The sequence below is a fragment of the Alosa alosa genome, chromosome 14, assembly GCF_017589495.1.
Source record: "Alosa alosa isolate M-15738 ecotype Scorff River chromosome 14, AALO_Geno_1.1, whole genome shotgun sequence".
Taxonomy (NCBI): Eukaryota; Metazoa; Chordata; class Actinopteri; order Clupeiformes; family Clupeidae; genus Alosa; species Alosa alosa.
The window spans coordinates 17,168,970-17,391,012 of NC_063202.1; the positions used below are offsets into that span (position 1 = coordinate 17,168,970).

Sequence of the window (222,043 nt, forward strand, 5' to 3'; positions counted from 1 at the left end):
ATAGAATAGGGGGGCTGAATAATGCCAGCATCAAGCTGTTTTCTCTCTCTCCCTCCCTCCCTCTCTCTCTCCAGCTGAAAGCTACTCCTGGCTCCTCATATGGAGAGCAATTAGGGTCCTCCTTTATTAAGTGGCGCCTCCTCTGCAGGGACGAAGAGCTATTCCTGTAGAAATGTCATGGAGATGAAATTTACTCACAGTTTATTTGTTCATATCCACTTTTATTACTTGTTATCCACGCGAATGTGTTCCAGCCCTGCAGCAGTTGGCTTGCAGAAGTGCTACATCTGTCCACGGATATTTTCTGAGAAATTGGACAAATGCGTTGCCCAGTCACAGGACTGCTTCAAGCGGGCCTTACTGAGTCTATCTCCAATTTTGTGTTAACTATTTGCTGCGCTATGTGCGTCATCTCTGAAGGCACCTTCAGGCTTTTATCAATATGAAAACTGATGTACCATTGTATAACTGCATGGCTTAAGGTGTGTGCATGTATGTGTGTATGTGAGTGTGTATGCACTCTAAACCCGAACTAGTTGTCATTACTAGAAAATTGCGTGGAAACCGATTGCCTTAAACCAGTGGTCTCCAACACGGTGCCCGCGGGACGGCTATGAGGCGCCCCCAGCGCACTTTCTAAAAATAGCCAACAGGTCGCCTGCAGATCACGCTCTAAGAACACGCTCCATTGTGAAGTTTTCAATAGATATTTAAGTCTAGACCAGAACCATTTTAAGAATGTATGTGTAGCCCTCTAGCTCTCCATCCGCGCACGCCGCCGGCTTCCAGCACCTCCACTGCTACTCTGCGTTGTGTTATTATCGTGAACGTGAGGGTGCATCCGGTAGGAAGGGAGACACGGACACAGAAGGGTTCGGGATTGTGGCAGACCGTACTTTACTGGGCTTCATAGACAGCATCTATAAGGTTGATGGCATATACTCTCATTTATAACCAGTATGAAAAAATCCTAATGCACTTCAGTTGTACATTCACATGTTAATGAATCCCCATATTACATTCAAGTGCTAACGAATACCAAAACACTAACTAACTAGCACAGTAACACATAGCTTAGCACTGTATTAGTGGCCACATTACACTCGAAAATAACGAAAATAAAAAGTGCTTTTTCTCAAAATGACTCAGCATTTAAGTCTTCAATAACTAGGTATAAACAATAGCTCAACAAAAATAACAACTAAGTAGTATTACCCAAGATAATTTCTATTTTATAAACTCATGAAAATAACGTGACTTACCTATAAGGTTGATGGCATATACTAAAGAAAAGATGGCGTTCTAAGCTAAACACGCATCAACCCTACGGTGTATCAAAAGGAACAATCAGAGTTAAACTAACGAAAATATAAATAATACATAGTCCTGCAGTGACACCTAGTGGTGCTACACATACACTGCCTTACATATGTATGTAGCCATACATCTGTAACATTGATATTGGTGATACCTTACAAATTGTAGCTGCGTTAAATTTTAGCCTTTGGCTCCAAATCCGTTTCCCATTCAATCTTTAAACAACAACGGAAGCGGAGCGCATACACGCTGCTCGCACGCATAGACAGTAAAGGGGGGAAAACTTGCTTGTCTGGTGTAGCCAATGGAAGCATATCTTTGCAAAAGTTATGTGGCAATTCCATGTTCGTCAAATACGGTTCTTGCATGATTGTTCAAGGACTGAAAAACAATTGCTTTAGCTCACAGGCCTTTTCTCCTCCGTAGGCAACTGCCGTATAATAGCAAAATGTTATAGACCCTTTCAACAATTAACGTTTTTCATGTGACGTATTCTTCTATAGCTTTGTTTACATCCAGCTGGTAGGCAAGAGACAAGTTGAACCCATTGAACATCGTTGTCTGCAGCTGCCTCTCAGTAGGCTACATCTCTGTATTTCAGCAATGTCAACATTTCAGGCACCAATAAAGGTGATGATGAAACGTTATCCCATTGTTCAATATTTGATAGCCTGTCACAGGAACGTTGTTTCGCTAAAATCGCCCTGATTTGGTGCATTGATCTGTATCGATAACGTTATGGGAGAACCTGCATGTAGCCTAATGGTAGCCTAACTTTTTTACACGAAGACAATAGCCTTTCTTAGAAGCTGTGAAATTTGACCAGAAAGGAACATGTCATCCTTCTGAAAGCTGACACAAAATCAAACAATATTTGATCATTTAACTTCAACTGAACAGCGACAGGTCTTGGTAGGCAGTAGACTCAGCAGACGTTAAAACGGTAGCCTACTGTTATAGCCAGAGTCAGTCAGCATCATGTAACATTAATGGCGTTAGTCATGAATCCTGTAACATATTATATCATATAACAGCGATGGCTTATTCGAAGATGATCTGCATGGATATATAACCACCCAGAAAAACTCAGAATGTGAGTGATAAAGTTCATTAATTGTATGAAACTTTTTATTAGTTATCCATTGCAGCATCGCCTATATTAGGCTGTTATGCTAGCTCAGCCTTTAAATATGTTGTTATTTTGGTCATGTGGACTTGATTAAACGAATAAAGATAATTCATAAACTGCTTATTCCTTACATGACTGAAGCAGTAGCCTAGGTTCAACAGTGGTGTTTGAGGTTGCTGTGTTAAGTTGTTGTGTGTGATCGCTAAACAATTAGGATCAAATCAGTTTATTTTGACATACGGGAGTTAGCCTGACCTGTAACGTTAGCCTATAGCACATAAGCCTATTCTGTTTTCATTTATTAGCATTTGTTGTGATTATATAATCAAATGACACTCATGATAACTTGAAATAGAAGGACAGTGATTGATGTCCACAAGCACGAATTTCACGAGACAAATTAGAACAAACTGTTCCGGTAAAAATAATCTTGCCATGTTTAAAATGCTGCACTTTTTCCCTTCATAGCCTATCTCTGGCAATTCATTTTTGGATGACTGTAGATAGTAGTATTTTAGCCTACGTCTTCGTAGACAGTAGGCTACACCATTAGGCTATCTTGAGAATTAAAGACTTCACAGCTGCTAACGATCATCCTCCACAACCACGAGGATAGGTAGGCTAAACGGTCGTTCGTCGCCTTTTTGCTTCTTATTGTAAAACCAACTGTTAGGGCCTACACAAGTGGTCGGCATCCCGGTCAATATTTGATATTAAAATTTCAATTTTTAAGCTATTTGTAACTATGTGTAGCCTATGCAACCCGACTGTTGTAGGCTTGCCTACCACTCTCTGCAGTGCCTTGCCTACCATTCTTGCCTACCACTCTAGTTGTAAACAAACGGTCACATGACATTATGACGTAGGTGCAAAACCTTAATAAAAACAAAAACAATGCTTGAACGTTCTATTTGGACCCCAATCTACTTCCTCTGCATTAAGATAACATATGGAATGTTAAAAAGGAAGTCTTGTGGGGCCAACTATGATGCTGATAATGGAACTCTCTTGAAAGGGTCCATAGCATGCATGACTGAGCAGGACTGTGCATTACCCTTTTTTGTCAGATCATGGATCATTTCAGGTGTGCAATAACTTTAAAAGGAGTTTTCATATGTTAGGGTGGTGTGGGCGATTACTATTGAAATGTTAAAACCGAATTGTCCACTGAAATCAGAACTTAAACAACCCCTGAATTCATAATGGTGGGTGGGTATAAGCTGGGTACAAATTGTAACCCAAATTATTAATTGCACAAAAAGAAAAAAGATTAGATTCCCCATGCATGTTTTTGATATTAAATTTGAAAATACAGTTGCTTAATATATAAAGGCCTGCACAATATTGATAATTGATAAAAATCACATAGGCCTATTATTTAGGAGGACTACCCTTGCAAAAAAGGGGTGAGGGTATGTTTGTTTTACATGAGTAGCCCTCCATATGATTTCGGGTCTTCAGGTAGCCCTCATTCCCAAAAAGGTTGGAGACCTCTGCCTTAAACCATTCTAGTTTTTACAAAACATAAAACTAAACAGGTTTAGTTGTGTTAACTAACAACCTTATGTTGATGCTGTAGACAAATTAAGCTTACATTAGTAGTCTTTACTCAAAATCTTTAGTTCACTTAAATTGTTGTTTCAGAAGTTGCAGTTGTATAAAATAACTAGGTTAAAATGCATGTTAAAAGCTCTGTAGATAGGCCTATTGTTTTTTTTTTTTCATTTTAAGATTAGGCTACTGTATTAATTTAATTGTTTTATTAAAAATTGAAGAGAAATTCATCACAATGTATAGGAATGCCTTTTAGTTATTGATAAAACATAAACAAACAACATTTAAACTCATAAATATTCCACATCCACTGTAGATGAAGAACCTATAAAAAAAGAACATAAGAAAACAAACTTTTAGTTCATTTACTCAAAATAAAAGCTTGCTATATCACCTATGAATGCAACAAATGGGTAAATGGACATCGGCTAACATTAGCCAAAAGCTAACCAACATGTGCTGCTATGGTTAGCTAAAACTGTCTACAGACAGAAACACCAATTTCAATGATAAAGTCTGAATTAAACTAAGTAGCACCAAGACAAGTATATTTACACGAAAACATATGTGATATTGTTATAATCTGCCATACACACCCATTGGAAGCTACCATAAGCTAACTGTCCGAAAGACTACTAGCATGCTAACAACGAAGCTAATGTTACCTTAGTTTTCTCCGGTTGTAAGTTAACAAACATTCAGCTAACTATTGGTCAAACTGAACATAATTTTCGGTTATTTCATCAGAATTTTAATTTTTCAACAAGTTCATCAGAAAGTTCACCCACCATTTAATGTAGTAGCCTATTTGTCACAGCAGCAAGATGCATGGAGTCATTCATGTCTGTGTGGACTGAGAACGGTTGGGCAGAATTTGTATTAGACCCCTCCTCTGCCTTGCAAAAACATAACATTTATCGTTGTCTCTGCTTAACATGATCAGTGCACAGTAAATTTCACTTAAACAGTACAATCAACTCATTTCTTTTAGTTATGACATAGAGTTTTCACAAAACACACAAACATTAGTAGTGACCACCTAACATATTTATTACAACTAAATCTGGGTTTAGAGTGTGTGCACGTATGTGTATTATACAAGTAAAGTGCCTGCTAAATGAATAAATGTAATTTTGCAGTAAAGCATTATATTTCAATATAATTTCACATTCTGTGTGTGTGTGTGTGTGCTGTTCTGCTTGGCTTTTCAACATTTTCCTTACTTGACCTCTGGCTAGTACTTCTAAAATGATCACAATTTTATTTAGCATTTCCAGCGTTTTGATTGAGTTCTTGGCCTACTTCACAAACAAGCCTAATTTACTTTTAAACTGCGCAGTCACAAACATTCACTCAGCGGCTTGTTCTGACATCACTTAAATAAACAGATGTTGAAGGGAGAAATCGTTCAAATTGTCCCTCTGAAGACAAACAGTGTACACTAGTGAAACGTAAATTGCTCTTCACTGAAATTGGGTCAGCTCTTTTTTAAACTCTTGTAGACACTGTGTTGGTGATTCACGTGGACCATAACAACGTGACCTCCCCCTTACAGAGTTTCAACTAATCAACTGTGACTTCCCCTGCCAATCACACTGAAAAACCTGAAATGCTCTGTCATCGGGATGACATCCTTTTGTTAGACCTACAGTAGTGAGGGAGACAGAGGAAAGGAAGGAGAGAGGGAAGGAGGGAGAAGAGAGAGAGAGAGAGAGAGAGATTGACACCACAGCCAGAGCAAGTGGAACTGATACGGTAGTTAATTAAGCTAAATTCTCTCAGGTTTTGTATCTCGTTTTCATTTTTTTTTTTGTTATTATTATTTTTTATGAAGACATTTTTGGACATTCGGCAATGCAGAAGGAGTGAGCCAAAGCAGCCATTTAAAATGTTCTGTAATGTCACAGCAGAGAGGGCCACTGGCCAATTAGCTCTGTCGACGAGGAAGGTCTGCGATGAATTTTAATGATGCTCCATTTTTACCAAACACACATTTTCATTACATCTACCGGCGGCCCCCTCCTCTCCTCGCACAAAGGAGTCAACTAATTTCACACCCTGCGCGCTGCAAGGCTCGTCTTTTCTCAGAGCGAGCATTGTGGACACGGATCTGGTTTAAATTAGATGTGCTGACTACTGTCAGCGATAATGTCATTGACCTGATGTAAGATTTGTTGATAAAGTACATCAGGGATGACTCACCGCACGAAATGTCACTGCCACTGCCAAAACAGCTCAGAGTGGTTTAGAAGCTCTCGGCTCTTTATTTTTTTTTAATGCTTGGGATCTCATGCAACACTGGCCCAGAGCATTTTAAAAAATCAAACGGCCACAATTTCCCTAACTTTCCTCTCAGCTCATGATTTTCGTATTGGACAGTGATGAGACGTTAACTATGCAAGCCGCTGTGCTGTATCACTCATGGCGTGATGGTCACCTGCATGAGGCCCCCCTGCAGAGTTTCGGCTGGTGAGGAGGACGCATGTTTTTTGGGGCCCGTGGTGAAGTCAGCGGTCCCCCCGCACAGTGGTCCGCGCAGATGGCCTGACTACCACTCTTTGTTCCTTGGCAGGAGGCTCGTTTTCCTACATTCCGAAACGGCCTGCAGTTTTATTTTTCCTGGCATCCCATGCCTCCTGTAATGTCCCTCAGTCAGTGGAAAGCACAATACTCTCTGGGAGAGAGAGCGAGAGAGAGAGAGAGAGAGAGAGAGAGGAGGTAGAGAGAAGGAGAGGCGGGGGGAGTGGGTGAAAGGGGAGAGAGGCTTAATTTGTTTCTGTGGAATCTAATACTGTTGGGCGGAGTGGGTTTGGTGAGGGGGGTGGGGGGGGGGGCCAGCCGTCCCTGTGCTGATGACATGGAGCCCTAATCAGAGCCAGATGCCCCCTCGCACACACACCACCACGGCCCGGCAGCCTCACCTTGGGTCCGCGCTGGCCCACAAGAGAGCATGTTTACACGGCTGCTGCGCTCGCCGGGCCTCCTCCGTCTCTTTAGCCCTCTCCTCCGCCCCCTCCTCCTGCCCCCAGTCCCCCCAATTCCCCTGCACCCCCTGCAATTCCCCAACCTCCTTTCTAAACTTAAAGTCCTTGATATTTGCCCAAGGAAGTAAAGCGAATAGGAAAAGTATTTCTTGGCAAAGTGCAGCTAACACGGCATGTCTCACGGTGCAGCCAAATCAAAACCATATGACATATAAAGAGGAAGGAGTCTTGGATTAGGTTTAGGTAGCGGCCATATAAATGGGAACTTCCTGTTTGTGTTATTCTTCTAAAGACGTGTCTGTTGAGGGAGAGAAGAGGGCTCCTCTTTGAAACAGAAAGGTCACTTTCAACAGTAGTAGTGATAACAGGGTATTGCATTGGACACCCTCAGAGGTGGCATTTCATTTCATCCATGCTTTCTGTCAGAGAGAAGTTGGAGTCTTTTTCACAATTCAATTTCTTGAGTGTAGCAGTTGTAACATCCCAATTTAAGCTTTGAATATATTAGCCAAGAATTATTTCCTTTTAAAATCGCTATATTTTTCTCTGACAAACTCAATGGCAGGGGATCAGGAGTGTTAGTTTTAGCTCAGCAGAAGGACTGTGGGCCAGCTGTGATAAGTCATTTATTTATTAATTAATAAAGTGAGATTAGCCACACACTCTTATCTCTATTCATTATTCATTCATAACCGACCTTTCAGCAATAGCCTTCATCATGGTCAGGGTGTGCAATCCTTCACCAAGTTTGTTCACTCATTTATTAATTTCAGGAATCATTAGTCTAAAGGCTAAATGGACAAATCTGTACTGCTGCTACCGTTGCTACTACTACTACCACCACTATGACTGTTAATGTTACTCCGACTACTAGATGTACAAGATTATACTCCCTATCTTATCCCCTTAGAATTATAGGGTTCTTACTGCATTCTGAGTAGTTGAGGTTGAAGGTTTTAGAATTCCATAGAGTTTTATTGATAAGTGGAACATGCCTATTTAGATATAATCAGGGGTGTAGTGGTAACATATGAGGTGGGTAAACTGTGAATTCTGTGATCACGGTAGGGTGGACTGCGCCATGCGGTATCAGATTTTTTAAAGAGGCATTAAGAACATGTTTGATGATGGTGGAGGTTATTGTCCAATGTTTATAACAACACCAGTGGCATTAAATGGTTCCTAGAGTGTTGATGAGTGTATTGTGAATGTGGATAAAACAGTGTGATTTTTAAATGTTAAAAGTTGCAATTGGTGAATAAACTCTTTTGAGAGGTGGATCAACTGTAATAAGAGATGGATAAACTCTATTTCTGAAATGTCAGACATGGGTAAACTGCATTGACTTGTGTTTAGCCTCCACTATATCCCTGGATATAATGCATACAACTTCAAGAAACACCTTTCCTCACCTTATTAACTTGTCACAGAATAAGAATATGTAAAAAAAAAAACCTTTGTGGCATATTGGCATCACAGAGCTCAAAACACATGTCAATGTTTGAACTTGAACTCATTTCTCTGAAGCAGGACAGTAGATTCCAGAATTTCACTGAAATAGAAAAATGGATACCTACAGTAGGTGCTTCATATGCACGCACTGTGTCTTAGAGTAAATAAATATGTCTCTTATAGCACATTATTGTATTTAATCAAGGTATAACACTGATATAAGACTCATATTCCATTTATTTTAGAGCCTTTGAATAGATGCCTAAATTTCTGTCTGATGCCTATACTCAGGGATGAAGTGCTAAAAGCAAATTTGATCGAGGGAAAATTTCATTTAAATGGAATTCTACAAGGATCTGACTTCTAATAAATATGCAAACTAAAGCAAATTCAACTTGAAATATGAAAAAAGTGCATATGCAATCATGTGATATTGAGGTCAGTTGGATTAGTCCGAGGCAAACCCAACTCTAGGATTATAGGTAATGGGGGTAGTTAATGGAGGATGTGGGTTCTGTTATGAGCTGGAGAACATGGGTTCTGTTATGAGTTCCAGGGGAACATGGCATAATTCTGAGGTGTAGAGGAATGGAGTCAGAAGTGACCACAGCATGTTCGTGAGGAGAGGAATGTTATTTTGAGCCCAAGGCCCCCAATGTGTGTTTCTTGGTTGTATGTACGCAATGGGCAGGGGTGCAGTCTCGCAGTGCCCCTTTACATTAAACGCACTTGGTGGGATGCGGGGAGAGAAAGGTCAGGCAAACAGAGGCGTTGCTCCTGCGTCCCACCGGAGGCTTACTGAAAACAGGTGCTGAGGGCAGTGAGTCAGGGTGAGCTACAGTCCGCTATAAAAACCAGCCTGGGCTGACCAAAAATGTAGCATCTCTTTTCATCTGCTTGTAATAATTGGTTTTAATGCATGTTACTGGCTTTCATTAACTGACTGAACAGGTCTCTCTTACCTCTGGCAAGTTAGAGAGAATATTCCACCTTTTTAAAGACCACATGTGTTTGTGCGTGGGAGGGGGTAAATTTAATGGCCAACATTTTTTTTCTGGTCTCTGAACAGTGGAAATAAATTTGCCCCTTACCAGCTTCACATTCCGTTTTGAAATAGGTCATATCATAGCAAACTGTCAGAATGTTGAAGACCCATGTAAACATTGTGCCCAACATTTACAATGATACAGCTTCATTTGCTTGCTTAGTTTTCAGACTTTCACTACGGAAACAGTAGCTTGTTGAAGTTTTGTATGGGTTTCATATGTGGATGTCTCTAACAAAATGGGTTCTTACATTTTGCTCATAGCTCCTTCCTCGAGTTCTTGTGGAGAGGTAAGTCTGAGGTCAACGACAGTATTTCTAATCTGACTGTGCCTTAATGAGTGATAACCCAGTTTCCCGTTCCCTGTTACGACGCCTCATTGGCATCGCGTTTTTTCAGCACACATTACTGCAGTCTTCCGACTCTGACCTGAATTTGACTGTTCTTGTCTCGTGTAAGTTCTGAGAGTAAAGCCTTCACTTTGTCATTCCGCCCATTCCGCGTAGGACGATGTGCATTCTTCGGGATTAGTAACCCACCGTACGGACGGGTGTTCTGAGCGTAACAAGTGTAAGACTGTAGATTAGGACCTGGCCTTGTTAAGGCAAGGGACCGATCAAACGCAAGTCCCAGCACTCTCTGAAGGATTGTGGTATTCATTGTGTGTGTGTGTGTGTGTGTGTGTGTGTGTGTGTGTGTGTGTGTGTGTGTGTGTGTGTGTGTGTGAGAGAGAGAGAGAGAGGAAAGGGGGTTTTTTCTTCTCTCTGAGCAAATGCAAATGATTTCTGTGGCAAAATGAGAAGACTGCGGGGGGGAGGACACATGCTGCCTCCTCCATAATTTCCCGCTCTTTGAGTCTGTTTCATCAGCTGCCAGTGCCATCCGTCTGCCTTCAGCTGGAGCGACGCGGGGCCCACTCTGTTATATTCAACGCCATGGTCACACAGTGATTCAGACCTGTTACATTAGGCACAGAGTGTGGCGCACCAGTCTGACGAACCTCCACGCCCGCCCGAATGCCCGGACCACTCCTGCTCCATTATCTATCATTCTCCAAAGGAACTCGCCACTCTCTGACACCAGACCCATCACATCTTAGTCACCACATCCAGGGGGTGGCGTGAGCAAGAAATAAGTGTGGGAATAATTGAATGTTATTAGAAGAAGCTAGAGGCTGTGTACATATAAGGTTCGATGGAGGGAGACAGGCTTTCAGCGGTCGAGGTCAGGCGTCGCTCAGAGAGCGGGCATCGCTGGGAATCGGTCGATCTGCCACAGATTGCCACCTCCACTGTATGCTAACCTTTTCAAGAGAGGAACCTCCGACTTTGCTGCCTTTTTATGGACACGTTCTGCCTTGGGGTGGGGAAAAAATGTGAGGTTGGGTGAAAGAAGAGTGAGCGACGCATAGAACAGTTCACAGTGCCCTCCTGCAGCCGTCGTTTTAATTCACACACATAAACAGTCAGAGTGAGTCAGCAGATTACAAATGGACAAGATTCACTGTAGCCTGTTTACAAAAGACAGACACAGTGTAGGTCTTGATGTCTGCAGCAGCAGTGAGTGAGCGAGCGAGTGAGCGAGCCATGTCTAGACTGCACTGAGAAGTCTGGGCTCATGAGTAACAATGAAACTATACTGGCTCCAGTCCAATTATCTCTCCTTCATCTCCCCCTCTCCTCTCCTCCGCTCCCCAACTCTCCTCGCTCTCTGTCTTTCTTTCTTCCTCTCTGCTCCTGGCGAGCTGTGTTGTTATGAGCCCTCTAATGTCATGGAAGTGGCTGGCAGGGCTTGTTATGCCGTCTATTTTCTGAATATGAAACAGGCATGTTTCACTGCTCAACACCCTCCACCCCAAACATACACACACACTCACACACACACCAACACCCGTTTTTCTCTCCTCTCTCTGTTCACACTTTTTTTATTTCATGTAAGTCAGACAAAATAAAATGACATGGCACTGGACATCACCACATGTTTCTCAATTCTGAATTTCAAAGCATTCTTGTTACATTTTATTTTTGCTTTTAAATATAATCAGCATCATTGTTTTTTGCAATCACATACTGTATCCGGTGTTACGCCTTGTGTGTTTCCATCCACACTGAGCTTCTCCAGTCTCCTCCAGCTAAAGTAATGTCAGTAATAACATTGGGCTGTCTATACAGAGAGATGGGCTTGGTTCATCCGGCTCTGCTTTCATTTAGCTTGATAGCACAGACTTCTCCCCCCAGACTCTGCAGCAAGAATCCTTTGCCCTGTTAGACAGACATCCACCCATAACACACCAATCACTCGCGTGTAAGAGAACAGAAGAGAAACCCATTTGAAATGGCTCTGCGCTGTCACAGGAAGGGGGGATATGTTGTTCTATGTGGTGGGAGCAGTTTTCACCTACAGTATGTTCCGTGTTTATTTTTTAAGCAAGCTTTCCCACAGAGGTATTAACTTTCTCCTAATTTGTTCTCCCTAAAGTTAAAGTGTGCTTCTCATGAAAGCAGTAAAAATGAAAGGGGAAGAAAATAACAAATCAATACACTCATTTAAGCTCTTTTGCTTCGCTGCCAAAATATCTACATGCTCGCCAAACGGAAAGCCAGTGTAGAATAGACTAATTAGGCACTCAAACGTGCTATCAAGAGAGAGTATTTCATGCAGCGTTTGCCCTGAGGTGACTGAAAAATACTCTTCTGGGAGGAAGGAGCACAAAGTTGACCCCTTATACATACCGCAGGACTGAAAAACTCTGGTTGAAACGGGGAGTGTAGGAGCTTTTTTACGACATAATCAACATGCAGCCCATGGCCCAAGAGAGAGAGTTGCTGCAACTGCGAGCTATCAATGAACATCTGACTGGCTGAGGTGAGGAGTGCATCAACATCACAGATGTTGTTTGATGCACAACTCTCTCCATCTCTTTCTCTCTCTCTCTCTCTCTCTCTCTCTCTCACTCTCTTATGAATGGGGGTTTCTTCTCTCCATACTGTGACATGACTAAGTGGGTCAGCGTGGCACGCCACTCCACTCTCTCACCTTGTCAGTAAACACTCATTAAGGCCACATCTGGCAAGATAACGAGCAACAATTAACAGCAGTTTCTAATTTTCCCTGACAGGGTTCCCAGGTATTAGATTTGTTCTTTTAGAAGCCCCTGATGAGGATATAAATACTCGCTGCACAAAATCTCCACCTCCTCGCAGCCAACAGACAGTGACTCAAATTCAAAGCTGCCACAAATTTTCTCTCCCATTATGCTCTGTTGTTATGGAGTATACGGGCCAGCTGTGGTTCATTCTTCCCTTGGATTCATAACGGGGGCTAGCTCGAATGACAGCTTTTTAGGAATCACTGCAGATGCCATTTCGAGGAACTGTCTTTTTTTTTGGGGGGGGGGCACTTTGGAGCTTTCAATTACCAGTAAATAGTCCCTTGATTGCCACGAGATGTATCCTTCACTCACGCACTTTCTGGGACAGTGACTAAATGACCCAGTGAACGTTCTGGAAAGACGGTGGGAGTTGCTGGGGGTGTTTTTGGGTGAGCTGGAGAAAAGAGGCTCTAGTCGGCCCCAGACACTTAAAGATGATGCATTGAGACAAAGGAGAACAAAGAGCACTCGCCATCACACGCACATGCTTACTGCCCCCTGGTGGCTGAGAGATGTATTCAGGAGTGGCACCCAGACAATGAAAACAAAGAGCGTTTCAAAAAGATATTGAGACGTTCTTTTTTCAGTAACATATTAAAACACTTGTGCATTGCATGTTCATTAATTTTCAAACGTACAAATTAAAGTTGTATTCCTATTTGTCACCCACACAGTTCACACAATACTTGTTTTGGTTTGTTAGTGTTATAAGCACTGATTATGTAATGTTTGAGCGTCGATAAGACTTCTTTTTATTCTTGAAAAATGCTTTGCCTTTTGATGGTGCCTTTTTTGAAACTAAAGGATTATTTGGCATTCCCTTTAGAGTTCCCATTCTCTCGCTCTCTTTCTCAAAGATGCTTTGTTGCAGGCCAATTAGAAAGCCATATTCAGTTTACCAAAACAAAAACATTCACAGACACACATGCACACACACACACCACAGAGGGAAATGGCATCAAGGAGTAGGGACAGGTCCAAATTGAAGGGTAAATAAACAACGGGCCAAAGGCTTAAGCTCTCTTGTGATAAAAGCTGTGTCATAGACACACACACACACACACACATGCACTTCCCTGCCACCAGAAACTAAGGACTCATTCTCTGCCGACCGTGTGTTTAGAGTGGGTGATCTGGCACTGGTTTTGGAGGAGGTGGTGTCAAGGGGGTGGAAGAATAACAAAGACTGCGATGTGTTTTATTATCCAGACTCTGGTTCACACAGTCTGACATTGTATGGCCGGGGTCAAGTGTCTGAGGGAAGGGCCAGGCTCAGTGCTGCCCGGGGCCCGTGATAAAGCCAGGGCTTGTTTTAGGGGTCGGCCGACTGGGTGTGGGTGGGGGGGGGGCTCCGAGGGGTGGGAGAGAACTGCTTGATGATGGGGGTTCGGTGCTGTGGAGGTCAAAGGGCACGGCAGGGGAAATTTGGGAGGCTGGGGTGGGGGGGGGGGGGTTCTCCTGTCTCCTGTGGATGGGTGCTTTGTAGGGGGGGTTTAGTTTAGTCTAGCGAGTCTGCACTGAGATGAGCGGGCAGCGCACGGCCGTGCCAACCTCCACTCAGCTGGACCATCAGGAGCAAGCAGGGCCGACTAGATTGCCAGGGCCGAGTGCATCTCTATTCCTCCGCTCATTTGCTGCCACCTGTGTCCTGCCTACCACCTTACTCCCTCTGACCCCCGCTGACCCTAGCTGTGTGCCCCAGCTGAATGGGGCTGCTGATTCCCTGCAGAGGGATGCTAGGGTTGAACGTTCCCACAGTGCATCCTACTCCGCGTCCCACGGTGGGTACCCTGGGAGTCAGGGAGTCAGACGCATTCTTTCCTTCCTGCAGAACGGCTGCTTTCCCAGTGGAAAAGTACCCAGGCGGAGGCAGAGGCAGAGGTGGTGGAGACGGAGTGAAGCGTTGAGTGGAGCGGCACAGAGCGGAGCGGATGACTTTCTCACACTCCGTGGCGTCCCCGCTCGGCCCCCGTGGACTTGGCTCCAGGAAGCCCGGGCAGCGGCCTGCCAAATGCAACAGGGGCATCGGCGGGCGCTGGCCGGGTCCCCCCCCCATTCCGCGCGCGCCATCTCTGGAGTGTGTCCTCCAGGAGTCGGCAAACACAGACGCTCGGACGTGCCATCCCGCAGCGCTGAAAAAAAAACACACTCCTTTTTTCCTTTCCCTGCGAAAAGTGCCCTTACGCCACGCCTGACGTGCAGATGGGAGTTGGGGAGTTGGGGGGGCTTTGAGACGTAGCCACAGGTCTGTCATGGTAAAAGAGCGCACGAGGTCTGCATCTCTCGAGTGAGTGACGGGGTGTCTGCTTGGAGCTCTGCATCATCTCTGGAGAGGTTCTGGGACTGATCACGCATGTCAACACCAAGACTGTCCCAGCATCCAAAGAGTTCATATGGATGTTCATTTCTTTCTTTTTCCAAACTAGGTTCCACCAAAGTCAACAGGCATGTCAATTCAAAGCCCCTCAGCGTCTGATTTATGTGTGAGGACAGAAAGGAAAGAAAAGAAAAACAGCTATGGATAATTTCCTCTCACTCTCTTCCCATTTCCCCCCGTTTGGACTGACAATACACCATCACTCTCAACCGAACCTGTTCAAAAATCAGCAAGGTGACAAAAATGATTAGTTAATATTTACCAAAAAGATTTGACTCAGGGGCCTAATTTGATAAGATAGCCCCTTAAAGGGATGAACCTTCTGGTTGTACAGATAGATTTGAGATGGCGGCATTTATTTGAGGCTTGTAATGTTTAAACAGAAGGCTTTGGTAACTGGCAACGACTTTGGGTGCTTAATCCATATTTGAGTCTACAGGCATTCATATGGTCTTGGAATATTTTCTTGTGTTGTATGATTGGCCTGGCATTTCTGCTGACATACGCCTCTGTCTGTAGCCTTTCAGTAGTGGGGATTCAGATATGTGAACACACACACACACACACACACACACACACACACACACACACACACACACACAGAATGTGAAATTATGTTGAAGGGCAATTCCACGCAAAACTGTTACGTCCATAACACCAACTAAATATGATGACATTGTGTTGGCGTTATGGATGTAATGTGACGGTTTTGCGTGGAATTGCCATGAAATATAATGGTTTACTGCAACATTACATTTATTCATTTAGCAGGCGCTTTTTCCTAAAGCAACTTAGAATGAGCAGAAAAGAAAAGCAACATAAAATGAGGATCAACATTCAAGCTACATTTCAAAGGAAACCTAAGGTAACAATATAGTATAAGTATAAGCATATACTCTTTTGATCCCGTGAGGGAAATTTGGTCTCTGCATTTATCCCAACAGCGGCACTCGGGGAGCAGTGAGGGGTTAGGTGCTTGCTCAAGGGCACTTCAGCCGTTCATACTGGTCGGGGTTCAAACTGGCGGCAACCCTCCGGTTACAAGTCTGAAGTGCTAACCAGTAGGCCATGGCTGCCCCCAATAAAGACTACATTAAAAATACCAAAAGACTATCAGAGGATGAGAGTGTAGAAGTACTAGTCAACGTGTAGTCGGAGGTTGAGGGAGAAGGAGGTAGAAGATGGAAGTTGAAGATAGGAAGAAATAATGTATGGTAAGTGCATCTTGGGTTGTTAGATGTGTTAGGAGAGAAGATGCTCTCAGAAGAGTTGGGTCTTCAAGAGCCTCTTGAAAATAGAGAGGGGGCGCTACCGCTCTGGTAGCACTTGGTAGATCATGCCACCATTGCGGAACTACAAATTGAAATTCCTTGGAGGGACGCAACAGTCGAGGTTGTGATCAGCAGTGTGTTGAATGGAAAGTAGAGAGACCTATGAGACAAGACAGAGAGAGAGAAAGAGAGAAAGACAGTATTAGCAATCTGTGAGTGTCCCAGCATATCTCATGAAATCAAGTTCAGGGAAGGTTCACCTCTTTCATTCGACAGCCTTTCATGTCCTCAAAACTACAGCAAATACAGTCTGTTTGAAGACTGACTCTCAGAATTCAGCGCTGAATGTGTACATCATTAACACAGTCATATACTGTAGCTTTATTCCATGACGAACGCCCACAGACTCCTCCTTTGACACACACATCTGTCTTTCTACTGTATGTTCTTTTCTTCCCAGCTGAACAAAGGAAAGGTGTGCAGAATCTGGGTGACAGAGGTGTGTGGATGTCTGATTTTAATTGCCACCACTTTCTGTGGCATGCTTTGACTGTGACTGCCATTAATAATTTGGATTAGACTAACAATAAGTCAGTGCAGAAGTGGGTTAATTGCAGCAGCCGTCATAATATCTGACATCACCTTCAGAATGGAGTCAAACCTCAATTTGGGAGTAGGCTTGGAGAGGCTCTCTTCTGCCACCCAGTGGTTAAAATATGTAATGCACTGACACACATTGCTGGCACTGTGTTCTGTTTGAGTTAAACTTCATTGTCCTTATACAATGAACTTCACAAACCTATTGTCATACATAATACTTAAAAAAATGTTTTTAGCTGTTGGGCTGAGTGAGTCAGATGGCTTCAGTTTTAAAGAGCAGTTTGTTGGCTGAACTCTTGCATCACCTCCATTGACTTGACCATGTTTTGCTTTCTTGTAACATGATGCCCACCCCACCCTACGACCCACACACACACACCACCACCACCATTGTTTGTATAAGTCTCTTGCACACAATTTGTCTTCATTTTGGCCATCTGCTGGAGAACGATGCTGGCCTCGGGCTAATCCTAATTGGAGAGTGGTCTGTATAATGCAGCCTCTCCAGGGACAGGAGACGCGCTCGAAGGACAGAGAGACAGCACACTCTGATTGCCTTGTGGTGGTGGAAACTCCGATGTGGACGGAGCAGTGGTGCTGGAGAGCGGCCATTACGGGCTCATCCACATGTGGGTGCATAGTGCTGGCTCCAGAGCACGGGCGGATTATGAACTTTTGGGCCCCTGGGCCCAGATGTATTAAGGGCCCCCCACTTATTGTCGTATATGTGGGGGGGGCTGGTGGTCCTTCCCCAGAAATTTTTTCCTTTTTTATGATGTGATTTCCTGTATTCTGGTGCATTTTGGGGATGGCCAATACTAAATTTAATCAGATTCATAGCCTTCATCCTGATGTGTTGATATTGAGGCAATGATTCCATGCAAAGGCTTGGGCTTCAGGGCCCCCTGACCCCTTGGGCCCCTGGGCCTGGGCCCGGTAGGCCCGTGCAGTAATCCATCCCTGCTCCAGAACCGCTCCAGTGTCCAGATGCAGCTCACGTTGAGCAAGCCGAACAGGCTAGTTTTAATTAGGTATGTGGCCAGTATGTTGGTATGCTGTGTGTATATGTTAAATACTCCACTACCAGAGTTCAGAATGTATTGCATTAACGACTCTGTCAAAATTTACATTAAGCCTACGGGTGTGTAAAGTCATCCAAGAAAAAAAGATGTGGAATTTGCAAAGACGTGTAGAGAGATGTTGTGTTCAGTCTTCTGTTACTGTAGCCCAGAGACTGCCCAGAAGGTGGCAGTAGCCGTCTACAGTTTGGTCTATGTAGGGTGAGTCATGGTGACTTGCATTTCAATTGGAGATATGTGTGTTGCCATAGTCCCACACCTCCTACTGGCAATGACAGGGAGCCGCTATTCTGCGGGGATTGAATAAATGCTTACCAAAGGCACTTTTGGAAAAACAGAGCTCCTCAGAACATTCAAAGGGTTCTCCTCATAGACCTCACGGACCCATTTGGAACACTGACACCTATCAGCATTGCAATTCCTCCTTAGAACCAAAGGGGAGTCCATAATGATCAGCACCAAGAAAAAAGACAAATCATACATTACCGCTAGTCTTATCAAACCTAACAAAAAGCTGTAAACTGGAGAAATCAGCTGGTGGATGTGAACTTACTGTTGCTTTGCTTTAAACAGTAGCAGGGAAGTGTGGTTGAGGCTGAAATCATGTAGTTTTGAGGTCATTTCTTTGACTCTACAGAAGGGTAAAAAGGAAGTCCAAGGACATGACAGGATGTAAACATGAAGGGCGGTCTAGCATGGGAATACTGAAGGCACATATTTTTTGTAGTAAAGACCAATATTGACTCAAAATGTTGGCCAATTATTTATTCATTGGCCCGCCGTGTTCCTGCAGTGCTCTCAGGATAGTAATGTGTTTATTTATCTGATGTCAGTAATATGTATATTGTCAACAACAGAGTCCTGCTTATATTGATCAAAATGGTTTATTTGTTTTAATGTAATGAGAAAACAAACTTTCCAATGGACAGATCTATGATTATAGTATACAGATCAATGAAAACACCTGTAGCCAAACAACTGTAAACGTTATTCTGCAGCTTTAATGTATCAAAATGTAATTTACCAAAGGAGGAATGATCATAAGGGAAGTCTAGATTGTGTGTTGTTAGGAATTGGACCAGCGGAACATGTATTGAATGTCAATTCAGACTAGTGTTGTAAATGCTTTCCACAGTGACAGTGGGACAGTGACTGAGTGACAGAGATGAAAACTTTTTCAAAGTTATTTTTCATTTTGAGTTGACTAACAGGTTTGAGATCTAAGAGGTCGAGAAGGTGTGTACTGCTGCATGTCTGATAGGTATTTAGGTCCTGCTCCATTTACTGATTTATAAACAAGTAGTTGTGCTTAAAAGTCAATTCTGTACCTTTAGGCTCTGAACTCACAACTGGTCAATCGGAAGTAATTGCCTTCTCATCTCTGCTGGCTAGACGACTCATCCCATTGCACTGGAAATCAGCTAACCCACCGTCATTTGGACGCTGGGTGACCGATGTTATGGCACATCTTAAATTAGAAAGAATGAGATGCTCCCTTGGTGGCTCAGATAAGAAATTAAAAAAAAAGTGTGGCAGCCCATTGTAGAACATATAGAATATAATTTCAGACCTAGCATATAAATGAACATCTAAGCTCTTCATCCCCCCTCCCTCTCTTCTCTCTTTTGTTTTTTCTCCTTCACTATATTTATTTTACTATTTGTTTGTTTGTTATTTTATTCTTCTTATCTATTTTAATGCAACACATGTCAATATAGGTTTTCCATTACTTAAAATGTTGACTTTGTAAGTATTGCTTGGATATCTGTGCAAAAACCCAATAAAACCCAATACCTTGAATTTCCCCCTGGGGATCAATAAAGTATCTATCTATCTATCTATAAAGATAAATTGCATAAATCATGAATTAATTCATGCATGAATTCATGATAATTCATGTACTCTTACCGTAAAGTGTAACCTATATATATATATGCTATCAGGTGTTTATGCTAGCAGGTGTTTATGCCCCCTTGATGCTGGGTCTAAGTAAAGCTAGGAGCCTAATCGCCCAATGAAAAGAAACAAAGCTGAAACAAACAACTAGCCTACAAGCCACATCATTAACAATCATGCAGAAGAAAAACATCCACTCTAGTAATATATTTATTTCATTTTTCTAATACTACGTAGACGACTGCTGGGCAGTAAATGTGAATTAAGGCAGCACTTATGTTAAGTATTCACATTTCAGGTCCATTTCACTTGCAGCTTTTGCAATCAAGGGCATCACAAATCATAAACACTTTATCTGTTTTGTTATCCAGAGAAAACCATAAACTACATTTACATTTGCCCGGTAATGCATACAGACACAAAAAATGTTGGTATATATACATCCCACGGCTGAAATATGCAAAGAACAACAGAAAGCAGAGCGCATAATCATGGTGGTCATAAAAAACAATCAATAGATGCATTAGAGATGATTCAGCCTAATGTAAGCCTGCTGGTCGCCACAATCAATGATGCATCGCAAACAAACCATTACATTACCTGTCGGCTTATGATCATTGCCAGTGAATTTCAATAACAGCGCCGTTCATTATGAATGAGCACTGACATTTCTTCTCTCTTCCTCACAGAACTGTGTGGAGGGTCGGTTCTTTGTTGAGTCTGAAGTAGGTTATTCTCTGTTGAAACAAGCAGTAGTTTAAATATATCTTATACCCGACGGTTACTAGTCAGTATTTAAGCATATTGTTTCTATTGTTTATTGCTATTATTCCAAAGTTAGGCTCATTCTTATTCTGCATAACTGGGGACTAGGAGTGTGACACAAATACCACGGTTCAGTACGTACCTTGGTGTTGATGTCACGGTTCAGTTAATTTTCAGTACAGTAACAGTGAGCCTGTAAGTACTGATAGCCTAACATTCACATATTGCTGATACTCATGGTAATAGTATTTTGAAGAAATGCCAAATGTGGTATGCCACTTAATAAGTGTGTGTGTGTGTGTGTGTGTGTGTGTGTGTGTGAGAGAGTGTGTGTGTTCAAATTTGAAACATGGTCCATACGCAAACAAAGCCTACTGTTGATTACTGTTAAAGACTGCATTCGGTACATTCGGTACACATCTCTATTGAACCTAAGGCCTTTACTTACATTACCATAGGGGATCAAAAAGGACCTTCTTTGTTGCCATCGGCAAATGTACCTCAACACCAACATCCTTGACCTGTGGTGTTCCCCAGAAGTCGATCTTGAGTCAATCCTGAGCTAATCATGAATTATAGTATTAGGAAGTGGTTTATAAAATATGTATCCTCACCCTAACTAATCATTAGTGCATGTGTATGTAACAACCAGGGCTGTAGTCAAGACCACCTTTGTCGAGTCCAAGACAAGTCCAAGACCAGGACTAGTCGAGACCAAGTCAAGACCGAGTCCAAAGAGGTTCGAGTCCAAGACAAGACCGAGTCCAAAAGGTTTGAGTCGAGTCAAGACCGAGTCCAGGATAGGAAAAAAGTCTTGTGCATGACAGTATCAAGACAATCATTTTGGGTTATTATTATTATTATCTAAAAGCAAAAACAGTGTGAACACACCCAGGATTTGTAAGTGTAGCCATTCCCCTTCTCCAATATTATTATAGGGCTGTCAAACGATTCAAAATATATTGTTTTGAAATGAATTAATCTCGATTAACCGCAATTAAAAAGTTCCTAAAGACTAAAGCTTCAACATAAATCACAAAATTAATGAGTAACCACAAAGGTAAAAGTAAAACACTTTTATATTATTTAAATGATAATACTGACACAGTAATTGTGTTTTAAAGTATTCATTTCTTAAGAAATACTACACATATGATGCTGTTTAACTCATTTGTAAATGGTGCACTGTTACTTTAAGCCCATTGTGGCCACGTTCTCATAATGATCTTTTTTTACCAGCTCCATTGAAATATAGCCTAGTCCACAAGCTCTAATATTGTAAAATATTAACAATGATAAGCATGATATTAAGTTGGTATAAACAGTTTTCATTCCTTTGGAAATAGAAGCATGTAATGACATGATGCTAGCTAGACATTTTCTGTTTGCAATTAAAAGTGAATGATGAGCCTGAGCCAGTCACCTAGCTATCTGAATGGAATGTGTTTCAATCGGCATAATATGTGCTTCATGTAAACAAATTATTGAAGACTTAAAGACTCACCAGTTCCATTACACAAAGGCAAAGACAACTCTTCATATTTTTGTCCATTTTTCAAATCACAGTGAGTGCAGCCTACATACATGTTTATAACTGGTCAGTAGTGGAAATCGGATAAATCCGCAATCTCCTCTAACCTCGTCTTTGTTGCCTTCCTTTTATATGTTTCTTATATTAAAAGGAGATATCAATTATCATCAACAACGACAAGCCAGCTGGAGCCTGCCAATCGTTTTCTCTCCTTCTCGTGTGCGTTCAGACGCGCTCTTAATTAAATGGAGTAGCATACGTTCAAGTTGGATCTTAATGGAGAGGAGCCGAAAAGTATCATCTTTATGTAACTGTTGCAGTTGGTGCATTTTGACATTGTAAACGTTATCTAACAAGAGTGAAAAGCAGTTTGCAGTAAAGCTACTATTTGGCTAAATGTTGGTTCCTCTATATCTTCAGCTAACTCCACAGACAGTAAAATAAACTCTCAGGCTTGCGGTTTTAGGTTTTGCGGCTTCCGTTACGTGACATCAGCCCCCCACAAAGGTAAACACTATTGAGTTAATATTTTGTAACGCATTATGTATTTCAAAATGAATCGCGGCGATTAACACGTTCATTTTGATGGCCCTAAAGACACCTGGACTCGGTCGAGACCAAAAGCCATATTTGGCAAGACCAGTGGCCGAGACCGAGACAAGACCAAGTCCAAATACTAGCGAGTCCGAGACAAGTCCGAGACCATAGACCGGACCATAGTCCAAGACCGGACTCGAGTACTACAGCCCTGGTAACAACTGTTAAATAATGGACATGTTACTTCATCAACAAAATAATATTGCATCATTTATTAAGTATTAACAATCATTTATAAACATTTAGATATAGGCTTATTTACAATGAACAAACCATTTATAACTGTGTGTACAAATACTTTATTTATGAGAATTAACATAGGAGCAATGAAAATGATTTCATTTATAAGTGGTTGTTTCATTATTTATTAAGTATACTTACAAACATATTTTTTGGATAGGCTTATTTACTATGAACAAACCATTTATAACTGTGTGAACACATGCTTTACTGATGATAAATTATGTATGAACAAGAAATTACCAATGATGAACAAACCATTAACTAATAAGTAACAAAGGCTTAATAAATGATGAATCGTGTGTAGTTATTATAAAGTGTTGTTACCCATTCCGGTATATGGTATGGTGGATACATCATTTTGATTTATGATTACTTAAGCCTGATCATCATGATTACATGAATTTAAGGTTATTTGCTCATGAGCTCATAATGTTTGTGGCCCGTCAACTAAAGTGTTGAATAATGACATGTGTTTAGTGAACTGCAAAGTTGTGTTCAAATCAGAATTTGAGCAGTGATGAATACATTTTTGGCAGAAAAAGAAATAATCATGATCATGCTTAATAAATCATAATTCATAATGATGTGCCCACCGTACCTAATGCTTTAGGTAATGTGCTGTTCATGTATGAGGTCACTAATGACTACGAACTAGTGAATTCCTGATGATATTAATGAATGAGATATTAAGGAATACATAAATCTTAATTTTTTAATTAATTAATTAATTAATTAAATCAAATTAATGAATGCATGAATTCATGATAATTCATGTACCCTTACCATAAAGTGTTACCCTGTTAAAAGCACTGAGTCTGAATTCAGATGTGGGCCAAGTATGTGTTTGTGTGTGTGTGTGTGTGTGTGTGTGTGTGTGTGTGTGTGTGTGTGTGAGAGAGAGAGAGAGAGAGAGAAGAGAAAGAGTGAGTGTGTGAGAGAGAAATATATATATTTATTATTTATATTTATAGAGAGAGATGGAGGACCAGAGGAGTGGAGAGAAAGTATGCAATCATTGCCCCAGTCCAATATTTGCGATCAATAACCCTGCCTCCATAATGTAGATAGTATTGTATCGTTTAGAAATTCAGTGAGAGAATCTGCTATTGGGTAAAGGAACAGTCTTTTTTTAAATCTTGAATCTGCGTGTTTGAGGCTGATAAGGACGCAGGTGTTGGCTCCCCGTGCACACTCACTCCCTGTGGAAGGATTTACAGCTGGTGCCAGTTCTGGAGAGGGAGGAGCAAGGAAGAAGGCATGACTCAGGCCTTCTCAAGGTCATAAAAGCAGTGGACATGGCAGACTATCAAAACACTGACCAGGAGGTTAGCTGTAAATTACAATACCTACTGTCTTCGTCACTACTGTGTGAGAGAATGGCGAATACTGAGGCCTGTATCTCCCCAATATATCGCCTTTGCTCTGACGTGCTCAACACTTTTAAGCAGCATACGTCCAGTTATTTGCATTGTGTTAGCACATTAGTACCTACAGAGTAATATTTTGCAGGCAAAAGATGTTAAAATGGTGTTACTAAAGTAGTGAATTTCAGTGAAACCACTTGTCAGTACTTTTTGAGCAAAGAGAGAACACACCCAAGCAATCTGATTAAAGTACACTGCAAGTATAACATCAAATTCTTGCATCATTTATATACAGATTCAAATGAATGTTTAGTGCTTTTTAAGTATAGATAACAGTGAAATACAACCCCAAATCAGAAAAAGTTGGGACATTGTGTAAAACGCGAATAAAAACAGAATGTAATAATCTGCAAATCTCGTAAACTCATATTTAGCTGCAAAAAGGACACAGACAACATATCAAATGTTGAAAATGACAAATTGTACAATTTCATGAAAAATATATGTTCATTTTGAAGTTGATACCAGCAACACATTTAAGAAAAGTTGTGGCTGGGGCAACAAAATGCTGGAAAAGTTGTGTAATGATAAAGAAAGCAAAAGGAGGAATGTTTCATAACTAATTAGGTTAACTGGCCATATGATTGGTATGAAAAAGAGCATCCCAGCAAGTCCCTTAGAAGTAAAGATGTAGGGGTATTCATCACTCTGTGACATAATAGTGACATGACACTGTCTTGAACGTGTCATAAACAAGTAATAAACATGTCAAATTATGACATAACGCTTCTTTTATTAAGTGTCATTTGTTTTTTGTCATAACAAGTTAGGGTTAGGATTAGGATTAGGGTTAGAGTTAGGGTTAGAGATTAGGATTAGGGTTAGGGTTCATGTGTCATGACAGTGTCATGTGTCACTCTTATGTCAATACGTAAGGGATAATGGACTCCACGGTGGTCTGTTCACAGAAGTTAATGCACTTACGAGGTTTAAACGGCCCTCCGCTTCGCGTCGGGGCCATTTTACAACCTCGACGTGCATTAACTTCTGTGAACAGACCACCGTGGAGTCCATTATCCCGCTTATTCCACTGTTGCCACTTGCGTTGTGTTCATTTCCTTTCACAATTTAAACGTTTTAATCGCTAAAACTTGTCTTGTTTGTAGAACTACTTTCTTCCCACACATATCAACTCATTTCTCAACTTGCAGGACAAATTGCCGTTACTAGTTCTAAATGGATGGTTGCTACGGCCAAAGGCCAGTCGTTAGTTCTATCTCTCCCGTTGTCAAGCAGGCGTATCCCAAGATTCTGATGAACTTTAGCTTTGAAACATCGCTATTTTACCTAGCCTGCTGTCATCCATCTAGCTAAAAGCCACCTCCGTCATATGCTACAATGTTGCCATGTTCTGAACGTCTGCATTTTACAGCTTAGATGCAACGTGACAGTTCATTTAAACTTCACAACGAGTTCGGCGAATTAATATACAAGTGTGATACGGCCCACAAAATGGATCTTCTTCATAGGTGTGCAAATAACATACGGTTAATGGTCATTCTAAATTACGTAGGGTTAGAGGCTTGGAATGGAATGAGGTAAAGTGGAAAAAGGTCCTGTGGTTAGAACAATCAAAATTTGCAATTCTTTTGCTATCCAAGTATCCAACCTATCCAACATGTTTTAGTGCTCAGTTTGAAACCCAACATCTATGACACTGTGGAGGTGCATTAGTGCCTACAGCATGGGCATATTGCACATCTGGCAAGGCACAAACAATTCTGAATGATGTATACAGGTTTTGAGCAACATACTGCCATCCAGGCAATGTCATTTCCAGGGAAGACCTTGAATATTTTAGGAAAGCAATTCCAAAATGAATTCTGCACATATTTAAACAGTATTTCTCCATAGAGAAAGAGTCCAGGTGCTAAAATGGCCTGTCTACAGTCCTCATCTGTCAAATTAGGTGCATCGTGGATTGAAAAACCTGACCTAAGAATACCCCATGTTGAGCAACTGAAATCCTATATCAGCCAGGAATGGGACAACATTTCATTCTCAAAACTCGGTAACACTTTACTTGACAGTATCGACTTAAGAGCGACATGACACTGTCATGAATACATGACACGGTCATTACACATGAACCCTAACCCTAACCCTAACACTAATCCTAACCTCTAACCCTAATCCTAATCCTAACCCTAACCCTATAACCTAACCCTAATCCTAACTTGTTATGACAAAAACAGAATGACACTTAATGACAGAAGTGTTATGTCATAAACGTTTATGACTTGTTTATGACACGTTCATGACAGTGTCATGTCCCTCTTATGTCAATACTGTCAAGTAAAGTGTAACCCAAAAGGCAAACTGGTCTCTTCAGTTCCTAAACATTTCATAAACAGAATTTTATTAAATGAAGAGATGAAGCAGCACAGTGGTAAACATACTTCTGTCCCAACTTTTTTGAAGCATGTTGCTGGCATCAAATTCAAAATGAAAATATATTTTCCATGAAAGAATCAAAATGATTTTCAACATTTGATATGTTGTTTTTGTCCTTTTTACTGCTAAATATGGGTTTACAGAAGTTGTACTGTATATTACATTCTGTTTTTATTTGCATTTTACACAACATCCCAACTTTTTCTGATTTGGGGTTGTATATTTCCATGAAATAGTCAACATTAGTTGTCTTTGTCCTCTTTACTGCTAAATATGGGTTTACACAATGTCGCATTTTTTGCTGATTTGGGGTTGTACCATAAAGTGAAATACTGTGATGACACAGCTCAGTACCTCATAGTGCAAAGCTGACTGTACCATTTTGATATTTTGCAGTATAAAGCAATATTTCTATATTTACCTGATCCTTGTTTTCAGAATGAAGGATTAGCCAGTTGTACAGTAAAATACATTGAGTACATGCAGTACAACAACATAGCCCTTGATAGCACACAGCACACTTAGCACCAACATGGCCGTCTGTCACTGAATATAAAAGTATTGCAATATTGTAGAGTTAAAAGTGGAGTTAAACAATGTTGTGAATCATTTGTTTTCTTAAAACTGTAACAGTTCTCTTACCTACAGATAATATACATAATTCAGTTTATTTTCCTAAAGACCTGATGTCCATGCAGACCTGTTTTCAGAAGTGGGCGATTTAAATCACCAAATGATAAACAATTAACAGGTGCCTCTTTGCCCTTCACCCAAGGAAGCTGCTGTATTATGAAGCAGATAAAGCTTGTATAGGATTTACAGAGGAGCACTATCATTCAGTGGCTGCCAGTGGCTTTATTTCAACTTCATGATTCAATTTGGCGCTCCTTGATTGTACTCCAGAGTTATAGCTCCGGCTAAACTCACAGCCCAGGCTGCTGATTTCTCCATAAAGACAGAGATGACATTCTGCGTTATGCCTCTCTGTGGATGAGCTTGCTGTAATGGAACAGAGAGCCCTCCATGAGCAACCTTGATCCTGGATAGAGGTCAGATTTGTAATCTTAACTTGGAGAGAGAGAGAGAGAGAGAGAGAGTGCTTCACATTCGGGCCATGATTCATACTATTTGTTTCATAGGCAATGATCAGCTAACAGAAGCATGTGACCATGTATGGGCTCTTTGGTGTCTCCAACAACACCACCATATTCTGTTGGGAGAAACGTAATATGATCAAATCGACATTTAATCTGTTATCAAGCCTCTTAAATTCTTGGTTTTCAATGTGCGAATACTAAAACCAGCAAAGTGTCATTACCTGGCCTTGTTTGTTGTTTTTATTAGTTTATGTTGGTGCATTAGGACAGGCATCAAAGAAAAGAGGAATGATAAATGCATTCCTTTTTGAATGTGATATGATAAAAGCAACACTTACAGCATTTTATGATGTTACTATAAATATTGTACTTTTCATCATCCATTAGTAACAATAGAACAGTTTGTGTGTGTGTGTGCGCTCGCGCCTTCACATATACGTGTGTATGAGAGACATAGAGAGAGAGAGAGAGAGAGAGAGAGAGCGAGATGGGGGAGGGACAGAGGAGAAGAGGGAAACTGTGCCCTCGTTTTGTCCAATATTTGCAATCAATAACCCTTCCTAAAAACACAACAATTAACCCCATTACATGAAAACTGATCATTTCAGTTTATTTCTAAATAGGCTAATGTTGATTGAAAAATAAACTATATTTAAAGCTGCAGTTGGCAAGATTTGTTTGATCAAATTCACTGAAACTGACACTATGCTCCGACAGAACAACATTAATCAGCCGGTTTTAGAAAAAAACCTGCACTTCTACCTCCACCTAGAGCCTATTTGTTTTGCAAAAATCCACAGCTCCCGGTTCTTCTGTTCCAATCAGAGCAGGGCTGTGCGAGATCTGACTTTCAGTCACAGTCTGGTGCAGTCTGGTGCGCACTGACGAGCATGTAAACATTAAAAATTGTGGCTATGTCCCCTCAATCTGTCAGACTTGCCAACTGCAGCTTTAATTAATGTAGTTAATTTGTTAATAGTATCAATGCATATTTTAAATAACATTTGTGCCTTTCTTGCACGGTCCCACTATGACAAAAGTGTCCAAATTCACAGTGTCCCCAACTGTTATAATTAGATCAAGTTAACAAAAGCACATTAAACTGCACTCCCATGAGTTTGCAATTACTTTTCATCCAATTAATTGTGCATGGAATATGCCTCTTATGTACAGTGTTACGAAGCTTAGCCGGCTTATTTTATACTGTAATTCACTGCTCTAGGGCTGCTTGGTTGAATACCTTGAGGTTTTTTTTCCCCCACCAGCTGCCAGTTTTAGGGTCTGATGAGGCTTTGTGATCCAAGGCTAATTCAATTTTGCTAAGCCTTCCTATGGAAGAGGCAAAGCAAAGAAGGAAGAGAAACTTCACCATTTAATTAGATTTGGGGCTTTTGAGCTTTTTGTGAACAAGAAATATTGAGACCATTCTGACGGAGATGTTGGTGTACTGATGTATCTCACTTTTTTCCCTGTTTAGAACTCTCTAATCCAACTTCCTTCTCTACTTCTCTCCACAACCTCTTATTCTATCTGGTTGTCACTAAATTTCTCACCTATTCAGTCAGCTTAATATCTCTTTATATATCTCTCTCTTTCTCTCTCTCTCTATAGATAGATAGATAAATATACTTTATTGATCCTTAGGGGAAATTCAAGGACTATCTATCTATCAAGCACATACACACCTTTTGATAGTGCATATGGCTTTTCACTGTGTTCTTCTCAGGGGAGGACTCTTGACACAAATGTTCCATAAAAAGACATTCAAACGAGTGTCACCAATGCATTCCACATCCATAAAATTCTTTTAGGTCTCATTTAAGCTTTGTGCACCTTCTGCTTCATTTCAAATGACCGCCAAGTTAAGCCGAGTGCCAAGCGGGCATATGGCACATTATCATATTATCGATGCCTACATGAGTGTGACTTTTCCAAGAGGAGACATTCACCAAAGTCTTCCCTGTGTCTCTCTATGTATCTCGTCATTTTGGTACTCCCCAAGGTCCACTTCCAGATGGGACAATGGCCATTTCAAAGAGTGTGAGTATATATATTCTCAGTGCAACCCTGGACTGGTCCCATTCCATACTGTGGAGAGGAATGGAAACCACATCTTGCATAGAGTAGCAGCTTAGTGTTAATATGCAAACTTCAGTTTAATTTCCACTTTGCCCAGATGGGATATTTTCAGTTTTTAAAATACAGGACGCTTGATTGAAGAGGATAGGTTCATGAAAGCAGATGAATTTAGATTTTTCAGTGTTTATGGAATTTACAAGTGGTAAATGCGTAGGTGGATTCCTTACACAGTGATAAACTGCTTCAGCATAATTTAATGTCTGCTCTGACAAGGATCTATGGTCTGTGGTCCCACGCTGTCTCTTTAAGGGGCCAAAGTCTCTGTGAAGGGTGCGATGACTGAGAGTGCTCACCAACCCCCCAAGTTGCAGGAGGTGTGTGATGCTCTCCAGAGAGGGACCCAGTCAGCGGGTAGCAGCGCGGCAGCCTCCTCACCCCCCCGCTCTCCCCCACCAGCAGCAACAGCGCCGCCGCCGTGCACCGGCCCTGCCTCCCCCCCTCCCCGCCGCCACCATGCTGCTCACACAGCCTCCGGCTCCGCCAGAGTCCCCACGCGCTCCGCACACACTCCCACTGCCGGAGGAGACGCCCAGTTTCAGCCCCGCGCGCACCCGCACCCACACGGCTGGGGACCCCGAGCCGGAGCCCGGAGGCGACATGAGCGCAGGGATGGAGCCGACGACCATCTCCAGACCCATGTCCAAGCGACACAAGAGCATGAGGAAGAACTCCAGGAGGATTTACTCCCCATACCAGGATCAGAGCCAAGGGTGAGTGAAGCTCAAGATTTCCTTCTAGTTCTAATTCATTCTGCCTTTTCAACAAGTCGCACATGCTCTACCACCCGCTGTAGTAGTTAAGTTGTTTACATATCCGTAGTCATTCACTCTGTAGGAAATCTCAGCAGTCACACTGTAATGTTAAAATGAGTTGTTGTGAGGTTATGAATCTCAGCAGTCACACTGTAATGTTAAAATGAGTTGTTGGGAGATTATGTGAATTTCTTGTCAGAATATTTAAATCATCCTCAGGGTTTTTTGAGTCTCCATAAAACATTTTACTATGTGAAGATGACACTGTGTTCGTTCGTAAATGATTTAATGGACAGTCTGTATGCATGGAAATGTGCTGTATTTTATTAATGTATGTGCTGTGTAAAAGCTCTGTCTTTATTGGCTGAGACATTGACAGCCCTGAAATATATATTTTTGTTTGAATCATTGTTCTCTCTGAAAGCTATTTTAATATTAATGCAATCAGTTGTTTTAAAATGTGAATATTTTATTGAACAAAAACTGACCTAATTGTGTGTGTAACTCATACATTTCAATTGTATACAAATCATACTATTTTTTTGCTCTACTTAGCATGGCATATAACAGCTGTTCTGAGGCATGTCTAGTGGTAAGAACTTCTATGGGACAGACATCATAAATAGTGTACTACCGCAACCTTTTCTTTCCCAATTCAGTCTTTCAGATGACGAGGATAAAGATGGGGACAGCAACGATCCCGAGGAAGTGTTCCAGAACATTCAGTATCAGAAGGAGCTCATTGCAAACATTCGAACCCGACCTTGGCCAATGAGACGAAAGCTCAAAGCCCTCAAGTAAGACTTTTATTATACAGAGGATTACACACTGTAAATGTGTAAAAATGTGGAAAAATATCTTGCATGATGCATCATTAGAATAGTTTACGGTGACAAAGATTTGATTTGTTTTTACCTACTACTCTTCTAGTAACTTTTGCCTAGTACAGAGATGTATGTTTTGTTTTTACTGTAAATGTGACAAACACTGTTTGGTAAATTAGAGGCATTAAGTGCAACACTTTAAAACTGGAGAGGGATCGGTCAGGCGTAACACAGATGAGATAAACAACCATTACCATTTCACACCTGAGGGCACCCTTCATCTTACTGTAATGACAGCCCCTACATAACCAACCCAATTAGCGGAATAATTAATCCATCAAGAACTGCACTGAGATGTGACACATATTTACTTTATAGTTCAGGAGCCATGAAATTCCTTGATTGGCATGAGTTCTGGTATTTGATTAAGATTGGGGGGGACCTCTTCTCCCCATGCAAACATGCCCTCGGTGGGTCCCCTCCCCTGACCAGCGGGAAGCCTTGCTGGTGCAGCATCTTTTCACAGCCAGTTCATCATTACTACAGGCGGCTTTATGGTCGTCATCATTGATGAGATGGAAGCCTGCGTTTTATGCACATTGTAATATATGGCTGAGTGCCCATGATTGCTCCGCCTTGCAAAAAAAAATATATATATATAATCAGTTTATCCTCCACAGAGGTTTTCCTGACACCATTTTGATAAGTATGTCTTCATTTCCTGTTAACGAATCTCTTAAAATGGTGTTGTGGCGCTTCCAAAAAAAAGATGAAACACACAGAATCTGATCGTTACTTATTCATAAGGAATCCTCTAATGCGATGCCACAGGTTTTTTAGAGCCCATAAAAGTGCCTTGAAGAAAATGTTGATAAAAGCAGAACGGCGTATCCCCGAGAAACGCCTGACGCCATGATATGGTCGGTGGAGCAGTAAACCCCCGGTATTAATGGCTTCATCAGTGAGACTGCAGGCCGTAAATCTGACCTGGGATCAGTCCATGAAATAATGTGTTATTGCCCACGACTGCTCTGTGTGTGCTTTTCAGGCAAGCCAGGGAGATCGTGCTGAAGTACGAGGGGAGACTCACCAGAACCAGAGGGTACCAGGCGGCCGGCGCCGATGTCAGTCTTGCCACCTGCATGTGCCACCTACAACTAACATGCAACCACACAACCCCCATGCCAGTTATCTTACTAACACACCTTACTAATAGACCAATGTCTCATATTTGTCTACACTGAGAGATTGTGGTGATGATTCTTATTATGTTGACAAATATCTTGAATAAGTCGATGAGTTTTATGTTCACCATCTTAAAGAAGCTTAGTTGTTGATGTTTTCCTAGTATTTGATGTCTGCTCTCCATCCAGCAACTCAATGCAGTGCACTCACAATAATTACACTGCACCAGAGTTCTCCTGGTGTCGTCTTTGTAAACTGAGCCAATTGACCACAGTGTACTCATCTATCCTAATTCCTACTCCAGTTTACAGCACATTCACAGCATGTTTGTCTGTGTTTAGAAACTATATATGTGTGTGTGTGTGTGTGTGTGTGTGTGTGTGTGTGTGTGTGTGTGCTGTGAGTAACGATTGTTGAGAGTAAGTGTAGTGAATGTAGGTGCTTATACAGGTGTGTATATGAGAATGTGCATAGGTCTGTATTTGTCTGTGTGTGTGTGTGTGTGTGCATAGATCTGTATTTGTGTGTGTGTGTACATGTGCGCCTGTATGTGTGTGTTTATGTGACAGCTGGGTAAGAGGTCTCCATCTCCATGTGGCAGAGCCTGCCTCAGCAACCCCACTCACCCACTCCCAGACGCTGCGGCTGAATTTATGGCCTGTTGTTATGGCCCAGTTTAATTAAAATGTTCCACAGGCATTCGGCAGGGCTACCCAAGCACCATTAAAATTAATTGACTTTTAGCGAGTGGATGAATGATGAATTATTAATAAAAGAACTGGCTGTGGGTAAATTAAAATTAGAGAGATCATACACATTGGTCAAATGGATCTATTTACTGATCTACTTTTTCATGGGATTATGATTGTTCTACTACATAGGATAACTGAAGTGACTTGATAAATCTTTTGTCTGGTCAAATGCAAAACATAACAATAAATTATAACATACATGATTTATATTATAGTGATTGACGCAAGCAGAAGGGCCTTGCCATTGGCATTATTTCATAAAGGTGTTGGTGGTAAATATGATATTCTGATACACAATATTTTCCATTACAGCTGCTGAAAAAACTCTCTCGTCTGCTCTATAACATTGTGGTTCTGTTCATTCCATGGGAAATGAGAATCAAGAAAATTGAAAGTAAGTTGCATACAACTTTTGTTATGCCTTGCATGTATCTTTTGATTCTGATGTCCATAGTTATACCCATAGTTTGTATATTAATAATGCCTGCATTTCTTTGTATATCCTCATTAACCAGAAAGTAAGTTTTGAACAGACACTCTAAGTGTTTGTAAGACTTGGATGGGGACGAGGTTGTACACAACTCTGCTCACCGGACTGTGCTCACTTGTTTTTAAAGGTCACTTCGGATCAGGAGTAGCCTCTTATTTTATCTTCCTGCGATGGCTGTTTGGAATCAATATAGTCCTAACGATAATGACGGGGGCTTTCATTGTTTTGCCTGAGGTATGCCTTTTAAAATGTTACGTTTTTAAATAAATAAGTATTTTAAAATAGTTGTTTGGCTGATTAACTTCTAGAATCAGAATCAGATTTATTTTGCCAAAGTCAGTTAGCACGATGACAATGCATGATAGACAATAATGCAATGTATGGAGAATAACGGCTAATTTACACAGTTATGTTGAATTGAGATATCCAGCTTTTGTGAATAACAAACCCAGAATAACAGCCTAATTCATTCTGATATTGTATTAATGGTTGTATGTATCCCTACTTTACTTCAGCAAGGTAAATGGGGTAGAACATGTAGGGTGCTCAAAAGCTCCGGTTGTAAAAAGCTTGACGGGGAGGGATGTGGTCGGGCCAGTGTTTTTGTCCTGTTGGCTCTTAAAAGGGGGCAGATTTATTCAGCTGCCTGACACAGGGGCCATTGGCAATTTTCCGCGGCATCCGCCCGACCGCATCAGTCACCCTCTCCCTCTCTCCCTTTCTCACCTGTCCGCCACGCGGCGTTCCCATCCCATCAGCTCCTGGCCGGAGCGCCGTTCGGAAGCACCCGCAGCAAGACCATTCCCAAGGAGCACCTTTCCTCAGCGCAGGACCTGGACACCATCTGGTCTCTCGGGGCAAGCAAGGCCATTATGTGTTTCTTTTATAGTTCTGTCAATATGACACCTGTACAAGCTGCGCACACCATTTTGCCCAACATTATACCCCCTGTTTGTGGGACGTGCAATCTGTCGCCCTGCTTTGATTTTTCTGTCTCACCTCCGTACCTCACAGGGATACCTCCAGTACTCTGTGCTGTTTTATGGTTACTATGGCAATGTGAGGAAGATTGGGAGTGCTGGATATAGGTTGCCCCTGGCCTACTTTATGGTTGGAATGGCTGTTTTTGCCTACAGTTTCATCACACTCTTGAGAAAGTAAGAACGCTTACTGAACTTACATTAGATTTCATTTACAGCTTGTATCACACAATACTGTAGTGACTTATAGGATCCCTATGGTGAGTTTGTGATTGACTTTTTGCCTCTCTGTGTTTCATTTAATCAGGATGGCTAAAAACTCGCGCCTCAGCCTGGCCAGTGCATCTGATGAGAACTACACCTTCTGTTGGCGGATCTTCTGCGCCTGGGACTACCTCATCGGAAATCCCGAGGCTGCTGAGAGCAAAACGGCCGCCATCGTCAACAACATCAGGGTGAGCGCGCTCAGTCCGCCCAATCCATCCTAAGACTCAGCCCCGGACTCCCCTGATCCAATTCCCAACGACTGGCTGCTTCTAATTTACTCAGGCAGTATCTACAGGAGAGGTTTATGCACCGATGTATTACTGCCTGATTTCCCAAAGGAGAGCCTGTCATTTGCAGCTTATCACTAATCTACGCTAAGGCACATAAACAAGAGTGCACGCTTGCCAGAGGAGTGTTCTCTTCCATTCAGCACACGGAGAGCGTGGCCCTCTAATTGATAAAAAGTGTTGCCTGGCACATAAGCTTCATTATGCAAATCCCCTCTGCTTGACCCAATGCCTTCTTGTGTGCTAATATGCTAATGCTTTGCTTTGGTCTTTCAAGGAGGCCATTGTGGAGGAGCAAGAAAAAAAGAAAGATACAAGCCTGTAAGTATTGATTTCAATGTTTCAGCGTCACTTGTATCTGAACTTCTATTATGTGTTGTTTTGGCTACTGAGATGAGGATCCAAAGACTTTGAGTGTGAAATAATTACTTTTCTGCAGAATGATGCCTTCTTATTATAAGGGATTAGGTTGGTGCTTTTTCCGGCAGAAGTGTCTCTCTCCTAGTGCTACCTGAGACCATTCTGATTTATAAACACTATTCCAGTCCATTGCAATCCCAGCAGAGTGAGCGTGGTGGAAAACATCCTGCTATAACTCATAAAAACTGCCTTGCACTGCAGGGGATGACTGCGCCTAAATCACGATCAGACCTGCTAACACATTAAACATGATCAGTTCTCTTGAAAATACACACATTCTCTCGTTCTAGCTCTTTCTCAGAGACATACACCCACTCAATCTCTCTCTCTCTCTCTCTCTCTCTCTCTCTCTCTCTCACACACACACACACACACACACACACACACACACACACACACACACACACACACACACACACACACACACAGACAGACTCACACTTTCTCTCTCTTTCTCTCTCTCTCACACACACACACACACACACACACAAAATACCATAACTTCCAGTATGTTTTATAATGGATATGTCTGTGGTTAACTTATTTGGCTTGTAACTGTACGATTTCCTTTTATTTAAATTAGTATGTTGACACATACACAAAATAAACCATGGCTTTGGTCAAACTATATACAAATCAGTGCAAACTTAAGAGGGTCATCAGCCTCTAACCTACTGATCCATGCATCCCATGTCCAAAACTTTTAACAGCTGGGTTACACCGGGTCCGCATTTGAAGTGTTCTATTCTAAAAATCAATTTAGAAGACTGCTTTAATTTTTTTGAATGGATGATCCACAATCATGTCTGGTGTAGCCAGTTCCGTTGTTACTGTAATAGTGGAAGCTAATTGTTGTAACAGATGCCCCATGAACAGAACACATCAAGTACATGTCTGTCCCTGGCGTAGCCTGCCTATAACACAATGGGAGTAAATCATTCTTTATATGACTAAACCTGTGAGCACTGACAGTTCCCTCCACTGTAGCATTGTTGTTCACTCTCCCCCTCCAGAGCAGTTTTGATCAGTCTGCGGATACTAGCAAATATCCTGGTGCTGCTGTCTCTCGCAGGCAGCATCTACATAATCTACTTTGTTGTGGATCGCTCTCAGAAACTGGAACAGGAGAAGCCAGAGCTCACCCTTTGGGAGAAGAATGAGGTAGAAGTCCAAACATGTGACTGTTTGTCATTGATACATTCCAAGTGTCAGTTTAACTACCATATATAATCCTGGGATTGGCCGTATGAATCTGCTTTTTGTTGCAATGATTTCATGCAAAAGTTCTTGGTGGTCATATTCTAGCCTGACAATAGCCAGATGAATTTCGCTAGCTCCACTCATCCATCTGGAACCGATCCATTGAAGTGTTGCTTCAGAAGGCTGGGCCTAATCAAAAAATGCTTGCATATGATTGAATGAGCCACTTGTCCGTCATCTATTGACGTGCTACTTCAACCACTCACATCGAAGCCAACCCGTGACGCTGATAACAGTCTCACAGACGCTTCTACGCTATGTCACATCTATGAAACTCCCGCCCTGCGTCCTGATTGGCTGAACCATAAAGTCGGTTGCAGAAATCACTCTCAATGGAAGAGGTCCCAGATGGATGTGAGTGAAGCTAGGCGGAGCTAAGCGGAACGACATTCATCTGGCTATTGTCAGGTTAATTCTAGCCATGTACTATCCCAAATTCCTGATTGAAGAGAAATTTGCATGGGCTTTACAACTCTAGCTTGTAGGTTTACAACCTACTCCCTGTAGGCTTGCAAATCTCCATTGCACGCCTACAAACCTATGCACTGGGACAAGGTTGTAGGTAGGCCCTCTGATAGTGGATGTGGGGATTCCTGACCTCTGCTTGTCTGTCCCTATTCCTCTGTGCCAGGTGAGTGTGGTGGTCTCCTTGATCACTATGATCGCCCCGTCTGCCTTTGAGCTGGTGGCCCAGCTGGAGATGTATCATCCAAGGACCAGCCTCAGGTTCCAGCTAGGCAGGTGAGAGACAGTAGAGCAGTAGTCAAACAGTAGTAAAATGAAGATATACTGTATGACATATATATGACAAAAGCATGTGTAAATTTATATACAGTACCCTCCAGAATTATTGCCACCTCTGCTAAAGTTGACTAAAAAGAGGAATATAAAATCATTTGGAAATTGATCTTAATGCCTTAAGTAAAAAAATTAGGAAATATCCAACCTTAAAGGCAGTGGTCCCCAAACTTTTTCTTCTGAGGGCCAGCTCACTATGCCTGACTCTAATAGAGGGCCAGAGACTCGGAGTATATTAGTAACCATAAATAGCTTAGTGCTGTGAACAGCAGTCTACCTTAGTTGAATATTCCATTACATTTAATCATAGGCTACTGCAATTTAATACCATTGTTAGCTGTGTTTATATTGCAATCATGCCATATCAGTGTAAAATGTAGCTCAAATGAAATAATAAAAAATAGCATTCCCAAAAGTATTAGCAGGGAGTCCCAAAAGTGTATTTTATTCAGAGTGTGAACTGTGAATTCTGTGTCTTTGCATACACAGCTCAAGTTATAAGCAATATCCTACAAATAATTGGAAGTTCTCAAACTATGAGAGTTTTATGAAGTGCTGGCAAAAACATCTGAAATTACTACTTTCACTCACCTGATGAGAATACATAAATTTGTATGAACATTTGAACGAGTGAATAAAATATAGAAAAAAATATCCCAGCAAGTCCCAGAAATATGACTTGAATAGAAGTTAGTTAGTTATTAACAATTAATTGATAAACTTGTAGAATACTTTGAGCACTGATGCAGTCAGCATAGGCCTCTTACATTTTTTTGCAGGTAGGTCTAAATTTCATTCCGTTTTCGATGGCAAACGCGAAACAGCGCCAAAACAACCACCAGTGGACAAAAAGAGTATTACATGTGTACTGTTAAGACTCGCTATAGAGAATGAATGGGGGAAATTACGGAGTTTATAGTTTGACGATGTCGTACTCCCATGCGGGCCAGATGCTATATACCACGGACATGTTTTGGGGGGCCACCCAAAATGAAGTGGCGGGCCGTATCCGGCCCGCGGGCCATAGTTTGGGGACCACTGCTTTAAGGATACCAATTTTCTTTGTGAATGAATAATGTATCATAAATAAAAATATATGTTCTTCCTTAAAATACAGGGGTCATAATTATTGGTTTTATTTTTATGCTCATTGAGCTCAATGCAAATCAGCTAATAGGCTAACTGAAATAAAACCATGCCAGTCTCTAGGTATGGTGAAGGGTATGTGATGATGTGGGGCTATTTTAATTCCAAAGGCCAAGGGAACTTCAAAAAATGATAAAAACAGATGAGGTCCTCATCTGTTTTTATTATTTTTTAAAGGCCAGTTATTTCATGGATCCAGGATACTATGCATCCTCCTTTCCAGATCATGCCAGATCTCTTCAGTGGTAGATGGCAATGTCTTATGTTTTGATCAATTCTGGTCAGCTAAATGCTGCTTCACTGTTCCTTGTGCCGCAACAACAAAACATTACAATACAAATGCAATAAACACAAGAAACCCAATATTCTGAGTATATTGAAAACAATATTTATCTCAGCTCGATAAAACCCTGGTTATATCCATGGCATTCTAGGTATTATTAATTTTATACTGAACTGGTGTACCATTTGATAGACTGCATGCTATAGCACTTTATGATGGGTAGATGGTGGCACTGAAAGAGGCATCATAAAGGCATGGATCAAAAGGAAAGGATGTGACTACTGATGTGCCTTGTTTTTATTCATTTGTCTTTAGGGTTTTAGTCCTGTATCTGGGGAATCTCTACAGTCTCATCATTGCTCTGCTGGATAAAGTAAACAGCATGAGCTCCTCAGTAAGTTTCACCTATGCAGCGATCTTGGCTATAATATGAATAAAGATGTGTATTTCTAAAACTTGTATCAAATCATTTAAAGGTTGAAATGGATTAAAAAAAACACTACAGAATAGTCAGAATTCTGAAATGCTTACAATCTATGTCCATGTACAGTATGTGACAAGAAAATGTTACCTTGATGACGTTGTTGTTTATGTGTTTTTTGGTAGATCCCCGTTAGTCCAGGTAACTGGTCTGACTCGACTGCCTTTCTAGCTACCGTGTTGCAGCCTAATGAAGACAACCTGTCCACCATAACTCCTGAAATCACTGAGCATAAGAACAGCACCATTGCAACAATCCTTGAGATCAACAGAACCAAAAGCACCACACCTGTGGTCCTAAATCAAACAGCCCCATACAATATGTATAACAAATACCAGCAAGACCAGTGCTGGGAGACATATGTTGGCCAGGTAGGTACAGTAGATGGGACACAGGACAGTGCGCTTTGCTAGTATTTTAATGGATTATGACAGGGAGCTCAATCTTTTGGTGGGGAAACGTCTTCCCAGAGTAGTGTAATGTTACAGCAAGTGTCCATGCAGTGGGTTGTTCAACAGACACATTTTGGCAAGACAAATGAGAACAGGAAATGCCTGAGCTGTGCTCTTGTGCTATTTGTCTAATTGTGAAAACTTCATATTGTTTCTTGAAACTGCCTGGGAAACTTGAAACGTGATGAAGTGAGCAGTTGAACCAAGCAGTCAGGACAAGCTGAGCCCAACAGTTGCTGTGCTTCATCATTCTGTCTCTTTTGCTGACTGGAATGAAATGACTCACATATTCTTCAAATGAGTTGTAAATTGCTGTATAAGTGCATTGGCTTGACAAAAAAGAAAGTATGCTATTCAATTGTCCTTGTTTTCTCCCTTCTAAAGCTTTCCAAACTGAGATGAGTTGGCACTGGATGTGAAATTCTGAGAGGGTTGTTGGTTTAAAGTTAGACATAAATGCTATGGGCATACTTGAATGGGTTTTTGGGAAAAGCTGTGCTTTGTTTGGGCTTCACCAAAAGAATGAGGAAAACATTTTTGTTTTGCAGGAAATGCTGAAGCTCTCCATCATTGACATGATCTTCACAGTAGCAAGCATCCTGTTGATTGATTTCATCCGTGGCCTAGTAGTGCGATATCTGAGTGACTGCTGTTGCTGGGATTTAGAGAGTAAGTTTGTAAGTACCAAAGCCCACGTTCATCTCTGTGGTGATAAACGTCCGATAAACTTTTAGATGGATTCAAACACACTCGGTAGAATCACATTAACTGAATACACGTTCTTCCACAGCCTGAATATGGAGAATTCAAAATAGCTGAAAATGTGCTCCACCTGATATACAATCAAGGAATGATTTGGTATGTGATCTGTCATGCTGTCTATCAATAGTGAGACTGAAATTGTAAATATTAAAATGTAAGAGATAAGAAGTTTCTTGAACTGTCATTAATAAAGCAATTATTTTCTCAAAGTATCAGCCAGAACTACCCTGTGTAAATGTAATTAAATTCTGTTAAACACAATTTACATAGTATACAGTATTATTAGTCATGAATGATTATTATGAAGCCTTTAGTACTGCATCAGTAGTTCTCACCAGGTGCTACCACCTACCTCATTCTAAACTCTTTAGCCATGAAGGATGCAGGGGTGTGCAGCACTGATGTGTCCTTTAATGAAGTGCCAGTAGGCCTGAGGAACGGTGTGCAAGGGCTCCATTAATGGACGATATACATCCCCCCGTGTCTTTTGCGCTCTCAGGATGGGGGCGTTCTTCTCGCCCTGCCTCCCGGCGTTCAATGTGCTCAAGCTGATCGGGCTTATGTACCTGCGGAGCTGGGCCGTGCTGACCTGTAATGTTCCGCACCAGCAGGTCTTCAGGGCCTCCAGGTCAGTCCCGAGTCCCTCTCATTATGGAGGCATTACGCCTGCTCCCCCGGTGGCCTCCAGGCTAATGGAGTGGCACAGGTGGTGGTTCGCTCCACGCCATTCTGGGCTTAACTTGAAGGATGTGAGAAAAGTGGACTGTGGATCGTTAAGTGCTTTGGTACTGCGCCATTTTAAAAGCAGGTCCCCCTGTGCTAGCCGAGACATTAGTCTGGAGTTTATCGTTACGTAAGGTGAAATGTAGCTTTTTGTCTTGATCATGGACATGTCAGATATGGCTATTTTATACAACACTTAGGGATAAAAAAAAAAAAGCTTAGTGGCAAAGAACTGTTGGTCAGCGATTTGGTTCCCCTTTCATTTCACTACATCTCAGCTTCTCTCATATTCTGACTCAGTGGAGAAAAGAGAGAAAGACAGAGAGAGAGAGACAGAGCAAGAAAGGGAGAGGGTGAGAGAGAGAGAGAGCAAGAAAGAGACCGAGTGAGAGGGAGAGAGAGAGAGAGCAAGAGAGGGAGAAGGTGAGAGGGAGAGAGAGAGCAAGAAAGAGTGAGAGGGAGCGAGAGAACAATAAGCACATCGGCCTGACGACTGGCTGCGCTGGCTACTGCTCGGCCTGATTTATCTAATGGCCCTGTCGTAGCCTCTTGCTGGCTTATCAGTCACTCCCAGATGTGAGGAGGGGACGAGGGGGTGGAGATGGCATGAAATCCACAGGCACTCCATCTACGCTGACGACATGACCCTCCTCATGAACCAGAAAAGGGGGGGATATGAACCAGAAAAGGGGGGATATGAACCAGAAAAGGGGGGGGGGGGGTTATGAACCAGAAAAGGGGGATATGAGTGGAGGGGAGATGATACAGACACATTAGCCAATAATTACAACGGGTGCTGCAGAGAATGTACCGAGTGCTTTTTTCTCTATTTGACTGATTGCGTAGCTGTAACGTGTTTGTCACCTTTGATATCTCACTCCTGGTCCACACATTTGTGATAACCAATGTTTCAGACTATATTTACGCTTGAACGGCACAAAGTTATTACAGAATAGCGATTTATTTTCTGAAGCAGTCAGACTCCATGATTTCTGTATTTTTCTTCCTTTCAGATCAAATAACTTCTACCTGGCCATGCTGCTCTTCATGCTGTTTCTCTGCATGCTGCCCACAATCTTCGCAATTGTCCGATACAGACCATCACAGCACTGCGGGCCTTTTAGGTAAATTGCATTCTCCCTACAGTCCTACTAGGAGGTCATATAAAGTCAGCCCTTGTAAATTTAGTTAATTAATACCAAAATCTTAATAGGCCATCTGCATGAAATCAGCAGGATTGTAGAAGAGTGAGCTAAAATGACGGCAATAAAGGATTACAATGTGTGGCGTTAATCTGCATGGGCCTCCCCTCCTTCTCTGTCCCACAGTGGTCAGGAGAAGATTTATGACATCATCTCAGACACTATAGCCAACGACTTCCCTCTGTGGTTCAGTAGAGTGATGGGTTACGTCACGAGCCCGGTGGTGGTTCTGCCCGCTCTGCTGCTACTGTTGTGAGTCTGGCTTCCCATTTTACCCTGTCAGTCTCAGCTCCTCCACTGAGGACACTTGGCTTTAAAAAGACACATGGAGCAAACATGAATAAACACAAATGTCAATCTCAGTGATGTACCAGACCTGTCTAAGCTTCAGTGCCGCCTCCTTGTTGTGTTGTAGCATGCTGATCTACTACCTGCAGGCCATTGCAAGATCCTTGAAGTACACCAACAACCAACTGAGGATGCAACTTCAGACAGTGAGTGGTATTCTCATGAAAGGGATGAACATTGTTATTGTAACTCAAGATAGCCATTCTATAATAATAGCATTGATCACATCAATAATGATGATGGATGTGGATATAAGTAAAGGGAATGTGCCATTGTTCATGAGAGTTAAGAGACTTAGTACCAGTTACAATGCCATTTGGGATGCATGTCCTTGAAATAGAAGGAGAAAAATCAATACTGCATTATGTCTGAATGGATTGTTACTTGTTCAGGAACGGACAGAGGATAAGAAGAAGGTCTTTCAGTTGGCAGCCGGTAATCTTCTTTTATTACTGCCCCTGTAGGTCATTTGGACTTGCATTAACTCGCATAATCACCGAGACACACTGTTAATGCCGTCAGCTGTATTTACAAAGACACATAAATGTCCAGTTAATATCGGAGAGAATCTGACGATTCATGTCTGTCTCTCTCTTCTCTCGGTGACCCGACACGACCAAAGCTCGGCTACAAGCCCCAGAAGGAGGTGACAAGAAGACCGAACAAGAGAGCGACATCACCAGCATGGAGTCTTCCATCCGTTCCTCCTCTCCCCGTCACAACGGTAGCGTCACCAACTTTGAGTCCCCGGTGCGTCGTGGAAACAGCATTCGCACCATAACTCAGTCAGCCTCGCGTGCGGACATCAGAGCTGCTGCTGCCACTGCTGCTGCCGCAGCTGCTGCCGCTGCCCGGAGTCCCGCGGTGTCTGTCCGACAAAAGCACAGATATGAGCACATACCAAACAGGTTTGGATGTTTTTCTGGAAAAAATATAGCCAAGGGAGTTTCAAATATAGATTTAAATATTATTCCACATAACAATGAAACTTGGCTCAAAAGAATCAGATGGAATATCAATTTGACTCCAAAACAAATATTGGAGTTAATACTGGGCTGAGATCCCAAAGTCTCCAAGGTCCATGTCATTTTAATGCAATTCTAAGTAATCCCTGATATTCTTCTCTCTGCACTGATTTCAAGACATCCAGGGTATCTGGGAGGATCAAGTGGCTCCTGCCGTTCTAAGTCATATCACCATGTGGCCTACAACCCGCCTGTGCGTTACGCAGAGAACATCCACTCTGACCCGCTATACAGGAAGAGCATCCGGCCAATGCACCCAGAGGCTGCTGGAATAGTGACGGCCCAGAGCTACGTGGGGCGGCGTGCCCACACCACCCGCTACGTCATCGTGAACGAGCATGAGCCTCGGAAGAAGCTGTTGCGCTCCACCACACGCATCCCGCGCCACTACCGCATCGCCGACGACCCGGGGGACATTGTGGAGCTTTACCCAAGGAACATCAAGCGTTACACCATCCGCACCCCGCACAGGCCCCACCAGCCTCACCTGAGCGAGGAGGAAGAGGAGGAGGAGGCTGTCGCCGGCAAGAGTGTCCGGAGGGGTGCCCTCAGTCAGTCTAACCGTCCACGGTCCCTCTCAGACCTCCACCAGCCTGTGCGCTTCTATATTGGAGATCCGGGGGGCAGCCAGCTGTCCATGGCCAAAGACAGGGGAGTGTACTGCCGACATCAGGAGGACCACGAAGAGGACTGGGATGAGATGGGGCCACACCTCTGTTCCCGTAGTAACATAAAGGGCGCAGAGCCCTCCCACAGACACTGTGAGCCCCACGTGAAGGCCAAGACCAAACATAAGGTTGAGCCATCGCTCACAGAGTCGGATTCAGCCTCACTGGCCTCCAGCAGTGACCAGCAGAATAGCAGCACAGACCAGTACATCCAGGTCATTCACAATAAGGAGAAGTATCTCAAATCTGGTGGCAAACTTGCAAAGAAGTCCAAGTCCAAAGCAAGCAATGATATGAATTTGTCAGGCTCAAGTGAACTTGTCTGCTCAAATGTATAGTTTGTGTATGCATTGTGTCAATATCAGTGCTGTAACAAATGAAGCACAGACAAAATTAATAAAAATGTCATTGTGTTTGCATGTTGCTTATCAAATTGTGCCTTAAAACATGAACAAAACGCTGTTTGGTTGACTAATAAAAACTGCGAGTCTGCAGAGAAAATGACTTCTGTAGATTACTGATGTAATAAATAATATTTTCAGATGGAAAATGTTCTCGTTCTACCAATGATCGTGAGAGTCGACAACGGCAGATGAACTACATATCCCAGCGTTCACTGAGCGAGGATGCTCGTCATATCAAGGAAGTGTTCATTCATTTTTTTTTGAACAGTTGAAATGTACCGATACCGCTCACTCAGCTGATGTATTTAGCTTTGTAGATAACCATTTACGCAACTAAAGGAGAACAAAGTTAGTTCTAATATTTAAAAGATATAGAATAATGAATCGATGATCACTCTGTTCGCCCGCTGAAGTGTTTCCAGTGTCGCAGAGATCTGTGCTCCAAACCAAACCTGTACCTTTGTCAACGCTAGCTATTTGCAGATCATGCAAATTATTCGTTGCTCTGATTTAAGGATGTTTAACATCTGTTTTAAGATTTATAGTGAATAATTGTGATTGCTTTGCTAAATGGTTTTTCAATCACCGATTGCTTTGAAGTTGAACATAGTGCAGTGTAGGTCAACTATTTACTGCTAGTTGGCTAGCAAAAACATTGTCTTTACAAACATGGAATATCAAGAAACTGCAAATACAGTTGCCGATCGCCTTCTTAGCTACAGCAAAGATCCATCTGGATGGAAAGTCTGTAAAAAATCGGTGAGTAGATTATTTTTATTTCTCGATTCCTGATATTATAACGAGTTTGGTGACGTGTTATAGCGTGACATGACAGTGGTCCCCCTCCCCCCCTTGTTCTCACTTGCTGATGTGCATGACTGTATAAAACAGATAACTTACCCAGATTTGTTTTGGTTTAGAATGATGTTGCTGTTTATTGGCGGCCATCAACAGAATTTCCTGGGAATGTGTAAGTTTTTATATTTCTACAAGTTTGTATTGAGCGTTTTAATATGAATATGTTCAAGGTTATGCAGTCTTCTGCATATTAGCCTACCCAAGAAGTAGGTCTCCTAATGTTGGCATGAATTGTGTGTAGAACACTGCTATTTGGATGCTACATAAAATTCAGCATATATAATGCTATCAATAGGTACAAAGGTGAGGGTGTCATTAATGCTTGCCCAGAGAAGGTGTGGGAGTGCTTGAAACCAGAGCCCAATGGCCTTCGTGTCAAGTGGGACAGCAATGTCAAGAGGTTTGAGCTGCTTGAACAAGTCACTGAGGTAAATCCCACCACAGCTCAGAGACGGCTGACCTTTTTTTCCTAAGTGCTTCAAATAACTCCTTTATTGTTACACCAATATGACAACAGGAGAGGTCAATGTAATGGCTGTGAAAATGTGAGTTGTAGTACCTTACCTCTTCCAGTAATTAAATGTTGCATATACATATCAAGTTACAAAAACAATAACATTATTGCTCCATCACTATTGTTATAATACATAAACAAACTTAAAGAAGTTGCCTGCTTCACAACTGCACAGAACCCAGACAGTCTGCCCTGTTTCCCCACTCTGTCACAGGATGTCTCTGTCTGCAGAACTGTTACTCCTTCAGCAGCTATGGGTATTATATCACCACGAGACTTTGTAGATGTTATTTTAGTTAAGCAATACGAAGATGGCACCATAACTTCAAATGGTGCGTAATAAAGTTACTTTATTGTCTGATTTACATTTCTCTTCTTATGCTCTTTTGTTACAAGAAATTCTGTAAAAATGTTTAACGTTCTATTCTTAACCATCCACAGATGGTTTTTTTTTATCATATATCCTATGGGATGCATACCCTATAGCCTGTTGTACTGGTGTAGAAAATGTGTAAATACTTACAAGTATACATCAATGAGATAAAACAGGACATTGTAGAGCGTAATCTTTTACATACCCTTGTTTTCTTTCCTGACTTTGATTTTTCAAGTTATTTATTTGTATACTGCACCACTCTGAACTGAATAATCCTCTCAAGCAAATGTTTTGGTTTCACATGATAAGGCGTCATGATCCCAGATCATTTTGAATGTAAATCCATTATCTAAACCTAGCTGCCGCTGCCAGCCACCACTTCTGCTGTGCACAGTGCATGCATTCAGACCTGCCCACACTTGTCCGTCCGTTTGTCTGTCCCGTATTCACGCTTTGCTTTCGATTCCTTCAGCCACCCACGTAGGACACCCTGGCTGTCCTCCTCAGGCTGGCTATGTCAGGGGCTTTAATCATCCATGTGGGTGCTTCTGCGCTCCCATCCCCGGGTGAGTGGAGCCTGAGTCACGGTTGCCAGTGCTGACTGACGGCTTTCTGTAGTTACAGGGAGCGGACAGTGAGGGTCACCAGAGAGCCAGACACTAGTAGCATAGCATTAGATACTGATAAACACATTAGCATTGCTATTATACATGTACAAAGATATTTTGGCCTGGCTAATTATAGAAGTACCTTAAGGTTTTATTAGGATTTGAGCATGACATCAGAATTGCATAGGTTATTTTAGATCTAGACAATACAGTCATTTTAGGTTTGAAAATAGAAACACAGAAAGAGAGAAAGGAAAAGAGTTGTACTGATCTGTGGTGTGTGTGTGTGTGTGTGTGTGTGTGTCCTCTGCTCTACAGGGAACCAGGCAAAACCCAGCTCTTGAGCTTCTTCCAGACAGATCTGGGAGGCTTTCTTCCACGCTCTGTCGTGGACTCCTTTTTCCCGTCCAGTATGACTGAGTTCTACAGCAACCTCACGAAAGTGGTCAAGTCTCTGAAATAGCACAAGTAACTGCCATCCGTGAGGGAAAGCTGTCCACCCAACTGTCAGCCAGAGATTAGGAGACTTTTTAATGGTGCAAGCCTGAGAATATTTCCTAAAACAAGGTTTTATTGTGTCTAGTAAGGGAAAATCATTTTGTTTTCACCAAGTCAGTATAAGAACAAATGTTACCTCTGACTTTGTACTAACCTATACACATTGACAAATGTTAGCAAAATGATGTACTGTAAAGCATGAAATGTTGTTTTTTATTATTATTATTATTATTATCGAGAATCTGGACCAGAACGGGATATGATTAATTTTCTTAGATAATTTTAACTGCACAAACTACACGATCCTTTACATTTCTTGTGTATAATGAAATCCATTCCTTTTTTATAGATAATGATTCATATATGTTGCAGGTAATGATTCCTATATGAGGCATGCTCATACAGTCTACACAGGTTATATAAAGTGGGGGCTTAGCTCCACAAAACTTAAAAAAAAAACATATTTATCTGTTTGTTTCTGAATATGAACGGCATGATTCACACTACATCCTTATTGGTTCTTGTTTACATTTCAGAAATTATTGACAGAATTATGAAAGAATAGGAAAGGGAAAAGGGAGCATAGTCGTAAACATTCTCCATGTTATTTGGAATTCTACTGTATGGCCAGTCATGTTGTTTGGCGTGTAACTAGACCCATCTGCTGAGTGTGACCTCTGCCATTTACACTGTGATCATTGGTTTTTACGTAAGGGAGCATGACTGTCTGACCTAGTCTGTGTGTGTCTGCACCAATCAATGTTGTGTACTGTATCGTCAGTGATATGCATGACCTCAAACACAGTTGCTCAAACACGGAAGAGCCATATGTTCAGATGATGGGTGATAGCCTAGCCTAGCAATCCATCAATATTCTGTTACTGCCTGCTTTTTTTATAGTTGCTTTCTGTTGGGATTACTGTACCATGGCCTTGTTTTTGTGCCAAAAAAATGATATTTGTGTTGTTAGAGGTTCTGTCTCAGTTTGTCTGTGGTCAGTCACCACATAATGTCCTCAGTGATTATAAGTTAATACTTATTATCCAATAGTCATTGGTTTGGTAGGTTTGCTATTTCAGTATGTGTTGAATGCTGTGTTTGATTCCTCCACATTGAAATCGGTTGCTGCTATGGAAAGTGACTTACATGTACTGTTTGTTAACTCGCTGGTACCTGAAAGAAACCATCAATTCACCTCTATAAATCACTCCTGAGATTTTTGTATTTCACCAGCATCAATAATAAAAACAAAACTGTACTATCCACCAAGAGTGGTAGTTTGAGTGATGGTGAATGGCAGCTTGCTGTTTTGTTGATATGAATTTACACTCAAGACAAAGGTTTGAGTCATTTTATTTGATTGCATCCATAAATCCAAACATTTAACAAGCTTTATTTTGCTATTTTGTTGGAATTTGGGCCAAAAAAAGAAAAGTAACAGTGCTGCGCAAAACACATAAGCTCACTCACACATGGGGAGAGTTGGTTATCAGACATTTTCAGAAAAAATAACACATTTGATATCTTCTATCAATAGGTCTGAGGCGCATCTTGAGGATGTTTGTTGAACCAATCACATGGTTAGATGTATCAGTCTTTGGTCTGAAATGTTTGAGTCATGGGTGAGCTTCATTGAGACTAATTTTGAAGACCTCATATTTCACAGGATCCAAATCATATCACAGTTGTGGCAGACTTCTATAATTAACATGTGATATTTAAGGCATTTTTAAACAAGGCAATTCGTAGTTCATGGTTAAATACATATATATTTTTTTCTTAATGTGCTGTACATAGTCTGTGCAAATCTCAGAATTAAAAATAGGTAAACCTGAAATTGATCAAGTTTCCAAATATCCCTGAACATGACACCTGAACAGTACAAAAGCCGTGTTAGCAGAGTACCTTGAAATGCACCATATGTTAAAGTGCTTATGGCCACCCTTACCAGTTAGTGAAAAAAACATCCTCACACACTATAATCCCCTGTATGAGTGACCTAACTGGACAAACTGATCTAATATTTTTGAATGACCAAGTATGAATCTAGATTTCTGGACTTCTTTTTTTATTTGCCTTTGTTGAGTGTATGAGTAAGTAGTCGCTATGAGTGCGGTGATGTGTTGGCTGGGTGTGGTCACTCTGCTGTCTCCTTCGCTACGTCCTGCTCCTCTCGTTTCCGCCTGATGACGGTGGTGAAGGGCCCTTCTGGCAGACCCTTGATGAGGTTCCAGGCCTCAAAGCGCGTCAGGCCTTGCATACTCGAGCCTGCAATCTGCAACAGCTCATCCTGGACCTGCATCCCTCTTTGCGCGGCAGCACCACCTGTAGGTGAAAGCCAGTACTGTTAGCTAGACCCACCCTTTGTGCAGGCGTGGAGTTGTGTTATGCAATGTGTGAACACAACACATCACACGTCATGATGACAACTTTAGGTAGTTTCATAGATATACTGTACTGTAAAAATATTAAAAGTCGTACATTTTAGTTTACAGTGAACAGAGCATTAAGCATATGTTTTTTGTAATATTTTGTATGACTGAAGTCTCCTCACCTGTAAAGACCCTACTGACGGTCAGAGGCCTGTCTCCATGGATGGAGCCCTTTCCTCCCTCCACACTGAATCCAACTCCGCCCGCATTCTTTTCCATCTCCATCGTCAGAACTTCACCTGTCTCATCCTCTAGTGAGCAGAAGAGAGCAGGGGAGAGAAAGTGTAAGAACTTTCCTCATAAAAGAGGGCTATATCTGCCCAAACAAAGCTTAGTATAGAGCTCCGTTCCTACGGTCTATATTTACTCAGACGAAGCCGTGCCGAGTGAGTGCAAAGATCCGGGAGTGGCTGCGCTTGCTGCAACTCACCCGTGAAGCAGTTCTCTGCGCCGCTGCTGCGGGAGTCATTAGCAGCACTACTGCTGGCTGCACCGGTGCCATCGCCATCCCGGCTCTTACACACCACCACCACCGCCTGCCGGAGGCCTCGCGCTTGCCGCAGTGTCGCCGTGGCGTCGCAGTGGGTCACGTTCTTCAGCGTCTGCCCGTTGATTGACAGCACCTCGTCGCCCTTTTCGATGGTGCCCTCCTGTGCGGCCAGTCCAGCCGGGAACACTCGATGCACCTACACACACAAACACACACACCACACCACACACACACACACACTTTGATTTTGGTATGTTGCTTAACTGTAGTGGAGTGTGTGTGCTGAGCGGGTTTGTCACTCACTATTGTCGCCTTGTTCTCCCGGTCTATCCCACCAGCAATGCTAAAGCCTAGACCTGCTCCTTCCTCCTTGTGTAGGATCACCACGTGGATCTCCTCCAGTTGCTGCATGGATACAGAATAAGGACATTCAGGATTCATAGGGATGTTTTCCTCAGCACTTTTCAGAGACCTGCATGAGACTTTAGTCCATCTGACTCAGTTATAAATGAATATCCTGCAGGTGTGTGAATATTCTAATTCCATTACCAGTGTTTTAGAAGCAAAGCACGTTGTTATATACTGTAACATGTCAGAGAATCATTTGTATTTTTATGGAGTTTTATTCCTTCAAAATAACAGCTGGCTTTGGGACGACGTACAGATGGCTCTGTGCAGCAGCAGAGGTTTGTGAGGGCCAGGGGGGGAAAGAGCATCTTCCCTTCGCACACAGACACACACACACACACCAGACTGGCATTAACAGCTGTCTCTTCAACGGGCCCATCCCTATACCCATCCCTTACCCGCCCTGCCAGCGGACGGACAGCTGACGATTAGCCCCCCCCATCCCACCCCTGTTTTACAGAGGGTCGGGCTGAGACGCCTTTCAGAGTGAGCGCCTTCAGAGAGAGAGCGAGAGAGTGAGCGAGAGATGATGACACTTCGAGTACGGAAATATCTGCAGATGTTCTGTTTAGCTGCAGCCCAAGTACTCCTCAGGGAGGGAGAGAGTGAGTGAGAGAGAATAAAAGAGAGAGAGGGGGGCGATTGCTGCATGGAGGCTGAGGTTTTTGATTACCGCACTGCACGGAAATGAAGGCAGAAACACAATACACACCGTTTTTCTCCCCATCTCCCCGCCCTGAAAGCTTTTATTCCTGTAGGTAGCATGCACGTCTCCTCTCTGGCCAAGAGAGCTTTCAAATGCCAGCTGCACTCTGTCTTCAGTGCTAATGGTCCCAGTAGTGACATAATCCGAGTTGGTCTGGCTCCTGTGTCTACACCATGCCACAGCTTACACAATATTAAATAATAAAATGGCAGTTGGCTTTCCACCATGTTTGAGGGCAAACCGATAAACTGTAATCCACACAATGTAAGGCAGTACATGTATGTGTTTATATGCAGACACATTTGTATACAAATAAAAAACATACTATTTAATGTGAAATGCACGTTTATTTTCTATTGTAGTATGTCTATGCTTTATAATTACAACGACTTTGTAAAGAGTAACATGAGAGAGCAGGTTTACTTTCAGAGTGTCGTCGTCCAGAGCCTTGACCTCGTCAATCATCCGGTCTAGCTCCTCCTGGGGGATGGCGGAGATCATGGACTGAGCACAGGCGGAGGAGGCTGAGGTCTCACCTGGGCCGTCCTCAACCAACCGCCCGATGGTGCATTCTCTGAGCTCAGCCAGGCTGGAAGTCCAACACAAGAGACAGAGTGAGATCTTCAAACAGACCTTTGACTTACAGTCAGTGCAGTCCCCCCCCCTCTACCTGACATGGGAACATGCTTTAACAATTTGGTCTGCGTGTTCAAAGCATTCCACTTAAGATGGTTGCAGTTGTTCTTGGTGCCCGTTTTCTCAATTGGCAAAGCTTTGTTCAGTCTAGATAACAGATAAGTTGCTGGCATTCAGCTGTCCGTACACAGAACAGGAACTACAGATAAACCATCTGTTTAATCTTTCTGACAGTGCAAGAACTGCGTTTCCTCTCGGTGCTTTATGTAAAAGTCACAAAAAAGCCTCCCCCATAGAGGCTTGCCTCTGGCCTTAAACTTAAAAGAGTTGGACGTGGATCTTGATCTCATTTACCTCAGCAGTATCTCAGTATGATTTATGCAGTGGTAAACCCTGTGCATTGACTTGAAAGTGACACATGCCTTTTGCACCATTTGTTAAACACAATCTTATCTCGTAAGTGTCATATGGAAACATTAACCATATATATTCATGCGTACCTCACAGAGAATCCCTTCTCAGTGCCGTCAGCTGCGGGCGATAGGGGCCCCATGTCTGTGGAAGTATTCTCTTGGTCTTCAGACTCGGGTATCAATGAAGCATGAGTAGGCCAAGGGTTACCGGTCCTGACGCAAGGTGACTGAGGCAGGGACTGCATGGACCGCATCAGGGCATGGGACACCTGGTTGCTGAAGGACAGGATCTTCCCCAGGTTCTCCCCATCCAGGCCCCTGCTCCCGGTCGCCTCTGGAGATAGAGAGGGGGTAAGGGGTAAGCTCCGAGTCCTCAGGCTGGCCTGGTGAGCTGCATCGCCCTCGGATGCTGAGGGTTTGTCAGACAGGGTGCCCTTTGAGCTGCTGGCTCTCCTGGGGCAGTGAGTCGGAGTGGACGACTCTGCAGGGGAGGCTGCTTCCTGGTCTGCTTCCTCGGAAGTGGTTGCCTCATCTGCAGGACTGCTGGAAGGCTCCTCGGTGGGCTCCTGATCCAGTGTAGTTTCACTGACCTCTGGTTCTGTGTCCTTCGAAAGATCCTCAGAGGACTCCGTGTTCTTTGAAAGATCCCCAGCGGCCTCTGTGTCCTTTGAAAGATCTTCAGCAGCCTCTGTGTCCTTTGAAAGATCTTCAGCAGCCTCTGTGTCCTTTGAAAGGTCCTCAGCCACCTCTGTGTCCTCTGAGTCCTCAGGTGGCTGTTCGGAAGCAACCTCGGTGGTGATGGTAGAGGCAAATTCTGGGGTGACGGTAGAAGGCTGTGTCTCCTCTTTATCGACAATGTTTTTCAGAGCCGTTTGGCTCCTTCCTGTGTTATTTGCGTCAGAGGTGCGACTCTGGCGTGTACTTCTCTCAGAGGGAGAAACTGGTGTTGAGGCAGCCACTTTTCTGCTACCCCGCTCAAGCCCCTCTGCGCCGGAGAACGTCTCAAAAGAGTGGATCCTCTGTTTGATTGATGAGTTTGATGGAGTAGAGCGCAAATTTACACCGAATGTCCTGCTAACACTTGGGCTCTTCTTCTCTGTTGGTTTCAGCGGTTCCGAGGGAAGCTGCCCGTTCTTCTTCAGGCTTTTGCAGAACCACGTTGGCTTTGGGGCCACAGGGGGGCCCTTTTTACCACTGGGGGACTCCTCTGGCTTGGCTGTGGTCTCTAGCTCGGTGACGCCATTGGTGTCTGCCATTTCCATCAGTTCTGTCTCCACGTTGTCGGCCATGGTGGTGGTGGGGGTGGGGCTGGGCTGGTTCTCTGGACTGTCTGAAAGCCTGACCCAGGGGTCCTGCAGCTGGTCTGGGGTCGCCTCCACACGGGCCTGCCGTCTCAGGGCCACCCGCCGGTGGTGGCAGCAAATGTGGGTGGGCGACTCTGTACCTGAGTAGGAGCAACGCAGGATTAACATCCTATTTGCATGTTTTGATTACCAATAGTATCAAATAATGGACAGTCGTTTCACTACTTGATGCAGTTTACTGACTAGAAGATTGGAATCCTTGTCTACTTAAATTTTGAAGGTCAAAATTGTAGGTGTCAAAAGCATGCAACATTACGTATGCTGTGCGTAGTATGGTACAATTGTTATATATAAAAACAATATCAATTCAATGTGGAAAATGTCCATTTGGCTAGCAACCTATATGGTAATGTTCCTACCTGTTTCTCCTGGTAGGCTCTCGTCTTGGTTGGAGGACTCGATCACATCACAAGTGTCTCGGAATGAATTACTGAGAGCTGTTTTAGTTCCCCCTGAGTGCTCGCTGGTTTCCTGTAACACAAACAGGAAACAAGAACGATCTTGTCACATTCGCGCAGACCACAAAAGGTGTAGTAATGCAGCAGTCTAGCTTAGTGTCGACATGCATCACAGACACAAACTCAATACAAAGCACATCAACATGCTTTTGAAGCCCAGCAACAGAACAAAGTAATACCTGCCATCCCACTCAGTTCACCAACATCACTTTAACTCATAGTCATCACCAACATCACTTTAACTTAACTGACATTTAACAGGATAAAAAACACATCAGGCCATAACTCTAGCTGTCAGTCCAAAAGACATAGTCGTGCAACAAACATCATCCATTCAACAACATTGTGATGTGAACATACGTTTTTAAACACTAGCCTTGAAATCTTTACCAAAGCCTTGTATATTCTGCAGAAAAACTTCAAGCATGTGGACAGAAGACAGAAATACATCAGCGGTTATTTCTATGGGTCTATGACTTATATATGCAGAATGTAGTGTAGAAATAGTGCTATGCAGTGGAGGGTCTGCAAAAAGGCAGTTCGAAAGATGCAGACACAGATAATGCAAACACAGAGGATGCATAGTGTGAAGCAACATGTGATTGAAACTGGTTTGCACTGCGGTGAACCCGCTAAAACTGCCAACCTATTAAATACACCCTCTGTCAGTGAGAAACCATATAAGGGAAACGGTTTTTCAAATAGGCCTTCTTCCTCTTTTCACATACGTGGGTTACTGTGTGAATGGAGAAATCACCCACATGTTCTATCACAGGTTACTGTGGACAGTGTAGCCCAAGCTAAAGTGAAATGCCCTTTAAATTAGCAGTCTTGGTTATTTTCTGTGCACGCTGAATGAATATATTATGAATGTTTTGTAATGTTCTGTGCCTACTGTTCATAATGGTTATGAACCAGCAGAAGCCTTTTCCATTCAGGAAATGTACTCAAAATGTATTAAGTCTATGTGTTCCTGACAAATATACCATATTGAATGCTGATATGTTCATTTTTGTTGCTGCATGTGATAGCAATAAATTTAGTTGTGTTTCAAGACTATTTTTAGCCATGTGGCCCCTCCTGGCATTAAAACAAAGACACCCTCCCCTCCCCCAATGAAATGCTAATGTACTATCAGATCCACAAGACAAAGGATGTTACCTGGCTATACTGAATCCATGTGTCATGAAATGCAAATATATTCATGTTTGGTATCATTGTAAAAGTCTCAGTACAAGGGTTGCAATGATTTGATTGTGAGAATGTTTGGAACATTCTATAAGTGATATTTCTGATATATAAGATATTTCTCCTCATGTTCTTCAGATAGGTGTGAAGTAGGTGTGAGTAGGTGTGTCTGATGCCAAGTGGAGAACCAACCATGTTGGCTTGTTTTGGCGCCAAATTTCTTCCTTTTTTTAACCCATACAAAAGTGATTAACTTGCATTGTAAGAACTAGAATTGGAAGATGGAGAACTGAAGAAGAGAGAGGTTGATCCAACATGCCATGGCCTACAGACCATAGACCATTTTTACCCTCTCTGCTCGTAACAGAATAAACCTGATTCCTGAGTTTTCCTGAAGTTTGCCAGTCTAAGATTAATATTAAGTAATTATTCACCACAATTACTTTCACATGTGAGTTATTAACTGTTCCTGACCTGTTTGAAGGCTCGTTATGACTGTTCTGTGCATACCTGACAGCCGGCGGCCGAGGGCAGCAGATCCTGCTCCTTGACAGGCGAGCCCCGGCTGGACCCGCTTGTGTCGGTCAGCGTCTCCTCACTGGTCACGTCTTCCTGTCTGCAGTACCTCTTAGGTGGGGCCAGGGGTCTGCGCTTGGACCCCCTCGAGCTCCCAATGACCACATCAAGTGGCTGCTGACACGCAAAGTTCGCTGGAGAGTTGTAAGGCACGTTGTATTCATCATCGCTGTACGTGGGAGATAGTCGGTTACTAGATAAAACCTCCGGCCTGGTAATGGTGGTGGCGACAGCAGCAGCAGTGGTCATGGACACGTCCATGCTGTGGACGCGAGCCACGGGGTCGGTGTGCTGCTGGGGCAGGGTCCCGCCCGCCGGGCCGCACCGCTGGCTGTAGGCGCCCTCGCTGCAGGAGCGGGTCATGACCTTCTGGGCCCGCCGAGCGGTCAGCTGACTGAAGTTTCGCTCCAGACACCTCTCGCACTTCTGCTTCCCGTGGGGGCAGGGGTCCTGACACTTTAGGCCTGCAAACAGGAGACAGAGACAGGAAGTTGAGGACCTCTCGACAACGCAAGGACAGGAAGTACCAGTAGGGCCTATTTATGGGTTTTATTCTGATCAGTTACAGTAGCTTTTACTTTTGAAAATGAGAAAATAAAATATAGCACACAATTTAGGAGGGGATAGAAGAAAGGGAAGAAATATCCTCAGTACTTCACATTGGTTTATGATTATGAAATGTAATCAAACTTCTTGCCAACTACCACTCGGTGTTCATTAAGTGGAACAAAGTGCAGTATTACTTTGATATGAATCTATGAGTTCTGAAATGGCCAAGAACAGAGAAAAGGGCAGAAATGTTGCTTTAAAAAATCACTGCCAGTTTAGAATGGATAATGTTCACACTGCAGTGGTTATATGGGTTAAATAATACTGTGATCAGAGACAGTCTCTCTCTCTCTCTCTCTCTCTCTCTCTCTCTCTCTCTCTCTCTCTCTCTCTCTCTCTCTCTCCTTCTCTCTCTTGCCGGTTCTCTCTCTTCCTCCCACTGTCTCCCTCTCTACTTCAACGCCTCTTTTTGTGTTTATAATCATGACATTACCCTCCATGCTCCAGTGGCTCTTGTCTTTTTTCAGCTTGCTGTTTTCCACAGCTTGCGCAATCGCCTCATTCAGCTGCTGCTCAGAGACCTGTAGACACAGAGCAGAGTAGAATTAAACGCAGTCAGGGGCTGGTCTACAGTCAGTCTGGGTTGTCTGAGAAGAGGCTCTTGAGCTGGATAGAAGGCTGTGCCTGTGCCACCGAGTGTGAGTTCACGGTACGTACGTTTGGGTCGGGGTGGCGACTGATGATGACCTGAACTGGGCCTGGGTTACACTGGCTCAGAACCGTGTAGACGTCGTTCAGCGTCATGTTGCAGACCACCGTGTCGTTGATTTCCATAATTTCATCTCCGCATCTGAACAACAGACCATGGAGAGAGAGAGAGAGAGTGAGAGAGAGAGAGGGGTTTGAGAGGCAGAGTGGTGCGCCTGAGCAGATGCAGTTAGCTGGTGTGTCTGCGTCCCTTACCTGAGACGGCTGTCCATATGGGCCACAGAACCAGGGGACAGTGTGTGGATGTAGATCCCTGGGCAGCCCTCGGCAGAGGGCACACAGCATAGCCCGATACCCAGCCCCACACCAACCTCTGGAACACACACACATACGACATTACACATAAGCACAATGTCAATGTGCAAAAAAGTATTAAGTAAATGTAAAGATACTAGCCCCATATAATTTAAATTTGAGTTTAGTGAACGTTTAATTGGAAGAGAGCATGCTTCAGTGTAGGCTTAACGAGTCTTTTTTACAAATAATCCAAATATATTGTAGCTACCAACAAACCAGGACTGACCATTTCTACAGCCCTGGCCTCGCCCCACTAGCTATCGCTCTGGACGCTACACTACAGAGGGCCTCTGTGCGCCCCCTGGGCCAGCTGGGCTGGCTGTCCGTACCCTTCTGCAGCGTGATCTCCATCATGATGCGGTCGCGCGGCTTGGCCGGCGGAGGGTTGCCGGGCGGCAGCATGTAGTCGCTCATGTCGGCGCTGACCCGGCTGATGGCCGTGCTGGAGCTGAGGGAGCGCGAGCGGCACAGCTGGGCGACCTGAGCCTGGCTGCTGGACAGGGCCCCCACTCGCAGGCTGGTGCGCACCACCAGCGTCAACAGACCCTTCTTTATTTGCTGCGCAGGAAGAAGAGAGAGGGGAGGTGAGCCAGGGAGAGGGAGAGAGGGGGGGGAGAGAGAGAGGGGGGGGGGCGAGAGAGAGAGAGAGAGAGAGAGAGAGAAGAGGAGACTGTGTGAGAGCCTCTCACTCTAACCCAAGTCTGGCAACAGAGTCTCTCTATTTCAGCACCTGGGCTATACTAATAAATAGTGTGTATGCTGTTCACAGTGATACAATATAGCCATTTTCAGTTTCAGTACAGTTTCCAGCAATTGCATCAATACTTCCGTACTTAATCTGAATATTCATTATATACATAGCATAACAGAAATGGTGTTTTGCAATAGAGCTTTGGCCTCACTTTGAATCTCTGTAATGCTTCCTCATGGGTCAGTCCATGCAGAGATTCTCCATTCAGCTCCAGAATCTCATCCCCTGCAGAACATGCGAAACGGAACACAATAAGCGTACTGTGGCTAACGCACAGTGGCTGACCCCTCTTCATTCTGTTATTCCAGTTACGTGCTTTACCACCTGATTCATAACTAAGTACCCCAAATAACCCCATTAGACTACTAGTCCATGACCAGAGAAAACAGAAAAACTTTGTGTGTGCGTGTGTGTTTGTGTGTGTGTGTGTTCACGTGTGTGTGTATGCTCGCGTGTATGTGTCTGTGTGTCCGTGTTAGCATGTGTGGTGTGTTTGTGTGTGTGCTTGTGCGTGCGTGTGTTTGTGTGTGTATGTGTAGATGGTAGAGATATGAACTAATGGGGATGTTTTTCTTGTGTTGTACCTTCTTGAAGTCTTCCGTCTGCGGCTGCGGCTCCTCCAGGGAAAATGGTTTTGACGTAGATGCCCATTGGCCCATACATGCTGTCTCTGCCCCCAACGATGCTGAAGCCCAGCCCCTGGATAGCCGGTAGAAAGGGTCAGTTATATAGCTGCCACAATTTAAGGTTATCAAACAGTCCCAAAGCTATCACAGAAAAGTAGTTCATTTCACTGATCTTACTTCAAGTTCATATGTGGCACTTAAAGAGTTAATCTTTGGTACCTCTTTACAACCTTAATTGCCCCCCTTTTGTGAGATTAAGTATACTTTCCTCAAACTGTTTTTTGCAAGCTTATAAACTGTAAACAGAACCCTATGCTACTGAAATCAGCTCTGTTTAAATGGAACACAGTGGTGTCGTTACCTTGCCATGACCCTTCATAAGCACAATGTTGCAGATGATGAAAGCTTGGGCACTGCTACTGGAGTGGACAAGGTGTGCTGAACTCAGGGAGCGAGATGGCTTGGAGACAGCCTTCAAACAGACAGGTCAGGAACAGAGTTACATTTTACATTTATTAATTTAGTAGACGCTTTTATCCTTATCAACATATTACATAATATGTCAATTATATTACAAGGGCCATTCTCCCCAGAACAACTCGGGGTTAAGGGTCATTGTGCCTTGCTCAAGTCACTGGTGGAAGCCAGGAATTGAACCCACAACTTTTCAGATTACTGCATGCTACACTAGCACCGCCCCAGACAATAATTCACATCCAGCAACAAAAGTGTATCAACATGGCACGTTTGTGAGGTAAACGGAGAGTTAATACATTTTGAGTACATTTCCTGAATGGAAAAAGCCTTCTGCTGGTACTTCAGCATCTGTTCTTATGGCCCTGAACTTCCCACAAGAAGCCATTACGTAATTAGGACATAATCACATCAGGGTGCATGAAATTACTGAGAGAAGACAATGGCCAGGTCTGTGTTTTGTTCTGTTGCTGGGACGTTATTGGATTTTGTCATCGGCACATGATCTGTTGCTCTGCTGCTAAAACGATGCTCCAGTTCAAGACCCAGAGCCAATGCAGATGTTGTTGGCTCACCTGTGACGCTCCGTGTGGGAATTCTAACTGTTGGGAAAGAGACTTCCTGTTCCCGTACAATCCGGCCCCTGCGTGAGGGTGACTCCGATACAGCTCCGGCGTCTTCATAATGATGGCATCCAAGTCTCCGATCCAGTAAGGGTGCACACCTAACACAGTAACGGGTAACGGCAATAACACAAGCATGGGTGTTAGAAATGACACTGAGCAGTGCTCATCAGTGACTCTGTGAGATGGGACTGTGAAAGACCATCTGCAGGACCACCATGATGGCAGTGGGCGGGTTTGGCTGCGCCTCTTAGGGCACGCGGTGTATTGTGATCTCCTGGTCCCTCTGAATGTGATGAATCAGTGAATGCCATGCGAATGAGAGTCTTGTCTTGTTTGTGGCCGGTTCTCCTTCTGCATTTGTTGTGGTTTGCTTTTTTCCTTGTTTGTAAATACTCTAGTGTGTACTACATTATGGTGTAGGTGTACGTCACTGGCAGAATCAGAGTGCGTGCTCTTACTGGCGGTTTGGCCTGGCGAGGTTTGGTCTGTGGTCTCAGTCTCGAAGCTCTCCCCACTGTCCTCTGTGACCTCTACGATGGGAATCTGGTCGCCATTGAACAACAAAGTCATTCTCACAACAAAACAACGGGTGATTTACTCACAACACTTGGGGACTTGAATGCATTGTAAATGAAACAATTACATTTCGTCCAGATTTTTTTTTTCCTTTTGCAGTATTTGATGTAAGCAGAAAAAGCCATCCATCATGGCATGGAATGAAACCATTGGTATGAAACCTCGAGATGTGCTCTCATTAGTTTATAGACCCTTTCATCAATTAAAAACAAAAACAATGCTTGAACGTTCTATTTGGGCCCCAATCTACTTCCTCTACATTAAGATAACATATGGAATGTTAAAAAGGAAGTCTTGTGGGGCCAACTATGATGCTGATAATGGAACTCTCTTGAAAGGGTCCATAGCCAAGGAGACCTGTGTCTCGTTTGGTAATTAAGAAGATGGATGGAGCTGAGGATACCCACCCTAAGGTTGCTGGGTCCCACCGCCTCCTTGTCTCCATAGCTGAGGCTGGACTGAGCGTCTGCAGGATTAGCTGAGGCCGTGGGATGTAAGCTGCCGTTGGTCGAAGGAGGAACATCCTGCTGTAGACAAATACATTTGAATGTTTTCAAAATGTCAGAATGCTTCAGCTCACAGCAGTGTCTGTCAGTTTATCCACTGTCTGTTCTTGCAGTCATAACCCCCTGGATAAAGTTGAGCAGTATAATATAGATCTAAATCAGAAACAATAGTGGCCTTCTGTAAGGCGATATTTGCATATTCTTCTTTTAAGCTTTCTGAAGGAAAGTCTTGACTAAATAAATAGTTGTTGACTAGTTTGCTGTTGTGAAAAGGAGGCAGTCAGTGGAAACAGAGTGGTACGGTCAAGCATTAATGTTTCAAATCAGTCTTCTGTAGTTGGCTGCATGCTTTGCCTCAGTAAACAACACCATTCCAATTTTTTTCAAGATCTGCCGTTTCTGCATAATTTCATAAGCACATTTTATATATAAACAGCCATGTGTTTCTAAAATGTGCTCATGAAATTATGCATAAACGGCAGATTTGGGTTGTTGTTTGCGCTCTTGGTCTATTTTCCACTCCCTTTTGACAACAGAGAGTTTGTTTTGAACATTCCCTTCTGTAATGAAGCCCCCATTCATTGCATATCGTGTGGGAAGCTAGCGTCTCCCCTTGCCTGCTGGTTCTCTATGTTGTTGTTTTTTTTCTGTCGGGGGTCTGGTTGGATTGCTGGGGAAGTGGGAGGGAATGTACTGCTGAGAGCAGCCCTTACATCAGTGGAGCTCTTTATGTGAACAGCGGTCAGCGCCAGCTCCCTCCCAGCTTCTTCCCTTGTCTGTGCATGGCCATTTATGATCTGCCCATTAAACGGGGCCAGCTTGATCCCAGGTTCAACGCTACGGTCCCTGGGGGTCAGAGGAGAGGAAACAATCAGCTCCATTAGTTCACTTTACATAGGCTGCTGTGCTGCAGTGAGCTCTTGTTCTCCTCAAAAGTGCCAGTGTGTGACCTTTACCTGAGTCGGTCCTCGCTGGCGCGCGCCTGGCAAACACTGAGGTCTTTGTCGAGCGCGCGGTGCCTGTTATCACCCGTCTGAGGTCCCAGACCCTCCTCTCCAGTCGCGACACACATTCTCCAGATACTGCTCTCCTGTTTCAATAAAGGCATCCTGGTGTGAAACACAAGGGCTCTCCTATTTTAGGTCATAAAGAGTCGGCTTTATGACCAAATGAAGACCTTAAGCAGACCTTTTGGCAGCTGAAAATGTATATGACAGAAGTACTTTAATAGCCTATGGGTGGATATTATCTGTAATACTATGCTTGAGTAACAACTATTGTAAAGAATTGATCACTGAAAAGTAATAACATGACAAAAGGGAACTTAAAGCTAGAAAAAAATGATAAGAGTTTAAGCTTTATTCAACTCTGACACTAAAAGACAGCATCTGGCTAAATCAATATCATTCACTGATTCCAGCACAATTTCTCAACAGATGTTAGGCAATGTTGCCTCTTTGAGACAGAACAACTAGTACAACCGTGGGGCTCTGCTGTGTCTCTCAATAGCCACGCTGGCGTTTTGGCTGCCGCCTCTGCCTGTGACACACACACGCACACACCCACACACACACCCACACACACACCCACACACACACACTGTGTGCAAAATGTGCTATCGGCATATCAAGCAGATTTCCAATGGGCCTTAGCTACAGACCTGCTGTTTGGCAGGATCTGGTGGCCATGACATCACTGGAATGTCTTATGAGACCTGCGCACGTCGCAGTCAGCTCTCCCTCCGCATCCAAACAAAAACCTCTTTTGTGTAAATCAAATGAGTGCAGAGCAACCCCTCATGTTGAGGACATGTGATCATGATTCAGTTTACAGGACAGCGCCACAACAGCGCCACACAGACCGGGTAGAGGACACAAACTTCTGCAAGTTACTGCCTCTGTTTCGCATTAGTAGTGTAGCAATCGGCTGCACACAGTCTTAAAATGTTGTTTCAAACACAAGGCGGTGTTTCAACATTTCATCAACATATCTGGTCTCTTTTGGTTCTGGGGTGTAAAAAACACTGCAGACAGCTGCACAGCAGAAGCTCCAAATAACTGCTTCCAGCCATTCATCAAAAAACAAATAAAAAAATCACATCACCCCTGTGGAAACATTGCATTGTTGTTTTGTTTTTAGTTTGAGGTAAATGCTTACTTGACATGCCCATAGCAGTTTATACTGACAGGAGTAACCAATCATGTGCAGTACAACTTAGTAAAAATGTCAGCCATACCTTTATGGAGAAGGACCTTCTCATGCTCTTCTTGCTGTCCTCTGCTCTGTGCTGTGCTATAGGCAAACGTGCCTGTTGGGTGGTGGTGGTGGTGGTGGTGGGTTTGGCTGTGATGGTGGTGCTTGGAATGAGGATGAACTCCGGGCAGTGCGGCGCTCCATCCTCAGGCTTCCCCCAGGTCCTCTCCCTGTCCGCCTCCCACGCCGTCTCGCTGTACCTCTCGTCCGGGCTAGAGCCCTCGTCGCTCGTCTTGGAGTTGCAGAGGATGAGCGAGCGCGACAGGATGGCCAGCTTCTTGGAGCGGTGGCCTGCCCTCCCCAGGCCGGCCCCGTGGTGGGCCCCTCCGCCTCGGAGCTCCATCCTCCGGGCCGCGCTGCTGGCCGCCGCCTTCCGCCGGTGCGGATGTTGGTGGTAGTGCTGATGGAGATGATGGAGGGTGTATCTGGGAGGCACGTCCGCCGCCGACGAGGACGACGATGATGGGCTCCTGCCGGACTGCAGGGCTAATGGATGAGGACGCTCTGTAGAGCAATTAGAAAATTCAGTTAGGAGAGCACGCCGCGCAGGGCAGGGCTGGGCTAGAACTGCATCTGCCTGCCTGTGTCATAAGTGTTCAGAGAGAAAGTGCCGAGGCTGTGGCCAGATAAGAGCTCTTTTCTTCCCTCGGCCAATCGGCCCATCACCTCATGACTTGCTCCTCGGCCCTGAAAGGTCTGCAGTCAGCCATGGCGCTGCAGAGTTCCCTCACGTGTCTCCCAGAGCTCCAGAAATATCTCAGGCAGACACACCAGCTAAACATACTGATGTCAGGTTATAGAGGATGCGTGTCAGTAATGTTTTCTAAGAAATACATAATGCATTACATTTTTTCGAAGAAATCTGAGAATCTATTCAAGGCAAAGTCAACTTTTTGGTTGGGAGCCCAGAAGCACATTGTTTGAAAGGATGCTGTCTTTTGCATTATTGATGATAGACTTTATGCGGAGTGCTACCTAATTCATAGAAACATTTAAAGGGTTCTGAGAGAATGCTGCATTAATTGAGCTGCTTTGCTATTAGGGAGTTTGACCATGAAGTTCACCAACAGTTTAGAACCTGTCATTTTAACTGCATTTTTGTACGGCCTTCCCGCTACTAACTCCAACAGGGACAAGTCAAGAAAGCATCCCCATTTCCTGGTCTCAGTATTCAATGTATATTTTTTGCAGTGCCACGTGTATTCTGGCTACTGTAATCCAACAGCAATGCAATTAAGAGTCTTTAGGCGGCCAGGATATACATTAAGGCTCTTAAATGGGAATGTAAATGTTCCTACATAACAGAGTGCAGCTGAAATGTAATGGTGTGTGACACATTCTCAACTCCACTTTCTCACTTTCTCGAGACTCAGCTTTGAACTGTATAGCTTGCAAGAATGTCAAATCTGATACAGTGCTGAGAGAGAGGGAGGGGGGCACTCAGAACCCCAAACACCTCACATGCTGCCTGTCTTCATGGGAAATGTCTCATTATCCCCATTCTCTGTCCCAGTGTGCATATGAAAATTGAAAGAGTGCTTCCTGACTTGAGTGTCCCCCACCATCCCCCAGCACAAAGAATATTATGACAGACCCAACTACCGGCCGCCACATTTTGTCAGCACCACAGCAGAACTCCCTACTTGCATGTCCTGCCCAGTGTTTGGACTGGCAGATGACCATGCTCTCTCTCTCTCTCTCTCTCTATCTATCTCTCTCTCTCTCTCTCTCTCTCTCTCTCTGACTTCAAATGCTACACAAACACTCCTGTGTTCTAAGAATAATGTAACACGCTGGTGCGCTTTAAGTTACGTGTCTGTGGGGAGCCCCACAATCCAGCCTCATTAGCCACACAGATGTAAATCTAGTGGACACATGGCTGCACCACCACTGCGCGGCCCCCACCGGGGCTGTAAATAGGTGGGGGTGAGCCCTCTAAGTGCATTAGCGGTGGGGTTGAGTACATGGTGGAGGTGTGGAAGTGATTTCTGTTGGGACATTAGCACTGAGCATATAGCTGACTGAGCTCTGGCAGCAGCTAGAACCTCAGATCCATTTGCCAAATGTGTTGTTCATGGTATAGTTTCAGCTGGGCAAGGATCACAATTTCTGCTCACTTAACATTCTGTGGTGACTGCTGAAGTGTGTGTTTGTGTCCATTTTTATTTTGTTTTCCAACAGGCTCTTGTGTCAAAACAAGTGCTTGGCTAATACGGTATGAAATGATCTGAGAACTGTTTCGGGAAATTTTACATTAAATGAATGAGAATTCCTAAACCTTCCAAACCTGTGTCTGTAAAGTTTCTGACCATCCCCAGTTTATTTTTAAGCTGGGAACCAGCTTTAGTTTTACGTAATGACTTCTGCCGACCTTTTATGTGCTGGATTCATTTATGCCCTGTGCTCTGACTCTGACTTTCCCTTCAAGTACGCCTCTAATATTGAGGTAATGGCACACAGCAGTAATATTGTTTTGTTTAAAAACTTTGGAGTCAGAAAAGAGTGTGGGAGAGAGAGAGAGAGAGAGGTGGGGGAGAATGAGAGAGAGAGAGAGAGAGAGAGAAAGAGACTGTAAGCATTACACAAAAGACACATTTACTGCCTTTAGCTGCAGTGATGATGAGTTGGCACAGGGGCAGGACATCAAACAGAGCTCCAGTCTGGGAGAGGGACATGGCCCACCCCTCCCCAGGGCTCAGAGACCGTCGCTGGCTGTTTGCTGTGTATAAGTTGGTCTTTCCACTGGAGGAGGCCATGTCTTCAGATTAAGAGACGCATCCTGTTTAAAGGAGACCATGCCAATGTGTGAACTGAGTCTGGCCCTCAGCAGCTCGTCAGAGGCCTGCTGGCTACTGGAAGCCTCTCCCCGGTGCCAGGGTTCGTGTCATGGTTCTTCGAGGAGAGGGAACATCATGTAGCTTCCAGGGGAAGGAGCGTGATGAGTTGCTAATGAGTTACTGCCATCTTCTGATTTCATTTCATAATCTGGATGTTGTTTGGTTGCTGGACGCCTTGCTTTTGTTTATGCGCACATGTTTTCCATCAAATGGCAAAATTGCTCCTGGCAACTCCTGTGCCTCTTGATCAGGAAAAGGAAAGGACTTTTATCTTTTTTTTATTTTTGTAATTTTCTCCGACATCTACCTGAGTGCAGCCATTTTCCATGATTTTGTTTTACCCAAGATCCACCTGTCCAGTGCTGCAATTGGTCACCTTACTCCATAGAGATGTTTACACTGTGCATTTAAATTCCTCTAAACCAACATACATAAATAATCCATGTTTACTGAATCCTTTACAGTGCTGGCAAAGCTGTGAACTTTGACTCAAACATAAGACTATTTTCTTCACCAACTACTGAGAGGATGGTGCATTACAGTGGAATATTTTGACCATGTTATGGTAATGATAATTCTGTCTGTCCGATGTATCAACAACACACACACACACACACACACACACACACACAACCTCCAGCAGCAACAGCCTGCTTTAATTATGATAAATAAAGATTCCCCATTGTTTTACTGTCTCTCTGAGTATGATAGCCTACTAATAACTACAAACTACTGTGACCACACTAACAAAGGTCAGAATGTTCCTTAATGTTTACATGAAGATGTGCTAACAGTGTGAAGGTATAACAGAGTTGGCCTGAGACTGGTCCACTGATCTCCAAATATTATTATATGTAAGAAATCAATAGTTAAATTCTACTTGAATATTATGTAATGTAATGTCACGTGACATAATTTATCACTGAGGCTGTAAGATGTGGTGTCTTTGATAAAAGTCCCCTAATAAAAAAAATCACTTTGTTTTTTTGAATGGTTTCTCTGCAAATATTTCTTAATGGAATACAAACAAACGTTAAATGGTGAACTAATGCAGATCTAATGAAAGGCAAATTACTTACCGAAACTGATCATTTCTCTCATCTTAATATCCACTCATGCCAAAGATAGCTGTTTCAACAGCCTCCCAGTCTTCACCTTGAGACAGTATCCAGTGCAGTCGGAGAAATTCAGTGTAAAGGTGATGAAGGTGTTTCTTTCTGTCAAGTCCCCTTAGATGGCCACAGCAGCAGAGGCTCTCAGCGCCTTAGATTGGGCCATTTGTAACTACCGCCCACCCTCTCTCTCTCTCTCTCTCTCTCCCTCCCCTGCACCCTGTAGCACACAAGACCTCTCTCAAGCTCGGCCACCGAATCACAGCCCCTTCCTGTCCTACCCAGAGGAGAGAGGGAGGGAGAGAGGAGAGGAGAGAGGGAGGGAGAGAGGGAGAGGAGAGAGGGGAAAAAAGAAAAACAGAAACTTTCCCTGGGAGTATATGACCTCACACCTACTCTGTCGTTTTACAATGCTGTTAGTCTTTCTCTGTGTGCCACCAGCCAGTGTGTCACCAGCCTTTTTCCAACAAGTGCTGAATATTGGATGCAGTCTTCTCTCTCGATGTATTTAAATAGTGTTTTGGTCTGCATGTGCTAAAGAGGACTGTACTGTGACTTCAGCACATCATTTAGCTTACATTTACATGCATGTGAATATTACATTACATTTGGCTGACGCATTTTTAGCCAAAGCGACTTACATATGTCAACTATATTACAAGGGATTACATTGTCCCCGGAGCAACTTGGGGTTAAGTGCCTTGCTCAAGGGCACAACAGTGGTAGCCGGGAATTGAACCGACAACTTTCAGGCTACTGCACGCTAGCCCAGTTCCTTAACCACTACACTACCACCGCCCACATATATGTTTTGTTGTCATTTCAAATGAATGAAAAAAAGCATATTCTTTAGTATAAAATGATGCAGTTTTTTGCTATATTCATGTAATATTTAATAGGTATAGGTAATAGGTAGATAGGTATGAATGTGAAGGACAAGCTAACGCACCTGTAATTTCTACCACCCAAGCTATTGTGTCTGTCTGCTTGATAGATTTCTCACTAGTCGTTGCCCTAAACTTTACAAATGCATTACAAACCAACTAAAGTAGACTTCCTTGTAGAAATCATTATTACTATCATTATGAATAAATTATTTGAAATAGAAAAGTCCCTAAAAGGTTCCGCTTAGAAACCGTTTCAGCTTAAGAGCTGGGAAAACATATCAGTCTCACAAAAACAAACTGAAAAACTTTTTTCACATGACAGTATACCTGTGAAACTTGAGACATAAACATCCATCTTCTACGATGTGTAGCCTATTTTTGGAATGCTGTTTGGTGTCATTGAAAGTGGCCTATATATAAGGAAGATCACCTTTGCACTCTATGTGCATAGTCGCCTCTTTCCCCTGCCTGAAAGTCTCTTCTATGGCTGACTGCATCAACCAGTAGCCACCCCCTCCCTCCCCACGCTGCCATATAAGTGGTCCGTCTGAGAGGATGAACAGACCCAGTGTTGCTCTGGCCAGGCCCCCGGGCCCCGTGGCTGTTTATTTATGTGGTCCGAGTGGATGCAGGCTCCCCCAGCCACAGGCCGGGGATTAAAGGGGCTGCTGGCGGATTTTCCCCCCCTGATTAATCTAGGCCTCGGCGGTCACAGAGAGCTCCTCAGTGGAGCGTCCTGCGCGCTCCGCTGCTCCCTGTCCTCACTGCTGTGTGGGCACTCGCTCACTCGCTCGCTGCTACCGCAGCCGCTGCTGCGTATGAATCAGTGGCCAAACAGGGATCTCCTAAACCAACAGAGACAGCACAGAGGCTGGATTGAGGCCGCTGCCACCCCACATGCGCCCACCCACCCAACGCAACCACCTCCCCCAACACACCCACATACACACGTGGATATGCATACACATATCCAATGCACACGAATACACTAAACACAAACACATGCACACACACACATTCGTAATATATTGGGCCCACTTTACTTTGCAACTTCCGAAGCCTTTTGAAATTCCTTTTGGCTGGTGCCATTCGATAGTCATGGGGTTCGTTATCTGTATCTTCTGCACCATGGCCTGAAAATTCTCCACATCCTCCTATAACAATCTCTCAACCCTTCCAGTCCTCCCATGAAAGAGGTTCTTTCTTCATCAGATTATTAGTATTATATATACAATACATTCCAGGAAAATGAAAGTATTGCCAAGAACGGAACAGAATCCAGATGTGTTTTTTAACATTTTTTTCAACCACCTGTCTTTATTTGTTATTTTGGGGTATGTTTTTTTATTGGGGTATCTTACATGTCAATTTATCATATTATAAAAGAATGATTCACAGGAATGTATGTACACCACAAAGCCACGAGTCAGTATTTTTGCGTTAGTAAAGTAAGGGTATGTCTCCCTCTAGTGGTGATGACCTCTAACAACTCAACTCAAAATCCAATAACAACAAGAAATTTGTTGACACACAAGTTATTTCATGTACACTGTCAATTATGTTTTTAATGTCTGAGGCCTTTGTTGCTTGAGGTCTATGTTGCATTTAACTCTTCCCTCTCCAATCAGACACCAAAGAATGAATGCAACTAACCAGCGCAAAAGCACTGAGTGACCAGAGGAAAGGCATAAACACATGGTTTTACAGTGTGTGGACGTAAAAGCCATCCAAAGAAAACAGTAATAAAAATGGTATTGACTCCAGAGCAATTTTCTGGAGAGCTTTATATTTTTAGGTTCAATTTAGTTTGATCACCGCCGTGTCCTACCTGGTGCATAGCAGCCTCTTTCCACCATAAAGGTCTTGTCTATATGGCTGGCAGCAGTAACCAGACAAAGGGCAGAGCCTGAACCCCTCATTTTTACTCTCAGTCCTAATCTGCTGTGTACAGGTAATACATAATTCCACATTCAGAAATACTTCGATGTTCAGTAAACCACATTCATCATTAAGTACTCCGAAAAATATACAGTTTGTTTATTCCACATTACTAGTGGTGGATGTGTTCAGTAGATCACCAACAGGTGGCGCTCTCTCTCTCATCTCTGTGTTGAAGTTCAGATGCATTACTTTTCCCTTTGACCTGAAAAGACAGAAACAGAACTCTGGCAGAGGAGAGCGTACCACCAGTCTCGTTCCAAAACACTGGTGGAGAACAATGAAAAACAAAGGAACTGAGAATGAAAATAAATAAATCATCACTGTAAGTCTTTCAACCACATTCACAAAATCATTGCAAACGTTGAACATCTCCAAGAGAAATTGTGTCCTACGCTTCACCTCGCAGAGCAAGGGATAATGGGTCATTTTGCCTGGCGTCTAAGTGCCTGTCTAATGATCTCATTCTACAAAAAGTTTTAGAATCCCCGTTCACTGAAATAATTCAGCCATATGGCAACAGAGAGAGCGAGAGGGAGAGAGAGAGAGAAAGAGTGAGAGAGAAAGAGAGAGAGAGAATGGGGGGTGGGCCACATGAAAAGGTGCTATCTTCTGTTCTGACTGAGTTCTTGAGGAGCATGCTCAGTAGAGGCAGGATATGGGAGAGACTGGCTCAGCTCTGTGTGTCTGTTGAGGAAATGGGCCACACCTTACCGAGAGAGAAAGAGAAGAGGAGGGGGTGGGGGGCACAACATCCCCTGTAAACAGGCCAAAAGGAAGGCTGTGCACTCCAACTGGCCTGCTCGTGAAACACCCCCTCAGTCGAAGAGTGCCCTCCCACTTCCAGCAGTCTGTTCACTGCATGTAATATTTTTAAACAATAACACCCTCTGCCACCGGTTCCTCCCTGACGGAGTCAAGGGTGAACGACGCAGAGAGAAGCTATACCATCTACACACAAGGAGTCCTTCAACTTGTCAGAGTCACACTTTTGAAATGAACGTTATGTGATCAGTGAATAAAGTGCAAGTTGTGCCTCTATCGGGTTTCTATCCAATATACCCAGACCCAGACCAAACGTCTGAGGAGATGTCTTGGCACTGCAGGGCGCAGTTCAGTCACGGGGCCTATTTATCTCTGTTCTAAACAATGAGCAATGAATCTGTGAAATATCACACTTCTGTGCACGTCTGTAAATACAGCTCTCCTGGAATCCGACCAGCAGCGCGAGGTCTCCTCAGAGTGCACTCGGACTGCCTGCTACTCGTTTGTTGACAATTTGGAGAAAGGCAGGGCAGGGGTGGGGGGAGTGGTGGGCAGCATCCCTCGTTTTTTCATGTCCATTATCACTCACTTGTTTAGGAGCTCGTCATTCAGGGGAAGAGAGCCACACTTTGTTTGTTTGCTTATTTATGTATTTGTGAAACAAAAGGAAGGCTTGGTCTTAACTGGGAAGAATGACATCACAGCCAGAGAATGCTCCCCTCCGAGAGACCTACTGCTGGTTCACATTAGCCTCCAACACGACGTGGAGGCACACCAAGCAAACACGGATCTGGACAATTCACTCCCATGTTCATGCTCCTTTCCTGTGTCAGCTTGACGTGGACTGACCCTGTTGTGGTCATTGCTTGCTGTGATCCTGCCATTGCAATGCGTACAGTCAGAAGAAAATGGTCATCCTTTTTATGGGAGGGTGTTTCTTGCTTATGTTTCTGTCACTGTTAGGGCAAAAAGATAGCTTTATAGAGCTGTGAGAGAAATTCCATTCTTAATCATTGTGTAACATTTTCACCCTGACACATCTGTGCCACATACCACTGTGACCAAGCAGTCTGAGGAAGCTGAGTAAACTGTTATAGCGAGTGGGTTTTTCAGTGTAAACGCCGGTGGTTTTTGAAGAAACAGTTTACTAGGTCTGCTGTCCAACTTGTTCGAATTTGTTTAATAAAAATTGTGATTATGGGTGGGAGGTGGGAGTGAATATTTGGTTAGTTGCAGGCAAGTCGCTTCTCGTCTGTATCTATGCCAAAATTGTAAAGCCACAACATTAAAGACATTTAAGAGCCCACTGGATGTGTCTTTTATGTTTTCATCCCTCATATACAGTTATTATGATAGTTATCCCCGGGCCAACTGGATTCCCCTGACAGCAGATGTCTTGATGAGAGAATGTGAAGCCTCTTGCTGTCTGAAGGAGTCATATACATTTGGAGGCAATCAGATCATGTTGCCAGCAGGCGGTTATAGTCTTACATTGCATACTTAGCTCTCCAATTTCCCCACATGCACTTAAGCAGATTGGCCATGGGACAAAGGGGTAGAAAAAGGACACCTCCACTCAGACCATCCCTAATTTGGGCAGCGAGAGAGCGAGTGTCCTGCCGCACTGATGGGAAATCTCTTTGTTCCCATGCCCCGCTTAACGACGATCTGGAATTTTTTAAAGGAATCCTGGGATTTTCGGAAACTGTCAGCTCTACAGGTGGTTGTGCTCTTCCTGTGTCATTTATTTTAAAAACAGCCGAGCAGCTCCAAGGCTGACGCACTGTCCTACTTAACCCCGCGGTTCCTCTGCAGGCCACGAGACAATAGCGGGCTAGGTGGGGTCACCCCGGCCGGGGGGAGCGTCCAGAGTGCAGCGCGCAGGGAAGGGTGGGAAAAGGCCTCGTGCGTCGTTCCGCCAAACACGCAGCCGCTGCTGATTGTGGGTGGGAGCCACACAAAGAGGCCACTGTCCAGTTCTGTGCCAGAATGTTCTTGGGTAATACTCAAGTCCAGAGAGTAGAGGGGGGCGGTTCCAAAGACAGAGGTGTGGAGAGGAACACATGCTGCTGGTCCTATTATTAGCACCGAGAACCCAGAAAACATGGGTGGGTGTATCAAACATGTTCTGGAGTCTCTGTCTCTGATTTTTCATCGATTCCCTCGGCACACGTTTAATCAAGTGGGCTTACTCTACTCAAGCAATGAACAGATGTTGGGATCAAAAGCTATGATCGTGTTGTTCAACGCTCTTATATTTGATATTGATACATTTAACAATAGCCTCAGTCGCTCATGCTGTCTCCTGTATGAAAATATATCCAGACAGCCTGAATTACCTCAGTCTTCAACATGTGTCCAGCATTTGTGTCCGGCCTTCCCTCCTTCATTCACTCCCTGTGCTTATTTACATTGACTTATGGCAGTACATATAGATAGAAACCTGGGTGGGTCTACAGAGAGAATGGAAGAATGTTTTGACAGGCTGTGGGTATCATATCTCACGCACAGACCGAAGAGGGCATTCAAGGGGCAGCCGTCTCTCCATCATGCTGATCGTATTCTGGGCACCATCCCACAGTAGCCTACTGTAAGAGTGCAGTATATTTGCTTTTCATGCGAGTTGGGCTCTCCTATTATCTTATCTGAACAGGACAAAAACACAAGACTCTATTTGATCTACTCCACAAATATATACAGTATACAGTATAATACAATAACAAGAGTCTATAGGCACAAAAAGACAAAATAGACAAAAAATAAGACACGTAGTGAAGGCAACTGGTATTGTGTGTTGTCTTCAGCAAATCTCTCTTAATTGTATGATGTTCAACTCTGCCCAGGTTAGATTGCATGGGCTCTCTCTATGAGAATTACCCAACCAACCTGTCTTGTTAGCGGCTGCTCAGCAACTACTTCATGGAAATCCTTGTTATTGGATCCAGCGGATCTATGAATAATGGATATAGTATCATCCTATTTACTGTTGTAGTGTCCTATTACAACTAGCAAGTGTCTCTTGGTTAGACTTTACAGGGATCAGTGGTCTAGCTCCTCATAGAGAAAACTCAACTTCACTGAGGTGGTACTGACATACTTTTTTAAACACATAACATTGTGAAATATTATACCTATGATAAAAACAACAGATGAATAGGTGTGGACATATATTTTGTTGACGCAGGGGAGGCATTTTACCCAGGAAAAATGTTTTGTATTTAAATATTTTTGAGCTCACTAGCCGCCCATACCTCGTTTGGCTTTGATGTCACTTTGTCATTCATGGATCCTGATAGGGCTGTGAGTATGACGTGTTTACAAAGACAACACTGCGGTGAAACAGGATATTGGCTCAAGGCTTGCCTGGGAAAAAGGCTCATACTCATTTGGACAAAACTTTACCTCAGAGCACAGATGGTAACTAGTAGCTCTCTGGGATTGGGATAGGCAAAACTTCCTTTCTTTAGCAGGAAATGGGCGAAACCTTGCTTGAAATTATTACTCCAACAGTTTGCGCTCAGAAGGAAATGTCTCCTGATAGCAAGGGCTATTGGTTTCCTGTTGTGAAGTAACTTTTTAGGGGTTTGCCATTCAAAAACCAAGAGAACAAAATAATCCATTGTCATTGTATGGGATAGGAATACCCCTTGAACCAAGCAGCAGATTTGTTCTTCAATTAAAAGAGATAAGTTGAGTCACAGTTTCAACTTTCACATCCAGAATCAAACAGTTAGTCATACATTGTATAGTAAATGTATTGTTAATTTGAGACATTTTCTGAGAATGTAAAATATGTATGCCAACATAACATTTTCGCGTAAAATTGTACACAGCCTTAAAATTTTGACCTGCACAGCTTGAACAGAATGAAAGGAGAACCAGCATGCTCTAATTCAACCCAACCCGTTTCATTTTCTGAGCAATAGCATTAACGTATGCTGGTATTTTTACTGGGAAGTATGCGGGTTAGGTCTCTTTACATGGTAGCTATGCTTTTCCATGTGTGTGGTGCTGCAAGAAAGGCCTAGAACCAGACATCAAAAGAGCACAGGCTTGGATTCGGAGGTTGCTGGAGGCTTATCATACCTTGTGATAACAAATGGAACAGATCAGGGTCTAGTCTTGCTTAGGTTGTGTATCGGAGGGATATTCAAAGGCAGAACTTTATCTTCTGTAGCAGCCAGAAGTTTTTTGCATGACACATAGGTTAAGAAAACATTCCTGGGCATTTGATGTTTTCCTTTTGTTATATAATCAAATGACATTAAACACACTTATTATTTTTGTTAATCAGTTTTGTACCAGTAGATTTTTAAGACATGTTTAGGTTCAACGGTGAGAAAACCCGACTGCTTTGGAACGCTTTTACACCGAGACACCACACCTATACGATCAAGTTTAAACAGTGAAGTCAACTCAAGATTCGAAGAAAACCTCAAGCCAAATCAAGCCGTAATGTGTTTAACCAATAATCATCAAGACTACTTGTCAGTTCTGTTATTGCATTGTCTATAACAATATCAATGTTTCCACATTGGTATGCGCATTCCTTAAAACCTTGGGTTTCTACACCTACAAGGCATGATATAGGCGGACATTGGTACACATTTTGGACGTGACCCTACAAAATTAACACAGAATAAAAAATTAAAAAATCACCCACTAGAGACATTAAAAAATCCTCTGTAATACCTTGAAAACATTCAGCTGCACTCAACTGCAAATGCGATCATGCCATAGTCAGTGAATCGTAAAATACATTCACATTAACATCCCTCAGCAATGCAACATCGGACATCTGGTTCATTACAAACGGTCAGTGCTTAATAACAGCTTCACTGTCTGATTCAATAACGAAACCCTTTCAGATCGTAAGGAGCAGGCCAAAAGGGACATACATGAGAAAACAACATTTTAATAGAGGAAATAAATACTCCAGTACATGCATGTTCAAAAACACATTACAATACCATTGTAAGTCTGGTAAATAATAGTGTAAAACCTATGGCACACACTCACAGCAGCTTGAACCCATTTTTTAAAATTCACACATGGAACACAAGTATGAACACTCTTCCCACGCTCACTCACTACACTCATGTACTTCTTCAGATCACCATGTCATTGGTCAGACAAGTGAAGCTACATCCATCATTTTGTCTGTCGTTTTCATATAGCTGAAAACTGAGGTAAACTTTTTTTTTTTTTTATCTGCTTTTAAATTGACTGGGATGCTTTTTCTGTCTTTTGGCAATATGAAGCCAAGGGTGAGTTTGGATTAGAAATTAGTTAATGGTCAGTTTTAGTGAAGGCTTTAAATCACATCCAGCGTGACAAAAAAACCTGTGACTTACACTTTGTTTCTATCTTTCAAACTTGGCTGTTGAACTCTGCTCACCTCATTGACAGGCATACCAAGTTGAAGGAAAAAGAAGAAAATAAAGAAACGCATTCACTCATCCTGGACAATCATGAGTTTCTTTGGTATGTCCATTAATGGGTAGAACTGAATAATTTGCAAAGTGAAGGGGATTTAATTCACAGAGTGGGAGTTGACTGGCGGTAGAGTTCTGGGCGACGATCGATCCCTTAGTGCCTGAGAGAGCAGTGTGCACCCGTCCGACACGGCGCAGGCCGAGTTCCGCAGACGCTCCTTGTAGTCCTGCATCTTGGTGCTGCTCTCAGGATGCTGTGAGATATCCCTGAGGCCTTGGGTCAGGAGGACGCAGGCTGAGACTACACTCATGGCCCCTCCGAGGACGGCTGTCTGCACGGCCTTCCCCTCGGGGCTGATGACGGCTGCTTTGCCCAAAAATTGGGGCTCAGTGGCAAAGCCCACCAGCGCGTGCACAGACTGCACCAGCGGTCCACAGAAAAGGACACAGCGGTTCCGTGTCAGTTCGCTCGGTGAGGTCTTCACCTCCTTCACGCAAGCGAGCAGGGCCTGAGCGCTGGTGCTGATGCAGCGCACGCTCGCTCTGAACTGCTCCTTGGCAAACTTGTCCTTTGACTTTTCACTGGCCAGGGTGGACACGTCCGAGAGGGTCCTGAGGTTTCGCGAGATGTTCTGGGACACCTCGAGGAGCACCTGGGGAGTCAGGTCCGAGAGGCTGGTGACGCGGAGCACGCCGCAGCTCTGCTCCACTTCATGCCGGCACCGCGTCACCTTGTACCGGTCCACCAGGCCCGACACGGCCAGCTGGGATCCAGGGGTCTCCGTGGCTGCTAGATAGGCGGCGTGAGCTGAGCACTCCGTCAAAGAGACCACCAGGTCGCCCATCTCCACGAGCCGGTCCCCAACTTCCACAAACTTGCCCATGTTGAGCTGGCTCTGGATGTCGTGGGTGAGGATGGACAGCTCCTTGGTCCGGGCGATCACGGTGTCCCTGCACTTCTCGAAGGTCTCCGCCACGGACACCCCCTCCGAGCTCATGACAGGCCTTGTCTCGCTGGAGAGCAGAAGCAGGTCTGCCACCAATTGCATTTTGCTCTTGCACGCATCACAGATGGAAGACAGTTTTTTCCTCTGCTGCAAGCTGCCACTTAAAATGCTGGTAGAAACCTCACTAACTGACTTCCCCGAGCCACTACTTGCCATAGTAGGATGGTTGAGCTAATAGTCTGGATTGCCGACTGGTACAAAAATAGATTATGCTGTACAAGCCATAGTGAACACGTGTAAATTAAGACATCTTCTTAAGTAAGAGATATATCTGCACCTTCTTTACAAACATTGAAACTGGCCAAGAAGTCTTCCTTGATGTCCTTCAAAACATTAAAATCCACTGACAACTTTGAAAGAGAACAGGACATTGAAACTTTGTGGTAAACATTTGCAGGAACCTTTCCAACAAGACATACAATATTATTTCATGTCTCGGCACTGCTGATGTGGGATTGGCAATACTCTATAGAGTATACGTACATTTCTATGTATGATTAATATCATTCAACAAATAAGAGGAAAACAAATACAAAGAATAAAAGATCCCTTCAATGATACATGCTGAGTTTCTCAGTGTCAAACTATCGTTTCAATCTTGAACATTACATGATTCCATCACTGTTATATCACAACACATTAATTTTGTATTTTGCCCCTGATATTTGTAGAAGTGACGTTTTCACAGGTTTCCATTAGCTATCTTGGTCCATAGCATATCAAATGAACAAAACCCAGAATGTTGACTGCAGTGCCTCAAAAACAAAGTGCAGGTTGACTAGAGATTCAAAAGATGTTTTTTCTTCCTCCTGACGAAAATGGGTAATATTCACGTTTTTCTTCACTCAACAAATGCCAATTTAAATAATAATATATCATGTCCTTTCTTAAACTGCATCAAACAAAAATGAATTGTGATATCCTCGTTGCGTTACGGTCGCAGGATGTAGTTGCACCGAACTATAATCTAAACTGTACCCACCGACTTTGGCCACCCTATTGTAACAGTGCGGCAGACGCATGCCTGCGCTCCGTGACCAGTTCCGATTGACCTCTTCGGGATCGTTCTGCTTTTCCTGCACCATCATTTCATCAATGAAGCAAAATAAGACTCAAAACAAGCGAGGGGCCACGGGGCCGTGCTTCCCTCCACTTTCAACCTTTTCTTTCTCATACAAGATCCCGTGATATAGACGAGTTCTTTCTGCAAACTGAATTCCATGTGCATATCTATTGTGAATATGCAGTCTTAGCAGAAAGCGGGGCAAAGTCTTGTCCGGCATAGATGGTGTCGGGTTTCGGTTTTGATATTCATCTCGATGTCGTATCCTGTCGACTGAAATGTTAATTTCATGAAAGTAGTCCACAACTTTAACACTTGCTGTTTACTTCAGAACTTCATTCAGAAGAAGTGGTTGTTATTCCTGCTTACAAAGTGTGTTTTAGTCCCCCGCTACATCTCCAGTATCAGGAAGCAGTAGAGGGTGTGGCCGCATTTGCGCTGGTTGATTGCAGCTAACTACCAAAGGCAAGGGGATAGCATACTAGCTACGTTAGCTTCCTCGAAAATATAGCCAGTTAGCAAGTTTCAGCTGTGTATTTGAGTTCATGTGACCACAAGAATATTATATCCGAAAACAGGAAAACAGCAAGTCACTCCCGCCCGCGTTTCTTTCACACAAAAGAAAGTTATTTCAGTTGTTAATATCCTCGTTCAAGCGCTGAATGATCCATCTGCCACAATCCATCCCTTCCAAAGGCCCCGACGTGGGACGCATTCGACTACCGGTGTAGAGGCAAAGTTACACCCGTGCAGCCGCTCCCAAAAGGACAGAATGCCCGCCTTCAATTTCCCTGTCTGGCCTCAAGCATTTTTCAGCCAAAGTGACCACGGACAACAGTTTGAATAGCGTTATACCACCGTTTTCATGCGATTATCTGACTTGTCTAACTCTACTGTCTCAGTCAATGAAACACACAGCTGTTCTCTACTTCTAGAGAACGGCGCCTAGCCGTAACGACAGTTCAAGATTAACTTACGTTTCACGTCCCCTCACGTCACGACGTTTTCAAACAGTAGCCAAATACAGCAAACTGAAGTTTGTTGAGTGTGTAGCATAGATTTGCAATTATGCTTTCTTGGGTTCAAGTTTTAACTGTTTTTGGGAGAAACGGTTGATCTCTATATTAAACCTCGTTATACTTTATGCAGTTATATATATTTATAACAGTTGCTAGTAAATGTTAACGTTTCTGATTAAGGCAGCATAAATGGAAAGACATAGCTGATAGCCACTATAGGCCCTATATCGGTTTGGCCATTTAGACTTAGTCAACAAAAATGGACCTACTGAGTGTGATAAAAAAAAAAATGAACTAAAAAAATATGAATTATTTGCTGGTGACATAGGCTATTTGGTGAAAGACCACATGAGACAGACAATTTAGAAAGTTGAAGGTTATTTCATGTAGGCCTAGCCTATAGGCTACGTTTTTGCTTGTCTCTTTTTTATTTCCTAGAGTGGGATTGAAATAAGGGAATTTCTCATTTTGGCCTAAACTAAGGAATAGTTGCTGCCAGTAAAGTAATGAAGGCTTTGCTCTCCTTATGCTCTCCTGACATGTTTTCCTCTACAGCATGTTTGGCTATTTAGGAAGGTAATTTTATTTTATATTATTTTATATTATTATTTACAGTTAATAATGTCCTGTTACAAAATAAAAATAGATCAAAAGTGTTAAACTAGTCTATTTGGTTAGCCGAGTTAAACACAGGGGGGTCTTGAACCGCCAGTTTGTACTCACTGTAGCTACAAAGTTCTGCCTAGTCAGTCTTACAGCTGCACAGGGCACTGTGCCATTGGGTGGAGTGTCCTGAGAGGAAACTGCTTAGATTCTGTTGAATGAGCCTCTCACTTCTAACACTCAACTCGAACAGAGGCAGGAAGGGGAGGAGGCCTCTCATTGAAGTGAGACTCAGATGGACAGAAATGCAATGGTGACTAGTTGTCATCATCTCTATGTCACTAATTGCTGACTTCTGTTTTTCTCTCTCTCTCTCTCTCTCTCTCTCTCTCTCTCTCTCTCTCTCTCTCTCTTCTGGCAAAAGTGCATGTCCATCTGCTTGGTTAATCAGGACTGTTCCAGATGGTTAAAATATGTGTAGGCATGTGCAATTAATACTATGTGTTAGGAGGCTGTTGAAGTGAAGCATAATTGCACCTTTTTCTTTGACAAATCTGCAGTCCCAGTCTAGGACCTCAAAAAGAATCATGAGATGAGAATAGCATGTGCTATGATTTGAATTAAGGAATGGAATATCCAGCATAGTTCATATATTCCCACTCCACTCTTGACATGAAGATTTACATGTACATTTGTTCATTTAGCAGACACTGTTATCCAAAGTCACTTACGTCAATTACATTGCAATGGATTTCATTGTTGCCAAAGCAACTTGGGGTTAAGTGTCTTGCTCAAGGGCACAATGGTGGAAGCCAATTGAACTCACAACTTTTCAGGTAGCTCCTTAACCATTACACTAACACCAACACACAACAAATGTACTTAGACAAAATATTTTACCTATTATTACTTATTTACTCATTCATCTAAATTAAATATGGTTTGCATGTTTATGTTTTTTGTTTACAGCAACATGTATTATTTACATTATTGATATTTGAATTTGTATTCATATTGCTATTATTGTTATGATTAATGTAAGTTCAACATTATTTCAAACTATTATTTTAACTTCTAATGTAGTGTTTATATGCTATACATTACTTTACAACCTGGACAACAGTGTCATAAATTACTTTATAACTTGGACAACAGTGTCTTTTTTTACACAAACATAAACATAAATGTATTCACCTCTAACTATAACTATCAGTGGTCCCCGACTTGCCATTGTGCCTTTGCAACTACAACTTACACGCTTCCACAATGTTATTCTACTCTCCCTTCTTACACAAAGTTAACGTCACATGGGAGAGCAAACATGCACAATTTCTAGTGACCCTATACATTTAGTTTGCCATTTCCATTTTCACCTATAGTTGTGGAAGGAGGAATGAAGTAGTAAACATCTTTTTGCCTTTCAAATAATTTCTGGCATGCAGGTATTAGGCACATTGTTGATAAATTAGCAGTGTGTAAAAATGTGTGAGAATTAACAAAACTATAGCTCTAAACCCAAAATAAGTACTGGGGAAAATTGAGCCATTGTTGATAATGATCTTACCCCCTCATGTTTGCATGGAGTTAAGTAAAATGTTTATTGTTTAAATTGATGGAGCATCTCTGAATAAGTGACATGTCTTTTAGAAAGTCGTGAGCAAAGTTGTATAGTCATCTGCTGGTGTCCCAAATCCAATTGTGGATGACACAGAGGCATCATTTTTTCGTTTTTCCACACATGTTTATTATATTGTATTTGTTAATGATTATGCAGTTATTCAGAACATCATCTAATGGTGATTAGGTCTAAAAGATTATCATTACATCAAATTCACAGTTGAGAGTTTACATTGAAAGTGAAAAAGACTGCATTTTCCTCAAAAGAATAAAAGTTTTTGTGAAAGAGTTTCATATTTCTAAATCCCCGACTGTTTGAGGTTGCTATGGCCTCTCCCACTTGTCAGTTTGATATACTGAAGCAATCAATCAGTTTCTCAGCAGAGTGTAGGCCTATTAAAATGTATCATCATCATCATCATAAATTTAATTAGTTAAAAACTACTTTCTTCTTTTTTCCTTAGTTTTGGTTTTGGCTGGGAACACGCCCCTTTAGAAAACTTGTGACGATAGAGAATGTTAAGCCAATCAGGGACTTCCAGCTCGTGCACCAGCAGTAAAGATGGCGTCCCCCGTCAAATCGAGAATAGTCAATGTTGTACTTTTCATTTTTGCAATTTTTTTTCTAGTTGTACAATGTACAGACACCAAATCGAAAAAGAAGAAAGACATTCGTGATTACAATGATGCTGACATGGCGAGACTTCTGGAACAATGGGAGGTTTGTTGGGGTCTAAGTTCTCTTTCTCTCTCTCTCCCTCTCTCTTGACAACTAACGTTAGCCTATTCTAAATGCAAGTCTACTTTACGTTAACAGTTGTCTGCAAGCAAGTCTGACTTTTTATATTTTGTTTATTCGTTCATTTATGTCATCATGAATCTGTTTAACTGACGTCGGTTATGAGCCATCTTTTTGTTGTGAGTGTTTTGAAGATATCCTGATTAAACTTCATTCTTGGCGTCAACGTTAGGTTGGAACGTTAAGGAAACGTTAGAGGTTTTGTTATAATGGTCACAGTATCTTAACTTAAAGTAAGATGTCTTCATTTTGGTTTGACACGTTGTGTGTGGACGTAATGGACATAACGTTGTAGTTCATGTAATGGTGGCCAAATGAAAGTTTGCCTACGTTTTGTTTAGCTGACTAGCATACTTCTGTGCGTTTAACGTTTAACAGCATCATTACCTTGTCAGGTGACTCACGTTTAGTCGACGCCCACACAGCATTTATACATGTTAGCTTCTACGTTGCTTTCTATGTTTTTCTTAATTTAGATTTTAGTGAAGATCTTCCTTGCCATGTATGCCACTTGATGTATCAATTATTACCTGCATTAATTTACGACTGTCTCTTTGGGACCACATTATTCTTTGGATATGGAGTTGAAAACTTTCACCTGCTAAGATGATTATGAGTAAAGGAGTAGAGATAGATTTAAGCTAGATGCACATGAGTTAATGTACATTGCACATGTGCACAAACCATTCCAATGTTTTTCAGGAAGATGATGACATTGAAGAGGGTGACCTCCCTGAACACAAAAGATCCCCTCCCCCTGTAGACTTTTCCAAAGTGGACCCATCCAAGCCCGAAGAACTTCTGAAAATGTCCAAGAAGGGGAAGACGCTGATGGTGTTTGCGTCTGTGTCAGGAAATCCTACAGAGAAGGAGACAGAGGAGATCACCAGCTTGTGGCAGTCGAGCCTCTTCAACGCCAACTATGATGTTCAGAGGTACATCACTGTATGGAGCATTGTTTAATTATTGCCCTATGCTTCCCGACAGGGGGAACGATGGTGTTGTAAGCAGGACTGTTGTGAGTTGTAATAAAGCCCAAGCATGTTGGGTATTTTGCGGCTGATTGCTGGTCTAGCAGAGTGGCAGCTGCCTCGTGTTTTATATTCTCAGCATAAAGCAATTTAACACATAGCATTTTGTCACATCATTACAACAATTGCCTACTTTTTCTTATTATACTTAATTCCTTATATCCAAAATTACTATATTGGTTCTCTGTTGAATAGTCTTGCCTCCCAAAATAATATGTAAGGTATACCTTATACATTTGTATTATATTTTTGTGATAAAAGTCTCCTGAATTGACAAGGGGGCCTCATGTGAAACATGGTCAAGGTGCATCTCATAAAGCTTCAATTGTCAAGCATACTGTATAGAAAGAGTAAAGTTCTGTCAAAGGTGTTTCCGTTGTAAAATACAATACTGTAAAACGGTCTTTTTTTCTGTATCTCAGTGACATGGTCTGCACAATTTCATAACTTGTAACACGTGCTCTCCACATGGTGAAATCCTCACGAGTCCTCAAGTCAAGTTTAGCTTCAGAGGATTTAGTATGTAATGACAACATCCTGGAGCAATCCAAAAGCAGACTTGCGTATCAAGTAAAAACATTATGAACTGACGGTGTGATGATGTATTCCAAATTGTGTTTAAAGTTGTAGTTTGTCGCAGGTATTAGAAACGATTAAAAAAAACAGAAACAAACTAAATTTGTAGATGAACGTAACCGAAAACAGGAACAAAACCAATTTCACTTGTTCCAGAGTGAAAACGCTATTTTCAATTTTAGATAACCGGTTAATAATGGTAATTATTGTCATTTACTTCACTATCACTGAAAGATTGTGTGAAATAACATAGGCTACCAGAGACATTATGCAGTTGGTAGCGCCACACATAGTTTAGGCTATTACAGGGTTTAAAGTAAGGATATTTTCTGTGCCTGAATTTGGCTATCAGACATTTTTGAAGATCTAATATTATATAGGCTAATTGCCTAGGCTAGAAATGTATAATATTGCAACACTGGCCATCAATTTGTAAAGGCAATGTAATTTTTAAAGGAACGTTATTAACCATTCTTCTATAACGTTCTAAGCGGTTACTAGGGAGGAGAGGAGAGGCTTTGGAACACTGGAACAGTAATGAAAAAAATATGTTTTTGCTCAGACCGAAACAAAATGAAAATTATACTGTTTTTAGTCCCTGGTTTACCGTATCTAAAAATAACAAAATTGAACAGCACTCACCTAGCCACTCTCCTAGCACTCACCAGCCGTTTTAAACTGACAAGTAACTGCTAAAAACAGCACTCACCGACGCACTTATTCTTACTGTACTCTAATGTTTTTTTTAAACTGTCCTAAAATTGTGAGAATTGTTCTAAAACTTACTGTTTACCATGTTGTTAGTCGCTTTGGTTAAAAAGCGTCAGCCAAATGTAATGTAATGTAATGTAATGTAATGTAATGTAATGAACAGACACGTTTAAAGGGCAAGATCTGATGCTACAGCTTACTGCTGTATGTGTCTGACTGTTCACAGATAGAAATATAGAGTGATCTCTGGGATGCTTTCTCTCCAGGTTCGTAGTGGGCTCCAACCGTGCCATCTTCATGCTGCGTGACGGCGGCTTCGCTTGGGAGATCAAAGACTTCCTGGTGGCCCAGGACCGCTGTGAAGATGTCACCGTGGAAGGCCAGGTGTACCCTGGGAAAGCTGCCAAGCCAGATGCCAAGGGAAAAGATCAGAAAGACGCCAAGAAAAAGACAGATAAAAAAGCAGCCAACAAAGCTAGCAAAAGCAAGCAGGAGCTCTGATGTGCCAGCTTAATAGTTACCTCCCAGCAGCTTCTGGGAGACGTGAAGGGGAGCTGTGACTCAGCGATTTCACATGAAAACAGCTCAAGGGACACTGGGAATGAAAGTCGTGACCGTCACTAGTTGGTCAACCAGACTATTCAACATTTTCTGTTCAATATTTGCTCTGTGAAAATGCTTGGTTGTTTTTGTTACAGAATCCATTGATGCATTTACTGTTAAAGATGAGTTGTACCTGGTACTGTTTTACATCCTACACATGATAATTTGTTGATTTCTAATGACTTTTTAAGGCCATGTTTACCTGTGCTGATATCCATTTTGCCTTATTCGAACAGGATAAATGTATCCAATTTTTAAATAGGGTACTTGGTAATGACAGTTACTTTATAATTGCATTACAATTCCATTTCTGTTTTCAGTGTTCAACTGTACAGTATTCAATGCACTTCTTTTTGAGTTTTCTGAGTTTGTAAAATGTTCACTGTTTCATGTCTACTGTGAATGTCCTTTTTCCCTGTCACGCACACAACCAACGCAAAGGCGAACAAGCATGTAATTCAAGGTTTGGAATGTGTGTGGGCTTGACCAAGGCTCAGATTTGCTGTTTGAAAATACATCCGATAATCAAACTATAAATTAACCTACATTAGGGATTTCTTTCATAAAACTCCTACATTTGGTAAATGAATTTTGTTCTAAAATTGTTTTTTGTAATTGGAAGTTGATATTTCATAGAAAATGTGGAGTTTCATTTACATTTCTGTTCTAAGGTAAAGAAAAATAATGGTGCCAAACATCCTGCTTGTCTGTGTTTTTAAATCGGTAATACATCCTTTAAAAACAACAAAAACAAAAAAGAAAATGCAGTTTTGCCATTATTTCATCACTGGAATCATTTTTGTCACTGTGATCTTGCAGTGTGCTGTTAGCTACAGATTCTACAAAGCCATTGTTTGAGAAATTCTGCACATTCTGTTCTATGATCTATCAGTTCAACTCAATCAGATGATATTCAGCCAATTCAAAAATGATTGCTGAGAATTCGATGAAATATTCTTCTGATTACACACCTGTTAAGACAATTCAATGGATGGTTTGGGTTGGAGAAATGTACATGTCCCCTGTGTCTCTCTGCTCTAGGCAAATTAAAGCGGAATGTTTTTCACAGACTGTTCAATTGCAGTGCCTGGGATCTACAACATTGCTGTGGAACGCTAATCCATTCATAATACAATTAATGATCAATTATCATTTGATAGTACGGTACATATAAATCTGTATGTTTCCATCTCTGGTGTTGTGAACACAAATGTAAGTCCACACTCCCAAATTAATTCACTATTAAAAAACTACTACAGTGTAAGATTTTTCTGTTGGTAAAAATGGCGCCTCTTTCTCTCCCTCAGCTGTGAGGCATCTGAAGCACTATGGGCATGTGTCCCAGATGTAATCTCTTTGTGACTTGCTGACCTCCACAAGGCAAGCCAGATCAGCATGACCTCAGCGGCCCCTCACATTTCCCCGCCATCTGGTAAGGCCCGGCGAATATCTCACCCTATCCTCCGCTCCCTGTGCCCAGACTGGGGCCAGATTTAACAGCAATATTGTTCATTAGGACAAGATGTTTTGTCTCAGCCTTGATATGACTGAACCCACCCAGATCATGTGGAGTAGAGTGCCGTGGAGGTGCGAGAACAGACAACTTTATCTTCTTGGAGCAAATACCTAATGCTATGGTGGGTTATTGCTTCACGAAGAGCTGAAGGATGATGGATATTGTTGCTTGAACACTGAAAAGACATGTAATAATACAAAAAAAAAAACCCACCATGATCGGAATTCAGTCCTGTTTTGATCTCCTCCCTCCTCCTGTGAGCTGGAGTGCATTCCAGTGTGATTTAGAAGGGGCCTGGGAGCAACTCCCTCCTCATAGGCCTGCAGGACCCCAGACAGCAGACAGGCAGGTGGGCCCCACAAACGTACGTATTACTGATGCCTATCACACTCGCACTCACTGAAGCTCATTCAAATCATCATTTTCCATTTCAAAGACACCAGTTGACAAACATCCAATTAATGTTCCTACTCTGATATGCAGAGCTAGTTAGTTGTCACTTGTTACCCTGATATAATCTGACAGAAATTCAAGTATGAGAAATGCTTCTATTGCTAAGTGTTGGGATGACAAAAATAGCACACACAATGGTTCTTTGTTTTCCTTTTTAATTTCTGTACAAAATATTCTGAACAAGTAATGGGTTTACATTGCTTCTCTCAAAGTCACATTTATAACATCACTATACAACTAAAACAATGGCTGATGTAGATACTGAATCATACACTTGGTGTGGTATGCTCATTTAAATGGTAGTAAATTATATTTTTACAGTAAGGACAGAAATGCATTACAACTTAAAAGATGTCCCTTCTATATTTGTTTGATTGTGCCTGTACAATAAATAAGTATAAAATATATCTCTGTTATCAATCTGAGGAATTTTAGAAACACATAAAACATATAAAACATAAACAATTACAATCTCCGAAAAAAGACCAGCTATTTCGGCAAAAAGGAATCTCCGGCTTCTTGCCAAAAGGTTGCTAATTAACAACGTGTAGGGAGGCATTCCATCAAAAATGGCTATATGGCAGACAATCTCTTTGACAATTCAGCTCCTGCTAATGGTTGCAAGCAAACCACATACAATTAATCTAGGAGTTGATAAAGTAGCCAACGTCAATTATTACAACAAAGGACACTTTCAAAAACTTTCCCATATATTGTGTACCAGTGCGCTGATGTTGTGCTGTTGTGTCACTAAACATGTAAATGTCTTTCTAATCTCATTTTGGTCCCAATATTTCTAATCTCAAAATTTTGATGGAGTGCCCCATTCCAATACACATAACAGGTATTTATGGCAAGCTATCATTTGAAGAGTGCAAGATGTCATCCACAGTTTGCATATTGTAAACAACACATTTTCATTGAAGACAATATAATCATCTTCCCTGCATAATTTAGAAGTGTGGCCCCATCTAAATTGCCATTACTTCTGGATTTCTACTTATAATTCTGAAATTGCTACTTTTACATTTCATTATAGTTTCAGTGGCCAAGATAAAACACATCCCTATCTTTGAGGATGCTCATTCCGAAATGTTTTAGTCCTTTAGACTAAGGTACAATTTGGTCGCTGGTACTTTTTGAACTCAAACATAACACCAAAAAATGTTGATATGAGACGACTGTGTGAAAAACATCACAATATTAAGCTGGAAACCCCATTAGAAGCAAAGTAAAAACAACTTTCTTCTGGAATGAGACAGATTTGACATCACTGAGTAGGACGAAACGAGGAATGTAATTTTTTTCTTCTGTTTTTCTTTTCCAGGAAAGTCAAGTATACTCAACTGACGACACTCACTCACATCCACATAGTCACAGATATCGAGACCAGCTGGGAGGGTAAGCTAGGCAACACAAATGCATGCTTTGAATGGTTCTGTTTTATCTTCTTCTTCTTCTTAAGTCTTTGTCGTCGTCTCCTCGAGTTCAGTAGTCCTCTCTGTGCTTTTGACGACTCTGTGCTCCCACACAGTTTTTAGTTAGGCAGTGGTGAGAGCGAGACTGAAGTCTAGTCTAGTCTAGTGCTCACGCACGCAGTCCTCCCTTATAGGCTCATCTTCCTGACGATGGGGATGGGTAAGACTTGGTGGATTTTGGCCTGACTGTCGTGTACCACCATCTTCACCCAATCGGGCTTGAAGCTCCCTTTGAATCCCACAAAAACCATTTTATCTGAAACACAGACAATAGAGAGGGGGTCAGAACTTTTTTTACCTACAGCTCACCTCTCATTTTAATATGTAATATTTTCTAAAAGTCCCCTACAATGATTCAATTGTTAAAATGTTTTAATAACAGATGTAGAAATCTCAGCAGTAGCAGCAGCAGCAGCAGTAACAGTAGTGGAAATAGCATGACACTAAAGACAGGGAGTACCAGACAGAGAAAGGACCCTGCTGTTCTGGCACGCAAGCGTATGGCCATCAGAGGCATCCTGAGCATGCATTGCACACACGTGTAGGATGTGTTTGTCTGGCTTTCCATGAGCAAGAGCTCCAGATGTATAATGGAAGAAAACCCAAGGGATGAAACCATGGCATGAACTAAACACTGCTATCTGTCTTATCCACTTCTGTCCATTTGTGAGGCTTTATTTATATATGTAGTAACATACACATGGAATCTCTGGAAAGGTTGCTTATATTATGTTATCCATGCTTCAAATAACTATAAATCTCACTGATGGCCTTAATGTCTCCATGTCTAATCCACAAAGCCATGTAGATGTTCAAGTGCATGATACTGTGCACATCCATCTTACAAAAAGGATCAACACTGCCCTCTAGTGCACACTTCACTTAAGAGCAACGGGAATGTGGAAATCCTAAATCTCACGAGGAAGACAATTTTATGTGGAAACGCTAGGACCTAATTATTACCTATGACTAACGGTGATTACAGCCTCAGGACAAAACTGTCTCTTAAAAGAACACCATTTCATTCATGTGACTATGTATTCAGTCAGGATAAAATAGAGGATTTAAAAAAAAAATTCCCCACAAAATGCAGACTCAAGAGCTTGCTTGATGTAAACATTGATCTACCCAATGTTTTATTAAGATGATGTTTGGGGGAATATTATTACCTTTCAATTTCACATTTGGGTCTGCTCCAATTCTCTCCAGTGCTTTTGTCCAGGGCCCTCTGGTCACAAGGCGTCCTTTTGAGGTGATGAGTACTATTGTTCTGTGGGAACAAACAGAACAGGTGTATTGTTAAAAGTGGCAGTTGACACAGACACAGACACTTACTTTCTTGATGAATGCTCTGAGGGGAGTTATTAAAAGAATATCACAATGTTTTATTTGCAGTAATTAATCCCTCTGCGGAAGGCTATTGAGTTTGCTCTGAAAGCCCATAATGGCTATTGCGGCACACTCAGTGATGGGGGTGAAAGATCAGTAAAACCACAAAGAGAGTCTTACTCCTCTTTAAGGCCAGTGATGTAGTTGTCTATCTGTGCTGGGATGCCCATGAGAAGAGAGTTCCGGAAGCCTTTGGTGTCCAACACTTTCCCAGAGTGACCTTCGATGGCCGTCAGCTGCACACCGTCATCAGACTGGTAGATTTTCTTCCCGTTGACCTAGTGGAGTGGCACAAGAATTTACCGGTTACTATCAGTTGATTGTTATGCGGTCACATCTGACGCTCCCGCCATTAAGGGCAGACCTCACGGCGTGATGATGTGGTCAAATTAATAGCACTGAATAGCACAAATTAATAGCACTAAAATCGATTAGGTTGTTTTAATATCCGTGAGATTAATTCAGACCGCCCTCATTATCCCCGTTTAAGCAAGCCTTTGATTGAGTCGAGCTGAGGCCATTGATGGCGAAGACAGACACACACACACACACACACACACACACCTCTATGAAGGAAAAGTCCTCTTTGATGTGGAAGAAGCGTGTGTTGTAGGATTCCAGTCTGATCTCCAGGAAGTGCTCGGATGTCTGTGGCTAGAGGTGGCAAAAGGAAACAAGTGAGCTTCCTCTAAAAAGAATCATTAAATTGGCAGCAGGGCTGGACATTGATTGTTGCAAGTGGCAACAAGATTTGGTTGGCTTTGGCAACCAAAACCTCATGCCTGGTTGCCAAGCTGGCAGCCACTTTTAACCACTTTTGAAAGTTAACATTAAGCCCTGATTGGCATGCCATTATACTAGTACTACTAATACTATTGACAGATGCAGTCAAAGCGTCTGCCAATTGAATGAAATGTAAATGTAATGTAATACTGCATAATGCATCACTTCATGCAATACTTCCTGCTTATAATGATCATTTATGATTATTGCACAATGTTAGGCATGATGTTATTATTGGGTTTCAGCCCTTAGGCTTGGTAAAGCACCTTAGTAAAGTCAATTGCTATTGTTGCAATATTATGAAACAGAAAATAGATTGAGCAGAAGATCTCACCAGCTTAATGCGAGGTAGTTTCTTCGGCATGGGAACATCGACAATGGGCATTTCGGTGTGCCGTGGGTAGGCTTCCGCCATGCAGTCGCTCGGGCCACTTCCCTTGGGGATGACTGCTTTGATCTTCACCCTCTCGCAGCCCTTCACCGAGCAGAAGGCATAGTCCTCCTTTTCATTGTGCGCTCTCACTTTTAGGAACAGCAGCCTGGAGGAGAAGAGGCGCACATCAATCACAGCGCACACTGCACCTGGTGCTGTGCTACAGCACACTTCACTCCACAGGGACAGAGTCCAATTAAAAGTGCCTGCATTTGCTGGAGGAAGGATGTAGCCTCCCACCCACCCACCCACCTACCACCAACCCCCCCCCCCCCCCCCCCCCCATGGCATGACTGTCCTCAGAACAGTGTCTGTAGGGGAGCTTCTCTGAATACTCTCATGAATAAAATACAGACGGAGGTCTTACCCGGTGTCCTCCTCCCAGAAGTAGTATCCCCTGGACTGGTGCCCGTGGCCCATTTTGTCCCGGTCCATGGTTCGCATGAAGACGCCTGTTTTCCGTGTCTCTTTGGTGAGCCGATTGTGGATGTCTGAGATGATGGTGAAGGCGGTTCCTCGAGGGTAGCAGATGCCAACGCTTATCCAGTCACCCCTGTGTGAAGGAGGGAGGAGAGAGGGTTAGAACAAAAGAAGCAGTCATAATAAAATATGTGTGTTGTGTTGTGCTCTATAGGTGGAGCCAGAGAGCCGTCCTGAGGGTGAAGTGAACTCAGGACTTCTTATTCTAAGACGAGCACTTGGCATCCAAAGGAATTACAACCCATCAGCACTGTATTCTGTCCATTTTTAACGTTGACCTGACCCGTAGTTATACAAAGGGCTGCATTAAGCATAGTCTCCACTACAAACCTCAAACCCCGGCTGCACATTTTCCTGGCCTTAATGTGTTTTGAATGTGTGTATTTAGACACTAAGCCAGTTTTCCAAAACTCATTTTTTTTGGTGCTGTGTTTATGTTTATGCACTGTCCCTCACTCTCACTCTGTCAATCACTCTCACTCTCACACGCTCTGTTACTCACACTCTCTCTCTCTCTCACGCACACACACACACTCTTGCACTCTCTCTCTCTGTCACTCATTCTCTCTCACTCTCACACACACCCACTCCCTTTCTCTCTCTCTCTCTCTCTCTCTCTCTCTCTCTCTCTCTCTCTCTCTCTCTCTCGGGTCCTCTGCGGCTAACCTGTTGAAGTTGATGAGCCAGATGGTGACCTCTGCTGGGGCAGGCTGGTCCCAGTGCATAGTGTAGCCCTTGGTCAGGGCCACCACTGGTTGGAACTGCTGGTAGTGGTTCCTTTTCCCCAGGGCGCCCACCAGCCTCAGTGGCTGCTCCGGGTACTCATTTTTCACCATGATTAGGTCCTGGTTGGCCGGGTTGCGCGTCTGGACGTAGATCTGTCGGGGCAGAGGCGGTCGGGGTGGAGGTTAGGGTGGGGTCAGATAAGGCAAACTCAAAACAGATCAAAACAGGAGAATTATTTATTTGTGATGGATAGAGAGAGAGAGAGAGAGAGAAAGAAAGAGAGAGAGAGAGAGAGAGAGAGAGAACATGGCGTGCCTGCCTGGGCGTGATAATGATTGCTTTGGCAGGTCTAAGAGGTGCGCCTTACCTGGGCGTAGTGCCCGCTGCAGATGGCAGCCCTCCAGTCGGGCACATCGATGCAGTCTGGGTGGCGCAGCAGCCAGTTGTCCTCCTTGACCAGGAACGCCCCCGGGTACTCACTGACGGAGCCATCCACATCATGGAAAATGGTGGTCTTGTCGCCGTCCATCTGCATCTGGTTGAACCAAGGGCCCGGCTCGCCGAAGAACACGCGGGACGTGATCTGACATCAGAAGGGAGAAACAAGAAACACAGAGCAGGGAGATAAGCTGGAGAAGAGGATCCTCTCTTTCTCTCTCTCTATGTCACTGTCTCTGTCTCTCTCTCTCTCTCTCTCTCCGTAGTATCACCTCTGTCAACCTTCGGCCCTCTGTTCTGTGTGGCATTAGCGCCAAGACAGCTGAGGCCCCCAAAATCCCTCCTGACACGTCGGTCCTCTGCAAATAAATCACCCTGCCTCACATCCCTGCTCACCACCTCCGAGGCAGTGGTGTTAATCCACACGGTGCGACACAAAACTCATTTCCACACATTCCACTGAGCACATCACCCCCAAAGAGCAGGGGGGGTGTGTGTGACTGGGTGTGTGTGTGTGGGGGCAGTCGCTCCAGGGTGGAACTTACCGGAACATCATCGAATGTGATGTCGGTGACGTTGTTGTTGGGGCAGCTCTGCCAGGAGTTGTTAAGTCGGAAGCCGAACGCGCTGGTGTGACGGCCGTCAAGAGCGATGTACTTGCGGAAGGTGCAATTCTGGACGTTGATGGGCCCGTCATATATCTGCATTCCTCGAATGGGAAAGTTCCTTCAGGGGGCAGGAAATTATTCATCAGCGCTTCAGTGTCAACATGGCAGGCAGCGCTGCTGTTTTTGCACGATGAAATAAAAATACATCAGCTGCGGATGGGACACAACCTTCATCTCTAATCTTGGGCAGACAAAGGGAGCTGGCTTCAGTCTCTGCATGTCAAATGTGTCATTACAGAGGAAGGCACGCAGTGTTTTGATGAGAGGGCTGTGTGACATATTCAGCTGTGGCGCCATAAACACAGGAGCTAAGAGTAGACCGCATTGCATTGGTCCGCTCTTTGTATCTCATATTACTTAAACATCACATTTAAGAATGCTCTGACCTTAGCTTTCTTTTTTATTCTATTTGGTCAACATCGTGTGAGAGAAAACACTTTGAACTGGACTTCAAAATGGAGCTTCCTGTCTTGGTGTTGTTGAATACTTACACTCCTCGGGGCAGCGTCCTCTCGGTCAGATCAGGTCCTCCTGGGCCCCAGACGGTGTTCATTGGCGTGGGCATGCCTCGATTGGCGCTCTCGCCCACAAACAGCGAGTTCTTCACCTGCTGACGGGAGCCGTCATCGTCCGGAAAGGTGCCTCCGCTGAGGGGGAGAGGACAAGACCGGTTCAGCAGCCACCCACCACCATCAGCATCACCACCGCCGACCACCCTCCACCTCCACTCCAGCCCATCCCCAGAGAGGCTACTTCCACACGGCTAAATTGCTTTCCCACTCTCTCCCCGATGCATTCATTTCCCTCCAGCTTCTCCGGCTGCCTCCATATAAGGCGATTTCCAATTAAACTGACAATGCCGGGGTCGTACAAGACGTTCCATAAATAAAACACATCAATTCATATTCCCATAAATGCATGCATATCTTTAAAGAGCACACCCTTACCTGGCGAGCGTCAGGCCAATACCATTATCAGCAAATCTGTCGAAGAAAACATGACAGCAGTTAAACCACCATAAACCATGCATATGAAATGAGCTAAGAGACATATGGTAAGCCTCTAGTACTGTACATACAAATAGCACAACATATGATTAATGTAAAAACAAAATACAATTGAGCGCATGCTGCTGGCTTATGTCAGCCATCATAGAGTGAATTGTGGGTGCATGCAGCACACCAGTAGATCATGTCAGATTTCGCTTCCCCTGAATGACTAACAGAATTCCACTGTAGGAAATTACAGCTCAACTGAGCTGCGGACATCTCTGTCCACGTCCGCCCCTTAGGGTCGGTCACTGCAGAGACGCAGTGACGGGTGTCGGCGCGAGGCCTGCTACTCACTGGCAGTCGTCCAGCCACACGTCTCCTCCTCGCAGCCACGCCCCGTGGTCCTCGTTCTTGTAGGCCACAAAGTGGTGGATCAGCGCTGGGACCCTGGGCTTGAATGGGTCAGCATCCAGATGTGGGCCGTATCTGCAACGGGAACCAGAACAGGGGAAATAGAAAAAAAAAATTAAGAGACAAAAATGTGACAAAAATAACATACAAGAAAAACATGTCATCTCTAAACGCTTGACTATGCTCTGCAACTCCCTAGAGCTCATTCAATTAGCCCAATGTCTCAGAGCTTAATGGTGGCTTTCGATTATGCCGGCATAAAGATCAGGCTTGCACAGTGACTCATTCTCTTGCCGCTGGTGATGGCAGATGGAGATGGGGCGGCAATCAGTTTGATGCCTTCTGTGAGCGTGCAGATTCACAGGCAGAGCTGCACTTAACCTGACAGCTCGCCAGCCAGCTCTGCGTGCGTAATGTGCCAGGCCCCCGGTGGGACGTGATGGGCGAAGATGTGCCGCACATGAAAGGCGAGCAAATGGGTAGAGTGCTCACCTCGCGCCCACCAGCGAGAGGAACGGCCTCTTGTCCTTGGCGTTGGCTTCAGTAGTTTTCACTCCATTGTCAAGGATCATCCCTGCCTGGAGCACAGAACACACCGATCCGACAGGAAGAAACACAGAGAGAGAGAGAGAGAGGGAGGGAGAGAGAGAGGGAGGAAGAGAAAGATAGAACAATATCATGACTCACTATTCATTCTCTGTGCACAATTCCAAAACAAACATATCAAACAAATCGCAGGAGACAAACAGTGGAATTCTCCTTTGGCTAACCAAGTGTATCTGCATGAATGCTCCCGAAGATATGTATCTGCAAGGACGTTGACTTCATAAATCTGTTTTGATGCTGAACTTTAGTCATGCACACAAGATTAAAGGCCTGACACGCACGCTTATCGTACACTCATTTCTCCTTCTAACGCCTGTTGCTCGCGGTGACGCCCTGATCGTCTGCGCTTTAGGCCCAAAGCCACATTGTTTATGCCCGGCGATGCCACCTTCTGAGGCCCAGCAATCCTTCATCGCAGATGTTTTATTAAATCAGGCGCCGCAGCTTGAGTTGAATTATATTTCAATTAAATTGGGGTGTTAGGGAGCAGCGCCATACATTACAAGAGCAGAATTCAGGAAGAAGAGCCTCTCCTGTTCTCTCCTCTTCCTCGACTTCGCCCCTATCCCCCCTCCCTTCTCCAGCCCCGTCCCGAGTCCATCAATCTTGCTTCGGCCTCGTTACAGGGTGCAGAATGGCTTGTGAGAAGTGTGGTCATACTGTCGGCGTCTCTTTCTCCATCTTTCTCTCTCTCTTTCTTTCTCTCACTCTCTCTCTCTTTCTCTCTCGTGCTCTCCATTTCATCTTCTTTCTGTAGCACGTTCTATGTTTTCACTTCTCTGATCTGTGTCTGGGTGGATCTTGTGGTTCTTACCCTGTAGTTGGAGTGGGCGCGGTTGTTGATGAACTGTCCCATGGGGGTGTGTTCTGTCCTGCCTGGAGAGTACATGCCCTCAGATGGCCCCGTGGGGATGTGATGGAAGATGAACCAGAAACCCGTCTCCTGCAAGACATTGCACACGCACACAAACACACACACACACACACACATGAACACACACACACATTTTAACCATTTATTTATATCCACATGGAGAAAAGTGGTGCAGCAACACACATACGTCATATATGTAGGGCACACAGGCTTATACCAAAAGAGTGTCAGAATGGTGTAAATGTTCTAGAATAACTAGAATCTACATGCACACTGTAGAGTGAAACAATCACTCACAGACATACTCTCACAGTCAAAAACACACACACGGAATGCACGCACACACACACACACGCACACACACACAATTCAGAGCCATAACCTCCTGGGCACAGCCATGCCGATTGCGACTGGGGCAGAGGCAGCAGCCGTGGCATGGCCTGTTTTGTTGGAGGGGATGTGGACATTGGTACCAGAGTGTCATTAATCAGCCTTGGCTGGCTGGCCAAGGGGAGGGGAGCGGGCAGACAGAGGTGTGTGTGTGTGTGTGTGTGTGGGGGCGGCGGGGGGCCGCGGAGCAGCACTAACCTCCGAGCCCGCAGCTGCACAGTTGATGAGGTTGTTATTGGGGTTGGCCATCCAGAAGGTGGACGTGGCACTGTGGGGACAGCAGAGAGGGAGAGGGGAGAGAGAGAGAGAGAGAGAGATAGAAAGAACATATGAGAGAGAGAGATAGAAAGAGAGAAAGAGGGGAAGAGAAATAAGACTTGGGTTGATGGAGGTGCAGTTGGGTCCTGATTAGGACCCCAGTGCCCCTGACTCCTCTCTCACCCCGGAAAGCCACCGCGCTACCCTGTGGTCTGATTTTGCAGTCTCCTTCTGCAAGCGCAATAAAAGCGGCAAGCAAATCTGAGCCGGGGCAGCAATCGTAATCACCACCCCTAATCACAGCGTGCCTACTGGCCAGTGGCAACAGGCACAGCACACCGCGTCTCAGAGGTTTGATTAGGTTACACACAGACAGTCCTAAGGCTAAGGCTTGGTAATCAACGCCTGCTGCTGTACAGCAATTGTTTTAAAAGTCGCTTAAGCCGATGACTGGTGACTACGCGTTAATAAACAGGGCCTTGAGAGATTGCAAGAAAGGGTGAGGGAGAGAGAGAGAGAGAGGTGCCTCTAGTAAAGAGTTAGAGGATTTCTTGGTTAAAAATGCATGGGCAGAGTGAGTGAGCGAGTGAAGAAGTGAGGGAGAGCGAGCAAACTACTGTTCCTGACCCGGCGGCTTGATGGAGAGCTCCTCTAATTGTGACTGAGCTGCTCTGACTGCTCCGACCCACTGGATCACTGGGCACGGGCACCGACTGGCACCGCACGGCTGACACCAGGAGTAGCTGTGCCCTCCACCATACTAATATCTATGACAACGCTCTCTCATTTCACACACTGTGTTGCAAACTGAAGGGAAAGGGGCGTGTGTGAGTTTGCACACACTACTGTATGCTCACGTGTGTGTGTGTGTGTGTGTGTGTGTGTGTGTGTGTATATATATATATATATATATATATATATATATATATATATATATATATATATATATATATATATATATATATATATATATATATTTGCCCTGAAGAAGGCCACAGAGGCCGAAACATGTTGGCAGGTTTTTTAATGGATAGCCAAATTTAAAATAAAGGCTTTTTAATTTATATTCCTTTTGAGTGCCTCAGAATTACTGTTTATGTTGGATATATATATATATATATATATATATATCTTTGGATAATTTGTGGTTACTGTATGTATTGTAAGTATAAGTCTGTTCCTGTGCCTGCTGTAGCATGCAGCGTCTTTGGCTGCAGCTGTGCCACAGTGGAGAAGTCATTCCAGTCGCGTCTTTTAGCAGGGATAACAACCATCTCTGAGAGCTGTCAGTGCTACCCAGTAATTACTATACCATCCCTCTGTTATACCTGAGAATAAAGGCTTTACGATCTCTCTCTCTCTCTCTCGCTCTCTCTCTCGCACATGCTCTCTCTCTCGCTCTCGCTCTCTCTCTCTCTCTCTCTCTCTCTCTTGCACATGCTCTCTCTCTTCCTCTCTCTTCTTTTCCCTCTCGTCTCTCTCTTCACCTCACATGCCTCTGATGTCTATTCAGACACAGGAAATTAAAGGCTGGCCCCTGTTATCTGTACGCTGCGCGCACCACACCGCACCGCACCTCCGTTGCATCTTAAATTTGTGAAAATCCGATGTCCCGAGCTCCAGACGTCCAGGTGAGTGGATGGATCGGAAGAAAGTAATTCGACGCCCGGAGGCCTTGGCAGGGGCACACGTGTGGGTCTGCCAGTGGCTCTCGCTCGTCGCTGGTGCAGTTTAGTCGCCCTGCAGGCATCACTCTCTCGTAGATGATGTGAGAGACAGGCTTGTTTTTTTTTTTACTCCTCCTCTCTTCCCCTCCCTCCATCCGCTTCTCCTTCCTCCTTTGATGGATTGTGAGGCATTTATGCATGTTCCCACTCAGCAATTATGGGCTTGACACCCCTACGGACTTCTAAAAAAAAAGTTAAGATGTGCAATCCCACACTCATAAGCATTTTCATTCAGAGTTGGTGTTCTTTACCGTCCTCAGATAAATGCTGGAATGTATCATGCTTACTCTCAGCCAAGAAAAAAAAGCCTGATAGAAGAAAAGATTCCTGTGATATTACTCAGAGGAGATTTGTTGCGCCATTTCTGGGTTTCGTACTCTTGTGAAATGAATTGTGAATTGTGTGTTTTTTTAAAGGCGTCATGTTCTGGAGAAAAGGGAGGATGAATTATTCTGCATTTTTATACTAATAATATTCATGTATACTTTTTAATCTATATTTCTATGTCTGGAGCACTGTTGCCACTGTTATGTCACTGTTTTCTGTCAATGTCTTTAATGTCATCTATATGTGTGTGTAAGAACCCCACTCTTTTTAACTGCAACCAAATCTACCCTTGGGCACAAATAAAGTTACCTTACCTTACGTGACCTTGAATTAGAGACATTAAATGACTGCTGTAGCCGAAAAAGATTTCTGCGTTTTTCATTTTTTCTTATTCATTTTCCAATAACAGCAATTGTAATGTCAAACTGCCTTTCCTGTCAACACCAGGCCTTGATGAGAAAATAAAATTTGTGAAAAATAATCATGTTGTCGTGACAACAACCTCCTTTAACCAGTCTTTGCAAATGGTGCTATTATATTATACTTTAGCAAAAAGAGCTATTTTCCCAGAAAATGATTATATGTAATGTTTCCCTAAATGGCCTTGCTACTGTGAAGCTAAAAAAATACTAAGCACGCAGGCAAAGATCTGCATGAGGCACCACATCATCACATCATGTGGAGCAGGAGAGCTGCATCAACTTCCTGTGGGTTTATCCACCTGCAGTGCGCAGTTGCACTTCAAGCATAAGTCTGCAGAGTTTTCTATTGTTTGCATCTTAGATTAGTGCTATTGTGACAGTCTACTAGAGGATAGTGTTGGTGTTTGTGTACCTATATGTGTGTTTGTGTACCTGTATGTGTGTGTGCGCGTGTGTGTATGTGCATCCGTATATGTGCATCCGTATGTGTGTGTGTGTGTGTGTGTGTGTGTGTGTGTGTGTGTGTGTTCCGTGTCATCCGTGTGTTCCTCACCTGCAGTCTTGCCGCGGTTTGGCCACGTAACCGGGGAAAGCTCCGTTGGTGATGTCACGGCACATCTTACTGTCCCTGTCGGAGGGCAGCAGAGTGCCGGCTTTGATCATCAGCCCCAGGCAGTGGTCAAAAGTGTTCCTCTCCTCTGGCCCATCCTCAGTGAAGAAGCAGTGCCCCAGCGCATCATAGCCCACTATATCCTTCACCTGCAGAGACACACAATACCATTCACCATTTGCTATTTTAATTTAGTGTATATATGTGGAATGTGAATTCTGTCTTATATGGGTGTGCAATGTTTGTGTGCAAATATTCCACTGAGTTAAACTCAATGCAAATGTTTAATTCTTGTTGATGCACTTGTTTGTTTAGCTTTTTCCTTGAAATCATTACCGGTGCCTTCTTGTAACACTCTAATGGTAATGCCAATAAAGCTACTTTGAATTGAAAATTAATAGAAAGAGAGAGAGAGAGAGAGAAGAGACAATGAAAGGACGAGAGAGAAAGACAGACAGGGATAGAGGGAGTGATAGAGAGAGCGAGAGAGAGAGAGTGACATTGAAGAGGCCTGCGGCTCAGTGCTCCCACCCACACACTTTCAGACAGTCTCTCACCCCCCTGCTGTGATTAAGGCTTATCTCTCTCCTGACAGCAAGAGGAAAAGATGTGTTTGTGTTTACACTTATATCATTAAGAGCTTCAAAACAACGGGGCAACTCACGAGAGAAGAAACAAGAAGGAGCCCACGGCAGCCATGATGTTATCTGGCAGATAAGAGCCAGTGGAGGCTTCAGTTTAGCCCTGTTAATCACATCGCAGCACAGGCTCACCAGAGATCCTCCCCTCAGCATCAGGACCGCCGAGCCACCAGCACTGTCATGCTGGGATGTCACCGTGGCGACAGCAGCCTTCCTCAAAGTCTGCTCATGATAAACTAGGAAATGCTCCACATGCTTTCCGCCATTTCTTTACTGGGCTTAACCCCCACACGGTAAGAGGTACTTCAGTAAGACAAATACACATACACAAATACACATTCCTTGGGCATGCTTCCTTGCACCATACCTGTTTGAGCTCATGTGGGGAAAGCACAACCACTGTGTACAGCCATTTATCACAGTAACAGACAGTTATCATCCTAGTACGCACTAATGCTAAATACATAAAATAAATAAATACAACAAGGATAACCTATTCTAATGGGAACCCACAGTTCTTAAGAATAGTTACATTGTCCTTGTGTAATGTATAAAACTGTATAAAAAAGTAGTCAGTAAAACATCCAGCGATGTCTTTCCTTTATACACACAGGGTTGTCAGAGTGACATGCATTGAGGCATGCTAGAGGACTGTTCCCAGTTCCCCATTTCATTTTCCTCATGCTCTCTATCTTCATTGTTAGTGTTTGGCACTAATTAACCAAGGTCAAGGATTTGATCTGGGACCTGTGACTAATCTCACCCAGGAGTATAATCTGTTGCATGTCTGGCTCCCATGGGGGTCCCAGAACCCCTGAGGGAGAGAAAAGCACTGAGGGGCAGCACGTTATTACCACTGCCGTACTGTCATGGCGACTACCCGCCCGCCCACGGCAATAATCGACCTGCGGTGCAGCGACCGCCTCCCCTATTGGCCCGACTTCCTCCCCCCCGGACCAACATCCGCCTGGCTGCACGCGCCGACGAGGGAGCCAACAAGATGGCGCGGCAGCCACTGAACTTTTCACCCTGCGGTGTGGAGGTGGAGGCTGGAGCTGAGATGAAAGCCACGGCGCGCCTGCTCCGCCCGCTGCCGTCCCCTGCTCCCCTCCGCCGGGATGGAGGTTTTAGCATCTGAATCGACTGGAGGCCCCCAGGGACCCGGAGGAGCCATGGCTGCGCTCAGCTGAGCCCACGCTCAGCTCATTAACGGCCCAAACTGCATTCGTTTGCAGCTAATTACTTCTTTTCCTTGTCATTTGTCGCATCTGATTCCCTAATTGGCCTTATTTTTCGGGAGAGACTTTAAAATGGTGATCTGAGGCTTACAGGAAGCTTACTTGGCGGTCTGATGTGCACACAGACTTCAAGAACTAGGCTGGTGTGTGTTTGTGTGTGTGTGTGTGTGTGTGTGTGTGTGTGGCTATGTCTATGCATATGCTTGTGTGTTTAGACAAGGCAGAGTTGGTGCACATATGGCAGTGTTTGTGTGTTTATGTGGGTGCCAGTGTGTGTCTGTGTATGAGTTTGTGAGTGACTAAGTGTGTATGAGAGAGAGAGAAAAGGAAAGAGAAAGAAAGAGAGTGAGTGAGTGAGTGAGTGTGTGTGTGTGCGTGTGTGAGTGAGAGAGAGAGACGGAGAGTGAGTGTGTGTGTGTGTGTGGAGGAGTGTGTGTGTGTGAGAAAGAGAGAGACGGAGAGAGAGTGTGTGTGTGTGAGAGAGAGATAGAGAGAGAGAGGGAGTGTGTGTGTGTGTGTGTGTGAGTGAGTGAGAGAGAGAGAGAGAGAGAGAGAGAGGGAGTGTGTGTGTGTGTGTGAGAGTGAGTGAGTGAGTGTGTGTGTGTGTGTGTGTGAGTGAGAGAGAGAGACGGAGAGTGAGTGTGTGTGTGTGTGGAGTGAGTGTGTGTGTGTGTGAGAAAGAGAGAGACGGAGAGAGAGTGTGTGTGTGTGAGAGAGAGAGGGAGAGAGAGATAGAGAGAGAGAGGGAGTGTGTGTGTGTGTGTGTGAGAGAGAGTGAGTGAGTGAGTGAGTGTGTGTGTGTGTGGTGTGTGAGTGAGAGAGAGAGACGGAGAGTGAGAGAGAGAGAGGGAGTGTGTGTGTGTGTGTGAGTGAGAGAGAGAGAGAGAGAGAGAGAGAGAGAGAGAGAGAGAGAGAGAGAGAGAGGGAGTGTGTGTGTGTGTGTGAGAGAGAGAGAGTGTGTGTGTGTGTGTGAGAGAGAGAGAGAGTGTGTGTGTGTGTGTGTGTGTGTGTGTGTGTGTGTGTGTGAGAGAGAGAGAGTGTGTGTGTGTGTGTGTGTGTGTCTCACCAGAAGCCCATTGGATCCGTGCACGGTGACGCAGCGGGAGAAGGTGTGGTGGATGGAGAGGTCACGCACGTAGGTGGGGGGGTTGTAGCCGCCCTTCTCGTCCACGTCTCCATTCATGTGGAAGTGCACCGGGTAGTGACCCATAGACTGTTGACCCATGTGCTTCAGCTCCACCCCTTCCACGTGCACCGCTCGAAAACCCCTCTCCACCTGAGAGACAGAGACAGAGAGAGGGAGGGAGAGAGAGACAGAGACAGACAGGGAGAGAGAGCGCGAGAGAGAGAGAGAGAGGTTTAACACCCTTGTATTGGATCAGTCCTCAAACCAGAGAGAGAGAGAGACAGACAGGCAGAAAGACAGACATGTGGAGGGGTGATGATAGAGGAAAGCTGATATAAACATAACTGACAAGCTGCATATGTGGAGAGCAGAAAAAAAAAACGATGATGAGTGGATAATATGTACGCACATACGCGTGCCAGGGATATGTATTCCATATCTGAATCCCTGCCATATTCACCAGGACCTTCCTTGCCCCTGCATATCCATTTCGGGATTGCATTCTCGCTTCCCTGGGGACTCCTGATTAGGGACTGGCATGTTGGTGCATTTGAAATATGGGACGTGCTCCCCTCCACCCACCCCAAACCCTATACTCCCCCAACCCCCCTCCAGGCTCCAGTGAGGGACAGAGGGTCCAGGGATAGAAATACATTCTGCGGTATCTGGCCGTCCCGTGGGAGCGCCTGAGAGACTCACATTGGTCCGTTCCGTTCCTGCGCTGTAGTGGGCCAGCCCGGACTCGCGAACTGACCTAGTTCCAGCCTCGCGGCCCTGGACTTGTTTCCTCCCGCCCCGGTATTACTTAATTAGATGAGTTTGCGGCGGAGCAATCAGAGGAATTTGTCCGGGGGTCACAGAGGCGATGCCGTGCCTCCTTCCAAAGCCTTTAATTGTGACCGAAACTGTCGATAAACAAAAACCCTCGAAGCCAAGAGTCAAAACACTCCAGTCAGATGTTAAATAAAGGGTCACCGTGTCATTCCAGCTCTGCTATTTTAATGAGAGTGATTGGAGCGGTGCTTGATATGAGTGTCATTAAGCCTAATAGGGATTTGTTCTTGGTTTCTGACATTCCCGTGTCCCACTTCTGCAATAACACATCTGGCTGTGGTTAAATTACTCACTGTTTTTCAAATTGACGAGAGCAAACATTTAAGGAGATGTATAAATGATCTGCCAAGTGCAATAACTCATCAGCGATGTACTGTACCAATGACATGGCTTTGTTTGGAGAATGTACAAGTGTTAAAATCTCATTAGCTAAGTCACAACTGTTTACTTGATTCAGTACAAACATTCCTTCAATTTTCATCATCGTTGCTTGTTACAAACTGGACAAAAGGCATTACATGTCATACTGGGTGACTAGATCACAAAGTGTCTGCTTAATTGTGAATGACAGAAGGGGATAACGGGGATTAGCACAGGCATCAGGGGTCCCCAAGGCTTTCTCCCATCATGTGCTGGCAGGACAAGCGGGTGTCATGTGTTGTCGTCCGTCTGTACCTTTAGATGGCCGCCGAAGGTGTCGAAGTCGAAGAACTTGCAGGCCTCGGTGCCGTAGCAGGTGGGTTGCATCTCCCCATGGATGAGGATGTTCCGGGTCAGCAGGCCCACCTCCGCCCGCATGTCCACCCCGTCCACCTCCTCGCCCATGTGCACGAAGACTGGCTTGCCTGCGGAGGGGACCAGCACACACACACACACACAATCATCATTCTCCGTCCTCTGCTTGAGCGGCGGTGTCAGTCAGCAGTCACGTGGAGGCCGCGGGAGAGCAGCCATTAGCAGCGTTCTCCAGAAGCAGCAGCAGATGCCACAGTAATGTACCATTCAGACAGCACTCACACACACACACACACACACACTCACTCACTCACTCACTCTCACTCACTCTCGCTCTCAACCAGGCAGTGGGGCCAAAGAACATTTCTCAAGGACAATCCAGAACTTCAAATGAGAAGTGAGACTGTGTGTGTGTGTGTGTGTGTGTGTGTGTGTGTGTGTGTGTGTGTGTGTGTGTGTGTGTGTGTGTGTGTGTGAGAGAGAGAGAGAGAAATAGAGTGAATAAAAAAGAGAGATGGAATGGAGGACTAAAAGAGCAAGGGGTAAAAACATTGAGACTGGGACAGAGAGAGGGGGACTAGGCTGAGAGAAAGATGGAGGGAAGAGGAGAGAGAGAGATGGAGGGAAGAGATGGAGGGAAGAGGAATGAGAGAGGAGAGATGGAGGGAAGAGGAAAGAGAGAGGAGAGAGAGATGGAGGGAGGGAGGGAAGAGAGACCATACCTGTCAACATTTAGCTTTCCAAAAACGGGAGATTTTTTTTCGGGGGGGGGGGGTCAGTGTTTATACCGGATCTGTGTTTGAATATTTAATACGTTTCATACACGTGTTTCAACACTGCATTTCGGTCGTTGCTTTTACCTTACGCATGCCAGTTATGTATCCACCATACCTGCCTGGACCTGCCTGCAGCCTACTTCCAAAACTCCAAAGCAGCTTGTGGTCAGATTTGGTTCCGAGGGAACAAGTTCAGTGTATCAACAACACTCAATAACAGTTTATGTGATGTGTTAATCAATTAAATTCCCAACAATTTCACAACAGCTAGTTCTGGAGTAGGCCATTCATCTAGCCCGCTTGCTAACGACGAGACTCAGGTTGCTGAAGTTGGCACCCCTTCCTTATTTGGGTTTTGGGTTGCCAGGTTTTAGCCTATGACAAAACGGTTGAAATTGAAACTAAGTGATCGTGTATGTGTAGGGTGTATTTCATACACAATCTGGCAACCTGAATGCATCCATGATTTTAAAATGAAGTTTGATGGCCATGCAAATTACGGGAGTTTTCCGGGAGAAATAACAAAACGGGAGGGTGCTGGGAGATGATCTTGAAATATGGGAGAAACCCGGGAATAACGGGAGTGTTGACAGTGTATGAGAGATACAGATGCTTGAGTGGGGTGTGTGACCCAGATAGTTTGAGCGGAGATGGTTATGTTGGTCTGCAGATGACTAATGGGAAGGACAGAAAACAAACACACACACACACACTTTTATTTCCCTGTGCCAGGAGAAAGCCACTCTGGGTAAAATCACACAGGACTGGGCGACACACGTGCTCCAATTGCTTTCCCCTAATGGATGAAAGGGCCCTTTTAGGGCTTTATATATTTGCACGTTTATTTTTTCAGCATGACGACAGCCCCCACTCATCCACGGTAGCGCGCGCCAAGAGCAACAACGGCTGTGAGCGACGGGTCAGAGACGTGGACTCCACATCGGCTCATTATGGGCAGAGAAAGACAGAGACGGGGAGAGAGAGAGAGAGAGAGAGAGAGAGAGAGAGAGGGAGGAGGAGGGAGAGAGAGAGAGAGGGAGAGAGAGGGAGAGAGAGAGAGAGAGAGAGAGAGAGAGAGAGAGAGGGAGAGAGAGAGAGGGAGAGAGAGAGAGAGAGAGAGAGAGAGAGAGAGAGGAGGAGAAAGAGAAAGGTTAGAGAGAGAGAGAGAGAGAGAGAGAGAGAGGAGGAGAAAGAGAAAGGTTACAGAGAGAGAGACAGAGAGAGACTGTCAATTTTTGTTATTATTACTATTAATTGCTAATTCTTTTCATGTAATTACTGCTTTGGCAACATTGTAACACTTACAGTCATGCCAATAAAGCTCATTGAATTGAATTGAATTGAGAGAGGGAGAAAGAGAAAGGTTACAGAGAGAGAGACAGAGAAAGAGAGAAAGGAGTGACAGCGAGAAAGAAAGATGGAGAGAGAGACAGGGAGAGAGGGGGGAAGAGGTGATAGGGAGAGAGAAAGGGAGAGAGAGATATACAGGAAGAGGGAAAGGAATGAAAGGCAGAGAGAAGGATAGAGTAAAAAAGGAGAAAGAAGGAATGAAAGAGGGAGAGAGAAAAAAGGGAGAGAGGGAAGTAGGAAGAGAGAGACTGAGGGAGAAAGAAGGTGAGAGAGAAAGAGAAAAAAACAAAGAGAGAAAAAGCGAGGGAGGGAGGGAGGTCTGAATCATCGCCGCTGGGCCTCAGCGTGGAGAGAGCATTTTGCATCAAGTTCATCTTTTCAATTATTCTAATAGGCCGCATTAAATCTGATTTTGGATCTGCAGCTGTCTGATTGCCTCCCACTGTTTGGCTGGCAGCTCTCAGGCGAGGAAGCCCGGGTCTGCACTCAATCAGAGAGCGCGGAGAGTGGCCGTCCGGCCAGCCGCCTGACCAAGCGTCTCCGACTGAGCCGTGTCCAATCAGTTGATGTGCTGCTGGCGGGGGAACAGACATGGAAGAGTGGAAAAGGCGATGCAACAGTGGCATGCAGTGGTGGCTCTAATCGGTCTCTGGCCGGGGCATTCTCAGGTGGTCGAGGGTGGAGAGAGAGAGAGCAGAGGAGGGCTGTAGCTGGCACGTGAGGCACTCTGTGATTTTCACACACACACACACACACACACATACATATCACTACAATTTTCACAGTTTACCAATGACATGCCATAGATGCCATGCACATGTTTAGATGCAAATCATTTTACAAGCAAGAAAAATGCAATTGCTTTTGTTTCCACAACCTCTCTCTTTCTCTTTCTGTTGTTGTTAAATACACATATACACATAAGCATATACACGCATAAACACACACTCTCACACTCACATCAAACTCAGACCTATTTTGCCCAAGGCCCACAGAAAACCTGAGTGGCACTGGAGTGCTGTGACAACTAACAACGGACAGCAAACCACTGTTATTAAGGACAACCATTTAGTGTGGTGGAGTGCAAGTGGTCTCAGTGGAGAAGCTGACCCGACTCAAATCTCTCTCGTTCAGGCATCCTTGAACTCCATGTCGTGTCTCCTGGTGGACGCACAGGAGGGAGGGCAGATGAGGCACCCGCATCAGCAGGGCACTGGAGGACACCAGAGAGACAAAGGCAGGGCCACTCAGGCCCCGGGCCCAGGCTGAGACAGAGGAGGGTGGGAGGGGGACCGGAGCCAGAGCCTGTCTGGAGGGGGGCACTGCTCCGAGAGAGAGGGGTGAGTGGTGTGCCACATCTCTGTACATCAACGGCCAGTGCAGCTGACATTCACTAAGGCAAGTGCACACCCACAACACACACACACACACACAAACGTGCTCACATATCCATAACTATCTCAGTGCATGCAAATTAAGATATTGAGCTACAGTATGTTACATACCAACATGCTAAACATATAGCCCACTCAAACACATATAGTGTTAAAATAGGCACATAACAACACCACACACAACCCCCCAACACTCACTCTCTCTCTCTCTCTCTCTCTCTCTCTCTCTCATGGCTGTGACAGCCCACTCTACTCTCCAGGGCCCCATGTATCTCGCTGTCATCACCTGACACCGGAGAGAAATGTGGCTGCATCTAATTGCACCGTCACCACCTGACAGCTCATACACAGGTATGTCTGGGCAATCGGAGACAGCACACGCAAACGGCCCTCCAACCAGAGCCCCACCACCACCAACTCCACAAACTCCACCTCTCACCCTTGTCTGGTAATCAGTCATTTGCCTGCAAACAAACAGGTGGGCCTTCCAATCTGTCTTCACAATGGCAGGGATGGAGGGAGATAGAGGGGGAGATCATATTCACATATCAGCACCTCCCGTCGCAATATTACAGCCAGAGCCAAGCGCCAGTGCCAAAGACACATTGCTTTTGACATTCCCCGCCGCGGGGCATCATTGGTGTGCAACATGATAATCCCTTTACTCCGATGGAATGATTGTTTTTTTTTTCCTTTCGTGCAAGTGGCGTAGGGACAAATTGCTGGCAACAGTTAATGAGAATGCGTGACCTGTTTTGTGGAGTCGACTCTCTCGGAAACAATCCTGCAGGCCGCGCCGTGGACGGGATCCCCCGCCGTATGACTCACGCTATCTCCACTGAGTGATTAGCCGCTGCTGCATCTCTCCACCACACACACACACACACACACACGCACACACAGACACGCACACACAGACACGCACACACACGCACAGACACGCATACACAGACACGCACACACACACGCACACGCTCACACACATATACACACGTACACACACAGACGCACACACATACACACACACACAGACACACACACACACACACACACACACACACACACACACATATACACACACACAGACACACACATACACACACAGAGACACAAGTAGCTACAGGTGCTAGAGAGGAAGGAAGTCTATTTTTCTCTCTCCCTGGTTAAAAGTCACCGGGATACTAGCATCTAATTGGGTGGCCTGGGGTGAGGTCTGACCTGTGGGTCTATAATGAATGCAGACAAACCTGTGGGGTTCAGTGTAGGGGCATGTGTGCAGGCCATAAACGAGCCTGTGTTCTTTCATATGATGCACATATTATCAGAGGGTTCTGCTGTGGAGGGCCAGACAGCGGCCTGGCTTGTTCCCCTCTTAGGAGGATGTGCTGATGTGTGTCCTTTCGCTTGCACTGAAAGAATGTATGTCCGACCAATGGCCACAGGCATGCTCTGACTATACCTATCATCAGCCAAGAGCAATGAGCACTCCTAATTGGAAAATTCCGTGGGACAAGCAATGCTGGAGGGGTTCCTTTAGAAAAAAAAAGAAGTTTATAAGGGCAGGCTAATGTGAGGAGTCTGGGTTTTCGCCTCCCAAAATAGACGAAACCCTAGCGGAGCGGGGAGAGATGTCACAAGGAATAACAGGGTAGCAAAATGGAAACAAAACAAAACAAAGCTTCACCAAAAAAGCTCTGAACTAATGTCAGACGAGGATAACTGTCACAGGGGAAATGACATTAGGGGAAAGACTGGCTGCTGACAACAACGGAACAGAAAGGAGTTCTAAGGTGCATCCATTCCAGTTCCAAAGAGCCTCTTGAGTTTCTCTCCAGGAGGAACAGTTATATGCAAGTGGGGGGACTTGGAGTGTCAGGGTGAATTCCATTCTTCCCATTAGCTGGGGAACACGAAGTCCTTTTCCACTGCACTCTATGACAGGCCCACAGCGAGAGGCTTCTTTTTGTTCTTTCCTTTCCTTTGGCAAGGACGCATTCCAAACTCTTAAAGCACTCAAAGGTATTATCACCCCCAATCAAATAAGCCAGTAATGATCCCCCCAAAGTTTCAGCACGTTCATAAGGAAGGCACGGCTCAGGCACGCCTACATAATTTGCAGTGCTTTGCTTTTTTTGTTGCTTTTTTTTGTTTTTGTTGAGAAAATACATTTCACAGTGAGATAGGGTGCAAGGATGTGGAGGTAGTCTGTCAGTTTACAACAAAAAGCTACCACAGGTCTCTCCATTTGATGCACATCAAGAGCAACTCTTATGATCAGTCACCTTTTCTCAATACTACACACAAGTGCTTTGAAATAGACATAAAGGCTTCCTAATTAGCAACAAGCAGAGTCATCCTGACAGCCTAAGCCATTCAAAAGAATAAATAAAAGACAATTTAACAAGCAAAAAACTCTTTGTCAATGTGACAAGGGATGAGCTGCTTCTCAGAGACACCGAAAAACAAAGAGAAATTTCTGCTGGTGCAGGATGATGGATTTGATGTCGTGTTATTTAAAGATGTGCAACATAACACATGGGCCACCTGACAAGCATTCTCCCAGGGGGTGGGGGTGGGGGGTAATGGTAACTTGGAGACACAGAAAAAACGGATCAAGAATGTTAGGGGGATCTGGGGAACGCAACTTGATGGAGCAGCCCATTTCAAATAACACCCAAGACACAGACAGCCAAATCAGTCTTGCTCTGTGAGCTGCGATCCACCTGAACAAAAAGTGTTGCAGGTGCCAAAATATGCTAATGCTAAAAAAGCAAACAACCCAACAAAACAAGAAAACGGGGTGAAGAAGAAAAGCAGCCCGAGGAGAGAACATCGCGTCTCACTTGAGGTCTAACAGAACCATGCAGTCTGGCGTCGTCTGCGATTCGTGCAAGAGGAGAAAGTGAAAACATCGCAGTGGAGATTTGCGTGTTTAATCTGTGCACGGGTAAATGGACTAGCGTGTTGTGCAGCCCACGCCTCCGGGTGTGTGGTGCTGGTTTTGCAAGGGGGTTATTATGTGCATCGTTTCAGAGAGGCTCTGTCTTGACGAGCAATCTCTCCCGAGTGACAGTCGACACGTGTTTGTTTTCAGTGATTATTTAACCTTTTGAAATGGGAGGAATGCTTAATCCTCTTTGGAAAACAATCGCAGAAATGAGCCTCTCCCCAACACCCAGGGCAAGCTTCCCCCGCAAAGCCCTCCCTCTCTCCCAGCCGATAAGCGAGCGGTTATAAAACACCAGACCGGCACACTGTTGCAGCTGTGTGTGTTCGTTGTCTCCCCTTTATCATTGTCTGCTCCAATAGGCTTTGGGACAAAGAAAACATTCCCAGTGAAAAACCCGGTCAGATCTCTATCTATCTATTACACAGTGCAGCAGCATGACTCAACAGAGTAAAGCCACCGCTGTTCACCAAAATGCCATTCCCAATGCTCATCCTTTGTCTAATTTTCTATTGCTATATATTTGATGTCCTCGGTGCAGCGACTCCTGTTGACTCCGTGTGTCGGTAGATCAACCCTATCAAGACCAAGGGTCTGTCGCTAGATTCACACTATACATCTGCTTGCTCGGCAGCCAAAGGAAAGGTCAGAGCAGGGGAGAAACACATCTTAAAAGTGTTAGTGAGCCGACAAGGGCCTTTTCCTCCCACACAGCATCCTCGGTGTAAAAACAATTTATGTAATGGAGTGATGCAGCAGTTTCGGAAAACTTTCCTGGACAGGTCAATTCCTGCTCTGTTGAAACCAGCTGCAGGGTTATTCCAGTGAACACCACTTTCTTCACTAAACAGAGAGAGCGAGAGAGAGAGAGAGAGAGACAGAGGGTGAGAGTGAGAGAGAGAGAGAGAGAGAGAGAGAGAGAGAGAGAGAGAGAGAGGGAGAAAGAAAATGGAGTGACAGATCAAATAGAAAGGGTGACGCGTTGCACAACTCTCTGGGCCACTTCCTTTCCACGACGTTACAAATCACCGTCTTCCCCTATTCAGTCTTCCAACACCCAAACGTCACTCTGAGGCTTTGCGAGAAACCGCACGCTCGCAACACTGATTTGTTTCTTTGGTTATTTGTGGCTTCAGCCAAACTCAGTGGAATCTCAAACGCTGGGCCCCGAGTCAAATATTCATAATTTCCAGACTCGTCTTGTCCTCCACACAAGCCTTCCCAGTTCAGTTCCAGCTCGTCATCCCAACACTGCTCGGGCATGAACTGCGGAGTTCACGTGTGTTCCAGCTCGGGCCTGACCCCTGAATGAGAGAGAGCCGCCCAGGCCTGATACATGCTTATGCAAGCTGAACTCCAGGTCCAGATAGAAAGCAAAGCAAGCAGAAACCAAACATGCTTGGCAGTGCAAATAACACATCCCTTTTTGAACTTCAAAACAGACTCTGCACGGCATGGACAGAACATATTGCCACAGGGCTTGCTTTAGCAAACAGCAGCAGAGGTGTCTGGGGGAGAGTGTGAGTAAATTGATTGACTGACCTTGCACTTTGACCTGGTTGGGGCGCAGGCCGGGCAGGGCAGCACGTCGAACTCCTCGGCCTGGTGCATGGAGTAGTCGGTGCTGGCCACCACCAGGCGGTCGCCGGCCCTCCAGCCCCGGGCCTCGTCAGCCAGCTCCAGGATGCTGGAGTTGGACAGCATGTCCACCGTGATGGATGCCTGTGGGCGAACTGTGGAGAGAGGGGAACGAGAAAACATCAGCTAATGACATAGAGCAAGAGAGAGAGAGAGAGAGAGAGAGAGACAAAACAAACATTCCGAGGAAACTGACATAAATGTGATCCTCGGAATAATCATCCAGAGGCCAATTAGCCGTGAATCAGCAGTTGCCTAGCAACTGCTGAAACTCTTTCAAAACATAGCCAAAATGTGAGGTGGGAGACAGTGGGGCTCTATAGTGCACATGGCGTCCAAGCTGCCATAATCCCCAGTCATTGTTGTGTGATGGAGCTCTAATTGACAACAATAAGCACATACATCATTCACATAATTCACTGTCAACAGGAAAAAAGTACAAGATGAAAAAGCATTTCCATCTTTCTGTGTGTGACAGACAAGCGCGTGTTGACGCAGGCTCGGTGACAGATGGCGGGAGACTGAGGAACCGATGCGGTGACTTCTCCACAGGCTGGCACTGGCTCAGATGCAGACGGCAAAAAAAAAAAAAAAATCAACTCATGATCACTGGAGGGCTAAGATAAAGCTAATGTTCAGAAGGTTTTATCAGATTAGCTGCTGCTACAAGAGTTTAGACCCAATAAGGTCGAGTTGGAGTCTCAGGAGTCTCTAGACCCAAAAGGTCGAGTTGGATTCTCAAAGGACACCATGCACAAGTCTCCCTCTATAATAAATATTATGTGACACAATGAAAAACATTTTTCAAGGCTTTGTATAGTTTGTGTTGGTGGTTAAAGTCAGTAAAGTAACGGGTGGATCTCATGGGCCCCTGGTTCAGCTGGCGGAGAGGACACAAACACAGCTGGGACGAACGGCGGAGCGAGTGTACAGGAATCCCACAGATGAGTTCAGGAGAAGAGAAGGAGGAGGAGGTGGAGGTGGAGGAGGTGGAGGTTGTGGGTGGCCAGTGGAAAACTCACATACAGTAGTTGATGAGATTAGCAGATGCTTGTGTGTGACATGTGATTCGATTAGTAGGAGCATGTGAGGCGAAGGGGTTATGTGGACAAAATAGCCTTCTGTTGGATTTTTCCTGTACAACCTCCCATAAATAATAGTCAGAGTGGTGGTCAAATATTTCAAAACAGCGAAGCATAAAGCATTGAGTTTTATTACTGGAGTGTGTGAGCACATGGGAGGAAAGAGAAGAAACAGAGAGAAACAGAGAAAGAGAGAGAGAGAGAGAGGGAGGGGGAGTGGTCATGCAAGGAGTGCTGTAGGTTGCTCTGCTTTCACTCTAACTAACTAAAACCACTAAACACAGCTACCCTCTGAATCTCCTCTCTGAGAACCATCGTAAAAGCTCAGCTTTTTGAGCTTCCCAAAAATTCCTTTGCTGTTTTGGGTGCTTAAAGAGGATTTTGTCATCGCCCTAAGGTCCCCAAAACATGACCCACCTGTCTGTGTAAACACAGACTTTCTCTTTCTTCCCCTCCTCTGTAAGCTAGTCCGAAACACATGCCTGCCCTGACCGCCTGAACCTGCTGGCTCCTTCCCCGTGCCACAGAGTGCAGTGTAAAAATGCTTTCACTGCCCATTTAGAAAAACTCTGCGGTCGCTCTGGTGCGAAAATGGAGTGCAGTGCTTGATGGGAAATCAATGGGGAATCAAACCGTGGCCAAGCGGGAGCTGCATAGTCTCCAGCTTCGCTACGCTCCTCTGTGCTGGCGGGGCGCGATAGTGATTTGGCGTGAGAACACCTCGTCCAGCTGCAGGTCTGACAGCCACAGCAGGGGGACACCCCAGACGCTACGATCGGCTGTGCCTGAGTAGACTCACACCGTGACGAGGAAGGAAGGTGAGGGATGAGATGGGATGCGGATTCTGCATTTGAGGTAAACAGGCGCGTTGCATGCTTGTACCTGACTTTCTTAGCATTGTGTGATGTGATGTTATCACATCCTCTTGGCTAATTTCAGCTCCTGAAGGTCAGGAACCCATTCTGGTTTCCACCTCCCCCTGCAGCAGAACAACCTGACTGAGCTGGATTATATTTCTCCAGGGATACTTCACATTCCCAGGGCACGAATGTTGACTTGTTAGTGTGGTATCAACATGTTGGCACCCAGTTGGCACCCCTCTGCCCTTACAGCCTTTTGGAGGATGGAAGAGCCTGAACTTCTCGCTACCTCCACACACACGCCAAGTTTCCCAGACTGCAGATCTGTGTCTTCACCCGAAGGGTGAGGGGTGAGGGGTGGGGGTGGAGTGGGTTGGTATGGACGAGATGGCTGGGTGGAGGGTTGGGTGTGTGTGTGTAGGGGGGTGTTGTTATGCAGGCAGACATGCAATCCACGTGACAAGGCGCGTCTGGCAAGCCCAGGCAGAGGAAGGAGACAGAGCAAGCATGCCAAGTTTCCAAACCTCAGAATTCACCCCCCGAGCCAATGCAAATTTCTCTGATTATAGCCCTACACATAAAGTGGCGGAGACAGATGGAGCGTGGCAGTAGTCACTGCCGCGGAGACTGCGGAGGCCCCTGAATTCCACACATACCCAGCTTCCCGCACAGAAAGCGCACTCTGTAGTTGTGGCAGAGGCCGTCGGGTTGGTCCTTGTTCAGGCACACAAAGCCATAGTTCTTGTCGTTCTTGGAGAAGATCTCGCCTGTCATGTTCGCCGGGATGCCGTCATGGGTCTCGGCCTGCATCAGAGAGAGGGAGAGCAAGGGCAGCGGGTCAACGCTCCTCACGTCCGTTCAAATGGTGACCACGAGGCCCGCAGTCAATATTGAGCGAATCATAATCTGTGTAAATCAAACATTGCGGTCAACCCATCCCAATTTACAATCTGTGTAAATCAACCCAGCCCAACTGATTGAGTGTCTGACTCCACAACTTAAATGAGAATAGCATAACTCTGGGAGATGGGAGGCTGTGCTGGGTTGATGGCACAAACAAAAAGTGAGTCACAGGCGTGGCAGAACTGGGATCTAGGTCAACTTTTTTTGTTTAAACATTATTGTTTTTAAATATGCCTGACAGCTACATACATTCTGTTGTTTTTCTTACTGTTTGTTTGTTTATGCATATATAATGGTAATGATATAATGGTGTGTGTGTGTGTGTGTGTGTACCTCCATGTCCGTTGGGTTGCTGCACAGTCGCTCGGGGAAAGCCTTGTGGAGATCAGAGAGCTTCTCCCAGTCTCCAGAGCCTCTTTCATCATCCCGGTCAAACCACTCGGTCCACTCCGCCTCTGCAGGGTACATAACGGACTGCATAAGAGAACACTAATACACAAACAAGCAACAATACACACACAATAACAAACACAATAATAATAACACACACACACACACACACACACACACACACACACACACACACACACCACCCACTGAGTTCAGTAAGCCCCTGTCTCTGCCCTGTCAGAGAGAGTTCACGTAGATATTAAACTAATTTACATCCAGGATTCTGCCTCTTTTCCATTCTGCCTGTCAGAAAGTATTTGTGGCCAAGTAATTGAGGAGCTTTCTCCCCACATTATATTCTGCCTGATGAGCTAGTGCCAACAGGGAATGCTCCTTGCTTTGTTCAGCTGCATTCAAATCAAATGCATTAAAACAGCAATGAAAGGCAAAGAGAGAGAGAGAGAGAGAGAGAGAGAGAGAGAGAGAGAGAGAGAGAGAGAGAGAGAGAGAGCCTTGAATCAAGAGTAGCTCACCTCCTCTTTGATTACTAATAATCTTCAGCAGAGTTTGCCTCATTTTCGAAACGCTTTATAATGATTATGTATTACATTCACTACGGCAACAGGAGCAGCTCTCCACTATGATGGCCCATTGTGGATTGAAGGCTGAGATTGGACACAAGCAAATGTCAATATAGACCCTTGAGAGACTCGGAAATCCTGAAATACAATACACAATCCATGTCATCTGTCACCCTCCAATGGCAAAAGCTTCTCTTTCAAAAATGCCATTATCTATAATTTACTGGATGGGTTTGAATTGTGTGAGCTGTATTTTTCTGACCAGTGGCATAATGCATGCCCTCTACAAGCAGCTCACCACTGCACAAACATAAAAATGCCTAAGGCTCTTCCACTTGTAATGAAGGGATGCTTGAGGACCACGAGCTCTCCAAGCTGGGAGATTGTGGCTGAGATGGTGTTGGTGGAGTTAGTTGAGTGGAGTTGGCTATTTACCTTGGACCCACTGACTGGAGGTGGTGACAGTGAAGTGCTCGCCATAGCCTGTCTGGAAGATCTTGGAGCTCTTGGCCTCCGAGGATGCCTTGGTGCCTGTGGTAGAGCACACACACACACACACACACACACACACACACACACACACACACACACACACACACACACACACACAGTGGGGTGTTGTGAGTGGCGCGGTAGATCTGCCTCAGCATATCTCTTTGCTCCCACAGGGGATGTGTCATATTTGCCTTCTGACACTGTGCAAACAGAGGCGATTAGAGGCCTCACCTTGATAGATGGCACGGTCCTCCACTGCAGCAGATGAATCTCCTTTCACTGTGATGAAACTCCATGGATGACTGTGAGTATCAGAGAGAAAGAGAGAGATAGAGTGAAAGAGAGAGGGAGAGAGAGATTGTGAGAGGGGGGGTCAAGAGAGAGAAATAGAGGGGGGGTATAAAGGGGAGGGGGGGTTGACAGAGAGAGATAGAGAGGGGGCGGGGGGTAAGAAGGGGAGGGGAGATTGACAGAGATAGTATAGAGGAGACAGACAGGTAGAGAGACAAAGATGTCTCTATTAAATAAACATTCTGACACTCAGCTCTGTAAATGATGTTGACACAAGGTGTGATTGGCGGCCAAAGAGGTACTCAGGGCAGCCTGGGTAATTACAGTTAGGGAGAGACTAACACATCAGCCACACATCAGCCTCACATTGATTGGGGCTCTCCTGTAAGGAGACAGCCTGACAACGCCATCAGGTCGCTCTGGCATTCAGGCCTGTTCCGACTGTCAGCCAGACAAATCAAGTGGATGAGTCAGGATCTCCCGGTTGACACACCGAGACTGACGCCATGGCACTGTGGTACACTTCTGATCTGAGTAGGCAACAGCATGCTTAACAAGCAGAGCCTCCTCCAAGGTATGTGCATGCAAATAAGCCTTGTGCCAAACACATTCACATTTATCTCCCTGTCATTTTCTTCATGATTACTGGCTAATAAAAGGTATCCCCAAGGCACCACGGGCAATTTTCAGACTTTAAGTGTGATTTGGTGAGGCTGTGCAGCACAGTAGACAAGACGCCCCTTTCACCCCCAGGGTCCTAGTTCCCTCCTTCATGTGGAGAAGCCATGTGGAAATATTTTAATGTGAATGTTTGTCAATTTTTATTCCCCCTCCCGAGCAAGAAGAGACCCACTGGCCACTTGGCTAGCCGCTCCACAAAAGCAGTTTAGGAATTTCCTCACAAAGCAAGACAATCACGGTGGGGCTACCGCTGTCGCGGCCTGAGGTCCAGGGATAGAAGCGTCTGAGATAATTGTGACCCCGACAGCTCGGCACACGCATATACTGTGAACCCAGAGATCATTATTAACTTAACCAGTGGAATTCTGACAGTGATTTCAGTGCTTTCCACTGAGAAGGCACAAGTCTGGGGTGTGGATGAGTTTAGCCCAAATTAAAGAAATGTTTCCAGACTTATGTCATGCGGGCGTACAGAAGGTAAGCATGATTTCTGGTGAGCTGCCATGTCGCATGCTTTATTGACCTTAATGCTAAATCCGAACACGAGTCATTTTTCAAGTGTATGCGACTGAGGGGAAGTAATGGAAACACTCGGTCGAACAGAGCAGGATTTGGCCTGCAGAAAGGCAAATCGATACTCGGAGAGTAAATCTGGGGTTGAGAGAGTGAGAGAGAGAGAGCCATCTTTCAGCAGGGGATAAATCAAGTTCGGAAAAAGTCAAAGTTATTTTGCACTGCTGTCCTAAGACAGCTTTGGACATTTCGGGGCGGGGGTGGGGATCATCTGCTTGATCTATCATGGCTGTTTTCCCACTCATGCTCAATAGGGTCCAAGAGAGAGAGAGAGAGAGAGAGAGAGAGAGAGAGAGAGAGAGAGAAAGAAAAAGAGACAAGTACCGGAATCCCAGCCGAGTGAGCTCGCGGCTGCCTAATTTATTGAGCGCCTTCTTGGCCGTGTCCTCCAGGTTGTTGGAACCCTCGTCATTGACCACCATGGCTAGAATCATGCCGTCCTCCACGGCGGCCACATACTGAGCCAGCCGGTGGCTCTCGTCTTTGCTCCGGTACGTATCAAACCTGCGGAGGGACCCCAGACGAGTACGGGGGGGCATGAATCACTTAAGCTCATTCAATGAAAACATACAAATCTTCTCAGAAATGTAAACAGTGTACAATCAAGAATAATAACACCCTGCAGGTTATCCTGTTTCAAAGCACAACATGAATGGGCGATGGCAATGTGCTTTTATCTCATCAGGCTTCCATCTGTGGTTTGCAGATGCATCATAGGAGAGTTATCACTGTGAGTACAAACCTGTCGTTGTGCAGCACGTTGCCAGTGCTGGGGTCGATGACGTGGACAATGATGCCTCTGTTTCCCCAGCCTTTCTCGAAGTGGTAGCTGTTCTCGTTGCCCTCGCCAGGGTGCAGTGTCTTGTTAAGGAACGTCCACGACAGCTTCTTGGCACCGTGGATCTCCAGCTTGCCTCCTGTGCCCACGCCGAGGTACTTTCGCCCGAAGTAGCTGTGCCCGACGTCGGCATCATCGGATCTGTTCAGTATCAGAGAGAGAGGCCAGCGTTATGACATCATGAATTATGAATCGCTCTCGCTCGCCGTCTGGCATGCCTAATTAAAGTCGGTGTTTGTCTTACCTCCCGAAGAGGGATATGGTGAGGCTGCCTTTATATGGGCAGTCTGGACTGCCGATGTGCAGCTCTCCCTTGTTCCCAATGTGAATGTGTTTGGCCCGCAGCAAGATGGGTCGATTGGTGTCGGCAATTACAAGCTTTCCTGCAGAAAAAGAATGCTCCCATGACACAGAGGTCTCCGGGCTTTAGTGTTTTTCATGCAAGCGGCATCTCAGACTCTCTCCTTTTAAGGGGCCGTGTTCTGGCTGACTACAGTCACCCACCAAAGCAAGCTGCTAGGGCTTTCTTTTTTACGAGCACTGCGCTTCACGGTGGGGGAAATCCTCCTGACACGCGTTAGACGAGCCTGAGGTGATCTTGGATGAGTGATCGGCGCTTTGATTTAAGGGAACGCTGTGCGGCCCGACCACGTGGCGGACAGGGCGAGACATAGCTGACTGCTAATGGGAGGAGATAAATCCCTATGGCAGTTTAACAGTGAAGGACACGGCCGAGGGAGGGTAAAAAATGGCTTCTTACCCCCGTTGAGGATCTCAATGGAGTGGACAGTTCCTGAGCTGGTAAGGAGGACTTTGCGGCCGTAACCTATGGTAACGCGATGAGCCTCGCTGTGGCCGGGTGTCCATGGCTGCAAGCCGGACTCTTTGTCAGGACACACTGCAAGACACACACACACGCACACGCACACACAAAACAAAATGTCAACATTAACGTGATCAACCACAGCCTGGCTTCTGCCAGACCACATCTTTAAAACAAGTTCCAATGTAGATAAAGGGAAAGATCTCTAGCAAGCAGGCATGAAGTATTCATGAATACACATCACAGACGCCGTTTTTTTGTGTGTCTCCGACACGGTTTGTTAGTTTTTGCTAGGAGTGGGAGCAGGTGGAGGAGGTGCTGTGAGGTGCTCTCAGCAGAAGCACACATGTGTGCCAGACTACCCGTTCACAATGCACCCAGGGACGCCGGCTGCTGTGAATCGAGACAATCTGAGGTCGAAAACAACCACAGATCCAGATGATCATTTGCTTCCACTCTCAAATCAAGACAGGCTGCACTGACCCTCTGACCTGCCAGCTTTGTTTTCTCCGAACAGGCTGTGTTTATTTTGTTTTTGTTTTACTAATAGTGACGAGTCTATGTCCTTCACATTTCCACCATGTCAACCTTTCCACAACTCCCCCTCAACTTCTCTTGCTAGCAAATAACTTCACCATTATTCTTGCACAAGCACGGGTGCCAAGTGCATTCTGAGTCAGTGGTTAATATTCCCACGAAAAACAACTCCGAGCACTGTAGCGTCTGGCCACAGCAGCACGAAACACAACTCGAGACTCTCTTCTGTTTTTGTTTTGGCTTTGGGAGACAGACACGGTGAACCCTGACTGAACTCTGACACAGGTAAACCACGAGTAGTCCGTGTACTGCAGCCTTAAAACACCCCTGGAGACAAAACACATGTCGCCAACAAACAGAAAACGCAACGTCAAACAAACAGTGAAAGAGAGGCTCTGATAACAATTACAACCCCATTAATTATCATGCTAATTTGGTAAATCTTCAAACTCTTCATGTTTGGACCGACTTCTTAGAGAGAGATTACAGCGTAAAAGGCTGCAAATTCCAAGAGCTAGAAAGCCATTCGAAATGTAATGTCTACAGACTCACAACAGACTCTGGCTCATATGCATACAATCCCAGCAGGCATCTAACAAAGCGAAAGAGACCACCAGCACCATACAATGCCACAACTGATTTGATTCAGTGAGGCACAGGCATTTCTACATGCAAACAATCGTGCAGTTCCATTAAAAGCATGCCACATTTGCTTAGCTGCTTTGCAGCAACAAAGGGCAGACAGAGGAGCCAAAGAGGAACACAATAACACCAGAACAGAACTATAGAACTTGTCAGCTCCATATTAATTTTTTTGCTTCCTTGTCCTTCGCCCCACACTTGAGCTTTCATGAAGTGAAAGCAGTGGGCCCAGTCATGTTTGCAATTAGAGAAACGCAACAACATTTTCTGACAGACTTCTGTTTGCAATTTCAATGAAAAGGCTTTTTTTTTTTTAAAAGGACAAAAGCAAAACAAGGGAACTATTTATATGCGGCCATATAAATATGAGGCAGTGTGCCACAGCTAAGTGTGGCCTCCATGCTTTGAGGTCAGCTCCTCTGCACAAGGGTAGAATTAAAGCAGGATCTGGAGGAGATGAGGCCACGGGCTCGGGAGCGGAGCCAATGCTGCCGGGCTGAAGTCAACAGGGGAGCCTCGCTCTGGCTGCTTTTCCCATACGTGGCAACAGCAGCGGCAGCTGAACCGGCACAGCAGAGCACAGCGGAGCAGAGCTTAGCGCTGTGGTGTCACGTAACCACCAGCAGACACAAAAGCAAAAGCTGGTTCACAGCACTTAACCAGGAGCTCACACACTCCCTCCTCTTCTATTCCGCGCGCAGCACAACAAACTGTCTATTAAGGAGGCAGAAATGCATTCTTCTCAAGTGCTGTGTGCGCTCCTGTTTGCTGGCTGCTGAACGGAGAGAGCAGACTTAATAATAACACTTGAGGACATGCAGTACACTCCAGGCTGCATGAGTTATTATATTTCTAAGGCCACATATGCCATCCCGCATCGATCCCCCCTGGCTGCACTAAGCTCTTATCTATGGTGAAATCAAAATGTAATAATAAAGCCTCTCCAAGCCTGCACTCTCTGGCGAAACAGACCTTGGTCTTACGAATAGCAGAATGTCACACCGTGGCCTGGTGCAATCCTGTCCCAATGTGACCACAACCAGCTGCACCTACGCTGCTCCATTCACATGCGTCTGTGCCAGCTGAAGGCCTGATGAAGCAGCTCCATGTGCAGCTGCTCACTGGGTGTACTGTCTACCCACTCCCAGCAGACACCCAGGGGAGGAGGAGGGAGGAGGTGGAGGAGGAAACCGTCCCAGTGCCACATACACCCAAAATACCCCAGACACGCGCGCCCGCTTGCCAGCATTTTCCCTTTAGTCACACTGAGGCAGCCTCTAATCCACATTAGCATTGATCTAATTATGCATGTGTCGTTTTCCCTGTGGTGGCTTACCAGCCTGAGTGAAGGGCAGGGTGGGCAGGGTGGCGAGGAGCAGCAGCAAGGCGACGCGGCTCTTCATCTTTCAGCTCCAGAGGTCTGGTCAGAACTGGAAGCTTCTCAAGGCACCTAGACCAAAAAACAAGACAGACAGAAAAGCGCTTTTGTGTGTGAGTGAGGAATGGAGTCAGGGACTTGAAGGAGACGACGGTGGCACTGTTTGCATCAGGAAAAAAAAAAGAAGACTGCAGTTGTTGTAAAAACATTCAGAAAAAATGCACGCTCTGACTCTCTCGCTTTCTCTCTCTCGCTCTCTTTTTCTCTCTCTCTCTCTCTCTCTCTCTCTCTCTGGGGACAGGCAGAGATTTGTGAGGGCTGCGTTTATAAAAAGATCAGGAAGCTACTTTGCCTATATCTGTAGAAATCTTTAAGGGATTGCAAAATCCAACAGGGAAAAGGTAAAAAAAAGCACATGTGGCTAATAACAGCAGCCTTGTTCCCATTGCAGTTACATAAAAATTACATGAATTTACTTTTATTTTAATATTTTGATGCAACCAGTGCATGACTGTATCCCTATGAAAATGTGTGCAAGAAAATCCACAGTAGGCTATCCCTCGAGGAACACCATACAAGTGTTGCTGGGGCTGTGTGCTGGCACTAACATGATTAAAACCACCTCCCAGGGCTGGCCTTATCCGTCTCAGCCAGGTGGTAATTACGGAACAGGTGTGAAATTTTCTGCAAGACTCCTCTCCCCGACCACAGCCTGCCACCCGCACCATAGCTGAGCCACCGACTCATGAATTATGTATTTATTTGTACCACGGAACAGCTCATAATGTGGCAACATGTCATCCGGTGCAAGAGCAATTTGTGCATGGCAGTTAAAACCAAGGATGAAAGCCCTTAGGTAGTAAATCATCTTTTCCTCACAGTCAGAAAAACAGAAGAGGAACAAAAAGAAAAACAGAAAAGAAAGAACAGACAGCAGTCGGGGCAGAGAATGTTTTTTATTGTGGATTTTTCATGCCGTACAGATGAAACTGAGGACCTTGAGGTCGGACGATGATGGGCAGCAGGTCCTTGAGGGAGAAGAGTCCCGCACTCCTCCTCTTCTTCTCAGGGGAGCGATATCTCTGGTAGATTACCTCTCTGATCGCACAAGGAGCTTCTCTCTCTCTCTCCGTCTGTCTCTCGCTCTCGCTCTTCCCCCTTGCCTGGCCCCCACGCTACAGGGTATTCAATTCAGTCCTACAAAACAAAGAGAGAATTATCATAGACGATCACAGCCGGTACCTCTGTGCATTCACATAGCTCAGAAAACGGTGCTCTAGTAAATCACATGGCACTCACGCTAGGGGAAAAGAATGCCCTGACCTGGCACTGTGTGTGTGTGTGTGTGTGTGTGTGTGTGTGTGTGTGTGTGTGTGTGTGTGTGTGTGTGTGTGTGTGTGTACCCAGACCAGTAGCTCAGGGCTTTTGATAGGCAGTGTACAGGGGGAAATGCTCTGTGTTGTTTTGAGGTGAGGTGAAGATATGGCCTAATTCAAAAGCTTGCACATGATGACTCGTGAGAGTAATAAGACTCAACCCCTCCATCTAGATAAATAAATAAATAAATCAACAAACAAACAAACTAATAAACAAGCCTGCCTTGCCTATGCCCCTGTCCATATTGGCAATATGGGATTCTCATTACTGTTTGCCGCATCTGGTAAATTGCACATATATTCTAGGTAGATTTTCTGCCAAACGATGATGATGATGATAAGTTCTCTGACAGCAGAACAGAGGGCAGGCGCTGATAGCAGAATGCATCTTAGGCTGGGGGGGGGCATGTGAAAGGTGCTGTTCAAAGCCCTCCTGTTTTATGTGCACATCAAAGCTGAGCAGAAGTGCTGGGATACACTGAAGGCCAGCATTGCATTATTAAAAAGGGAAATATGTTCTCCGCTTAGTCACAGTTTGAACTCTTCCCTGCGTCCTTGCTTTTTTCTGTGTGTGTGTGTGTGTGTCATGTGCCGCGATCTGCACCGCAAGTCTGTGCTCACATGTCTCGTCCAGAGACACAGAAATGTTTTGCTCAGTGGCGCAGGGCGGTCAGCCCGGTCACAGCGCTTGTATTATAGATGGAGCGCAGTGAGTGAGCTCAACCCGTCAAAACTGCCCAGTCAGAGCACTCAGCAGAATCCTGGGCCTCTGACCGATAGATGCCTTCCAAAAGCATGACATCATATTTCCTGTGTGTGTGTGGGGGGGCAGTTTGGAAAAGACGGTGAGATAAAAGTGGCCGGCCACCACGGCCTCTCACGGTGGACATGTCTCAGGAGCTGAGCAGCAGGCTGCTGATACTGACCTGTGTGGCGGGCAGAGAGAAGTCACCATCTGCCCAGATAAGCCACTTCCACCGCTCTCTCCTTCTTGCCAAAGCTCTCCCCATTGCCACAAAAGACGAGATGGCAGTGTCAGGGGTGAATCAGAAGAAATTTCTCACGTGAAACAGTTTCCCATGACTCACCCAGACGTGCCGGTGTGCCAAAACACAAGCAGTGGAAGCATTTATTTTGCAAGGCTTTTTGGTTAGTCCATTTAAAGCTTGCCTATAAACCCCAGAGCAAAAAATAAGTGTCGCACACATATTTCAACACAGCCAATTTTACAGAAGCTCTCTAGCATGTTCCAAGCTAGCAGTTATGAGAAACTTTACAAGCTCGGCAGGCCAGTGAAAGCTCCGTAACACTGTATGAAAACACTCCCGCCACTGAAGGAAACAGAACTTCTGAAAGGGAGTTCCACTCTTGTTTCCTCTCCGCAGTGTCACAGTGCACGTTATCTGACCTGTGCTTGACTAGGGGAAACTGGAACTACCAGCTTCTCAAGGACAGCCCTCCTGTCTTATATCTGGCTATTAATCTAAAAATGAGTGCATAGGCCTACTGCAGCGTGTAATTATCGGAACCTGTAAAAGCATGAATTACGAGAGAGTGCCAGGGAAGACGCCCACAGCGCAGCCCCTCTCGTTGAGACGGGCAGGCGTGTGTGCATGTGATTGGCGCCCCTCTCGAGGCACATGGGAGAAAAAAGGAGTAGCACGCAAGACACACATTACGGGTTTCAGGAGCAAGGAAAATTTCTGCTGACGTGCCCTTAACCGTTTCCATATGGCCTGCAATAATAAATCTCAAGACCTCTTCATCAGCTGGAAAACAGGACCGGCCTCCACTTCACCCACTCTCCATTTAAAGTCAAGTGACCTCTGAAGAAACCCTAATGGGATTCTACTTCCTGGGAGGGCCTGTGAAAAGCTGTACACTCCAGCGACCGTTAATTCATTCTATTTTATTTTTTTAGAGCTGATGGGGTCTCCTGTGGAGCTGACACCCTGGTGCAGGAGATTGTTTGGCCCGATAGCCGGCCTTGGATTACTTGCAGAAGGGGAATGAGAGGCTCTCAGACGGCCATGTTGTTGAAACAGCTATTTTTACGGCTCCTCCAGACTGTCTAATCCTGCTTTAGCATCCGCTGGCCTGCTGACAGGGGAGAACGCCTCGTCTGCTAAACAGAGCGCATCACCCTGGTGACCACAGGTGCAGAGCTGGGCCAGGGGAGAGGAGCGCATTTAAGACACATCTGAATGGTCCCAAAAATAGAAACACGACGGCATGCACTTCACCATTCAATGAGCTTGCGGAAAAAGGCACCACAGAATTGACCAGTGCTCAATGATGGATAGAATTCTAAAAATTAAACACAGTCCGCTCTGCGGTTCGTTTAAGGGAAACAAACACTTTCCAGCTCAATACCCAATTCCAGCAACGTGTGCACACATCCACGGACAAAACCACAAAAGGCTGCATCCGCTGGCAAAATACTGCAAGCGGTTTGAGCCCATTTTGACCAGGTGTGTGTGTGTGTGTGTGTGTGTGTGTGTGAGTGTGTGTAAAGTGGTTCAGACAGCAGGACTCAGCAAGCCTGTAGGAGAACATACGAGTCCTGATGTACACATTGGCCCCGTGGAGAAACCCTACACTCAGTGCCGCGCCCATCACCCAGATGCCTGACAGGGAACAGCCATTGTGCAACACCTTTGTCTGCGGTGTGACATTGTGCTCAACAGGTAGTTTGCTGCTGGTCCCTTTGTGCAAGAGGTTGTCAAAGGAACAAAAGGAGCTCAACTTCCAGGGATAAGCGAAACATATTTATTTCTTTCTTGATTTTTCTTCCATTTACAATCCTCATTGCCTGTGCTGCAATGCTACGATAAAGCAGATTAGCAAAAATTGAACTGGAAAGCTTTTCGTATAAGTGACGTTAAGACAAGGCCTTGGAGTAAAGTAAAAGGCTAAAGTCTGGGTGGCTTTTAAGCCAAACACAAAGACCCCTAGCCTTCAAATTAACTCCCCAGTGCCAGGGACCAACCATGCTGCTTTTGCACATCAGAAGACACCTAAAATCTCTCCAACGGAAAGCGAACAACCTTAGCAACCTTAGCAAAAACGCTGGGGGAGCTTTCAGACTGTTGCCTATGAACAGCATTTTGACAATAGCAGGCCCGCTCATCGACAGGTCTGGCCAATTTGCTCAGTGGGATCAAGAAGCTCCCCCAGCCTCATGAGGTGCTAAAATAGAACTCCAGGCACGGAAGAACTATATCACGATGACTCACGCCTTTTCACGGCGGCAGAGGCAATATGCCTCGTCTAATAGAAAAAATCTCCCGAGAATGAAAAAAAAAGAATTAATATGCCTCCGAATGAGTCTCGGACAGACAAGTGCCGAGGAGATGGGGATGTATTTATAGGTGTCAAACAGCAACAGCTGTCAGTGCTCATCAGGTGCAGTCATGCGTCATCCATGCAGATAAGAGATGAGTGCGGATGCATCTGGGGGCAGGCAGGGCGCGAAGAGTGGAGATCACAGGGCCGAGCTGGCAGGCCCTTGGCCCACTAATCAGGAAGGGAGTGGAGGGGGCAGTGGAAGGGAGGGAGGCCTCCTCTGCAAATGCTGGAGAAAGCCCAGATTCTTTTCAAGCAAAATAACAGTTTTTCTGCCTCCACCCCCTCCCTCCCACACACACACACACACACACACACACACACACACACACACACACGCATACTGTACATACTGTGCTGGTAGCGTGCCGGGGTAGTGGTCCACCTGATACTGCAGGTAGTTGGAGTGAAAAAAAAAGTTGTTCTGCACACACATGTTCCCGTTGCCTGAGGGGAAAACAAGTCGCCTCACTGCATGAGTACAAAAGACCCCGCACGCATGCTCAAACACACACACACACACACACATAAACACACACACACACACACACACACACACACACACACACACACACAGGGGCTCACACCTGTCTGGCAGGACAGAAAGGAGAGTGGCTTTATCTCTCGCGCTGCTGAGTATAGATGGAGAGCTCTCCCCCCCACCTTCGCTGATAAGACGCGGCTAGGAGAGAGAGGCGAGAGGCCATCCGTTCACGTCTGAGGGAAAGGATGCACTTTCATGGGACGCCTCGCTCTCCTTTAATCCCCCATCGTGATGAAACTCACGAAGAAGAGGCCAAATAAAAAGGGCTGAAAATTGCCTCATTATGCAATAGGAGAGCTGACAACAGTAAGGGCCCTCCAGCAAGAAAAAAAAAGACAAAGAAAGAATGAGTAAAAAGATGCTCAATTTGAGAAGGGGGTGTAGACGGAGATAAAGTAAAAAATGCAGCGGATGATGAAACTCACTCACCAGGACCATGAGAGAGTTTGGAGTTGGCAAATTTCTGTTGAGCATTCACAAATGGGAGCAGATAATCTGGCCTTAGCTCTGGAATGCATTGCAAAAAATCACAGGGTGACTAAGAGTGGCCCAATGGTTTTGGGTGATATAATTTGACAGATGTCTGTAAAGCCTTTTGTTGTTGATGGATTGCGAGCAAACTTTCAGGCAGCTACTGTTTGCCTCCAACTGGTTTCAACACCCTCTCCTCCCCCACCCCCCAGAATCTCTCAATTTCACATCAATTTCACGTTGCGCTCTCCGACCGAAAATCAGATGAAAGAGAAAATGCTTTAATTACTTTTTCAATTAAACAGCGATTTCTCCAGGTTGCTCGGCAAGAATGGCAACAACGTGCTGTTTCGGTTCCCTTGTGCGAGGGCTGCGCAACGGCACAGATCATTATCACAGAGCTTTAGCGAGCAGAACTCTGCTGGACAAGAATCCAAAGCGAGCAGGAGACGTAGCGGTGGATATTAATCAGGCCTGAGCCGGACCACAGTCTCAGCCCTATCAGATAGCATCTACTAGCACAATACAATCTATTACTCCTCTCCCTCTCTGAGGTTTTTGTCAGAGAATAATTGGGAGAGAGAGAAACATGGAAAAAATACAAACATTTTCTGTCTCCAATATGCAGGAGAGATAAATGTGGAGTGTGAATAAAAAGTTTGGCAAAGCACATAAATCTGAGAGGGCGAACGTACGTGTGCATCCTCACCCTCACAGTGAAGGGCCTCGCCAGAGCGAGCTCTTTATTAAGGCCATTCACCATCCTGCCACTGACCGGCCTATTCGGTCGCTTGTGGTTGGTTGGTTTACATGTGGGCCCCCCGGTCTCCGAGATTAATACTTCACCCTGCACGAGTGTTTTGAAAAAATGAAAGCCTCACCTCACCCACCATTTCCTCATTGGCGAGTAAGATTTCAATTATTGTTTTGGACCGCAGTGAAATATTTCGAGACCGCCCATGTGCGCTGACAGGTGAGCGATGAGAAGGGTTTCCCTGGAGACATGCTGGGTCATTAAGTGGCTGCCTTTCACCGAGGCACAGCAGGGATGAAAAGCTGTAGGACGGGGATCACACAGAGAGGAAGAGAGCAAAGCCGCTCCTCGGGCAAAAATAATGAGGCCCATCACTCTTCAGTACATATTGAAATATAAATGAGAAACTGAACTTTACTTCAATCTTAGTTATGTTTCTATATATAAACTCATCCAGTCACAGCACACACTCTCAATTACTTACATTAGTATTGACTAGTTTCTCTGTGTTTCACACAAACATTTTTACAACTTAATCTGTAAGCTTCCTGCTTATCTGAAGCAATCTGGGGGCTCCTGATGAGCTCACACAGCATCTGTTTGAGGCCGAGGTATGTTCCAGAGGCGATCTCCTTCATCGCGAGCAGATCTATCATTCACAATGACACCTGACACTTAGCGGAATGGCTGTGAAACAGACACTGCAACTCGTCTGAAAAACAGACGCTCTCAGGAGAACTTGCTTAAGACGTGCTGAAAGTTCTCTTCCCAGGGGCATGCTTAGTACTGATGGAACTCATCAAACAGGGCACTGCCAGGGCTTGGGAAAGAGAGCGCCGGTCCGGTGGGGACTCACTGTCTGGGACTGGGAGTGGTACCACCCCTACCTCCTCGGCTCTCTCTGCCACGTGTCTGGAAGAATCCAAAGAATGCTCTTCTGCACACTTTACTGGGACGAGACAAGCCACAAAAATAGAAAGACTAATGGCCGTAATCAAAGACTTCCTTGAACCCTGTTTGTCCAGACGGAGCACAATAAAATTAGGAGGAAACTAAATTCTTCGTCATTGTGTAATCAACACACTGCCCTCAGACTGGGAAGCAATAGGATGTCGTGTGAAGGACTGTTTTTCTGTATTTGCAGTAGACAGTGAGTACAGAGTTTCTGCAAACACCACAGAGTTAGAAAGGGGTCCTATCAGACCTCTTTATCTGATGGCTAAAAAAGATTTTAAAAAAAATATGTGCTTGAATTCGGCTCGAACATCAGGATAAAGCTCTTGCATGCAAAACATTCAGCATGACAACCAAAAAAATAAATAAACAAATGATCTGATAAATTGCTCCTGACAATCAGGCATGCAGAACTGATGCATGGCACTGATAACTCGCTCTGGGATGTTAATAGGTTCACCTAATTTCCATGTGCCATGCATCTTCGGGGCCCTTCAAAACTGTCTGCCATTTGCAAGTTCAATGTGCAGCATTAAACGGTTGGTTAGCTCGCTGTCCTAATGTGGAGTGAAGATGGAAATTCCACTCTTTTGCATTAATCTCGTTCGGGATCTTCCTGTCTGACAGGTTTGTTGATCTTTAAACTTGTAATATGGCGGCGCTCCGAGACTAAGTACGTTTTATACATAATGCATGGGCGAGGTACCAGGATGTACCGCTGCGATGAGTATAATGTTTGTGCTTCTGCAAGACACACACTTCAGCTAGTTTACTTTGGAAGAAATATGTTACCCACTGGTTGGGCAGAAGAAATAACCTGTGTCGACACGTGCGAGCACTCAAGCTGAATCTGCTATGAAATATAGTTGTGGTGAAAGTGCAAGTTCTAGTGATGGCTATCACACTGGATTTGTGATGTCCAACACAGGGACTTATATCTAACAATATCATATAATACGGCACCACCTACATCTCCTCTCTGCTGGATTCCGCTCAGGTGCTACAGTGTCAAGCGAAAGCCGATTATTCCGGTCATAACACCCTCCACACCTCCCCCTCCCCTCCTTCTGTTTCTCTGGAAAGAACATCCTGCCCAGCAACCAGTTGGGATCCATGATGGCTGCTGAAGGTATGTAACTCTCTGGCGGTGGAGAAGCTGAGGACTGCAATGTGATTGAAGTCCTTCAGATGCTTTGCCCCGGGCCCTGTGGAAATCTCATCTACCTCACCTTGAGATGTATCATGGGAATGTGCTCCCAAGCAGCCATCAAGCAGCCATCTCTCTCTCTCTCTCTCTCTCCTTCTCCCTCTCTTTCTCTCTCTCTCAATCTCTCTCTCTCTCACACACACACACACACATTCCTCCCACAGGATCCAGCCTGGACCCTCTGTTCTTCTCCTCTAGACATGAGCCCATCCAATCAAACTATGTAAATGAAATCCTGCAAGGATGGGGAGAGAGATGGCGAGCGAGCCCAAGATACTGGGAGAGGGGTATGAGAGAACAGGAGAAGAAGGCAAAGACTTGTCTTGTTCGTATATGCACACACACACACACACACACACACACACACACCCACACATACATACAAATGAGCTTTCATCTGTCATTCCTTTGACTGTTCTGACTTGCTCACTGATTACTGCAGCTTTTCATTGAAATGGGTGGGTGGGTCAATGTCTCAGCAGATAAATCATCCTCAAAGTTCCCAGACCGACTTATATTATTTATTTTAAGTGTTGTTTCTTTCAAAGCACGGCCGCTCAAAAAAGACGGCCCCAGACTTTTGCCAGAATCAAAGCAGTCATGGCTCCAATGCAGCCTACCACCGCAAGAGGAACAGATGTCGGAAAGTTACAAGATAAAATGAGAGCTGCCCCTTGGCCATATTTGCCAGTGCTGTGGAGAAATTGAGGCAGCAGGAGTGATGGCTTTGTGGCAGTCAAACCTAGTCAAGGCCACCCCGGGCCTTGATCAGCACAGTGTGTCTCCTCCACATAGCATGAGGCTAGCTGCGTGGTCCAGAAGCAGATGCTGTCATTTCAGCAGCTGAGTTTTTTCACATTTTATTGGTGTATGCACTTCCAGTTTCTTCTCTCTCTCTCTCTCTCTCTCTCTCTCTCTCTCTCACTCTCTCTCTCTCAGTACAACTGGCTGTCTGCGGAGGCTTTCATGCTAGTGTGTGCCATTTCTCATGCCACAAACTAGGGCGGCTAAGTGAAAGGGCACCCTGAGTGGAGAGTGCTTTTCCGCGGAGCCCTGGAAGGCCCATTCCGCCTCATTATGGTGCATCTACTTCCCCACACACTGCTGCTCCGGCCATGACTCGGTTCTCAGCCATTTGTGGCTATTCAGTGCCTGCGAGAGCAAATGACTATAGCAGAAATGGGCCTAAATAATACATTCTCTTAATTCCCATTCCATTTTTGTCACAATTTCACAACTGAAGTGAACATTGTTTTGGAGGAAGTAGATAAATAGGGAATGGGGTAAAAAAAAGAAGTGAGTATTGAATACCACTTCAAAGAAACGTCTTCTGCAGTGATGACAGACGCGATACCTGCAGGATTTCATGTGGATAAAGGATGTCAAAAACGAACAGACGTAAGCAATTACTGCACAATTCAGGCATGTGTATCATGAATGCATCAGGTGAAGGATTTAGGACACTATAAAGTTAGATTGGCTTCGAGAGATGTCTGATAGATCAACCAATCAAACTAGTTCGCATAGCCTACACTTTCAAATAGAATACCACACGAATAAGGAAAGTTCAAAAGAAGGTCATAGAAGTTCCACTAGTTCACCTCTAAGAATTAACTACAGACCTGCTTTAAAGATCTTAGCTTGGTCTTCCCTTTGAAAATGTCCCTAGTGTTGGCTGACCTGATGAGACCAGCATGAAAAGAATAGATGAGTACCTTGCTGTCAATCAAAGCCACTCGACACTTTTAGTTCCCTATTAAGGGGTCTTTATTGGCCCTAAACACAATTCGGAGACTCCTAGATCTATAACCCTTAAAAGTCCTTTCTTGAAATCTCAATTGCTGCGCTGCTTCGTTTTATGGATTAATAAATGAATTAGATGGTAAGGAGGAGAAAGATCACATGACGTGATCAATCCTGGCAATGTCACAAACAGGATTTTGCCCACAATGGTAAGACAGTATGTGTATATTTCAAGACATTTTATTTTTCCATATGTTTTCTTCTATATATATATTGCTGTCAATATCCAACAATAAAATATGTTCCTTAGAGAGCCCCAGTTATATGGTGGAAATGTTGTCGATACAAGGTCTTACAAAGCCAAGCGATTACATGTATGATTAAGCCAATACATGTGAACCTTTACCCAGGTGCACTAATTCTACAAATGAAAAGGAGATTTTTTCAACACAATAAATGAAAGACACTAGCCTGGGGAGGAATTCATATCTTCAGATGAACATCTCTCACACACACATGCCCATGTTACCCCCTACCCCCCACGCTGGATGGATAGTTAAACAATCAAACACACAGCACGCACACACACAGATGCACGCATGCATGCGTACGCACACACACGCACACACCCGCACACGCACACACACACACACACACACACACACACACACACACACACACACACACACACACACACACACACACACACACACACACACACACACACACACACACACACACACGTGGGAGTTCCTGCACCATTTTTCAACGATGAACTAATTCGAATGTAGGTGCTGACATGACATAGCCTGTATCTCCTGACAGACTCAATCTCAGCATATACCCACTCTGTCAACATCCCCTTATGCTATTTGGTATGGTGTCAACACATTGTTATGGATAGATTCTGTGACCCATTTAATAACACCATAGACAAGAGTATGCATTCAAATTCTTTAGAAAAAAATCTTCTTGTGGAGGGAATATTCTAAATCATATCAGAGACTGTTACCTGAAATGATATCTTTGGAAAAATACAGCCAAATGTCTTGCAGCTTTGACTCCTCACAAACACATAAAATGACAGGTCCTGTTGCCAGTGTCAGGGCTATTTGCATAGTTTTTCAACACACTCACATTTTATTTCAGACAGGCCTATCTGTGTTCTATCCCCATCGAAAACAACCTTGCAATACAAGATCGTAATTACATATTTTGTACATCTGCTGCCCCTGTTATTATGTGAGAGGGGATGGAAGATCTTTTTTTTTTTGCTTGAGTGTTAAGTGCAAGTGGAAAGAAAGCAGAGATGGATCCAATGTTTTCCTCTCCTGACAGGCATGGTTTCAGACATTTACAAAGGATCTGCACAGAAACCCTGCCAATGCGCTTTTCATTCATGTCAAACTGCATAAATCAAAACGGCATTCCGAAAACACATGGAGCAATGGCACGTCGCTGCACAGCCGGAGAAATCTCAGAGTCCATTTCCAATTTGGTACAGTTCCCATAACGGGAGACTTTAAACCGGTGCCATGTGGTGAAAAATGATGAGCCAGGGGCCGTTTTAATTGTTCGCCCAATGCCGGGGTCTTATCGCGGGCAGGGAGAGAGGGAGAGAGAGAGAGACAGAGAAAGAGAGAAAGAGAGACGCTGTTAGAGCTCCTCTGCGCTGGTCATTAGAATTCTCCCCACATGAGAGCCACGACATCCCACTGATGCATGTAACAACTGCCCATATAGTCAGTGGGAAACCTCCATGTGACTGAGTCCATATGGACCGCCAATAGCACTGCGGTGGGTGTGTGCAGGAACACAGGTGGCATCAATATATAGAGAGAGAGAGAGAAGAGAGAGGAGAGAGAGAGAGAGGGAAAGAGAGAGACAGAGGGAGAATATTGAGCCTGCTGTCCATGACAGTGACGTTGGCCAACTGCAAAGCATGCCACCAGGCTACAGTTTTTTTATAGACCTTCAGAAGTGGTCGTGTGTATACGGACGGCACTGCTCCTTTCAAACGGAATACACGTGATTCATCGGAAGGGCCTTCAGCGCCTCTCCTAACTTTTTTTTTCACTTGAAAAGGTCCAATCCCCCGACTTCAATTTCATTTACACAGCACATATGATGTCCCTATGGCCAGAGTGCAAGCTACAAGGACACACTACTTATATTCTGGCTTGTGATGTCTGCATGAGTGTGTGAGTGAGTGTGTGTGTGTGTGTGTGTGTGTGTGTGTGTGTGTCTGTCTCTGTGTGTGTGTGTGTGTGTGTGTGTGTGTGTGTGTGCGTGTGTGTGAGTGTGTGAGAGAGAGAGAGAGAGAGAGAGAGAGTGAGAGAGAGAGAGAGAGAGAGGGAGAGAAAGTGTTCCTCTGTTTAATATTCGCAACTTGGACCATGTGCCTCCCAATTGAATTTGAAAGGATTTGCGTGGCCGAGTTTTAAAAGAGCTGTGCACATGAACACAACGGTTGTGTTTGCAGCAGCACTGTCTGCGAGCACCGAATTTCGCATTTCAAACGGTCCTGTGTAACTAGGTCACCGAGATGCACCAACGCAAAGCAGGTGGTCTGCCCCGGACTGGACTTCCATAATTACAGCTTTGCGTCCACATGAAAAGTGAGGGTGTTCACTCAAGAAGCTGGAAAAGATGAGCCCAAAGCAGCACTCCAGCAAATGGTCCGCCACTGAGGGCTCACATGACATAACTAAGAAATCTGGGCGTCCTTGGATACAGTCTGCTATATTTACGCATACACTTACTGCACAGCCAATATTTGCACAACACAGATCAAACTTTTGGCAATGGACAAATAGTCAACATTCCACACACTCTGACGTCGAAAATGATATCAAAACAGTGACGAGAGGCATAAATGTTTCCACCACTGAATTGTTGTCATGTTTAATTTAACTGACTTGTTACCACTTGCCACTAGGACTCTCAGGTTATCCCGTTTCAGTGTACCGAATCAATTTTAAAAACACATTACGTAATCCTATCTCAGGGTAAGCTTTGCTGTGTGTAAGACAAGTCGAAACTTGACTCCTGTGTTTTTAAAAATGCATTTAAAAAATCTAATGAATACCAGGTGATTTCAGCGAACTGTTTAAAATGCCATGAGAGTCGGAGTCGGTGCCAGTGGTAGCACATTCCATGGAGAATATTTACATTTGCTACTGAGAGCGCTTGAAATGGGTGGGTTATGTGCCTAGAACTCATGCAAAGTATCCTCCGCAGGAGAAGTCATCTAAATGTCCTCAGTATAATCACAGGAGTGAAGATGGACAACACTGGCTAATCCTGGCACGAACAAGGATGACAATCTATTATGTGGATAAGAAAACTTAACAATGATCCACCTTTGTCGACAGCAGTTTGGCTGCTCTACAGAGTGGCCGATTGAAACCAAAGCCAGAAAACTGAGCTGCTAGGCCAAACAAAAGTCTGTGTCGCTTTATCGGTTATCGTCTGCCCCCAGACAATGCTGTCTGTGTCTTTTGACTGTAGTGCCATGATCTCTCTGTGTGACGGTGTGTGTCATCTTGCTGTCCTTAGACTTTCTAAGTAATGATAGCAAGGTATTGATAAATATGTATGCTCCGATTCAACAAACAAATTACTGGGGCGAAGATGAAAATCGATTCTATTTGACTGAAATAAATAATCACATTAATCCCCGTCACTCGGAACCCCTCCTCTCTGCATGGAGTGGGCATACATCATCGGCAAGGATGGGAAGAGGTGATGGAGTTCAACAGTTATCCTCCCACCACCACTGCCACCGCCCAGAGCAATTCACGATGCCATCGTTTGAATACAGCCAACATTGATTCACACGCTACAGTGGTTCATGTTGTGCATTATACTTTCATGAGGAATCGATCGGATTGCTTCCGCTTCCAGTATGATCTATTTGCCTTGCGCTTCGAGCTCGGCGTGTTTGTTACAGTTTTGCTGTGTATGGCGATCATGCCTTGTGGCCCAGCAGAGCGCCCTTTACTCTCATCTCATCTGGTCCCACCCTGATGCTTTCCCACCCCGATCCCTTCCCTTTCCTTCCACCCGCACCCTCCCCCCTGAGAGCCGAGCCTCCCGAGGTGGAGACGGGCAGTTCCACCCGTCCGCGCCAGTGGCCCTCCTGGCACACACACCCTCTCCTCCGAGCTTTCCCACGCAGGCACGACACATTCTCCAGGAGCAGACGCAGACAAAGACCAGAGCCCGACTACAAAGCTCCCGCCGCTAAAGCTCCGCAGAAAAGGACTCGTCTGAGTGAGGACTCCCACGGGCTGGCGAGACGGATTCCTCGAGGATTAGCTTATTAAGGGTCGCTTTATATGGTGAAGAAATGAGCTGGGTGGTACCATCGTTAGTGAGAAAACACACTGCAAGTGGGCTAGGCATTCTATACATGGGGTGTTCTTGCCTCTCCAAACGTCATATGGGAGTTCTTGGGTGCTATAATACGTTTCTCAGCCCAAGACATTGTCAGATTTTCTGAAAATAATAAACGCCTGTGCAGCAATAACAGGATGCCAGTTGTTTACTAAAGCGCTGTGGCTTTACCAGTGTTGTTCTTTGAGCTGTAGGGGCAAAGGATAAGAAGTATGAAAATATACCTGCCATGTGTAGCTCTGTGACAGTTGATCGACTCCTTTGAGAAATAACAGGAAATATGGAAGTGTGAAGTGCAAAAAATGGAGGTGGGATCACCACAATTTGATACACCGCAGCCGCACTCAGCGTCCATTTCAGTCCATTAGGGGCCATCTTAGGGCTGTCTGGCCATTTCAGGCTTCTGGCTTCTGGAGAGGAAACCACTGACAGGGTGTGCTGGACCCAATGGACTGACAGGGCAGAATTAGACTCCCGAGGTCCAGGACAACAGTGGTGTTCATTGCCAAAGAACACATTACCCTCACCTGGACACGGGGAAGAAAGGTCAGAGTCATCACAAAAGAAGCTGTGTTGGGGAGCAAGCTGCTCGACTTCACAGTGAAGCAGAGCAGCCAGGAGCATGCTGACAACCTCCCTGTGGTCAGACAAAAGGGGAAACGGACAAAACCACAGGTGCTGCGATTAAAATCGGAAATGTTTTTTCTGGGCCTCTGACAGCGGCCATAGAAAACGTTCCATGTCCTGGCCGAAGTGCCATAGAACATTTTGTGGGAGCTGAGGAACAAACAACATTTGACCCCTTGATCTCTGAAGCGTGACTTTTCCTTTGAACTGAAATTGCACCAGTCATATTCAGACAACAGCTGACCACTGGCACAGAACAGAGTGGAGAGAAAGTCCAGCCCGTCTGTCTGTTTTGGATCCGGGGATGGCGGCTGTCAGTATGGCATGTGTGTTACTGGACATTCACGCCAAACAAAAGAGCCAGAAGAGGTCTGTCGTGCCGGCGGCAGCCTCTCTCCTGCTCGTGTTTAACACAGATTAGAGGGCTGGTGCCAAATTCACACCTCGCGTCAGTCTTTCTTCCACGAGCGTGGCGCGCTGTCGCTGCACCTGCAGATGCCTAATTACAGGGCTGAGACGGAGTGGCATGCACACACACCTGAGGCGCCACTCCGACACACACACGCTGAGTTTTTCTCCCACACTGACGGCACCCTAACGGAGGTGGCACCGGTTCTCACGTAATTAGCACGCCGGGCTCCGATCCAGCGACGTTTTAAGATGCCGACGCGCTCGGTGGTAGAATTTTTTTTTTCATTTTGCCGTTTTGAAAGGCCACGTCGTTTTGAAGTGCACCTCAAACCTGGTTTGGATATCATGAAAGTCAAACGCATTGAGCTACAGATCTATGGGAACTGCAGCTTTGGAGAGAATGAGGAGAGAGGAGAGAAGAAAATAAGAGCAGAGTGTGCAACACAATGTTGCCAAATGCAACATTCTTGGCAGATTAGCCTAATTAATGAATCATAGACACAGCACAATGTGCCTATGGTGTTCCTGTGTTCAATGTCACAGCAAACTCAGAGTATAATTTCACCTTGGAAGGGCTTGAAAGATTTATCTTCATAGATTTATCTTTATGTCTACATTTCATACATAATCTGAACTTGAGCAACAGTGTGGTCAGCAGTCCCCGAACGTCTAGAGCAGTGTGAACTCTTCCCTGCTAAGTTACCCCATAAATACATTCTCCATGCAATTTTACAAATTCTTTCATGGCCCTGGGAGTGCATTGTTGGCCGAGGCACAGCCAAATACTTACATGCAGATGTCATTTAAAAATCCTGTTAAATTAACAAATATTTTCAGCTCCAGTTCTGCAGCAGATGAATCATGAGCCAAAGGAGGACCCGGGAAAGTCTTTACACTGGATGTGGAAAAAGGACGTCCATCCAAAACTGAGCTGACAGTCGAACTGAATGGCCTCTCTCTCTCTCTCTCTCTCTATCTCTCTGACACTCCGTCTCTCTCTCACTCCGAAACAGGCCTCACACTCTCTCTCTCTCAGCTGTTGCTCTTCACTGCCACTGCCGACCCGCTGCCTGCTGGTATGCTTTGCCCTGCTGCGCACTCTCAAAGAGGCTCTGTGGCCCTGGCCACGACAGCTAAAGCGCCATTCACTGCCTGCCCTAACCCGCATTCCACATGGGACAGCACCACGTGAGCGCTAATTCACCAGCGAGCCCCGAGCACTGGGGCAGTGCACGCTCCGCACAGGACTGCCACGGCGACGGAGGACACGGGGTACGAAACGAGAAACAGATAAACACAGAAACAAAAACAGTAGTAGCGCTCTAGAATCTTTGGTTTCAAGTGTCCATGGAGGTCGGCCGGGTCACTGTGTATCCTGCCGTCTCCGGCAGACAGACAACACTTGCTACTGATTAACAGCAGGCTACTACGTGGCATGGGGCCATCCTTGCCTTGCCACAAGTGCAAGTAATTGCACCCATCACTTACCTTTCTCCAGGAGAGAGAGGGAGGGAGAGAGAGAGAGGGAGGGAGGGAGAGGGAGAGAGAGAGATCATTGGAAAGTAAAGCAAAGACCTCTAGGCCAGAGGTATTCAGTGCATAAGTAGGACTATGACTCACTCAACAAACAGGGCTCAGAACAAGCTCTGAATTTCTTAAGGCACAGAGGGGAGACTTAGGCATACAGTATATAGGCATAGTGTGCATATAGAGAGTGGAGCTGGGTAGACGAGAGCTTCCTTTAGCATTCAGTGCAGGGTTCCAGTCATGAGGAGATTATTTAAATTAGATTCATCTTCTTGTGCCATCATGGCATAGAGCCAGCCTGTGTTTTAATTCTGAAAATTGAATTTGGTGTGATAACTAAATGCATTAAAATAAGGTCAAGAAGACTTGTTTGTGAACTTTGTCCTATATTTGTAGTGACATAAGGGGCGAAGGATAAAACTTGATAGTGAGAGAGAGAGAGAGAGGTCAGCCAACACCTCAGATTTGCAATTTTCCATTAAAATCAACTCTATGCTCCCTAATCTATTCTGGACAACAATACAATATGTGAGAGCTTTGTCCAAGATCTTGTGTTCTGACCTGTCTCCATCTATTTCAAAACCAGCTGAAAAGCCCGGCTAATCCCTTCGCCGTAATCACAGCCATGTTCAAAAGAAATGCTCATAAATGCTCAGACAAAGGGAAAATGTTCAATTAAATGTCCAAAGCTTTGCAAACTGGTGCAGTCTGTCAGGGGACTGACACTGACCGCCTATCTAAACTTCATCTCAGGGACAGTTTCTCTTTACTCTTGAGGCCTTGGCTAAGTCTCCATTTACCTGAATGCTTTTATTTAGATGCCGATCCAAAGTTCTAATTCATCTTTTAGCTTTAATAAATAGAAGATCAAGATCAAGGATTTCAAATTAATAACATTTTATCGGCATATGCCTCATTGCATCAAAAAAAAGCCAAAGAATTTGATTTTGCCCAAGAAGCTGTGCAAGCTTGTTGTCCTGGATAAAATACTGAGTGTGCCATCGTCGATCCAGATCCCAACTAGGCTACACTGTTATACAATAACTGACAAATACGAGATTACAGCTCATTTGCAACAGATTTGAGTGCTGTCCCAAATTCACAGTTTTCTTCTGGCAATTTGCTCGGTCTGAAGTGCATGCGCTTGAAATCATGCAATCCGTTTCACAGAGAAGACATATGGATGAAATTACAAAGGGTTACATCAAATCATTCCTCCTTGGCCATCACGCTTGCCACATCCCCCTTCTTCAGCTCTTTTGCAAATGGGCACTATTGGCTTATAAATAACCTCTCGGGGACCCAGAGATGGGAATGGAAGTCTTCAACTTAAGTCTTTGTCATCACATGACATTTATGCCCTTCAAGCCTGATACATGAGGCCACTTATTTTTGGGCAGGCCAACGGAATCTCTGGCCACATGAGACCAGATCCACTCTCAGGCTTTGAAGATGACCTCATCTGCTTTGTCCACAGTTCCATGCGCAAGATTCACTCGTTTGGCCTATCTGGCAACCCAGCGAGATATGGCGCTGAAAGATGAAAAAAGACACAAGGCAGGTGGCCATTGGGCTTGTCTGTAACAACATCCACAAGGAAAATGTGTCAGACCCGTGGAATGTGATCAAGAAAGCCAAGAGCGAGGGACCCAGGGAGTGAGGTTCACACGACTGGTAGCATGCAAGGAGGAGGAGGAGGAGGAGGAGGAGGAAGAGGAGGAGGAGTAGGAGGGATTAGCCCCCAGTTTACCGTGGCACCTGCAGATGCACTCACATCCTGCGCACAGCCGGCGAGCGGACGCCCTGGACTCCCATTCATCCCGCATGGCGTGTTTTTATTGCTCACCGAGGGGTGTTCAAAATCTGAGCAAACATGACAACAAATAAAAATAACCCAGCATGCCCAATACCCTGGTGCCCCAGTGATTTTATCAGAGGCTAATGGAAAACAAACCGCCATCGCCATCTCTCTGGCAACAAACAATTATCTTTCAGAGCAGCATGTGTTCTTTAAGTCAAATTATGAAGACACTGACAGACACTTTGAAACTGGTAAATGGCAAATTATTGCCATTACTGGATGATTAAAGATTCTCGTATGGGCCATTAAATTCACATAGAGTTCCTGGAGTACAGTTTTAATAGTGATTGATTTTCCAGAGAGATACGAAAACACAGACGACAGAGGGTCAGCATTTTATAGCAAAAAATTGAATTCAGGTGACTGATCCATTGTCCAGAACTGTAAAAAGATTAAAATGATAAGCAGACACGATGAAACTGTTAAACCAGTTTGTGCAAACCTCAAAGGTATGCATATAATTTATGTAGGCCATTATATATCAATTTACTACAGTATTGTAGCCTAGAAATCTAGACGCACCCTAGCGGCAGCAGGGCTAGTCTAGCAACTCTCTGTTGGCTTGTGAGCTCGAAAAATTAAACTTCTATCAGGCCAATTAAATCGTGCATAGAGTCGTTAGGCGGGCTTAACATAATGATTGATGGCAGAGTTGCAACGGTTTGGCTTGAATTCACTGCTACTTGAAAACAAATAAGATGGATGTTGCTGTTGGCAAACAGTGTGACACGAGTTCAGCTTTTATTAAGTTGGCAAAAGTTTGAACTAGCCAACTAGCTCCGCTGGTGGGAAAACGCATGGGACTCATAGCTGTCCTATTGCGTGCAGAGGGAATTTGAAAGACAACCGATTATCCCACCCCTCGGACTGAGCACTGCGAACGGTGAGTGCCCAGACCCTACATTTTAATGTGGGTCTGGCTCGTCAGGCTAACAGTATTGCTGAAACAGTACAGAAATAATCTACTCATTTTTATCGCAGTTAGTTTGATCCTTAATATTATGTTGCTGCCAGACATGGTACTTAAATCATTGTATGCCCTTATATAAAAGATTATAGAAATGCAGGTTTGCTCAAGTAGACTTACGTAATCACTGACAGTTATTCACAACAATTTGCCACTCATATTCATTCAGTTCTTCATTGCCGTGCATGTAAACTGACACTAAAATCTGCAGAACTTCAGGAATTCCAGTCATCCATGAACGTGCATTCCACATTGCATTGAACAGAAACCAAGACCATTCTCCTGGGGAGGACGTTACCTGATATGTTCCATATTCAGGTGTTTTCTGAGATGGAAAACAGGTCCGAGGCTGGCGAATCATCAGACGTGGCTATCTGTCTGGCCTTGGCTCCTAATCATTAGTCTAGCCTGGGCAGTCTCAGACAGGCAGGAAACCTCAACCTGACAGACAGCGTTGTCCAAAATCAAGCCCTGTTTAATCTCAGGGCAGCAGAGCGAGCGTCATAGGCCGGTGGACTCTGAGCCTGAATCTCTTCTTCCTTCTCTCATCCTCAATATCTCCCTCCCTAGCAAAAAAGGTGAGTGCCCATTTTTACCACTGCTTGAAGGCTATGCTGGGCGTAAGTCCCACTGATGCTATAAGCATTGTGAAGCCTTTTCTAATGACTCACCCCCCGGTGGTCATTAGATGTGATAAGCAAAAACATATAGATAAACGTATAGATAAACATATAGATAAAACTCCATTTGCAATCTGTTAAAGAGTCATTTTTGAATCCATGAATATATAGCAAGTGTAAACAAAATTTGAATACAGTGTGAACACTCTTGCTCTGAAAGAGGGTAGTCTCTTATTATCTTATTTTTTCAAGACTAATCACCCAAATCACTTGAAAATACCACACGCGAGGGCTTCCAAGGATTCTTAGGGAAAAGAATTTTGATTCTAGTCCAAATGACTATTGCATAAGTGGCAAAAACCGTAGGTTGTTTACTACCGGCATATTAAAACTTTATCTGACTAGTGTGCACATAACCTGACAATCAGCAGATGTTTGACTGTTGATAGATCAGCACCTCATTCTTTACCTTCTCCCTTTTAAATCATTTAAGGGACTTTGAAGAGAATGTTGAAATCACTCATCTCAAGGTATACAATAATTTTGGGATGGCCCTGGATGCTCTCACATAGCTGACAGAAGTAAAAGCAGTTCTGACTGAGCAAAGCAAATCACGACTGATCATCATCACCAGACAAATAGATGCCTGACTGATAAACTGACTGACATGTGTCTGTGCTTATTTAAAGATCTGTGCACACTTAAAACCATGAGGGAGGACTCAAAATGATTGAAATGAAAGTGTGTCTAGTCAATGGTCCAGGACATTGTTACTTTGTGGATTTAATGAAAAACATTAAGTCAGTGATCCATTGATCCTAAAAATATGTTCAACGAATCACTTTCTCATGAATTTCTAAATTTGACAAATGAGAAGAAGAATATCACTTAAACACTACACTCTTTATGGAATTTGGCTGATAGTCATGTCAATATAGAGCGGAGTGTTTTGTGTTATGACAAGGGCACTGCAGCCAGAACCGTCTGTTCCCATCCAGTGAGAGACACCCCAATCAGTTATGACTGTGCTGAGAGAACAATTATACGGTTTGCCATAGACTGTTTACTGCCCCGAACAATATATGAGACAAGTGCACCGTTTTATACAACTATATTCAACATGAAATGTTTAAGACTCTCCTATCACACAAGGGTTCAACAGACACCCCTCCCTTCTCACTTTGCCAAACGACTCCAGTCTGTACTACGTCACAAAAAGCAAACCTAAACATGACCCCAAGGTCAAGAGGTCGAGAGGGGTGAAAGGTGAGCCCCAACATCATGCAGGGGTGGCTGTTCTTAAGCCGAAACAGCCTCGTCCAGCACAGGACGGGCTCCAGACTGCGTTCTGCAGAGCCTGCGGGGTCTAAGTTCCGAGAGGACAAACACAGATCTGCGGGTTGTAACCGTGAGAAGAACATTAGGTCGACCCGACTGTGAGACCTGTTTGTCTTAGCTCTGGTTACGCAATTTTTTTCTCCCCCTAAACGGATTCAGGCACGATTTTTTAGCCCAGTAATCAATGCCAAACATCTCATTTCAAGTTGGAGGAAGAAGAAAAAAAATAATTGAAATGATAAAATGTGCTGGATTGGCTTTTTTGTTGAAAGAACAGTGAGGCTCGTATTCTCAGTTGGGATTCTGCATCCTGATTGTTTACTATGATCAGATGTGCTGCAGAATATTCCCCAAAAAATTAGCCTGAGCGAAAAATAAAACCACAAAGCTGGAACGTACACGTGTCGGTGACATTTCATGTTCTATAAATTCCACAACAACAGCTGTTCTCTTCTCTCTCTCTGTTCGCCATCTCCATCATAAATTATTCACGCTGACGATGCAGTGGTGAGGCACAAACACCAGTATAAGCATGTACAAACACACACACACACACACACACACACACACACACACGGAGATACTCGGTGTGTGCAATACAAGGTTTTCTTACCATGCTCACATGTGATCTGGACCGAGTACCAGTGTGTACGTTCCAGGCGCGCTGGGGAGGGCCTGGAGACTCCTCCAACATATGGTTCCATGTCTGAGGACCAGCAGGTGGCCCCCCCCCTCAACCTCTCCTCTAGAGATGCCGATTCTGATAAAGGTTCCAACAGCGCTCCTTTAAATTCTACCCCCCACCTCCGCCAGATGAATGCTACTCCCCCGAGCCACAAAGCTGGCCAAATGGAAATGTACAGCCGTTACACAAGATTTACTAGACCATGGTGGCGTGCCGTATACTCAACACGGGCCTATCACAGGTGTCTCTCCGCTCCTATCATTAGGACTTAAACCATCCCTTTTCCTCTTGGTCTACAGTCATACATTACTGGAGAAGAGCAGGTGTGCGTCCTCTCTCCAAATGACCGGCCTTGCCGTCCATCATCTCCTCTTTGTGGGGCTGTCAGCCCAGACCATTCTCTCCATTCCGTTTCACTGCCCTGCCTTCCAGCTGATCGTTGGAAATGGCATCGGTCTGGCAACGGTGACGTTCCAACTGTGCGCAGTGGCTGAGACCACTGGCACCAAAAGCATCGCCACCCCTGATTTATTGTGCTAAATGCCTCCGCTCTCTGTTTTCTCCAAAGGAAAACAGTCAGAGTGCTCTCTCTCTCTCTCACTCTCTCTCTCTCTCTCTCTCTCTCTCTCTCTCTCCCATTGGCCAAGGGATTCTTTCATCTGTAACGTCAACATGAAATGACTGAAGCAGACCCATGCGGGATGTCTGACAGGCTATGAATTACTTGGGCTTTGACAGATGTGAGGAGTGACAAACGCGCCGTTGTATCAGCAGGGATTAGTTTTTGACTGAGAGTGATGGCTCCAGCGGTTTCCCCAGCTAATTCACGACCTTAAGTATCTCCACATATTTGCTCTGATTCTACTGCCCATTTAGGATAAGTATAAATCATTGCCCTTTCAGATATGATATGAGGTGATAGACATGTTCTGTCCACAAATGTATCTGTATCTCCTGCTAATACATGCATATGCATTATGCATATGGAACATGCATAATGCTAATTTCACCAGGGAAATAAAACATGTAGCTGTATTTGTTGTAGAGTTTTGTTTCATCTGTTTGCATTTTGCACAATAAAAGCAATAGATCCCATTGTGAACTTCTACATATGTTTTCTTTCCGCTAGTCACACCCCATTTACCTGTATACTGTTCCCAACAAGAATGTATTTCCATCCATGACAGCTAAACGAAGCTCAGGTCTAAACATGTCCTCTCATGTGCTTCTGCAATTTACTGAAATTACATTTTTGACTATTGTGATTCTCTCTCTCTCTCTCTCTCTCTCTATTTGGGCCAGCGGAGTGAAAAGGTCAGTGACGTTGTTATTGTCACTTCATCACTTCATTAGACATCATTATCTTGCATTACTTTTGTATTATTGATCCATGTCTCCAGTGCCGCAAACATACTGCATGCACAAGCTTTAACGAATGACATAGGGGTTGTGCCCTACAAATGCAGCTTGCCAAAATAGATCATCCCAATAGTTGGAAGGCCAGGGAGGAATTCTGTTTGGGTTCCATTAGTCATATTCCTCATGTTATTCTCGATCATCTTATTAATGGCATCTACAAGGCCCTCCCATATACACGTAATGAGGTATGCCTGTCTAAACACATAACTTGGCACGCTGCAAGCGAGCCCCTTTTCTCTGCCAGGACTTTCATCTGAACTCTGAGTCATTCCAGGATAGCCTACAGTTAATCTGTGGTCACTCGTTTAAGACTTAGACAGCATCTGGAATATTCCCTCAACACTGGCTTTGAAGAGACAGACACATGCCAGCACAATGGCTTGAAATAGCAGGCGACACTCAGACATTCACACAGAAAACCACAAAAATAATATATGCGTGCAATAATCCACAAAACAATTTGTTTGCCATATTGACTTCAACATCTATTGCAATGCATCAGTAGAACAACGGTTGTTAGAATAATGTTATGAGTGTTGTAACTTTAAGACACATTACTATGATTCCACAGCTGGCTGGCGAAGAGATTTCACAGCCTATTTTCTATTTCTATGCCAAGATCTGCAGTTTAAGGTCTCAAGTCAAATCCCATTAGTATCACACTGTCAGGGGGGAAAACTGACTAAATACCTTCTTAATCTCTTTCATTTTAATATTCAAATCTCACCTAATTCACTTGCAGGGTAATTAGCTATACCGCTGTCCTATTTGTAAGGCACCAGCATGATAAATGTGCTGTATCAGTAACAGCAGGGTCTATGGCGTTTGTGATGGAGGAACAGAGAAGGAGGTCCTCTGTCCTCTAGCACATGGGGAGGAGAGGAGAGAGAAAAGAAGAGAGGTGAGGAGAGGAGAAAAGAAGAGAGGAGAGGAGAGGAGAGGAGAAGAGAGGAGAGAGAAGAGAAGAGAGGAGAAGAGAAGAGAGGAGAGAAGATGAGATGAGGAGAAGAGAAGAGAAGAGGAGGCGAGGAGAAGAGAGGAAAGGAGAAGAGAGGAGACATGAGCACCTAGAGAAGGCCCACAGCCAGAGGAGATCTGTCTACATCCACCTGTCTGGAAATTGGGTCAGTGGACAGCCAGCCATTTTGGCTCTAGGGTGTTTAATGTGTGCCTTAAAATAAGCATCAACAGGGAAAAAGCAGGGCTTTACCTGACACCGTTTCTGCTAGATTTATAATCAGCTTGGAGACAGGGGTTACCTGCTGCTTTCTGAATGCTGGAGCTTGCAAATCAAATCTCATAGCATTGCATTTGGGTAATGATTTTTCATTTTTCACTTCTCAACTAACGGCAAAGTCAAAATGATATTCCTAAATGCAGAAATCCATTGCACTGTGCAAAGACAGAGAACCTTTCCACGAGACAATTTCACAGACCATTTAATGGTTGATGGATAGACAAACCCTACACTAGTTTCCAGGCAAAAGATATAAAGAGCTATTATTTCCAAATCGACAGCAGCCAACATCCCTGCCAGCGGGCTTGTGAGGACACAATACGTGTGCCTTTCCCTTTCAGAGTATGTGGGAGCGTGATAGCTTCCTCAAATAAACTGTGGAGTCTGGCTTGTGGCCCAGTCCACCGCGATGGCACAGGGCTGACTGGGTAGCCTACTACAGCTCTGCCGAGCAGAGGCATGCCAGCTCAGGAATCCCAAGGCCACAGGCAGTACCAATGCAAACACATACTGAGTCAGGCAATCCCAAAGAGATAGATACCGCCAGCTGTACATATTTAATCTATTGAACAGTGAGAGAGTGCATATGCACCAAAGCCAAGACCCTTTGATGACCTGACTGTGCAATCTCAGTCAATGCTATGATTTATTATGAAGTTTCTACCAAGATTTCTATCTGACTATTTTCAATCTTATGACTAATACAGGGAGTTTAGGCCCACATGCTACCATCTCTAAATGTCAGGACAGGTGGCAATAGAGATTAAACTGAGTAAAATTGATCTGAACTTTTTCTTCCCCAGACGTTAATTAGCAGAAAATAAATAACTAAAACTTCAAATCGCTTCATTTCAAGGCAAATTTGTAATGCTTCACATATAGACATGCATTCCTCCAAAATATGAAATTATGCATTAGGCTAAACAAATTAGAAAAAGAAGCAAACTTACCGCCACTCTGATTTCTGATCGATAGTCCCCGTAGAATGCATCTTTGTCATAGAAGTAGGTATCTGCTTCTACGAGATTATCTATCAGGCATGAACCATGAATTTGTTAAGATATCAGCAGCATCATTTATGTTATTGTTTTACATGATGCATGTGGATGGCATACAAACCTAATCAATTGTGACCGGACATTAGAGTTGATAGCGGTATCTCCGCCGCTGGATGCAAGGTGCACGATCAACAGAAAAGCAAGAAAATCAACTTGACGCGCCGCCGAACAAGAAAATGCATCGTCTGGACGCGAGTAAGGGAGTGTAGCTGACCTAAATAGCCTACCTTACTGTTGCCGTTTTGCTGAAATCTTACATTTGGTCTTTACGATAATTTAGAAAATTCACATGCACGTCAGCTTGCACCTGATGAAATATGATGCCACTGTAGACCGTGGTCCTGTTAATTGCGCTGTTTCGGCTAAAATGCGCACAAGCGAGGGAACGATTGCGTTTATAGCCTACCTGTAATAAGTCTGAAGTTTTAAGTATAACAGCTGATAGCTATTCTTTCATTAAGAAAAAATGCTAGAGAAGACACATTAAAATGCATGACCCAAATCGACAGGCAACCAAATCACAAAAGGCACACCTTTACAGAATTAAAACGCCGCTCTCACCAATTGCTCGGAGCGTCTTCTCAGTAGTCCACAGCGAGTAAAATGCAGCTATTTTCCCTTCACATACACCTGTAGCTTTGGCAGCAAATTCTGCCTTCACTTGGTAGCAAACACCTGAATGACAAATCTAGGATTCTTTAATATCCCAAAAGGTATAACTCCATAAAGACAGACCAACCTGTAGCATAAGGGCAGGGCCTATCGTTGACAACTTCTTGGCGAAGTGCAGCCTTAGACAGTTGATGCCGAAAAGGTCTGATAGAGACCATGTGTACAAGTGTCGGCTCTGATCGTGCAGGGAGCGAGTGGTCTCATATTTATACAAACCTCTCTGCTTCAGGTTTGGAACTGCGCTCACTGTTTACAACAGCTGAGGCAAACCACGCCCACTCAAATGTGGTTGGTCTTCTAAATTCCTAAGCAATCCTTTTCGCTCAGATTCCATTTACAGTAGGCTACAAACATTACGCCAACGTGTGTGAATAAGAACAGTACACTAGGCTACATTATGTATCGAGGAGTGAGTAAGGAGGCTCGTTTATCCTCTCAAGCAGAGGATCTTGAGCATGACTTCCTCCCGACAGAGAGGTTTTTCTCTCTCTCTCATGTAGACCGAAACCTAGCCAGTTAAGCCACTAATGAGTTCAGATTTAGGGTAACATGTGGAGAGTTTATAACGCGCGCGCGCATTTTGTAGCCTGTTGTCAAACTCCATCCTCAACATTCAGACAAATTATGAATTTCGAAATATTAGCCATAACGGCACACAGATGGATAGGCTAGTTCAAAAGGGATGGACAGAATGCAGTCCTGCACAGTGGTAGATGCGTTTTCACGATGAGAGCCTGTTAACCGGCACAATAAAAAGTGACTTTCGACGCAAATAATCGAGGCTCTGTTTACGTTAGAAATTGTGTTCGCATTCTATATCTCTCTCACACCCATTGGCTATTTTTATTTGCCCAAAAATGTGAACAATATAAATATGTCAAAGGCGATCGAGAGGTTAGCAGAATCTGCGACAGGTGACCGACTCTGCTTTACTTGATGCTGCTCTCAAGTCTTCGCAACAACCGTTTGGTCATATTCTCATTGATCGGTGTAGTTCTCTGTCATCATCGTTTATCCACAGAGGTCGCTGTTTACGTTGGGGAGTCGGGGAAAAGAATAGTTGAACTAGTTTGCACAGGAGTCATGTTCTAAACAAATTTAGAAATAACAGTCTTGGTCATGAATGCGTAAATGTCTCTACAGTCTCATAGTCATTATGATGACATAAGGCTGACTATGTCGTTGTTGTTCTTAACATTTAGCCACTCAGACTCATTGTGTGTGACACGTGCCAACAGATCCGCCACAGGCAAGTCTGGGGCGCGTTGTCTGTTTCTGAAGACTACAGCTCTCACAGTAATCATTCCCATGCAGTTTTCCTTTTAATATATTGTATTCCATTATTCAGTTTTCTAATTATCTATTGGCAACTGGACGAAACTGTAAAGTCTCAACTTTTAAGAAGCACCCAACTTTATAATCACCTGCCTCATTTATTTATCATGTGAGCCTCCAGTGTGCACAACAATACCCTACCAATCTTCAAAGTTTGTTCACTGCACACACTACTCATACTTCCAGGGGCAAAATGTGTAGGCTAGGTCAGTGGTTTTCAAAGTGGGGCCTGGGGCCCCCTGGGGGACCGCGAGGGGGTGCCATGGGGGCCTCAGCAAGTTAGAAGGAAAAATAAAAGCAACAAATAAATACATTTGAAAATTTTTAAATGACTATGATTGGTTGTTATACAATGCCATTATAATAATTTGTCGCTTATCTGAACATTATATTTTCCATGATAATGGGAATAATAGTAGAGTGATAGCTCTCATATAGCAGAAAACCCCAAATGCAATTTGTACACACTGTATGCTCCATCGCAATTTTGCTGTTTTGTTTGAGTAAAGATAAATATAAAGATAAATCAAATGACAATAACCCAATTACAGTTCCACTGACATCACCTGGAAAACAAAATGTAAAAAAAAAAAAAAAATGATTTATGAAAATTCATTGAAATGGAGGATATGGCGTTTTGGAACCAAATTCTTCATATGGACAAATCTGAGATCTAAACTTGAACCTGCAATGCTAACCGTTTCCATTGACCATCCTGACTACATGAGGTTGTGTTGGACCGATATGGAGTCTATACATGCAGACCTCCTGGTGGAAAACATCATTGACATGTACAAACAGACAGACCAGGTCGACCAGGTAAAGCAGTTACATAAACAGATTCTTCATGTTAATTAAAAAAAAAGGTAGGCCTAACCTGTATCAAAGCGAGTTGTAGTGCTAACCGTGAAGTTTGTAGTGCTAGAGGGCAGCCATGGCCCACTGGTTAGCACTCTGGACTTGTAACCGGAGGGTTGCCGGTTCGAGCCATGACCAGTGGGCCACGGCAGAAGTGCCCTTGACCAAGGCACCTAAACCCTCACTGCTCCCCGAGCGCCGCTGTTGATACAGGCAGCTCACTGCGCCGGGATTAGTGTGTGCTTCACCTCACTGTGTGCTGTGTTTCACTAATTCACGGATTGGGTTAAATGCAGAAACCAAATTTCCCTCACGGGATCAAAAAAGTATATATAAAAAAACGTAAGTTAACATTGGCTTTACCTACTTCTTAATGCATGAAGAGGGAGTGGGACTTATTTGCTTCATTCTCTGTTGCAGACTTTAGATGGCTTAAACCATCCAGGCATACCAGGCAAGCACAACATTGTCAAGTCAAATCTATTTAATTTACAGAGCCACTGGCTTTATCTGAGTCACAAATAACTCAATGTTGCACAAATGTGTGAAAAAACTCTTTCAGTTCAGACTGACATCTTGGAGAAATTGCACAGAAGCAGCAGATCCATCAATTTAGGTTTTCTTGTGCACATTGATTCTACTATACGAGAAGTGGAGGCCTCAAGCTATTAAAGGTGTGTAGGCTATGGTACATATGATTGCAAAAGGCTCCAGTTGTTAATGCGGTCTTATCAGACACAATCTTGAACAGATATTTTACACAAGTGTACTCAAGGGCATGCCTACAAATTCATCAAATCATTGCAGGGTCACTGAGGCATTCAGCAACTTCCTGTGCAGTGTGGTTTCTGAGAATTTGATGAGGTTGGCTTCCTTGCAGACTCTGTGGCGTGAAGTGTGGGAAGTAGGACAGCCGACAGCGGACGGATGTAGAAACCCACATATCACTGTCTATTGACTTCACTTCACAACTGTCTCCATCACTGTGCCATGTGTCCCAATGGCCCAGGGTGTGCTTGAAGGTAGCTTGACACAAATGAAGTGAAGGGTGCTTATCGGTTATTCTGTTTGAATATTTGCAGGTTGATAAATTAAGTAGTAACTAAACAGTGGGGAGAAGGAAGGAAGTTTAGAGCACTGCCTCTGTTGTATGTAATCCAAATAAGGTCTTTCATGCTTTTTCAGCTGTAAGGTGAGGTGAGTCTTTTGAACGCAAACCATATAGGAAAGGTCCCAGCCAGCTACTAGCCGTGGATGAATGAATTCTAGAATTCGAGACTATGAATTCTATGAACGAATTCAAATCACAGGTGATGAAATGTTTCACCTTCAGGTGAACCTGTGGTCGTCGGCTACTTACTGGATCATTGCAAGAATATCATTATGTTTTTAACTTCTTAGAACACAATCCCCTTTAACATTTATAACTAAAATAAACTATTTTCTCACGTCACCTCAAACTGATACACAGACATTAAATATGCTGCTTAGGATAAAGTGCTTGTTTTTCCATTTGTCAAGCGCTAAAATGAGTATATTTTATGTGAAAAGAACTTAATTCTCGTAAGAAAATGGTAGTCCAAACATTGTGCATTTCATTCCTTCCTTGAAAGTGATCTTAAAACATATTATTGTGCATGCTACCCTAACGCAGGCCGATGAAGTTCTGTGGCACATGACCGACAGACATGTTAAACAGGATCTTGGCTCCTACCCTGACAGACTCCTGCCCTGGCAGCACTCCTGGCTCAGGTCCAATGTACACGGTCCCTCTGCAAGTGGAGACGGTTTAGTGTTTCCCCTCTATGTCCGGACCGCCATGCTCTGCCTAGCCAGCCAACAATACAGTATGGGCGTCTGTGGCGTTCCATGTGCCCTGTGCTACAGGGATTAACAGATCACAAGTAACAGACCCAGCCAGGTCTGCAAATTTAAAAAAAAAAGAAGAGAAAGAAAAAAAGAACATGCATGAAGTGGGAAATGACAAAGGCTGTGTTGGGAACGCATCACAGAAACACGTCTGGGTGAGATTCCATGCATCCTTTATTCCTTTATGAGCAAGACGACATCCATTGTTGCTGCTTTGAGGCAACAAAAGCCAACATGAAGAACATTAATCTGTCTCACGGCACATTTAAGGCTTTTTGATTTTTATAGTCAAAACTTACACTAACAACATTTTGTACCACCTAGGTTTTCTGCATTATAGTTGCATACAGTTATTCCAGTGTCAAAAAAATCAAGAAGGCTATATACCATTATTCATGTATTACATGTCTATAGATGAGATAGGTGTATAGTTAATTATCTTACAAACCAGCATTTAAAGAGGTGTAAATAGATTCAGTTACTGGAAACACTGTAAAAACATCAGTATCAAAAGCAACAGGGCTCCATTTGATTCATCTTCAGTCATTCCCTAAAAAGGTATATTTAAAAAAAACAAAAAAAAACAAACAAACATTAAGGAGCAATATTATAGACTAGGAGGGCTCATTTCTTCCATCATCAGACCACTTCAATCATGACAAAGAACAACAACAACATTCCATGACACAAAAGTCAAATCAGCACCCCCCTGGACATCACCTTACAGCAACACGATAATGAAGTGAAATTTTACCCATCACAAATCCCTTTTCCAGAAAAAAAAAAAAAATCCTTAATCCTTCAAATGTCATATCCAGCATCGATGATCGATGACAACCTAATAACAGTCATTTCTCCTCTTGTTGAGGATTCACCCCCCTTCAGCAGACAATCAGCAGCAGCCAAAAAAATAAAAATAAAAAAAATCCAAAAATTGTGATGGCCCTATGTTATTCACCAGACATCTTTACATTTGAAAATGCCAAGTTGTCCTGTAGCTAAAGCAGGACCTCCATAACTGAGAAGAGGTTCAGCGTTTTTAAGGGGAGTGAATTAGATGTTGAGGATTCAGCAAAAAACTGCAGCAGCTGAGAGATGGCTCTATGTGGTCAGTATGTAGTCCTGTACCTTGGTGGAGCAAAGTCCGGTTTCACAGTGATTTATCCAACAAATAGCAGCTAGCAGTACCCCTTCTCAAAAACATCATGGAAACCCCACATCCTAGATTTTATTAAAAGGAATGTTGGAGCAAAATGTCAAATGACATAAGGCTTTTGATGTAGTGTCAATCCTTCTCGACACCCCCCCCCACAAAAAAAAAAAAAAAAATTAAACATGGTTCCACACTGATTTGTACACACCATCATGTCATGAATTATTTGGAGGCGACACATAGCACATGCCCAGATAAGAGAGCCCTGATTGCCGCAGTTAAATGAAGCATCATATCTCAGAGCTGAAAACCCCAAAAGATTACCCTCCCGATCCCACAAAACACATTCCCGTAACCTTACCAAGCCCACAGTACATGGTGATACTTCAATCAGGAGCCATTTCCGCAGGTGTTCCAGTTGTCAGCACAGCTTAAGATTCTCATTGAGGAGTGTTCCCTGGGTAGTGTAGTCATACCACATACACACCACACACTGGCCATGTCAGTTAAAAAACAAACAAAAAAACATTGAATTCCTCTCATTTTCTGCAAGGAGATTAAAATGGAATGCCAAGAAAATCAACAAATGAAAAAAAAAAAAAAAAAAAAAAAAAAAACACACATCAGAACATAAAGAGCAATCACCTGAAAATTTCAGCACAAAAAAGTGCATCCGTTTACCCTGCATGGGTAGTCAACAAAATCAATCAAAGGGAGAGAAAATAATACAACAACAAAACATTTAATACGCAAGTGAGGTGCAAAAAATGTCAGTGTTCTTTGTCAGGTATATAAAAAAAGAATACAAAGTCACTTCAAAATTATTTAAAATGTATTTTCCTCTCCTCCCCAACCCCAACACAGACAAAATGGGCAATCAATGATCATATCTTCAAGAGGCTGGGAAAATGTTCAGCTTTCGGTAGCAAGTGCAAAATACCGATCAGATCCTCCAACCCCCTTTTCACGGAGGACCAGATCAAATATGTGCGTTAGGGTCTACTGACTGAACATGGGCTGGGGGAGGGGGAGGGGGAGGTGAGAGTGTGTGTGTGTGTGTGTGTGGGGGTTATAGGTGTGTGTTGGTGCAGGGGCGGTGGATGGCAGCGGGGGTCTTCAGGAGGCAGGCAGCTCAAAGGAGATGAACTGTTTGAGTCGCTCCAGGTATTGAGCGTAGAGCTCAATGTCGTTGTGGCCAGCTCCCTCCACCCACAGAGGCTCCACGGCGCGAGGGCAGCGCTCGTAAATGGCCAGGCCGTGTGAGAAGTCGATGACCTCGTCCTCCGTGCCGTGAATGACCAGCACAGGAGATGCCACCTTGGACACCTTGTCAATACTGAAAATAGAAGAAAGAAAGAAAGAAAGAAAGAAAGAAAGAAAGAAAGAAAGAAAGAAAGAAAGAAAGAAAGAAAGAAAGAAAGAAAGAAAGAAAGAAAGAAAGAAAGAAAGAAAGAAAGAAAGAAAGAAAGAAAGAAAGGGAGGAAAGAAAGAAAGAAAGAAAGAAAGAAAGAAAGAAAGAAAGAACAAATGGTTGAATAACCACTGCTGTTCCATAGTATAGTTTTCTACTTAACTTTTCGTTCCTCACTGCTAGAAAGGATGAGAGAGAAGGATGAGCACTTCAAAGAGAAACAAAACTCTTTTTCTTTGCACATTTGTTTTTTTGTTTTTTTTTTGGCCTGACGAGATAACGAATGTTCTTGCCAAAAAAAAACAAAAACTGAGCCTGTATCGAACAACACAAACATTCATTCAAAGCTGCCAAGTGCCTCTATGTGTGTGGGCGGGCGATTGTGTCTGTCTTAAATGTGTCAAATCACATGTTTGCATACTTAGACAGAAACTAGGAAAGGAAAAGGAAAGGCACAAACAAGTCGCAATGTGAGGACCTGAAAAAAAGGTGCATAAATGTCCCATTTTATGCTCGGTAGTCACCGTACTCCCACTGAGGATGTTCCGTGGGGGGATGAGAGTCTGGGCCCGGGGCCTCATGCTACCTCTCTAACAGCTTCATTTCAATTATGCATACTAATTAATTTAGCTCACTGCATGACTAATTGTTGCTTATCTGTCTCCTTAGAGAGCGGCGACTCTGAAATTGGGGTTAGGTAGGAGATTAATGTATGGACAGAGTGACGGAGTAATTACATTCTAGACAGACGAAGACAATTATCTAAACAGTGCGAAACAGAGTCAGCAGCATTGATTCCATTCACACGGATGGGAGCGCGATAAAGGGGGCTTTCATCTCTCCGAGTGGATTGGATCCTGTGCTGTGCAAGGTGCATAATAAAGAGAGCACTGCCTGCTCTTCTGGATATTGGTAGGGAGTGCAGAGAAAGAGAGAAAAAAAAAGAGAGAAAGAAAGAAAGAAAGAAAGAAAGAAAGAAAAAGAAAGAAAGAAAGAGAGCTGAAACGGTGGGGTAAAAAAGACAGAGAGGAATGTTTGTATAAAAGTTTTAAAGATCCAAGCAGGGGGAAAGCGATATTCCACGTGTGACACAGTGACCCGGTCTGTGAGATCCCTACCGTTCTCTTTAAGCTGAACCTCTAAATTCTTCACTGCTGTTCTTTTTGGTTCCATCCCGATATCTCGCCCGCTGATTGCTTTCCCTCCCAGCACCATCCCTCATGGGCTCCTTAACACGCACACTCATACACATCACAAAAGCATACACTATTAGAGAGAGACATGGACACTTTAAGCCCAGAAAAAAAAAAAGCACAAGTGTGGCACAATGACAACATTGTTATGCGCACACTGTGTGAAGCCTGAAAGAAAAATGGGAGATGCCAGAGTGACTGGGCTTTCCGAGCTCCAGTGAAGCATCTGGAGCTCCGAGCTGCCAAAAGCAACATAAAAATTTAGCACCACGCTTGCCTCTTCCCTTTTCCCCTGGACGAGGGTGAGGGGGGGGGAAGCTCATCTGACACCTTTTCACCGTGGACGCACTTAATATTCCAAACCATTCCACACTGCAGCCAAGCGAAATCTTTGGAGACGGCCGACTCATTAAAGTTTCATAAAGTCTCGACTGTCCATTCACAATTCTTTCGCACATGGCGGCATTAAGCCTGGAGTTTAGTAGCAAGAGATCTGATTGTGGCTCTGGATGGTGCAATGGACAGAGACACATACACACAGAAAGGCACAATCTTCCTGGTACTGTCAGTACTCTGCCCACTGACACCAAGATATGTCTCATGAGAAGTTGAAGGACCACTGGACAGCAGAGGAAAATATAGGCCACACACACATACACGCTCACTCACTCACTCCTTAGAAGTTCAGCTCTTTTGACAACACCAGGAGTTGGGTAATGCAGAATCAATTATGGCTGCTCTCTCCACCATCACCTAAGGCCTCAACAGATACCTTTAAAAAAAAAAAAAAACACCTGAGCGCATCAATACGATGCCCTATCCCGACCCACATGCCTATTTGCTTGGCATCAAAGCGTGTTGGCGCCCGATCCCATTAGCATGGCCTAACTGCACATTCATTACAGACGTGGTCCGCGAACGGACATCGCCCCATTAGCACACAGACATTTCAATTGCTCACTACAGAGAAGTCATTACAAAAGCTCCAGCATAAGCAGGCACTGGAAGAGAGAAAAAGTATCTAGGATCTATTCATCAAAGAGGAGGAGAAGGGAGAGGGGATAGTGACAGACACAGCAGTGAGGGGAGTGAGAGAGAGAGAGAGAGAGTAACAATCGGAATATAATGAAGTGTGTACCCTGTAGCTACCATTAATTCCACTTCCACCCAGAGTGAGTGAGTGAGGCAAAGCAGCCTGAAGAGAAAAGAATGAATTCTGGGTCAGCCTTCTTTCTGTTGACTTGTTTTGCAGACTTGTGATCATTGTGACTAGCTTGACTAAAAAAAAAATTCTGAAAGGATAAAGCCAGGGGCAGACAGTATCTTTTGCTCGGAGATTACAACCGAAGTTCGTCGCAATTACTGCCACAATAAGACCCCAGATTCAGACCACTTATATCATTTCTGCTTGGAAAATGCCAGCCTCGTGTGAGTGGCTATAGGACATCACAAAAGAATCGAATTGCAGGAGAGCTTCTAAACCTACTCTCAGCAAACCCTTTACCAAGATCCCTCAAATGGAAAGGCTTCAGAATCTTCCAGGAATATTGTCAACCAACAATTCACTTTTATGTTAAGAGCACGAAAGCATGTGATGATATGAAGGATCACTATCAAAGTGACGGATTATAGGGAGCCAAATAAAACAGCGGATGATTAGAGTAATAGCTTGATTATAATGAACTCCACACAAACACCTTTATCCAAAAAATGTGGTCCAATTGTGCAAATCTAATGAGGTAGTGATAAAATGCCAGTATGTTAATTTGTTTGAGGCTGTAATGTTTACATGGCATCACTTCTTCTGTTCAAAGCTGTAACTGACTTAAAACAAACTCTAGACATTCTAACCATTTTAAACAAATAAGTATTGGATAATGTATTGCCAATGCATTGCTTATTATACAGCTACTTGCCAAAACAAGAGAGGATAATTCACACAGTTTTGTTTTTAAATGATTTTGTTACCCCTTTTTGTGGTTTCCGCTGAGGGAAAACAAAATAGTTCTCATGCAAATAGAAGGCGAAAGTTTCAGGTGTTGCATAACAATGTATTATTTCAATGTTCTGTTGTGAAAAGTGAACTTGCATAAGAAATATCAGTAATTGCTTACTTACTTTCAGTTTCACAAATGATGATATGAAGGTCTTTTTTTTTTACATTTTCATAGGGTTTATATTATGGACAATGATCCTACTCCATTCAAGTGAAATGAAAGCCACATAATCAACTGTTGGCTGCTGGCTCAGAAGCTTTGTTTGTAGTTTTTACAATAAATGTCAAGTACATGTAGGCTTTTAACTGCCAACATACAAAGATCATTCAAGGCCTGTAATTCTGAGGAATCCTTTCATTTGGATAAACATGCATGCCGATCATGACCAATGTACATGTTGTTGTTGTTCATGTCACTAGGGGCATACTTCTGACAGCTTCTGCACTACAGTGTGCGATTACTACAATTAGCAAGAAATCAATTGAACAGGCTACAGAGCAAAGACAAATTGCATGGTTCTCTTTTGCCATTTCCAGCCCCCCCACCACCACCACCACCACCCACCCACCCCCAACAAAACAAACAAACAAACAAACAAACAAACATGTTGTGAGCCCTGACTGAGTCCTGCTCAGGCTAGCCCAGCCTCTACAGCTCATTTGCTTGTGCTTGTTATTCTGCGTGTGTACCACACAGGTCTGGGATCAAAAGCTCATTCACCTGCTGATATTAAAAAATGGCTGGCCAGGGCTCCTTCAAATCTCCGCACAGGCGCTCCAGTGGCGGGTCTCATTAAAGCCCAGTCGAGTGTACAGTGTGCCATGCTCTCAGCACGGCGGGGGACCAGTACTGTGAATTAAATTCACACGCGTGTCCGAAATCACACACGTGCACTTGCTTTGATCTTTGGAGGGGTCTTTAAAACGCTTAACGCGCAACAAACTTGAACCGCACTTAAATCAACAGCGTGTGAAAGCGCTAGCCACGCGACGCCTGTTTGAGGAAGGTATTCAGACAGAACATGGCACCAGCACGTGTCATCCTCCTTAAGACTTCAAAACAAAAATGTAATCTTCATCTCAAAGGACCGCTACAGTTTCCACAACCCAGCACTGGCCAGACCATTGAAAAACAGAGCTGTCCTCTTAGCTGAGAAATGGCTTTTGTAAAGAGGAAAAACAGGTCCTCCTACCTGAAAAATGCCGAAAAACACATTAAGTGATAAATGGCGTGCTGTAACGCGATATGAAAACACAGTGGCCAAGTCTGAAGTGGAGCCCATACAAAAGTGCTCCATCACATCCTGTCCACTCAATGGAGACGGCTCTCTGATTGAGGCTCTGCGCGCTCACGCAGCTGAGGCCTCAAATGTCATGTTTACACTTTATCTCTAGCGCCAGACGTGGCAGCTAGACGCAACGAGCATCTCCAGACGCACACACAAAACACAAACGTGCTCACACACACACACACACACACACACACACACACTTCAAAAGCTGTGGCACAATACATCAAAGATCCTGGTAAGGTGTGTGCTTACACTTCTCTAGCTGCCACTCACCTCTCCCACCCAGAGAAAAAATAAAAAAATGTTTAGACTCTCAGGAGGCAGTCTCTTTCCGAAGAGATGAGGAGACGGTGTTAATAGCACACTAGTTTGCTGTGATCCGCTGCACCAACACGTCAGTTTAATATTCATTATTTCTGTATGATTATTTTTTTAATAGATCGCCTCAAATTGCCTTCTCTTCATCTGTGGAAATGCATAATGTAGCAAAGCACGCAATATATCCTGACTATATTCTCCTTGTGCTTATAAGTCTGGAGAGCTCACTGTCAGGTCTGCTAAGGATAGAACACTAGTGGTGCCTCTTCCACCTGCTGCCAGCGAACGATAGGCAGAACTAAATCTCTCTGGCTGTCATCGAGAAGGCCGAGGAACTGATGTAACAGATGTCATGGTGTTAATTGCCAACTCATCGTCTCCAGGCCGCCATGCCAAAATAATCCCTCTAAAGATTTTTTCGGAGAGCGATGATTCCTCCGAGTAGTGTAGGATAGCAATGTGAGCAGGCAATCCCCTAGCCATTCAGCCCTCCACACTGGCCCCCTCCCTCAAACTAGGCTCGAAACTAATATCACAATATTTCATGCTATTTATGGCGATAATGACATATGTTTTGTTTGTTGTGTTTGCACGGCGATCATGACTATAAGCTGAGGTGAAGGTGAGGAAAAAACAGTGGTGTGTAAAGAACTAATGAGGATATGAAAATGGTACACTCATGCACAGTTCCACCTGCGCATAGCCAGCCAAGCACCCACAAAATGAAATAGCCTAGACAAGAAATCTGGATCAAAAGAACTCCTGGACTGCTGTGTGGTTCCATAAACGCTTGATTACTTGGGCACAAGCTGAGCTCGGCTTCATAAAAAGGCCTGGCGCACATTACGAGGTGCTAAGTTAAAGCAGGACCTCTGTGACGTCGCCGCCCGACTTTCAAAGCAAACGTCTATTTTCAGTGGCACAACAAAGAGCAAAGGGGCAGCTGAAACATGCTGAGGGCAGCCAATGTGATGGGGAGAGAATGCTGGAGCGAGGCTGTGTGCGCGGAACCTCATTGGCGTGTTGAAGCCCGTGTGAGAGAGGCACTAGAGCACTTTGTAAGAGCATGGCTCGGAAAAAAAAAAAAAAAACATAGGGCTACGTGTCGTGTAAATGCATTCCAAATCACACATAATGACACGGATGGAAAGCCAGAGATATCCTGATGATAATGGACATCCAAACTAAACGTGTGTGTGTCTGTGTGTGCTTGCACAAGTCAAAAGTTGGGTGTGTGTATTTTTCACTGAAAGGAGTAAATTGGCTTTGTGGCAGGAAGAGGGCGGAGAACCTGGCTGAGCTGACAGGGGAAAAACATGAGAGCAGCAGACGGTGTTTCTGCTGAGGTAGTGCACTGGCTGGGGTCAGCGCACTGCGAGAGTCCGAGCACCTGCGCTGCGGACCGCGGCAGCCAGCCTCTAAAACCACACCAATCAGCCAGCACCACTCACCTGGGGAAGGCATCAAAGCAGTAAGTCTTGCGGGTGTCAGGGAAGGCAACGCGCAGGCCGGACATGAGCGGGGAGTGCAGGATGACGGCAGCACATTCATAACGGGACGCCAGGTCCACCGTGGGCACCGTGCCAATGCTCTGGCCGTAAAGGATGATGTTCTCTGGCGTCACTCCATACCTGAGGGCACAGGGGAGGGAGAAGGGCACAGGGGAGGGAGAAGGGGGGTGGTGGGGGGTTGTGAGGCAACTCTGCTCAGTCATAGATTTTCAGTTCAAAAAATAATAAGTCTCCACCTGAACAAGAGTTTAAATAAAAGCAGACCAAAAAGAGATCAAATAACATGATTAGCATTAAGGCTCCAGATGCTAGCTAAAGTAAACCACCCTTTAAAAACAGCAGTAAATCTTGTTGCACCAGACAGTGTTACCCAACACGGGCTTAAATTGCACCGCTCTGTCTGAACACAGGGCTGCATGGCACGCTTCAATAAATACCCAAGTAAACTGTCAAAACAAAGACTTTAACTGCTAAACACAAGGTGAGGAAAGAAGAAGGGCTTGTGTATGTCCTGGAGCAGGTAGATGTCAGCAGTGGTTGTTTTTATTGGACATTTTTAAGATGTGCTCAGAGCGGCCTCCCTGACAGCTGTCAGGACTTAATGCCGTCCCGCCGATCTCGGGCAAGGGCTCTGTGCGTCTTAATAAAGCGCAGGCCCCTCAGAGAGGCACTCGCGGAACGGCTCCATTCCTCTCGTGTCACTCGCCCTGGCGTTCCTGGCACGCTCATGTGAGAGCGAGCGCGAGAGCCGGGCTCTGTCCTGGAGGAGCGAGCTGCAACTCAATCACAGTTGGCAACGCACAGCATGTCAGGTATGCGTGGAGTTTCAGGCTAAACGGTGCCACTTTTGATATCTGACCGCCCTGGGGGCTGGCGGTCGCCTCAGCTGGGCAGGCCCTACAAGCCGAAGGACCCGCCGGTCCCTGCGGGCCCAGGTGAGGATGTTCGACAAAACTGAAGCAGCTGGAGATGAGCTATATTTGTGACTAAAGTATATTTGTGACTCCACCAAAAGGAAGTCCCATTATTAGAGGGAACTAACAACTGGTCATGTTATTGACCGCATCTACTTTGCCCTGTAATATGCATACAGGAAGGCAAAGCATTCCTTCTGCTGTAAAAGGACACTTTAGTACTAGTAGCAGGCAGATAATGCAGGTCTTCTTCATTTCTTGACTGCATTTCAAACCCAACTACAACCTACAGAGGTTAAGTTGAGATGTGAGGACTAACTTTGCATAAATAAAATGGACAAACAATGACTTCATCCTTGGCCCTCTTCTCATTGTCTAAAATAAGAGAGAGCGTGTAAGCTAATGAGATGAAACGATTGTGCTCCATAATTTGCAAATTAGCTTCAATAACCCTCCTTATCGTTACATGACCGTGAAACAGGACTACTATGCTAACCAACTGAACAATGTTATCTCTGGGATGATGATAGATGCCACTTCTGTAACCGAGGACACACAGTAGCCTCTGATGAGTGGAACCACTCTTCCTTTCATTTTTAACCCTTAAAGGTGTAGGTTTTTGAACATTCTAAGTTCCGCAACAATTGAAGGTTCTAAAATTCTATGTTGAATTCAATGAACCCAGATATTCTTTAGAACGTTCATTTCTCAACATTCCCATCACACCGGTGTGACGGTACTCCTTTAAGGGTTAACACTTGGAAAAGAATGACAACGCTTCCATGACTTCTACGTCAGGTTAATTATAATCAAAAAGCCGAGTGTCTGGGAACCTAACCACCATTAGAAACCAAACCTCGTATATGCAACATGAGCCAAATGACATTTGAAATTGCTACTCATCAGCAACCAAAAACCAAGAGATGGATTTAAGCAACGCAACAAAACTAGCCTGACTATAGTGGATTGGGGCATTTCACTGTGCATCTCTTTCAGCATTACATAACTATAACAGCAGGGATATAGGCCTATTGCTACTGTGCTGAGAGCTATGCAAAGAGCATAATTTACATCACAGTGTAATGGAAATAAAGAAAGAGTAGTTTCTTCACAAAGCAAGCCACGTGAACCGCAAGTGCTTTGAAAACACTGTGCTCGGCCAAACCACATTCATCCAATGATCTGGCTTTGCCACGAGCCATGCAATCACACATATCTTAATGTCTGTTTGGGTGCCAAAGGTGGATTGCTTTGATTACACTGATGCCATTGTGGTACCCGGGGCTGTGGCTGCAGAGATGGAGAAGGAAAAACACATTTAGGGTCAAATAATATGTTGCTAACAGTGTGCGCAGATCAAGATTAGAGGGTGGAGAGCTGATCTGGAGGTAATTTGGTAATAGATGAGAGGGACTGGCTGGCAGAAATCAGCACCCTTTTCCAGGTCAGCAAAACAAAGCTATTTTCACATTTCCCTCAAATGAGGAATTGATCGTTAAAACCTCCCTTTTGTGCGGGTGTCATTATGTTTGGGGAGCGACAAACTTGCAGATGTTTAGATGAAGAAGCTTGTCCAAATAGAGGCTGCCCCAGACGGAAAGCTATTGAAAGCACAGGCTCAGCAGATGCCATGTTTCCGTGCACAAAAATGAGGGCAGTGAGCAATGGCCTGTCCAAACAAGCATGGCTATGGCTGTGTGGAACAACCTACCCAGGATCGGCACGGCACTGAAGCACGCTACAGCGAGCTGACAGCCAAGCGCTGAGCTGGGCCTACAGCCACTGCGGCACTCTTGGAGTGCGCGCACGCACACACACACACACACACACACACACTCACACATGTGAATGGTTGGGATGGCTCAGGGAATAGCTCACTCTAAAGAAGGAAAATCCCAGGGCCCAAGTGTTTTCAATCTAGAATAATGACACATATGTCCTCATACTGGAAGGTTCAACACTCCACACACGGCAGTCACTGTATGTCGAAAACAAACACTTGGCCAAAATAAACAAAGCGGATGTATTTCCTTTCCCACTAAAGAGAAGAAACAACACCCGTTCCTGCAATGTTTTGGTTTAAGAAAGCAAGGCCACTCTCTTTGCATGAAAACTATGTGGCGTCTTTCCTTAATTTAAACATTAGCTAAGTCTGCCTCGTTTCTGCACAGGCATCCTCATGTTAATAACCAGATTAAATTTGCACACGTACGCAAATTCAGCACACACAGAATGGGAGAGTGGCTTAGACAACAATGCAGTCCTCATTTTTCCCAAAACATGACGAAGAAGTGTTTAAGGTCTCCAAGAAGAAATACTTTGCCCCGAGCGACTCTGAACTCAATGATTCACGTCTCGTCCTCGCTGGCTGGCGAGGTAAGCGGTGGCAGAGGGGAAATTCAACATGACATTCTCTTGGAATTTTATTTGAACTCCGGCTGGCATTTCTCAGAGAGAACCTATGACATTCTAGCATTTGAAATGGCAAACAGTGAAGTGATATACTCATTACAGAGTAGATCACGGTCGCTCCTTTAGCTCGGGAAGGACTCATCTCTACAGCCATACTGAAATGATGAGAGATTAACAATTAATCAAGTCTGTGCTGACTTGTAATTGATTTTCCTGAAGACCCCCTGCTATATTGTAATGGCTGCTGCATCTGGAGACTCAGTGCACCAAGGATTTTGCACAGGGGTAAAATCAGGATAGCCAATGTGTGTGTGTCTGTGTGTGGTCAGAGTTGTATAGAAGCTCAAGCCAATCTCAAGCAGGGATGATGTGGGAACACTATCCTCTTCTCCAAACACCTACTCTCAATTCAGCACAAGAAAACACCCGGCAGAGAGAGAACAAACAGCGACAGAGCCACAGGACTGACCATCCCTCCTCCCTGCATTCATTAGCAATGATGACCCCCGCTGGCAAACAGGCTCACAATCACCTCAGCGCAGACCACACCACACGCAGCTCACCTTTGGTCACTCGGATTAAATATTAAAATGCCATCTGACTGGTGCTTTCATTCAATGTCTTTTTATAGGGTGGTATGTGGGTTGCTGGAATTATGGAATGGAGTGAATGAATAAACATGTCAAATTGCTTCAGATCATGTCACACCACGCAGAGAACAGAATATTAAATAACAAAAGCTCTGGTTTGGCAAGGTGATGCAACCAACACTAAACCGAAAAATAAACACTCTATGCACGCTTCATAATCGACCGTAAATTGATCGTAATATCTGGGTGCCACCATACACGTGAATGCGAAGAGGAAACTCTGCGCTTGATAACTTACACAGCACACGGTGAGACCTGATGAGTCACTAAACAGCAAACAATAAAGAGGCCGTCCAAAATGGTGGCAAATTAGAGATGAATTATCTTTAAGCTGCATCCTTAACACCCTTAACATGTCAAGACAGCTAAACAGGATTAGCGAGCATAGGTGCCACATACAAGCGTATCCAGCAGCATCCTTTAATACTTTCTTGGAAGTGCAAATGAATCCTCTTGCGACATGGTTCAGTGTACACTGCTGAAAGGGTACAAGCAGGCATGCTAATTAAGTCTCTAAAGCTGGGGCTTCCCTCTCCGTTACCAATTTAGGAATCACTTATTAGACACGTTATCAGCGGCTGACCACCACTGCAGGATAAGCACAAGTTAGTTAAAGTTTGCTTGCAGTTTTCAGGCATAAATATACAGCAGCAGCTGCAGCTATGGCTTTTACGTTGCTAAATGAACTGGACTCGATTCCTGGCTCGACTGAGGCTGCGTGCTTTTTTTTTGGTTTGTTTTATGAGCAATAAAATAAAAGCACAACAGCTAATAAAACACACAACACATAAGGCCCAGTCTGAGCAATTTGTTATACAATCTCTTCCACACAGCACTGAATTAGGTCTGGCTGACAAATTTTACAAATTCCATACGATCAGTCGAGAGAACTCAGTCGTATCCCACCCACAGTCGTCTTGCCAAGTCTTTTGCAGCCTGTCAAGACTGTGAGAAAGCAAATCAGCAGGGGTCTGGGCTGCGGAACATGCCCTTGTTAACACATCCGTGACAGGCATGCCTGGCCTAAGACAGATGATACGGACCCCTCCTCTCCTGCCTGTGAGAGGATAATTTACTGACGTCCCACCTCAGGCCATAAACAAACAGCTTACTGAGCCAGTGGCTGAGGATGACCCCTTTAATTTAATGTGTGACAGTGTCGTAACGGCATGATGTAAAATATCGAATGTACCCTCACTGACTCACAGAAGAAAAGGGTGTAAGTTAACAGCATCGTGGTATTCTTTAGTCAATTCAAGTCACATTTATTTATATAGCAATGCATTAAATGCAATGCAATTGACCCAAGGTGTTCACAGAAATAAAATAAAGTCTAAAATAAGAATGTCAAGATGTGCAAGATTCAGTGGGAAATAAGGGACATTTTGATGCGGATGGCATGGATATGTACTGTATTCCTATGTACACAGCAAGTTGTAGCCTTAGCCTTAACAGAGCAGATATGATTTCAATCATGACCTCAATTACAGTGGTTGCAATCCAATTATTGCAGTGCTTCACTGTAATCTATCAGTCAACACTAACTAGGCTTTACCCATGCTAAGACTTAGATGGTTTATTTTATTTCCCCCACTGTTGAACCAGTGAATGCCTGGACATCCTTTCCTTCCACTCCATCATTATGAGGGCCTGACTGAATCATTAGGGGGTACCACAGGCAGACTCCACGACCGCCCTTATTACCTGCAGCTCTGTCTTCAGATTAAGGCTCACTCTGACTCTGGCTTGCTTCCTCTCTGCGAGCTGCTCCCAACACACTTGGGTGGCATTTGACAGGCCGACCCAATCCCGGCCCGCAAACCTTTCTCCGCAGCGCAGCGCACCAGACACAGAGAAAAACAAGACGGCGACCCCCATGAGCACCTAGCCAGGTGTGCTCACCGCCCCGGCACAGCACACTGGAGCGTGGTGATGTCTTGTCTCTTCAGCGGCTGGAAATTGGGCTACAATTGGCTGCAACACTGTTACCCGAGTCCGACCTCCGAGAGCCATCGGGCTGGAGAGGAGCAAGTAATTGAATCCAATGACACTTCTCTGAGCACATTCTTCCCGACACAGATTTAAAAGCAATTGCATTGGGGAACAGAAAAGGGTGTTTCCTACACTTCTCCTTCAGTGACTCTACAATAGCAGGTGCTATAAAGATGTTATTTGAACCATTCAAAAGCCTTTAAGTGCAACCCACAATTCATACAATGTTTGCAATTTAAATCACCCCTTCCTCGCTCCGCAGTCTGGATTTTCACAATAGTCATCCTCACCAGGATTCAGAAACCCGGTGTCCCACCGTCAGTAGCTTATCCTCTGCTGGGCTGCAGAGCGGAGCTGGAGAGCTTGGCGCTCACAGACTGTGCCCAGCCAGCCACCGGGTGCCAACCGCTGCCCTGCACCTGTGAACCGCCCCCTTATTAGGCTGTATTCCCTCTCACTGCACAAATAGTCAATCACACACCCACGCCAGAGGCTGGGAACAGATTGGAGCCCATGAGAGGCAGGGTTGGGCGGGGTGGGGTGGGATGGGATGAGATGGGCTGGATTCAACAGCCACGGGAAGAAAAAAATCTCCCTCCTACACTCTGACGAAAGCACACAAGCAGAGGGGGTTTTGTGTTATAAAAAAGGAGATTTCTCGCAAATCTATTTTGAGTGCCAACAAAAATAGCATGCTCACTTTCACGGCGAGTTTTACCTGGCACTGCCTTATCATAGGGAGCGGACCGTCCTTGAATTTCGATGGAATCGCATCATCATGCTTCGGAGGTGCGATACTCCCTAAGGGTTGAATGGGTAATAAATTGCTTAATGCTGGACTTCATTACGCCTCGCCCAACAATACTATTTGGCCCAATCAGATTATCAATCCCAATGGAAAGCTGATTGTAATTCATAGCTGAACTACCCAGAGTGCAATGGACTCTTTCTCAGTCCCTACACTCTTAAAAACCGGCAACACAAATGCCACCGAGTTCACGTCATCGTCTTGTCAAAGATCGAATCATTGAGCTGCAAACCAACCATGCAAGTCAAAGGCTATCCACAGCCTGGCAGGCAGCACCGGGAGCTCAGCATGGTCAGGGAGGAAACCATGGCGTCCAGCACTCTAATAAGAGGGAAGTGCTAGCGGTGACTTGGAGAGGAAGGCAAACATGGCCTTCAATGACGGGTGAACAGTGAGGGTTTTAAAGTGAGTGGTCCTTGTGGAAAAAGGCACTATAAAACACTTAGGGAGCAGGTGAGCAGTGTGCTTATCTATTAAGAGTAGTTTGTTCCTGCCACTTCAGTTACTTTTTACTCTGAGACCCTTAACGGACAAATCACTACAGAATATGATTAAAAATGCAGACAGAAAATGTCTTGACACAAGGTGAATCAAGCTAGCTTTGACCTGAGCAGACAATGTAACCAAAGTGAAAACATAGTTTTCTACCCAAACACAGAAAGTTGCTAGGTCGGTAATCGCCTATAGAGGGCCGCTCAGACAATGGCATTCGTCATGGTTATGTGTAGGGATGTAACGGTATAAAAATTTAACCTCGCGGTTATAGTGACCAAAATTATCACGGTTTTCGGTATTATTGCGGCATTTTTAAGTGTGTTCAATATGTTCAGAAAGCACTAATAGGCCTACATAAGCTGAAATTGTTTCAAAAAGTGTGAAAGCATTTACTATATTACAAAATATAGGCAAAACCTTATCAAAAGTGCAACATTTAACCAGGGATGCTGGAGCTCATTTTCACCTGGGGGTGCTCTCATAGAGGGGGTGCTGAGGGAGGGTAAAAAATTGTTACTGAGGAGATTCTTTTATTCTGGTGCATTTTAAGGTGGCCTATTGCTACTATAGAGCATATTTTCATTCACATTCATAGGCCTACATCCTGACTGCACAAACAAACCTGGCTGAGCTGAGCATTCTTAATTCATAGCATAGCATTACCGTGGCATGTACCCATTCACTTTTTCCTAGGTCATGTTTAATTGGCTTTGTGCCACAGTTAAATCCATCAAGTAGATAACAGAATCAGTAGGGTACCAGTTTTGTTTCAGGCCTACTGTATGTCAAAAGCAGGTTTGGATGAAGCTGGGAAGGATTAAACACACAATTTCCACACCGTAGTAATCATCTGTAATAATCATGATATATGAAATAAAACCGGTAATTGTTATCGTCAACATTTTTATCGCGGTTTACCATTATACCGGTAATCGTTACATCCCTAGTTATGTGCCATTAAAATGATTTTGGAAACATTATGTTTAACTATCCACAGTACATGGCAATGCATTAAGTCGACTTAGAAAACTTGGTTGGTCGGATCAGACTACAACCCCGATCTTCATAAGTAAATGTTCACATTAAGCCAATTAAAGTAATTTGTTGAGTGAAAACCTGAGTGTTAATACAGACTGATGGCAAAATTCACAAGTTCTTATTTCCAATAGCTAATACCTTGCCAACAGCTGGCAAACTCTTCAAGAGAGGAACTGCAAACGTGTCAGGTGTTGATAAAGGGTGCTAACAATTTTTTCCAAGCAACACCTTTTAAAGCCTTCATCTGTTTTGAAGGAATTAACATATAGGCAATAACCACTTTTGGTCTTGCTTTACTTAAAAGGTATGTTCCCCTTGAACTATTTTTACCTGTTAGGTATGATAAGGGCTGAGAATTCCGCTTAGTTAATGTTTCACTGGTATGGGAAGAATTTGACTGAAACCGAGTGGTTTTCCCAGAGTGTAGTAAGTTCTACACAAAATGTTATGTTAATCATACCTAGGGCTTTTTTTTTTTTTTTTTAAACTTGCATTTCAGCTCAGAGTAATATGTGAAAACAGACAAACTGTTCTGAACAAATGTCAAGCACGGTCATTTATCAATATTTTTGGGGAACTAACCGTTTTCACAGAAGATTTTACAGTAATCACATCATTATGATATCTATGAAAACCAAACATTCCAGGACCAGGATAATAATGGAATGGCTCAGAGAATGCAAGATGTTGTTTGCAAGATGTTGCTTTTGTTTTACAGGTCATCACCATCCAACCCAAAGGACATGACACAACCAATCTGAACACCAATCAAGGGTGCACTGAATATACAAAATGTTTAATTTAGCTTAATTGCTTGAAGGACGCACAGTTATTTCCCTAGAAATTTACATAAAAAAAATGATGCATCAGTTAACCTTGTCAAAAAGAATGTTAAGAGAGGTTGTGATAAATAAATAAAAATAGTCCCATATTTTTATATTGTCATAAAAATGGGTTTCCTATCATTTGGTCTTTTGAATCAATCTGCATTACCATAAAGACACCAGCCCATAATATAGCCGGAAGTGTGCCCGACAACTCTGTCTAGATGGTCTCTGATAGACCAACTATTTGGATGAGGAACCAATGGTGATGGTTTGAGATGGCCTACATTCTCCTAGGAGCAAGAAGCACTATGAACAACAGAGAGAAACATATGCTCACTCAAATCAACATGTACTCTATATCTTCAGATCAGTGAGACTTACATAAAATACATCTAAACTCTATGGTCTGTTCAAGAATGTATGCCTGATGACCCAGTTTATTCCTTCAACTAAACAATTCTCCAGTCTAGGAACTACAGGTTTTCATGACAAAGGCATAACAAGGCAATTCAGTCAGGATGAGGGCTAAAATAGAATATCTAATAGAAAAACATATTTGTGGCTGACTGTATAATGTCTCCTCATTCTTCCCCACTGCAGCAGCAGTAAGTGCTTCTTGCTTCCCACACAATGAACAAAGGAGCGATTTCCTTCCAGCACTGGTCAATACTGGCCATCTTGGTACTTCTTCCCGTTGAGCTCTATTGTTGTCTACAAGCAGGAAGTCATCCCATAATGACTTCATCCCTCTAAACTACCGCTGAGTCTTCTTTCAGGAAGTAGCTTTCAACCGTGTGAGTAGCAGCACAGCTTGGACATGGTAGCTATTCAAATCACCCATCATGTGTGCCTTCCAGAATATAGTGAATAGATATACAATACAATGGACCAGGTGTATTAAAAGGAACTGCTTTCCTACAGTACCCCAGCCTGAATTAGGGGACAGGCCTACTCGTGAATAGGTATACAATTTAGTCTTCGTGAAATGCATCCTCCCTATGAAACGACTCAATCAGCATTATGTCTGAACTGAATAGTCATCGTCACAATTGACAAATGCTATAGCCAACAGTAATACTGCTGACAGCCATCATGTATGATCAGCGACGATCAAAACGACTGGTAGCAGACAGTAGAATGAGCAGTAGTTTTAGATGACCCTTTTGTAAGTGGTTTACGTGACGTAGATGATGTAGCTATGGAGACAAAGAATAGCTAATGGTGATCTCCGACAAATGGATGCTGCCCTGTATCCCTATCTTGCAGATATGCAGTGTCAGTGGGCCCAATTCCAAGGCCCAGGGTCGTTGAGTTCATCTCTGTGGGAGACACCGTTAGCTTTACAAAGCAGCTAAGCTGTTATTAGCATAAATTCGGAGTAGGTACTTACTTGTTCCTGAGAACTTGCCAGGCCGCTTCGATATCGGCATAAAGATTCTTCTCTGATGGTTTCCCACTGCTCACGCCATAACCAGAGTAATCGTAGGAGAATACATTACAGTTGATTCTCGAGCCGAGGCCAATGTAGAAGCTGCACATCTGACCCAGGTCAACCGCGTTGCCGTGGGAAAACAGTAAAGTATACCGACTGTTTGGAGCACATCGGACGAACATGCATCCAACCCGGTTTCCTCTACTCGTCCGGGTGTTGAATACCTCGACTGCATCCAATTCACGTTGGGAATATTGCCAATCAGCACGTTCGGTTAAATGAAGGCTTGTCGTCCCATTTGCATCAGTGTGCACGGAGTATGTGGGCTCCGGTGGGAGAAATGCTAACTTAGCTGCAATACGACTTGGACAGGGCGGGCAGCAGAACAGCCAGCATAGTTCGCCGAGGGAGAAACCATTCATCCTAGGGCCTTGCTCGGGCATTGAGACTCAAAATTATTAATAGAAGCCCCTGACTTTGCAATAATGTGTTGATAAAAGGAATAGCAATACAATAATGCGCAATCTTCGGCCGGCAAATCAGCCAGCGAACGTTACCTGAATCGGCTATCGTTTGCTGGCTAGGCTAGCCAACAGTTCTGTATAGCTAATAGCAAAATAATGAGGTACAAAAACCCTTTGACATAACGAGCTGGTTGTTGTGGGTCGGCAAATGGTTAACGATATAATAACTAAGTGCAGAATGTTCGAGGTATTGGTTCCAGTATTATTCAAATTAATATACAACGAAAGGCTAACTAGCCTAAAACAATGTAAGCAGCCATGACTCCAGCTCGGCGAACGCCAAATATAGGACTTCCGGGAACATTTCATATCCTATCCCAGTTCACGAGCCAATGGATACTGACGTCAGGGGTTATCTGATGTTATGCGTCATGTTAAATGGAAACTGAGGAAATATAGACATAACATTGCATTTACATTTGTTCATTTAGCAGACGCGTTTATCTAAATCCACTTAAAAAAAAATAAGGAATAACATTCAAGCTACAATGCAGAGGTAGGCTACGGAGGCCCCGAAGGGCCATGATGGGAATTATATTGGTGGACATTTATTTCTAGAGCCCTTTATGAGGAGACCTTAGGTAGCAATTAATACTAGACCCAATTAACACGAAGTAGCCTCTCAAATCTCTCCCAACTTAAATTTGTGTAGGCGGGGTTAATTTCGGGCTGGCCAGCGTCCAGGCTAACATCAAAATGAGAGTAGCCTACATACGTTTTAGATATACTAATCAAGGTGTAGTCGAAAGAGAAATTGGCAGAATAAGGAGAGGAGGGAATAAAGGAAGTGCATGCATGATAAGTGTATACCCCACTTAGACAGCAACATCCCATTCTGCAACCCATAACAGCCTTCACTCATGGGAAGTCTTTCCACAAGATTGTTGAGGGTCTGTGGGAATTTTTGCCCATCAATCCAGAAAATGCATTTTTGAGGCCAGGCACTGTTGGATGAGAAGAACTGGCTCACAATGTCTGCTCTTGTCCATCCCAAAGGTGTTTAATGATGTAAAACCCTGATCTGTGAGCCAGTCAAGTTCTTCCATTCCAAAATCACTTAAGCACATCTTGCCCTGGACCTTGCTTTGTGCACTGTGGAGCACGCTGGTTGAGGGATAATGATGAAAGTATGTTTTTTTTCAGGGGTTGGGCTGGGTTAGTGAAGGGAATTTCTAATGCTTCAGTACCGACATTTTGGACAGTTCTATGCTTATTGCTTAGACTACAACATTTTGGGAACAGGGAAGCCCTTTCTGGTTCCAGCATGTACACAAAGCAAGATCCATTAAAAGTTTGTTGGGCGAGATTGGTATGGAAGGACTTCACTGACCCATAAAGAATGAGTCTCTATGCAGAAATACTTCTTCTGAATGGGCAAATATACTTGCACTCTGAAATTTTGTGGAAACCCTTCCCAAAAGAGTGGAAGCTGTGGTACAATTCCATATTAATATGGTTTTAGAATTTGATGTGATTAAATTTCCTGTGGGTATTATGGCAGGTGTCCCAATGGTTTTGTATATATTTGCAGGTATTAACAGTTATAGGCAATTATAGAAAAGGAAACTAAGTTAACTGTATAGAATTTTTTTATGTTGCAGGCCTGAATGGACAAATGAGCCATGAACAAGTTTTATGTCAGGAATCACCCAAAAACTGGTGGAGAGCATGCCAAGATGCAAGAAGTTAATTGAAAATCGGTTCCACCAAATATTGATTTCTCTCAAATCTTTGTAAGTTAAAACATCATAAATATGAATATGTATTATTAACACATCCAGCAACTCTTCAAATTAATTAATATTATTAATAATGATTAACTATTGACACAAATTTATTTGCTTTATTCAAGGTTTGAAAACACTAGGCAACATGTTTTTAATTTCACCAGTTGTCATTGTCTACAAACAATTGCATATACTGTAGGCCCCCTTTAGCAGCAGAAATGCAGCATTTGCAGTATCTTTTTTCTCAGACAAGAGGGAGTGAAGATGCTTAAATCTGACAAATATGTAGACCTGAGTATTATGACTGTTTCATTTTGCTGAAGCACTCAGATCCTCACAGACCCTCCATCAAATGCTCAGTGGATGCAAGAGACTGTTGTAGGCCTCTTCATGTCTCCATAACCATTAGATGACCAGGCAAATGTTAACATGGACAAAGCAGAAAATTTGACTCATTAGATATAAGATTACCTTATTTTAGTCTGCTACGGTCCAATCCAAAGGGTATGTTTTTTTTCTCACCATGATCAATAGTTATGTTTCTACTTCAATTATGTAGGGGCTATTTTGCCATCCAGCAGGTCCTAATGCAAGAGGATAGTGATGTCAATGCAATGATTCTTCTATCCATTCTTGTAAGATTGGTTTCAAGGTGATCACTGTATCACTGCCTCAGTTGACTACAAAGGTGTACTTATGTTTGAATACTGGCTGCCATAACTACAGTATGTCTATGCTGATAGAAGAAAAAACAGAGTGGTGTCTTAATTTTCTCCAAAGCTATGACGGTTGGACTCTGTGCAATGTTGATATTCATTTGAGTGCAGCTGAGCAATGGCTTTAAAAAGACAACAGAATTTTGCAGATCTGAAAACGATTCCCTATTGACATGCTGGCATGACAGAGGTCTGATGTAATACGCTGGTTATTAAATCACCTTTTTCTTCCAAAGAGGAAAGAGGTGGCTCATGCTTCGGTCAGTTAATTTCCTGTGGTAAAAAAAACAGACAGTCTGCCCAGGGACCCTTTTGTAATTTAATTCAAATGTTGGATGGATCTCAGCTCAGGATGCTACGCATTTTGACATATCTGAGAGGTAAAAAGCAGGGAAGCGGGGATAGACAGGAATGAGAAGTGCACCAGTTTCTCCCCTAATCAGTAACAAGCTACTGGAGTGAGTATGATTTGTCATAGCCAGGAGGACAAGGTGAAATACAAGATAGGGCAATGTGTTCATTGCACGTGGTATGTAAAAAAAATGTGATGTGAAATTGCCTGAAAGACAGTTTGATTACGGGTATGGTACTCTGATAGGTAAGAGTCAATCTGTTTTACATTTTGGAGGAGATAAGGTATACATATCTTTTTTCCCTCTTCATATAACTCACATTTTGACAGATTCCACACCATCAATTAGAGTAAAATAAAAGCTCCAGGACATTGTATCTGGAAATTCTCTCTCTCTCTCTCTCTCTCTCCCTCTCCTATATATAGGAATTTGGACGATACCATTGTATCTAAATCTATAATTTGCACAATGAGTCAATAGGTAAACAAATAACATTATAGTCCTTATAATAAAGAAGTAATAAAAAGATAATGGTCCCCAATATTCCTAGGATTAATAGAACCTGCTCTCACGGGACATAGAAGGATATCTCTCCATATGTGCACCTAGAGAAACCCTTAAATTGTCATTTACTGAAATTGTGCAAGTGGATATGAGAGAGCAAGCATATATGGCTTTTTCTATGTCATTACCCGGACTATAATGTGTAAAGGTAATGCTGTAATGTGTGCAGATGGCATAAATGAATATCAGTAACTCCAGCAAGTCTATAATCAGCTCGATTTCAAATGGATAAATGCAGGGTAATTTCCGGGACATCCATGCTCTATGAAGGACACAAAAGAAATGCACAAAGGAGGATTGAGGGGGGAGGGGGGGTGGGTTCAGAAATGATACTAGTTTCAGAAACGCTTCAAATAGCATATTTTAGCAGCACTGAGACGCTGTCCCAGCTCAGTTACATAAGCTTTGCCTCATTATGAAATTAGGCCTGAGACAGGAAGGGCAACTTAGTCTGGCAGATCCGTCAGGATCTGACGTGATCACATAGGCATGGGGATGCTGCTATACACCACTGCAGATGGCTTACCTGCTTTTCAGGGGCTTCTATGGCTCACATTGTTTTCCTGATTTAAAACGTGCAACTGAAAAGAGTTTGTGTGAGTGTGTAGGTCTGCTGAGTTTTTGTCTGTTTTTTCTCCCTTTTGTTTTATTCAGGGACTGCTGGGCTGTGAGAGATGGATAAGCACCAGGTCACAAGGAACAACAACCCTCGTCTTAAATTTCAGCTACAGTGGGCTTTCTGCTGCCAAGCTCCATGCATGTAAGCATATCCCATGCTTATTTGCCCTTTACAATGTCTTCTGAATTCTTATCTTAATCCACCACATTGGAGTATGCATATAGCTCATGTACAAGCATTATTTTTCCAAAGCCAAAATAATTAAATCAAACAGAGACTATTTAAGTGAAAAATCTTGTATAAGACTACTCTGTTTGTTGGCCCACACTCACGCACAAATGCAAACCTTGCGTTGTTTTATTAGCATAGGATTTCCATCGAATGCCAGAGAATGCAACAAATCTACATATTGTGTTTAGTGTAATGTAAGATTAACTCTGCATGTAGCTCAAATCTTTTCTCCCTTCGGATTTCAGTTGCATCACCTTGTCTGGGTCAACATCAGAACCACCAGAATCATTTCTATGATTTCCTTATTCTACCAGTTTGTGCTCTGTTGTTTGTCCATGCCTTTGAATAACATAAAGTACTTTTGCCTACGAGTTAACAAGTTATGAGTCAAATAACCTTTGGCATGATGTCTCTGTCGGTATGGTGCTGTCTGTGAATCAGCCCTGACAAGAAGCTTCTCACGCATCATCCATCCCATCAGCCTCCTCACTTCACAGCTGGATATCCTTGCCTAACCTACTGAAAGCCATCTCTGGATCATTCCAAGACCACAACTTTTTTCATTGACTGAGTGAGTACTTTTATTCCCATTAACACAACAAGCGAGTGGCAGTGTTACCCAGATGGCGCAATAAAAAAGGCCTTACGTAAATTGAGGAGTAATCGCCCAGGACATTGCATCCACAATAGCTGGAATGCCCAAGGGCTTTTAATGGACAATGTCAAAGTCGGCAATAACCATGTTCTGTTATGCAGAGGGTAAGGTCAACACAGGAGGACGCTGGCCTTACCGATTATTAAGCCGGCACACACTTTCTAGCTCTACCTGACTCACCCTTTCTGGGAAATCCAGAGTGCCATTAGCTGTGACTCAGTCTCACAAACAATGACTCTGTTAGATGGTCTTGAGTGTGGAGACACCAGTGGTATAGACCCTTTCAACAAGGTAAACAAAAACAATGCTTGAACGTTCTATTTGGGCCCCAATCTACTTCCTCTGCATTAAGATAACATATGGAATGTTAAAAAGGAAGTCTTGTGGGGCCAACTATGATGCTGATAATGGAACTCTCTTGAAAGGGTCCATAATCACAGTGTTCATCTGGAAAAGTACTGGGTGACATCTCATTCTGTTTGAGGCAATAGATCTGAATGATGGCAGAAAATAAATATGTCTTCAGTATTCTACAAACACTACAGCAATGATGAACACAATTTTGGACAGATAAATAAAAATCAAACGGCAACGTTCTGTATTTCTTTGAAAACAGCGATAATTCCAGTGGTGAAGGATAAATGTAAATAATGAAAGGCTTTAAAGTATTGCCAAGGAAACAGATTCAATATGCTTATGAGTGGACATTGCTTGGAAATTAAAAATAAGCTGGGCCTGAAAATCAGCCATGCTTGGTAATGAATTCAGAGACTTACCGTAGGCAATAGACATGCAAGACATGGCACCACAAAACTATTCTGTGGGTTTCCCCAGAATCTCATATGTCTGTTAATTAATGAGGGAGGCTGAGGGACATTTTTTAGTGTCTCTCTAGTCTTCTCAGACCTGCTCAAGCTGCTCAGACATTCTGATTTCAGCCAAAGGCTCACAGACATAGAACATTCTCAGACAAACAGATATTGTTGTGATGGAAAGACTCATTTGTTAGCACATTGTTGTCCACTGGGGCGGGTATATTTCAGTGCTGAAATCAAATAAGCATTGTATCATAATTGTTAAAGGTCATATCACTCTCCTCTCTTCAGAAGAGAGTCATTTTAAACAGCAGGTCCATGTCTCGCAGTAATAAAACACCTTATACATGTGGTAATCCAAAGAGCCTTATCTTAGGGTATCTGTTTACTTTGTTCTTTGGTGGAAACTGTTGAACAGCATAGTCGAATGATGTCTGTTTTCCTCCATGCTAAGCTAAAGGAAAGTGAAATCTTAACATAAAAAAGCTAAGGATCTATTCATCATGACAAGGGATCTAAGGTCAGCTCGAGAACTGAAGGACTTTGTAGTTCAGACCAACATCATCATGATGACATTCAAGAACCTTTCTCTGTTTCTACTCAAAGGATGTGCACAAATTCAGGCTGTGCTCATAAGGCACATTCCTATTTTTTTCTGAAAATATACACAGAGGAAGCAGGCTAACACCATACTGTTATTGCTGGCCATTTCCCAGGCATTCTTTGCCGAATAATTTGATATGACAAAACATGCAAAATTTGAGACAGGTCTGAAAGGCTGGAACGTTCTCCTCACCTCTGCAGTAATATGAAGTCTGGGGTAAACATGCATTGGACAAGCAGACTCTTGTGTTCCTGACAAAGCCAGAATGAAAGAATGAGATACTGCTGTATGCATACGTCTCGCCTTTCTTCACAGCTTATTATTAGGATTAGCAAAAATCTCATCACAGTCTTTTTTGTCCTACATAAAAGCAGGCATGCATTTATTTCCAATTACATAAAAAGTCTATCAGAAAAACAAAGTGAACCCTTTGACAAGCCGCACGAGATCCAGCCATTGATAGCATTTCTAATTCCAGCCAGATTGATTACATAGCGTGAGGCTCTGGAGCTACAAGGGCGACTAGTCCTTTATGCACCATTTCAAACCCTCCCACACACATCCCTCATGTAAACACAGGGTTGCCACCAACAATCACAAGTGACAGGCAAACGGGCGGGATGACAGAATTGGAGGCAGCTGGAGCAGCAGGAGTAGCGGGGAGGGAGACAAGGTCCACAAACACAGCGTTCCCAACTGAGTGCTGTGTGCAATCTATCACTGGGAGACTGGGAAGTGGTAGGAAGGAATTTAAGGAAGTGAGAGGGCCCAAGAGTAGCATGTGTTGAACCACTTGAACCATGGCGATAATCAGCCCCACCATCCTTAATGAACTCCTCATAAATCAAACTATACCCCTGGATGAGAAACACTAGGCATCCCCCTTGAATGGAAAACATGAGAGACTAGGCTGGAGCAGACCTCAGTATTACATCTGACAGTTTAATTCATGAAATTACCTTCCATGAAGCGGGGAGAGCGTGGGCACTTCCGTGTAAAAACAACATTCCTTTTATTAAAGTGTAAAAAAAGGCTTGTCGAGTTACATTTCCAAATCTACATTATCCCTTTGACACCGCTGAGTGTTTTGATGTGGGAAACAAGACTATTTGCTTAAAGTAAATAACTTTTTAAGATGAGCATCGGCGCAGCTTGGGGGCCCCTTTGTTAAGCACACACAAAGCAGAGGGGCCCTGGCAGTGGGAAGGGATCACTCGAATTGTTTTAACTGCAACAGTTTGAGAGTTAGGGGTTAAGTAAATGGGATCCTCCTTAAAGAAAACAGATCCATATCAGTGCTGATGTGCTGGTGTCTGGGCTGAAGTGAGGAACGCCCGCACTGGCTACGCAGGGGGAGTGCTGGGAGAGTGCAACGCTCAGCGCTTCGTACGGCAAACCCACTTCCAGTCAGGAAGAGCACACTTCCTTACACGTTTAAACAGACTACAAGGGGTCCCAAAGGGGCGCACACACACACACACACACACAATTCCCAGGGACTACAGAGAGGTGTTCACGGCATCACGTAGTGAAAGATTTCTGAATTCAACAGTATGATTGCCAGTTTCAAAAAAAGTGTGGAAAGTCTCACTATGAAAGACAAAGCCTGGGGCAGATCTTTTTCAAAGCCACATAACCAATGAAAATTTATTGTCACAAGCACAGTTGTTTTGTTTAAAGTTACACAAAAATAATGGGGCACATTTACACAATTTATACAAGTCTAAACGCAATGTACAATTAACAAGCTAACTAAATACCAATAGTTAAATATGTACCACTCACATTACACACAATGAAATTAAACCTACACAAATATGTATATTTGCTGTGTATGTGAAAGAGAACACAATTTGACAACAAAAAAAAAAATCAAAATCACATTATTTACAAAAACATTTTGATTTAGCAAAAGAATTCTTCACTTCAAGGTCATCTCATTACTCTTTCTGTGACATAATACAATCAGTCATGTAAAAGTTCTAGACCATAAAGTCTATGTTATTACTTGAAAAGGTAAAAGTAACAAATAACTGCGGCAGCCACAAGAATGCAACACATATTGCGCAATGCTTTCACTGTATGGCGGTTTTCCTTTCTGAAAAGACAGGAGGCTGGTGATAAAAGCTTAAATGAAGTGCACTTCAAGCTGTAACGTTTAGCAACTTCTTTGAAAATGTTCATTTTGTATGTTTGCATCATTTACTTTTATGTATCGTCTTTTAATTTTTTAACATTTTTTTCAATTTTACACAAGATTCTTCTACACTGTTATTAGTTTACCTAGGTTATGGACATCACTACATATATAGTACGATATTTTTTTTTCCCCACGAGAAGAGTCACGTGTGCTGGTGCTGAAGAGGCTTACATCAGCATGTCCTGTGTCACTGAGCCTGGTGAGGTTTGGCAACGTTAAAGTGAAGTGCAAGGAAAAAATACCAACGGAAAATTCCCTTCTTTTCCATATAAAGACTCTGAAAAATAGGCATCAAATATATGTGAACATATATTTAAAAAAAGGGGCATCTCTCGACTATCTCTGTGAAATAGCCATCTTTGCCCCCCAGGAGAGAGAGAGAGAGGGCGAGATAGAGAGGGAGTGAGGTGCCTGAGTGTCCTTGTGTGTGGGGGGGGTGTGTGTGTGTGAGTTGAGAGATCCTGCCTCAGTGCCTGGAGGAGGATGAAGACGATGTGAAGAGCAGGGGGGTGCATCCACACATCCCCGCTGCGGAGTGCTGTTAAGTTTACTGGTGAGTTGAGATGAGAGCCACAAAAAAAAAAAAAAAAAAAAAAAGAGTTCTGTTCACCTGGACCACCGTCCTTACTCAGAAAATGGAGGGAACATGCCCAAGTCTGCAAAATCTTCAATGTTGTAATTGGCTGTACCCTGTGTGGGATCTCCGGCCATTGGCAACATATCCTGCAATCGGAGACCAGGGTTAGAGAGAGTAGCAGATATGTGTGCATGTTTACCCAGTCTCATCTTCCAAGTTATGACACAGTCAAGTCAAACACAGCTATATACTGCAAACAGATGACTACAGATGCTAAGAGGATATAATAACTGACATAATAAGTCACTTTGGATGAAAAGTGTCTGTTAATTGAATAAATGTAAGAGAAACTTTCCACTTTGTTTGCAGCATCAGGGAGGCAAGGCAAGCTTATTTATATAGCGCATTTAATGTTTAATGCATTGGGGTAATTCAATGCGTTTTACATAAACAAGAGCAAAGAGTAGTAGTAAAAAAAAAGCATAAAAAGGGCAAAAGGGGCCGGGGGGGTGCTTACCTGGAACACCTCTGTCTGGCTGGGCTGGGGGTGGGGGTGCTGCTCTCCCCCTTGCTGGCCGTGGTGCTGGCTCTGCCACTGGGACCACACCTCCGACGGCCTGCCCTGGAACTGCCCTCCGCTCTGACTGCCCTCTGCTGACACATCTGCAGATGAAAATGGCCACACACACACACACACACACACACACAGGTGAGAGGAAGGACCATGAAGCTCAGTGCAGACCCGTTACAACCCATTTAACCCCCAAGGTCTCAAAGTCGAAATGGCAGACTGTGACATCGAGAAAATGGAAGTACATACTGCATCCAAATGTTAATAGGGTGCCAGGCCGAGAGGGAGGAGAAACTATAAAGGAGGCTTTGATGGAAATCTCTGCAGAGACCTGGCTGCTGCTTAGGGAGCGCCTTCACGTTTGCGACCCCCTGCTGAGGTGCGTTCCAGAGGCGCTCAAACTTCAGAACATTTCCTGGGAGCCGACGGAATGTGAAAGCGAACGCTTTTGACATTCTGTTGCCAGCGGCTACCGCACCCATCACAGACTCTGCTCTTTATAAGAAATTATACGGGCTACGTATGCATGGCAAGCTGATGGGAAGACGTGTGTGTGTGTGTGTGTGTGTGTGGAGGGAGTCTCTCAGTGAGATGCCCACAGGTGTGGTCCTGGCTGATGAGATACTGGTGCAGAACTTCACTTTTGGCAACCGCCTTCCCCCAGTCATCTCCACAGAATGACCAGTCAAGAGATGCCCAGCATGTCTGTCTCCGGCCACCTACAGGCCAGTTGGTATATAGTAACATAAATTAATTTATTGTGTGGCCCCCATGAACGAATTCCATGAAACTTGGCGTGCATTCAGAGGGCGTCATAATGATCCTACACTTCCAATTTAAATTGCAGTTTTGACTATGTTAGGTCACAGATACCTGCGATTACAACACCTCATTTTTACTTTTTTGTGTTTAACTAGGTGGCTATACATGAAATGAGTGGTTATGGAATGGGTTGACATGGCCCCTTTGAGATCAACATACAAAAAAATGGTCCTCCTAAACCCCTACGGTTCTCGAGATATTCACAGAAAACTGTGTCTGCCCTACCCTCCTTTCGGGGGGTCCAGTCCAGCGGGGGGGCTACAGATCAAAACGAAAACAGGAGGTTCCATGAGGGGTTACATGCCCACCAAGTTTCGTGTACCCGGTCTTACAGTGTCGGGAATCCTTGGACGGAAATTTGGACATGCGAAAAAAAAAAAAAAAAAAAAATCTGACTAAACCTATATGACCGCCGCCAGGCCTTGGGCGGTCATAATAAGTGTATGTGTGTATCTGAAACGGGCTAAAAGTGTGATGACAGACATTAAGAATGAGAAGCAGAACTAGAAAGGATTGAATAATAATAATACTGAACCATCTTGCCGCCCATCACCTGATCATGAACCTACGTCAACTCTTGGTACCTTTGGCCTGATATTACAGTCGCTGTCAATCAACGCGTGTCCTCCATGCCAATTATGATGATGGGGTCTGTGTAGCCACTCACTGACATCTAGTCTGAGCACTGCAGGGTGCACAAGCCACACCACCTGCATCCCCAACAGCACCTCTCCTAGAGGCCCACATTGTTGCAAACACTCTAGAATTATGATGTGATGACGTAAGGGCTCTTTTTGGTGTTTTCTGCTTGAGTCATTGCATGACTCACCAGTTTAGAGTTTGTGTTTGTATATAGCTCTCCAGAAGTGTTTCTGTGACTTAATGGTTTAAATAAAAACTATGTTTATTTAAACCATTAATTCCTACTCTCATGTTGCATTTTCACTTCTCATGGACCACTAAGCTACCAGACTACAAAAGTACTGACATCCTAAACTGAAGTACTTTGTTGCACTCAATATCAATAGTTTAACAATGTCTATGTGCATTCGTCACTGAGAATTAAAGAATTAAGTGGCAAGTAGTCAACCATTTCTGTGGCAAATAGCTTTCCAAAAAAAGGCTTTTTTCCACAGAGGTGACCAAAAGCACAGCGTCTCATCACAGAACAAACTGTTGATTTAGCTCCAGGCAACCCTGACTGACTCATCCACTGATGAACGCTCACTGCTGAAAAACAAAAAAAAAAAAACAAAACACATTTTAAATGGGCGAAAAAGCATCACTGTTGGGGGTGGTGATCCTTCATTCAAGAATCCATTACATTTACATCATAAAAAGAGACAGAAGGACTTGTTTTTCCTTGCCAACTATTAGCAGTGTGGGACAAAAAAAAAGAGCCATTGATAGCTGGGTGCTAATGTTTGAAGTCTTGCCTCGTGTTATGAAACCATGATAGAGAGAGGAGACTGGAACGTTCCACCTGGCTAATGACAACGCATTAAAAGTGAATCATCTGGACATGAGACAACCCTTCAGGGTTTCTGGGGAGCCACTTAAAGCTTGGATCTCTGGCGCAGTCGCTAGGCGTGCATGCGGAATTTTAATGACACCTTTTTCCAGCCTAAATGACTTATCAAACCGACCCCACTAATCAGACTGGGGACGGGGCGGACTCGCTCGTTCTGTCACAGGCAAAGTTGCTCAAAGAGAAAAAATGGAGTTGTAGCCCAACGCAGATGCCTCTTGCCCCAGGAGTAGGGGAATGGTCATGGGTGACTTGGCTTTCGCATGATGCCCCTTTATGTTTCTCGTGAACAGAGCATTGACATAATCCCCACTTAAGTGTTTCACTGCACGCTATACATCCACCAGGAAAAACGGCTCTACAACCAATCCAGCAGGATTGTGGATTAGAGCCAAGGAATTTCCAGCCATTGTGGAATTGTCCTGTCTATTTATAAAAAAAAAAAAAAAAAAAATAAAAAACCTGTCAGAGGGACTTATGATTTGGGTGATTAATGCCGTGCTTTGGCATTGCTGGAAATGTATGGAAACCAGATTTCGGCCCCCTTTTGAAGTGTGGCGGTACCACGGCACGGCACGCTGATTAAAAACCTATGGGCGCCAGCTGGCGCTCAGAGACGTGGCGCTCTGGGCTTCCTGCTGTTCGCACTCCTCGTGGCCCTCGGCCCCCAGCGGCGCCCGTCCCCTGTGTCATAATCACACCGCCCTTTATGCTCTCTGTGTGAGCGCGTGGACTTAATGAAGCTTCAGCGAAAGCTGCGCGTGTCTCCGCAGGCAGGCCTGTGTTTGGATGTGAGGGACCTGGTCAGAGAGGAGTCTGAGCAGGGCTGACAGGAAGAGGGGGGGTGAGTAAACTAATGCAAATATGGCCGTGCCTTTGTTTGATGTGTGAACAGGGTTTAATGTCGGTTTTTCTTTTCCATAAGCATACAATGCAGAAAGGCACCCATGATGACCGATATGACCTGGTGGTGGCAGGGAGTTTGACAGGGATTTAACCTTATCTAATGTGTGCGCAAACAGCCATGTATCAACCGAGTGTGGTTAGCGGACAGGTGCTGTGTTTGACTACGTGTGGCTGCTGGAGGCGAATACAAAGCCGCTTACCAAAGGCTGTGCTGCGATTGGCTAGGTTGGAGTAGGCGTTGCCACTGGGGGAGGAAGTGGCCGGGCTGGACAGCGGGCTGTAGGAGGACGGGTCAGCCTGGTAGCTGTGGCTGGAGCCGATCCCAAACGGAGACGACTGGGCCTTGCTGGACTGTGCAGGGAGTTGCTGGAAGTAGGGAGAGGGGGGGGGAAGGGGGAGAAAGGGAGGGAGGGGAGAAAGGGGAGGGGGGAGGGGAGAAAGGCGGGGGGAGGGGAGGCAGGGAGGGAGGGGGAGGCAGGGAGGGGGAGAAAGGAGGGAGGAAGGAAGGAAGGAAGGGAGGGACAGTAAGAGAGAAACAGGGGAGAAAAGAAAGACAGATGAGTGTTATTAAAATGGTTCATGTAAAACCCTGGGGTATGAGAGATCCCATTCCCATGTGCACATCTCTGGAACACGCTACACAATAACGAGGCGTGTTTCCATTACCGCAGCTAATTAGGTTAATCGACCCCAAACAGGCATGCAGAGAATTTGAGTACTTAAGTCCGGGGCGCACGAGCGCAGTCACGGATTGGAGCGCGGTGCTCAGAACTCACCTGGCCTGAGAAAGGAGGTCTGCTTCCTGTCCAGGACACCTGGCCGGGATTGAGCTGTCTGGAGATCTGGGCTAGATTCTGCCCCGCGGACGCAGACGGCTGGATGTCGTTGACCCCCGGCACATGGATCACTGATGAGCTGCGAAGGCCAAACGCCATGTCATGAGTGAAAAGCGCAGGCTGACCGCTTTAGTCTGGATCAACACAACTTGATTGCTCAAGTTGAAAAAGATTGCTCAGGTTTCAAGGCCATGAGGGTTTGAAAGTAAACATCCTGACAGCCTCTGCACCACACACACGCACACACAGACAGACACACCTCTCACCTGAAATTTTTTCCAGCGTGGCCCGGCTGAAAGGGACTTCCTTGGGAGTAGATTTGCTGGCTCCCTGCTGTGGACGATGGGACCATCATCTTCTTATCAGCTAAGAAAAGAAAAGTGCTGTGAACACACATGCTATTTGGGAACCTTTCACGCTCTTCACAGACATTAACCAGGTGTAAAATAATGGCCTTTAAAATGTCCAAGATTTGGATTCTGCTGTGAGGGGCACTTACTAACTACTATTACACGGCTCTTCAGAGTGCTGCAGAAGGTTCCATTCACATGAATGGGCCTTCCCAACGTTCGGGCCTATGTTAAATCTATATAGTCACCGGCAAAGTATATCATCACCGCTGTCAATGGCAACGGGTTGATTAACGTCTTTCTTATCCCTCCGCGGAGGGATTTCTTATCCCTCCGCGGATTTCATTGAAAGGGAAAGTAAGCTAGTAAGACGTTGCCACACAACACCTGAAACTATCAAGTTCTATCTGTGTGGCGAACTATTTATTTCTTTGTTTCTTTTCTCGTTTTGGCAAGTAGCCGTGTAATAAGCGGGATAATGTATTGTCCGTCAGTAATTACATTACATTATGCATTTTTAGCCAAAGCGACTTACATATTCAACTATATTACAAGGGATTACATTGTCCCCGGAGCAACTTGGGGTTAAGTGCCTTGCTCAAGGGCACAACGGTGGAAGCCGGGAATTGAACCGACAACTTTCAAGCTACTGCATGCTAGCCCAGTTCCTTAACCGCTACACTACCACCGCCCCAATAATTATCAGAAAATAAGTCCCTTCAGGTCAAAATAAGTCCCTTCAGGTCTCCCTGTCGGGACTTATTTTCTGATAATTGCCGGCGGACAATCCATTATCCCTTACTTAAAGGTGCTTAGATAGATACTTTATTTATACTTATTTATAAGTATACTGGCCTGGCCCTTGGAACACCACAAAACCCTGAAGACCATATTCTGCCAAGCTTCCATAAGACCATACCTCTATATCTACATTAGGTTACATTATATTCAATCTTCAATACACAACAGAGTACAAGACCATGCAACAGCAGACAGAAGGGGTCACTTGTTTCTAAAGCAATGCACTTACATCCAGAGATGCCAGAATACATGTCAGCGAAGCGGGGGTCCCTCTCCTGGGAGAACATGGCCTCAGTTTTGTCGATGGCCTTCCCAGTCTCGTGCACTCCCGAGGGGACATTAGGGACGGGCACCTGCAGAGAAATACCAAGTCAGGTTGGAGCAATACCACAAAAACTGAACCAAGGACAGCTTCCAAAATGATGGATGGTGGCCTATATATGTTAATAGATCATTTTCCCCCAGCGGTGGCCTTAGGTGGGGAGATAAGGGAGGTGGGGTGAGAGACAGCGGAGCAGTCTGGAGGGGGGCTTGCCTGGGAGAGGTCGTAGGCGGTCAGGCCATCCCTCTGATGGACCTCCAGCTCGGCCTGCTGCTGCTGCTGGAGCTGCCTGCAATGCACACAGAAGGAGAGCCAAAGTCTTCAGGCATCACCAAAACAACAACAACAACAACCCGTTTACACAAAACACAACACAGTTGGCCCTCGAGCGCAGCACACAACGACCCCAACATCAAAGCCAAATGACACAATCGGCTCCAGCAGCGTGCCATCGAGGCAAACAGAATTCCATCCTGTGTGTAAACAGGCCATCAGCTGCCATCGCTAGACTGCAGCCAGAACGAGATGCGTTAAGTCAGAGTTGAGTCTAACTGCAGTGTTCACAGGGGTTTCAATTTCAATGCATGATTATTTTAATGGGCGCGAAAATAAACACTGTGACTGATGAAGATGCGGTGGAGACCTAAAACACTTTGTAGATCGCTTGCTTTTCCACTGTACAATGTCATTTAGATATTGACATTTTTGAAGGGCTATGTGGTGATTTCCTGCAGACTTTTTCCGAAAAATCCAAAGCTGAAATTTCCTGTTTACTAAAATGAGCTGATCTTTTTTTTTTTTATACCAGGACATGGCATAATGTGGCTGTTTATTTCTGGAGGCAGCCAGGCAGGCAGGCACAGCTTTCTTAGAAGGCACTTTGAGTCCATCTCTGTTTGTCTCTTTTGGAAAAAAAAATAGGACACTGGCATCCCTGTAATACCAGTGAACATCCAGGAGTCCTCAGTAATGAAGTCCATGTGGAGGCAGGTCTATCGAACCAAACACAAAATGTCTCCTGCAAATGAGCTTCCCTCATCCCTGACAGGAGTGCACAGGCTCCACCACACCTCCCGAGGTTGAGTTACTGGCTGTTTACATGCTGAAATATGCCCACTCGAAAGTTATGACAGGAAAAATAATTGAACACCATTATGGATTCATGGAAATCGCGAAGCCTCCGCCTTTTTTTCCTCTAGCCTGGCGAGCTCTTGCCACAATGTATGTGGGCATTGGTCCCTGACGAGCAACTTAATGGGAGTTCACCATCATCTACTTACGCTACTGGCACCTCTGCATGCGAAGGCCACTTCAAAAAGAACTGGTCAAAAAAAAAAAAAAATAAAAAAAAAAATAAAAATATACTTCAAAAGCCTTTCAAAAGAAGTCCTTAGCCTTCACCCTTACACATTTTGCATGTGTGTGAATAGCAAAAGAGGGAGAGAGAGAGAGAGAGAGAGAGAGAGAGAGAGAGAGAGAGAGAGAGAGAGAGAGAGAGAGAGAGAGAGAGAGAGAGAGAGAGAGAGAGAGAGAGAGAGAGAGAGACCAGACAGAAAGACGGGTTTACTGTTCTTGTGCCAGACGAAAGGGAGCTGAGTGCAGTCAGGGTCACCTGAACCAACACCAGGGTGAAATGGAGGATAACACCCAAGACACTGAACGATATTTGAACTTTTGAAAAGTGAGCGAGCGAAAGAGGGAGGTGAAAAAAACAGTCTCAAAATACGACCGAGTCCAAGTTTCCACAGGAACTGAACTCGGACTGCTTCACTTCAAGAACAAACTGTAGATGATCTATGCCTGAAAAGCCATTATGAGAGTGAATAAATAGCGGGGCAGAGAAAAAAAAAAAAAAAAGCGTCTTTTCATCTCCGCCCGCCATGCCTAAGTTCATCATTTGTTGTTTCTGCTTGAGCGCCCGCTCCAAGCCTCATCTACATTAGGGGAGTCGATACAGATGAAGAATGGCTTAATCACGGGCACTGTGATTCCCCCTTTATTCTGCAGGACACGCCGGCTGCAGGGGCTGGGCCGGTTGTCATGATAATGAGCAAGGCTATTGCTGCTGCCCAAACCTGGCCAATGATGGCCCCAGGCCTCTGTGTGTGTGTGTGTGTGTGTGTGTGTGTGTGTGGCTGTGTGTTATCTTATCATTTGTATAAGTATGCATAAGGGGCTGTGTGTGTTGTTTGTGCTTGCTGTGCTTATTTTGGGTCTTTTGGAATGTTTTTAAACTATGGAGGTCTGTGGGAGTATGTGTCTTGAGGAAGTCAGAAATTAAGAAGTGCTTGGGACGATAATGTCTTCAAGAGTCTCAAATACTTGACTTTTGACACCAGCGGGCAGAACATTTGGTCAAGTAATGAAGCCAACCTCCCATCAGAAGAATGTATTCAAATCATCTCTGGTTTTCATGGATGGCCATGTTAAGCCAGCTTCTAGACTTACATTCTCTATTTACATTCAAATTTTAACAACTTCAGAATTAGTTGTTGATGAATTCTGTTTATTATTTGTGTGTATACAAGCGTGAATGTGGAAATGTGGAAAGGCAACAAAGCCCAAAATGATTAATACCTATTAATGGCGAATTCTGATTTATAGAGCATTTGTGTTTTGACAAATAATGTTTTTCTGCCTGGACATTAACATGAAAAAACACTAGACAAAAGATGATTTATTGTGCTAGAAAATAAATATATGGTGTGTGTGTGTGTGTGTGTGTGTGTGTGTATATATATATATATATATATATATTTATTTTAGTATTTATTAAATATTTGTGCTTGTGTAATGCATATACCAGTTTTGCCTGAATGAGGTATATGTGCATGTGTACATATACTGTACCTCATACACGCACGTGTCCGTTGGAGCCAGGAGGCTGGTGAGCTGTGCCAACAAGGTTGCAGCTTGGGTCTACTTTACTGGCCTCCACAGGTCGCTCTTTAAATGTGAGAGGCAGAGCCGGGCCGTGCTGACCATTTTTGCCATTAAATAGGTTTATGGACACAGTCTGGAAGTGTGCTGAAATTATTTGCCATCACTATCAGTTTCCAGCAGTAAAGACGAGTAAATTATGTGTGTGTAACTATTTTCATACCCAATTTCTTCCTGCGGGTTGCCTCCTGCATACTAAAACAACATTAACGTTTTAAGAGCTGCATCATCAGGCGAAAAAAAAAACAAGCTAAATATACATAATGAAACAGCCAAAGGTTTATAAAAAGGGAATTTCTGTTTTAATTTAGTCGAAACTGAAACCTCTCCACTCAAGAAATTATCAGCTGGCAAGTTCAGAAAGTAAAACAATGGACTATTGCTTTCATGACTCACGATTAGATGTCCATCTCTTAAATCAATACGACAAACATCAACAGAAAGGCACTCTTTGCAAGGCATGAATTGTGCTTAACTGTGGACACAGCTGGTCTAGCTTTCAAGCCCTTCGTTTCGGACAGACAAAGGCCTCCGGGGGGAAAAAAGAGAGGTGAAAATATGTGGATATGAAAGACATCTTTTAGATTTCAGAGAGTCCTTTGAGAAGTCCCACACCAAAGGAGAGACAAAAGGTTTGCCACAGGGCTGGAGACGAAACTAGCACTGAGGACCACACCTGCCTGTGTGTTTACGACTTGCTTTTTCCATGTAATATAAAACACTGTGGACTCTGGCACTCAGGAAAATCATATCTAAATACTATCAGAGATGTTTGGGGTAGAGATCTTCCCCTTGTGGGGTCTGGTGCCTGTTGCCATGCTGTTTGCTTTAGCGGGTTGATTATTATTCGCTGGCAGCTGTCCAGACAAAAAGGTGGAGATTTCAACCTGGGGCCATCTGCGACAGCTCCATAAAACTTACCAGGGTCAAAATTCCACCGTCCCCATACATCTCCCCAAACTATGGGTTCGATAAAGTCCGGCGCGCTGAGGGGATTACAAATTAACTTTCGATCGTCCTAAAGCACGCGTGAGAGTCCTGCGCTGGGAGGAAAGCGTGATAAAAATTATTGTGTGTCTACACAAGCGAACAGTAGCACTGCCACCCACTGCCCCCACCCCCCACTACCACCACCACCCACTATCACCCCCGGTTCCCATCATGTGTCTCTGGTACATAAACTTGCGAGACGCAACCCGGAGGCCATTCATTACTGCAGACACATCCCAAACCAGAGATGCAGTGCATCTGACAGACAAGTCGGATGCTGTGACATATTTTCCCTGCCGAACTCGTGGTGGCGGTCGGTTCGGGTTCAGCGGCTTTCCAGCAGGCAATGCAATCCCAAACACTGCTTGATCCCTCCTGATTTCCACCCGGCGCTCGATTTGCATCCCATCTCCTCTGCCCCTTCCTGCACTACTACAGACAGACACCCCAACCCTGCCCATGCATTCTCCTCCAATCCCAGAGCAAATCGAGTGGGAGCAGCCGTGAGTCTCCCGTGGTCCTCCCACCTCAGCCATCCCCCATAAGGCCAAACGCATCCTTTACACCCTCAGAGGCTCTGATGTAAGAGGCTAAATTCTTCACCGTGGAGCAGTAAATCTAAGGAGTCACCCCGTGAGGTCCTCTATGGGCCTCATTACAGCTGGAAAAGTGCGCTGGTATTCCAGCCATGCTGTGGGAGGGAAGCGAGTGGGTTGGCGGGTGGAGGAGTGGTGATAGTGGCGTGAGGTGGAGGGGTATGTTTACATAGTTAATCCAATCTCTTCCCACAGAGTCGCTTATTGGCTCCATCATGAGTCATTAGTGGGACTTCTGGAAGAGGAATTGCCAGTACTCGTTCCACACGTCGATGTAAAAACACATATCAGTGTCCGAGTAATTAGACACTGGGCAGGTTAAGTATAGGCCTCCAACACGGTCCACCGTTTTGAAAAGTAGGATGTTTACATTCAGTAAAGTAAGCACTGTCCCGACCCTGTACAACAGCACTGACGCACAGCACACCTTCTTCCAATGAAGTGAGCGCAGAGCCATTTCCTGGCTCACGTTCTCCCAGCAGGTGGAACACACACACACAAGTGCCCCCTACTGTTAGAACCGGGTCTCTTAACACAATGAAATAACACACCTGCAGTGTAGTTTCTTTAGCACTGACGTGCTTACACAAAGTGTAATCGCTTAACTCCTTTCAAATTCCTGTGCCTGATGAACTGCTGTTGAGAGAGAGAGAGAGAGAGAGAGAGAGAGAGAGAGAGAGAGAGAGAGAGAGAGAGAGAGAGAGAGAGAGAGAGAGAGAGAGAGGGGACGTGTTGGGGCCTAGACAGCCAGTGACCTTAACTGTCCTGCCTCTGCAGGAGCAGAGCGAGACTATCCATCTAGCCAGGGACCAGAGGGACCTAAGCAAACACAGGCCTTCAGTAAACAAGACGGAAAAAACCGAGGGATGGAGAGGAGGTGGAGGCAGAGAGGGGCCGGGGTCTGGAGTTTGAGCATAACTCAATTCAGTCTTGCTTTTTCCCACCTTATTAACAAGACGTAAATCAAGAACTAGGGCAAATATTATTTTGCCTTCTGAAACAGTGTGTTAAAAAAAAAATAATTAAAAAAAGCCAATGCCTGCATTCTGTGAGCCACATAAACATTTCCTGACTTGGCAGCATAAATGCAGTCCCCAGCGTTACAGTAAACTGCACTTAATTACAGTCAGAGATAGATTGTTAGCGTGTGGAGTGACAAGCTGAGACGTCTAGATTACTCTGTTTGCTTTTTTGGCATACATTTACAAGCACTACTGTAACGCATTCTTAGACATGTTTTCCTGTACTTTTTCATTAGTACTGATGCTCTGGTATGAAACAGCGTTCTGTAGCTTGTGTCAGTGCAAAGAGTGAGAGAGGGGAACATACTTGACGTTGGTGTTGGTGCAGATGATGTACTCGATCTCGTCTGAGTAGGGATTCTGGAAGGTGAAGCTGCTGGTCCGGATTAGCATCCACTCACGGTTCTTCATGCGGAAGCGGTACATCACCGACAGCACCTGGCCTTTTAGCTTCACCACCTGCGAGCGGAACAGGGAGAACATCTGCCTGAGCTCAAATCACCAGAATACATGTACTTTTGGCAATGTGTTAAGTCAGAACCCTGGGGGATTAAGAAATGTATAGTATAGAGGAGTGAGCGTTTGAACATGGCAAAGGACGTGGTGAGCATACAGAGAGGACAGATGTGAGAGGCTCCATCTGCTTGCACAGAATCGTGGGAAAGAGGCACACTGCTCAACTACGCAATGACTCTTTGGTGTGTAGCTGCACATATTATCGCACACATTTCAACACAAATGTTTTCTCACAACAATTCCAGCTTACAATTACCAACACAAACGATAAAGCCCTTTACGTGTTTAATTTCCGTTTTTAAATAAAGCCAAACGTTTTTGCTCGCTTCAGGCCTGCGATAATTGTAACTGTCTTGGGAGGAATGCGACTGTTAGTTAAACAGCGGGTGTGGAGGCCTAGATAGACCACGTCGCATGACTGCTGTCTCCACGCATCTGCATTAAATATATACACAAATGAGTCTGTAGATAATAAGATGGGCAGAGTGCGTGCATGAGCAATATTTCTGTGTGTGTGTGTGTGTGTGTGTGTGTGTGTAAGTAAAAGATGCATTGCGGAGATGCCTTACACACACAGGGGCCTTCCGCTCACCAGACTGCTGTTGGTGCGAGACATTTGGCAGACTCCCAGCCGAGAATATTGCCCCCCCCCCAACTTATACATTCCTTCCATAGTATCATTTCTGCTGTCACTCTGCTGACAGGGGTTATGGTTTCCATCTGAATCTGAAGTGCCACGGCCAAGTTAGTGAAGAGAGTGTTTTTTCCACTTGTGAAAGACTGGAAGTACTTCGAAAAATGTAAAACCATCTTATCTTAGTCTATACAGATCAGAAACAAAGAATCTGCAGGTTGGGCTTCCTAATGTAAACCAGTTGGGGGGATTTTTTTTTTTTTTAAAATGGGAATCAGAGGCAGTGGGCACAGCACAACAACATGGTGCTGTTCAGACAGCGGACAGGCTGCGGGATGCCGGGTGTTATTCTTGGCAACTTGGCCGAAGCGTTTTCTCCTGTTGGTGGGGCGAGAGGATTCCTTCCCCGGAAAGTGGGTCCGTGAAAGTTGGGCACTGGCTCTGAGGGAGACGAGCGGTTATTTCACCGCCTCTCCCTTCCGCTTCAGTCAACAGCCCCGGGCGCAGGATCTCATCCACAGCTGGGCAGGGCGGCAACCGCTCGCCAGACGAGGTCGTGCACAAACACCGGCTCCACAAGACGATTGCGAATGCGATTGTTGTTGTTTTTCCACTAAAACGATGGTACGAAGTACACCGATGTTCTGAGAGACGCAAATGGTTTAATGTGCTGACACAGAAGGTGCCTGCTTTCACAAGCCTCTGCCATTTTAATGTTATTCATGTCTCAACTCATATCGGAGCCCTGGGCCAACAATAACACTCCTGTCCTTGTTCTGCACACCAACAGGCGTAGGCACTTTCTCTTCATTAAGCGTCAGGCTCTGTTGAAGTTAGTGTCACGTCGGAGTTATGACTGCGCTCAAGAGAGCAGGTGTACGTGCGTACGTGTTGCAAGATGGGGGATTCCTAGGTCCTCTCAGGTTCCATTTACCAGAGGGCTGATGATAGGGAAAAGCCAGGAGGTTTCCTGACAGCAGTGACCAGTTGCCATCCCAAGGCTTGAGCAACCTAGATTTTCTCATAACTCTTCTAGCCTTTCCTGTAACTGTGCATATTCTTTTGCGCCACTTTTGACTTTTCCAGAACATTGTGCATCTGTTGGCACGGACCTGGGCCTGGCTGGAGAGCAGGGCAGGTCAGGGAGGTGGGCAGGGCAGGGGCAAGTGGGCAGAGAGGTGGGCAGGGCATGGCAGTGGGAGGTGGGCAGGGAGGTGGGGCAGTGGGCAGGGAGGGCAGGCCAGGGGGCAGTGGGCAGGGAGGTGGGCAGGGAGAGATCGAGATCGAGCGCAAGAGTAGGCCAGAGCGGAGAATGAGCACTGATGAGTGGCCAGGGGGAAGAAAAATAATAAATAAAAATAAATAAATAAATAAATAAATAAAGAAGGATGACTCTGGATGCTCTGGAGAGAGAGGGAGGAAGAGAAAAAGAGAGGGAGGGAAGGAAACAGAGAGAGGGAGGGAGGGAGGGAAGGAAGGGAGTGAGTGTTGAGGTCCAACAGTGTGTGTGTGTCAGTCAGCCAGCCAACAAGCTTAATTACTGTCGACTGCCAGATAAGGCCAGAAGGACAATGCCCGCTGTGAGCCCTGTAATACCAGAGAGCCTGCTTTCTGGAGCTCAACAAAGAGAGCTCTTTATTGCTGCTCGGTTGGCGGAGGCCTAGGCGATTGTGTTGGGATATGAGGCAAAGACGGCAGGCCCGCACAAAGGTGTACACACACACACAGACAGACAGACACAGACACAGACAGCCATGCACATTCAATGGTGCATTCACATATAAGAGGACACCAACCCACACAATGACAAATATAATACTTGGGCAGTTACTAAAAAAGTGCACCCAAACAAACAAAGGTAAACAAACACACACACATGCACAGACAGTCACCCTCACCCACACAGACATACCTGCTGAAAGCTTTCCCGCAAGTGGCTCTGGTCCTCCGGATGGCAGAATTCCAGGATGTCTTTCCCGAGCAGATCCTTTAAAAGCAATTGAAAGTCATGTTGGGCACATGCTGTAACACATAGTGAGTGGACGCACGCACGCACACTTTATTTGATTCCACTTTACAGTTGGATAATTCTCTACATTAACAACGGCAGTTACAACGGGTGTGTTGGGCCTAGTGGGGCGTTTTCTCAGACTGGCACAGGCACACACAAACACACACAGAGAGGGCCAGGCAAACACGCCTGCTCACTTATTGTGATTATGACCGAAAGGTTCATGAAAAGGGCAAGGCCAAAAGATGCCAACATGGCTGTGTTGACATGTTCAGCTCAGGTGTTTACACTCTGCCGAGTGGAGGCGAGGCGATGAGCCTCAGACTGCTCATGGGATGCGGGGCAGGCGAGAGGAGGCTTATGAAATCTGAGCGTTACGAAACCCTTATGAAAGAATGTGCACATGACGTTCTGAGGCTCTCCCTGCCCCACGGCAGAGGCGAGACCGTTGACCTATGGCTGGTAGCCAATCACGTTGATGGAAAGACGCTGACCTGTGGCTGGTAACCAATCACGTTGATGCAGCGGGGGTCCACGAAGGTGATGATGCCGTCGGAGTTGTGGCGGGAGAGAAACTCTGTGGGGACGGACAGGCCATTCATGTCCATGGAGACAGGAGAGCTGGTTACCTGGTGAGGGGAGAAGGAAAACAAAGCACTTACAAAACGAGCGCACACACACACACACACACACACACACACACACACACACACACACACACACACACAGGCACACACACACACACACACACACACACTCTGAGTCACCAGAAGGAGTATAAGATTGCCTTTAAAAAGTTTCCATGTGCTTTTAGGCTGCAGGTTGAGTGCTCCCCTAATAAACTGTACATGGCGGCCATAAAGATGTCTCCCCAGATCGGTCAGGAGGAGGAGGAGGAGGAGGCGGCCGCTGTGGCTGCACATCCTCCATGTCTTATCCATTAGGCTAATCCACCAGGAGTGATCCTGATGTCCGCTGACCTCCGTGGCTCCTGGTTAAAGCCCCCTAACCGTATCACACATACCTGCTCAACTCTTGCAGGATTTAAACTACACTTAACCTTCCACTGACAGACACACACACACACACAATCGATGACCTCATGCATACCTGAAGTCTTCCAATAGCCACCAGGCAGTACTTGCTTGTCTGGCCTCCCTCGGAGTCCTCGTCAGGTATAGTCATGCCTAGAGAGACCAGAAGGAAAACAAACTCATCAACAACATCCGCCGACTAAGTGTGTGTGTGTGTCCGTGTGAGAGAGAGACAGAGAGTGCGTGTGTATGGAGGTCAAACAGTCACAAATAGAATTCCTGTTAGTGCTTCTCACTCGGTAAACATCACGACAGTGTTACTACCAGTAAATCATTTCAGAACATAACAAAGGGCAATAGGAATGATAGCCCCAGTCTTTTATTACTACAAATGGGTTTTATATCCTGTTTATTGTTCAGCCTTCCCCAGTTTCAGAAGAAAAAAAAAAAAGAAAAGCACTTGCTTTCTCATTAGTGTCGAGATCATTTGCCCAAGACAAAGACGCAGTGTTTAGATTGAATGAGAACAAGGCACGACGATGAATGGAAAAAAAACATCAAAATGACAAATGGCTTGAGTGCCGTCATCTGCCATTCCTCTTAATATCAGTGAGCACTGAGCCCTCAGAACATATCTAATCTTGTTTTAATTATTTAGAGGGGGCTTGAGTGCTGGTGTAATCTGCTCAGGCCTTGGACTCTGCTGCCTGCAGAGAGAAATCACCCTCACCCCTACGCCATCGCCGGCTCCTTCCAGAGGGAACAACCTGTCAACACAGTCAGGAATTGTGCACTGGACGCAATTTGTTGCAATCTGATTTGAACGGACTCGAACGAGAGTCAAAAGGTAAGCCAGAGCAAAAAAAAAAAAAAAGAAACATTCCTCGAGCCCTGTTTGTCTGTGTGGGTGCCACCGCTGCTGCTGCTGGTCTGATGAGAACGGAGCATAATGAGACAGTTTCAGTCAGAACCGCAGGAGCCCCTTCACACCACGGAGGAACGGTGATGATGATGATGACACCCTGGAGAAGGGAGGCCTTCCAGAGGGGCCTGGAGATGAATTCCGAGCAGAGACTGAATTCTGGCTCCATTCCTCTTTGATCAGGGCTTAAGCGAAGGCGAAAAACAAGAGGTTTGGGGGAGCTGTGCGTGCTCAAAGACAGGGTTAGAGGGTGTACAGTAAATGTGTGTGGCAGATCCTTGGCCAAAACCTCCTATGGAAATCATGCGTCTGTCCGGTATAATAACTCACATTTACGCTAACAGAAAGCAGTTGTGGCATGTGTAGGTCAAAATGTCGGGGCCTCCCATCAACCTTTTTTTGCGTTCCGGGAGATCACTCGCATCAAGCTGTGACTACATCTCTTAAATCTCCAGGTCCATGTTCTAAACTGTCCATACGAGGGATTGGAACGAGGCTGAAAACAATCCGAAAATCAAACTCAGATCGAACTTAATTCATCATCCAAAACAATGCTGGGCCAGAGAATGCTTTGTATTAAAATACCAGACAGAGGGGTCACTAGGAATGCCTTTCCTGTTGACAGTCTAACCAAAGTTAAAAGCTGGGCAAATCGTGTTACTAAATCGAGCCTTTCAAGAGCTATTTTAGTCAACCCACAGGAAGTGGCACATGTGTGATCAATTTTCACAAGCATGAGACGAGCTGTGTTTATATGCGATACCTGGAATTAATCCCAAATCCCCAACCACAGAGCAATGAAGTTGATTTCATGCAGCTCTGTGAAGCGTGAGCATTGCTCAACTCCCAAGTTCCCCATCAGCCACATCCAGACACCTGGCGGACTGCTGGAGGGGACTGGAGAATGCGGGAGGCCTTGCATGTCTCCATCAGCACCAGAGTGCGGGGAGTCATCCCTGCTAAATCTCCCACTCCAGCGCCCTATGGCCTGGGATGCCTGACCAGCACACCTGGCATCAAAAAGCTGACACTGCACACAGCATTCCAGGGAAAGGTCCCTTTCATCCAGGGATCGGGATTTGGAGGGAGGGTAGGTTGTGTGTGTGTGTGTGTGTGTGTGTGTGTGTGTGTGTGTGTGTGTGTGTGTGTGTGTGTGTGTGTGTGTGTGTGTGTGTGGGGGTTTGCTGTAGGTCATCCATATGCAATGGGACTGTACATATGAGCTGACTTGGAAGGTCAGCACTGTCGATGGACGTGATCCAAACCAGATGAGCGGTACAGGGGCCGACTGCCTCAGGTTAAGGACAGCAGAACGAGGGGACAGAGACGGGGGTGGGAGGGGGGCAGTACAGAGAGGGGGATAAATACCTGCTGGCGGCCAGGCTTTGATGTAGCCGGTACAGTGAACCACGGAGTACTGTGCCTCACCTTCCTTGGAAGGCCCTAAGCCATTCCTGCAAGATCGAAAGAGAGAGCATAAAACATCAAGATAATTATGAGCTATGGGACAAAAGCCCAGCAGAAACACTACACCTGGAATTCTGTAAGAACATCTTGGGGGTACACAGGAATGCAACAAATATTGCATGCAGAGCAGAACTTGGAAGATATCCACTATTAGTTGATATTCAAAAAAGAACATGCAAATTATATCACCATGTACTGTCCTCAAAACCAGAGGAATATAATCACAGTGCCCTTCTACAGAGGAGAACCCACCCAGAGAGAGATCCTTTTGATTATCTTATATCAAAACACAATTTGAATATGAATACACCTGACATGTCTCAGGCAAAGTTAAAACATATCGAAAAATTAACAAAAGAAGAATATTACAAATATTGGCTAAACAATATTGAACAATCCAACAAATTGAAATGTTTCCAAAAAATCAAAACCAATTATGAATTTGCATCTTACCGAGTACAAACAAAGAAAATGACTAACATCCTATAGATTAAGTGAACACTCTCTGGCTTTAGAAATGGGAGGACACAGGCAAACCTGGCTTCCTAGGGAAGAAAGGTTGTGTTTGCAGTGCAGTGAGGGAGTAGTAGAAGATGAAAAACACTTCCTCACTGAATGCAGTAAATTCAACACAGTCAGGAACCAATATTTCTTTCAATTCAGCCAAATTATACCTCAGTTTGAACTATTAGAAAATGAAGACAAGCTCCCATACTTGTTGGGAGAGCATACAAGTTGTGTAAAACTGGGCCAAGCAGTACCTGTTAACATGTCATAAATCGAGGAAGTGAGTGACCCATATTGTGACATGCTTTGCTTTATATCAATAACCAATACCCATGATAGCACATTGATAAATATACAGTATATAGTAATACTGTATCATTATACATTTCATTTATTATTTTCTCTTTTTAATTATTATCATTTTGTTATTATTATTTTATTTGTATTTTGTAAACAGATATTGTATCTGTGTTGTTTTGTTATATGTTTGCTTTGGCAACACTGCTTCATTGAGTAATGCCAATAAAGCTCCATTGAAATTGAAATTGAAATTGAGAGAGAGAGAGAGAGAGAGAGAGAGAGAGAGAGAGAGAGAGAGAGAGAGAGAGAGAGAGAGAGAGAGAGAGAGAGAGAGAGAGAGAGAGAGAGAGAGAGAGAGGGTGACAAAGAAAGATGGAGAAAGAGAAAGAAAGAAAGTATGTGAGCGAGAAATGGAGAAATAGTGAGACAGTTACAACACACTCAACTACTCACCCATTTCATGGAACAGAGATGTGCAGACTGAGCATGTTTGAACAGTTTGGATGCACCTGACATACATTTTGTCAATCATGCTGATAGTGTAATCCCCGTTTAAACCTGGTCTAAGCGCAAGCCCCCACAGCTGCATTCCTCCTCCATCAGCGGCACTCGTAAACACATTAATCTGAGAACGCAGCACGCTCCCCACTTCTAAATGGGTACATCTGACATAAGAGGGGTCAGAGGTCACCCAGGGAGTGTAGAGGAGGAGACAGGAGGAGAGAACACATTGCCAGTAAATTCCTGGCAGAAACCACTTCTGGGAAAGTGCAAAAGGACAAAAACCAGCCGGGAAAAAAAGACGCACAGCAATTTTTTTTAAAATATGTAATTCTGTGTGAGACAAGAGCCAAAGCAAGTAGTGAAAAACAATCTTTCCCCCCAAAGCATTTAGCATTTCTTCTTTCTTTCGAAAAAACATCAGAGTTTTTAGTCGGCGCCCCGAAAAATTACACGCGCCTTGCATCATGATATTGATTTGGTGTTTGTTTTGTTGGTGTGGGATGGGAGTTGCATGCTGGGCACTCCTGAGGGCGAGGGAGGGGCGAGAAAGGAGGGGGCTCTCTGTGTCCTCTCAGGGGGAATGTGTGGATCTGCCCCAGATAGTAGGACACACTGTGTGGTGCGTTTCCGTTGCTAAAGGCAAACAGCTAAGCTATCTGGGGCAGATGAATGTGCAACGTTTGCACTCGCTCACCTGTATCTCTTTCTCATGTTGGACAGACGGTTCAGAGAGATGTGATCCAAAGGAGCGCTGCCACACCTGCAAACACAGTAACATCAAGGTCAGTCATATCACAGTGTATGTGCCTGTGTGTGTGTGTGTGTGTGTATATAAATGTGAGAGAGAGAGAGTGTTAGTGTGTGCTTGCAAGGGTTGCGTGAGACAATATGCATTAGGGGTGTAAAGGTACAGGTATTCGTACCGTACAGTTTAGGTCTCTATGGATTATTATAATTTTCCTAGCATTTGATAAATAACTGATTCATCAGGTCGAGATCAGGTCAACATTTCAAGTCCAAGAACAGTTCCCATTTTTTGGTCATGAACCCAGGGTGATACCATTTCATTTAAGTGATGACATTCCATCCATTTCCCAGATTTTTTCTGGAAAATGGATGGATTGTCATGGAATAGATGGACTTTTCTATCTATTCGGGTCTTAACCCACTGCCACAACAGTGCTGCATGCAGGCAATAGCTGAGGATCTGAGGAGATGTTAGAATGTTAAATGGGGAACTATGCAGTTTGTTTGGCTTAATTTACCATAACTTAACAGCTTCAGAGTCATTGGAATGGTTATACGAGTTTTTCTGGGGTGAATGGTGGCCGTCTTGCTTCCCCCTAGCGTCTGTAAGCCGTAAAAAACAGCCTTGCAACTTTAGGTCGGCGAGCCACCGGACTGAGTGTCCGCAGCCTCGTGATGTAACAAATTGCTTTACTGCACTACTACACACACATACATGCCAGGAAGCGGCTAAAACAAGGTAGTGATGGAGTTTCTCAGACATTCGTCATGGCAGAGTCAGCTAAAAGAAGCAGAGAGTGAGTAAACCGCTGCTGGAGGAACGGGGAAGAGGAAACGGCAGACTGACCAATTGAGGAGTGTTATAAAATATATACTCTAAAGCTGTAGGGAGAAAACAGCAAAGGCATTGCCAAAACTGCATAGTTTCCCTTTCAGATCATAAAAAGAAAAATAATACTCAAGTACTCAAATACTCAAAACAATTCAAGTGTGTGTGTGTGTGTGTGTGTGTGTGTGTGTAAATGTGACACATGAGTGTGTTTGTGTGTGCTTACAACTGTTGCGTGAGACAGCATGCATGAGTGTGTTTTTCCAAGAGTGTGAGGATGAACATGAGAGCTTCCCTCTTCCATCATCGTTGTTGCCTCAAAAAGCATGAATAATAACTGGGACAGCAAACTTCCTCCCCCGATGCACTCCATCCAAAAGGTTGTTCACCGCTCACAAATGCAAGGCATGCGTGTTCACAGTGCACATGAGGAAAAAACAACCGCCAAATGTGCTCCTGGACGTGGAGCCAAGGCGGCCGAGATTGCTAGGTTAAGCATTACATAAGCGCATTTGAGGGGTGAAGGACGACGATGTTGATGATTATGTTGTTTTTGAGGATTCCATTTGGCTATGGCGCACGCTCCCCATGGAGATGCTGGGCGCTGAGCTATTCTCTCCTCCCCATGTGGCCTTCATTTCAGTGTGCTCCAAAATAGCAGACTTCAATCACCAGCGAGCATTCTTGGATTCAAGCAAGGAGCAAGGATTTTTTTTTTTTTTTTCGCAGCAACAATTATCATCTGCACCGCGCACTGCTGGGTGACAGATGGACACAAAAAACGCGGATCGCACTCAGGTCCGGGGTTATTGGATGCGGTCATGAACGCCAGCTCAGGAAATTCATGTCATTCCATTTGGTTAAGAAATGGCCTGCTTTGAAACGCTGTCTCCCAAAAGGGACCTCAAGTTTTAGATAAAAACCTAAGAACCCCCCTTTTTTTCCAGACCACAGGAGAATTTGACAAGCTGATTTCTGGAAAACTTGAAAGACTCGAGCAGATGTGCTTGGTGGGTCGATTCTGCAGAACTGAATGAACCGAGTGAACACAACTACTGAGAACATAAACATGATGATAGAGAAGACTCAGAGACAGAGACACCGAATTAATGAGTGGTGTGTGTGTGTGTGTGTGTGTGAGAGAGTGTGAGTGAGTGTGAGAGTGAGTGAGTGTGAGAGTGAGAGAGAGAAACTGAATGAACTGGAGTGAACACAACTACTGAGAACATTAACATGATGATGGAGAAGCTGATGCATTTTGTTTGAGCCTTTAAACATTTCTACACTACCTACCATTTTTAGGTGAACTACAAATATATTTTAAATTAAACATACTTTACATCCCTAAAATACCTTTTCATTGGGTTTGTCAATTTACAGTGAAGGGCACAATGCTATGCTGAGGTATTGAAGGGGCTTTCTTCAGAGGGAATTAATGTTGGCCAACTGGTCAACTGGTCAACAACAAGCTGCCAACGCACTGCAAAGGAGTGTGAAGATGGGTCATTTCTTATACTACTTCAATAGTCCAACAGTATGATCAGAAACCTCTCTATCTGCGCCTCTTTCTTTCAACAAAATGTTGACCCGAGCATTGACACAGATAATAATTGGATTCCCACCAAATGCATAAAGGCAGCAGAGCTCTGGCCCACAGCGCCTGGGTTTAGAAATGCTGAAAATTTCACAAAAACATCCGTTCCAACAGGAGGAGAAGTCTCTGTTGTGGTCTTTAGTGGGGAGCGGGCGGCGGACATCTTTACCTCATTCTGCAGATGAAGGAGCGTCTGGAGCCCATACACATCCTCATGGAGGACTGCTGGCCTTCCTTCTTCACCGTGCCTGTCTTCAGGTCCAGGATACGGCCTGCAAGAGAACCCAGAGTCAGACAGTGTCCAATAACACACATGCACAGAGCTGTACACCAAATGCACAGACATGCAGCAGCATATTAGATGCACACAAATGAAGCTATGCCCTATTGAGACCACCAAGGTTTGCAATATAACACACATGTACTGCCCTCAAAAGAAGAACCTCCTCCTACTCAAAAGCAATTCTAATAGCCACAGGTGTAGAGTTTATTAAAAGCTGTGAGTCAGTGAGTGCAGAGAACTGTGTAGTGAGCTGGCTTTTGAGAGAGAGGCAGGAGAGGCACGAGGCTGTGTTAGTGTTTTTGTTTCCGAGGATCCTGCATCCGATCTCCTCCACTCTGTGGCAGCAGGGAAGGCCTCCGCTTGCCAATTTGGGAAGCATGCAGTGTTTTTGTGTGCTTGATGGCAGCGAAATGCGGTGTGGCAGGCGGTGGGGTGGGTGGTGAAGGGGGCTCGTGTTTGTTCCTGCCGGTGAGCAGCAGCAGGAGAGTGGCAGCCCTGTGCTGGGGCCCACTGGACAGAGAGAGCCACTGACCCAACACACACACACCCCCTACACACACAGCTCTGCCACTCTGGAGAGAGGGCCACTGGGGCAGGGGATAAGGGAGGGAGAGGGGCGGTTTCCTACACTGACCCAACACACACACACACACACACCCTACACACACACACACACAACCTACACACACACACAACCTACACACACACACACACACACACACACACACACCCACACACACAGCTCTGCCACTCTGGAGAGAGGGCCACTGGGGCAGGGGATAAGGGAGGGAGAGGGGCGGTTTCCTACACTGACCCAACACACACACACACACAAACACAACACACACACACACACACACACACACACACACACACCCCTACACACACAACCTACACACACACACACCTCTGCCACTCGTGCGCCGTAAAGCATTAAAGGTGGGACTGTTCAGGGAAGAATGAGGACTTGTGGTGACCTGGCTTGCTAGGTAGGTACGAAAGGAAATCCTGTCAGCTAAATGCTAATGTGGCACAAGAGCAGTGGACAGCTGTTGACCGACGAAGAGAAACCGCTGCCTTGATGTTGCCAATTAACTTCCCAAGGCAGACCAAAATTCATATATAGACATCATGCATTAAATACCATACCTATATTATTACAAATAAATATAGATATCTTCCAAAATACTATTAAATTTCCACTCCATAAAATACATTATCAAAGCACATTATTTAGATACCAATGCATCAGTATTTACTGCATTTGCTGAAAGCGTTCATTCAAGTAAATTGAAATGGCAGTATGGGGAAATGTTAATGAACTTAATGACACTCATGCTTGATCAGTACAGCTCCATGTGAATTTATGGGACTTCAGTTGCTCTCTGATCACCTCCTGCTTCGCTCCCATCATCATGTTACCATGGACAATCAGACACCAAAGAGGGAGCCTGACAAGAGGCTTTTCACAAACTGAGCAGATGTTTTACTGTAATTGAATTAGATCCCAAAATTAAACTGTTTTTCCTCTCTTCGTCACTTTAATGGGAAAAATGGAACAAATAGCCCAGGCGCAGGGAAAATGTTCCATCACAAAAATCGCCCTGACAATGACCGCTTCTGCGATTCTGCGATTCCTCGCTCTGGACTCAGGGTGCTTGAGGACGGAGGACGGCATGATCTAAGCTCATAGCCATTTCCATAAACAAATTATCGACGGCACCACTTAGAACAAAAAATGTGAAGAAACCTATTCCTTTGCACAAGACACACAACTCATAACAGCTGTTGAAATCCCCAGGAGTGGATCTCTGTCTCATACTGGTCCCTGTTCTCGCGTACAGATGCAAAATATGCATGATTCATTAAAAAAGCTCTGTAAATAAGAAGGCAAATTTAAGACCAATGTGAAAGCGGAGGACAGCGGAAAACCTATGGGCTGAGTCTGGCCGCGATCTCTTGATTCTCAAAACAAAATAGGCCATTTCAAACCATCTCAAATAACGCTTAAGTTCATAAGAATGTAATTAGTGTCTCAATGCACAAAAGATGCCCCACGTCACAACGTGTCAAAAACGGCTTTAGCCGAGCAAGACCACAGATGACTGACACCCAGTATGGCATGAGCCTTCCCTATGCTTGAGAGAGGCATGGAGACGAGATTAATTATCCCTGTTTATCAGGGAGGGCTTGATGAAAACCAGAGAGCGGAGGAATTTGAGGGGTCAGCACAAGGGATGCTGAAGCACAGAGAGAATAATGTAGCAAGCTGAGTGAGATTTAAGCTGATTTCTGGGACTATGTGAATGTGACGTAAACAAAAACCGCTAGCCTTGTCAGCGTCATTACAGCATGCTATTTTTCTTCCACCACAGGAATGAACATATTACATTACATTACATTAGGCTGACACATTTTTAGCCAAAGCGACTAACAACATGGTAAACAGTTTAAGTTTTAGAGCAATTCTCAACAATTTTAGGACAACAAACAAAAACATTAGAGTACAGTAAGAATAAGTGCATCAGTGAGTGCTGTTTTTAACAGTTACTTGTCAGTTTAAGACGGCTGGTGAGTGCTAGGATCAGTAAGACTTGTTGTAAGTGTTGCTATGAGAGGAGATGTTCTCTAAAGAGCTGGGTCTTCAGGAGTTTTTTGAAAATGGAGAAGGATGTCCCTGCCCTTGTAGGAACTGGCAGTGTGTTCCACCAAAGAGGAACAACAGATGAGAAAAAGTTTGGATTGGCTTGAGCGCACGGTGGTAGAGCTAGGCGTCGTTCGTCTGAGGGCCAGCGGTCTGGAGGTAGCGTATGTCTGTATGAGGGCATTCAAGCAGGTGGGAGCAGAACCGAGACTACTTTGTAGGCAAGCGTTAGAGCCTTGAATTTGATGCGGGCCGCCATAGGTAGCCAGTGTAGCTGGATGAGCAGCGGGTAACATGTGCCCTTTTGGGTTGGTTGTAGACCAGTGGCGCCGCGGCGTTCTGGATCATCTGAAGTGGTTTCACAGCGCAGGCTGGGAGACCTGTCAGGAGGGCATTGCAGTAGTCGAGTTGTGAGATGACTATTGCCTGACTATTGCGTGGGCTTGAACATATGAAACTGACATCGGGAAAATACTCTCTGCTTTTGATTTGTTTGATGAGATCACGAAGAAAGATCCCTGTTTAGCTAACAAACAGCTCTCAGGACTCCTGACGTGGCTTCTGGTAATCACCGTCATCAGAGAGGCGTTCGGCCATATTCCATTGTTTAATTTCCGGATGAGTAAGGTTTTGTTTCGGCTTAGCCGCCCACCGGTTATTTCGCAGAGCATCGGTGTTATTGTAAGGGCTCTTTTGCGTGGGCTTGAACATCTTTCGACCCACCGGCCCTTTTTGCCTGGGCCGTTCCCGCCGCTGCTCTCGGCAGGTGTGCCCGTTTGCTTTGGAGCGCGTTCCTCGCTGACCCCCGAGAAGATGCGGCGGGGTGCAGAGGCTGGACAAACAGCCCTATCTGCCACTTCATCTCCCCGCACCACTGGTGATGCAGCCTCGACCGCCCCTCTATCAGAGCCCTGTGTGTGTGTGTGTGTGTGTGTGGCGGTTGGCAAGAGGTGCGTTTATCTGCAGGAAAACAAGAGGAAATGAGGAACGCTCCCAGGGATGGCCCACCAGCTTGACTCCTTCAGGAGGACGTCCAAGCAAAATGAACATGCTGGAGAAAAAGAGATGGACCCAGCACGACGTCCGAGAAGTGTCCGTGATCAAGCACACACAGCATCTGGAGTTTCACATGATGGCGGTACAGTGAAATACGACATTTCTTTGTTGGGGGGGGCTCAAACTCAAACAACTCTTGTTGTACGTGTGTGTATGTGTATGTATGTGTATATATATATATATATATATATATATATATATATATTTCAGTTAATACAAAACAACAAAACCACCTAACACAGACCCAAGTGTAAACAAGCAACCACCGCCACAAAACGATTTGTATGCCACCAACTTTAAAATTGCTTGCTGTTCAGAGGAAATTAAAAGGCTTCTGAAAAGTAATTCACTAATTAACTCAAATTAATGCGCCTAGTATGCAATCAAGGGACTTATAGAGTGAAGACTGATCCTTTTCATGTGAACGGTGACTGGGACTGGTTTGAAATCCCGTCATCTTTTGATGGATGGCATAACAAGTGACAGAGGAGGCAAAAACTCAATTTTTCAACCAGGAGAGACTTGGTGTCAGCCGTTCAAGACCAGTGATTACTTCTCATCAATTACACATGCCAGTCACACCGGCAGAGTCCCCCCTGCCACAGGCGTACTAGACGAACGAGCCAGGGCTGCCTGCATTTATATGGGGTTATCAAAACCTCATCAGAATGCTTCAACATTTTTGCCTGGACATTAGTCAAGGACAACATTAATTTAGAGACAGGAGGGCGACAAACAAAAATACCACCCACCCACACACACACACACACACACACACACAGACGAGACCGTTTTCAATTTCGAGATTGGCAGTAAACATTCCAGTTGGCTCATCAGAAGTAATCTGAAACATTCTAATTCTCCCCTGGACGTGTACTGCATCTCTGTCCGAGTGCAAGCAGAGAGCACTGTGCGCGCGTGAACCACACAGACTTGTCACTTCACCACTGGAGGAACATCAAGCTCGACAGAAATAAGATTATAGTCCCGAGTCATACACACATTAGGTCACACCTGTTAAAAAGCATTAACGGTGATGTCTGATTCACACAATATGTCAACACAGGCACTGCGAGAACATTACCAAGAGCTGCTTTAACACTGATAAGGGCAACCACAAGAAAGCCATAACAGGCCTGGCAAGTTTACTGCTAGGGGATAATACGGTATGACAGAGCTCTGGCATACACATGGCAGACCTTTAAGGGATCTTTGGGGGTAGCACAAGGGTCTACAAAGTAGCCGTGCTGAAAACAGGAAAACAAAGCAGCAGCCGTTCCAAACCACGTTAGTTCCAGCCAATCTCCTAATTAAATTTTTGACCGGGGTGCCCGCTCGATGGCCTTGACTTCAGACAATGAGAGCGGAAGTGTCTGTGCCATCTGCAATGATCAAGACGAATGAGCAGGGGATTATATGTTCTGCATTACATGATTTATCCCCTTAATCTCTTCCATTTCACACACAGCGCTGAAATTGCTTCCCATTTTCAGAAGTGTCTGTTAAAAGGCTCCTTCGGTCACTCTCGTTCCCCGAGCTCACAGCGCCCTCTAGTGTAGGGCTGTGGTCATCAACACCACCACCACCACCACCACCCCCTTGGTTTATGCTGCTTCGAGAGATCAGACAGCAATTTCTGCCGGGTAACAATATACCCCAGAACTAATCACAGCAATATCAAGCATTAAGACTGTGGCGAGAAGGGAATCTTGCAAAACAATAGTGGCCTGAGATGGGTTCACCAATCACAAGAGCAATACCGGTAAGTGTAGTGATCCAGCAGAGAGAGAGATGGAGAGGACATGCGAGGACAAATTGCCCAGTGTCAGGTCAGTCTGCTCCTTGTTGTCGACATTCCTAGCGTCTGGGGCTCCGGAGAGGGAAAGCAGGCGGCGGGCGCTCTTACCAGTCATGGAGTTCTCCGAAGTGCTGAGCTGCTCCCTGAGCTTGTCCACGTCATCGGGGTGGACCTGCTCGTAGAGCGTGCTGCCCAGCCATTCGGACTGGGGATGGTTCAGCACGGGCGTCACCGAATCCGACACGTAGATCACCCGCCCCGTCTCGGCCGCCACTACAAACAGGAAACCGTCAGCTGCCTCCAGGATCAGGTGCTTCAGCTCCTGCAGAGTGCAGAATGACACAGACAGACGACTGAGGACGGACCTCTAGGATACAATCATACCCGAATGTTCTATTTCCATTTATATTTTTTGGTTGTTTATTTATTTATTTATCCATTTATGAGGACACCACAGAGCAATAGACAGTTCTGTAAATGTGCCAGTGTTGTAGCTCATATCACAAGGGTAAGCCCCTGAGTGACACAGGTAAGTGTTCTCTGGACTAGACACTGCCAAACTGATGCATACACAGACAAACAAGCAAGCAAGCGCATGTGAACGCGCACACAGACACATGTGTTCGGACCTACAGTATTTTTAAATTATTGCCACATCACATAGGGCAAGTGCGGATTTAGATTTAGGATCTAAGGATTAGATGACATGGTTCTGTTTTATTCCATGCAAGTTAAAAGCCTCTGGGGTTTGGCGTCTGCATTCATATACCCTCAGACGAAGCAATTTAGCAGCTGATCACACGCTCACCTTTATCTATTCATAATAAATAGACATCAGAATTTGCAAATGGTAAAATAAGTACACTCATGCGGCAGAGTGTCAGGTGTAGTCGCGACTCATCATCTCCACTCTACCCTCTCCTTTTTCTACTCATAATAAACAGACATTAGAATTGCAAATGGTAAAATAAGTACACTTGTATGGCACAGTGTCAGGCAAAGCTGTGACCATCCACTCTACCAAAGACAAATTTCCACATTTGTGGACAATAATAATAATAATAATAATAGTAATAACATCATCATCATCATCATTACCTGTTCGGTGAGGAAGGAGGGCTTGTAGGCTCCGTCGGTGGAGGTGTTCCCGGTGCCCCTCATGGACTTCATGTGCGACACGGCCATGCGCAGGATGGTCAGCTTGTCGGGCTTGCGAGCCAGGGCGCTGCAGGTGGGCACCATGTCTGACAGCTCTGTGATGTACTGGGTCATCTTGTTGCGTCTGCGGCGCTCGATCTCACTGTGGTTTTCCCTGCACGAAGGAAAAAGGGCAGGTGCAGGCTATTACTGCCGTGCTGTTCTGTGTATGCAAACGTAGGCTGCTGTATATACTCACTGGGACACCTACACCTACCCCTCATCTGGAATCTGAGTTTCTTAAACTTTTACGACTAAGTCACTAAAATAATTTATGGAGTAATAAACTCTGACAATAAACTAAATATTATTGCTTTTGAGAAGAGGGGGTATTGTCTTGCGTCTGTGGTATTGTGTGCAATTCTCTGAGGATATAAACACAGAAATATAAGTACATTCATTACATTTGTCAATATACATTGGACTGGGGGACACAAACAGACCATTCACAAAACATGCACGACTTGCTCAGAAGATGAGAAATAGAACGGTGCCGCAAGCAGTCCTCTCGCTCAATTCTTTTTCACAAAGAGGATTGGAAATCTTGAGTCACCCTGACCATTACAGCGCTACAATTTTTAAAGAGCATAAGAACAGTGGACGACAGAAGAGAGACAGAAAAGCCCTTTTCATGTCGATAATGCTCCTTCCCCACTCTTGAACAGTTCAAAGCACCTTTTAATTTCTATGCTTCAGTGGGAGGTAATGAATTCCTTTTTTTTGTATTCTCAGGGCCTATGAGTTGAATGGTTAGCATGAGGACAAGAGAGAAATATGGCCTGGCTGCTGAAACATTCCTGAGACCTGCCGGCTGATGCAGGGCTCTGACAGTGTCCTAAGGCACCTAGTGCCTCAACACTAGCCGTCCTCTGCCTCCATCACAAGATAGCCCTACCTGGCATATCTCTCTTTATCAGCAGGGATCTGATCATCATCATACCTGAAAACAAAAGGGAGAGCGTATTAGACACATGATTTATTCCTCACAGATATTTCAGCTTTTTTTTTTTTTATTACATCCTTGCCATCTGTATGGAACACAATATTTATGAGTCTATGTCAGCTAGCTGGTAAAAGCGTTTGATGTGTAGAAATGAACACAAAATGCATTTTTGGAGTTTTTTTCGTACTCGTCACAAGTAAATGACTCAACTAAGGATGAATGATCGAACATGAGATATTAACATGCTATGGAAAAATGTGTCTGCATCCACCTCTAAATTGCTTGATGCATAAGCTGCTTGTTGTGGGCAAAGTAACAGTATCAGTTTGTTTCATTCTTTCAGTGACTAGGCTTATATGTGTGCAAGCCAAGCTGCCCCTCACAACCTGGCACTAGCTTTTGGCAGGAGGGGGATCCACAGGTTACCATGGAGACCTAAAAGGGCAGGCAGACTAGAACATCTGTGGTTGGTCAAAACCATTGTAAGACTTCAGGCACTGCTTTGCCAGAGAGGGTAATACACTGTGATCCATAATTCTTGCAGGTCACGAAATCGTGTCCAGATCAATATACATCAGTGTTTATCAGTAAGGTTTCACCCTGCAGGGGGGCAGGGAAAAAAGTGAGGTGTGCTTCTTCGTTTCTCCAACAGAGGGCACTGTCTTCACTTCACTGTTGTGCCTCAAGTTAACAGAAACAGACTTTGCTGGCAGGGGATTAAAAGGGATGCGAGTCCTTCAAAGAGAACATGAATTAAAAAAACGGAAACATCATGCTAAAGAGAAAACAAAATATGATGAATGTTTGAGATGGCACAGCACCAAGCAGATGTCAAGTTGAAGGACAGAATGCAGCAAATAATGACTGAAAAATCTCAGAAATCTCAGACAAATGTTGAGATGGCATAATGGATGTCATCAGCTGATATATCCATGAAATATACAGATGCTGGAATGCTTCTATATGTCTAATGTACATGGACAGAAAAGTACTAATCCCTAATCCTAATTACTAATCCCTTACAAACACCACATCACAGTGCTAACACGTCTGCAGCATACAGTCATCTTGTGGAAGAAATCCACATGCATGAAGACCCTTTCCTCACCTTGAGAATTTGCTGGGCCCTTCCCCGTCCTCATCGTCAAAGTCCATTCTGTGGAGCAATTATGATAAAGCAAAGCACATTTACCTCCATGGTCAATACCCCACTCCTCTCACAGACTATTATGATAAAGCAAAGCACTTTACCTCCACGTTCCACACCCCGCTCCTCTCACACAAGTATTTTATTATATTATAGCATTATATTATAGCATTATATAATTTTATTTAAATAATAAAAACAATAACAGCAGAGCTGCTGTTTATAATATGAGCTGAGAGTAGAGATACGAAAACACCAGGTAGCAATGATCTAAGAGGCCATAAACATAAACAGCAATCAATACTGTGTACAGACTCCACCTTGTTTATGCTCAATATTTCCTGTATAGACAACAAGAAAATGTATTCCTGTGCAGCAGAATGGAGGCAGCTTAGTTAGCTGGCAAGAAAAGGCATTTAGTATGTTGAACTATCAGTGTCATTCCAGGCAAGGGTTTACCATGCTGCCCCATACAGTGGATTTAACCAGGAAGCCAATATGGATAAAAATCCAGTCACCAAACACCAGGGATGGGAAAACAAAATCCACCCAGCAAAGCTGCCAAATGCTTTTTCACTTAAATGCCTTTGGGTGATGAGGACTTGCTTTGTATTCCTAAATATCAGCCTCCACAGGAAGAGAGTGAGTTGGGTTAACTAAACTAGACTTCTGGGAGGACGGAGAGACATGTGTGCTTTTTCAATGAATAATATGTATTATTTATGAACTCAATAATATCAATTTACATAAAATAAACACTGTCTGGCTTTTCATTTTGCATTTTTTTTAATTGCACTGTAGGGAAAACCATTTTAATTTAGAATACTTTTTGTAATATGCATGAATACTTAGTGTATTGTGTGTGTGTGTGTGTGTGTGTGTGTGTGTGTGTGTGTGTGTGTGTGTGTGAAAATTGCAAAATTTTCTGTTCATTCCAAATATAGCTGAAATTATTTCATCTGGCTCTGAATCAGGGTGTGCCCCGACACAAGATTACTGGCTTAGCTGGGCAACTACACCAAAGGGAACTTTCTTCTCCCAACATATTGATTAAATCCTCCCTGCTCCTATAATATTTCTCATACAGACATACAACAGATGTATTCGTAGAATTAAAATGCTATGCCAGAGGACTGGGTTGAGCTTGGCGTCCAACAGATCCCTTCTGGCCCCTAAGCAGAGCCAGTTTCGCTGGAACTGGAAGTCCAGTTCTACTAAACGTGGCAAGTGATACTAGCCGCTCTTCCTTCTGCATAATCCTTAAGATCACTCAATCATGTCAATTTCCTGCATGACACAAATCTCTAATGCAATTTCTTGCCTCCTCTCATCAACATTCCCATTCTAAGGAGCCAGTTTGACTTAATCACTTCACATGTTCACCTGCCTTCTCTTATCACCACTAAGCTTTGATCATACAGAACCAGTTATAGGTAAAACAGTCGTTTATTGTGTAACAGAAAGCCAGACACAGACGACCCTTGGTGTGTGTCTACTTGAAAGGAATGTAGATTTTACTCATTTCCATTCCAGGAGATCATGACTGACCAAACTGACCACAGTTCCTCTCTCCTCGGAAGTAGAGAGGTCATTATTTATATAAAAAAAAGAAATCTCATTGGCTGCAGGCAGTCGAAAGGGCAAGGAGAGAGAGACGTATGGTTTAACCAGCTGGCAGATAATGGCTTCTGGAATGATGAGCTCCATAGTGAAAGGTGTGGGTGTGAGAGAGCTGAATGTAGTAACCATCATTTCCATTCCTTGGGTTAGGAGCTCATTTATAAATGAACAGCGTGTCTGTGAATATCAGCCTCAATGGTGCAGCCAAAAAAGAGCAGCACAATTTGCTTTTATTGCAGCAGCCCTGATAATCCATAACCAATAACAAATTAGAAAAACAAATTCCATCAAAAAGAGTGTATGGTTTCTGCTGAAATGTTGCCACAAGCATGCATTAGGTTCTCTTGACTGTGGAAATAATTCTTAGAAAGAGAGATGCATTTGCCAATGTGTGCTACATACTGGCTAAGAATAAGAGGAAATACCATGTCTGTTTAGAAAGTCAAATAAGACTCAAACAAGGCTGAAATTGAATCTACTGGTTCTGCTGCCAAATGTTGTCAAACTCTGGAGTTTGGCAGAAAAGCTACCTCATTAAATTCTGACCAAAGTCAACAAAGCCTCTCATTCCAACACGCTCAAATTCAGAATATATATATATATAATCAAACTAATCCTTCCTTACACTGACACAACAGAAAGTGGCAAGTAAGATGGACTCCCATTATGACATCCCCATCCAATCTTCTGAGGTCTATGCCTTGAGTCACTTGATGCTGTACATGCTCTTAAAACACCCTCTCATTCCCCGTCCACCCGTCACCTGATGTGACCACAGGTCATTTTTTTTTCTCTATTTATCAGATGCTTTGTGGTCTGCAAGTGATATTCAGACTTGAAGTAAGTTCTGGCAACTTGTCTCTTATCTCTCCAGAGATCCTCCACTGATTCAATTGTTTCCATTCAACTATCATCAAGTAACACAGACTGATCTCAACCCAAAACACAGCCTGATGTCAAAACAACGTGACAGCACAAGCCTAAACAAAGGCAAGACATCCATCTATCTGTGTGCCTATTGTGTAAATACAAAAGGACTAAAGTAGAACCAGAAAACATAACATCAGCGAGTCCCACCCAGTGCTTGAGGCCCGATGGCTGGGCAGTCTCTCCACGGCAGCTGCCTTGGACCCAGCACAGTCTCCCTGAGCACAACTCAAACAGGCACAATCAGAGCGCTTGTTGAATCAGGTGCTGAAGTGTTTGGTTTGGGCCTCAGGAGAGCAGTTTGGTGGAGGTTGTGGTGGAAGACTGGGTTTGAAGCAGTATGAATATGTGTGTGTGTGTATTGTACTCACCCGCCCGATCTTCTCTTGCCTCCTCTGCCTGGCATGGACCCGGCCATTCTGACCTGGCCCACGCCCACCACTGCACCAGGCATCGCCACCGGCCCTGGGAGATCTGTGCCCATTTCTGCAGGCCACAAACAACAACAACAACGACAACACACACTGTCACATCCACAGTTCATCTAGTCAGCCTTGCCTCCCTCCCTCCCTCCCTCCAACATCTCTACATCCAGCCTGCCATGGATAGGCTAAACAAACCCACGTAGACCTCCTGTTGGAACCAGCTCCTGTGTTAATATTTGATCCCGTTACAGTATGCGATCTCTGTGATCATTCCCTGCCAAGACGAGTTCACCTTGTTTATGTATTTATGAAGAGCTGCCAGAGCCTCGTGCGGCCCTACAGATTTCAGCTGCACAGAATGTGGGTTACAGTAACACAAGTGCACGGAGGAAGTTAATGTGAGGGATGACTTTAGGGAGATGGACTGATCCATAGCTGCGCTAACTGATTAAAGCCTTTGAGGTCAAACTCATTAATCAGTGCATTGGGATTTGTTTTTGGGGTGGACAAGGCTTCTCCTTTTCAATCATCTCTGACAAGTCCAAGGTTGTTTCTTTTACTCTTCCAGCAGTCAGCACAGCATTCGCAGGCAGTCTTAATAACCCCAGGCAATTTACCATTCCATCAACTCCTAGAAAAGCCGTTTGGCCACCTGAGACTCCCACAGCAACAGCTCCAGTGGTGCACCACTTTAATGTCAGCGTGTTTGCAAAACATTGGAAACAAATCTATGTCATTTTGTATGCGGTATGATAAATGCCATTCCTTCGAGAGCATGCTGCAGGAACGCTTTCCCCAATTAGACCTGACCACAGAAAGATTTCCCAGAATACCTCCACGAACAGCACACAGGCTAGCTCTCGTACCACCTTGCTAACAGCATTTTCTGCACTTAGCTTACTTATGCTACCATGGGGGGAGAGGAAGCAAATAATGAGCTTCAGTGCACTACATGCTGCAATTTTCAATAGGACAACTACCATTTCTAGCAAACAGCATGAGATTTCTATGATCCGAACATCATCATAATTTACTACAACAAATAGGCTACTAGCCTTTGTGCAGTCTCGGCATTTGCTCCCTCGGCTGAATCCATAATGAGGGCTGAAAAGCAATTTATTTCGTATGCAAAGGAGGCAGGAGATTTCAACAAACTGATTAACAACTGGGATTCCAGTCATACAAGAGACGAGTATGAAACAATATTCAAACACTGTCTCCTTTAAGAGCACTTCTGCATGCAAATGCAGGAATCCAATAGCACTGGGTGTTCCATACGAGAATTTTGAATTTTGATGCTGAGCCCCTTTTTCTTCAAATGGGAACCTGTCTTGTCCACCATTCCAACCTCAAAACTCACAAAAAAATACAAATAAAAACACACATTGAAGTCTGCTCATCTCAAAATGTGTTGGTCACAAAGCACCTGACTGCCTGTTTTTGTCTCTTATCTTTCTCTCTATACTCCTGCAAAATTAGCCGAGCTACTGTAGTATGGCTTTGTGGTGTGTGTGTGTGTGTGTGTGTGTATAATGTAATGTGATGTGATGGGTGAAGGCTGAAACTGTTCCCAAAGTCTCGGTGGCTGTCTCCACTCTCCCTGCCTGCATACCTTGGCACCCTGAACGACCAATACTCACTCTTGGATTAAATAAGAGACCTGTCCTTATCATATCTTTTTGTGATGCAATCTGAAAATTCTGCGTTCTTGCCGGTGAGTGTGTGTGTGCGAGGGAGTCTGGGCTCCAGATGGCCCACAGATTGCGATGTCCTCTGCCTAGCGAGAGAGCCTACTTAAACAAAGTGCCCTTCAGTGTGACTTCTGACAGCTGAAGCTCCCTCAGACGATGGCCCTTGCATTCTAAAACCACGCCTGGCAACTTTGTATGCGGACCAGGTGCTTATAACACACACATTCTTTATATATTTATTTATATCGCTTCATTAACATTTGTAATGAGACGACAGGGACATATCACCCCAGAGATGCATGACCGTGGACTACACCATTGGTTAAGATTTAACAGAGGAAAGAAATACTGTATGGAATGGATGGTAGTAGCCTAACCACACCAACCCAGTGTTTCAACCCAGTTGTCTTATGTCCCATAAAAGTCAGTTCTCGATCAGCTTCAGACTCCACAGTGTAGCCAACTGTGTTTGTGTCATCTCCTGTTAAGATAGACGAGTATGCTTCTCGTATGACCTCTAAAGTGCTTAAAATTATCCAAAGAGATCATCCTGAATAGTGTCACTGAACATGCCATGGTCTGCTCTTCTACTGGGCGATTTTGTGCCAACATGGTCTTCACAATGTTATTGAGACAGTGAGCTCTGAATTCGCACGTTTAAAAGAAGACAACCCGAAAGCTCCCTTGACATTAACTACATCTGTATTAAATGTATCACCACATAACTAAGGCGTATTGAGACGATTATGAGGTAACACAAGCCTTTTCCAAAGCCAGCACGAAGTAGGCTACATTGGTCCTAAATAAAGCCCACTGGAGATTTTCTCTCTAGCTTTAAGATGGATGGAATCAACAGGCAAGAGGAAGTAGCCTAATCTGTTTCGTGTAAACGATGATTTTGAACATGCCAATACGTCAGAGAAAAGCAAGACTCCAATAATGTTCAAGTTTGTGTGTCCCCGGAGAGTAACGGGAGCAGTGCTTTAAGGATAGCTTGCTAACGTTACATTGTATCAAT

General features: G+C 44.4%; 8 protein-coding genes across 10 annotated transcripts; 3 read left to right on the forward strand and 5 right to left on the reverse strand.

Moving 5' to 3' along the window:
• Positions 1–30,351: 30,351 nt before the first annotated feature.
• Positions 30,352–45,612, forward strand: LOC125306715 (transmembrane channel-like protein 3). 2 transcript variants are annotated; one of them, XM_048262170.1, is made up of 22 exons: positions 30,352–30,755; positions 31,457–31,594; positions 32,670–32,745; positions 33,871–33,952; positions 34,176–34,282; positions 34,807–34,905; positions 35,063–35,205; positions 35,336–35,483; positions 35,860–35,903; positions 37,016–37,163; positions 37,894–38,003; positions 39,805–39,883; positions 40,096–40,341; positions 40,971–41,099; positions 41,213–41,280; positions 41,684–41,812; positions 42,921–43,031; positions 43,236–43,361; positions 43,525–43,603; positions 43,850–43,892; positions 44,080–44,365; positions 44,600–45,612. In XM_048262170.1, the coding sequence occupies exons 1-22, from the start codon at positions 30,367–30,369 to the stop codon at positions 45,486–45,488; spliced, it is 3,669 nt and encodes a 1,222-aa protein (XP_048118127.1). In that variant the 5' UTR covers positions 30,352–30,366; the 3' UTR covers positions 45,489–45,612. The 2 variants fall into 2 exon arrangements, with proteins under 2 accessions (XP_048118127.1, XP_048118128.1); XM_048262171.1 differs by lacking the exons at positions 30,352–30,755; positions 31,457–31,594 and having other exon boundaries at positions 32,152–32,723.
• A 172-nt stretch (positions 45,613–45,784) lies between these two features.
• stard5 (StAR-related lipid transfer (START) domain containing 5) lies at positions 45,785–49,673 on the forward strand. The gene is made up of 6 exons (XM_048262958.1): positions 45,785–46,313; positions 46,475–46,524; positions 46,708–46,840; positions 47,141–47,258; positions 47,775–47,868; positions 48,229–49,673. The coding sequence occupies exons 1-6, from the start codon at positions 46,224–46,226 to the stop codon at positions 48,371–48,373; spliced, it is 630 nt and encodes a 209-aa protein (XP_048118915.1). The 5' UTR covers positions 45,785–46,223; the 3' UTR covers positions 48,374–49,673.
• Positions 49,674–49,745: 72 nt separating this feature from the next.
• Positions 49,746–68,590, reverse strand: il16 (interleukin 16). Its single transcript, XM_048262957.1, has 22 exons — positions 68,422–68,590; positions 64,489–65,009; positions 63,209–63,342; positions 62,966–63,098; positions 62,154–62,273; positions 61,629–61,713; positions 61,120–61,268; positions 60,432–60,542; positions 60,029–60,143; positions 59,596–59,669; positions 59,023–59,251; positions 58,592–58,709; positions 58,346–58,478; positions 58,122–58,209; positions 57,014–57,543; positions 55,217–55,328; positions 53,581–54,937; positions 52,868–53,033; positions 51,634–51,735; positions 51,271–51,526; positions 50,963–51,091; positions 49,746–50,733 (listed from the first exon to the last, which is right to left on the reverse strand). Exons 1-22 carry the CDS (start codon positions 68,441–68,443, stop codon positions 50,546–50,548), a joined length of 4,872 nt encoding a protein of 1,623 aa, XP_048118914.1. The 5' UTR covers positions 68,444–68,590; the 3' UTR covers positions 49,746–50,545.
• Positions 68,591–76,943: 8,353 nt separating this feature from the next.
• tlnrd1 (talin rod domain containing 1) lies at positions 76,944–80,526 on the reverse strand. Its single transcript, XM_048263645.1, has one exon. The coding sequence runs from the start codon at positions 78,640–78,642 to the stop codon at positions 77,578–77,580; it is 1,065 nt and encodes a 354-aa protein (XP_048119602.1). The 5' UTR covers positions 78,643–80,526; the 3' UTR covers positions 76,944–77,577.
• Positions 80,527–83,329: 2,803 nt separating this feature from the next.
• mesd (mesoderm development LRP chaperone) lies at positions 83,330–87,772 on the forward strand. The gene is made up of 3 exons (XM_048262984.1): positions 83,330–83,509; positions 84,290–84,522; positions 86,172–87,772. Exons 1-3 carry the CDS (start codon positions 83,351–83,353, stop codon positions 86,404–86,406), a joined length of 627 nt encoding a protein of 208 aa, XP_048118941.1. The 5' UTR covers positions 83,330–83,350; the 3' UTR covers positions 86,407–87,772.
• Positions 87,773–88,615: 843 nt separating this feature from the next.
• Positions 88,616–151,555, reverse strand: LOC125307283 (cell migration inducing hyaluronidase 1). The gene is made up of 33 exons (XM_048263175.1): positions 151,524–151,555; positions 150,846–150,893; positions 150,677–150,756; positions 125,240–125,439; positions 124,201–124,314; positions 121,623–121,760; positions 121,107–121,245; positions 120,767–121,003; positions 120,349–120,528; positions 118,711–118,781; positions 118,420–118,515; positions 117,347–117,468; positions 116,767–116,914; positions 114,080–114,263; positions 110,016–110,023; positions 106,004–106,173; positions 104,435–104,644; positions 101,433–101,638; positions 98,344–98,413; positions 97,696–97,824; positions 96,768–96,853; positions 96,219–96,350; positions 95,820–95,855; positions 95,364–95,519; positions 94,750–94,930; positions 94,134–94,349; positions 93,707–93,918; positions 92,928–93,113; positions 92,462–92,666; positions 91,909–91,998; positions 91,465–91,622; positions 91,125–91,225; positions 88,616–90,211 (listed from the first exon to the last, which is right to left on the reverse strand). Exons 5-33 carry the CDS (start codon positions 124,265–124,267, stop codon positions 90,084–90,086), a joined length of 4,062 nt encoding a protein of 1,353 aa, XP_048119132.1. The 5' UTR covers positions 124,268–124,314; positions 125,240–125,439; positions 150,677–150,756; positions 150,846–150,893; positions 151,524–151,555; the 3' UTR covers positions 88,616–90,083.
• Positions 151,556–157,485: 5,930 nt separating this feature from the next.
• abhd17c (abhydrolase domain containing 17C, depalmitoylase) lies at positions 157,486–175,756 on the reverse strand. The gene is made up of 3 exons (XM_048263762.1): positions 174,919–175,756; positions 164,333–164,512; positions 157,486–158,007 (listed from the first exon to the last, which is right to left on the reverse strand). The coding sequence occupies exons 1-3, from the start codon at positions 175,401–175,403 to the stop codon at positions 157,788–157,790; spliced, it is 885 nt and encodes a 294-aa protein (XP_048119719.1). The 5' UTR covers positions 175,404–175,756; the 3' UTR covers positions 157,486–157,787.
• A 7,628-nt stretch (positions 175,757–183,384) lies between these two features.
• Positions 183,385–219,395, reverse strand: arnt2 (aryl-hydrocarbon receptor nuclear translocator 2; the record flags this gene model as incomplete). Of its 2 annotated transcripts, XM_048262727.1 has the most annotated exon segments (19): positions 183,385–184,691; positions 185,063–185,208; positions 188,573–188,738; positions 189,149–189,287; positions 189,475–189,574; positions 190,589–190,712; positions 190,895–190,970; positions 196,537–196,688; positions 199,292–199,366; positions 199,885–200,019; positions 200,501–200,577; positions 202,715–202,800; positions 204,819–204,884; positions 207,464–207,566; positions 213,184–213,397; positions 214,174–214,387; positions 215,168–215,212; positions 216,324–216,371; positions 219,281–219,395. In XM_048262727.1, coding segments are annotated over 19 exon segments (2,180 nt in total), but the record flags the coding sequence as incomplete, so codon positions are not given.
• Positions 219,396–222,043: the final 2,648 nt, after the last annotated feature.

Excerpts from the sequence above, each read along its gene's own strand:
- LOC125306715 (XM_048262170.1), top strand. The coding sequence starts at position 30,367 with ATGCTCTCCAGAGAGGGACCCAGTCAGCGGGTAGCAGCGCGGCAGCCT. Across the intron at positions 33,953-34,175 it reads GAGAATCAAGAAAATTGAAA|GTCACTTCGGATCAGGAGTA; the intron begins GTAAGTTGCATA and ends TTGTTTTTAAAG. Across the intron at positions 34,283-34,806 it reads CTTTCATTGTTTTGCCTGAG|CTCCTGGCCGGAGCGCCGTT; the intron begins GTATGCCTTTTA and ends CCATCCCATCAG.
- stard5 (XM_048262958.1), top strand. The coding sequence starts at position 46,224 with ATGGAATATCAAGAAACTGCAAATACAGTTGCCGATCGCCTTCTTAGC. Across the intron at positions 46,525-46,707 it reads ACAGAATTTCCTGGGAATGT|GTACAAAGGTGAGGGTGTCA; the intron begins GTAAGTTTTTAT and ends TGCTATCAATAG. Across the intron at positions 47,259-47,774 it reads TGGCACCATAACTTCAAATG|CCACCCACGTAGGACACCCT; the intron begins GTGCGTAATAAA and ends CGATTCCTTCAG.
- il16 (XM_048262957.1), bottom strand. The coding sequence starts at position 68,443 with ATGAGAGAAATGATCAGTTTCG. Across the intron at positions 62,274-62,965 it reads ACATAAAGAGCTCCACTGAT|CAGGATGTTCCTCCTTCGAC; the intron begins GTAAGGGCTGCT and ends ATTTGTCTACAG. Across the intron at positions 51,092-51,270 it reads CGCAGAGAACTGCTTCACGG|AGGATGAGACAGGTGAAGTT; the intron begins GTGAGTTGCAGC and ends TCTGCTCACTAG.
- tlnrd1 (XM_048263645.1), bottom strand. The coding sequence starts at position 78,642 with ATGGCAAGTAGTGGCTCGGGGAAGTCAGTTAGTGAGGTTTCTACCAGC.
- mesd (XM_048262984.1), top strand. The coding sequence starts at position 83,351 with ATGGCGTCCCCCGTCAAATCGAGAATAGTCAATGTTGTACTTTTCATT. Across the intron at positions 83,510-84,289 it reads GACTTCTGGAACAATGGGAG|GAAGATGATGACATTGAAGA; the intron begins GTTTGTTGGGGT and ends AATGTTTTTCAG. Across the intron at positions 84,523-86,171 it reads GCCAACTATGATGTTCAGAG|GTTCGTAGTGGGCTCCAACC; the intron begins GTACATCACTGT and ends CTTTCTCTCCAG.
- LOC125307283 (XM_048263175.1), bottom strand. The coding sequence starts at position 124,267 with ATGAAGAGCCGCGTCGCCTTGCTGCTGCTCCTCGCCACCCTGCCCACC. Across the intron at positions 93,114-93,706 it reads TGGCTCATCAACTTCAACAG|GGGTGACTGGATAAGCGTTG; the intron begins GTTAGCCGCAGA and ends TCCTTCACACAG. Across the intron at positions 91,623-91,908 it reads AGGACTTTTCCTTCATAGAG|GTCAACGGGAAGAAAATCTA; the intron begins GTGTGTGTGTGT and ends CCACTCCACTAG.
- abhd17c (XM_048263762.1), bottom strand. The coding sequence starts at position 175,403 with ATGCCCGAGCAAGGCCCTAGGATGAATGGTTTCTCCCTCGGCGAACTA. Across the intron at positions 164,513-174,918 it reads TGGCAAGTTCTCAGGAACAA|GTATGGAGTGACGCCAGAGA; the intron begins GTAAGTACCTAC and ends CTGTGCCCTCAG. Across the intron at positions 158,008-164,332 it reads TGCTTTGATGCCTTCCCCAG|TATTGACAAGGTGTCCAAGG; the intron begins GTGAGTGGTGCT and ends TTCTATTTTCAG.